The following is a 271662-nucleotide window of genomic DNA, read 5'->3' as shown; positions in this document are numbered from 1 at the left end:
TTGCTCTGTATATTTAGGTTCAGTTCTGTCTGGGCTTGGAAAAGAGTACTGCATGACCTGAAAGTTCATTGTTCTCACTGAGAGACCTCTGATTAGCTTGCACTTTGGCAAAAGCAAAGCCAAATATTAACACATGAAGACTTTTTGCATAATGGTATTTCCAATGTTAATATATATATATATAATTGCAATAGGATTCTCCAATTACACTCAAGAACAGCAAAACAGCTCTAGTGAATGTTTGGAAACAATCCCACCTCTTGGCATACATTATGACAGAAGGACCATGCTGACACTGAAATAAGAAACCTCTTGCCTATTTCAGAAGAGTATGCTTAAGATTTCATTTCAACCAAACTTTCAGGAGAAAGAGATAATAAAGCTTGGTCCTGTGCATGATTTAAGGCTGGACATACTTTCGTTCAAATGGTCCAGCAGTTTAACATCATCCCTTTTGTTTTTGAAGCAGCATCACGTGGTTTGTGGTTATTTGTAAAAGGAAACAGTTTTTTGACCCTTAAAGGTAGACAGGATTTACAGGAAATATACAGACTCTATCTGTACCAATAAATGAAGCAGAGTGGCATGGCATAGCATGGCATAGTTGGCATGTATACGACTACATTATTTACCCTTCCAAACAGGGTGGCCTTTTCTATACTGTCTGCTGGATTCATACAGACTGTAAATAGATTCTGAGCCATGCTGGCCCCCAGCTTGTTTGAGGATGTTGACTCAGAGTACTAGTCAGGGGCCCAACTGTGCCATGCCAGCAGTCAGAAGAGTGGGCAGTCATTTGCCAGCCCTCAGATTCTGCCTTTGTCCCATTAAAATCACCAGCATGGAGAGTCAGAGTCAGATGAGGGAGGAAACTGGCTTGAGCCTGCAACTGAAGCAGGCATGTGAAAGTACAGAAACAATGATGGGCTATAGACCCACAGGGAGTACAGAATGGTCTATAACAAATTTCTTTATAGTCTGAAGAAGTAAAACCACCCATGATGTGTAAACTGTGCTTTTATAAATGCTTCTCTGAGTGCAATTTAACTGACTGAAAATGTTATTTGCATTTTAAATAACCATTTAGGTGTGTGCAATGATACTGAAGGAAAAATATTACTTGGCATAGCTGTGTGTTCAGTACATTACCTCTCCAGTGTTGAAAGGCAAAGAAATATTTGATGTAAAGACAATTAAAAACTACAAAGTATTGAGAAGCGTAGTGTAGATGTATTTTTTTTGCACAGTATTTTCAAGCCAAGCTGATACTGTTGTGTACAATAAGAGCAACCTGACAGATCAATCAACCAACAGTTCAGTGTTTGGGCTGAGCATGTGCTACGAGTTTGGGAACATGGAGTAATAGAGTTCTAAAGATAGATGTCCCTTCCCTACCCCACAACACAACTGTTCAAAAAATATGTATATTCACTTGCCATTCCTAATTGCGAAAGGAGAGAGGAAAAATGTCATGGGAAATACCCACATCACACAAAGATATAATTGAAAAGTTTTTTTTTTTAAGTGTCACAGCATTTCCTTTTTGGTTCTAAAAGAGGTGGTATGCCAAGCTGCTTTGAGAGCTGAGGTGAAATTGAGATGCTCTGTATGCAGTCTTCTGAGTGGAAATGAGGGAGAAAGAGAAGAAAATGCATGTTGTATCTGCCTACTTCCAGGGTGTCACTGCTTTATGGTATCGAGATATTTGATTTACTTACTTTCTGAAGTGGAGCTGCATATGGAAACAGTAGTTTACATGATGCTAAGAAGACATCTAGCACTTTCTTGTGGGCTTTGAATTGTTACAAATATAGGTGCTATTTTCACAGTACAAATGTTGGAAAGCTGGATATGAAGTGTTTCCCTTAATCAGCCCACTGATTTGCACAGCAAGGGAAAAAGCAATCAAATTTTGGAAAGCAAGAAATAAATTTGAGGAAGGACTCCCCATGAAAGGCAGCCGTAATAATTTGGGTGCAATTCTAGTAAGGTAATAGTACTAATTTGTAGTTTTAACTGTATTTAAGTGCTCTGCTGGTGTTGGTGTTGTTTTGAATCTGCAATTGAACTTTTGTGTTGATAACTGTCAAAAAGTAGATAGAGTAGGTAAATCTGCTGTTTAAAGCATTTTTGTATGAAAGAGCTCCAGCCAACGGGTTTATGTAAAACCATTTAATGCCATACCATGAAAGGAGAAGTTATGCTAAGCATCCAAGCCCAATCTTGCTTTTAACGGAAGTGGTACAGCTTTGTCAGGAAATGGATTGTTTCTTTAAAGAGTGAATGATAAGTGATGAAGATATGTCACTGACTCTAGGGTTATATCTCAGCATCAAAATGAATTTCTATGATTAAAATGAAGTCCTTCTTCAGTTAGCATTCATTTCTCCACTGAAAATTCATTTATTTTATTCTTCAGTTACATCATGTCTACTTTTCCTAGCAACAGTTTTAAAAATTTAATTGTTAAGAATGTTAAGACAAATCATTAAAAATGCTGCATTTTTTTGCTTTGAAAAATCAAAAAATAAAAATAAAAAATTAATGAACACTATTTAAAAATGCAATGCTATCTATTAAAACAAAAGTAGAAGGTTGTTTTGATTTCTGATCTACTTAAATGCTTAAGCTAGATAGGGATAGAATTTCTGGTTAATACAAGAAATTGGTTTTTGGGTCATAATCCTCACTCACAATTTTAAACTATTTTTGAATTTGTCGTTAAGGCCATTATATCTCTGACTAATACTGACTGCAGTGTAATTAAACCCAAAATCCTTCTCAGAATACTCATCTGTGACTTGTTACAATTTGAAAACTATCTGTAAATCCTGGAGATGGGTACTTTAAAAAAAGGAGAAGCTAATCGACATGATCTGAAAGCTCCAGATGAGGAAATTAAAACTTTTAACTCAGCACAGAGACCACATGTACATCTTGATAGTTGCAGAAGCCACGCATCTGCTCTCCACCCCCTAAAAAGGAAGCAAAAACACAAGGGGGAAAAATAAGTGAATAACAGGCAGAGCTTGAAGGTATGCACTGTAGCTCTTAAAGAGATCCTACCAAAAAGGAGACAGTGAAGAAAAGCATTGCTTAATGAAGAGGGAAAGGCAGTTTAGAAAAAGCATAAATGAATAATAATATAATTTCCACAACTTTTTTTCTCTACTTACATATTTGAGGATATTGCATTTGTTAAATTAGCATAGAACAATAAAAATTAATGAATTGACTAATATTTCAGAGATTCCTAAGTCACTTTCTCCTTTACCTTGGCAAAAGTTATATGGTTCTTGGTTCTGAAACTACTCTTTTAAAGTTAAAAATATAAGATGTGCCTTTTAATTGAAGTAGCAGAGATGACTAAATTGAGAGAACTATATTCCAGAGCCGGCTGGTATATCTCTAGGCATTTGGAAAGAATTTGTAGTAGAACTACTGAGCTCTTCAGAATAAATCCAAAAACCCCTAATTGCAGGTATTGTACTAGATAATCGGAGAGCAACTCTCAGCTTAGTGTAATATATTATAGCATAATATAAGCAGCATTACAGCTGAAAAGAAAACTCTCCAAAATGGCCTGGAAATTGTTTTGAGGAAAGATTTGAGAGATTCACGTTAGTTTTAAATGATTAGAAATTTGATTATAAAAACAGCTGATAGACATGATTCTAAGAATACATAGCAGATGTAAAATATTACTGTGAAAAATCAGGTGATAAACAGATACCTATAATAATAGATAATAAAAAAAATCTAATTAATCTTAAAAAAGGAGGAAAGTGAAGAATTGTTACCTATTATCTCCTGCATGGAATGCTGTCTTTTCTGTTGCATCTGCCACTATTTCTTATTCAAACCCTGAACGTGAAGCACGTCTCCTCACCTCATATTGTCCAGTTAAATTTTAGCTATGGGCAGGGGACATGAATCACACATTAGCAGTTCTTTGAGTTTTCATTTCAGTAATCCACATATAGCCACACTTGCATTTCTCTCAGGTAGAACACTCAAAGGGAAATATTGGCTATTTAGAGATGATAGAACTGACAGTTTCAATCACCAAATCACCAAGATTGGAAAAGACCTCTAAGATGATCTAGTCCAACCATCCACCTACCACCAATATTTCCCCACCAAACCATGTATCTCATTAAAATATCTAAACACTTCTTAAACACCTCCAGGGACAGTGATGCAACCACTTCCCCAGACAGCCTGTTCTGTTTCCCGAATACCTTTTCAGAGAATAAATTCTTCCTAACATCCACCCCTGAATGGATGGGGTGGCCCTGTTGGGCAGAAGGTATTTTACATTCCTCTTATAAAATCCTCAAGATTTGTATTTTCTCTGAACTATGAACCTTGTGTTCACAAAAATGTCCTTTGAAATGATTTTCCTTTGTCTGTCATTTAGAAGGTCTGTATGTGGTGGCTGCCTGTTAGTGTATTGGTAGGTAACATTATAGCCATACAGATTACTGACACTGTAAATAACTCAGATATTTCAGTACCCTATAGCCCCCTAGCATTTTCAAGGAATTACTGAAGATTGATTCTAATACAAAGTCTCTCTCTAATTTCAAAAGAACACATTCCTATTCAGCCAGATTTTTATCACACGAGATCCAGCTGTGTTGTTACAGAAACTCTGGAGTAAGTTATTTGTTTCTTGTTAGACTCAGTGTTGCCTTCCTACAACTCTAGTGAGATGCACTGGATGTTTGCATTTTCAAAATGTGAAGTCGAATGGGATGACCCCCACCAACTCTTAGCATTTTATTATCTCTTGCTCTCTTTGCAATTAACAGTGGAGTTGGGGTATAACTTGGACTTAACCACTCGTTCTCTGAGCAACATAGATTTGCACATTTACAGTGTGCCCTTATGATGTCTTCCCATCAAAACATTTGCTTTGAGTAGGTAATGAGATGCATATTTCTTTTTTTTTATTATAAATTAGTAAAACTGTTCCTCTATGTGATAGTATTTCTTTTTAGAAAACTATGTTTTTAAAGACTGTGCAAGTATGAGATACTTGTTTGCTTCATACGTTACACAAAATGCTTCCTGATAGCAAGTATTAATATAACAGAACTGTAGATTTCTTTGGATTGAACATGAACCCACAGTGTTCACTGCTGTCCTGGAGTGCTATCCTTTGATTATAGGGAGGAGATGAAGGAGATCTCTGCAAAAATCACGAATCCCTCCCTTTTGACAAACAGAATGTTAATCCCTTATTTAATCTTGTGTTTCAGGCCAAACCAGTGTTGTGTTTTCCGCAGTCTTTTATGTACCCTTTCTGACTTCAGGAAACCCATTAAGAAATTATCATTCGTTCTCAAAGGCAATAATCTTCTCAGTCCTAATCTTCCCAGTGCCTCTCTTTCTCTGCACTCTCACCCCACCCCTGGAGACTTCCTGCCTCTGCTGCTGTCACAACATTTGTCTTCAATTGCAGATTCAAAGATGTTAATGTCATAGTTCCAGGTGATTCTGGATATTACCACTGGTTTCCTCTTATTAATGCTATTACCTATCTGCAGTGAAGCTTCACAGTGCATCCATCCTCTTACTGTAGATGAAGCATTGTGTTACAACAATCTGTTTCAGTCCTGTTTAGTTGGTTGGTCTGTGGTTTTGTAAACTTCATTCCTGTTGAGATTACTGAAAGTGACAAATAGAGAAATCATATAGTGTTATTAAAACAGAGCCCTCACATGAATAACAACAAACCCAAAACATTTAAAGAAACTGGCTATCAATCTCTCTTAAGATCCTACTACCACTTGTTAACAGAACATTAACTGCTTTCTGTTGGTCGTTTACTCTATTGAGGCTCTTCTCTTGTCTCTCCAGTTTGATTGTTTGTCTTGCATTTAGGTATTAAGTCAGTATGTTCATGCAATTAATTTCTCAGCATTCAGTTACCTACAATGTTCATAAAACAATATTTGTACACAAAGAAGCCACACATCTATTCAAATTTACTTTAGATGTCTAAAGAAATAATTCTAAATCTTTTTTCTGTATGGTATTATACATCAGAGATTATTTTCAGCAGACGTTTCACTCTAGAATTGAAAATCTAATCTTATGGTTGTAGTCACAGGACAAAGGTTCCATCACATTGCAGTAATACTGAAGAGCTCCAGCTAAGAGCCCTACCTAGAGACTGACACTCCTTTATGCTAACTAAAAAAGATGTCCCCCCAAATTTCTCCCTAGTATAATATGATGATAGTCTTTAAAGCACAACTGAAAACGGAAAATCATTTTTTTTTCACTGAACCTGATAGTTACTAAATAAGGCCAAACATTGATTCTCCATCAAAAGTGCCCATCTAACAGGAACTAAATGGTCCATATATAAGCATAGAATTGTAGATTTACCAAGCTTGGAAAAGACCTGCAAGATCATCCAGTCCAACTGTCCACCCATCACTGATAATTCCCTAAACAATTCCTAAACAATGTCCCTCAACACAATGTCTAAACGTACCATGAACAACTCCAGGGTCAGTGACTCCACCACCTCCCTGGACAGCCCATTCCTGCACCTGCCCACTCTTTCATAGTCTATATTTCAGTTTATTTGTAAGAAAGACAATTGAGATCTGTGGGTTCTGAATTCAAGGTGACTGAAGATGCCTTTCTGTTAATACTCTTAGCTATTTTTAATATGCATAGATTATATCCTAAACAAAGCCTTCATAATATGCTTTGTGTTTCACATTTTCTTTTGTATATTTAGTAAGTATAGAAAAATCATACTATTCCTTGAACTTTAAGATATTCATTTTAAAGTGACTTGAAACACCAGTCTTGAAATAACTCTCTTTAACGGAGTACAGTTTGCTTTTATGTGACCAACCATGGAATGAATGCCTACATACATGTGTTTACATACTCATACACATATATATGTGTGTACACATGTACATGTGTACATACATATGTACATACATATTCTGAATTTTTTTTCTGATGAGAGTTTGAAGCCAGGTACTGATAACAGCGGTTTCCTCTTTCAAAAGGAGTGGAAAATAGTCTGTAATATTTTCCAGACTGTGGTTGGACCTACTCAGAATGCTTAGTGATTTAACTTTCCAGTAACTGAAAAGAAAAAGCATGTTTAATATTTGATTAGGACAGCACAGACTTGTTAAGTTTTATATAAGTATATATAAGTTTTATATATATATATAATTCTTTTTATACCTTTTGGAAAACTACATTTTGTACATAAAATATAAATATATATAATGTATGGTTCTGCAATACTAATTTCAATTTTTTATCAAGGGTTTTATCTTGTCCCATATACGTGTATTTATAAAAGCTATATAATATATTACTTGTGTCTTCTGCATTTACTTTAAATTAACTTTTCTCCCCTGGCATAGCTTTCTTTGACTCAAATTTGTGTATATATATATATGGCTTGTTTGCAAAAACTTACATAGATGAAATACAATACAGCAAATGCTTAAATACTTCATCTGTCCTTAAACAGATCAGGACTACTTATCTCTATTACTTATATTCACAGAAGTAGTATAGCTTTGAGTCCTTACACTGTAAACTCAGAGACAAGGTTTTATGAATACAACCTTAGCCAAATCTGTTAACAAAACTCAAAATAAATAAATAAAGAATAGTAATAGTTTAAATTTTGTTCTGTCCTCCTTCTATAAAAAAATACAGAATCAGTTCTCTATTAAAAAATTGAATTTCAGAAGGAGACCATAGTAAGAAAATCCCTCTGTAGTCCAGGTGTTTTAGAAGCGTAACACAAGGCTATAGGTACATAAGGCATTTTCAGCGCTTAGTTTCTTACTCTTTAGAAGTGAACATCAAAATGATGACATTAACATCTCTTTCAAGTCAGCTAAGTGATACTGCAGCATTATGAATCATCCCTGTAACACCGAGCTGCTTTTTAAAAAAACAGTTTTGTGATGATAGAAGGTTTGAAGGTGGCAAGCCTGCAGATCTTATTCTACTTACCCACAGAACATAGGGGAAGCTTCACTTCAAAACCGTCTTTCTCCTAGACAGTGCTCACCACTGCAGCTGTAGTGGATGCCATTCTCTACTTCATCAAGTGTGATTGTGGTGGACTAGCACAAGTTGCCCAGTGGGAAGATTACGTTATATGCAAGTCTTGAATGACTGCTCCAAGTTATGGAGAGAACAACTGGAGACACAGAGGTAACTTCTGATGCCTGCTCTGTGGCACCAACACGCTACTTGCAGAACATCTTTTACTAGAATCATTGTAGTTGCCATTAATTGATCTTGCTAATTCCTGACTCCTACAGACAAGTGGACAATCAGGCCAGTGTAGCAAAACTGCCTTGCTTGACTGAATTGCCACATCCTCCAGATTTTCTATCCATCATGATTCTGAAAGAAGAGGTCCTCACACATTCATTTGCCATAGTTTCATACTGTCGCTATGTAAGTATGGGAAAAAACAGCTATGGATGAGGTACAGATCTTCATTTGAGTCCCACCACAAGGGACTTCATCAGCGTTATTCAGGATTATAATTAATTAATCCTGTAAGTTCTTATTCACAATTTCAAGGATTTATGGTCTCTGTGTTGCCATCAGTATGTTTAAGTATGTAACCTCTGTGGTTTCAGAGATTGGGCATCATCACAGGGAACAAACTAGCACCCTTTTATTTATGACAAATGTGATCATTGCCAGCCTAAGAGAATATGCTTCATTGTTGATTCTGCTGCTCATCACTATTACTTTTCATCGTGCTGCCCTACTCAATCAGTGTTTGTCAGTTAGGCTATGCACAGGCAGAATACAAATGTGTCTGCAGGTTCCTGGCTGCACCAGACAAACCATCAAAGGCAGTTTCCAGATCATCACGGCAGACATAGTTGTGAAAGAGTACCACAGCTTTCAGGTATGCAGCAATGGAAATATAGTAATGTGGCCATAACTTATCTGAAACTTCATGGAGCCTTCCCAATCAGAATGACTGCTGCAGAACAGAGCTGTCCAGGCACCCTTATAATGCAAACTGCCATTTAGTACATGGGCAGTGTGAATCCTCCAGAGCACTCCAAGTGCATACCATTTGCCGTCACATAGAACAGCTGCTGGCAGCAATTCATCTACAGTTCCTCCTGGAAGCTGCCATGAGATATTCTTGGACAGCTTGCCACTGACTGACCTGGTTATCCAAATGGTGCTGTTTAAGAAGACAAGGGTTCCACGTGGGAAGTAATGCTTGGTCCTTTTGGGCTCTTCACAAAACTCCTTGCTCTAAGAGTTTAAGGAATCAAGTGGAACAAACAAGCGTTGTCAGTGTCTCTCCATCAGAGAAATTTGTGGAGGCTAAAACGTTTATGTGTTTGGAGAGGTAAAATTCACCAGAGATTCCCCAGATCCAGCCTACTGAGATACTTGCATTTCAAAAAGGATCTCTTTATGCAAATACCTAGGTTATAATGATACCTTTAGTCCCCATACCTGAGAACTGCTTGGTGAGAAGCGAAAGATACAGTAACTAAACAGCTGCCAGCAGACTTATGTGAAATGGCATAATCCTGGGGGTAATATGAATGACCCGTACAGCAGGAGCATAACATTGTTTTTTGGGAGCATGGTACTATTTTTAGGGTGTGTAGGAAGCAGAACATCACTCACCTACTTACAACTGGATGGAATTCCTAAGAAGGAAAAGGCACCCTGTCAGTGCTATGATCACACATGACATGACTGGGTGTAACCTAGGCGGTGGCATACTTTGTTATCAAGATAAGTATGTATGACTGCTGCTTTACAAACAAAGCAATACAAGTCATTGTACTTTGCCCTATGGACTTCCATTTTCATTCCACGTGAGTAAGATTGGAAGAAAAATTTTCCTCACCTCAGGAATTTTTCCCAGCCGATGCTCATCGCCTTGGTTCCAACATGCAGCATTCTGCTGGTTAGGGGAGAAGCTGGAATGAAGAACTGGCATTTATGGTCAGTGAGGACAGCCCTCCTGTGTCTTGAGGCTGCCTTAGTGCAAGAAGGGGCCTGGATGAAGACCTCATGACTGGACACAGCCTGGAGAATTTTTGGAGCAGTTTTGAACCTCTTCTCTTGCTCAGTGTAAATTGAGCAACTGTATTTAAATTCCACCCTCACGTGTTTGCTTTTTTTACATTTCTTGAAGCTGAATAAGCACTTCATGTCATTTTAAACGAAAACAACCTCTGGTAGATCATTTGCTCATTTGCTCTCTCTTCTTACTGCAGCTGGTAAGTATTCCTGTCAGCAAAGTCAAAGGCACGAAAGTGGTATTTTTAAATCTCGGTAAAGGTTCTTATCTTCTTGTATGTGCATGTTTTATCTTGCTAAAGCTGCATATAAATTGAGGTATCTTTTCCAGAGCTTGTTGGTCACATGGTTATGTAGGATGATGCGGGAGGTATGAAAGAACTAGATATGATCCAAGGAACTGGAAGGGTATATGAAGCCATGAGGAAGATATAAACCACCTATGAAAAGGATATAAAAGCCTAAACAATTCCAATCTTGTGTAGATTGTGTCCATGCAGGGGTAGGGCCTGAACTCTACTCTCTGGAGAACTGGTCTCTAGGGAACAGTTCAGGGCCTGAACTTTTCTCTAGCCTCTGCCCAGATTTCCCTACATCAGAAACGATTTATTTTGTCCCAGAGCAGAAGCTAATTGTAAAATAATATAAACATATTGGAAATTTAAGGGACGAGTGCTGTACAAGATGTGTCACACTAACATATGGTGCTGTCTGACATGGCTGCTGTGGAACTGGTGACTTCTTTCTGTTGCTTGTTCTTAATATACTGGGAGAAACTAAACGTTGTGTGTCTTCTTTTAGCAAGTAAACAACACTGCACCAAAGATGCACTGATTCTCTTACCAATTGCTTTTCTTGACACAATCTTCAGGGTCATGAGTATAGGCTAACTCCTTTAGGCAGCAGTGAGAACACTTATAGAAACTCATTTAAATTTCTATTTGTGGCACTTATTTAATGTTCCTAAGCTTCAAAGCCAAATACCTCGTATTTCAAATGTAAAATAAAATCTTAATTTGCTAGATGAACCACTGTCTGAAAATACACAAAGCACTTCCTCTTTGAAATTATACACAGAGCACTTCTGTGCTTTGAAATGATTCAAAGCAGATGAGGAGCAAAAGGTTCATTAACGGGTTCTTGAGATAAAGTATTACAAATATAACTGTGAGACATGTTTGGAAAGTGAGATAGAATGAATTTTCAGAGAAGTTTGTGTGCTTTTCACAGATGTCTTTTGGCAGAATTTCAGATGAGCTTGATAATTAAGCGTCAGATCTTTTAAAGCCACGTTTACATTAAGAAACCTCTGTAACCATATTCATTCTAGGGCAAGACATAGTACACAAAGGGTTTTCATAGGTTATACTTAGTTTAGGTTTCTTTCCATTATGTATCAGGAAAGGCAGCCCATGTACTGGCTCATGTTTCAAGTGACCCTGCTGTTGCTTTTCAAGCAGCAGTAGCTTTGGGTAAGTTACCTGCATGACAATGTCTAAAAAACCTACCTAACATTGTTAAGCAGTGATCTCTGCACTTTTTTGGCCAGTGAACTTGTACATGTTATCACCCATTCTTACTGTCAAAATTTAAATAGAAATTAGGATAAAGGCTACAGGAAAAATACAAGATTATTTTCCATAAGAGACTTTGGCTCTTTGCAAGCAAGTCTCTATGCTCTGAAAAATTACTGTATTAAACCCTATTCTTATGTACACCAATACTACTGAAAAAGCAGATCTGTAACATCAGAAACTGTTAAAAACTACATTCCGGTCTCCAAATTGACTCTTGTGTTGCTGCTATCAGCAGCACATTTTTCAGGCTATTGATTCTCAGGTGATTCATTTTTAAAATTACAGGAATACTATACACATATTTTATTTCATAAATTTTCTTGACACTTGTGGAGGCAAAACAGTCACACTGAAGCTTCTGAAGAATATATGAATATAAATATAACAGCACAAAAGGTTTAATTTTTATCTGGTGTAGTTTAGCACAGCTGTATATTCACACCTGCTGCTTCTCAAAATGGAATCTCTCTGGCACTTAAATGATGTTTTTCAATTTTCCTGGGTAATGAGTAACTTACAATGAGGGTCTTGAAAGAATCTATACTCTTATTTAAATACCTGCACAAGTTACGGATTCGTTCTATTGTTTCGAAAACTCATGATTCCTTTTTCAGAGTATCAAAAGTGATTATACTTGACAGATCATAAAAAATGCTTTATAAATTATAGTTTGGTCAACAATTTAATGTGAAGATACATAACTTTGCAAGGATATTTGATTGTTCTGCTGAAAAAAAATAGTGAGATGCAGTGTAGTAGAAAAAAACTATGCTTAATCCAAGCCTATCTGTAATATTAATAGAGCATATATATACATACATATTGATGCTGATACTGAGATGCAGTGGAGACTGCATCTTAAAAGTGTACAAAACTGTTAGTGTATTTATCAATTTTTTGTTTGTTTTTTAATTTATGAAGTTAGATTACATTGTTGCAGAACAAGGAGAGGAAAAGTGACTTTTAAAGATGAAAACTGAGAGGTTGAGAAATAGCTGAGAAAAACAGTGAGGATATAAATTGAAAAGAGCTAGTGAAAGAAGAGAAAGCCTTGAAGTTCTGGTGATGCTAGAAGGTGCAGTTAGATAGAGCAAGGAAGCAAGCCCTAGAAGGGACAGCCCAGCTTAGAGTTGTGAGATAGAGGTCTGAGCTCAGGGAGGAAAAAGGCAGAGAGAGACACACTGTAAACAAAAGAAAGGAGGAGGAAACAAGAAAGCCCAGGATGTACATGGAGTGGGGTGGTACAAGGAGATTACTCTGTCCATCAGACAGGCCATGGGAAAGACTAGACTACCTCATTAGTGAATTCAATCCATAACTGCATTTTTCTTGCCTCTTTTTTTGGTTGGAGATTATTTGGCAAAAATAGGTAGCTGTTGGTAACTTTTTCCAAGTATAGGTGTAGAATATGCAACTCTTACTTTAGTCAACAGTAACTAACTTCGATGGTAGGTAAGGCTTAAAGATAAAAACTAGTGAATCACTAAATGATCTGACAAGGAAGGGTAGCTCCTGAAGAACATCAAGTTTTTAAGCAGGATAAAGTAACACTCCTCTCAACATTCCTTTTACCTACCACGAATTGTGAGATTTAATGGAAATAGATCATATTCCTTACAATGCATGATAAAGATGTCTCTTAGAAGCAGCTCTATTACACTTAGAACCCATTCTAATCATGTCAACAAAGATGAGCAGCTCACCTCATTGCTCACAGACACCAGTACCCAACAAAGGTGATAGAAACTACATGCGATAATGGTTAATGGCTTGGAGTTTCTCTTAGCAAGAATTTATCACAGTATCTGTATTCAAAAATATTTTTCAAATCTAGCCCTCCTGAAAATCGTTTTTTGTCCAGGTAATGGGGCAGTCTGTAAATCACTGGGGCCAAGATTATCAGGTTGTGTGTGTCTGCCCAACTCCACTTGAAGTGAGTAGTGCCAAACAAATGTATACTTAATCATAGAATCACCAAGGTCAGAGAATACCTCCCAGGTTCATCATCCCATCCAGCCATCCACCTACCACAAGTATATCTCCTCTAAACCATGTCACAAGGTATTTTACATTAAACTTAGTAAAACCACATCTAAGACCTGTTTAGAACTTCTACCAAGCATTTCTGATCATCATTGTTATGGAGAGAAAAGGTTTTTTCCTAAATCCATGGATGTTTTTTGAAAACAATATCATTCAAATACAATACCATTTCCACCATCCTTGTTGAGATGCAGGAGCACACCTCAGACTGTGGCAGTGTCCCCACATCAACTGCGGGTGCCATTTTAATGGATAAAGACAGCAAAGCATTTTAATAATCTTTCATTTAAGTTCAATGTATAAAACTAAAAATACACATGAAATATGAAGCTGCTCCTCTGATGTGACACCATGTTTCAAAAACAGTTATTTAAAAGTGATCATTGTGCCTCAGTGTCCTGGGGAAACACTGCATAGGATTCCCACAAGCACAACAGCCATGCCCTGTTAAAATCTTACACGGGCTTTTTAACACTAATCCTTGCACCCTGTCATATCCATACCATGATCCATCACATCTCTATGGGATACCTGATACTGTTATTTGAAACTATCTTGGAACAAAATAAAATGAGTTGAAAAAGCTGAGCCATGGGACAAATGCTGGTTGCTGATTAACAACCATACCAGACCATTCAGTTAGTGAGCTACTTGCAAGTCCCATGTAGACAGCCTCTCCACCTGTTAGACTTCTTGATGGGACAAAGTGGAGAAGGTTCTGAAAGATCTGAGTTATCTTGGTACTTTTCCCCTCTCATCCCAAACAGGCCACGGTTATCATGTCCTCAAGCTGTTTTCCAGGTGGTCTTGGAGATGGATGGGGATTCTAAACTTTAGTGTGCCCTCTAGCATAAGGAAGCAACATACCACACAGAAATCAGCCATTCGTGAGGAAATCAGATAGGAAAATCTACATTTTTACTGTAAGCATCTGAGAGTTTTATTGTCTCTCCTAGTTCAGTGACAAATAAATACACAGCGACATAATCTGTTACTGACATGGGTAGAGCATATACAGTGATCTAAAGTAATAGGTCCAAATTTTATCTTATAGGAGGCTTTTCCTGTAGTTTTATAAAATCAACACAGAGACTTCAGTGATCACAAATGGTTGTAAGGTTTGTTTTCTGTCTCATCTGAAATAGATGAGTCATCCTGCTTTTATACAAGGGTAATGTTTAAATTACTCACTTCCTAACCAGTTCATCAACAATATATCTTGCTGTGTAGCTAGGAGCATTGTTCACAGATTGAAACTGCAAGGTCAAATGTTTTCATAAGGTATTTAAAGCTGGCATTTTAACACTACTGATAGTCACAGTCATATAACTTGCTATCCACTTAAACTTTTATGAATCTAAAATTTTTAGGTACATAAATGTTTGCTAATAAAATCCCACAAGCACTATGATTTCTTCTAATGGGCATAAATTCTCTGCACTGAGGATCAGGCTTGCCCAACATCACACTTGGGAACCTATGGCAAAATACTGAGCTGAAGACAGCTTTTGTCCCAAACTAATTTTCTGAACTTCAGACTGTCATTCAAATCCAAGTAAACTTGTAGTTCTTAAGATGTTTTCAAAGATACTTAGAAATAAAGAAATCGATTACATCTGGCTGAACGAATAATTCCAGATTGGTGTTAGAAATTCTTCTTGCAGTAAAAATATTACAAGCATTTATAGGGCTGGATCAGAACTCAGCCACATTTCTCTGTTCACATTCTGTTTATCTTTAAAATATGCACTTGGAATTGTTCACAATTTTGCAATGAAGACTATTGTTATTTGGCATTTAGATTGATATGTAAAAGCAGAGGGATGAGTAAAAGATGGGATGAGTCAGAGAGTGGCAAACTAGAGTTCAAAAAAAAAGTGCAAACTTATTTCTTTTGGCTGACATTGTTATATGAACATTTCAGAATTAAGAATTAAAGATTTTTGAAGTCCAGATACAAAGCTTACTTAACTCAGCCTCTCAGAATTCTGCAAGCTTTGGGAAATATTTTGGACAAACAACCTATGATAAGGGTTTAATTTCAGTCAAAATATATTATTGCTCTTTCTTCAAGTTAATTAAGGTATGAGTTACTCTGAGGTACACATTTTCATAATAAGTGGTTCAAATGCATTCAACCCCACTATGGAGTGAAATCTTGTGCTATTATTGTTACAGTACACAAAATGTGGATCTTTAGCAGCAAAGATAATTTTTGCTAGAAGGTTGTAACATCTCATTGCACATTAATTTACTGGCACCTTTTAGAAAAGTATCACGTATTCTATCATTGTTATTGCGTCTCATGACTAACATCAAGAACGGCTTCTCTTGAATTAAAGAAACAGCTGGAGATTGATAATTTAGTTGCTTGGACAATAGTTCAGTTTCTTAAGAGTGAGCATACAATTAGATAAACAAACGTTACCTCTGAATTAGACCATGAAAAGCAACCAAATTTAAAATCATAAGGAGCCAAATCATTATTTTACTCTGAAATACATTTTCCTTCTTCTTTGCAGTGGTATAATAAACACTTTTTATTTCTGGATAGTTTAGGTTAAGAGAAAAACATTTACACTGAAACAAAACTGTAGAAATCCACATTTTTAATTTCCAATATATGTCGAAAGAGCAAGATATTTACTGTAATTTGGGCGCTTATCTCCATTCCTTTTCCAGATAAAATGAAGTGTGACTTAAACTTCTATATGTTTGTTTTCCCAGTGGAAGAATAGCCATAGGAGTATTCTCTTCTACATAATGAATATTTGGAAGGTGTATTAGATATGAAATATACTAAAATGACATTTTCTGAACTCTCTTTTTATCACAGGGTTACATTGCTAACTGTCTGAAACCATTTTCAACAGAGAAATAATATTACAGAATGTAGCTTGCTAACTTAATCTATTTATATTTTGGCATCTCTTAGAACATAGCAATTTTTAGAAGAGTGAATAGTCTAGATAAAAAAAATTACAAAGAAAGAAATGTTTCTTACATTACAGCCTAGCAAAAGTTGGTTTTATATTCTGAATGTTAATGTGCACACCTCTGGCAAATTTATTGAAGGATTCAATTTGCATTCAATCAGAAAATGTCAATGAAGTAACCTTTTAATTTTGTTTTGCCTGTTCGGTTCTAACTAAGACTTTCTGACTGATAATAATCTTCATCAGGAGCATGGGGAGGAAATTTAGATCAAATTCTCCAGCAATTCAAAAATTAAAAAAAATAAATTTAGATTTATAACTATCATCTTTCTGTTAAGGCTGAGCTGATGCTGTGGACGGGAAGCTTGAAGTCTCTCCTTCCTCATGCACTAAGAAGAATAATTCGTTGCAACAGAGTCCATATTAGTAATATTTCTGGAATGGCAGAAGGTAAGGCGACCTAACAGCTCTAAGTGGAGAGAGACTCTGTTTTGAATTCACAGCAATATTTTTACATTTTTTCTTTTACTGTTGATGATGTTTAACAAGGAAAGGAGGACTCTCAAAAGCAATGAAGTGAACAAGAAGAAATGTCAAGTTGACTTACATTCGTAACTTGCTTGGGTCGTTTTAAAATCGCATTGCATTCACCTGACATTGCATCCTTAAATTACAAAGCTTTATTAGAGAAAATGTATCATCCTACACATGTAGAGTGCATGGACTTTGTTTTCAAAACTGTAGTGTATTCTTCAGCTCCCTGTAATGTCAGTGAGAACTTACGGGTGCAGAAAATATTAGAAAAGACTAAATCTGGCTTTCCTTACACACATTATCATCACATTTATAAGATCACATAATGTACTACAGATCTTGCTTTACTTAGTGCATGTTGATGTATGGTCACAGAAGTGTTGTTCTGCTTCATTTGTTGCACTATACTACTAGAGTAACTATTTCTTGTTGCCTACACTGTCATTCACACACACACACACACACACACACACACACACTAACAAACAAACAAAAAAAAACTTTCAAAAATTTTCTGAACTGGGACAGCGTGTTGAACTCATGTCTTGGTTGATCAGTGTGTCCAGCTAATCTAACCCTGTTCAGGAATATATTCATAATGGTGGATACATAATGCAAGTGAAGAGAGATTGAAGAGAAGTGAAAAATACCTCCTGTTATCAGGAGGAAAAATAATGCTATCTAAAAGTTGGTAAAAAAGCTTCCTGACTTAGAGTAATCCTGGTTGGCTACAGATTCAGTGGGACAGCAGTGAATAGCATTTCAAATTTAGTGCTGCCCAAGTTGAATTCACTGACTGAAGCCATAACTTTAAGAATCTGTGAACGTAATCAGCACAGCAGAAAGTACCTGTAGATTTCACATGGGCAGCAGGGAACAAGGCTGTAGGGGAACTCAATGTAGTCTTGTATTCTGTGGTAAATCTAGTATGTTTATTTAACAAAAATAAATTTCTGTATTTAGCAAGAAACTGTTTCTGTATTTAGTAACTTTTGCTAGTAATAAAATGAATTTTTGTACTGAATATTCCCAAAGGAGCAGTTTGTGGTCACGTTCAGTATGCAAATGCATGCTTGCCTCAATTTAAGCCTTAGCTTTACATTTTTCCACAAGGAACAGTGTTTTCACAGAATCAAAGAATTGTGATTTATCTTTTGTTTTCTTGGTTAGCTTAGGTCAGAAGTAGGATTTGTCTGATTTCTACACGTTTTAAAAAAGGTCATTCATTTCAACCAAATGATTGCCTCTTGGACAACAGACTACCACAATTCTCAGGATAGCGGGAGCTTCTGGACAGCCTCTTGTCTATCTGATGTCTGATACAGTAGAATCTTTTCAAGACACATTGATACCCATTGCAAAAAAAAAAAAATTAAAATGAAAAAATCATGTCTTTAGAATCTGTTGCATGAAAGTAGTCTGCAGCTTTTTAAGTCAAAGTTGATTCTAAGTGAAAAAAGTGTGTCAGTTCTGTTTGTTTTGTGATTTTGTATTTATTTGTGTCTGTTTTTAATTAGAAATAGTAGAAATGCCTAGGATTCAGTGTGGCAGGCAGCAGATTATTCATGAGCTGTAATTTTGTCTGTTAAGGTAAAATTCCATAGCCAACAAACTCTAAGGCAGGTATGTCCAACCCGCAGCCCACACGTGGCTTGGCACAGCTTGCACTGCAGCCACCCCCAAGGCGTTGCCATCATGGGGGCAGCTTTGCCCAGGTGCACACTCATCAGACAGATAAATACATTATTGTTAAGATAAATAATGTGGCACTGTGCTTAATTTGTAAGGAAATTGTATTAGCTTTCAAATATTACAATTAGAAAAAACTGTGCAAGAACTTGCTGCCAGATTTGATGCACATCAAGGAATGCTTCATAAAGACAAAGTAGACAGAATTGTTTTCAATTCCACATCTCAACAAAATCATTTTTAAAAAGGTAAAACTCAAACGGGCTTGGTTATAAAAGCTAGTTACATGGTAGCTAATCTGATCCCCAAAGGAAAAATAATAATAATAATCAAAACCATTTACTGATGCTGAGGGTTTTTTTTAGTAATGTATGGAAAATATGGCAGATACAGTGTGTCCTGATGAAAAACAGATGTTCCTAGAATCTGTTTGTGTCCCCAGACTGCAGCCAGGCAAAATGAAGAAATAGGAAAATCTATCAAAAGAACTTCGGAGGGTAAATCTGCTAATTTTGAATGTTGTGCTTTGACAATAGATGAAAGCACTGATGCTGTCGATATGGCTCAGCTTGCCATTTTCATTAGATGTATTGGTGATTAATACATTGTCACAGAAGAAATGGCTTTTTTTGGTGCCTTTAAAAGACACAGCTAAATCTCCTGATTTTTATGAAGCTGTAAAAATCACACTGAAGTCATTTTCTTTAACCCTTGTCAACATATCTGGTATCACCACTGATAGCTCCCCCAGAGATGGTTGCTTAAAAAGAGGGACTTAAAAAATTAATAGAAAATGATGAAATTACCATGGGCAGATCATGTTCGATGAAATATCACTGCATTGTACATCAAGAAAATCTATGTGTGAAAGTTTTAAAAACAGATAACATCATGCAAATCATCATGAAAGTTGTAAATTTCATGAAATCCAATGGGTTGAATCATTGCCAGTTCCAGGAGTTCCTTAAATGTACAGATACTAACAATGAGGTCATCATTTACTTTTCTGAAAGAAGGTGGCTAAGTCAGGATAAAATGCTAAAAAGATTTTATGATTTGTGAAATGAACTCAAGTCATTTTTGGAATCAAAAACAAAATATGTGCCAGAAGTTGAAGATGAAAAATGGCTCACAGATTCAGCATTTTTTATGGATTTAAATGAATTAAGCATGCATCTTTTCAAGGTGAAAATCAATTCTTCTGTGCTATCTGTTATCAGCTTATCTGTTTCAAACCATAACAGAGTTCAAAATGAAATTTAAATTATGTCAAGCTGAAGTTATAGCAAATAATTTCTTGCATTTTGATGTGTTGGCTAAACCCAGGCCTGTGAACAGCAAAAAATATGCACCTTTACTTTGGATTTTGATAAGCAAATTTGATAATCGGTTTCAAGATTTCCAGAAAAAGCATCCATTTTTTTGTATGTCTGTGATTCCATTTTCAGTTGACATAAATGCATTACCTGCACATTTTCAAATGGAATATTTAGTGTTGCAATCAGACATTCAACTCAATGAAGAATTTGACAGAAGTCTAGTAAAGATACATGATATGACCTACTTTAAAAGAGAAAAATATCCCCTGCTTGACAATCACACCTTATTCATGTCATCTCCTTTTGGCAACACATACACTTGTGACCCACTGTTCTTAAGGATGAAGTACAGGAAAAGTAATATTTCATCAAAAATCTCTGAAGAACATCTTGAGAGCTCAGTGAGAATTGCAACCACTTCCATCGAACAAGACACTGATACATTAGATTCATGAAAACAAGGTTAAATATCCCTCTATTTTCACATTTTTGTTTCTATGTTATTTTTTGGATTTTTTTTTTACATTTTAATAAAAAATAAGTCCTGTTACTTATATACATTAAATCTACTACGTATTTCCTATGTGGTTCAAGACAATTTCTCTTCACTAACCCAGGCAATCCAAAAGGTAGTATATCCATGCTGTAATAATCAGGCTCCATAAGGACAGAATTTTACTGTTTTAGGTGTCATGATTTGCAGCTTAGCATTACATTTAGAATGGTGAGAGTAAGGTATGCAGTAGCTTTTTTTTTTTTTTTTTTTGGCTCTGTGCACAAGTATTCTTATAGAGTACTGATTTCTCAAGGTTAAATATTAAATTCAATTTATATACAAATTCATATAAGTGTTTATGAAAGAATTATGCAATCTTCATATTCTGGTACTTTCCATGTCTATCAAGTATTTTGGCTGTGAGCAATTTCATGTGCAGACTACACCTAGCTGCAGTTTTAAAAATATTTTTAAAAGCTGTCTAACTTCATTACAGAGTTTTGAAGTAAAAATCTCCTTCATGCAATCTTTATAGAGCACGTACAGAAATCTATCCTGAAATGTTACCGCTTCATAAGTAAAGAGATGAATTAACAACTAGACATTTCGACCTTCCACAATTCCAGGCTATAATCAGGCCAATGTTCTGATTTTACACAAGTCCCTGGCTGATGACTTCGAGAAGTTCTGCCATGCAAACAGTGGACCCCTGCCACTGCTGCACAGAAGTAAACCAGGGGAATGGAAGTGTCCTTCTCCGAGTAGTGAACCTGATAACAGGTAAATACAGACTGACTATTTCTCAAGGTTCTGCAGTGAGTGCTTATGGTGACTAGGAGAGATCAGTATTTCAGGGAATAACCTGCTCATGCTTATATACATTTTAAACCAGTTTATTTTCTTAGACTTGCACGTTTAAGTAAAAACTGTTTGTGAATATAACAGAATATCTGATCATCTTGTTCTAGAGAAGTGTATTATCATAATTGTCAGTAAGTATTTCTCTAAAGCAAAAGGAAAATTTTTTGAAATTTCATCTTTTGAAAATTTCTGTCACACATGTTTTCAGAAAGTATGTTAAAGTGTGATAACTTCTTATTTCACTAGAACTGACTGCCTGCAGTATAGAAAGTATGAGTATGGAGTGTCTACTGGATCTCTAAAAAGTCTAAAGGATTATTCTGAACAACTGAAGGATATGGTGGCTTTCTATTTAGGTTGCAGCTTTTCTTTTGAAAAAGTACTCCAAGCTGCTGGTATTCCTGTAAGAAATGCTGAACAAAAATGTAATGTAAGCATGTATAAGGTAAGGATAACAAACAGACATAATCTTTTCATTATTTGTCCATATTCATATTATGTGCCCATACCAAACGCTCAGAACTTTTTTTCCATCTGTATAATAGCTTTTGGCAGGTACTAGTGCTGAATGCATGAAAATACGAGATAAAATATGCCCAGCATTAGATCAGTGCTTTTCTCAACTTCTTGTGAGGCTGAATAGGTATTTTATTCTTTTTCAGTTACAGATTTTTTTTTCCTGCGTGCCATTGCAGCCATTTCATTTGAATTTAGTCCTAGTTTCTTTATTTGTTTCAACTGATGAGCCATGTACTATTCTGTCTGTCACCTTTAATACATGTCCTGCTATCTCCACCATTTCTAATAGGCAGCAATATTATTTGTAATGAACCATGATAGCAACAGTTGGTTCTGCAGGTATGACAGTCACATTATGGATTTTTCCTGTGGATGTAGAGCCTTTATGCTGCACATGTGCTAGGAACCCAGACCTCTGGGACAGTTATTCCTGAAAAGCATCTGTCATAGCATGAAAATTGTAAGAAAATGTATAGTGTAGATTTAAATGTTGGCAAAACTCATAGTATAATTCTACTCTAGAAGGTAGATTTTTTTAATATTAAGAACACTTTTAAATATATCCAAATGCCTTTTTCACATGGCTAATGTACTGTTCTAGTGAATAAATGTTATCATTTGGCAATCTTTTACTGTACTGCTGGTCAAACTGAAGGAGCAGATGTGTTTCATGCAAGACCTTCTACCAAGCTTAAAGAAAAGAGAATACAACTACATATCTTTATATAACATTTCAGAATTAGGAGAATATCATTGCTTATAGCACAAAAATAGCATGAAGGACTATACAGGGCATTTATTCAGTGACAGTTGTAATTGTTATGAAAAAATTAACAAACGATTCCTGTGTAGATGTTGCTGTCAACATGTCTCACTTGGGCTCAAATGCAATTTTTGATATCAGACATTTACTTCTAGCAACTGGGGCTGCTTTATTTCTGAATAGAAAAGGTGTTTCAGGATCCCTGTGAGCAAGGATAATGAATTCCATAGATCTTTCCTAGAGGCACGAAAGACTTTTTTTTATGTGCAGAACTAGAATGCAGCTTCTGTTGTAGAGGACTGCCAGTTAGCAGCTGCAGCAGTTCCCGACCCTCACGTGCTATTGAACATCATAGTTTCTCTGAATTCCAATAGAGAAAATAGATTCAAAGCAAATTGATTTGTCACTATGATACTTTGTTAGCTTTTAACTTTCCATATAGGGTGTCCAAAACTGTCTTCTGTCAATATTCAGAACATTCTGAGCTCATCCTGTACACTGCATGTACTGAAGCAAAAAGCACGGTATTGAGCATTTAGTGATCTATATGAAGAAGCTTAAGGATGGTAGATTTCACTTGCAAATCTTAAAAGAAAAAAGATTTTTTTTTCAAAGGATTTGAAATTAATATTATTATCTGCCTTACTTCTAATACTTTTGATTTTTTTAAACTGTCAGACAGCTGTACCATGCTACAGTATTTCTACTTTTAGCTGCAACTTAGTTGTCACAATGAGACCAATTCCTGAAAGCAAATTGGAAGCAGCTGTGCTAGCAACATCTGAATTAAAAGAAACTCACGGAGCACCAATTCACATGGGTGACCCTGGTCAGTATTTTTCATACTTAATCCATGTGGGCTTTTTTACCAATTAAAAAAATTAAAAATGCTGGAGGGGTAACCAGGGGAAGTGATAAGACTAAAATACCTGCCCTGCCATGCTTCTTCATTTTAACTATTTTAATGGTCAAAAACCTCAATGAGAGGAGAAAAAAAAGGAAAAAAGAAATAAGAAAGGTAGATTTTGAATGTGTGGAATATATAGAATTATTAAATTCAGTTATTTATCAAGAGTGCATTTGGTAGGAAGTATAGTTGCATTATTCTAAAATGTATGCAGTTTCATTTATATTTGAACTCCTTGTTGCCAGGGATTCCAGCAACAGGGTAGAAAAGAGACTGGTGGCATGGGAAGAAGTATGGGTGGATGTGTGTGGATGACAGAAAGTTGTCAGTCAGTAGTCTCATGAGCTGCATACACAGCCAGATCACATTGCATGGCATGGAAAATGATGCTGTTGGTAACAGCACACTGCTGTAATGTATTCGGTCTGAATGCTTAAGTCCAAGGAACTAGTGATAATTCATTACTTTGAGTAGAGATTGGGTGAGAGTCTCCAGTGTGTATTTATTTTTTACAGAAAAAAGTTAAACGAATGATCTAGAATACTGCAAGAAGGTGTTGGAGCAAAGGAAAAGACAGTTTAGTGAAAGCTGGCCAAGAGTGAGATGTACTTATCCAACTCAGAGAAGTTAAAGATTTCTCATTTCTTTAGCTAAAACAATGCAGGAAACTAAAGGGAGGAGGACATGTTCCAGAGACAGTTCGTGTTGCATTGCACTAATTTGTTCTTGCTTGCCACTGTTGCAATTGTTATGTTGAGAGAAAAGATGCATAGTATCTAGGGAACTCAGCATGCATATCTTGTTCGTATTTTACTGCAAAAATGAAGTGAGTGCATGTTTTACTGATGTTATGTACGAAAAGGAAAGACGAGACAGTTCAGGTTCTGAGGACATGCGCTCAAAGCAAGCTAAGTATGCCACTTCAGTGGATTCACTACTGCTGTTATTCTCTCAGAATAACTGGGTAGTATTCAGGGTCCCTCTCACCTTCTGTAATATTACTGCTTGACTGAAATTTGTGATGGGTTTATATTGGTCAATGACAGGTCTGTTGGGAATAGAGCATCTTTCCAAGCCAGACTATGGAGATCCAGTTCACCTTCACCCTGGCGATATTCCAGTGTTTTGGGCCAGTGGTGTAACAGGAATAGAAGCAATCATCAGCTGCAGTATGTACTGTCTTTGGAAACTCTTACTCATCCTTTGGTCTCTTCGTGTGTGTGTGTGTGTGTGTGTGTGTGTGTGTGTGTGTGTGTGTGTGTGAGAGAGAGAGAGAGAGAGAGAGAGATGACAGAAATCTAAAGCTCTGACAGCATCAAAACCTCATTTTGATTTCTTACTTTTGAAATATTATTATTATTTTACAGCAGTGTAATACAAAATAAGTGGGAGAACAAAGTAAAGCAGCCAGGAATACATTTTGTTGAGAGCTAGCAAATTGACTGACCAGGAAAAGATTTGGTTATTATTTTGTGAAGAATTTCAGTTTTAGTTTTTGTGTCAAGATGAAGAACATGTGTGACACGCTTCATAAAATGGAAGCCTTATCTTCTTGTAAAAAGTTATTATCTTGCACTTTACCCAGTCATTTACAACAGACATGAGTTCAAAGGGCAAGAAAACATAACTAAACCATAGCGACAGCATTATATTGCTCCAAGTCATCGATCTATTATAATCTAAGTCACTGCTAGCTTCGTGAATATGTCTTTTCACGTGGCTTGGTGAGGCATATTTAAACTCAGTGATGTCCATCTCTGTTTTCCTTTAAATTGCTGCCCATATATTCCCAACAGATCCTGCCAGCATTATTTTCTCCCTTTCCAGAATCCTAACAATGTTTTGCTTGTTTAAATGTGCCTGCTGTGATTTATCCACAAACGCCCATTTTAGCAAAGTAAGTATTATGTTGATATTATGAAGTATCAAGACTTCCATAATTAATATAAAGATAAAATATTTTCAGATTAGGGAGGTAACATGCTGTCAGACCTGAATAAACTTGTTGTTCACCAGAGATTTATTGCTTCTGAAATTCCCTCTTCTAGTAATCTAGCAAAGGGAAAATTTGTCATCATTTCTTGCCCATTTATTGTTATCCTAGATAGGTAGACAAGATACTGTGCAAAGATGCTGTTTCAATTTTCTTAATTAACAATTACTTGTTGGCAAGTAGTAGTTAACACAATTCATCATATCATTACTGAAATTGTGTTCAGAGCTATAGAAAGACACAGCAACGGTCTAGAACCTAGACAATTAGTTTTTACAGGAACAGCTTCACCAACACAGTATGAAAACTTAAGAAACTTAAGAACTAACTTGTTCTTAGCTCAAAGCACTGCTTTTCCATGCATACCAAACCTAGTTTTCAGACTTGTCAATTCCTGACTGGCTTCCTTGAACGGTTACCAGTTGTCAGTTCCTGAATTGCCTCAGGCTTATATCAGAGATGTTAGTGTAGAAAAACCTGATCTCAGCTACCCACATGAGCTTTTCAAAAGTGAAAACATTCTCATATATATATATATATATATAGATATATATATATATATATGCACACATTTCTTTCCTTAAAGTGTTTTTATTGCTGCAATGTATCTTCAAATATCACCTATTTCGTATCTCATCAGACAGGGATTCTGTGTTGTTAAATATCTTCTTGTGAATCTACCTCTCTGATATTTTGATAGATTGCAATAACGAAGTGTTTAATTGAAGTTTGTGGGTGTTTTTTGTTTGTTTGTTTTTGTTTTTTTGGTGTTTGTTTTATCTGTTTTAGGATCTCCGTTGGCTTTTACTCATTATTCTGTCTGCACGTTCATTACTGACCTGAAGAATGACAGTGCTACACTCAGATCCTCAAGAGAAGTCCCACAAGTCCACTGCATTTCACAAAATCCTTTGCACTATAGCATGGTGTCAGCAGAAGCAGCAAAAAAAATAAAGACTATAGAGAGCCTAGTTGGCACAGATCCAGGTAAAAACAAAAAAAATGTCTTCCTTTAACAGATCTGTTATAAGGTAGGTATGAATGATCCTGTTTGTATAACTATCCACAAATTTAAAGAATGGAATAAGAACATGAAGGCAACTTTAACATTACAAAAAAAAAATTGTTAATATAACTTGGTGTTTAATTTTTCAAGATGATATTTAATGCCAGAGTTTGACCTAAAACATTCAACATTGCCAGTAAAGAAACATGCAAGTTTGATTACTGTATTCTCTCAAAGTACACAGAAGCTTTTCTGTTTACAGCAGACTAGAGTGTCCACAGGGAATAAGAAATGTTTACTGAATAAATCTGAAATTGATATGTAAAGTACAGGGCATCTCAGCGAGCTCGTAGCAGCTGTGTACGTATTCACTGTTGAGTAAACAACATGTTTCTTTAATATATTCATGACTAATGTTTTCTTACTGGGATATTCTAGTAGTTGCATTTGTTTTTCAAGCATCCTTCTCTAATGGGTGGAATTACACCATGCTCTGCTGACATTTTCATCACTGAGGTCCTGTGTGATGGACCAAAGTGACCTGATCACAAGAAAATGTTGAAAGGTAGGGCCATAGGTGTACATAAAAGAAGAGAGGAGCCACTCCTAAAATACATACTGAGTTAGTCCCTTCTGTCTGCTGTAAATTCTGATTTCAGTTTACCATGAATTTTCTGAAATCCTTTACAGACAGCAGTGGAAAATAGCTAACAGGCAGCTCTCCCCAGCTCAGGGTTTGGCTGCATGCATATATTTGGGTCTGTTTATTTTTACTCACAAAGCCCTTCCTTTTATCCATTCCAGAGTTCAGCATAGCACAGTGCCATTCTCTGGAGAAATAGGAGACCTAACTTCAGAGCTAGCTTATTTTGTTGCTAAAAGAGATTGCCTACATTGCTACAGTACTTTATCTCACTTGAAACACTCCACTTCTCAGAGACTAATATATCCCTGCTTCTACCTGAATTCTGTTAAGAATTTTCTTCTGTGTCCAGTGTTGCCTATACATGTGTTACCTATATATTACATTGGAGGAATTAGGAGAAAATGACAGAGGAAACAGCATTTAACAATAGGGAAGAAGAAAAAACGGTGAGAAAAATTAAGATATGAAGAGACTAGGAAATAGTAGTGGGGACTTGCCTCTCATTATCAGCTCATGAAAATCAGTACGCTGTGCTAGTATTCATAGTTTTCAGGAATGCAAGCAAATCTGAAGGCCCACATGGCACATTCGTGTTTCGGAATCCCAGAAAATGGAATAAGAACCAGTGTAAGAGTTACACAAGGTGCACAGTGTTGCCTTTTCAAGGACTGACCCAAGAGAATAAAGACCTGCTACTGTGCACCTATTTGTCAAGGTCAGGTATCAGGTAACAACAAGACCTTTCAGTAGTCACCTGGATAATACTGTAGTAATTGAGTTTATCTAGACTCCCAACAACTTACAGCATCTCTGAACCCTCACTGCTGTGGTTAATGATTTCATTAAGTTGAATTTATTTGGGAATTAACTCTTTTCTGAGGGAATAGAGTTAAGTGGAGATAAAGAACAAGTTTACTCATCTGAGGTTTGCAATGAATCTTCTGTAAAATATGGAAAGTGAAGTATCAATCTAGCTTCAGTAGTTAGATGTGGTCTGGCATGACTATAACAGATTAGAGGGAAGCAGTGTGAAAAGAAGGAAAACAATATTTAATCAACACTTTCTTTTTAAAAAAGAAAAAAATGTTGTTTACACCAGTAGCAAGAAATGCTAGTATAGTCATTTCTAAAACCCAGTTAACTGAAATTCTTAACCTGAAAGCACAGCTCGCTCCCCTCATTACTCATATCCTACACCTTCTTAGGTTTCCTGAGGAAATCAGCTCAATTCCTGCCTTGATCAGAGGTTTTTCTTTTTTCTTTTTACTTCCCCCCCCTCCACATATTGTGTCATGAAAGTACATGGATTCACCGGACAGAAACTTCACAAAGAGGGCAATGTATTTAAGCGTACTGCTCTCTTAAGCAAGTCTCTAAAAATATTTTCCTAGGCAATCGGGGCATCGATCCTTTACTCCGCCCAGGTGAGCTGCTGAAGGCCTGCCTGTCCCTGTCCCACGCTCGGTCCGTGTTGGTAACCACTGGCTTTCCCACCCACTTCAATTATGAGCCACCAGAAGAAAACGACGGGCCCCCAGGAGCCCTTGCTATTGCAGCCATGTTGCAGGCCTTGGAGAAAGATGTAGCCATAGTAACAGATCAGAGAGCCATGGATCTGAATAAAAAGATTATTGAAGAGGCTGTGCAAATAGGTAAGAGACATTTTTCCACTTCTGTCTTGCTAACTTGAGCCAAGGTTCACTTGAGTTAATCTCATTGTAACTTAGTACAGGAATTTATTTATTTTTTTCCAGAGAACAAGCAAGCATTCATCCTGTGAGCTCAGATCAGTGGTGCTATGATGTTCAGTTAAAGGTAGCTGGCAGCACATTAATGCTTATGCACCAGGGTGGTGAGCTTGAGAGAGCTGTTTTTGAAGAATTCTGGATGTCTGTTCTTGTTCTACTGGCCTGCTTTCTATCCCAAGATCCCATTTAACAGCCTAGCATATAAATTATTTGATTTTAAAGCAAGGATGCAGAAAGCTTATCAGGAACTAAGTAAACCTGCTGAGTTCTAGATGTTTTAACTGTTCTCCTTTAAAAAAAAAAGTTACTGGAACATACAATACAAAAAAAAAATTTGCATCTGAATTGGTTTTATTTTCCTCCAGGAATCCTGAAGGAACCCATCCCCTTACTGAGTTATCGAAGGGAAAGTGCCGATTCAGCTTTAGAATTTCTGTGTGAAAATGGGAATCCTGGAAGACCTAGGTACGTTCATTCTGCTTTTGAGAGGGGGTCACAACTCTATTGTGTAGAGTGGTAATAAAAATAATGATCTAAGAAGGTGTAATGTTTGCAAGCTGTTAAGAACTGGAACAAGTGGAACAAACTGAATCAGAACATTTGTACTGAAGCACATGTAGAGTACTGAATTCCATGTTATTCTGAGAATATGCATTTCTGAAATACAAAAGGAAACAGTACATTATGTATCAACAGCTCTTTTCCTGAGGGGGGAAGAATATATATATATATATATATATATATATATATATATATATATATATATATATATATATATATAAAAGCTTTTCAGCTGTTATTCCACATTAAATAAGTGGAAAAAATTAGGATGCTGAGAGGTGGAGTCAGTAAAGGACCAGGGAAAAGAATTCATCTGCTTTCCAGAGCTTTGGTTCAAGTTTAAGAACTGGGGAATCAAGTCTGATTTAGTAAACCTCAAGTGTCCTTAATACTGTGCAAGTGATTGTCTTATTGCCTTTAGGCAGCCCAAACCAAAATTATAGATGTATGTACCAACTTCTGAATACTGATTTGCGCTGTTTGCATACATAGTGTTCAGTATACAATGTTGGGCAGAAATTCAGATGTATAGAAGCGCGTGATTAAGGTTAACACACTGGTGAATTTTGCTAAGTATCTCTATACACATTTCATTACTCAGTAAGCAACTTAAATTTCCTTTAAATAGGCATATGCTGCTAATTTTTTATTGATCTTTCTGTGTGCAGCATTTTAATCCCATCACCTTCAGCCTTTTCTTCTTAATAAAAAAGATCTCTCACTCTTGTATTTGGTTCATCAATTTATTCACATCCCATTTCCTTCTAAATAGGATAATAGACTCACTAAGGTTGAAAAAAACATCCAAGATCATCTAGTTCAACTGTTCACCTACCATCAACATTTCCCTGCTGGACCATGTCCTTTAGTACAACATCTAAACATTTCTTGAATATCTGTGACTCCACCACTTCCCTGGGCAGCCTGTTCTAGCACCTGAAAACTCTTTTGGAGAAGTTGTTCCTAACATCCAACCTGGATCTCTCTTGTTGCAACTTGCAGCCATTCCCACTCATCCTATCATGAAGGAGTAGGTGCCAACCCCCAGCTCACTACAACCTCCCCTCATGTTGTTGTAGAGAGCAGTAAGGTCTCCCCTGCTCCTTCTCTTCTCCAGACTGGACAATCCCAGTTCCCTCAGCTGCTCCTCATTAGGTCTCTGCTCCAGACTCATCAGCTTAGTTGCCGTTCTCTCAACACACTCCAGGGCCTCAGTGTCTTTCTTGTAGTGAGGAGTAATGTTAGTGTCTGCTATAATTTCAGCATGGTACTGTCTTCCATTTTTATGTACTGTTTTAAAAGTACGTTTCTATAGACAAGCATAATTTAATTACAACCAGTTTCTATTTCAATCAGTTCCATATTCCCCAAAACCCTGAAATATTTCTTTAAAGCTGACAACTAAACCATTTAAGGTCTCCTCTGTCACAGTAGATACCCACACAGAAATCATTAAATAATTCAACAGGAACAGTAACCTCTTGACAGTAAAACTGCAGAAACGGAAGCAAAATAATTCAATTATGATATTCAGTGGCAGAATCCAGAACTAAAATTCTGCTTAAAGCACTGGACATCTGCAGTACATCTGTGTACTTTCACTAGCCAAAAACTGATGTAGACTTAAAATAAATAAAACCCTCAAACCTACAGCCCCAACATATGAACACCCAAATCAAAAACTCCCTGAAGAGATACAAGTGAAAAATTTCCAAGTAATGATCTTTAAGCAGAGACTACATTTTTGCTACCAAGGATTTAAATAATCATCCAATAGACTTTTTTGTTTTGTCTGAAAATACAAAGACAGGTAGCTTGTAAGACACTGCACATTTAACAAACAGAGCAAGCCCAGATGACTGACCCAAAGAAACATCCATTTGGAAGAGTCCAGGAACTTCTCTATTTATTACAACAAATGTAGTTTGAGGAGGCTGCAGTAAATCTACAGGTAGACTAGGTTAGCTCTAAAAATAAACTGTAGAGAACTATACAGAGAAATAACAAAACAGTATCCAAATTTTACCTTACATCCCAAATAATCAAAGAGCAGAACTAAATGCAACAGGAGAAACAGCCAACAGAGAAATTTTTAGGAGAACAGTAGCTTCAACTCCTTTCTGCCTCTCTCTAATCAGGTTTGATCACCTGATAGCAATAGAACGTGCTGGGATGGCTGCTGATGGCAATTACTACAACGCCAGGAAAGTTAACATTAAACATCTAGTGGATCCTATAGATGAACTATTTTTAGCTGCACAAACCATTCCAGGAATAACAACAACAGGTACGTATGCATATGTGTTACAGTCTCAAAAGCGAGAGAAGCAAGAAACAGGAACTTACTGGAAGCCAAGTGCAGCAGGAGGCAGGTGCTGAAGAGATGGCTGCTTGAGGGCTATGGCTGTTTGTCTGTGTTGAATTTAAAGAGGTAGTGTTAGAGAAAATTCCAGGTTCCCCTGGAAGGGTGCCCATAGAGGAACTGAATTCAGAGTTGTTTAAGAACAAATAAGTGAGCCCAGGTGTGTGTATTATCATTACGTGAGCATTACACACCTATAAGTGGGCCTACCTACAATCCCCTAAGTCTAGTTTTTGACGCTGACTTCATTCTGTATTTTATAGGTGAAAGGTAGCAGAGAAAGCAAATGACTACTGAATTTTGAAATATTGCAACCATTTTATGGTTGTTACACCTGTGTTAAAACAGCAGCCTAGATACAATCTTCATTTATACTGCAATTAACAGTACATTCTCCTGAGCAAAGACTGCATAGTCCCTTCTGGTGCAGTAGGCCCTTTTCTCTAAGAAAATGTAAGTGTGATGTACTAATCTTGAAAGAAGTGCACTGTCCTTAGTGCTGCTGAGAGATAACTCTGAATTTCACTTAGAGAAGTTTAGTATAGAGTTATGTGAGATATTTATGCAGCTAAATTTATTGATTTTCAGCACTTTAAGTGTAAATTACAAATACTGTACATTCTGTGACACATATTATGCATAAGTTACATCTGAAATTCAAATGCCATACATTGCAGAGAGGATTTGGAACTTTTCACAGTTCTGGAAATGGATATTCTTTTTCACAGACATTAACTAGCATGAACTTGAGGATATTCCATTTAAACTAACAGGTAAAACTAACAGTTCAATTTACTTCCACTTAATTAATTGGATTTTTTTCCTTTTTTTTTTTTAATATGCTGGTAAGAGACTAAAAGCAGTTTTTAAGCTGTTAACTTGTGTTATCCTCATCTCCAGGTTTCGTAATGAAAAATGTAGGGTTCTGACATTACATGTCATTACAAGTCCCACTAGTTTTACTGAAATCATTGTTACTAAGAATTTCTGGAAGACAAATACACACTATATCTGCTCGACCAACAAAAATAGAGGCACTGCTCTCTAAATATATAAACACTTTAAAAAAACCTGCTATTTTTCATAGCTTACAAAAATTGCTTGATGATTTTGATTTCTTTTGCCTGCACTAGCACTACATACACTGTGTACACACATTTACAGGTTAGCCTGTGCTAAAGTGCTATTCAGCTATTTGTTTCATGATGTTAAGCTTACAGATGTTTTTGGTGGAAAGGGATAAATTATTTCATATGGAGCTTTGAAAGTGCAGGAAAATTCTTGGGAAAGATTCTGGCTTCTTTATAAATGGAATGTCCTATGCTGGCTTCATACTCATTTTATCTTTTTCTCTTTTGAATAAAGGTGTTGGAGATGGAGGAAATGAATTAGGAATGGGCAAGGTAAAAGATGCTGTAAAGAAGCACATAAAAAATGGAGATGTTATAGCTTGTGATGTTGAAGCTGACTTTGCTGTTGTAGCTGGTAAGGGATTTTTTGTGTGTGGGAGAGTCATTGATGTGAAGAGAACTGAAAAGAAAGTGTCTGTCTTTCCAAGTAATTTGTATTGGCCCTTTCTTTTTACGATTGTATTCAGTCTCTGTATTGCGTCCATTTTCTGAACAGTTGAGCAACAACCATACAGCTAGGAATGACTGAAAATTGAGGACGCTCAGTCAAAAGTGCATTTAATTGGAAACAATTGGGCAAATCCTAAATGTTCTGGAAAAATCACACCTTAAATAAAATAACAGGGAAGTGTGATGTGAGAATTAGAAGAAAAATGTCCGAGTGTATATAAATTATACATATAACTATATATGTATAACTGATGAACTTCTGTGGGTGTGACTGTATCAGGCCAAATTCAGCAATATTGCTCTTACACGAGGAGATAAATTCGTTCAGCAGCCATACTTATACATATCTTAATGTACAACAGAAGTTGAATGTTACAGCTTAAAATTCTCTTCTAACATCTTTACCAGAATTAAATAAACTCCTGTGTGTAGAGTCATATTCAGCAAGAACAGTTTATGAACTTAATGGTCCATGTGGTCCTTGGGCTCAGGTTTCTAACCTGAGTTGGAACACATGTGTTTCCAACATTGCAGAGACTAGAACAGCAATTTTAGAGGGGAGAAAGGAGATTGCAGCGAAAATTTCATCTACTTCTCATTGTTTAATGTCACACACACATGGCTGTTGTGGAAATCCTAATGATTTCTACCTTGAAAGCAGTTGTCACATCTGGATCCCAAAAGCGAGTGAAGGCAATGCTCAGACATCTGAGAGGATGCACTGAAACATGCACTGCGTCCTCAGCGCATCACTACATGCACTGGAACATCCTCCACAGTCTTTGAAAATTTGGCTATTCTGCATCATGGGTGGAGGTGTCACAGAGAACTTCTCACAGCAAGCTTCAAATCTAACATTCTCCAATATAGTCCTGACAAAGCTGCCAAACAAGTCTGCATAGAGTGACTTAATCACAGCACGCAGACAATTTGTGGATATTGACTACATTTAAATGAATGTCTTTTTGCACATAGCATTTAAACAAAAGATACATCAAGACACAGACAACAAGCAGTTTCACCCGACCTTTGTATGCCATAAAATAGCTGAACTCTTTAATCAGATGTTATCTGTGACCAAAAGGGAGCTCTCTAGAATGGTGCAGAGTTTCACTAAGAAATCTGACTTCAATGAAAATTTGCATGGTTTTACTTGACCCAAAACATGAAAACATTTTAATATCATACACAACTGTATGTTTCTAAAATATATCTTCCAAATCAATGTCAGTAGTTAACTCATATCCAGTTCCATTACAGCATTGCTGTGTGACTCAGCTGAAGTGCCTAATGACTTCTGAAGGTTAGGGATGTCTACAGTAACTGTTGTTTAATGTTATTATTTGATACAGTTTGTTCTCACGCTGTTTCTTCCGTTTTGCAGGCGTCTCCAACTGGGGAGGCTATGCCATTGCTTGTGCTCTGTATATTCTCAGCACCTGTGAAATACATGATCGCTATCTGAGGAGAGCTGTTGGGTTTTCACAGTCACAGAAGAAGACAGTCTGGCTCTCAGCACTTCCATCAGTCACAAAGGTAAATTCCAGAGAGCCAGGGAGCTGTGAGTCGTCTATCTATTATCAGCCACTAAATCCTGCCCAGATATTGCTTTTCCTTTGGGGTCTTTAGAGAATTTCTGGCTAACTTGCTTTCACAGTGTTTAGAATAATCAATAAAGAAATCAAGGCAGTATGAACATCAAAAGCCCCAGAAATGAATTTATTTCTGCCTTGTAACTTCAGGCATAAAACCACGCTGCAACATTCAGCATAGATACTGTCTGCAGTGCTGGAGTGTTTTCACTAAGATGACAGTATGTTTGTCCTGAAATTCCAAGGTTTTTTTGAGTAGGTCATACTTTTTGTCGCTGTTTTGATTGTTCATGTGAAGGGTATAAAACTGAAACCGATCTCAACTTCCAGCTCAGCTGAATTTGCTTATCCTCTTGTAACAAAGCATAAGGCAGCTCCAACATTAGATCAGTTAATTAACATTAGATCATTAAATGCTTTTTCCATTTACATCTCCTTGTTTTCCCTTTAAGTTAACGTATCCCAAATCTACTGTGATCATATTTCCTGGTAATGAGATACTGCAATTAAATGGGATACTGTATACAGGAAATCCTTCTTGCTTTTATTTTACAATGTTATGCAGCTGGCTATATTGATAATAATCCAATAACGAGCTGTTGAGAGTTCGGCACAAAATCTATTGAGATAAAACTAATGGAAACAGTTTTGTGGGAAGGAAGAAAATGACAAATTGTCTGACAAGAGAAGATTGTATCTTTAATTATAAGTCATGCAACAGTAAACAGTGCAGAAGATTTCCTGAGTTTGAACACATTATTGTTCACCTACTCCATTAGTACAAAAAAATAAAATCATACCATTTACAGCTGCTTTCTGACCAATCGTTTCTTTTAATGCTGCAATAATTCCCCTAGTGGGATGAAAAGCACCACTATACCCACCTCAGTGTTAATATCTGCATGCTTGCTTTCTTATAATGTTTTATTTTTCTTCCAAAACGGCATTCCTTCCATGAAACCCATAGATCATAGCAGATAAACGAAGAAGACTTCCCCTGGAACGTATGTTATTTCTCTTGCAATTAAAGCAAAATTGTGAGTGCACTGTAACAAAGCTCAGGACTGCAGTGCTCTCTATTTCTGATCAATAGAACGTGAAGATTGTTCTAAATTATTCTTTACATATATTTTACTAAGAGATACAGAGAAGCATTTGGTGATTGCTGAGAACTTTATCAGCGAGAAACAACTTGACCTAGGCAGTTTTACTTACCTTCCACAATTGTGGAGTTGGATCACAACTGAGTCACTTCACATGATGTTGGTTTGATTTTTTTTCATTCTTTGTGCTTTTCTGAGGTGGATTTGGGAAAGAAGTTAATTCTTATGGATACGAGTAAATCTAATGGTGAATAATGTCCACCTACTCTGTATTTTCCTGCAACTCACAACCAGGTTAATACATTGGGCAGTTCTTCTACTGAACTCTTTATTAATGTTAGATAAAGACCATGTAGTACCTCTTTCAGAGGTGTGCTCTGCACGATCATGAGCAATATATAAAGGTGTCATTTGTTTTAGTGTTCTTTGCAGTTTTTTCATTCACAAGGGAGTTTTTCCATGAATTAAATGCAAAATACCAAGTTCTTTTTCAACGAATTTGGTGGGTTTGGATTTTGGTGGGGTTCTTTATTTTTGGTTACCTTATTCCCAACATGATCATTTACTAATCAGAGAGCTGTGAGCAAACTGCAGCACTTTACAGACCACACTGCACGTTATTTATGTTTCTTACAAGTTCAACAATAACGTTTGCTGATAGAGTACAACATCGTGCATAGTTACATAATGCTAAGTAAGCAAGCCCATTTTCCCCGTGTAAGCAGTTCAAAGAGCTGGAGCATGTAAATAGGTAGGAGAAACAATCTGAACTTACAATGAAATTTTGCTTACCCACTTCAGGGGTCTCTTTTGTGACATCAGAGATACATAACAGCTTTAGACCTGAATTTATTCTGTATGGCTTACAGGTCTTTGTAGAAAGAAGCAACAACTGAACATGAGAACATTAGACATTTTAACATTACAAATTTTTGGAAATTCATATGTGTTCAGGATATAAAAGACATTTCTAATGTTACTGTATGGGAACATCTAATAAGAAGTATTTCAGCCTCTAGAGCTGTCTGTCAAGGACAGGGGTAGGGCTTTGTTTGGTAGTAGCAATTTCCCTCAGAGCAGAATCTCACACAAATGGAAGTTAAACCAACCAGAAAAGGCATTCATAGAAAGAAAAGGAATGCTCAAGGAATAAGATATATACATATACATATATATATGAGACTACATCAAGGTATTACGTAATTTACTGGGGAGTGGGATGGAAGGAAGCTAAGATGTGATTAGGCTTTTTATTCTCCTTAGATTTTTTAATAACAAAATTAGAGGAATACATTATCTTTACAGGAGATGCAAAGATCATATATAAAGTCTTAATGGGCACATCTCACGTCAAACGAAAAGCAAAGTAGCAGGAATAATTCTTTTTGGATGTCTCCAAAATTCTCAAAGATTACCTAAACAATAGACAATTTATGCACCACTGCCTTGAAGGGCTTCTTATTATAACTACCATGGTAAAATGAACATGTATACACAAGTAATCCGTTTGGTCCCCAAGGAGGGAAGGCATACGCAGTCACATGACCTGCTTTTCTGTCAGAGTTCCCTGCAACTGAAATTGAATCCCCTTCAATGAAATTCAGCAGGAAACTCAAAATTTGCCAGTGGGGAGGAATCAAAGTTTTAAGATTCTGGGAAATTTCACAGCAGTGATTATCTAGAGAGAAGGGAGAAGGATCTCCTCACTAATGCTGCTGCTGAAATTATGGCTTTTCAAAAGAAATTCTGTGAGCAAGCAAAACTGCAAGACATGAGGCCACTTGCTACCTCTATCCTAGTTGTCTCTATTCTAGCTGATAGAACTAGTGGATTTTTAGGGCTGATTTCATCCCTTCTTTTCATCTCATGATGCTAACTTACCCGTAGGTCACCATCAAGGATTTTGTTCCCTCTGTGTACCTTTAACGGCTCAGTTTGGAACATGCTCTACATCTGCTTACATTACTGTTAAGCGAGAAGATAACTGTTACAAACACAAAACAGAGTTGCAGTTGTAAACATAGCAAATTAAACATTATTTCAAAGAATTCCAGGAAAGAGCAACTTCAGGGCATTTCTTCTCCCCAGACCTTTCTTAAGAAAGGGTTTTCTCTTCTATTGGTTTTGAGGATTCTCAAAATCAATAGAAAAGGAGGTCAGGAAGCAAAAGGGACATTGGCACCACCCTGCTCAGGTTCTGCCTGTGAGCTTCACCTCTGACATTGCCTTTTCCTCCTCTGTACCTCTGCCCCTGCAGCTTGTTGCTCAGTGAAAACTACAGCAGCAGTTTGGGTGGAGGTTTCTCTGATTCTCATTTGTGCCAAATATAGGAACTTCAGTTCAGGCAGAAATTATTCCTTTTTCTGAATGGAGTCTGTCATGCTGTTTGAAGGAGCGTAGAAAAATGGTGTCCACAAAATAAATCGAGAGGGTGAGGTCAGAGTCCTCCCTGGGTTTAAAATAAAGACCTTGATGAATGTTTTTCACCGATATGGGATTTTAATTGTATCGTATTCACCTCTCTTTTAAGGAAGAAAAGCTGCTAAAAGCACTTGTGCAGCTTGGGGTCCGCAGTGGAAAATCTGCCAGCCTAGAAATGGAGGTGGACGCGCTGCCCTTCTACAACACCCATTCACTCATGATTGAAAACCTGCTGCAGGAGGTGCAACACTGACTGCTCCCTAGTGATTTCTACATCAGGAGATGATTCTGTGTTATTTCTTTATACCCTATGCTCCTGCAAGGTAAAAGAAGAGTCAGAAAAAGATGAATTTGTGTCTCTTAAGTTCTGGACTTTTCATCTCTGGTGTCTCACCAATGCATAACATTATATAAATGCCTTTACAAAATTTCTGTGAAATGGGAAGGGAAGGAGCTAACATGATGATTCAGTCTACCTTTCTTTCATGTGATTTTATAATGGATATTAAAAGATATTACACACTAAGCAGCGATCTGGCTTTTACAAAGAAGACTTCTCCTTAAAATGAAATATGATTGCATTGCTGTTCCTGTTTTACTAACCTTGTAACTGCAACAGGAAGTAACTCTTGTAGCAACTTGGATTTAAAAATACCCTGTGGTGGGGAGAACAGCTGCAGTGGAGTGTTCAAAACAAAACAAAAAACAGCAAGTGTTATGTCAGTAAAAATTAAATACAGGCCTTCTGTACACTTCTTCCTATACCCTTCTAGCACTGATTTCTCATGGTGGTGGGTCACTGGTGGAAATGTGAGGAGATGAGAGGGCTTAAATGAGAGTAAGGGCAGCCTTGCAGATGCTCTGTGTAAAGGGAAGGCTGTACTGATCGCCTCCTTTATGTCAGAACTTTGCCATTTGTAAAGTTTGTTCCTTTCTGCACAGTACAGAAGTACTCTTAACAACAGAATACCATAAATGAGTTAAAAATTAAAAATTGATGCTTAGAAGTTAAAATACAATCAAAATTAAAGGATATTTGCATTCAGTTCACAATAAAATTCTGTATATGAGCCTTTAGATGAAGTCCAGTAATAGAAATATAGCTCTCGACAAGAGTGGAGAACAATTACAGTGCATCTCCAAGGCCTACAGACACTGAGCCAGCACATGACAAACAGCTGTGCCTTATGGCTGGGTTATGTCATTTAAAGCTGTGCTGTCACTGCAGCACCAGGTAAGTGCCTGTACCAAAGACCTGACAGCTGTTGGCCTCCGCAGCAGACAGCTCAGGCAATGCTTTACACTGCTCTCTCAGACACTGATGCTTTACCTGTCGTAAAATGATGACAGTGGTACAAAATGAGAGTACTGAGCTGTTGTGCTTCAATGGGATCAGGATGGCTGTTCTGTTTGGCTGCTGCTGTTTCCAAGGACATTGGTATTGCAAGCAGGTAGCAACGTCCTCTATCTACTTTTAAGCTCCTTCTCCCATGTAAAACAATCACATAACTCTGAGAATGAGAAAATCAGGTTGTAACAAGTGGCACGATTCCTGGTGCACTGCACCCACATAAGGAAATTTCTGTAATTTCAAGATGTCTGTTTGGATAACGAGGCAGGTGAACTCTTTCTCTGAGGGCTGCATGCTCAGTTGCTTACTGACATATTACACTCACAGGTGTAATGTTGATCATTCTTTCCAAACATTAACTTTGTCATAGGAACTTGATTTAATGCTCTTCTGCTATTTCTAAAATAAAAGTTTCAACAGATTTTGCAAAGAAATGCTCTATGTCTGTGTGCTTTTTAAATCTCTATTCCTTTGCCATCCCAAGCCCCATATTCAACCCAATGGCAGTGTGCAGCTTATCTCCACCAACCCCTGCTCACATCCTTATTCAGGATGAAATAGAAACGCTCTGAGGGTTACATTGCTCCCGTGGTGGTTACAGTCCCACAGCCTAAGCTGAAACATTACAGTGTAGAAAGAATTAGAATGCAGAACGAAGTACTGACTGCATAATCAGGGAAAACAAAACCAACAGCCCTTCCCTCCCTGCATGGTCGGCAGGTTAGATGCTACCACTGTAGCAGAACACCAGACCATCACACAAGTTTCCATCTGATTTTAAACAGCAGCAGCTGAGCAGAAGTGGACCACAACAAAGTACAGACTCAAGTAATCCTTAATCTGTTAGATGACAATTGCATGTAATAGGGCACGCTCTGCATTCCAGCTAGTCTAAACAACATGGGCAGCCAAAAAGAAGGAAAGCACAAAACATTCGTTTTGCTGTCGATCTTGGAACAAACCATGTGCATGCCTTGCAGCGTGTCAGGTCACAGGAGTCTGAGTGTTGGAGCTCCTCTTAGCCACGTACGAGCAGCCAGGAGCCCCTGCTTCCAACCAGCTGGCACAGACAGCAGGGACTAGAGGAAACATGACAGAAAGCAAAGCTAAACAGCACTGATACTAAGAAGAAAAGTGCGTGTAACAAGGTGATTAATCCAGCATGGAGAGCGGTCTAAGTATAAAGAAATGTAAAAGAATTAAACAAGCCAAATGTTAATCTAAGCAAACCTAATCCCCTCCTGAGAGGAGGGACACAAATCCCTTCTGCAACAGCAGGGAGGAGAGGAGCTGCAGTCTCATGAATACAGTCTGTGAACAAATACAGGAAGAGAATAATAAAAAACATTATTTATTAAACATATTTCCTAAGTACTTTTAATATTGCACTTTCAGGGTGGTTTCCAGAAAATTCTTAGAACATAATACCTTTTAAAAACCAATAACAAAGCTGTGTACAGCGACATACCTGAGAAACCCAGTGTAGACCATCTGTCTAGAGAATATTTAGAATGTAAATATACATATACCTATAGATATACACACACACACTGCTACAGTTTACAAACACCATGCTGCAGAAACAGAGTTGTTTAAAGAAAAGGTTTTGAGAAGTGAAAGGATGAGGCAGCATTCATGGTGTAACAGCTGCAGATACAAGAAAACATGGTAAGGTCACAGAGAAGAAACAAGACTCACATTCTTTAATAACAAATATAAAAAAAACACAAAACAATAAAAAAAATACAGCAATTGGTTGTAGAAACAACTAGTACAGAGCACAACAACCCCATCTGTAACTACCATTACCTCCAGTTACTGCTCTATCTTGTTTTTGCCTAACCCTTAAAGCCACAGAGATCACTCATGCAGCATATTTGTGATATTACATTTACTGAATAAAGAGCAAACCTTAGCTATCATATATATTGGTGAAAACAGAGCTAAAGCAGAATCTGCTTAAGGATTCCATTGACAAATATATTGTTATTTAATTGCCAGCAAGGTCTGTGCTGCACAAATCTGGAAGGACGCAATCACAACCTTAGCAAGGTCTGGTAGAATTTAGGTGCAAATAAATTCACTTTTGAAGACAGTGACTCATTGAAACACGTGAGTTAAAAGTGCCTCATGTACTATGAATCTTCTGTTTTTTTTCCAAATCAGCAGCTTGAATTATTTATCCTCATCTGAACCAAAAGCTCTCATACCTCTGGAAGTTAATAGGAGGCTTATGATGAGATTCAACAATCAATGCACAAATTGAAGTTCTCATCTGATGCTGTGTTTCCATGCCTGTTGTCTCAGAACACTCCATGTTACTTCAGCAGTTGTTTTAGCAGGCTGGCTCCTGCAGCGTCTCTGCTCACCTTGAAACTTGATGGAGAAGGAATTATTTCGGAGAGTTACAGAAATCTGCAGAAATGCATTGTCATTTTCCTTTGAAATTAATTTTGGTGGCATTTTATTTGTCCTGTGCCCAACCAGTTGAACAGCTTATGGAGATTTTTTTTCACCAGCTGCTACAGAGACGAGCAGCATGGAGAAACAATTTCAACAGAACCACATTGTGAGTGTGGTTTTTCAGCCCATGCCAGTTGATGGGTTCAGAGTGGCACCAAAACAACAGCAAATGTGATTGTTCCTAAGGTCCAGGCACCTCCTGAGACTACCTCACAGTACTGCTCTGCTAGAAGGACTTTGGGATGTAAAACAGTTGCAATACACAGATAAATCCAGTGGATACAAGTAGTTATATAAGGAAGAATTTACACCAGTCCCCTTTTTGATGAGTGCTATAGATGGCCTGCCCTAGTTGAGGAAGAGTCGTTTACTCCCATAACACTTTGTGATGGTTGTAATAGCCCTGGCTCATGCTCACGCTCATGCTGTGGCCTGCTGGGAGTTTCTGGAGCGTTCAGCTGATAGGATTCCTTTGTCTCAGTCCTTAGACAGCCTAAACGTCTTAAGCAAGAGTCTCGCATCTTGACAAAATTAAGGTAAGTGCTTTCACTGGAAAAGCAGTACAATACTGGGTCAGCAATACAGTTAAATGTAGTCAACAGGAGAGAAGTATGGTAAATGTTAAATATTTTGCCAGCAAATGAGCAGTTGCTCTCAAACACGCTGCGAACTACAAGTAGGATGTGGTATGGTCCAAAGCAAACTAAAAAAATGAAGACAGTGCTTGAAACCAAACGTTTGATTTGGAGTTTCTTCTTCTTTTGAGTGCCGTGACTCCTGTGGACAACTCGTAAAATGCCACAGTAAGAGAAGGCCAGCAGAAAGAAGGGGAAAAGGAAGCCAGCAGAGAAGCGGTAGTAGTTGATACTGTGCTCCCATTCCTTGATGGGGTAATGCTCAAAGCACACCACATGGCTCTCGGCATCCATACTGATCTCCCCATGCACAAAGACAAATGAGCACGTCACTATTTCTTTGGTCCAAATAATGGCACTCACAATGATAGCAGCCTTCATTGTCCGAAACTGATGAAACCGAAAAGGGTGCACTACTGCCAGATAGCGGTCGATGGAGATGCAGCAGAGGAAGCCCACACTGATGTAGATATTCTCATACAAGAGGATGCCACAGATTTTGCACAGCAGTTCATCATAGGTCCAGTTGTCATGCTGTAAAACATACTGGATCCAGAAAGGCAAAGAAAATACATAAAACAGGTCTGCTACAGTCAAATTGCAAAGGTAGACACCCAACTCATTTTTAGCCTTGATCTGTAAGTACCCATAGTATAGTGACAGGCAGTTAGCTGGGAATCCTATGATAAACACAAATATGTACACCACAGGGGATAATGTCTGGTGAATATTATGATCAATAATGCACTTTTCAGTTGCATTCTCCGTAAAATTCAACATCTTCTGCCTCTCAACATATACCATTAATCAGTGTCCCAAATGAAGACGTAGAATTGAATTTCATCCAGTTTCATGTATCACTTTTCATCCACAAAAACCTCAGGCTGAAGAGATGTCTTGCTGCAGGATGTGAATAACCTGATGGTAAAACATGAAAATCTTGAGGAGGAATATCATTATCAAATGATCAATTTTCAGTACTATGCCTTTTCTAAATTTCCTTATAGTGCTTAATATAAGATAAAGCCTGTCTGGGAAATCATGATTAGTATCAGTAAGCCCTAGGAGCGTGCTCTGTCAAAGAATTCCAAAGCAATTTACTAACATTTGTCACCTTAAGCTTTATGAGTATCTAAACAGTGAAGAAATGTCTCTCCGTTTTGCAGATGAGGCACAAAAGCAGTAATCTGATCTGATCAAAATGGAAAAGTTCCTCTGGCAGAGCAGCAGTTCAGTCAGACTTCCTTAGAGGATGCAGAATGCAAAACTGTTGCTTTCTCAATTTCCATTTCTTGCATCTCCCTTTAGATACAAAATATCATGGTATATGCAGTTCAACCCATGGGGATGCTGAAAGTGGAATTTTTAGCTGCTGCTTTTACAGTTAAGAGTGAACACAGTCCTGAGAGTGAGTGAGCTGTTTGTAGGAAAGACACCGTAAAAATCTGCTTTCATGTATCCATGGTCTCTGCCCTACAGAATATGCCACTGCAGATTCCATTTTTGCCATAGGCTCTGAAAACCACCCAGTATTATCTGTATGTGAAATCTTTCAGTCAACACTGAAAATGAACACAATTATTTTCACCTGCAGAATCTTTTGTGATCCAAACACGTACCCGCTGCTGACAACAGGTTAGCACTCTGTTTGGTCAGGAAAAGTGCTCAGCCTTCAGCTTGTTTGCAAGGATTAAAACCCGGACTAAACGAAGTATCATCCTCATCCTTCTATCACCTCACAGGATATGTTCAGTCACTTTGGCACAAGTGCTCAAGACTGCACCCGAGCTGTAGGGGGACACGTTTGTGTGATGACGCAAACCAATGGGTTTGCAGAGCAAATTTTATTTAAGTTTTAATTCTTTAAACCATTGCCAGGAAATACACAGTTGTAGTGTACACTTGGGTAACGTTAGCAACTTGTATACTCTACAAAACTTAATGTGTATTCAAAAACAAACAGCATTGTCAGGGACAGAGAAAAGTCTTTGCTGTTTGTTTCCCATTTACAGTCCTTACTGTCTGTGTTTTTGTAATCATCATCTGTCCTCTGCAGGAACAAACAGTGTTTTCCAAGGCAACCCTTACGGAAAGATGACCATGCTACAGTAAAATTACTGTGATCTGCAGCACTTGAGGATGTTAACTGTAGAATAAATTCTAAGTGTTGTAATTCAGTTTTGTTTGTGTGTTTTAGGTTTTGTTTTTTAGAATAATGGTGGGCTTTAGTCCCAGAGGAATTGAAAAGAAAATCACTTCCTTTAGGCTGAAAGGATTGACCAAACCTGCCAAGATGTACAGTGTTCAGCTTCAGTCAGTGTACCATAGTCCCACTGAAATCACAACAAACTTTAAGACAGAAGCATATCCTTAATCGTTATAACTCTCCTTTGTTCTTTTCTTTTTCCTCTTTTTCTTGCCAATAAAAAGAATATCAACCCTGGTTTAGGTGGAAGGATTCCTGGAGGTCTCAGGTAGCTTCTTCCAACAACACGAAGGCTGGTTTAAGTTCCTCTCCCTTGAAATTTCTACCTTCATTGTCCGACACGATCTGCTCTAGCCCAGCACAGCGTGAGCTCTGCTCCCCTTGTTCTCATGCAGCCACTTCAAGGGTGCACCTACCTCAGAATCACTCCCTCCACCAAGGATGGCACAACTGCTACTGCAGCTCTACCAGGCACAGCAGCAGAAATGTGACCCAGCCACAGGTCATCCTGGCTTAGCTTGGTGTTTGCTCCAAGACATTGCCATAACCTTCCCTGTAGAATAACAATAAGGGGAGTGTTATCACATGCATGCAGAAAGCAATGAAGTTGCATGCAGATTTCCAAAAGGACTCTTGCTTAGGGAGCATCCTCTCTTCCCTGACACCATCCCATGCACCATGTTTGTCCCAGAGGCTGCATGACTGCTGTGTGGCTTTTCCATGGAAGGTCTGGCTTCACGCCTGCAAGCAATGCACAGAACCCCAGACAGCTTTGACAACCTCACTGTGCTCTTCAACTTTTCCAATCCAGGGCTCCAGGGCAGGTGCAGTTGTATTTGAGATTGTATTTGATACAACCTCTGTATAATAATTTGGTGAATTTGACACGTAAGAGTTTGTCTGAACAGAATGACTGACATACAAATGTACAGCCAAAAATGCCTAAACATCTGTGGATCCCTCCTCTAATCCAACTACTAGAAGCATCCAGTTGGTGCCCAGCTTTTACTAAGGCCAACTTACAATAACTTGGAAGCTGTCTATAGTTTTCAAAAGGCAGAACTATTTTTATCTGCTCACAGTTCTTGAGAAGTTGATGTACTCCACAGTTGCACTGTTGTTTTGTTTTGTTTTTTGAAAATGCTTCTTTTTCTGTAAGAACTCAAAATGCTTTTACTAAATTACATTTACGTCACAAAGAATGTGACTGTAAAATTCCTATCTGTTTAGCTTAAAAGTCTTGCCAGAATGCAGAACGTGAAGAACACAGAAAAAGTCTCCTTGGTACAAAACTGTCCTAATGTAATACACACTTCTGATTACAGCGATGCTTCCTGCTCCTGGAGGAAGTGCTGCAGTGGGCTGCTGCAGAGCCAGGAAGAGAAGGCTGCCTGTTATGTAAACACAAGCCCAGATTTTTGTTTGCACAATAGCTGTTTTTATGCTGCTCTGTGGAAGAAGTGAGCTTGGAAAATTCCTCCCTTGTTTCAGCCTCCGGAACATGCAGGCCCTGGGACACCGCTGTGCCTTCTGACCACCTTGTTCCTAACCAGTGACCAAATGGGAGCCAGAGTTTCCCTTTCCCCCATTTTTTGCCTTCAAACCAAGTCTGCTAACACAGCTCTGCACTGGCCAGGGAGGGGAACTGCAAGCTTTCTCAAGACTGGTATCAAAACACTGTGATGACGGTGCTCAACAGCTGGTTAAGAATATACACAATACTTTACAAGCTCCCTAGAAGATGGGAAACTAAAGGAAAGGTGATGCTGGGTATAGGAAAGAGGAGATAAATAGCTCCCACGTTACTTTCTAAGCTAGCTTGGGTAGCAGGAGGAGAAAAATGAAAAAGTTGCTCTAAGAAAAACATCTGGGGTGCAGATAATCATTAAGCTGAGAGCAACTATGGCTGGGAACACACAAGCATTCCATTTAGACAGCTTTAATATGGAAATAGTGCAGCTGTGTGGCTTTTTTAGAGCTTGGTTTTATACCTTCAGTATCACGAGTCTGCAGACATTTCTCAGCAGGACTTTTCTCTCTCCTGTGCCCACCTCTGTGCTGTGCTACCTATCTAAGCCCCACTCATAGAAAGAAACAAGGTCTAGATGAGATCCAAACATTCCCTTTGTTTTGGGGTAAAGAATTAAGTCAACAATTTCGTGGCTTTTAGAGAGCTTGATTTTTTCTCAGTCTAAGTAAGCCAACTTTCATTAATCACTGGACAATTCAACAGCAGGTTCTTTTTTTCCCCAAATCCTTTTGTATCCTGTTGACAAAACCAGGATTTCCACCCCACCCCATGAACTACAGAGCAGCTCACATTTTTGGTGCTGTCTGCTGGCGATAGCCAAGGAATGAGCCCAGGGCCACTCGCACCAACAGCCTCTTTAGCTCCAGCTGAGCAATATGGCGCAGCCTGCATGGCTTTTCTCAGTTCCAGTGAACGCTCCTGCAGTTTTCTCACAGGAAATCTGATACAATTAGACCTAAATGTTTTAGTGGTGATGAATGGGACTATACACTAAAGGACTTCTTTGTACTCATTTGCAAAAGATGAGCACACAGCTTGTCTCATCTGCAAAAGGCCTTGTTACCAGGAACGAGAAGGATAATGTGGTTGTGTACCTTTATGTGACAGTAGATCTCTTGCTGTCTCTCCACCTGTCACATATCACAAACAGACCTGAGTCACTCAGCCTCCATAGCAGCACTTGGACCATGCTGTGCATTTTGGAGCCAAAATCAGTGATTTGGTTCAGATCATTACCTAGATAAACACTAGCCTTTCTACTCCCACATCAAATGGGCAGAGATCGGCCGGCCCACACCTGAGGGTTTGCGGCACAAGGTGGGGTGGGCGTAAGAGCTGCAATAGCCAAAGCTGCAGTAGTGTCTGGGAGCAGGAAAACGGCACTCCTTACTCATCATTCCTTCCACAGAAAAGAGCCATGCCTTTAAGGTTATTTTAAGTGAAGCTTTCTGCCTGCCTCCTCCACATAGAAGGAAGGGCTCTCGCTTCAATGGGGTAATGCTCTGGTAGAGAGGGGAAAGAAGGAGCAACCATTCCTTTGTACCTCTTTTCTTTCTTCTAACCTTTTTCCTCATTACTTGAGATAGCTCATACGCTTGGAGAAATCCCCTCTAAAATTATAGAGCAAAGTGGAAATTGGGGTGCATGACTAAGGATGACTATGAGGAAGTGGCACAGCGATGTTTGGATTAAACCAGAGTACTTATGTGAAAGGCTCAAAAGTGGAACAAGCCATGAAAGGTAATAAAAGGATGTTTCAGTTCTCTACTGGACAGAAAATCCAATTCATATTGGAATATTCAAATTCTTTCTTCCACAAAAGAAAAGAAAGAGAAAAGAAATACCGATGCATGTGGCAGAAGCAGCAATTATAGATCTAAACATGGCTGAAATATTTGCTGTTGTTTTTTATTTCCATCTTCAGAAGCACAGTCGTGACAAGAGCTCACGGCCCCTGAGAGTTTGAAATACACTCTACAACAGAAAGCACACAGAAATGTTTTTGCCAAACTTCTATGGAAGAGCATTTGGCTGCATGGGGTTTTGCTTCTGCTTTCTGCTGCTTTTGTTGTCTGTAAAGCTATAGGGACACCTCGGAGATTCTCTGCTATACTTTAATTCCTTTTTTTTTTCAGTCTGCTTTTTTGCAATAGAAGTACAAATTCTGCGTGTCCCTCTATTTGCAAGAAAGTCACACCAGGGCATACAGTAAAGGAAGGGCTCTATATTTTTAAACCCATGAAAGCATCTTACAGAATTCCCTTCTAAACTTCATTTAGGTCTTTGCACAACTCATTTGTACTTGCTAACTTGTGAAGGGACCCTTCCAACAGGAATGGAATAACAAAACAACAATAACTATTCCTCTGAGTGTTTGCTTCAGAGGGAGGAAACCAGAGAAGTATTCTAATAATTACAAATCACTTTACTTTTGCCATTATTGTATGACTTCATTTAGAAGTCTATTGTCAAAAAAGGAAGCCAGCAACATTTTTTCAGACCCACATAAACAAAAGACCAATTAGTCACCAATGTCCAATTCTTCCTAGCACAGACATGCAGTTATTCACAGCACTGGGTAAATCACTCAACTTGCTCAAACTTTGATATCTTGGGAATTTCCCTCAACTTCCTAATTTCTGTTTACCGTCAAACTTCTCCAGTCTGCAGTAAGTTATATCTTAAACTTCAGATCTGGACCACAACAGTGGTGTAGTTCAGGATCCATAAATGTCAGCAGGAGTTGATAATGCAGATTTGAATGGCAGCTTCATGTGAAAATCCTTGATTTGTGAATCCTTCTCTCTTACAGCAAAGTCAATGTTTGACAAAAGCACTCCATCGGACATCAAATGAGTATGATATGAAATGTGTATATTAAAACATTGCAATACATTATCAAATGAAAATGTTTAGTCCTCGCTCCTCTGGTAGCCAGTCACACCCTCTTCTATCTCTAACTTTGCCACCTCACACAGTCTCCTCCTGGAGAACATTTGAATGGTTTCATTTGCTGCCTTACAGACTATCAGGTGTGTCATTCATTAACTGTTGCACGGAACAGCTGAAAAATGTGACCTGCGCAGCCTAGTGTAAGCAGAATGGGTGGATTGATGCAAGGCAGCTAAAAGCTGATGGAGTTAGTCACTGTATACTAGAAAATGACTTAATTAAAATACTTTCACAACCTCTAAACTTAGTTCTAATATTCATTTCCCAACAGCAATGACATGGTGATGTAGTCTCATCTTGCCCATGCCCTGGCCCACAGACCATGAAGCTTAGTAAGAAATGGCTGAACCAGCATGGACCATAAACCTACTTGTTCTACACTCAATTCATAAGTCAAATAAACTTTCAATTAAGCAGGAATCCACCTAGAAAGAACAGAGCTGAGCAGCTCTGAATGGCTATGAGGGAGCCAAGGTACCACCAGCAGGAATTCATGGCAACACAGCACCCCACAGGCTACATTAGGAGAGGTCACAGGGGTGGACTTGTTAAAACACAACATTTACATTCCTGGAAAATGACAATATTTCAGTAGAAAAAAAGAACTCCCAGAATCACCGAGCAGATTGTCAGCCTAACCTAACCTTTGTGCCTTTGATTAGAACACTGAGCATTCCTCTTAATTGATGTGCAAACTGCTGTATATGAGGTACTACATATTACAGCTGATATGAGAAGTCATTAACAAAGCAAATGCTATCTCACAGCAGAACACCAGGAAGGATGCAGGCATTGCAGTGATCGTATGCTGAGTTGGAGTCAACAATATATTTTTGTAAAAATACAAGAAAACAAAGCAAATTACCCTGGGGTGTCCCAGCAGCTGTGGGTGCCATCTCTCGATCCTGAGCACCACTGCAAGGCACTATGGAGCTGCTGGCTGTGGTTGGGGAAATGCAGGGGGACATTCACTGGTCTAGGACAGCTGAGGAAGGATGTTGTTGGGTTTGTTTAGTCTGAAGAAGACCATAATGAGGGCAAACGGAGCAAAAACCTTCCAACATGTTAATGACTGTAGCGAAGAAGAAAGAATGTTCTCTGTGAAAGCCTGAATGAGAGACTGGGTAAAACGCTACTAAAATCTTTCCACTGACAAAGGTAAGTGGGGCAGCACTGGGGTGGATGGTGTGTGGGACAAAGTTGGAGGTCTTAGAGTCTGGCAGACATTCAGAGGATGGTTCAGCCAATGCCTCTCCTTGAAGGCAAAGAAATGTTTGGAGAGCTCTCAGACTCTCCATTCCAGACTCTGCTATTGCTCAGCGACACGACACAACTCACCATTGCCCCTGAGACACCCAACAGCATGAAAACAAATTGTACAAACCTGACATGAAGTAAAATAATTTCCACAAAACAAATTATTTTTTTTAAACAAATTATTTTCAATTTTTTTTTTAATTTTTCTCTCTAGAAATTAAAGCTACATGGAAGTGAAATACACACGATTTCACATGTTTCAAAAATGATTTTTCAAAAATGACATCTGCTGCTGGAACATTTCATTTCATGTTTTTACACCTTTGGAGGCCTGCACACGTAAAGGACAAACAGAGGGGTAAGGAAGGCTGAGGGGACAACAGTTTCTTGCATACCTGACACTGGTTCAGCTTCTTTCTCCAGGCTTGGGGACTTTTTAAAATCAAACGTAAGAACTGGCTGAACACAGGGAAGTGCTGAAAAGAAACTACATTTTGGAAAATCCCTATTTATGGTAATAAGAAGTTCACACAGTGTGTATTTTTGGTCAAGCAGTCCAACTAAAAACGGGGCGATGAATCACACAACAGGAATTAGTCATGCCACAGTTGCCTCAAGGAGCTGGCTCATAGCTTTTTAAAATGACCCTCATCTGCCCCCTCCTTCCTGCTGCTAAAGAGCAGCCAGGTGGGTGACGTGGCTGCCAGGACCTCAGGACCTCAGTGCTGAGCTGGCTCCTGCTCACAGAACAGTTCCCTGGGGTTCATGCATGGCTCACTTGAGTCCACAACCGGGAGTGGAAGCCAAGGCTGAGTAGATCTTAAGGATTAGGAGGCACACAAGCCATGATCAATGTGTAAAAGTACCAGTAAGGAATGAGAACAGGAACAACTGGACTGTAGGCCTGGGACTGAGAAGTAGGAACTTGTCTCTTCTGAAGTAAACGCGTTCTGATTCATTTTACCTTCTTTATCAGGAAATCCCCTCCTAACTCTTCTGACTCATTTTCTCAGCCTGTATCCCCATCCCTGCTGAGGCTGCAGCCTCTCTGACACCAGCTCTGATGTGTCAGCAGCTTGCTCTCTGTACACATGTGCTATCAAAGAAAGGGGACAGGGTGTCCACAACACACAGTCCCACTACTGAGCCTCCCCAGCATCACCCACTGGCTACAGTGGAAAACCTGTTCAAAAACTAAGCAAATTCCCTTTCTGCTGACATCTTTTATAATGCCACTGCCTCCAGACTAAAGAAAGTATAATTAAACCTAAATATCAAACAGAACTATCTCATTAACAGAAAGAAATTTGGAAAGCTAATCCCACTTTCAGCAACAAAACATTAATCTGTGCAATTGTTCTCCTTCACTGCTCACTCAGGGGCAGCACTGATTTGCCAGCACTTGGACCAGCGATGATCAGTGTTTGACTAATAATGTTTGGTAAATAGCAAAGGCTGTCTGAGAGAAAAATGTGACTTGCTAGGTCTAACTGAAAGGTAGTTGGAGCGCTGCTGTGTCTTAAGAGATTGAACAGATCTCCTGTCAGTGTTTTCATTGTTTCACATATCAGCAAATAATGATACATTCAATAAAGTCATTTCTCTTTTAAATTCTATTTTCTGCAGTTATGATTCAGTACATGATTCATTTTGTACAGCAAAAGTTTTAAGACAAGGGAAAGTGAGAAGCTGTTATTTGGAGATTTTTCCCACTCTTCCCTCATTTTTCTTTAACTTCATTCTCAATCTTCTGTTCAGATTTATTTTAATCAGAGACAGAATTTGTCACAGGATATAAGCCCATTCAATTCAAGCACCTAGCATCGCGTGCACTGTCGCTATTTAGGAACTGGAATAATTCCTCTATGCCTTTGTACCGTGCCTGTGTTTCTGGCTTACACTGTCCCATTGTGTTTTGGATGTTTCTGTTCTCAATCCAGCTGTAACGTAGCACACCATCCACCCTTCCCTGCACTGCTCCTTAGCCACGCTCATTTCCTTTCAACTGTTCTGTATTTCTTACTTGGATCTTACTTGGTCTAGGGGTTGGGGTAGGAGGGTGACGTGCCTACATTTGTCTGCATCTTCCAATAGCCCCCACCTAGCCTGGAGAGATTTAACTCTTCCAGCCAACCTTTTGCACTGCTTTTTACTAAGCTTCTCTCTCTCTCTTTTTTTTTTTTTTTTTTTTTTTGCAGCTTCCTTTCTGAAAATCAGCCTAATTTCCATAAGATCCAAGTCAATATCTTCACATAAGATCTGCTCTGAAACATGAATTCTCAGACTTGTGATGATTCTGTAGAAGCAGTGTGCCTTGGAGAAGATTTCCTTCTGTGCTCCTCCCCTCATTGCTCTCACTCCCCAGAATACCACAGAAAACTTCAGCCTATTTTATTTTTGTTTTTTAACTTGAAGATACAGAGCTCCAGTGACTCAGTCCCCAGTGGATGTATTATTCTAAACAAAGTGCTGGTCTCTGTATCTGCAGGCTTCCTTCTGTTATAATTTCCTGAATTTTCATTTCCTCAATTCCCTTAATTTTCATGTAAAAAGATCTCTTTTTAGTACTCACATGATTTTAAGCACTTGTGTCTTGCTTTCATTAAGATTTAAACAAAGCCTGGCCTTCTATTCTACTCCATTACTCCTGAGCGTCCCCGTCTTGTCACGTGCACAAACCCTTCCTCCAACCTCTAATTTCTTTTATGCCTTGACACTGTCCCTCCATACCCCATGTGGACTTGCACAGGGTGCAGGAAGTCTTCCCCATCACCCTGCTGCTGAATCCTTGTGCTACAGCACCCTGCCTTGCAGACTAAATGTTCCAGCCCTTCTCCATCACACCGCTGTATGACAGCAGGACCCTGTGTCACACATGAGCTGTGACCACCTGCCTCCCCTGTGTCAGAGCCATCAGCTTTGCCACCTCCCTCCTGGGAGGTGTATCACAGCATCCTCCCTGGAGTCACCAACTCAACCATCCATGTGCTCAAAAGCTGACTCTCTTCTGGTCTTTACTTAAGGAAAATGGTGAGGAACAACCAGTTCACAGTAATGGTGGGTAATCTGGGTAAAAGAGGTTTAATCAAAAAACATTGAGAGAATAGTTAAGGAACCACCCATAGCTGTATAGAAATGGAAAAAGCTTATTTTATAGCATTAGACAAGCAACCTATAGTAAAAGTAACAACCTTGCTTTCAACCATTCTCACTTCCCAACATTCATCTAACTAGGGAAAAGGGAGAGAATCAAGTGTTGTTACAAGGGAATTCTGATGAGTTATTGGATAGGAGATGGAAAGCTGCTCCAGGATTCCAGAACTGCTCTGAAACCCAGGTCCTGCTCTGGTTTTCAGCTCTGGTGTGTGAGATTAGCACTGAAATATGGACACAACTTCAAATTCCAAATAATAATGTTATGCCATAATAGACTAAGGCATCTTAGTTTAAGTTTTCTACTCTACCAAACAATTCCTATATTGAAAGCTGGGTCCAATCACTCCATAAATGTAGAGTGTGAAATAGATACATCCTCAAAATGGAAATGTGGAAAGGCACTATTAAATCATGATTTGTCAGAGTGAAAGTTCTCCCTCTCTCCTTCATAGACAGAAGTTAAAATACTGCCTTTTATTCAGGTATCATTGAAGTGACTTAAGTTTGATAGTTTGATTGCATTTGCTTTTGTAACTCATTCAGTTCTTGATTTCCTCCTCTGTTAGTCATCTAACCTCTTCCAAAGCTTTTAGGTCTTTGCTATTCAGCCAGTAACAAATAATGTGAGAGAAGAGAAGCCTGGAAGTTCATTGAATAAAGCAGTGATGTTCAGAGCTGTGAGTCTGGGCTCACCCTGCAGCAGTTCTCAAGGGGAGAATGTCAGGAGGATCTCTTGTGGAGGACCAGTAGCAGCAGCAGTGCCTTCTTCGTTACTTGCAGACCAGAGTTCCTATTTGCCTCTGGCAGTGACAGACCTGTGCTTACCCAACCCCAGATCCAGTGCCACAACAACACAGCTGGAAAGGAATTTGTCACCACGCAACAATTTCTGGTGGGATCGCTCCATAGGGAGGAAGAATCCTCTATACTTCCAGGTGTGCCCATTGCTCAACCTCTCTCAAGCAGAGCAGACCCCTTATTTGGTCTTTTTTCTCTTCAGACGTACCAGCTAAAGCTCCAGGTGAGGTGACAAGTCAGTCACCTTGCTGTCCAGAGGACTAACAGAGCTCAGTGTGGTTCACAGTGAAAACAAGGGCATCGCCCTGGATGCATCCCTCAAAGGACAAACTGTACTGCTGTTCTTGGCTGCTGCTGATTACTGAACCTTTACTGAAAATCACTGGCCAGTTTCTCCTAAACATTAAAGCTGCTCTGTGTCTTTTCAAACCCAAGTGCCATCAGCTGTCAGGGACAGCAGCTCTGCAAATGCTTCAGCTGGCAGAGTAATTCATAACAAGTGCTACAAGCCACTCAAAATAATCCTTACAGGAAAAACAAATCAGAGGAAAGATTCTGCTAATTGTAAGGTAATCACCCTCACAAGGCTGCACATCTGCACTTCTATATCCACAGTTCTTTACTTAAAAATAATTAGCAAAGTTGTACGAATACTCTCTGAGTCCCAAGTAATATTTTCTTTGGTTATCACCGCACTGACACGAGAACAGTTGGCAGCAATAGAGCCCCAGCAAAATGCAAACATGCCCCGGGGTTAGATCTGGCATAATCAGCAAGGAAGAACTTTCCTTCTCCATCAGCTGTTCAAATAGATGTCCAGAAAGCAGTATCACCTGGTTAACTGAGTGACAGAACCCAGAGCTCTGCTTAGGATAGCAAAACTGACACTGCTGCCTACACCTGTGCACACCTGACCCCATGGGACTGCTCCAGCACTGCTAAGAAGCTCCCAGCCTGCTCAGCCTCTGCCAGGGGCCATGCTGCAGGCTCACAGGAGGGGATGGCATCAGGTCCCACAAGGAATGCGGACTCTTTTTCTCTGCCAGCTACAAAATGAATTAAATAAGCCCTACTGCAAATGCCAAGTGAGATGAGTTCTTTTTACTGAGACACTGGAATCATCACAGCTTTCTTCATTTAAAACTGTGATATTCGAATTGCAGTGCAGTGATGCAGAAATCATCATCTCCCAGCAGTGCCCACATCACAGAACAAAACGTTGGTCTGATTTGATAAAGCCAGCACTTGCTCAAAGTGTACTGCCCAGACCCTAAGCCTCCTAAAACTTTGGGATTTACCTTCTATTTTATCATCTAAATGACAGCTTCATACATCAAATAAGATCAGCTGGGAAGGACTACCTTCTGCCTCTTCCTTCATTTAACGGAAAGAGCTTACAGTTGCATGCATGGAAGCAGCACAATACAGGGAACAGCAAACTACTGGTGACAACACGGGGAGGTGAAAAGTGTAGAAGATTCCTGTCTTCTCAGAAAAGAAAGACAGGAGTGTGCTACAATGCAGAGGACTGACTGACTGCTTAATGGCTTCTTGACTAATAAATGTGAAAGAAGAAGTGGTCAGATGTCACACTGTGCTGGAGCCAAAGTGAATACACGATGTCAGTGTGGAAAAAGTCACAGTAGGGGCTGATTAACTGACTGCTCAGAATGTCCTGTAATGCTCACACGGACAGTATCACATCTTATGAGCCTGTGTGTAGCCATTTTTCCTCATCTCACTGTTAAATTTCCTGAGAATTTTAGTAATATCTACATGTGTTCTGAGCAGAAAAGAACAGTACAAGGCTGAATATTCCTATAAACTCTTAATTTCTCAACTCCCCACCTCCACGTTCTGCACAACTGAAAGCAGATCTCTCAGTGATTTCAGTGATTTGCATTTCTTCTTGCTGCTCAGAGACTGTCAAGAACCAGAAAAGCAGACAGCTACCAGAGATAACCTACAATAACGAATGTCTTTAATCCTATTTAAAAACAAAAACCTAGCAGACTAACTTCTGACAGAATTGATTTCATCACTCTAAACCTTCACATTTCAAGTTTCCCAAGTTGCTGCTGATTGGCAGCAGGAAAAATGGGTTACTGTTTGGAAAGTACGTCAGCGGCGTACTTTTGAGATATAAGGACCAATGGCTGTACACAGAACACCTACACACCAAGGTATGTGGTTAAGTGGTTTCCTGCAGCTAGATACAACTTCTGGGTTGTACCCTCAAGGGAAGTAAATTCCTAATTACTCACTTAAAGCAGTTTGAATCCAGACAACTGATACATGCTTATGAACTGCTTTGAAAATGACCAGCGGAGTTTATCTACTCCCTATTCCCCTGCAAACAGGAGACAGATTCTTAGTTTACCTTAACTATTCCTTTTCATCAATACAACGTCAATACAACATCAATATATGCTCTCTTTGCAACTGTCTGGAAGTTCAAAAAGTTTCTCTAGAACAGCTTCTACTCAAAGTTTTCTAGCAGTGGGAACCTGCCATGGAAATTTAGTTTGAAGGTATGAATTTTTGGTTGAGTCCTGGAACTGCCTCATTGTTTTGTTTTGCTTCACTTCTAACAACCTAGCCAAAAACCTGTTCTGCCACCATTTCAGGAGTCAGAGCTAGTATAACCAGTGATGGAAAATCAACTTGCTTCTAAGAATGAATAGGTAAAAAACAAAACTTACCTGTGAGCAGAGTTTATGCAAAGATGCTTTTCCTCCTGTGTGAAGAGCATAAATGTTCCTTTCTCCCTTCTCCCAGCTTCTGCTTGGGCTGCTGGAAGCTGTCCTCCTCCCAGCTGGGAGCAAGGCTGTCGGTGAAACACTGTCAGGAGGGAGGAGGAGATTATGCTTCATCTCCTCTGCTCTTTATGGTACAACTGTGAAGGAGTCGAGTCAGCCCAGCCCAGCCCTCTCCTCCCTCACCCACTCATTCATAAATAAAAGAGATGACAGTGCCAAAGGCAGACGCTAAAGATGGAGATGACAACACACACAGAGCAGTACTCACACTCCTACCTACTGTCACAGGCACAGCACTGCCATCGCAGCATCTGGTGCAAAGCCCAGAGGCTGCCAACACACACAGATGTTGTCTTGTGCACACTGTTTACTATCACAAAGTACACAGAGCATTACTAAGTACACAGAGCCTTAGCACAGTTATTAGTGTTATTTATTTGGGGTTGGACTCGATGATCTCTTGAGGTCCCTTCCAACCCCTATGATTCTATGATTTTCAGTAAGTTCCTCCATCTCTCTGAGACCAGCCCTTTATGATGTCCAAACTCAGAGCTGATCTGTGTGTGAGAAGCTGCTGCTTTGAATGTGCAAGAGCAGGGGCTGGGAGATGCTTCTGCTTCCTACCTCACACACTGAGAAGGACTGAGGCACAAACAAACTAAAGGGATGTCCAAGGGTGTTCAGGAATAGAACAGCACATACGGGAGCCGACCTGCTGCTAACTCACATCGCCGCTCTTGCACCCGCAGCAGAAAGGTGCCCCCAAGAACATGTATTAGCCTGTTCATCATTCAACCTGAAATACACTATTCTTATAGAAACAGACATGAATTACATCACTGAAACTAGAAACAAAAGCTTTGAGTTGGGAACTGACACGTTACTCACCTGTCGCCGTGTGCTGCTGTGCTGCTGGAGGGACATCAGTGGCCCAGTGCAGTGCCCCTCTGCTCACTATGTGGGGTGACAGTGTTCTGTAGGGAGGCAGGGGCTGCAGCTCTGGAAAGAGGATCCTTGTGCTGGGTCCTCCAAGTGTTCTCTATTTCCATCCTGGTGGAATGTACAGAGGAACATAAGCAATGAAATGTTTAAAAAAAAAAAAAAAAAAAAAGGAAAAAAACAGCGAGAGGATACAATGACATTTACACAACTTGGAAATGCTCCAGGAGTACCCATGGCTAACGTCAGAACCGGCATCAAAAATAACTCCTCACTGCAAACACGCACAGGGCTCTTCAAGGTATGAAAGGCTACCAGATGGCAGCAGCCTTCTTCTGCCAGGGCCTCTGGCAGAGCTAAAATCATCTGCAGGGTTAAGGGACCTCTCTGAGTTTCTGAGCAAAAAAAATAATATGAAATTCTTCAATGCGGCCTAAAAAAGCTGCAAATAGCACAGAGCCATCCTTGGCAGGCTCACTGCACTGCTCAAAAACAGGGAGAGATGCAGACAGAAAACCTGGCTGAATGGGTAAGGCACGGTGCCTGGGAACACAGCCAGGGACTGAACACCTGTCCAGAATTAAAGGACATGAAGGCTTGATGTTAAACTTACCACCACTACACAATTGCCCTCCCTTACTTGCATTCAGCCTTAAGAAAATCACATAGACTGGGGTCTTCCAGAAAGCAAAGTGAAAGTCACCGTCAGCAGTAAACCACCTGCACGGACCTGAAAACATGCTGAGCTATCTGTTAAGTGTTGGATGCAGGCACTCAGAATACCTGAAAGCTGAACCTTGGCCACCAGGTGCAATGTGTGTCCATCTGAGCATGCTGAAAAGGCAAAACCGGAGGTAAATCCAGCCCTGCAGGATCAGCCACTTCCACCAACCCTCTTTTCCAAAAATTACAAACCAAAACAAACTCTGTGGAAATCCTGATTTGGCTTTCTTTCATCCAGCCACTATATTCTGCTTTTCTCAGCATGCAGATGCTGTAGGACAGATTATACAGTTAAAGGGATTTGGTCATCTTCTTCCCCCTTACTTCCAGGGCAGCAGAAGTGCTGCAGGGCATGGCTTCATTGCACACAGCAACGGCACCTGGGGATCTATACAAAATCCTGAAAGTGAAGAAAACTGACTGCTCTGTAGCCTTTTATCCCTACAAATTATATAGCAGCTAATAGAGCTGAGGAATGGCTATTATTTGGCCCAAGTGGCAATTTTTGCTTTTCACTTGCTTCGGTCAAATCATTTTAATGTTTATAATGACTAAACTGGCATCCATACCTGTCACAGTCACAGCCAGCAGGCCTCACAAGGAATGGACCTGCACTGCACTGTGGAGGTCACAGATGCCACAAAAATGCAGCAGGATGGTCACTGGGACCTCCTCCTTCCTCTGAGGCCCAGTAAAGTAAACCAGGACCGATGGCACGTCCTGTGAGAGGAAACTGAGGGCACAGAGCCGTGCAGTCTGAGAGGCAGCCTCACTGCACCTGGCATCTCCCTGAGGAGGGGAAGCAGAGTGAGGTATGGGCTCTGGGCCTGGGAACTAATGGCAGGATGGGATCAGCACAGAGTTGCTGAAACAAAGACCTGCCACTGCTCTTCCCTCTGTCCTGGTACTATGTGGAGCCCACACAGGCCTGTCTCTGAGCTGCTGAGGGGCGGCTGCACCACAGAGCCCCACATATCGTCCACCCATGCAAGTGGGAGCACTGCTGCACATTTAACTGCAGCCCACACGTCCTGCTTTCCCAGTCCTCCTCCTGCTTTCTCTTCTTTCTTTTCTTGTCCCAGTTGTTGCTTCATTGCATGTTATTTTTAAATTTCTTCGACAGGTCTCAGGTTTTGCTTGGACAGTTCCTGCAGGCGGACACAGCCCTCAGGTGCCTTAAATAAGCAAAGAAATGGATCCTTGCTCATGGGAGCTGCATGTGGATAACAATTTGACAAGCCAAAATAAGTAATGAACAAAATTCTGAAACAATGAAAATGATGTGGAAAAGTATATTGATAAAAATACCTAAGACTGAATAGAGACAATAGTGCCTCAACAGGCAGAAAGTATGGTCCCTCTAAAATGCATCTATCAACTCATTAATAGCTTTAAGAGGTAACAAATTCTCAAAGAATGTTAATCATCAAATATATCTGCCAGCTCTGAAATATCCACTCAACTTGTTCAAAAGCTGTTCTAAGACCTTACGTAAAAACCCTGCTAAAGATAGCAGAATTCTGCATTCATCTTGATGAAGGAATTTTTGAAAGACATCTCAGTAAAAATGAACAAGTAAACTCTGAAATTTGAAAACGAGATTTGAGAAGAATTTGGTTCCAGACTTCAATGCAAATGAGCATCGTGTGCACCATAAATACCCACAGTTGTTTGTAGCAGAGTATATTTCCTCCATAAGACTTGGGTATCACTTGTCACAAACACATGGTGAAAAAGAGCAGTAAAAGTGAGCTAAAGGAGGATGTGCAGAACAGACACTATGAGAGGGCTGCGACTGCACTGTCTGCTAGAGAGGGATGTGAGGGAAGAAAAGCCCCTCTAATTAATGGCACTGGAGGAATATTTGGAGAAGAGAAAAAAAAATGAAAAAAGAAAAAAAAAACAAGAAGCAGTAGAGAGAAGGGAATGTTTGAGTCAACAGTTGGACAGAGAAATAGCTAAGGAAGCATCAGAAAGCACTAAGAACGGAAAATGAGGTGGAATCAGGAATAAATATTGACCTCAAGGCTTCAGAATGTGACTGAATAAGAAAGATTGACAAGGGTGGAAAGAAAAGCAAGAAAAGGTGGCAAAAAAGTGCTACTTTCTTCTCATCGATAGATCATAGAATCATAGTATAACAGAATGGCTTTGGTTGGAAGAGATCTTAAGGACCATCAAGTTCAGATCACTGCTGTGGGCTGGTTGCCCCCCACCAGACCAGGCTGCCCAGGGTCTCATCCAGCCTGCCCCTGAATGCAAGGGATGGAGTATCCACAGCATTTCTGGGCAGCCTGTGCCACTGCCTCACTGCCATCTGAGTAAAAGGTTTCTTCCTAACACCTAACCTAAATTTTCACCCTTATAGTTTAAAGCCATTTCCCCTTGTCCTATCACTATTAGTCTGAATAAAAAATCAGTCCCCTTCTTGCTTATAAGTTCTCTTTAAGCACTGGAAGGCTGCAGTGAAGTCACCTCATAGACTTCTTCAGGCTGAATGAGGCCAGTTCCCTCAGCTGGTCTTTGCAAGTGAGGCGCTCCAGCACTCTGATCATCTTCATGCCTTCCTCTGGACCTGCTCCAACAGCTCCACATCCTTCCTGAGCTGGGGGTCCCAGAACTCCAGGTGGGGCCTCACAAGGACAGAGCAGAAGGGGGGAATCCCCTCCCTTTCCCTGCTGCCACTTCCCTGTTGATGCAGTCCAGGACACTGTTGGCCTTCTGGGCTGCAAGCACACACAGTCGATGACTAACACTTTTAGCTGTCGAAGCAGGCATAGAAAGAAGAAAAGTGGAACTAGATCTGTAAGAAAACAGTACAAAAAAGTCAATTAAGAAGTAGGAAACAATTGATGATAATGCTGGGGTGAAGAGTAGAAAGATCTATAATGCTGGAGAGAAGTCATGAGGGGAGAAAAAGCACAGACAAGATGAGCTGAGACAGCTTGCAGTAGCTGGTTGCAGCGCCTCAGCTGTAGGGCAGGAAGAGGGCTCCTACATTTGCAGATGGCATGCAAAGAGTTTCCTGCTAGTACATGCATAGTTTTTGTTGGCAGAAGTGGTTTTTAAGGGCATGCAAAACCATTAAAATTATACTGTTCTCCATCAGACACACACATTTCCCACTTCCTTTAAGCCCTTGCTATTCAGGTGCAAGAAAACACTACAAAAGCAAGAAGTAGCAACTATATAGATCCTCATCAATGGAGACACCAGGACTGCTCATGAGCATACTTACTCATGAATCCATCAGATCTGATTTAACACTGTTTTGCCCAGAGTGATCTAAAACTAACACAGTGGAGGAACATCTTTACGAGTCAGAAGGCCTGATGGAAATTGAGCAAATAAGCAGTACAGTCCTTCCCCTTCGACAATGCTGTTAATAAAGTTATCTAAAGCACTCTATCTCTTTGCCTAATTTTCTTATGGACAAAAAAACTATGAATGAATTCCAGATATGAAGAAATTGAAGGTTACCAAACTTATTTTTAGCTAAATCCCAGCTTAAGCAACACAAAGTCTATCCCACATGGCTTGTGCCTGCCCTTTTTTCCATTTTCCTTTCATACTGCTTCGAACAAGCAATCCTTGTTCAGATAAAATTATAATTCTAAAAAAAATAAAAAAATAAATAGTTCCCAAGATTTTCCCTTCAAAATCACTTCCCTTGTTCTCAGTGTTTCACTCACAAATGGCCACAGGGGTCCTACAGAAGCATTCTCAAACTGACAGGAATTTTCTGTCTCCATAGAAAACAGAGATGCTGCAGCTCAGCGTCTCTGGGTGATGAGCAGCGCAAACACATCTGTAGATCAGGCATTTTGTGGGCTCTCAGCACACAGGTTTCGGGTAACTAGAAGAAAAAAAGAAGGGCTCTACCAAAGGTGCTGAAAAGCATTTTCATGGGTTTCACGAGAAACAGATAATTTTAGTCAGAGATATTTAAAGCAACAAGGAAACATAGCCTTTCACATCCCCTAACCCTCCAAGCTCTCTGCAGAATGGTAAAGTAATCAGGCTGGAAGCACTGCAAAATGCTCACTTTGGTCCTTCCCAGTCATACTTTCCTACTCCTTGCAGAAAACTCTCTCTTCCCTCCAATGCAAGTCTCCTGAGATGCCTCAGCAGTTCCCTGTGGAGTTGTCCTTCCCCATCTGGAATACCCGTCTTGAATTTTCATGCTTTCCACTTAGCAGCATGTTCCCAAACACCAAGAGCTTTACTCGGTAAAGTAAATGCCAGTAACCTCTTACGCTTCCATAGTGTCCCAACTAATGAAGAAAGTAGTTGACCCAACCTCACTTTGGTGAGGTGATCACTTTGTATGTTTCATGGATCTTCATACGGAGAAGGTATACACTGATCCCTGCATGAGAGCCCAGCTCCGTTCTGGCTCTGAAGGGGACAAATCCTGATGTTGGAGAGTAAAGGGAGCCTTCTTGAATTTACCTAATGACAGTAGTTTAGTTCTCCCATAAAATATCTCATACCACATATCAAAAGCATGATATTTGATATTAGACTTTGACTCTATAATGGCCTGCTTTATTTTTCTTTTCAGATTACCACAGACATCCCTTTGTGCAATATATCCTTTGCAAAGGCTAATTCCAATGCTGGGGCCCATTACTCTTCCTTGTTCCAGTACACACATGGTACATACTTTGGCACAGCATTACCACCTGAGCTAATGCTCGCTTGTAATCTTTCAATAAAAACATATATTTTAACTAGAGTCGATCAGAACAGCATCCAAGAATGATACAGAGAGCTGACCTTAGAATTTTTTGTGTCATTTTGTGCTTTGCTTTGAACATGTTTAAGTTCCTAGTTTTTGTGCAATAACCACATTTTCATGGTCCTTTCCTCAGCAGAAATCAATTCTGCCCAGCATAGGTGGCTTGTAGCAACATTCCCAATTTTTCACCTTGCCTCAAACACCTGTAGCACTGCCAGCACCTGATATTTCCCAGCTTTGACAAGCAGAAGGCAATTATTACTGTGACATCTTTTTCTGAAGCTTTTAAAACTATTATATATTTTTTTCATCTAAGAATTCAAAACCACAATTCAAACATCTCCCTCCCAGCTGGATTCAGGTTCAGCAGTGCAAGGTGTTGTTGATCTCTTGCCCTCTCTGCATCCATTCAACACCCAGGCTGTGGGTCATCACACAGGAATCAGCAATTCCTGCAGCATTCCTTCCATCTCCCATCAAGTCATTCACCTCTGGCTGAACTTTAAACCTTTTAACCCAAACATCTGGATGATCAGAAATAATTTCCGGTGACAGCATGTGCAAGTGATAGATCATTTTTTTCTAAGCTAAGTTCTCTTCAACATTTCTTACAATAAATTCTATTATTTGTCTTCTAGAAACATCATGCTCTGACCCCAATTTAGTGAAATCAGGAAGGCCCTCTTCCTTCACAACCAGCTGAACAATATCTGATAGGAAGAAGGTTTCCATAAGAAGGTTTCTCTGAGAAGGATCTGGGCTTCAGATTTCTTGATGAGGAGATATGGCAGAACACGATTCCCCCAAGTACTTTGCACAGCAGCCATTCCTCTTACTTCAGGCAGATAGATACCCCTGCCGTGCAGCACGCAGTTTGTTTCCTCTAATGTGCTGACTTCAGAGAAGGGGGTATTGCTAACAGCACAGGCCCCAGCCTTTCTCAGAAACCCATCCACTACCGGTTCCTGCCTGAATGGGATCCCCTTCAAACATACATCCATAAATAGAAAGCAGGGTCCACAGGTTTCGCAAGCTGCATATGTGGACTGAGATACTCCATTACCAAACACCATTACTTGAATTGTTACACTCTGAACCATTTGTGGCCCTGTTTGGCACAGTCAGCACACCCCAGACTGCTTTCCACCCAGAGCTGGGGCAGCCTGGCACACACAGCTTCAGGCTCCTGTGCAGAGGTGTCCCACTTCCTGAAGCTCTGCGTGACAGGTTGTCAGCATTTCACGACCATTCCCCTTTTCTTCTTGGAAGCGAGAAGCCTGAGGAGCTTTGGCAACTGCCTCTACCACTTCTCTCTTCCAGATAAACCCCTCCCAGCTGCTCCCACCATCTTACACCACCTGGGAGTCACCAAGTCAATCAAAGAACAGTTCAAATCAGTTAGCTGCTATGAGCTGACTGCAAAACGACAGCAAATGTCACAGCAGGACAGCCTCCTGTAACAAAACTTTCCTTCATGTTCTTGAAAGCACCAAGAGCACAACACTGTGCTTCAAGGAGACAAAGCGGCTTCAATATTAACAACCAGCTGATCTGTGTTATGAAGTCCATGCTTAAAACTACCCTGTACTTGAACAGTACTACACAAATTTTGTTTTTATTCAAACTCACTAGGCATGAGGAAGTAAATAATTGCAAATAATTCAGAAAGTGACAATTAGCATTTAAGTGATCAGGCAAGTATTCACGGCAAATCACATCTGCAATAACCGACATCTCACAGACCCGTTCCAGCCTGCTGGCAACCAGGTGCATGCCTCCAAAAAGGAGCTGCAACCAAAGAAACACCTGTCTCCCACATCAGGGACCAGGCTGAGAATTGAACTTGACATGGAAGAATATTTTGGTTTACCAAGAAAATCAGATTGCTACATAACATATCATTTAAACACTGTTGCTCAACCGTGGCTTGCAATTAAAATAGCAGAGAAGGCAGGAAGTTCCTTTTGCTATTGTCTTTATGTTCAAACATGAGTTATTTCTCACTTTTGTATGGTATCCTGAAATTAGTTAGGCATGAAACACTGTGCAAATGCACACTTGGTCAAAATGAAAGCACATATAGTGCTGCCTGATGCCATCAGGGAGGCTTACAAGTCTCATGGCCTGACTGTACTGCAACACACACAACAGTCAATTTGCATCACTAGTCCTCCTGAAGTCTTTAGCAACGAGGCTACAATTAAACAAAGATTTCTGATATGCCTTTTTAGGCAACGTTATAAAAACAAATGCAACTCTGCTGCTCAGATATGAAGGCTTACACACAACACTGCAAAGAGCTCCATCCAACACTGTCAATCTGGTATATTTTCCAAGGATAAAAACAGTACATCAATCTGTTTAATTTTAATCTTTATTATAAACAATTTTGTAGTTTCCAGAATGGGATTACTACATACCAGATAACAAAAACATCCTTAGCTGAATCAATTTTAGATTTTACTAGATTAGATCAGAACCAGAAAAACAAATATTACTGGAGGGGAGAGGGGAGGATTCAGACTATTCCAAGAAAAAAACAGCTTTATAAACATGAAACAATTAAAAGATACGCATTTCATCATATATACATAAGCAACTGATGACACCCTGGACAGAAACACATGAAGAACTTTCCTGCGCATAAATAGATTTAAAAGTATATTTCTTTCGCGTGTATATAAAATTATTTTGCTTTCTATTCTGAGCAAAGTTCTTGGAGACAAACAGATTTCGAAGAGATGGAATCCCACACGTCATTTAGGATGCGGGCTGCCACGCACACAGATGTGATAGTACAATTTACACAGCATTCCTATACAATACTTGAGCTCCTTATATACATACTTACAAGTCACTTTTGTACATGAGATGCCACTCTTACGATTCTAATGACATCTCCCCTGAAAAGGCTGCATAAGTTCCAGTGTTTGCATAAAAATTTCAAAAAGCAGCACACTTGGCTTTCAGAGTCAAGGATCCACTGAGCTGGAGCTATATAGGGAAGGCAGTGGGGTGGTAACACTGGCCCCTCTCTGTGTTTAGACAACCCCAGTGGGGAAGATTAGGATATGATCCTTGAACTTTGTGTGTTACCTCCATAAAATGTGGCTGTGGCAAGAACTGATTTTAACAATGCATGGATAAAGCCACACACTTTTGCTCTTCAGCTTTCTCTTTTAGCTACTTAAGACAAATGTCTGGTTATGTTTTCCGGGAAGAAGTTTGTCTTTTATGTATCCTTTTCAGTAATGCTTTCAGTTATTTATCAACAGGGGAGCTGGTTTCAGCACATACGTATTACCTGTGAAACTCTTCCTTAACTACTGCAGGTAGGAGGGATGCACACTGCAGCAATGAGAGGACCCTGCTAAGCTTCTCCTGCACAGGGAAATGCTCAGCATCTGTGAGAATCAGGTCTCAAGTTTGCTGTGGGATTGGGTCAAGCTTCCACTTTGTTTCAGGCACAGTGTCAAAAGAAGGGCTGGGAGTTTCTCTATTTTTCTTAATCATACTTTGTCCAACTAGAAAACAGTACCGGAGAACATTCAGATCAGCATGCAGGTAATGTCTTTTAAGACCTGGCACAGTGTCTAGACAAGGACTACCCAACATCGGCAGTGCAAACACATATACTATGAGCTGCACCCACAGGTTACACACAGCCATACTCATACCAAACTGTCTGCTGATCCCCCTGGGGGTCTGGAGACCCAGGAGTGCTGCTGGAGCTGCTTCCTCTCACAGGCTCCTCCAAAGCCCCACAGCTGCCATCTGGCAGCTTGCTCTGGGACCTGGTAAGCAGGACATCACCCTGGCTTTGCCCTAGGGAAGAACCTCCCTCGGTGCTGGTGGAAACTGCTCTGGCAGAGCCCACTGCAGCCATCTCCCCAGTACGAGGGGTCAGCTTAGGCTTAGTTTTAGAGGGAGCGTGTGGTGTGGGTGAGTAGTGCTGCCCAGGGTTCACTCGCTCCTGCTGCTGCACATTCAGATTGCTGGTGGATGCAGTGGGTGAGGAAGAAAACTGATGGAAGGAGAGAGGCCTCTCATCTTTTGGTGGGGCCAGGGAAAGGCGCCTTGCATCAAGCTGCCGACAGCGAGAATCAACACCCTGCAAGGAACCTGTCACCTTTGCTGACTGGGGCCTCTCTCTTAAGGTTGCCTGGGAGCCTGCTGGTACAGAAGCTCTTGAAGTCTGACAGGCGGTATCCTTGCCCCCACGCAAGTCTCCTACTGACTTCTGAGGGTTCTCCAGCCTATAGGTCTCCGGGCCAGTGGCTCTGAGGAGATCAGCAGAGGCCAAGCTGAACGCCCTGCTCAACGACGTACTCCTCCTGCTGATAGACCCAGGCTGCTGTGGCTGTGCTGTCTGCCGCATGCCACTGGCAGGTTGCTGCTGTGGCACATGAGGTGGCTTAAGGGACTCCTGGGAATTTGCCAAAGGCTCAGGTTCGACCTGTCTGAGGTTTGGCTTCATGTAACTTCCAGGCTTAGCTGCTCTTCCTTCATCACCAGTGACGGCCATCTTTACAGCTGGAGAAACACGACCAGCAGGCATCTTGGCAGCCTCCTTTCTTGACGGTTGAACCAGTGAGTTCCCAGTAGATGAAGACTCATTAGCTTTCTTAAAATAATCACTCAGCAAATCCTCTCTGTTAGTGGAGGCGTCCTGTGAAAAAATACGCACGTGCTACATTAGTGACAGCACTTTCTGTGCAAAGAAACAAGTCGAGCTTTTCATTCAATCCTCCTTCCCACTTATTTCAAGAGACTCAAAACCACAGATTTTATATTTAAGTGTGGAGTAGAAGATACAAATGCTTACAGTGGATGTAAATTCAAATAAAGGGATAACATGCTCATCATAATTAATTGTGACAGCCTTGTTTGCCAGGCTAATTGTCATAAATCTGTAGAATTTTCACCTCACTAGCAACCTGGGCAGCAGCTCTTTTGCTTCCTTTCACATCAGCCACTATCATGGTAACATCACTACTGATATGAATGAAATCATCCATTGGTTTCAGCAGATATCCATGATGTTCTCCCACTTTCCGGAATACAGTTCCTCTGAGTAATACTCTACTGTAATATCATGGATATAAAAAGGAAGAAAAAACCTTGGTAGCATCATAAGAAAGTTACATCACTTCTGCCTTGATTTTCCTCTCCTAGTCTATATACTATATATGGTGAAAGGTTCGGGTACAATGTAATGAGATGTGCATTACAAAAACAGAAAAATGACTGCTTGTCCACACCTAACTTGCAAATTTTAAGTCAGACAATTAACCTGGCAGTAAAAGAAAACATGTATTTAATATTTCATGGGGATAGTCCATGCAAATAAAAAATGGTCACATTTGATCAGCTGCTACTGGACTATTAGTACAAGGCATGCTCAGAATAGTTAAAAAGCACATGCTGTCTTCATGAAGTGCACTGAAACAAGCTCATGAAACATATTTCTTCACTCTTCTCTAGGGAGTGTGTTAAAGCTTAATCTATTCATTTAATTAAAGTTCCAACCATTGCTTCCAGTCACAAAACTCATCATCTGGAAGTGAACACTATCAACAGTAAAAGCAGTTGAAATGCAGCTGGAAGATTTCTATGCTTAATGAAATGTTACAGTGTTAAGATTATTTTTACTTCACTTTGAACTGCTATTATGCACACTGACATTACAGAATTGCTCATTCTCCAAAAACGTGTGTTTATGAACAAGCACTGGAAACACTTTGTGAGCAACCAATGCAAGTAACCTGGCAGCCTTAGTCTTTAAGTAACAGCTGAGTTACAATATGCTTTTATAGGTATTAATATGCTAGCAAAAGCTGTGGTAAGTTGGAAGCTGCTGCCTTCATAGCAAGAACAATGGATACCCTGGGGATATACTGTGAAGCGAATCTCCTATTTCCCCTGTCTGTTCTGTCTCTCATGCTGTCAGGACATGAATGAATGAGGATCGATTCGAGTGACTGTGAAATTTCCTGATGGAGGGAAGGACATAGGGCGTAGCATGATGGATACAGTGCATCAGCTTCTAACAGAAATTGGTGCAATGAAATAATTTCACTCTCATCTAAACTGCGTCGACGCTGAAAAGGAACAAGGATGACAGGATGAAAATGGAGATGTGGTCAGGTAGTTATGGACAACAAAAACAAAATTTTAAACACATCTAAAAGCTCTGAAATTTACTGTAACTAAAGAATAGGAGGAATATTCAAGTGATGCTCTGAAACTTCAAGGTCAAGAATTTACTGATGTCACAGAACAGTACAGCTCTGCTGATCTACTGTTACCAAGGCATTCATTAAACAGCAACGCCTGTTCGCTTACATTACCAAGGAACTGTTCTTAAGATATTAACATGCTTAATTCTGCACCACTTCGCTACTGTACAGTGCTATCAAGAAAAAAGCTTCCCTTCTGGCCAAGCACTTCAGAGTGTGGCATATTCTTGCAGCCAGTGAACACCAGAACACTGCCAGCCAGCATATAAAGCACGGTGAAGCCACTGGAAACTGCCTTCAGCAAGAAAAATATTATCAAATGCAATGATAGTCTTTTCAGACTAGGAGATGGTTTCCTAACTGCATACTCTGTTGAAAACTACTATTAGATGTCATTTCCAGTTAGATTTAGCAGCTGAAAATCACAGAAAATGTATCCATTCACAAGGAAGAATAGCTGGAATTCAGAATGGATGATACAATACAAAAACTCAACAAGTGGTGCTTTTAAAAAGCCCCAGCTCAATACACAGTACTTGCAGTGAGTTATCTCTATTACTTGCCACACCCAATGTAGCAGAATAAATCAAGAAGTGCTCTGTAACAATAAAGACAAGATTAATTTTATTACCTAGTCAATTTTCAAGTTTCAATATGCAAAATTCATAGTTCTCTGGAAGCTTTGCATGTACAAACAACGACCTTCTGTATCCTGGTTTTCCTAGGCCCTTACCCCCCTCAATCAGCTTGGAGCAGTTTAGTGGCACTGAGAAGTACTTACGCTTGCTGGGGATAGCCTGTTGCTCTCTTCCAGGAACTCTTCCAGGGTTACCATCTCACTGCCGGGTGAGGCAGCGCGCTGCCTGCCCGCGTAAGACTGAGATGGAGTGCTCTTCTGAGGTATATCGTAAGAGATCAAACCGTTCCTGTGGAAGGAGGACTCATATCTATTGCTAGTGTCTATGACGGCAGAAGCAGAGTGAAAGGGATAACGGTCCCGGAGCAAGGCTGGCACCTCTCTGCTTGGCACCATGTCTTCACTGCTGAGGCTCTCAGTTCTACCATGGATATGATCTAAAGAACCTGCAAAAAATCATGACTAACATTAAAGATGCAATGTTTCCCTCTGTTCAATAGATTTACTGAGGTAGAAACATTATGACAGTGCTATTCCCACGTAGACTAGGTGGCATTTCTGTCATTATTTTCTCCCCCCCAGAACTCACAAAAAGTTAGGATTAGTAAATGTCTTAAAAGTATTTTTTTTTTTTTGGCCCCTATGTTAAACAAGCACAGCTACTTGCCCAAAGAACAGGAGTAATAGAATTAATCTGGGGGGGCTCTTTACCACCTCTGTGCCACTTGATCTCTCAGTCATGACCGTGTGACCTGAGAGCCAAAACCTGGCTGGAATGCTGAAAGTGGAATTTTCCACAACACTTGATCTCATTTACCCTTCAAAGACTCAGAATTTTAGCAAGTCTGAGTGCACTGGTTACTTATACACGCTGTGCAGAGGAAGAAGAGCAGAGATTTGCTGCTTTAAGAAGAATTTAAAGAGTAGCCTGTTACTTCCCACAATATGATGCCAGTCAGACTGAGGCAAAACGAGACTGCCTGCTTTAAAAGTCACCACTTGCCAGAATCCATCTTAGAAAAATACTTCTTGCCAGTAGTGTTTTGATTCCCAAGACAGCCATGTCCAGATTGTATAATCATTACAGTTTCAAAACAGTCTTCAAGTTTAATTGGAAGGAAAACAGCACTTTGCACGCAATTTTGTGTAATTTCACTTCCTGTTTGTTAGAACTCAGCTGTAAAAGCTTTACCTTTCAAATTGAGTGGTGAACTACTGCTGGATGCATTTCTACTGCTCTCTAGACTGCTTGGCCTGGATACTGAAAAACACAAAACAAACATTTAACAAACATATCGGAACTTCCACTGATTTTATACAAGTGCTGTATGCATTCTGCCTTCTGAAAGTAGGACTAGTACAGCTGAGACACTCTGAAAACATTAACATGATATACAGAGGATGGACAAAGTCTAGACAAAGAAGAAATCATTCATATTTGCAGATCAAGTTGCTCAGGATGACTTCGTTTTTCTCACTTTTATTTTTTGTACAAAAAATACACTCATGTAACATCTATAAACAAATAAACATAAATATTGATTAAGTTCATATGGTAAGCTGTCTGTCTCTCAGTTCATTTCTTTGGAGGGAGCTGGTATCTTTGAGCAGGCAGTACTGCTGCTACAACTCTGTTTCCACCACGCATTCTCCCTTTACTCACTATATATGTATTTTAATTTATTTTTGATCCACTTCCTTACAACATTGTTCAGAAAGATCAGCAGCAAATACATACAACATGCATTAATGAGTCTGCTGTTGAGACAAGGCAATTTGTTTCAATGTCAGCATTACTTTTGAAAATTTATTTTAGGAAAACATCCATTAAAAGCTTCTTAAGAAAAAAAATAAATGTTTAAACCCAAAATCCCCAAATAGTTTTGCATTACTGCATTGATCCTACAACAGTTAACTAAACTGTTTGAGGATAACTCACATGGATGCAAATAAAAGAAGTCTTAACACAGAGGTTTTAGAGTACTTGTGCATGCTACAAGCTTACCATGCTGTCTGGTGCTTGCAAACTCTACCTCAGGGGACTGTTCACATAGGTTATCTTCTGAATTATAGCCTAAAAAAGGATACAAATCAGTCAGAACACAGAAGCTAGAAGGCAGTATTAAACAGAAGAACATCAATCCTTTAGGTCAGTCTCCAACAATGGTGTAAAAGACTGAGATGATCAAGCAGGTTTTAGAGCCAATACTGAAGAGCAGCCAATTTCTAATCACTGCTGTGAGTCACTGGGCAGGGAACCACAGTACAACTAACAACCAAACGTGGTCCCCCAGGTTGATGGCATTAGAAGAGTAAGAACACCTGTATCTGATCAATTAAAACTGATAAAGACAGAGTGAAAAGATTCGTACTGTTTTCACACAAGTGTCAACAGAAGTCAAGATTTACTCAAGTAAGAACAAAAAAGTACCCTGACTTGTACAAACAGCTGGTAGATCAAATGCAGTGCACACCTTTTGGTCTGCTCGGAAGCCTGGAGATGGGGGTGGAAGTGTGCAGGTGAATAGCTGAGGTCGAGCAAGTCCTGGGACCCAGCTCCACACAGGAGTGTCTGGTCACAGAGTCTGCTGAGATTTCAACACTATCACTGCCACCACTCCCATGATGGGAATTCCTCTTTTGCTTCAGATCCATTAGCACTGAGGGGGGAGAAAGAGAAATAAAAACGAGCCGTTGAAAAATAGTGTTAGGAGATATGTACTTATCTTCCCATACGAACAAGACAAGCAGGCACAAGGAAACTGCACAACAGAGGCGCAACGCTTGCAAGCTTTCCCATAACCAGTTCAGTATTGAACAGCAAATTTCTGCCATCGGTTTTTCAATCACGTGTGGTCTCTAAAGTGTGGGAGTGACAAGGGCTGTTTAGTGCCAGTGGGAGGGCTGGTATTATACATGCAGAATTTACTGTGAAATGAGAAAGAAAAGGAACAGACACAAATGCAGAAAAAATAACTGAGGCGAGAAATTCCCATAACATTATTTCTTACAGGTACATTTTATAAGCACTTCAGTAATAAAAGAGAATAATGACAAAGTGCCTTGTTCAAAAGGAAAACACACTGACTTGGAAATTAACTATGATGGTTTGCACATTAAGCTAACTGCTTTCAGGTTTAGATCCTCACTGTAGTAACAGCACAGTCTCTTCAAAGTTAAAACTCCTGCTCTTGCAATGCTCTGCTGCAGTGCCTTTTAGATGGAGTTCATGAGATCTCAGCACGAAGAGAACAAAAACTACCTGCTAAAATATTACTTAAACTCAGACAGCTGGAGATACCTTTCCTAGTGATGAGGTAGGTCACTTCATTTCTTGTAACACTTTAAGGCACCCATAAAACAGAACAAAATTCAAGGCATTTACTATAGAAGCAGCTTTAATGAGATGCAAGGCTCTTGTTTCCTACATATCTCTAAGGAGTACATGCTCAACTATAGTAATTAAAAGTTGAAAAATACAGCAGACTGCAGTGGTCAAAATAAACTTGCAGACAAGAGAGAGTCCAAAGCACAGAACAGCAGCAAAGCTGTAATAGAGAAAGCAGACCAAGTTACTGTCACATCAGATGATTCCTGGAAGCTTACTTCAGAAAAAAATGTTTTATCCCATAGTCTGTGAGGGCTCCATAGCACAGAGTCTGCACTTTCTCTCAGAATTGAGGTTGATGGCACTCTTCCTCGGACAACTACTAGCTAAAGCTTGGCACGCAAAACCACATTTCTAATTGACTTTGAAAATGCACTTAACATCTTTCACAGATGCCATAATTATTAGCTGCCCTTGAAAAAAAACCACTATAAAATCACTAAAAGGGCAGCAATAAGCTTCTGTGCCAGTGCCCTTAGTTGTATCACTTGTAGGATTGAGAAAGGAGACGGATCCTTTGGGTCTCAGCTGGGCTCCCCATGTGTCACAGCACATTGCCTGTGGTGCACACACTTCTCTTAAAAGAGAGCAGGGATGAAAGCCACAAGTTCATTTCAGAAGCTACCAGCTAATGGTCAGTACCAGACTAGCAGGCAGTAAGAATTCTAGGCAACAAATCCATGACAAAGATTATTCCCAATCTTAGGAGAACAAATCTACTTTTTCAAAAAATCTTTCAATACAGAAACAGTAGAAATTTAAACTTTCTGCTCAATTCAAGATTAACTTCATAGCTCTAAGGACTCTCTAGGTAGCAGATTAAGATGCAAGCATCAAGACACTTTGTGGGAAGAATTTTCCCAGTAGCTTCCACTCTACATTCAAAGCTAGGCTACTTATACGAAGACAATGATGTTAGAAAAATGCCATTTTTAGCAATTAGCTTTACAGAGCATTGGAAAAGTCTCAAAAGATTTGAAACCGGTTACATCTTATGATTGCATTTTAGTAGAACTGTCATGTTGCAGAAAGCAAAGCAGCAGCAAATCAGTTCAACACTTCAAGTGGACACGATGCAAGTACGTGACTGCAAGAAAATATCCAAGCACACAGCAACTTCACTTACTTATAACATGCACCACAGCCAATATACATACGCAAACTGTATGCCATGAGGTCCCCTAAAATTGTGCTGCATTGAAGAAATGATCCAGTGTGCAATAGTGATTCATCTTCTACAGGAAAACTTAAGTCCATGTTCACTAATCTGTGCTTGTATTTAGAGTACTGTAAAGGCATGCTGAGTATTTCTATCAAGGTGTGTGTTCTTTTAAGGCACGTGGGTTTAAAAAGTTTGTCAGAAGTAAATGAATATAAAAACTAAAGAAAAGGTGTTAGATATCTCCCATTTCCGAGAAAGAAAGAGGCTCATTAGGAGAGGGCGGGATGTCGGAAGACCAGAATCGGAGCCGACTAGAGAGGGACTGGTGATTCGATGGAGACTTAGGAGACTTTTCTTTATCCTTGCTTTTGCTTCTCAAAAAGGCAATCTTTCTGCGCTGCACAGCTAAATTGTTATCACCCAGGTATCCCAAAAAGAAGAAGAAAAAAAAAAGGTGAAAAAAGCCCTTGTACATAAAGCTTAAGTGTCTTAAAACAAATTAAACGCGGCACAACCAGTAAGAAATGACAGAGGATCAACGAAGACTAACATATCTACTTAGAGGACTCAGATTAATGCATAACTAACCACAATTAATCTGATTCATCTTAATGAACACATTCAGAAATACACACAAAACATATGCAACTTCATTAAGAAATGACTGTTAGATCCCCCCACAATGTTTTAAAGAAAAAATAAAATAAAAATTCAGACAGGTCTTTGTGCTACTTGGTGATCATATACTCAGATCTCCTAGATATTTTCTAGGCTTTAATATTGAACATAGGCATGGTGCACATAACAAAGTCTCAGGGCTCCATTCTTGATTTTATCACCAGCACTTGGTGAACGCCTTCTTTGTGGAAGTCCAAGCCCAAATGTCCAGGTTAAACTTTAGATGCAGACCACACACTTCTAGCATTTTCCAGCACCATGTGCATAATTTGGCACGTGCATTATTTTAAGTGAATCAAAGGTGTCCAAGAATGGAGAAGAGGAAACAAACTCCAATAAAAAAAAACCCAAAACTTCCACCAAACAGACTTTTGCAGTAGTTTGTAACAGCAACTGTACTCCATGGCTTATCACCTGCTGTCTCCTAAATAAGCTCCATCCTCTAGGGATGCAGATAATACTACATAAGAACTATGTTCAAAACTGCTTCTAGGAGGACAAAAAATTGAACACAGAACCTGATGAAAGTGATCTCAACAGAGTAAGTAAAACTTGGTTTTACATTATCTTCAATAAAGACAACAGTGTTTTGAAGAGCTGTCTTTCAAATTCCATCACTAGAAATCTGATCTACTATACAAAGAAACTGAAGGAAAGGGAGATCATTCTGTCTCTATGGTCTTTTTAATGTTCCAAAATAATTTCATCCTTTTACATTAAAAATTATTAATTTGATCTCAAGTCAACTCATTGCATCATCCTCCAAAATAGTAAGATTACTGTAAGCAAGCATTTTGTACATTATTTCTTTTGCATGTGCGCCATCTCCTGGTAGTGGCTGTAGGACCAACCTTATCTACTTGAAGAACAGATGTTAATAAATATGACCATAAAATTACATGGATCAGCTTTATTTAAACTGCTTTGTTGCAAAGTTCCTACAAACAAACTATTTTCATCACCCTAGTCAATAATATGCCATTTACTTAGGTTAACTATGAAACTACGTGCAAAAGCTGAAAGGAAGAGTAGTGGATAAAAGGAACAAATCAAACACTTGCTTACTAAAAAAAGAGATTTAAAATAACACGATGCAGTATATGTTTTAAAACAAAACCAAAACAATATGAAAGCACCTGTTCAGCTCATCAATTTGGGCTGAGCATTGCTTACCTTTAGTTGAAGAATCTCCAGGGTTTTCTCGTTCTTCCACAGAGTTTGACCCTTGAGAGGTATTATCCAGAGATTCTTGCTGATGTTTCAGTTTTTGTGAGGCAGATGGAGAGTTTACTGTCTCTGGGGATTCAGATTGCCACGGAGGACTCTCTGTTGCTGGCTTCAACCGCTCCCTTGTAGACTCCTTCTTTGGCTTGATTAGTTTGACTAAGGCTCTGGCTCCAATCCAGTGGTTTTTCCTGATGAAAGAGGTTTAGTGAACGGCATTCAAAAAACACTATATATGATACTCCCTGAAGAAGTTTACAGTTGTGCTAAAGTCATCAAGACAAATTGTTACTTTTTGCTGTCATGAACAGGTTGGAAAGGTGGACCATGAATTTTTAGGATTATCTCCTAAAGTCTAAATTGTTTTAGAAATATATTTCTTCAGCATGAGAGATATGAGAAAAACAACTGTTTCCTCTGCTGGAAATATGAATTACACACATGGCCCAACACAAGACATTTCAACTGTGAGAAAAGATCTACTACAGCAACAGACCAAGAAGTAAAGAAACGAAAACTGCTTTAAGGATGATTTTTCCCCTTTGCTAAAAGTACCAGTTTGATCTATGTATGGTGGAATTAACCTGCCTCTTTCTTGTTGTCATGCAAGTCTTTTCTCTCTGATGGACTGTTTATCTCCTGTGAAACTGAAGCTCCTGTAACAACTTCTGCGGTTTAGTGAGTCTAGAGAGTCCCTGCAATTGTCTGTGACACTAATCCAGTGCTGGTGTCAAAGAAGTTTCAAAACAAAGGTAAGAGTCTGTTTTGTGATGGACAGTAAAACTGCCCAGCAGCAGGAGCTGTAAGATACATCACCAATCATTGCTCAATTGGATCTCATATGTGAGATGTGAGCGTCCTCCATCAATTCAGATGAAATTCCAATCATCTCCTGTTATGTAGAAGTCTTTCTCATCCTCACAAATCTGTACATCAACAGCAAACTGAACCCAAGCAGAACTTACTTTTTTGGAGTAGGGTCATAAAACTTGTACTGATCCATTATTTTCTCTTCAAGTTTTTCCTTGTGTCTCTTCAAGGCATTTAATTTATCACTGTGATAGGAAAAAGCATATTCTGAATTACGTGCATGAAAACACAAAAAGCCAAAGAGAGCAAAGAGACCGAAATATCCTCCTGTCACATAAGCTTCAGAATGCTACTGAGCTCATTCACTATGTAGAAAGGTGTAAAAGGTCTGTCTAACTTGCTGCTGAGTGACTTCCGTACAACAAGCACGAAAGGTGAAAGAATAACAGTAGATTTAAGTTAGATTACTCAATAACTGCTCACATAGTTTCTTTTGGCCAGTGGATACTAAGAACAATTTTATTTTATTGTTTTTAATTTGTTTGCAGATTGCTCATTCTTATTCGCAGTCCACTGACAAATCACTTACAAACACAGCTTTACTTAGGAAACTAAAACACAAAATTACTCTAACAAGACTATTGCAGCAACTCAGCTCTTTTTCAGGTTCTTCAGATTTCTTTGAGAAGTACCAATGGGTTTAGCATTCCAGCTTTTACAGCTAACTTTTCCATGTGGATTCATTTGTATTATTTGAAAAGAGCTGTACCTGTACAGATACCTCCTGAATATCCTTTTGTGTGAGGCAATATAAAGGAATTTTTTAACACAATCCCATTACAGAAAATCTTTTGAATATTCCCTTTTCTAGGAAGGTACCAAGTAGATCAATCAATCCTCTGCTGGCCCTTCCTCTACTCTAAGATGGCCAGTCTTCTATGCTTGTCTAAAATACTTTTGCAGTGTTCACAATTCAAAATTCTTGTTTCTTACATATACTGCTTCTGTTCTTCGTGATACTGATCCTTGTTCTCCATGTTCTGCTCCAGTAACATCTGATTCTGCTGGTTCAGCATCTGAATCTGACTTAGAAGATGATGGTTCTCTTCTTCCAGATTTCCCTTCAGACGTGACAGCAGCTATTAAACAAGACAGACAGATGAATCTCTTCCCCACGTTTGGCTTCTCTGGAGCTGCAATGCAATTAAGCTGACACAACAGCAGAGCAACTTAGGACATGAACTGATAAAACTCTTAAAAGTATACGGATGTGCTGTCACAACCACATAGCTTGACTATTCACACATTTATCAGAAATTTCAAACATTGGATGCCCTCTTACAGAAATCCAGCAGTGTACCAACCTACTGCTACTCACCTCACAGTGGTTATCCAGCTTGGTCAGTGAAATATCCATGGACTGGTGCTGTTCTTTCAGCTCATCATAGCGAGCCTGCCAACGATTCAGCTCGAGCTGAGAGTTGTTCAACGAAGTTTTCAATTCTTTAGTGTGCGAATGCAGCCCTTCATATTCTGCCTTTAGTTGGCTGTGCAAGAAATTCACCCTGAATATGAAAAAGCCAGCAGGCTTATGAAGAACACTTTGTACAAAGCACCTTGCATTCAAAGACTACATTTTAAGTAAGTGTGAACATGTCACCAAATCAAATGTTAGGTTATAGAGACTCCTAGAAATATTTTTACTCTTGTCACATAAAAAAATCTTATTAAAAAGTTATAGTAGCATTAAAAATATCTGTTAATCTCCATTGGATTAAAAGAAAATAGTCAAAATATAAAAATGCTATTTCATCCATGTGTAAGAAACATATTATAAATTTCTAAGGCAGGGTATATTTAAGAGAATCCTGATATAAAGGCAGCTCAATTTGTCATAAATAAAGAGTACTAACCGACTTTTCTTCCCGATGTATGAAAAAAGAGCACGTATTATATGAGCATAAATGTGAGACTGTGATGCTGTAAATGAGACTACAGAATTCCTTTATAACTTTTGGTAAATCCAAAAATGTCTACTACTTACAAAGGCATAAAATTATATTAGTAGATACATATAAATGGTTACATTCTGTATCTACTGACAGACAGCTACATCTTCTCTCATTCAGCACTGGAAATAACATTCTACAACCTCTTTCCTTGTTCCTAGACAAACTGGATTGAAAACAGAATGCTCAAGGAAACAATGTTTGCAGAGCCCAGCAGTATGCTAGGGTACATTAAACTGGGACAACATATCAAACTTTTGTGACTGAACTGAAGGTACAGTGTTTAAACATTGCTCAAGCTGATGTTGTTTGAACTTGAACTTGGAGCCTTATTTGCAACAAACTTTTCTCAAAAGGGTTTTGAGCAGTGGAACTGAACTGGCTCTAACAGTGAGAACTGAACAGGAATCATAGAATATCCCTAATTGTACAGGATCCACAAGAATCAAATCCAAGTTCCAAAAATGACCACCCAAAAATCAGACCATATGTCTGAGAGTATTGTGCAGACACTTCTTGAACTCTGGAAGCCTGGGACTGTGATCACTGGCCTGGGGAACCTGCTCCAGAAGAACATCAGAAGACCTTGGACAAATAGTTGTCCATTTTACTGTTACATTATTTCAGTATGGATGCTGCCTCAAGAAGGGAGTTTGGTATGAGTTCACAGTCTGCTAGTGATTAGTGATCACTAAGTCCATTATTAATAACTAATAAGACTAGGTTTTTGTGGTTTTTTTTAGACTACTAACAAATGGCAGCTTTCTTCTGGCTGCAAAAAAGAAACAGCTACGTCAACTCCCAGAAATAAAGCATCCTGTGTAAAAAACATGATGCAGTTTTTCTTACGGGGAAAAAAAAAAATAACATGGACCATTTCACACAACTCTACTGAGAGCTCTGGATATTAGTAGTTCTACTCAAAGACAGGTGCTGGAAAAAACTCAGTACAGAGAGAGTTGTAAACAGGACCACAAGTGAAGGCTTATTTTGAACAAGCAGAAGTCCAGAACCAGAATGTATATGAAACACCTTTTTTTGTTCACAGTATCTGTGAAGCTGATAACCTAAAGCAATTTAAACAAAATGAACAAATTACAAGATATGACTTAGGAAAAAATAACAGATGTGTTAATGAAAGTATTTTGGAGCTACAATCCAGTGCAGAAGAAAAAACGTGTAGTTTGCATCACTGACTTTTCAATGATAGTAACAAGAATATAGTGAGGGAGCCATACCTGTCCAGTTCCTCCCTCAGCTTCTGATTTTCCCCAGCTGTTATTGCATTTGATCTCCTTTCTTCTTGCAGAACCTCTCTCTCAGTTTTTAGAGCTACTTCCAGCTCTTCCAGTTCTGCCTTCTGTTTCAGTAAACTGTTGTATCTACAAAAAGTGAATAGCATCCTCTTAGCTCCTTTTTTTATACTTTTCCTCTATTTTAAGATGTTAATAGGTGGTACCACAAAAGTCAGAAATTACTGTCTCCCTGTCTGCTTAGTTTGGTATAAATTTGTGTTCAAAAATTTACCTAAGCTGAAGATTGCTGAAGTATGAATGGAAACAGCTTTGTCCTTAAGTCTGCAAGTCTTTCATCTCTGGATCACTGAATCAACTGAGCTGAGGAACAGACCCCAGCAGGTGGCACAGTACAGATTAGGTGGGCTCAGCTTTCCTGGAGCTGCTAAGCTGCCTGCATTCAGGAAACACTGCGCAGAATATTATGTGGATTGAGATAACTTTGTAGAGCTGCAAGCTGTGCCCAGATTTTTTCCTGTGGTGGCCACACACATACATACACACCAGCAGAAACCACTAGGGACACTGGTGCAGAGGATGTCAAAGTCACCAGCACATTTTCCTATGAGAAGATCACAGGATATTGCCCCAGAGCATCCCTGGCAGATGCACCTGCGCCAGGCACAGAGAAGCATCGCTCTTGCAGTTTTAAAAGAGCAACTGGGTGAACAGATAAAGCAGTGCCTAAACAACCTGGAGTGAATGAGCATCATCTGCACGTGTTCCATATGCCACTGTTAACTCTCATCTCAGCAGAGATGAATGCAGAGCAGTTACTCTGCAGCCACTAAATCTTCAAAACAAAAACAAAAGCGGCAGACAGCACCAAACACACTGATTCCTGCCAGCTTGTTTTTCTTTCAGGCTACCATTCCCTTCCTCCCAGGATCAAATTACAGTCTGTCCCAAATTCCAGCCCCATTGAAGGGCCACACAGAACAGTACCTGTCTCTCAGACAAAAGCTGCTTTTTACTATTCATTCCCTGTGGCAGCAGTGGAGTTTAATTAACCTTATTTTTTTGTTTTTGTTTTTCATTCATTCAGCCCCAGGATATTTCAAATTCAGTCTCTGTACTACAAATGGAAGAACCTGAAAGCAAAGGAAGGCTTCACATCCAGCTCCAAGAAGTATTTAAGGAAGACTGTGCTCCAATCCAGAGCCTAGAAGACAAACTACACTGTCAGCCTCCTGGCAGAAATTACCCTGGTCACCTCTGCACAACCTGCATTGTGAATTCTTCTGCCATTTCCCTACAATAGGGCTACTTTGTTCATTTTTATCCAAGCCATCTATTTTTAATGAGGACTCCTCAGAGGGAAGCAGTATAGTGGTCCAGTTTTTTTTGTTTTTTTTTTTCACACTTTGGCCTGGCTCTACATAGTTCCTTTGAGCATGAGAGCTGCTTCTTTAAATATCAGGAGATAAGAAAGAAATGAGAGACCATCTGCAAAACCGCATCAATTCTGCGCCTCTGGAGCCCAAATGAAAATCCCAGGCAAACATATCTGTACTCCAGATGCAGCACAGAGCGTTTGAGCTGGGTTTGTGCAACCTGACAAGCTTTACCCACCAGGAAAGGTACCTCAGCCTGTAGCCTACTCAACATACACGTTCATTCAATTGCTTTAAGCACCAGTTCCAGGCACACAGAGTGTTTGTTAAAAGAAAAAATTATTATACATGCATATAAATTCCTCTTTGGCTCTGACACAGCCCGTTCCTGGATTTAAACACTCACATTCCTCTTCACTCCTTTTGGCTTTCACTCTTTTTGCTGCTTTGCCAAGAGAAATACCATTGTGGGTGTTTGTGACTGAGAAAGCTTTAAGAAGCACCCAGCTTTGCCCAGATGTGGCAAAGTGAACATACTAACAAATCCTAGCACAGCAGGGATTCTGCTTTTCCAGCGAGATGAATTTTTCCAGCATCTCTGTAGGACTTCAGTCCTTTCCAGAGTAAGCCACAAAGAAATGCTCAAGCATCTGCCAATCAATTGTAGTTACAGGGTTACTACCTCCCCTTAGTAATGAGCAATATGTAAAGCAATTTTAAAAATGCAAGTAAAAGAGCCCAGCCTTTCTGTGTCACCACAGAAGAAAATGGTATTAACAGCAAATGGTCCTAACATACTGAAGATATTTGTCCTTCTAAATCAAACCCTCAGTGGTTTCCTGGGCTATGTCAGGACATTTTGCTGCAGTTATACACAACTCATTATTAAATCCACAATGCTGGGCTAACACTATGCACACAGAACCGAGCAAGGCTTCATGAAGTTTGCTCAGGTTCAGAAAATATTTTGACTGCGCTCAGAATCCATCAGTATGACCTAAACATGTAAGCTCAGTGATCTTGGCTGTACATGAAGGTATGAGTCCCAAAGCTAACTGAAGCTGCTTGTTTCTTCTGCCTGATGGTCAGGAGATGCGTGCCTTGGACAAATCACCTTGACAAGTCTCTTTAGTGGCTGACATAATGAAGGTCACTGCACTCTTAAAACTGCTAAAACCAACCTGCTTTGAGTACACAGAAGGTCACCACCTGCTCTGCTGGGACATCTCTCACTGACAGTCACAACTCAGTAACAGACTCCAAATGGTTAACATTTACAAAGGTGATTTGACCACTTATCACTAGAGATAACCTATTTTCAGAAAACCACTTCTCCTTAGGTCAGAACTGTTTAATGGTTGGTACTCATCAATAAACATCGCCTAACAAACTGTCCCTACACACTGCATCGTGATAATTTTAAGCAAAGCCTGTATCAAAGAGAATCATTAATCAGTCTGAGAGACTTGGTGAGCAGGAACCGTGTCTGTGTAATCATTTACAGCTCATTTAGTTGCCAGCCAAGCAGCTGTCCCATCACACAACCCTGGTGGACATTTTAATCATGATAGGTTTACTGTGATTCTATGATACTTCTATATTTCATCAAAATCTACAGCACATATTGCCAGATCTGCTCTCTTCAGGAAAGAGAGCCTTAGCACCAGGTTTAAGTCCATTCTTAGGATCAACACTGCATTACTATGAACTCAACTTGTGTTCTTGCACAGAAACTTGCACAGTTACACATTATCACTTAAGTACACTAAGACCTACACGGTATAACATTTTACTTTCTTGATCTTGTTCTGGTTGCTAAATCAAGTACATGTTCTTCTTTCCTCTGCACGCACCATTCCCCTAGGGGAATGCTACGCGCTCAAGCGACCATGCTGTCCCAAATGTATCATCCCTAACATTGGTGTGCATGATCTTTGTAAGAAAAATACTATATAATAGACACCGATTTGCTAATAAAATTGAAGCTTGCTCACATTGAGTATGTGTATGCTTCCCCACGTCACTCTGGGTTAACCTTGGCTAAACGCGGCAAACACCTTGGTTTGCAACACTATGAACTCAACTTGTGTTCTTGCACAGAAACTGAATCTGAATACAGATATTTTGAGGAAAGAAACAATGAAAAATATATATGTATTTTAGGTTTTGAGGTGGAGTGGCATTTATGTAGTACTGCAGTATTCATACTGTTCAGTCCATGGATAACTGTCAGAAATAACAGTAACTAGTGACTAAATAATGAAGAGAATACTTATCTCACAATTTAACTGAAAGGTCTGAAGCAAATCTTAGATTGTAGAGACAGAAGAAAATAAATAATACAACACTATCTCAGGGCTAGCTCAATACAGGTTCCTTCAGAGAGCCTTCTTTGTCATAAGGTTGAACGAACACACAATCTTCAATTATTTACACTACTTGCTAAGGTATGCATTAATTAGGTAATTACCCAGTTGACTTATAGACATCACTGTATGACTACAAAAGATGCTACCTGCTAGGACTAGAAAAATCTTTTAAGGCTGAACGTTATTACAGCAAAGATCCTTAGCTGTAGTAAGGGGATTTAAGCTACTTCTGACAAAGCACCCCCAAGACCCAAGCTCACATTTGCTAAATATTACCAGTGGTCTGTGGTCTGCCACCCTCAGAGGCCTGAAACCCGCAGCTTTGCATATATTTTCATCCTACCTCCTAATAATGGCAAGATTAAGAAAATACATTTTCAAGGGAAAAAGTTACTCTAATAAAGCAGTAGTTTCTGTTTATTATTGGAAGCCAACAATTAAGACTAGGACTGTAACACTGCCACAGTCCAGCTCTTCTATGAAGTGAGCATACCTCTCCCCAAGACCTTTGTGTTCTAGATCCAGGTTTTTGTGCAAGGTTTTCAGGCAGCTGTGCTGGTTTATTAGCAATTCATACTCTGTGGACTGGCGTTCATGTAATGAAGCAAGGTGTTCATGGTCCTGAAGCAATGATTCATATTCAGCTTTAAGCTGCTCCTTCTGTTTCAGCAAATTTTCATTCTCATTCTCCTTGGATGTTTGCTGGTTCTGGAGTAAAGTATTCTGGGCCATCAACGAAGCACTCTGGGAGTTGAGGGTTGAATTTTCTACCTAAAGTTTCCCAAATAAAAAGTGTTACTTAAACCTACAGCTTCCTCAATAGCCATGCAGTAGCAGAGCATACCAGCATATAGTTAATCAAGAACACACCAGTTGCTTTGTAGACTTAAGATATTTGTGGATGCTTGGGCATCGCTTCAGTATTGCTGGTAGTACACACCATGTTATATATACACACACAAGCACTACCACGCTAGCAGTGGCCTGCTATAGGCCAAGAGCATGAAAATCCAGACAAACTAGAATGTTTACAACTTAGGTATATCTCTGACAATCAGTACAAATGCCTATTTATGTACCTGTAAGTGAGAGCTTAAGTTCAACAAAAGTCAACAAAAAACAGCTGTATCACCGTGTACAGGGGCTGCACTTCTAACAAACCTAATTTCAAATCAAATGAAGTTTCATGTCGCTTGCATACTTCAATTATAAGTGACAACAAAGTACAGGGAGCCAAAAATTCTGAGAAAGTGCATGTTTAAAAGCTTAAAGAAAGAAGAATTCACAAAATAAAAACACAAGAATTAATCTAATGCTGATCTTTAAAAGTGCACTTGAATAGTTTTTCTCAAAATTAGAAGCAACATTTAAGAGCATCTTAACACATTGTCTGAAATCTAAAAATCGTCATCAGAACCCATAGCCACAATGCCTCTGGAAAATAACTTGTGTCCCCTTCCCATTTCTTCCAATATCTTTTTCACAGATATGGTATTAACAGAAAAATGGCATATATGCTTTTATTTCAGTACAGATTTTAGAATAACATCTGTATTTTGCTTCATTGTTACCTTATTCTAGAAATGTCACTATAAATAACAACATTATTAATAAAAATAAATCCAGATAGTAGCTATGGAATCAATTTCCCTCCTAGGTTGGAGAAATCCATAGTTCAATCTAAGTTCCACCTTCTGGAACTCATCTTTACATCTTGAACAGAAGTACAAGGTTATCCTGACCTGGAGTTTGGCTGTCTGAGTCTGCAGGGCAGTATTGTGTTCCTGAAGGAACATGTTTTGCTTCTGTAGTGTCAGGATCTGATTGTTGAAAGAGACATTCTGTGTTTCCAAATGCTTCACCTGTTCTTTAAGTAGTTGCTTCTCAGTATGGAGGGCTGCATTCTGAAAGAGAGATGGGATTGAAGGGGTGACAGGAAGAAACCAAATGGCTGTCCTGATCATCTGCAGTCCTACCGAAGTTGACAACTACTTATCGAAGACCAGTCTGCAATCAAAAGGCAGAAGATATGAAAGTATAACCAATGTTTATACCTGGGATTTGTCCCTACAGAGATGTTACTCAGGACACTAAAGTCCAATGCCTTGGACTTTGAGGAGTCCTAAGAAATACTGGAAAAATTTGGTAGAATCAGGTGCTCCAGAAAACACACCAGATTCCTCCAAGTTCTACACCCAGGTCCCAACAACACACTCATGGTAGCAAGGAAGTCTGAAGGATAACAGGAAATAAAAAGCTTACATTCCTCTCCAATTCAATTGCCCTGTCTTTCAATTTCAGCAGCTCCATGGTAGCTTCTCGGTGTCCAATGTCCAATTTCTCATTCATTTGGTGGTTGGGAATGAGTTTCTCCGTGGAATACTTTAGTGAATTCTGAGCTTGCTGCCCATCCTGCTGACTCTGCTGAAGTGCATCAAAGTCCTTCTTTATCTTCAAAACAAGCAAGGAAAAACCTTTACCACTGATTTAACATTAGGATTTTATATTAACAAATATAGGGCATGCATTTATTCTCCTTAACTGTAGGCACTTCAAAGGATTGAAAGACCATTATCCTCACTTCACAGATAAGGAAACTGAGAAATAGACAGGCGGAGGAATCCACATCTGTTTGCTTCCTTTAAGGTGCCCTTTGACTCAAGCTCACTGTTATCTAATAAGCAGCTGTTTTTGGGTGGGAAGTTTAAAATGCACTGCTGCTCAGATGATGCTTTCATTAAATGAGACAGAAAACACTGTGGCAATGAAAAAAAAAGTTGGGCAACAAGGCTTGTGAAGGGCCTGGAGAATCTGCCCTGTGAGAAGCGACTGGGCAGCTCAGTCTGGGGAAGAGGAAGCTGAAGAGACCTTACTGCTCTCCTCAAATACCTGAAAGGTGACTGCAGTGAGAGTGGGGATGATTCTCTTCTCACTGGTGACAGGTTACAGGACAAGGGGAAATGGCCTCAAGTTGTGCCAGGGGAGGTTTATGCTGCATATCAGGAAACACTTCTTCACAAAAAGGGTTGTTAAGCACTGGAATAGGCTCCTCAAGGGGGTGATTGAGTCACCATCCCTGAATGTGTTTAAAATCCATTCTGATGTGATGCTCAGGGACATGATTTAATGGTGGGTTATTTAGTGAGGATGTATCAAGCTGTAGCCCAATATGTAGTATGACTTGGGTAGTATGGTCTATGCTATGAGTTGGGTAGTATGGTCAGGTTGAGGTTGGACTTGATGATCTTACAGGTCTTTTCCAACCTGAGCAATTTTACAATTCTATGAAACTGGTCTAATTAGATAGACTCGGGCAAGAAAAGCAATTAAGTCAAAAAGGTTTTTGCAAGGTGTGTGAAAGTGGTAGGGGAAAAAAGTACAGATAACTTGTTCCTGCTCAGTTTTAAAATACAAGTGAATGTGCAGAACCACTCTTACCATATTTAGATCATTTTGTAACTGCTGGTTCAAGTTCAGAGAGTCTTTCACTTGAGCTTCCAGCATTGCAATCTTCTCCTCTTTCACAGCTAGTGTTGTTTTCAGTGCTGATTCAGTTTTGCTTTCCAGAATCCTGTATTTTCTGAAAAACAAGATAATAGATTTCCACTATCTGTCAATAAGAAATGAGAAACCATCTACATAGGAGACTTTGTTTCATCATAAGATACATTACACTTTTGCTTCTTCCTCTACTGCTGAAGATCCTTCCTGATACATTATAGCTGAGGAAGCAGCTTTAAGAAAATTCTATCAATTTTAGTAAGGGTCATACATGCATCATTCTATAGAAATATCTAACAACTATATAATTTAAAATATTTTTTCTCTTTTCTTACCATAATTTCACAATTTACATTTCTTCTCATATCTCTTTTATACATTTTTAACAAAGAGAAAAATCTGCAGTAAGCCTAAAGGAACCTAAATGCTCCCAAATTGTAAGTTTGCTTCTCTAAATAGGTCTTACCAAGATGACTGTACACACTTCTTGTTGGGGTTTCTTTGAACACGACTACAGAACTTGGAATGAGGAATTTCTTAGGAAATGTGTGCTTATATTAACAGATGGTTGGATCACCTATTAATCATGACACACACCATCTAATGAACACTTAGACACTATTCTTACTTGTAAAGAATACCAGGAGGAATATACATAATGGGTCACCATAATAGCTATCCAGCTGCTGATTGGTTGGCATGGACAGTGATAATGGCACATTTTCCTTCCTCCCAAGAAAAGACTTAGCAAAACTTGCAGTATACTGCCAAACATACTACAGAAAAATACGCTTCATGTCTGAAATATAGGTACGGATAACTGAAGAGAAACAGATGAGAACTAAAATTAAAGGCAGAGGGCTTGAGAAATCAGCTGAGGAAAGGCCTTCAGATTCAAAAGAAGGATTATAAGAACTCAGTTTCCTCACGTGTCATCATTGCCATTGTCATCCTGTAGCAGCAGCTCTTTGCTCAATCCTATCTTCTCCAGTTCCAGGCTCAGTTTGTCCAGCTCACTAGACAACTGTTGACTTTTCAGCTTCTCCAGGACCAAATCCTGTAACAGTACTAAATAATTAGCTGCTGTGCAAAGGATGGTGATAATTATCCAGCACAATAGATTTTTTTCAAGAATAGTCAAAAAAGTTGTTAGATAAAATCCTAGTCCCAAGAAGATCAGCTAAACTTCTTCATCAGTGTCAGCTGAGTGCAGAATTAAACTGATGGCTTTTATTTATAGCTTACTCAGAATAAATGTGAAGAACATTTCTTATGACCTTGGTCTTGGTCACTGTAATGATTTACTACTGCCAGTGTTGGAATCCTGCCCACATGCCAGAAGAGGGGATGAGGCCAGGAGACTCCTGCCTGCTGCCAGCAGAAGGAACATGTGTCGTGAGCAGCTTAGGGCACTCGGCACCACCAGAGGGAGTTCCCACTTCTCTGAGCCCAAACAGAAGCTAGGACAGTACCAGCCACGTTTAAAAAGGACAAATCATTTCTAGTGCATTGTGAAGTTGCAATGTTCCTGACGCTCAAAATTTTCTGAAGTGGAAATACATCATTAAAGACCTACATTGCTCATTTTACTGCTCAAAAGCTTTCTTCAACAAGGACTTCAAGAAGGGAAAAAAAAAAAACTGAATACCAAGCAGAAGAATAAAACCAAAATAACATATACTTTCTTAAACACACTATAGACATTCAACAGTTCTGTGGTATGATCAATTCAATCACACCTTTAAATGGCAAGGGAAAAACATTAAGATTAATGTTAATCTGTGGTTTGTAAACGGATCCTTTCTTCAATATACATGAACTCCTTCTGCAGAAGGTAAATGAGAAAAGGAAAATAAGATATTTTTATGCATGAGCTGCACAACTGGAAGTTTGCAGTTGGCTGAGAACTGGAATATTATAAAGGAGTCTTCTCAGAAATGCTATTATTTTACTTATTTTTCTAGAAAACAGGATAGAAACAACTTGTTATTGATAAATATTTTTCATCCTGAAAATTACACTACTGCTTCAAATAGTAAAATAAAACTAAATCCCCAAATAAGTAATTGCTTACTGTGAAAGCCTTGATAAACTTATTCATTCCACTGAGCTACTGTAACACTGAGTTTCACTTTGAATGCTCTTTCACAGGAAATCCTGCTTCTGGCAGGATGACAGCAGAAGGAGCAGGCAGTAACAGAAAGCTGCAATAGCCTGATTCAGCTCACAGACTATTTGCAAGACTGGGAGGCTCAGGGACACACATCATTGGTTTGCCAATGTGCTAATGCAAACTGTGTATTTTTAAAAGGTGATTGCAAGCAAAAGTGTGAATACTGCATGCTGCAGTGGACAGAGGAGCAGGAAGAGATCACTACTGCTTATTAACAGAGCTGCTTAGGACACTTTCACTCTGAATGGAATCTCTGGGGGAAAAACACTGTATGAATGCATAAAGCAAAGTTCAGTTCACCTCTTAATGAAAGGGCCAGGTTGGTCACCTGGGATGGTTCATGTCCCAGAGAAGTCTGTTTTAGAATGGGGATGTTAATATGTTCTCAAGAAACGTGCTCATTTCCAGGCTTAAGACCTCCCCTACTGGAACTTTCAAGCAAGTGAACAATTCAGTAGTTACAGAATCAAAGTATCAATGATGTGAAAGCTGTGATAAATCTATCCCCCGCATGAAGAACATTTGATTTGGAGTCATTGTCATTTGTGGGCACGAAGTTTTTGGAAGGTTGCACCTTTCAAGACTACACTATCCAGTGTTTCCTGGCAAGGCTGTGAAGATCTCTTACATAGTCATAGGACAGATGGCTTCCTTTGCTACTTCACAGGGCTGAAATATAAAACAGTGTTGTACTAAAACCAGTAGTATTATTTTTTCTTACCTCTCTCAGTGTAGCTAGTGTTCTTTTATCAATTGTAACTTGCTTTATGAGATCTTTGTTGTCCTTTTCAAATTCTTTCAGCTTATTAGACGAATCTCTGAATTGAGCAATTTCCTTTTCTAGTGTCTTGTTTTCTTTCTCAGCAACTGCCAACTTTACTGTACTATCGTCCAAAATAGCATCTTTCAGCTCCACTTGCTGCCAAAGCCGTTTTGTTTCTTTCTCCAGCATTTTTTTGTCCTTCTCAAGCTGAGATATTTCTTGTTCTAGGGCTTTGTTCTCATTTTCTAACCTTTCCAGCCTTTTGGCAGAAATCTTCAGCTCCTCAAGATTTCTCTGAAGGACTTGATTTTCACTCTCTGTTGCCTGTACTTCTTTTTCTAGCTCCTGGATCTTTTTGTTGCCGTTCTCCAGCATTTGCTGAAGTCTCTGGTTTTCAGAGTTGATACTCTGATAGCTTAGCTCCAGCCTCTCTGATTTCTTGCTCAGCACTTTTAACATTTCCACATTCTTCCTTAAGTCCTCTTTTTCTCTCTCCAAATCTTTATTTTCTGCTTCAATTTGTGCCATTTTTGTGCTGGTGAATCTCATGGTTTCTACAACTCTTCTAAGCTCCAGGTTTTCTTCATCCAACTGCTTGTTGTCCCTTTCCAGGTCCCCAAGCCGGATAGAAACATTCTGGAATGTATCCAGGGATTTTCTGAGCTTCCTATTTTCCATTTCCAGATCCCAATTTTCCTGCTGAAGAACTTCAACTTTTTTTGTCACTGTTTTCATTGCTGTTGCCTTCTTTGTGAGCTGCTCATTCTCCTTCTCCAGCCGGTGGAGCTCTTTCTCCATTTCTTCCACTCTTTCCACTTTTTCTTTAACCTGGTCAAAATCCTTTTGCAACTGTTTCTTCTCAAATTCTAGCTTGTTGACTTTGGAACTAGTTTCTGTAACTGTTTCATGAAGGATCTTGTTCTCTTTTTCAATATCTTTCACTCTTGCCTCACTGCTCACTTGAGATCTTTGTCTCAGGGATAAGACCACTTGATTAAGGTGATCATTTTCTTGTTTAAGGTCCTTTATCTACATAAACAAAACAAACAAAACAACATGCAAGTGCTACACATTTATCCTACAACTCACACTATAATGAAGTCCTAAAGTAGCTACCTGCCTGATAATAAAGATATCCATTAAACACAAGACAAATTTCTCAACTAAATCATCAACCAAAACTAATTAGAAAATTGCTACCTCTGGGATGGTGGTAATCTAATGAACTGAAAAATGCTGGTGTATTCTTCCTACCACGTAAGGTCTAAGTAGAGAAATAAAGGAGACAGAAGGCCTTCAGTGAACATCTTGCTGAGGATTATTTGTTATTAATCATTCCTAATAAATTTTACCTTTCTGTTTAGTTATACATCCCTGTCTTTGTGATCTGAAGACCCCAATTCTCCCTGTTAAGAATTAAGAAACCCTGCCTGAAAGGATGAAAAATTTGTAGCAGTTATGTATCTCACTAAGGATACACTTCATGTAAAAGCAGCGCATTTACCTAACTGGTCAAATTCCAGCTGAAGAAATCACAATTTGGACTGCTATTTGCAATTTTTATTTTAAAAATATCCACAAAAACTGAACAGGACTTGGGCCTGAAAAATCATAACCTACCCTCCTCTGGTGACTGAGAATACTGTTGTTTTTACTGCTTGTTCTACTGATGAATCATTCACTAGCTGTTACCACAAAGAATCCATATGTGATCTAACTGAAACTCATGACTTCAGCAGTAAAGTGCAGTTTCCCAGGCAGAAGTCTGCATAAGACTCCTACATAAATATGCACTACATAAATACGACATTTTATTATTTAACCTTAATCCCACAAATTTTGGAATAAATTCTAGTACAAAAAACATACATCCTCCCTTTCAGTGATGTACCTACATATTCTCTTCATTAGTCTACTTAATACAGATGACATTTGTCATGAGCTTGAAACAGAGTGGCTTCAGGGCACTTCACAGCATTTAAAAGCTGAAAGACATTTAAATTATCAGCCCAGGTGATGTAAATGTTTTCTCAGCATATTTTTAAAATAGACTAAGTGTGTTAAGACTACAAACAAGTCAACACACTCAGCTGACAGAAGACCAATCTTCTGCAACAACAGGTAGTTTTATCTGCATATCCTAAAACCAGCCAGTGCCCGTTTTAGTAAAGTTCAGGGCTTTTTTCCTTAAAGGAAGATTTACTCTTACAATGGCCTGAAGATGTCCTTATGGCAACAGGAAAAACGGAAGCTACCAAAGCATACTGGGCTTTTTCACTCAAAGAATATTTTTTACCAACAATTGAACAAGTTAAACGTATTTATATAGCACCCAAAATGCCCTGTATCCCCAAGAGACTTAACACTCTAAATGGCAACAGTAAATTCCCACTACTGGGCATATACTCTTCGATTACATTTATGAAGTCTGCACCTGTCTGTCTTTGTCAGCTTTCAGAGTCTCCATATCAACTTGTAGCTGTTCTTTCTCTTTTATCAGCTCCTCACTCAATGTCTCCAGATCTTGATTACTTTGCTTCTCTTTTTCAATTTGATTTTGCAACTTCTCAATCTGTGTGGAGAGAACACACCAAAACACATCAGCCACAGCTTGATGTAATAACAGTTCACACTTTAAAGAATACTGAACAACCAAAGGGAAAGATGAGGACTGTGGCTGTGGGATATAATCCTCCTCTTCTTGAAGGGCAGCTGAAGAAAGAGTTGTGCTTATCAGGATAAGGCACAGTGGTGAAAAATGACTCACCTGCCTCAGTACCATTTTGCTCCTGTCAGTGGCTACAATTTCTGATGCTCACTATTCCCAGGGGCTTGTCTCCTCCTAGTCACTGCATCACTGGTGGCCTTACTTGACAAGCAAATACTGAGAAGGTTCTTAAAACAGTTCAGCGAGCAAAAGAATTTAGAAAGTCAGGAACAGAAGAAAACTGGTTTCCAAGTTTATCTTCCCTCTCCCTGTGGTATGTTGGTCCTCTGTTTTCCCAGCAGGTGACTATTCTGCACTGCAATGATTTGTGAACAAGAGCCCAGTCCTACAGTGAATGATGCCTTCTTCTTACTACTCCCCTTTTAAAAGCTGTACTTATAATGAACTGAGCACTGTAAAGAAGCAGCTCTTTAGAAGCAAGACATTCCAAGAACCAGGATCTCCAGTTCGGGAAATACTCCTTTTTATCCTTGTAAAGTACTGTGAAATCCTACAGCTTATTATTATTTTTTTTGTGGTGGTGGTATTATGAACTTTGCCAACAGTGAAAACACCAATGAGAACGTTATTAACAATAATTCTTACAAGTGGGAAATAGCCAGAGGCTGAGCTCTGCCTATATCAACATGTGCCTCATTACAGGAAGTGTTTAAACAAGCAGGGGCTGCCCAGATCAGAGATAAGAAGAGCTTAACATTTAGAAATGTAACCATGTTAAGGATCATTGGTCTCAAAGGAGCTGTTCAGAGAAGACAGAAACACAATCTCAGTAACTTAGCAATAGCTAGTTTTCATTACATCTTCTCGAAACACTGGAGGCAAGTAAGAAATTACTATTTACATCTTGTTTTTGTCCAAGTTTAGAACACAGGGAGAACACTTACTAGGTCTGCTGCTGCTAACATTGTGCCTGAGAGGAACTAATAACAGAAAACCCTCGTCTCAAAACACTGCAAGAAAAGTGGAAAAGAAAAAAAAAAAGGAAAAAAAAGTACACCACCTCTTGTGCTATCTAATTCAATTCTGGCTACATGATCTTTCCAAACAGCAAATAAGTAGACAGACAAGCATCTTCTGGTCACAGTTCTTGGTAACTCTCAGATATCCAGTGGATGATAGTGAAATGACTGTACTACAGGTATAGCAGTAAGGTTTTTTTTACTTGTTTCTAAAATCACACAAAATCAAGAGAAAAACACTTTTATGTCTCTTATTCTTTGTATGCACCTTCAACACCCCTTGAGCAAAGTTGCTCTCTCCTCTTCATACTGCAGTAACCACTCTGTAATTAATCATATAGACTTCCTCTGTTGACAGTCATATCCTCTAATTAAGAGGAGACATCTGTGAGAGAAATACAAAAGTAGGTCTGATGAAGAAAAGATTTTAAAAAATAATCAAATGCAACCACCACAAACCAGGATTATTTTATATAAAGAGTATCAGATCTCCATACACTAGGAGACAACTGTATGTCACCCACAGACTACAGAATGCTACAGTTTTTTTTTCTCCAGATCTTCCAGAACAGGAGATGTGCAGCTTGCCAGCAATCCTCATCATGCTTTGTGTTTCTCTGATAGAGTTCAATTTATACCCTTCCACATATTTCAGCTGCTCTTAAAAGTAGTATTTTTAACTGCCATTTTCTCTCGTTGGCCTGATGTCTACACTGGTCCCTTCACACCACACAAGCGTTCCCTACTACTGGCTGCTATTTAACTACCAGACCTGTAGGTGACCCCACCATGTCAACACATTCATCATTGCTGAAAACATCAGACTAATACTGGAATCACAGCTGCTGGCACCAATACAGTGCCATAACTGGAGGTGCCACAGGAATGTGCCGGCAGCAAAGCCAAAGGTTGACTACAGTTGTTCAAATGACTCCAACTGCTGCACACCACAGGTATCTGCTGAGTGCTTTATATTTCTTGATCTCAAATTTTAAGCATGTAAATTATGAGCTAGAGTGAATTACTCATACACAAAAGGTCATAAAAGTGTGCATGGAAGGAGGAGTAAGCAGAACTAATTTTTTCCATTTTCTCTGCACACAAAGCCAAGAAGCAGAATTGGTCTCTCAACTTGGCAGCAAAAGGAATCTCTGCAGAAGATGGAGTGATCCAGTGAGAGATACCAGTTCTCCCTGACAGAAAAGCTGACATGCTGATAGTCACAATCTGGTAAATTATGACCAGCATTTCCTATAAAAATTCTTTCTCCTCTTTCTAAAGCATTCGGTTACCCCACATGCAGTCCAGAAGGGATTGAACTCTTCAGTGTTGCACACAAACGTTACAGCAGAAGTGGGGAAGAGATAAAATGGGTTTGTACTCTGTGTGATTTATCAAAGGTAGGAATGCGGAAAAAACTGACAGAGAATTCTTTTTAATATTCAGATTAGCAAGCTTTCTCTTTCCCCATTTGACTCCACTCAGAGTTCAGAACAGCCAGACAAAAATGGAGCTAGTAGTTGGAGATGAACTGAGCACTATGTTTTGCACAGAAAAATGCTGAACTGTCATTTGAGCTAAATGTAATAGCAGTTAATAATATAGCATAATGTAGATAAATACATTTAAAAAGTGATGGCATGTTTGCTACCCATGATTAAAAGAAACAAAATATTTGAAGGGAGGAAGATACTACAGAATACCTAAGGGCCAATAGGACAAGTTAAAAAGCTGATCCAGGACTATGAACAGCAAAGAAAAATATACTAAGCTGACTTATAAGTCAAATAGAACAGAATTTATGAAAATATTAAAACTTCCAAACAAACAATAAACTTCAAAATGGCTGTGGCAACCTCACCTGGTAGAGCAAGTATCACTGAGAGCCAGAAGAAAACAAAAAGGGACAAAATCAACAGTACAATTTGACTGGCAAATAAGCACTGAAAGACTGCTTTTATAAAACAGTCACTTTTAGTTGCAATGATGTACTTAAATAGGTGGTAAAGTAGAAGGCAATAGAATATACTACTGTTAGAACAAGATTAACTAGAAGAAGCCAGAAACATGCCCAGTCTTACAGAGAGTATCGTGAATCCCTCATCATTCAGGAATGCTGTAAAGGCCTGCAGACACTGCACTCCAAAACTGAAGAGCAATGTTCCTGTGGCCAAGGATTACCTTTTTGCTAAGCTGTTGATTTTCCTTCTCCAGTTCCACAAACTTTAGGCTGCTCTCTCTGGAGGTCAAGGAGGCATCTCTCAGTTCTTGGATTGTGTTCTGCAAGCTCTGATTATCCTTCTCTAGCTTCAGTATGCGACTTGAAGCACATTCATTCAACTCAAACACAAAGGACTTCCTAGCTGTTGAAACATGAGAATTAAAAGATGGCACTAATCAACTGACCAATATCTTTCTTTCTAGAGTGTTAAGATTCACTTTTATGAAGACAATCACAATCAGACCCTTATCATTTCAGCTTGACTGTTAAGTAAACATTTGTGTACTTCTACAGACGATAACTAATAACTTTAATAATAGGGAAGTATCTGAATAGATAACCCTTTTTAAAGTGACTTGCTTTCTAAAGTCTCCTAAAGTTACTTTAACTATGTCAGTAGCAGGATTTATATTAATAGCAAAATACGCTTTAATATCCTTTTATACTTATACAAGAGGAAATAGAGTCAGAAAATAAAACAGTGAGAAATGTTTGTGAAAACATCAAGATGATGCAGAAAATGGAAGTTCAGGTATTCAATCATATTTTGTCATCGAAAAAAGCTCTCACAAAATAGAGTTCAGAGCTTACCTTCAAAGCTATTTTATCAAGAATATGCTGAATTGGGGAGAATATTTTCCTACTGGACATACAAGCACAGGAGAGCTACCAGAAAGCGGATCAGAGAATTTTCTTCAGTTGAAGTCTTAGAACTAACAACATTTTTGCAAGTTTCAGAACAGAGTTATTATTTTACTTTGAATGTTTGAAGATCCTAAGTCCCACGGCTTCTTTGCTGTAAATCCCAGTACCAAAATCTGCACTGCTCTCATTTTTCTACTAAGCAACTGAATAATTAAAAAAGTAACACTGTTCCACATGGAATAATTGCTATCCTTCAACACAAAACTACATTTAATATGAAACTTACTTATAACATTGTCCTCAAATCTCAGTAAATTATTAATGTCTGCTAAATAATCAGCACTGTTACATAAAGAATAGCGTATTTTATAACAGGGAAGTTCCTGAGAATGTTAAAATCCCATTTGTGCCTTAGATGGAGCACTGCCTGCTGTTTAATTCTGTTCAATGCTGTTCTGAATCAAAACCCATCTAAATGAGTTTTCCATGTTTTTATTTATTTTTAATTATTTTGCAATTTTAATATTAGATTCCAAACTAACAGGTAAAATCTTTAGCTTTCTTCTATCCCTGCAGACTCTACTTGAAATCTAAGAACAGAAGGTTTTCCAGAAGAGCTCTGAAAACTGACTCTTATCCTTTCAAGACAGCTGGATTCAGGATTGCAACTGAACAGCAACTTCTCAAATAGAATCAGTGGAAGAATACAATGCTGCTGTGAAAGAATTTTAAGTTTCAAAGTTCAGGGTTGTTTGTTTGTTGTTTGGCTTTGTTTGTTGTTGTTTTTTTTTAATAAATCTTCCTTCACTAATTTTTTTTTCCAAAACAAAAGATAACTGATTACCAATGTTCTCAGCTCTGCTTACTCTCCCTTCAGTTAACAGAAGATCTGGAGTTCCACTGCTACAAAAACTAAAGAACAAAAGTAGCACTCTTTCTTCTATTTTATCATTAACAGATTACAGTCAGAAAGAGGACAAAAGCTGCTATGTGAAACAAGTAAAAAGAATCAGTTTTACATTTTCCCTAAAAAAAGTTCAAAAAAATTCCTAAGTTTTGAGGCAGAAGTGCTTTTTACCCCCACTATCTCAGTAATACCTTTGATTATAAGTAGGAGGAATTGACTGCCATTCAGTTCTAAGGCTAAAGTGAACCTGCTTTATGTGAAAGTAACAATTAAGTAGACATTAATCATAAAAAGATTTATTTTAGAAAACAAATCCATTCTTCTAAATAGCTTTACTGTAAACAGACCATCTACTTGCTCACATTTAAGTCTTTGTCTTCAGTTAAATTATTCCTGGTATACAAATACAAATATGCAATTCTTAGCAGAATCGGGTAAGTAAATCAATAAAATCTGTACACCACAAAATATTCTCTATTTCCCAAGTTCTCTCTAACGTTGTTGTTTAGGCTGGTATTATAAACAGAATAGATGTTAGACACAGAAAACAATGATAAAACCTGACTAGCAAACGGACCTTTAGTTACATTTGTGGTAGTTATGGAAATCAAATCAACCATTCAAAAAAAATAATCAGCCAGCTATTCTACCCATACACACTTTTCAGTACCCAGTAAAAATAAATGACTTCAGCAAGCACTACTTCCTGGGATTTAAAGACTAGCTAATTGTCTGCACTAATTGTATTAAAGAATACTAAAGATCACTGACTCCTCCCAGCCATTCAGTTAGAAGTATCCCATATTCAGTGTGACATTTCTGCTGCGTCATTTACAAAGCTTTCTTTTTCTTCTTCTTTTTTTAATTTTATCATTTCACTTAGAATCACACTTTCAGTGATAACTAACAAAAAAAGAAAACATTTTAATAATTACATAAGAAAAAGAAGCTCAAAGGAATAGTTTCTGGGAACTTCCAAAATGTAAGTTCAAAGTCAGACAGCTCAGGAAGGGAAATTCTCCAAATGAACTTCCTAATCTTGGATTCTTTTGTTCCCTTTGCAGTTAAGTGACCTCTGTTCTCTTTCAGCAAGGACAAATGGAAATACAACACTGGCAACCCCAGCTGGTACTCACTATCAGCAAGATCTGTGCTTTTAGACAGTTGTTCTAGTTCCCAACCAAGGTGTGCAGATTCGTTCATGCTCTGTTTCTGTGCAATCTCCAAGACCATATTCTCCTCCAGAAGCTCTTCAATTCTCTTTTTGTCTGTGTCTCGATCCTGTGGAAGGTGAGTAAATGAAAAAAATGTATGCAGATTATCTATCTCAGATTATTCTGTCAGCTGAACTGCTAAATGGAGCCCTAAGTCCGTGATATATTTGAAATGAAGGTGACTGGAGGGAGGAGATGCTCAGCGATGACAGGGCCAGCACAAGCCAGGACTGGTAAGGCTGTCTGGATGCAAGGTGTCTCCAAAGCTAACTTCTTCAAGAGCATGTAGCATCATGCACTGACACTCTGGAGACACTGCAGAAATAACCTTGGATACTGCTTCTTTAACTCATGTCATATGGAGTAGCAAGTAGATATCTGCCTCATAATTGGAAGGGTTTCAATGATCCAAATAACAAATCCAGAGGCTATCACAGCTTCTGGAAATCACTTTGGCCACTTACATTTCTAGGAGATTAAATGGTATCAAATTTTAAGAAAGCACCAGTCAAAAATTCATAAATCCACCCAGAAAAGCAGCATGCAAAATAACCAGCTACTTTCAAGTGCTGAAGCATCATGTTATTCTTTATTTGTAAGTTATTAAACATAACTCCACACACCCTCAACATTCTCGTTTCCAGTGAATCCTGTTCTTATGCAGTTAAACCCAGAAGAATTCAAAGCAAAGTTGTAAGAGGAGGACTGTTGAGTAAGATACAAAAAAATTAAAGAATATTTATTAGTAGTAGTGGGATTACAAAATCCAGTGTTCATTTGTAGACAATAATCTGCCACTTCTTAGATCTCCCAGTCTATGAAGCAATTAGCCATATCTCTGATGTATTTAATGCTAAAATTTCAGAATTGTCTCTTTTACAGTAGTGATGAATTCTTAGTTACCGTAACAGCTGTGGGCTTCCTTTCTAGCAAAAAAGTTGATTTACTGTAGTAGATTTCCAGAGATTTCTACTTGATAGATATTAACATCCCTATCGTCAGTATGCATGAAAGCACCTGCCATAAAGTTAAATTTAACTGCCTCACACAGTAGCACTGGCAACATTCACAGTATTCATGTTGTTAATATACTTCAAGAATGCGTGTACACCAAATTCAAACTAGATATCCTTAAAAGCACTGTTGATTTATCTACCTGTTACTGGTTTCTGTGGCATCAATCTATGTGATAACATAAAAACAGAATGCAGTAAAAATGGCATAAAGAGAAAGAGAGGGCATACCAGCTCCACATCATGAAGTTTGGATTTCAACTGCAAATTCTCCTTCTCTAACTCATGCAACTTATCAACACGAGCTCTTGCCATTGTTAGCTGTTCTTCTAACATCGCCTTTGTTTCAATTAATATGATGTTATCTTCTCTTAACTCCTAGAAAGGAAAAAATAACGTTAACTTCTTTAGGTAATGTGACTTTTCAAAGATGAAGGCACTTCCATAAAGTGACTGTCAAATTTTTGGTTGTTCTTTACAATATGATATTCAACAGGAAATGATTCCAATTTTAATTACCTCAGATTAACTAATGCAATGATTTCCTTACTGCTTTTTCCTGAATTTTAGACATTTAATGGAATTTTTCTTCATACAGAGCTAGATCAAAAAGATCAAAGACACAAAATAAACATGAGCATTAACTGCACAAGTCATGCTATTGATCCACTAAAGGTTCTTTATCTGTTTTTACCAAGTGAAAACTTAACTTATTCTACTGCAGCCATAACACTGGAAACAAGTGAATTTTGAGTCTTTTAAGTAGATTTTTTAATTCAAAAGCACTAGGAGGTGAACATACGAGCTAGCAAACATGCATATGGCAATGGGAGGACTCTATAGGTCTTGAACCTATCAGATCTGTGTATTTAAGTATCTGCCCTCCAGAAACATGAGATGTCCAAAGCATAAACCCTGGCCATGTATTCTTGCTCACGTTTGACACATTTATTAAATTACGTGTTATTTCAATTTATAATATCTCACTGTTTGCTTTTACTCTTAGATAAGTCTTCAATCATAGGTATTCTTTTCTACAGAAGGAATACATCAGCATTTAAAAGATTAAATAGGTATAGGAAGGATTTTAGCCCAGGAAAGTTACAATGGGTCAAGAAGCAGATTTTTTTTAATTTTTATTTTTTGCCTATTGTTCTCTTTCTCCATCTCCTTCCTCTGCTCCAATTAAATATGCATGAAGAGAAAACATGCATGCAGGAATGATGAAATGCTTATTGCTTGAGAAGATTGCTCCTGGACAACAGTATTCCAAATGGTAAGTCTGCTGACATCAGTGTTCAAGTCTGCTCTCTCAAACCACAAGCATTCAAACCAAGGAGATTCCTGAAAGACCATCAGGCATGAGTGAAATGCTTTCACTTGCTTAACCAGCAGCACCCTTCTCAATTCTCAGGGGGCAGAGTCTGCCTTAAAAAGCCTCACATGGCTCACAACTTACAAAAAAGAATGAAGAAAAAAAGATACAAAGCACAAGTTAGGAAAGTCTAATGGCAGACACTCCCCTTGCTTTCTGATACATAGGGGACCACAATTTAAGAGCCTAATATAGCAATCTTAATGTTTGCTGCATTTTGAGTGTAGATGGCATGGTATGGAAGTCCACCTCATGCACAAACTACTGCCCTTGATGCCTCCTTGGGTCAGCTACCAACCTGCATAATACAAGAGGAATAATTTCCCCACTACAGCAGCACTAAAAGGGACAAGTCTGTCAGTGCTTGTGAAGTGCTCCAACTACCACAACTGAAATGTCTGAGTATGCAAGTAAATAAAATAACAAAACACTAGTTTTACAGAAACAGCATTTTGTGCTAAGTCTGATCTATCTGGGTTACTTCAGGGTATGCAAACTAAAAAGGCCGACACCTACCAGATGGCAGACCAGAGGAAGTACACAATACAAAACATGCTGAGTGTTGTTTAAGCTGCCAGAATATCCATAATGAAACAGCAACATGACCAGTTTACTTTGCTTTGCTACACCGTCACACTCAATTCAGACCACAGCCCTACGGAAGGTTGTGTCTGACCTCAAAAACAGTCTCAGAACTATGCTCAAAAGTGCACTCCAAGCAGGAACTAGTTATTTTAGAGATTCATGAAGAGTCAAGCTATGTGCCAAGTACATAACACATATCCAGGCTCTGGTACAAACCACACAGCACCGAAAGCTGCAACACATAGAAGACTGGAATCATTTTCACTGAGCACCCAGTAAGGGTGGACATGCCAGTTCAAAGCAGTTCTGAAGAAATCTTAAATGAATAACCCAGTGAAAATGCCAGCTATGGCAAGGCCAACATTGCTCATTGGCATACCCATCCTATGATCTTAGGTTGTCTCAACACTAAGAAGTTCGTATAATTTAAATAATTACTCCATGGGATCTTACAGAGTTGCATCTCAAAGCCTTGAAGGTAAAACTGCTCTATGTGCAGTGTGTCAGCACTGATGTCTGAGAACTCACTGCAGAAGACTGTCAACTTAATAATACATCAAGCTACAAACCACTCCTGTTGGCCAGAAATTCAGCAGGTGGTCACAGTGCAGTGATGTTTTCATCAGAAATAAGGGTTTTTCTTTCACTCTGAGTTTACTTCTAAACTGAGCTTAATTTTAAGTCAGAGGCAATAATAGCTGGCTACGGTTTAGTTTGTTAATTTTTGAAAATATACTGAATTTAACAGGCAAGAGATTCAACTTAAATTGGGATGGTTTAATATCCAACACACATAATCCTGCTTCTGTAACTATATTTCTGAAACAAACAACATATTGTGTTCTGATCCTGCATCACTGTGCCCTGATGTAGCTTTAAGAATGGCACTACTTACTCATATGGTTACAATTTAGTCTGGGACTGAGCGGTTGCACAATCAGGGTGTGTTGCTACTGAGAGACATTTTCAGAAACTAAAGTAGCAATCAGATTGTCTAAAACTAGAAAATTTGTATGGACATCCAGACCTAGTTATTAAACAGAGTTCAAACTCCTCCCTTCTACAGTTCAGAAATTGCCCTTACTGAGCCATGATACAAGTAACATCTTGTGACAATCAAACATTGCTTTAGTAAGCTATATTAAAACATCAGAGATACTTTTGCTTTTTTTTATATGAAATAGAAATTCCTCCCACCATCCTGTGTGGCAATATGACTGCAGCAAGAAGGAAGAAGAACAGCCAAGGCCTCCTTCCCCGGCCTCTGAGAATAACCTGATCTCCTGGACCCACGCAAGGTTCAATGAAGAGGAATGACACAGGGAAGCTTTATGCTGAAGAGAAGCACCTCCTTGGAGGAAGTCCTGCACTAAGACCAGCCCTCCAAACTCATACTGAAAACTTCACTGAGCTGTTCCTGCAGGAAAGTGTCTAGAAAACATTCATCTCCACATTCTTTGGAAGATGGTCAAACAAGAATGACTTTTCAGAATACCTTTGTCAAAAAATACAGAGAAGGGAACATTCTTACATGTGTTAGATTCAAACGCAGAAAGAAAGACTTGCTTCTTTTGCACTCTTGCAAAAGAACACAACTCTTCCTGCTTCACAACTGATTTGTATCACATGCTTTCAGAAAATACTTACAAGCTTGCTAACAATTCCTAAAACCTGTCACGGTGTCATACACAGAGCACCTTTCACATTCTTTGCACCAGCTACCAAAGGTGTACATGAACAACGGGAAGGAAAAGATTTTCAAACACCCACTTAGTAACCTTCTGCACTGACACACAAAGCTGAAAAAGCTTTCTTGTCACTTACTGATTTGGTATTGCTTATTGAAAACCTCAGTAAAGCCCTATGAACCTTAAGGTACCACAGTAACATAGAAATGTGACTTACTCCACACTTTATGCACCTACTTGTTGCTGAGCCTCTGTGAAATCAGTGTAGTTCTAAGTTTAGGAGCTCAGGAAGCCAATCATATCAGTAAATGCCACGAGACGAACCAAAACTGTACAGTCTACTAGTTACAAACTGGACATTCCTGCACAAATCTCACAACCTGGAACAGCGAGCCTAACAGTTTCTGAAGGCGTGGAAGGAATCTGAGCAGACACTGAACTCAACCCATCTTTAGTCCTTTATTAGGATGGGTGCAGGACTTGAGACACTAACAGAGAACTCCACAGACTGAAGAGAGTTGGATACTGGCTACTATGAACAGCCTATATGTTACTCCATGATGATAAAAAAAAGACAGGAGTGCCTTGTGAAATCCCCTGAATGTATCAGCATGAAACCAGTGCAGTTCGCCTGATGCTGCCACTGTGAAAGTCTGCCACTTGATGGCTATGCCAAGGTTTGACCAATAATGGGAAGGAGTGGCAAGAATGTGAAACACTCTCGCTATTCCAGACCAAAGAACAGCCTGCAGATAACTGTGCAATCCTGCCACATACTTGAAAAGCTCAGCCTCTACGGCAGCAACAATTTTTGCCACAGGCCACATTGTTCCCCAAAATCAGAAAAGTGCCATACTGATGGCAAATATACTTGGTCCTATCTACTACTGTATCTCAGGGAAGTATCTTTGGAGATCCAACACAGATCCAAGATTTGAAACGTTCATCAAAAACTGACAGGGTAGAAAAGGGGGGTGGGGGGGAGGAAAGTTTGAAGCAAATTGGAACTGAAGCAAAGGTCTATTTGCTTCACAACAGTGAGATTAGCATGCAGACTGCATAATGTGTCTGCTGGGTTCAGGACAAGCAAGGAGGCTGAGAACTCCAGAAAAGAAATAGCCACAGGACTAAAAATTGCCTTCTCCTAGCTCAGGTAAAATCTCTGAGCAGGAGGTAGAAGCTAAGCAACTCCAGTGCACAGACAAAAAGGAAACAACCAGGATGCTACAGTAGTAGTTTGTGTGCCAGGTTAATGCATGACTGATTTGTCAGCTTGAGGTAGGAAGACAGAGGAGCAATTTCACACTCTCTACTATAAACTGGGAATCCCTGAGAGAGTAGGCAGGCTTTTGCTGGCTATTACTACATTTCAAAACCAGTCATCTTTGCGAATCCATTTATAAGAACCAGCAGCTAGCTGAAATCTTTGGTGGAAAGAAACCAAAACACTTGTCTATGAAGTAGGGTTTATGGGCTTGAAATAACACGTTTTCAGCCTAGCAAATTAGAGCTTCAACACTGCTCTTGCATCACAGACCTGGGATTTTATCTGACCATAGCAAGGTGGTCAGCTACAGAACCTCAGTGTTTTTAGCATGTCTCGATATTTCACTTTGACAGATATGTTACATACACTAATTACTGAAAGTTTCAGTAAGAAAAGCTCAGAGCACTGAAAGAAAAGAAAATTTAAGAGCAACCTGACCTAAATTTTGTTCACAGCATGTCTGAACCTATCTATTTGTCTAGATGATCTCCAAGGTCCCTTCTAACCTAAATTATTTAGTAACTGCATGATGGGCAGAGCTGCAGGTAACTAAGATGGATAACTGTAATTATAACTGGAACAAATAATGTCATTTCTCACAGACATACCCTGCTCAAGGCACCTTGGATTTTCTCTTTCTACTACAAGCAAGAGTTGCAAAAAGGCATGTTAAAGAATTTCCAGTTGCTCTCATGTTTTGCTACAGTCAACTCAATGACAAAGGATACATGAACTGGTAACACAACAAAAGCCAAACATTAAGGATTACTCAGCATTTCATTTTCACTTGCCTCCATGCGAGCTTTGTAAAAGTCCACATCATGAAGTTTCTCTTTGCACCGAACAAGCTCCATCTCAAGCCTCTCCACACGGTTTGCCTTTTCTCTCAGGGAGTCCAGCTCATCTCTGTATGCTCTGGCAGAGCGAGCATCTGAGGCCAGGTGGATATTCTAAGAGATATGAGGGATAATCAGGGAGACAAATCTAAGTTAAAAACATACTGAAAGCATGTCCTTTATGACTTTCTTTTTCTTAAGAGTAGGCAAATTACATTTTTCCCAGAGCAAGAGTAATACATTTCTCCTATTAACCAGTAAATTTTCTACAAGATTAAGAGTTGTAAAAGCCTGCCAAGACTCCCATTTCCACTGTCTGACATTACATAAGCTTCAGGCATTAGTGGACTATTTGCAAGCTAAACACATGAGACTGTTCTCACCAGTTAAGCAGAAAGTGTAGCGTCACTATGCCACACTTGTAACTGTCAAGCAGCTTGCTGGAGTAACTTGAATTTTTCATTAAAAATACTGAATGGCATTTTTTTAAACTTCACAATGAAAGTTATTTCCAGTGAAATGAGTCCACCTTACCTCTTGTTTTATTTTTTGCAGCTCTAGGGTGATCTGCTCAACCTCATGTTTAGAATCCACAAGCTGCTCAGATTTCTCTTCACTAAAAAAGGATTAGAAAATAACTTAAGATTTTTTTTTCCTGAAACCATATTGATTGTATGAATCCTGCTGAGAAACCATAATGGCAAACAGAAGTCTGCCAGCATATTCTGAAAATGGAGTTTCCTTTATGGCACGACAATTTCCTAAAAGTGTATTTTCTTGTGATACAACACACATCACAGATGTGAAATTATAACTTCATTTCTTTTACATTATCTCTGTTTAAATCTCATTGGTGCTGCCACCATCATAGCTAGCTTTGCTCTGGACTTTCCACCAATAATTAAAAGTGTAGTTAGCTACTGGCATTTTAAAGAGAAGAAGAAAGAGATGACAGATAAAGACAAAAAGCAGTCATCACTCTGTGTTTAAAGATCAATTTAAAAAAAAATAAAAGAATGATAGAACATTCATTCTAGCTTCCTACTATTATAAATAAAAAATGTGAATAACATGATTTTGAGAGCCCTCATGGAAGTCAATACGCTAAAGCTGACAGGCGACTGCACTTTCAGGGCACACAAGACTTAATACAGGAGTCTGACTAGAAGCACAAGTCACTGGTGACTCACAGCTCCTGCCGGATCCTTCTCAGTTTAGCCTTCGTGTCTGCCAGCTCAACTGCAAGGTGCTGCTTGTCCTCATTAGAAAGAGGGCTGGCTGGGTTTGGAGAACAATCTGGACTTGATGCCTTCAGAGGACTTGGTGGTTGCTGAGACTGTAGATAGTCCCTCTCTTGAGTGAGATCTACAATCACCTGAAAATACAGAGAAGCATGCAGAGTCATGAATAATAACGACTACATATTGTTTTTCAAATCTAAAAATGATGTATAAACATAGAAAATTATTAAGTTATTCTACAGAATTCAACTGAGAGTAAGGTGGAAAGTCCATACAAAGGAGAGCAATCTATATCACGTTCAGACCGCTAAAACATTTCCCTTCCAATGAATGAAACAGAATTTTTCTCAGAGAATTCATATAAACTCTAACAGTTTTGTCACAATCACAAAGTCAAATGCATGACAGAAAATTAACTGGTAAAAAGAAGGGAGAAGTCTTCTGCAGAGATGAACTGAAGTGAGATGACTCATGTCAGTAACAGAAAGGACTGTTTTCACACATGGAGAAAAGCAAAGACACTGGAACCCACAATGGTAAGTATCACTGGAGAATCAGGCAAGCAGTCAACTCTTAAAACAAACACCTAAGCAGACATCCAGAGACAAAAATCCCAAGATAAAGCCACAAGTTCAAATATTTTGGTATCTTTTACCACATGCACTTCTCTTACCAGTCATTTCATGACACTTTAGTGTTTATGTGAGAATGGAAAAGACAAAATCTTTTCACAATTTTTCTGAGGTGTAGAAGGAAGACATAGAAGAAACAGAAACCCAGGGCACAAAAAAATAAGAGAAGGAACTGAGCTTTTTAACTGGTGCTCCACATGAGCACTATACAAGAGAGAAGTCACTGTACCTCTGTGCACTCATCTCTCTCATCAATGAGCCTCTTGAGGTGGAACACCATATTCCTGGAGAGAGACTCCAGCTCTTCTGGGGCCATGTCTGGGAGCTCCAGCCACTGCAAGTCGAAGACATTCTCCTGGTTGTGAGTCACCTAAGAACAAGGAAAAAAAACAAACAAAAAAACACTGTCTTTCCACTAGCTAACTTGTAAATGTATGTGCTGCATATGGTGTATCCCCTAGGTTCTTCTACTGACATATTAAGAAACTTATCACATTTCACCTAAAGCATGTAGAAAATAACACAGACATTGACTATCGAAACTGTAACACTACTCAGCCAGATGTATTTCCTCTGATTCATTTAGCAGAAACATCATGCAAGTGAAAAGAATCTCAAGCTCAGTTAAATAATATTTCTGCTTTTGAAGAGCTTATTTCATCTGTTTTTTTTTTCTCCTCCAAGTTCCTGTCTTAGACTTCTGTAACTGGTTCCTTAAATCTCAGTGCACCAAGCTTTTTGCACTTGCACCTGAGGACACCAGACCTCACCCAATGCCCATTTCCCAGTGTGGCATGACCAACAAAGGGCATCTGCACAGGGCTTCTCTTTGGATCTCCAAAACAAGCTGGTTTCTAGCAGTCACATGTAGTCCTTCCTTTTACAGAAACCTTAGAGGTCCAAGAATATTCTTGTCATTGGATCATGCTTCACTTAAAAAACAAAGGACATGTCTAATTTCAACTGCAGAGAACTTTCAAAGCTGAGTTAGGAGCCCAGTGACCAAAGAGCACACCACTGGGGAGCCTGTGTCTCACCTACCACAGGACTAAGGGACTGCGTCTACATCATTACTGCAAAGGGGACTTCAGCTCCTAAACCACACACACTTCTTGAAATGTTTTGCACATATATCCTTACAACATTATCTTGTATACATTCTAAAAGCAGCAAGCAAGACATTTGCAACTGCAACTTTTTCATGCAGTAACATTTTAAAAAACACCTACTATTTTAACTGAATTAACATGATTAAAAACACATATTCATAGATCATTTCTTCTTCTCATGTTCATGAATCTACTATGAAATGTGAAGTAATGAACATGAAGACACTGATACATTAAGTCAAGAAAAGGACATAAAGTCAAAACAGCAAACACTGGCAAGTTCACCTCCTGAATGTGTGACACAATGGCAGCTTGGGTTTCAATATCCAGCTGTTTTATTCTTTCAATAAACTCCTCTTTTCTTTCACACTGTTAAAAAACAAAAAAAAAAAAGTTAAACGCCTAAAATTTAAAAAAAACAGCATTTTTCATTAAGAAAAAAAATTATATATATCACTAAATTGCTAACAACAAAACGTTCAAGATATATACTTTATTATGCTAGAAAGTATCACACTTTGCTGCTCCATATGAAGTAAGAACTGAATTACGCTGTGAATTATTTAAAGTCTTCTACAGTCCATGCAAGCAAGGGTAATTTAAGTGGCTGGGTTTGCTCTTTAAAAACAAGAGGTGGGGCAATAGCCAGAGGAAATCATTACAGCATCACTAATGGAGCCACACATAAACCAGGTGGGTACAAGACCTACATTTACATTACATCATTTAATCATTCTGCTTCTCTGTTTGCACTATGCATCGCTTTGGCAATGAAATAGGATGCATCCCCTTAGATACTATTTTCACATCAATGACTGATTTTGCTTTTTGAACAAAATCAACATGCGCTTTTGATAAAAAATAGGGATGAAAAACATTTTAGGTAAAAGTGAGTGACAATTCAAACAAACAGGTTTTAGTAAATCTTTTACTAAAGGATTTTAAGGAGTCAGACATCTGTTATCAGTATATCAACAACTGTACACTAATATTGCAATGCACAGTTGTTACAGGAAGACAAAAGAGAAGTTAAACATTAAGCGTTTCTTAAAGCTGCTTTTTCTGCCATTTAAAGTGTCTCTTAGGGGTCCGCCTCTGAGTGTTACCATTCATTTCACTGGGAAGGGCCTCAGCCCTGTAAACAGGGACTGAGGATGCACATCAGCTTGCCAACTCAGACCTTTATTCTTTGTGTTGCAATGCAGCACAGAGACCAAGTTCCGAGCAGCCACACGAACACAGCATTACCCTGACATAATTGACTTGACATAGCTGAGCAGAGGAAGTGTCCTAAGGCATGACAAAAACATTAGAGACCTACAAACAAGGTCAATTATAAAGGAAGGCCAGCCTGCAACATCACTATTGTTTACCATGTGGATGTTTGGTGGGCAGAACACTGAGTGCTTTATTTGGTAACTGTCATTTATTTCTGGGGAGTTTCCCATACACACTGCCTGTCCGCTTATTTTAACAAACACCAGATAAAAGTCCACACATGAATACACAAAGTAGCTATTCATTTTGGATTTTCTACACATAATATTTAATCAAATGGTAACACAAATAAAACCAGGCTTCGATGAACAAACAGATCCTTAGACTTTCTGCTTATTTATTTGTTTTGCATCAGGTGTGCTCTACCACAGATTTATTTTTTTATAAATAAGACAACAAACCAACAACAATCTTGATATCAAGTGGACTACTCGAAGCTTTTCCTTCCACTCTGTTATGAGAGCATACATTCTATGGCTGATAATTTGGTAACAAATTGTGGCACAGAGAGTACTTACTTTCCCTGTGCTGCTTTCTCCCCTATAATCATTTTATTAATCTATTTTCACAGTTCTAGTTTGCAAGCTCTCTTGAGCTATACGTTTGTTCATATAGCAATGATCTTTGTATGGATTTTCTCAGTCCAGAAATAACAACAGATTCATAAAAATGTTTTTCAAGCCTCTAATGAGGTTCACCTGCACAGCACATCCCAGAACCAACAACAGCAGCTTCTTAATTTCTTCCATGCTTTTACCTAGAAAGGAAAAAATGGAATTAGTACATATGTATAACATAGATTAAGTACCTCTGAGTTATCATCTCCAAAATATCCTCCTCAAAGCAAGAATATTCTTCTTTGAACAAGTGGCTGCTCATATGTGTCCGTTATATTTTTACTGCAGTTTCCACCTAACAGTACAGTTCTTATGGATTTTTTTAAACCCAAAATTCAAGACTATCTTTTTCCTCATCTATATTTTCTGAGGTTTTCTTCTAATCAGTGCAGTAATATACATTTTCCTCCTTTTTCCCAAAGTTTGTCCCTTGTTTTATGATTAACAAGACTGGAAAACAAGAACAAAACAAGATACACCCTGGATAGGATTCAAGGATGATTACATTCACAGGACAAACTCATCCTGAATTCTACACCTATAAAGTAGCTGCTTCTCAGCCTTTCCAAAACCTAATGCCATCTTGTGTACACAAATTCTCTCTTTAACACAGGTGCGTTAGCAGCTAGTTCACTCTGTTCACACTGTGAAGTGCACGCCCTGTGTGCTAGGAGGGATAACACCAAGTGCTGTTCACAGTGGGAGAGAAGGAAAAAAACACAGGCCTTGTACACTACTCTCATCCCTATACAACTGCTTCCCAACACACAGCATGGAACCACATGATAAACATTCCCACCTCATACCCTGATTTACTCCACAATTCCACTGCCCCCACCACAGAGCAGAGCTGATCCCCACCACATCCCTCCAGCAACACAGCGCAGAGCTGAGCGGGCTGTGGGTCAGAGGCCTGTGCAGAGTGGGGCCAGGCAGCTGGAACAATGCCCACGTGCAGCCCCATAGAGGCACACTGACCTACATCACTGCCGAGTTGCTAGCAGTCTAGGAACCTCACAATGCAGCGTGCAGGCAGCTTCGGAAATCGGCTGCTTGCTGCTTTCCTTTTGAAAAGGAAATGCCCTCAGCATTTGTCAAACTGTTGAACAATTTTTCAACAGTTTTTATGAATACTGATTTTTAAAATGTTTCAAGTGATCTACACAAATTATCTAGTGCATGAATCAATGCTGGAATTCTCAGAATTCAAGTCCAACGATGCAGTTTCACCAAAAAAAAAAAAATCACTGAACAACAAAAGATCTGCCACAATGTGAGCAGTTTCTGCATGGGTACCACTAGCTCAAGATGATAACGAGGTTAGGAAGAGCATATTTTCTTCCTGCAAAATTAAGTTCTTGTTACACTTTCAGCACCTGGACTCATTCTGTATATGTTTCAAAGCAGAACCAGACTACAGATTAAAGGCAGAGCATGCCTGTGGGACATGAGTAAAAAAAGCTGCTGTGTGACAGACAGTGAGGGGTTCACGCACCTTCTCCTTCTCCCAGACATACCAATGGCTGACCACCCTGAGATTGAGGGAGAGGCATGCAGTCGCAAGCTCCCAGTCACAGGTACAAGTACTCAACGCCCAGCTCTAGCCCCCTGCACTATGCTCTGTGCACTACAGCTGTCCTGCAGGTGAGCCTGCTGGCTTGGAGTTCTTCAGGTCAGAAAACACAATTTCCAGCAGCAAGTGCACCTGCACTACCCTAAAGACAAGGGAGCCACTGAAGCCATTCGAAGTGCATTCTGCACCAAAGGTAGCAGGCTTTGTTTTTCTCCCCAGATAACAGATGTGCATCAGTGATACTGCCTGGTCCAGTGAGGTGCCATACCTTCAGCTATTACTCTGGGGTAACTTAATGAGGTCAACCCCATTATGGCCATTGCCTGGAAATATCACTCAGAGGTCTCATTCCCACCTGAGCTCTCCCACCAGCAGGAGAATCTAGGGGGCACATGGAAGGCCCCTTAGGCAGGGAAGGCCAAACCAGAGTTATAGAAAGCAGTGAGAAATTAAAGGACTTGAGGTAATAATAAGTTTATTAAACTGCTGCTGCTTCAAAGCTAACGTTTAGCAGTCTTGTTAGCTGAGCTTACCAAGAATACCCTCCTACAACTCGGGACACAAGTGCTTAGGTCCAGGGCAAAGCTCTTTGGCAGACAGGTAGCCACAAGCAGAAGCAAATGGACTGGATTCAAATTAGCACTTAAAACAGAAAGGTGCTAGTAAAAACAAACAAACAAACAAACAAAAACTGGGGCATTTGCACCTTGTTGAGAATTCCAGGGCAGCTGCTCTCAGGCCATGTATTTGTGCCTGCAGGGAGCCAGCACCTGGGGGATGTGCAGAGACCATCTGCTCCCACAGCGCGTTGGCTGGGAGGGGGAATCCCAACCACCACCTGCAGTCCGGAGCTGCCCTGGCTCATAGGAGACAGACAGATGGCATGGCCCAGGGAGAAGGCGGCAAAGGGATTAGGGGGCACAACAGAAGGGGAGGGTGGAGGTACAGGGATGGGATAGAAGACTTACAGATATAAGAGAGGGAGTAGGAAGGGAAGACATAAGAGAAAATGAAGCTAAGTATGAGGGATTTTGAGCTTGTGCAGCTCCTTTAGGTACTTTTTTGCTTTGATTTTCCACCAGCAGAAGAGAGGGAATGCTAGTTTGTGTAGTGCCACAGGCAGCACGCAATGGGGCTGTGGAGAGGCTGAGAAGCAGTGAGTGCACAGGCACTGTTCTTCCCAGCTCTAGCTACATCCTGAATGAGAAAGGCCTGACTTCTAAATTTACACTACTGAGGCTGTGTGTTGTTATTAACTGTATATTTTATGAACCTCGGTGTCTCTGCTGGATTGTGAAACAAAATGAGGAAGGAAACCAAACATGAAAAAAGAACCCCAGCGGGAGCATGCATCTTTTAGGATTTTAATGAAAAACAGTTTCTATAGATATTTACCAGCAGGGATCTGGGGCTCGCTCATTCATAAACCTTCCATGTAAACTGAAAAAGGGATCTAAATAGCGAAGTTTTTGTTTGTTTGTTTTGAAGAGACAGAAACAGGCCTACCGCAACAGGCACACAAGACCTCATTTCCATTCTTGCTCTGTAAAAACTTCAAGTGCTCTCTTCTCCAGCCCCTAAAGAATTACAACTGATGATAAATACTCTGATGATTTTCATATTAAATACAGAGGTCTGGGTATGCAGCAGCAGATTTTTCTGTCAAGAGTCTGTTTAAGAAAACCACTGGAGGAAGACAAAAACAGTTTAATGGCAGCAGCTGACTACTGCATGGTGCAGTGAAGAGAGGCCTGTAATGTCAGCTACATCATTCTGCAAGTGAGATTCCTGGAAAACCTTTTAAACTCTTTAAACAAACTTTCAGATCTCTTTTCAGTTCCCTATATTCTAGAAAACAAATCAAGGATGTCATCATCTCACAAACTATTTTTCCAACTTTTATGCTTACCGACAAACAAACCGAAAAAGGTAAACCTGCCACGGCCTGGAACAAAATGATTTAGAGGATGAAAGCTCATAAAGTTCCTGAATCTGGAGGACATGTACCATATGCTATGAAAAAGCTTAGCTCCTACAGCATTTTTAGTAGTAGCAGCTCTGTATTCTCAACAGCCTCATGTTCCAAGTGCAGCCGTAGAAGCCCAGAGTAGTCCCCATCGTGGACTGCCAAATGGGAGTTAAATAGTTAGAACACCATTCTCAGCTTCAAAGCTGCTCAGTTTAAAATTTAAAATACATAGCAACAGATTTGACCGTATTTTAGGATGGAATGTCTGCAAATTATGCTGTTGAAATACTCTGAAAAATGTGTTAAATACAAAAAAAAAAACAACCCATGAAGACTTGTTTCAAGGAAGAAGTCACTGCATTTGTTACAGAGTGAATCATACTGAAGGATCTAACAGCTGTCTGGCCTGGGATATGTGGAGTTAATCACTAGGAGCCCTCTCAGCTTGAGCAGCACATAGCAACCCATTATTTATTCCAGGAATGTGATCATGGGATCAATTTCTCTTCCTCTGGTTAAGGGAGGGGGAGTCTTCCACTGAGATACCTTACCTACAAGGGACAGAGAACAAGAACTGGGATGCAACCACTGCCTCCAAGATCCATCTTCCCTTCTGACCACCCACACCTCAGCCTTCAGCTCGGGGAGCTCCAGCAGCACTCAGCCCAGCACTGCCTCTGGAGGCTTCATCCTCCCTCCCAGTCTCTGTCCTGGACTGGGCCACTGACACAGAGAGGTTACTCTTCTACTACTGCCATTTTTAAACACCTGCCTCCAATAATTAATGTCTGCCTCATATCTCGTCCCTATACTGCTGTCATGCCCAGCCTCCTCACTCCTCTGTCAGTTTTCCCTGGGGCTTCTCTGAATTCATGCCAAAAGCACCATTTCCCATGCTGATGACTGCTTTGTCTTCATGTCTTTATTCAATCTATAACCCTTCTTTAGCTCTCCCACTGACAAAGAATATCTCATTTCACTTTCTTTCCCTCTCATGTGTCACTGCCTTCTCTGAAAAAGGCACAGCAACACAGGCATCAATCCAGCAGCTACCTGGACATCATTCACCAGAGCTGAGTTCAGTTTTTTTTGTGAATTCCCTTCCATTGGTTTTGGTAACTTCTCCTCACACCTCTCCTCCCTACTGCCCCTTTCCAGGCTTCCCATCAGCCCTTAGCCAGGTCCCCAGTTCTGAAACATCCCCTAGTTCTCTATTTCTTCATCAGCACATCCTACCTTAGTTTCTGTTCTCAAAAAGCTCCAACTGGTTCTCAAAAGCAGTATAAAATATAGCCAAACAACAACTTAATGTTTTTTGTATGCACACATCCCATTATTTTCAGCCATCTAGTTGTCGCATTCTCACAAGCTTTTATCTTCTCTCATGTTCTTAATTACATCAATAATAAGACAGTAACAGACAAAATAAATAATAAAAAAAAAAGTGAGAATGCCACATTTCAAAGATCTTAAGGTGAAGCAGATGTCTGGTTGTACTTAAGTGGAGCTAGCCAATAACCCTCCCATAAGAGTTGTATCAGGCGATTTCTTCAAAGACTGACTTAAAGTGCTGACAAGCAGCAAGTAAATGGTGGGAAGCTATACATAAGCACATGACAGCTTTCAAGTGTGCAGCTTCCCCAAAAGTCAATGCTGCATTTACTGCATTGTGAGCCTCCTACCAGCTGTCACTCAGCAACAGCCACAACAAGAAGCCAGCCAGCCTTTCCCAGTGACATGGCCAGCAGAAAGCTTGCCTTGTTGGCACAGACATCTTTGTCAGGCTTTGTCCACTGTCCATATGACTGAGGAGAGCAATAACTCTTGCATTTCTTTTCTTCTCCAGCCATAAAGTTAACCAGTACAGAAGAATTAAGGCTGATACTGCAGACTTCACCTTGATTTTTGAAGGAGTGAATGCCTTACCCTCAAAGCTTGATTTTACAGCAGAGGTGTCAAGGCTATGAGTCTCTGTAGCACAATATCAGCAAATTAATATTCTTTTTGGATATAACCCCTTTGTGTAGGTGCATACACTATGGCTGCCAAGAGCAACAAAATGAGATCTTCTGCCAAGGTTTCTGCCATTTGTTTGTTCTGTAGATGCTCGTTACCACATCATTCCCCATCTCTGCAGACAAGGTTCATTCTGTTTCCCTTCTTAGGTAAAAACAAATTCACAGTCCTTGGCACCAGCACGGTGCTACAGCAAAATGGGCAAATTAACTACAGCAACAAAACCTCTTCATAAATATGGTTAAAATGAGAAGTCAAACTAATTTTGCTCTGAAACTCTGTCATTTTGTCCCACCAAAAAGAGGTCATTGGCTTCCAATCATCTTCTATGGGTTACCACTTTTGACAGATGCTCTTGCCTTGACAAAGTGACCAGACAGATGTTTTTGTCCTTGCCATTCTCTCTTTCTCCTTTTTTTCCTGAGATTCCATACATGTACTTTTTTCAGTCCTTATATATTTCTCTTCCTACACTTCGTTTGCACTTCACACTTCAGGACACCTTTCCAACACTTTTCTGGTATGCACATACTGTCACAGCTGAAATGATTATACAGGAACACAAGACAGAAAAGCAGGACAAACAGTTTCACAGGGCAGACTGTTCTCCATCACTTGCAGCAACAAGATAGAAGATATAACTTTCAAGCAAGTAGCTGTTCTAGTTTTAGCAAGAACTATTGTACATATATAAATCTATATTTGTAAGACATGTTAGATATTGTATTTGTATATTAAGGTAAATAAAACTATCATTCAGCATGGGGTGAGGGGAAGAATCCAAGAAGCTACTCACCAGAAAGAGGATCTTTGCCAATAATTAAAACATTTGGTAAATTCATTACAATCAGCTGCTGGAGGACCTCCTAAACAAAAGACAACAACAAGCAAAGGTCAGTGCAAAGGAATCCCAATCAATCACACCACAAAGAAAACAGAGCTCAATCGATTACAAAACCTTTAACATCCTGCTAGTTCAGATGTCACAAGAGGACACCTCACTTCAGGAACATCTCACTACTTGAAGATGGCATCACGTTGCACAGCTAACATACACTGATCACCTCTTTGAACAATGGCCAATAGAGAACTCAGAGGGTCTCATGGTACTAACCAAATTAAGTGCCAGACCAGGCTCACCTTCTCATCATGCTTTTACCCCAGGCATGACCTGCATTCATTTGATGTTTGACATACAGCTGCTGCTGTGTTCCAGGGCATTCATCAAAGGCACCAAAGCCAGGCTGTGCAATGTGAGTAATTCAAATAATTGGACAAATCATTCCATAGGTCTGAAATTCTAATGATGGGCTAGGGAAGTGAGTGTGAGGGAAAAGCTACTGAACAGTTAGCTTGAAATCAATTTTCTCAAAGCAGTGCAAGTTCTATATTTGTTTGCACTGTTTTTATCAGAAAGAAAAAAGGATTAAGCAAATCATTTTGTGAACTTAAATGTCCCCTTATTTTGGAAGACAGCAGGGAAGAGAGGTGTGTTGTTCAGTCAGAAGCTGCCTGAAGCTACTCTGAAATGACAGACAGGCTTAGAGAAGAAAGGCTACAAGCCCCAGGGCAGGCAAATGCCAGAAGGTGGACAAACAAATATACTGCAGAGAGGACTCTGAACGGTAATGTGTTCTGCCGTGCACTCGAGTCACTTTCTGTAGCATACAGAGTGCAGGAATATGGTTTCAAGCTTCATCCCACAGCGACTAATGCTCATTTGTGGTGATGTGAACAAAACATTATGCCTGCAAGTATTTGTTTCACATGAAAAGCTAGGGAGGAAAGTGGCTGTGTGATGGAAGTGCTGTGCTGGGATTCAGGAAACAAAGGTCCTGCACAGGGCTCAACCCAGTGTTTGGCAGGTGCCCCTTCCCTGCCTGCCTCCACACCCCAGGCTGCCCTGCAGCCACGGGAAGGGCTCATGCTTTAATTCTGGTGGAGCATTCAGCACCAGAGGAAAAAACACTGTCATTGGGCACGGAGGGCAGTCACACATTTCCTAAAACAATCAGCTATTCACAGAAACACTTCCTCTCCAAGTTACTGGATTGTTATTTTGCTGCTTTCAGAGTTACCCATAGGAGGAAAAATTAAACCTGATTGTAAGAGGAAATATCCCACAGAACCTGCAGCATTTGATAAGCAATCATAGTGGATACTGAATAAAAAAAATGAGACACCACATATTTCACTTTCTTCCCCTCCAACCCATGCTCAGAACACAATCCTCAGCAGTAACAGTCTGGATAAAGCAGAAATATCCCATCAAACAGCTCATGGGTTTTTGGTGCCGTTAAGAAGGCAAACTTCACAGATCTTAATGCAATGGGAAGTTCATCTGATGTGGGCCAGTCATTTGCTGAGTCATTGGCCAAATGCATTTTATAGTTTGTGCACTCAAGATGTTTTAAACAAAAGTTTGTTTGCACCTGTTAGCAAAACAGCTGCAAACTGAATCGCTTTTTAACAGCACATGGCCGGACTGCAATGTCTGCTATGACAATAGTGTGGCACTGAGGCTTTAAAACAAATTCACAATTTGCATATGGCAAAGTATTGGGCTTTAACCAGCAATTCCCATGGCAAAAAAAAAAAAAGAAAGAATTTTGCTTCCAGTCACCCAGCGCATGGAGTGGCACTGAGGCAGGAATGCATTAAGAATTCACGTTGTCTTTGTGTAATCATCAGCCCGTCAGCTACTTACCCCAAGCCACAAAAGGCACCACAGCTAACCTTTCTGCTGTACCATTCCCATGCTCCCCATACAGTTACTGCACACATACCACCCAGCACAGCCCTGAGCACACACCCACAAGAACTCAAGCTCTGTGTTTGGCAGGGCTTGGAGATGCTGAGTGCACTAGGATGGGACCTGGAGCTGTGCAGTGATTGCATACCTCAGACTGAAAGGTTTCAGCTGTAAGAGGTGATAAGCTGGTTTGTTTTTAAAATACATTACAGGTAACTACCTTTATTGATCAAAACACCTCCACCTGAGATTATTTGTGTTGACAATGCCACTATGTTAAGTAGCTCATCAGTAGATTCAACACTGCATAAAGGAAGGCCAATGCTTTTCCTCTTTTAGGATGAAACAGCAAGTCACAGAAGTAAAGCTCCTTCAGGTTAGCACCACACCTGCTACCAGCTGAGAGCTCCAAAGCAGTGTCCAGCTGCAGGGGTGAGGTGAAGTGTGTTAACTGAAAGTTCTTACACCAATGCTCATGATTGTACTCCGATTTTTGTCCAGGCTATAGCTACAACGATGTACTAAAGCTCAGCTGGCACACAGTCATTTAATAGCTTGGAATAACATGATGAAGCCTCAGGTCCAGTGCTTAAAGCCTCTCCCTCTGGAAATGACCTGAATCCCTTCCCATCAAAGCAGTCAAGAACATTCCAACTTTTACCTAAACAGCCCTACAGGTTGAGCATAGGCCCAACTAACTCCCCTAGGTTGGCCACTGGGTTAAGCCAGGCACACAGCTGGCACCCAGTGACAAAATAAATGAAAGATAAAATCTTGACAACCCCCTGGGGCAAGCAGCACTGCACTATGTAAGGGCTGCTGCTCCTCCACATGGAATGCAGAAGAGCTGAGGCATGAAATAGAGGAAAGGATGGTACATTTGCTCTCTTTTGGGTGGATGCATGGCTAGGGGAAGGCAGGGTCTACTGTAGAGCAGAACAAGGCTTTCAAATGCTTCCAGTTGCCCGCAAAAGCTCACAGCTCTCCAGGGAGCAACTATTGAAGCAAGAATCCTAATTTCTCCTCTGAGAGACCACTTAAACATTTTTACAGCGCAAGTAAAGCTTGATTAAATAGTAAAAGTTACAGCAATAACCCATGGTAACAATCTCCCTAATTATTAAAAAAAAATTAGGGTTTGAGTTGCCAACTTCAAACTGAGACCATGAACCAACTCTACAGTCAGTTTGGATGCTAACTGCATGCCAGCATAATTACTCCCACATTGTTGTGCACTTTTTTTTTATTGTTTATACTGCTGCTAATGAGATTTCCATGACAAAATGTTGGTAACAGTAGTCTTATTTAAGGAATCCAATTCAAAACAGATCTCGCTTGGGCCTCACTGCAGCTCCTGCAGGTGCTTGTGTTTCTCCTCTCCCAGAGAGGATATTCTGAAATTGAAACTTGTCCAAGGCCTCAGCTCCTTCTCCTTTGTCAGCAGTGGTGGCTACAAAAGCAGATGCTCCTGGTTAGGTCACTGCTTACCATCACAACTCAAGTACTGGCAGTCAAGCCTCAAACCCTTGAAGCAGACCCCAAAACCCAGCAGATGGAGCCCACGAAGGTTCTTGCACGCAGCAGAACATGACCCCATACTGGGGGGCAATGCCCCCCTGGCAGAGTTGCAGGTGCGTACTGAGTGTGTGCTCTCAGCTGTGCCTGCCCACAAAAGCGCAGAGGAGAGCTGGTGGAGACAATTTGCAGCCCTGAGCAACAGGGACACCGCTGGGGACACAGCTCTGCTGAGAGCAGCTGGGCACTCCCAGCCAGCACCCCAAGGACACGAAGATACTCTTCATCTACCCAGAAGTCATGAGGTTAAACATAAATAAATGCCGTGTTCTCACTAGGAGCCTTCTGGCATCTAAGCAAGTGCACACCAAGGGCTTCGCTTTGTTAAGAAGAGAGCTTAAAAAAATAATAAAGCCAAAATTCCCCTACATTGATTCCATCAGTCAAAGGCTTTAGGAAAAATTAAGACACATACGAGATTGAGGATAAAATCCTAAGCACTGAGTTAAGCCCTCAGGCTTATAAGAGCATGAACAAACATAGTGAACAAACATAGCACAGCAACCACATTCCCCCTGTCTGAGAGCTCCCAATTTGTTTCTGGAGTGCCGGGGCATGTTTTACTTGCGCTTTTTATCTTTCTAAGATCACTCACACAGGATGTTGGCTGTTTGCTGTCTGCCTTGGGTCATCAGAGGAGATGCAGTGGCAGCTCTCAAATCACCATGGTCATATATTAACACTTTGTTTACATGTAACAGGGTAAATTCGGCCCTTTATAATTCTGTAAGAACAAAGCCTCCTGGGCCCATACTACACACAGTTCAGTACACATTTGCTCCTTAAAAATTTGTGTCTAAGTGTGGAATAACACAGTCTTGAAGCATCCATCTTGGCTGCATTTTTAAATGCCAACAAGAGTGTACCGATGGCTCCAGCAAAGAACACAGTCAGGATAGGAGTACATGAAACTGTCCTTTCCACAGCTTAGGGACCAGGCAAACAAGCTTTACACAAACACTTCCCTGCACCACAGTGCAGTGTTAATGTGAAGCAACTACTGGCTTCTAGTGTGGAATTAAATTAACCTCTGCCTGAATCCTGAACAAGAAGGGAGTAACAAATAAATTATGTAAGAAGAAAAGCAGTCTACTGGCCATTGTAATTCAACGCTCAAGCCAAGCCATTCCATTTAAGTATATTGCTTAGCTATAAAATGCTAATTGCCCAGCTGACTGGGAGCCAAATGGTGCTCCCCTGCTTGAAATGCCCACAAGGAAAAAACATCTTCAGCTTTATTTATGCCACTGAGAGCAAACACTTCCTGGCCAGAGAAACAGGCTTACACTTCAACTGAGCTCAGACCCATGGCTGAAAAAGCTCAGCAGAGTCCTACCTGTACAGTGCTGTCAACATCCTACTCCAGTACCACCAGTACAGATCTGATCCCCCAAGCACAACCCAGAGCAGGACCCTATACACGTGGATGAACTCCCCCATTGGCTGCCTCTGGTGGCAGCAGTGCTAATAAGCTGGGGCACTACTGGGAATGTGTTATGATGGTGCCCCCTGTGCAGCATGCTCCAAGTTGGGGATGGCTGGACTCAAGCTTTTCTGGAAACAGCACTCCTAATAGCAAGCACCCAAACAAATAAGTACATTTTATTAAAATCTATTTTAAGGAATAAATTCAGACCTGTGGGGTTTCCAGCTTTGTTTTTAAGTAATAAAGAAATCATGCTACAAAACAGCCTGGAAGAAAAAAGAACATTTAACAACCAGTGCATACAAACATTATTATTTTGCTTTAGTTATCCATGAAGTTATTGATGGTGTGAGGAAAATGATTTACAAGATTCTGTAAACCATACATCAGGATCCCACAAAAGATGAGACAAGATGGAACAAGTTGTTGCAGGGTGATGACAAAGAAGTGAAACACAAGCAGATCTTTTATTGAGATGTTTTCCATGTGCACCTTACCATGCAAGCACACCTGACGACACTGAGTGACTCAGTATTCACTGTTACTCTGCCAACCTGCGACATACACTACAAAATTTGATTAAAAACCTTGCTCATCTCTGCAACAATTGTATTCATGAGGTGACAGACTAGAGGATTAGCTGTCTTAAAGGAGGTGTGTTTTTTTTTCTCCTGAAAACCAGCAAAATACAAAGCAGGTTTCTAAAGATCCTTTAAGTGGAAATCCAAAAGCTGCTAAAATAACTGTTGCTTCATCTGCTGAAAGTAATCAGTTCTGACAGCCACGGGCTGCGATCTCAGTGGGAGGGAATGTGAAGGAATTATACAAAGTCTGAACCGTCCTCACATGTGTGGAGCTAGCCAAATCACAGAAGTATACTGAACAGAAGAACTAGATAAAGTTCCATTAAACAAACAACAAAACCATAAAACACATGCAATAGGGACAGCACATAGATTAAAAAACAAACAAAAAAAACAGATCCAGAAACAGTCATTCACCCAATTCTTAGATCAAGGACAGTCTTGGCTCAAGTTTTGGTCTTTGTAATAGAGCAGTGAAGAGGGCCCAGCCCAAAGTAAAACCTCCTGCACTGCAGGCAGTACCAGCACTGAGGGCTCATCACGCACCCGGCATGGCACCAAAAAGCCAATGAGAAAACAGTAACAGGTAAGGTAGGAAGAAAATGAAAATAAAATTCCATGGTTATAATGTGACCCATTGTGCACTCTCACTGCTTTATGAACTGGTTACATCACCCACACCAGAATAACAGAACAAAATCACCCCACACATCTGAGAGTAAGGCAAGCCATGATAAAAACATTTGCTTTAAGACTGAACTGTTCACAGTGTACTTTTTTTGGTTATTGCTTGTATCCCATAACAAAAGTTCTGTGTGTACTTAAATAAAGCTACCTTATGCAAAAAATATTAGGACGCGCTTAGTTTCACTATAGGCCTACTGGAATAAAGAACAAAGAAGCTGTGATCCCACCCCCAGCTGTGGGAGAAATAGTATTTTCTGATTAGATTCAGTACAAAAAATAGACATTCTAAAACACGAAGCAAAACTGTGATAAGCTACCTAGCAGCAGAATTCCCAGGCTGAGCTGACTGACTCCAAGATAAACCGCTCATTTCAGTACAGCACACAGCTCTACTGTTGGGCCTAGCAGCATTATTGATTTCACCAGAGAAGAGAAAATCCAATTGTAACACACTGTGTCCCCCGGCTTCTATTACCAGCAGCCCTTCTAATTTACCTACTTGAGGAAATGAAAAGCTTATTGATTTATCCTCAACTTCTCTCTCCAAATCACGTGCAAGTGGGTTCAGATGTCTGTAATGGTGTTCAGACAAATTACTCCTGACTTGTATTTTATTCCACCCTCCAGTTGTCCTGGGGTGGTTTATGTGCTAAGAGGGAATAAGGAGTGTGTTGTGTTCAAGGCCTGTCACTCGACATTACTAATATAACCAGCTAAAATGCAATCCATCTGTTCAACACACTTCCAGCTAATCTGTGGTGGTCTCTAAGGACCATAATAATTTGGCCTAACACACATTATAAAGAAACACCGCAGACCATCAGAACAGACTTGAAGCACTTCCAAATTCTCTGACATTCAGCACATCAAGCATAATTATTTACATTAAAAGGAAAGCAGTTTTCCCAAGCACAGTCTGAACATATTTCAGTGGGATAATAAAGCCAAAAGTTTACACGTTTAAATCCAAAACTGAGCAAGTGTTTTTCACAGCTTTTAATGCTGAAGACTGACACTAAACTAGGTTAGCCATGCAGAGCTCCTGATGATAAGCTCTGCTACACTTTTTGATCACTAGAGTGAAAAAAATTGCAATACTAAAATGGAGCATGCCATCAAGAAGCATCAAACTAAAGGACTGCTACGAAAGGTAGGTGCAAGATGATTTCTACCACTTCTCTAATTGCAAATATTTCTAAATCTTGAATTTTCCAGTGTGTTTACAGGGAAGAGATGCATCAAACAAACACATAACTGGGCACATGACACTAATTCATGTAAAACACACTGAATCTGTTTATAGCATTTCTATTTCATGAAGAAAAACAAAAAATGATTAACTTGAGGCAAGCATATTGCAGGTTTGGGGTTTACTCAAAGGTTCAGAGCTAGATATCTGTATTACACCTTCAACACTGCAATATGTGAAAAAGCACCAAGAACTCCAAAGCAGCAGCTGACCACTGCATAATTATTTTAAAGCACAAGAATTAATATCCAGCATCCTCCCACGCTGTAGAGGTAAAAAGGCACAGACAATTTCATGTGTGGCTTGCACAGTGTAACTGAAGCACACTGCGAAAGAAAATATTCTCACATCCACTGGGTTAATTGCTAGCTCTACCACCAGGACAACAGCAAATAAAACGGAAAAGAACAGAGTGAAGATGCAGGAACCCTGCTTCAAGAGGGGCTCTGTGCCTCTCCTCTCTCCCCTTCTGTATCTTTGTGCTTAACAGCGAGTCCAGAGCCACTGTGTCCCCTTTGGAGGGGAGAGCTACCTATGAGGAGCAAATACACTCATCTAGAGTTGACACTGTCTATTCACAGAGTTTCCTGGCAATACGCTGCATTTCAGCAGAGCCAGGCTAGGCAGAACCTGCACTGCAGCTGCCTGGCTGTGCTGCCAGCAGAGAGGATTCAGCCATTCATCTCCCACACAAGATTGTCACCTTCCAAGTTCTATTTCACACATGTGCAAGACAGAAAACTATTGGAAATTAATCAAAAACTCACTAAGCCACAATAATTCCCAAACATCAGAGAGCAACAAGGATCTGTGCAAATGCACAGTAGAGGGATGTTTCAGGAAAAAAAAAAAAAAGCTGGTTAAAAGAAAAGAAAGGTGCAAGTCACCTTCAGCAGCTGCCACAATTTCACAGCATCGTTTGAGTTGGAAGAGATCCTTACAGGTCAACTAATCCAACTCCCCTGAAATGCTCAGGGACACCTACAGCAAAGATCAGGTTGCTCAGAGCCCCATCCATTCTGACCTTGAATGCCTCCAAGGATGGGGCACTGTCACCCCTCAAGGCAATTTGTTCCAGTGCTTCACTACTCTTCTCATTAAAAAGGAAAAAAAAAACCAACACAGTTTTTCCTTACATCCACTTCAAACATCCCATTTTAGTTTGAAACCATTTTCCTAATTTGTGCTTGTTTAGTAGTAATTTGCCATTCAAGTTGTACAGACCCTCACACATATGCAAGTCCCCCAGTGTGAAGCCAAAAACAAACAGATCAGAAAAAGTGAAGCCTGCCCTGAAGAACTTGAAATCTGAATTTCCCAGACAAGCAAAAAGAGGTGAAAGAATTTTGGCAGTTGCAAGAAAAAGAGAGAGATGCAACAAATGTGTGCAATAGTTTGTATGCAATTTCAAGGGGAAGCCTATGGTAAAATAGGCAACTGCTTCCACAAACACATTGAACTGATCACCAGATCAGATCACCCTCCTTCTTTGGGAATTCAACGATAACAAATATAAAATTAGATAAGGAAGACAAACATCAAGATTTTTTTGTGTGATTGCATTAAAAGCCATAAGAAACAAGAATAATTCCAGACTTTAATTCAGCTTTAACACAGCTGAATGCTGCATGTTAAAAATTACACTTCTTAAGTTTTCCAGTAACCACTGCAAGAATAAAGCAATAACACATTTTTGGCTTGTGCAGACACAAGCTGTTTGTGACTGGGCTTAGCCCTGGCATACCACAAGGACAGAATTACACTGACACGTTGACCTGTTAATCGTGGCTGTGCACGTACATCCCTCTACAAGCCACTGAGTCTGTAACTTAGTCTCACCCACCAGCATGCAGAAGAGGAAACAGCCAATGCTCAAAGCATCCTTGCGCGGGGCCACTATGCTAAGTCCACTTAGCAGTGGTAACTCAGCCAGCCTATGCATTCACACATGCACGTGTCCTCCAAACACCTTCTCCAGATATGTCTTACCAGTCCTTAACAGTGCTCCCGAGGTATCCGAAGCAACCGATTAGCCCCACCTAATACAATCTTTGTAATCTAATGCGAATTGAGCAGATAACTCATAACAGTTACCATTAATTAGCTCTGCAAAGCTCAGCTCGTTTTACTACCACAACAGCCTAACATCAGACCTCCAATGAGGGGCTCTTTCACAACAGAACCAGCACACAGCTCAGGCTGTGCTAAGCAGTAACCATTTCTGATGGAGAAAAGCTTAAAGTTACTTGCGTGTCTTTAATTTCTCTCCTTGCTTTTGACACACCAGTAATTGCTGGCAGCCATGGCATCCTGAGTGCACACAGCGCTCTAGGAATACCTGTGATACCACGAGAAAATGCAAAGGTTGTGGACACATCTTAGAAGGTACCGTCTTTCTGCCATCTGTCATAGAAACACAAGTAAGCTGGGCCACTATGTTGTTATTAACATTCAGGGAAGATTAACTTCTGCTCCCATTAGGCCAGTTTTAAGGCTGCTGACCACTGAGTCTTCTGCAACAAAACAATTTCATCTCAAGCTGTGATGCTAGGATTTTTTCTGAAAAAAGAAGCTCATACAAAAGCATCTATAACTGAAAGGAAACAGGACTTTCAAGACTCCACACTTCCTGAGACAAAGTGTAAACGCAATCAAAACATTCCAAAAAACAAGTAACTCCTAAACATAGCATAAAACACAAGGAACAAACAGAAAAAGCAGAACAGAGCAGAAAATTGTGTGTGTGCTACCAAAGCCCTTTCGTATTACAGTGTCATTTTTTTTTCAGTTATCCTTCTTAATCTTCAGACTCCCCTAACGCAGCATCAAGGTGGCATGCATGCGTGTTTCTAGGCAATTCCCAAGCTCCCTCACATGTGGAGCCCTTAAATCAGCCGAGCTCAGGTTTACTCTTTAAGCAACATAATCAACAGAAACACAAGACGATGGATCGAGTGACTCGAGTGACTCGTGCTCACCCTCCACCAGATCACAAACAACAGAAGTGCAGCCCTCATGGGCTGGCATCTGCTAGCTGAAAGAAAAGGACAGAAGGTAAGTACCTGAAAGAATGCTTCAGGCAAGGGTGATTCAAGCCCCCAGGCTGCAGAGAGCAGGAACGTCTATCTACCTTTGAGCACACAGGGGCTACATTATACTGTAAGAGTTACCAGAAAATCAAGGTACAGATTACTCTAAAGTTTGTATTGCAGAGGATCTGAGCCTAGCAGTATTCAGTGTGCTGAAGCAACCCCGGTAGTCCAGAGAAAGTCCAGCTTCTAGAGGCAGCCTCAGATGAAGTTTTAAGGGGCAGTAAAATCAGAGAGGTAGCACAAGCAGAATTTTATCAACATAGAGCAGTTTACACCCTTCCCCTCAGTGAAGCACAAAACTTCTTTGGCAAAAAGATTCATCTGTACAGCAGGGAAATAAGCAGCGCTGAGTCCATTTTGAACTGCAAAATGTTGACTGTTAAGCAATACAGTAAGGATTCTTTTATTCTGGTTTACAAACAGCTTTTCACACAACTTATTAAAACTGCTCTGCATCGTTGTTTAAATACACTTTAGCAAAAGCATTGAGTTACTTGGACAAACCTGTTTTTTGCTGAGAGCATCATGAATCAGTTGAGTGACGAATGGCTGCTTGGAAATTGGAGCTCTTTGGGAATTAATGCAGTCACTCACCAGAAGAAATGTCACAGTAAAACAATCTGTGCTCTTCAAACCTACATTAAGAGTTAATACTTTGGAGGTGGGCACGCGAATGAATAGCTTAACTTCTCAGTGCACAGAAAGCATGCAGGTGGTGCTAGTTTTAAAGGGAGAAAGCAGATGCTTGCAGTCTGATAAACACAATCAAGGAAAATCCAGTAATTACAGCGTGGTACCTGAACGCAGACCAGACACTCTGGCACCTTTGTAGCACCAGCTCAATTCATCATCCCCCTAAATCTCAGCATAAGCAGTAGATGTTCACAGCAGTAAGATCCAGGGTAAATACAGGGTCCTACAATCAGGCACTGAAGTCTGAACTTGTGACCTCCAAGCTAAGAACTTTTATTGACAGTGTAAATATGCTGAAGATCTGCTGAGTCTACAAAATTGATGCAAAAGAGTAAAAATACAGAATTCCCTTGAGTGAATCCCCAGCCACTACTCTCAATTTTTAAGCAGCACTACAAAAACAGGCATAACTGAAACTAAAACAAGCATTTGCTGTGTTTCTGATCAGTAGATACACGATTCCTTGTGAATCCTGACTGAAAGCCATTCTCACGATGTAGAGGCAACAGCCCTTTTGAAGCCAGCTCTGCACAATGCAGGCAGGAACTAAGCAAACTTCTTCAAATGGTGCTGCCAACTCATTTCAGCTCCGAGCTGAACAACTGCTGTTTCAAGCTCCTGCGAGCAGACTGCTGATGCCATCAGGTTGTATGGCAGGTTTTGGATACGTGAGCAGGAATGTGAATGAAACCTGCCCACTGATCACATTATATAAAATTTCACACCTAACTAATAGGACACTTGACCACCTATCCATTCCCTCGTCCATTAGAGAAAAAGCACCTTCTAGGAAACACTGAGCGAATGTATATATTACACTACATGGCTTTGGACTCTTTATTCACAGCTTTACGTCTATTCTGGAGAGGAGTAGCTGGGGAGAAAAAACAAGAGCAACTCAGAAGGCATTTTTTATTCCAACACAACACTGGTTTAACAAGGTAAGAGTATAGCCATGTAGTAGTCGTTGCTTCACAATGACAGACAAGTATTGGAGTGCCCTGGGGATAACGAGAACAAAGGCTGTCTGGAAACAAGCTGAGTGGGATATTGGTTTGGGGATGCTTTTTTTCTTGAAAGAAAACCCAACACCTAGTTTCTCACACATTAACACTTCTCAATTTACACAGTTGTAAACCTCCTGCCTGAGAAAGCTAAATATATCTCTGAAATTCTCTATTCCCTTTTCAGCAAAGGAAAAGCAAGCAAGGGACCTAGCCGCAGCTAAGTCAGCATACACCTGGCTCCACACATGCCTACTCTCAGGTGGCAGCTGTGGATAAAAGCAGGGTACACAGGGGACAGATGACCAGGAGAAAGCTTTGCACTGTCCCCCAAGTCAGTCTTCATTAATCACTTTAGGATGCCTTTGTTGAACACAAGTACAGCCCCCTTGCTGTCTCCTTGTAGCATCACAGATGCAAGTCCCCTAATTGCATCTTTGGTATGCAGAAGGTATGAAATCTTTGCAAAAAGATGACATGAAAGGTTTTGCTTGCTGGTCGTAAACACAGACATTACCCTTTCCTTGGGGAATGGTCAGTACAGCAATCAGATGTTCAGGATATATTCCTGCCCATACAGTTCAAAGCAATGAATAATGCACTTTGGAAAAGAGCAACAAAAATACAGCAGTGCAGTAAAGCACACATCGTATTAAGTAACAGGTGGAGACTAAAAATGCATTTTTAACGAGCACCTCTTCGTGAATGCACACAATGCAAAGTGGTTTCCAATGCTTTGAAACACACCACTAATTACTGCAGATTAAAGATGTCTCAGTTGTACAGAACTAGATGTGTAAGCTCTTTAGTTTCTCTTCAGACACCTCGTGGTTTTATTTAAGAAATACATTTAGCAACCAAACAGAGCTGAAATCCTGAAGTCTTAATGCTTAAAGATTCCTTAATTAACACTAGGTAAATCTGTAGTTAATACTAAAACACACTTTGATGTTTGCATGCAGCTGCTTCATCAGATGCACTATTCTTCACACGTATACAATTAACTGAAGGCGGCAGCCCAGTGGTTAGGGGGAGAGACAGTGTCTGGATCCCAAGCCCCAGACAGGCACAAAGCACAGATTCACAGCAGTTCTTCCAAGTGAATCACCGCGATCACAAGCCGTTCCTGAACTAGTCCACAGGAAACCCAGGGACAAGAACTACACAGTATAGCAGGAGATGTTCCAGTGCCACAGAGTGCTAAAACATCCTATGAAACATTTCACCAGTGTCACCTGTCCACTTGAGAGGAAGCTAGAGCAGGTCACAGAGAACAGTTATTTTAAGACATCTAAAAAGCAAGACTAGTTACCAGACTGCACCACAACAGAAAAAGCCTCAGAAAAATGTGAAGCAGTTAGTCAGGAAATCAGACTTTGTTATCAGAACTTACAGCATAACCAAGTATGCTCAGCTCAGCTGTATCCTGCTCTGCCTCAAAAGAAGAGCAATATCTCAAGGACTAAGACAGCAGTTTAAGTGCTTACCCCAGACTCCGCCTTCCTGCGTGAAGATCAGTGTTACAGAACATGAAAATAAACGTTTCTCATCTCCTGCGTGAGGCTGTCTCGCTAATCTCTGAGATGACATATTCCTCGTATTTCAGTCACCACTTTAAAGCCCTGATTCATACAGAGACTTAAGGGCACACAGCAGGTTATTACTTCAGCAGGTTGCTTGTTTCTACTATGCATAATACCCCTTGTAATTCTTAACTGCTTTCCCCCTTGAGGGCATACAGCATATGCTTTGGGATGAGAACTGGAACAGACTTGCTCTGAATCTCAAAGGAAAATTAATGACTTCTCATTAAAAAGGTGAGAGGTAGCAGTTAAACTCTTCCCTCTCCTATTTCATCCTTCAGGAACATAGTAATTCTTTTTCAAAGAAATTGGTATTTTGCTGTTTAATAAACGTTTAGACAATACATTAAAAGAAAAACAAAAAAGTGCTCATCTCTGCAAAAAGATGATTTTAGGTCCCTAATGCATTAGTCAGCCTGGTTCAGTTAACCACAAGCTTCTTTGGCTTCTTAAGTGCCAGGAAACCAGTTCACACAACTCATCATATCTGATAGAGCAGCAGCGCATGCCAACAAGGCAGAACTCAAAAGGGTCCATATCACAGAGTGGATGATGGTTAAACTGAGAGCATTCAAACTGACAAAAAAACCCAAACCTCCCCCCTCTCATAAATATATGTTTAGTAAGACCTCAGCAAATACTTCAAGATCCAAATTCTACCTTTTTATGAACATGCCACTTCTTTAAGGCTTTAATATTCGCACCAAAGTATAAAAACCTTCTGCATCCTCCCCTTACTAGAAGTAAGCAGGAGGAGTGTCTTACACCAGCCTGCCAGATACCTACAGTACAAATTATGCTAAGCTATGAGGCTTTTAGTATCTGTGTGTGCAGGGAGGAGCAGCCTGGCTGAAGCAGCTGACCAAGACTGCTGTTCCGAACAGCCTTCCCTAGGGAAGAAAGTAAGAAAGTTTCTGTCACTTCGCATGGCCCTTTTCACTGCAGAAGTTTAAAGCTACTAAGTGCAAGACTACTCAAGGGGAGCATCCTTTTGTGCTGCAAAACAGCAGGACACCAGCACAGACAGCAAAAACCTCACCTGGTCTCCAGGCAGTGCAGGGGTAAACCCTTACTTGAGAACATGTTAGGACCTAGCTCGCTGCCCCAGCAAAGTGTCACTGCTCCTGCAGATGAGTTCCCTGCTGCCCTATGTCACACACCCTGATTTGGAAGTGTCGGGTACCCACCTCAGTGGCAGCATATCCAACAGCCTGGGAGAATCTTACAAGACAACAGCAGACTGAAGGCTTGCACTTAAAGCATCTGAAGTTTGAGAAGCTGTGTGCTTTGGGCAAGTCAGTCACGGTCATTGTCAATAAAGCAGGAATTTTTAAGTTAGTAGCCTGATATTTGTCACGTACTCCTAGCAAAGAAGAGAGCCTATCATAGACCTTTCACTTCTTTTCACTTCCAAAATGCATGAGAAGGGTTAAAAAAAAAGCGAAGATGAAGCAATTGGTTACAGAAGTATTTCTACTTGTTAATAAGCAAATGAAATGGAACTCTTAAGATTTTTTTCCCTTATAAATAGGTAGCAAAGCACACACCTGACCACAAAGGCTGTGTGCATCTCAGTTTGCATGTCACAGAAGCAGCTGCTTTTCATGTGGCCACGCCAGCTCAGCTCTCAGATGAGCATCTCTCTCACCAGTAGGCTGGGCAGAAGCCTATAAAGCCAAGACAGGATGGAACCTTCTGCAGGCATTCACATGGTTGCTGTAAACACTGCAAGTCTCCAAGTACTGATAAAGCGTGATGAAGCCCTTGACATGGGTAAAGGCTGCGATATACTGTCAAGGAGAAAAGCCAAAACAAAGTCATGATCTGGCAGCCAGCTCCGATTTCACAACGTTCAAGGATATGGTATCAAAGCAAAACCACCAAGACCCTGCCACGCAAGGCGCTGAGCATCTCAAATTGTACTGTCAGTACTACCTATAATCAGGTCTCACATCATGAAAAGGAAATGCAACTGAAGTGAACTGAAAAGGTTTAAAAAGTGAGGCCAAAGTGCTGCTGCATCTTATTGAGAAGTCTTCAACCAATAACGAATTATTTGAAATCTGAATCACTCAGTTGCATAGCATTTACACCCAGCAATTTATAAAGAGAAAGAACTAAGCAAAAAAAAAAAAGGGGGGGGGATGAAAATCACCTTCTCAAGTCGAGATGTTGGCTCAGGATACAAAGCAAACACGTACTGGAAGAAATGCAGTGCAGCTCACTCAAGCTTGAGAATTAAAACGGAGCACTCTGGTTTCATTTCTTCTGCATGACTGGAATCCAGGAGCCACAGTTAAGTGCCAGAGCACTGAAGTGTAAGCAAGGCTTCTAATAATGGCAGCTTTTGTGGTCCTCCTCTACCAGTTCCTTCCTTCTGCATGTACAACTATAAAGAGCAATCCACATGCTGTTCAGAGAAGCATTTGCTTCAAATCTTGAAAGACAGAAAGCAATACTGACACACAACTTTTTCAAATTAAAAAAAAGCCACAGGAGTGACTGTTCTTGTTTTTTCTCATCTTGAGAGAAAAATCACAGAATCACAGAATTGCAGGGGTTGGAAGTACTCAAGAAGTGAAATAAAGGCATGTAAAATACTGACTAATCTGTATCTGTAGAAATGGTCATTTTAACATACATAGCAACTCTGTATTTAGTATCAAAATTAAAGAAATTCACCTCTTCCCAGCACATACTGGCAAGCGTGTATCCTCCTTTGGGACTCCCACCACTCAGCTTTCCTGTTAATACAGCTGCTCCAAAACAAACCAGACATTGACCTCAGTACAACACTCCCCTTTTCCTGGAGCACACTGCACACCAAACAAACAGGTACTTCTGCATAGCAAATTGATGTTGGATTTCTTTCTACCTTTCCAGGGGATTTGTTATATATGGGATCACGTTAGGAAGTAAAAACAACTCTAAGGTGCCACAGAGAACAACTCTTGCTTCTAAACTTTACAGCAAATAAATTAGGCCTTCTTACAGTAAGATCTTTAACATGAAATCTTTTGCTATAAGACCACCACCTATGTAATCTATTTTTTTAAATATTGAATACCAAGATACTTTTTTAATACAAGACTTTTTTAATACAAGATTGCCCATAGTAGAGACCACAAGCCTTTTGCACTGTCCCCGCAGAGCAGACGCCTGTCACGTCTTCAGTCCCTTAACAAGCTCTAACAATGTCACTGGGTCTAAAAAAGAAAATAATAAACATCCATAGACTTTTAATAACGCTAACTATGAAAGAGGACAGACAGCAACAGCTCCACAGGGACCTTCAGTCTGCTGAGCAGGTTTTTATTTAGGCACTTTCAGTGGCCACGTGAGAACCCAGCAGAATCTAAAACCTCAACTCTCCTTCAGCTCTATCTCCTTCATCACATGAAATAGGAGAGGAGCCAGCTCTCACACAGCTTACACTCAAACAGCCCACCTAAAAAGCTGTTTAAAAAAAAAAGTGCACACAATCTGCTTTATCTGCACCTTAAAGAGTTCCCAAAGGACAGATTAAAAAAAAAAGAAAACAGCATAACATGCATATAGAAGTTGCATGCATGCATCAGTCAGTGACAGTATTTTGATTTCACTGCATTCATGACCAAGTATCTTCCTTCATTTGCACTGCCATAAAGGCTATGTCCTGAATAAAATACAAAAGGCACCCTTTGCTGAGGTTTGCCACCAGAGATGTAACAAGCAGGCTAAAGCAGCCTCCTGCAGCCAGTTCTGCTCCTGCCTGGGAGCCAGGCAGGCTCTCTGCAGGACAGATGCAGCCATTCCACACCTCCTTCACACTACATAACTCACAAATGCCAGAAATACAGGAGATCAGCATAAAGCTCCATCAGGCCTTTATGATGCAGCCCATGTTTTGTTTTCAAAGTAAATACAACTCTGCATTTGGATATGATGCTTCTTCAGCTTCAGAAATGAATGGAAGATCTCAATCACTCCTTCAAAGAGGCTGATAACCACTGCTTTAGAAGATATCCAAGCACCTGCCTCAGATTAAAACACTGTGGGAGTATTGGTTACAGGTCTAAAATAAATAAACAAAACCACTACCAAAAGCACTGTGTGGGAAGGTGAGTTTGTAGCAAGCCTTTCTAACAGCTACTGAACACAAAGCCCAGGCCTGCTGGACAAGATGCACAGTGACAACCTCTGCTCATCAGGGTTACAGACATCTCTGGAAACATCAGGAACAATCCTCCACCTTACCACGCCTTAGTCCTGACTCAGAACTGTACAAGAGCAAAACTGAAGTCAATCCAGTGCACTACATCTGAAACTGGAAGCCTTTACAAGAACTCAGTTCCCTCCTTGATAACACAAAATTGGACATTTTCCTGGAATTTAGGCAGAGCTTTAGCAAACAGTGCTGTATGGGACCAAATAACTACACCACCATGAAATTCTCACAGACTGCCTCTGCTCAGCTCTGCCTCTGTGCTTATGCCTCCACAGTGGTCAGTCCAATAACTGATAGGATTACCTTAACCTTCCTACAAACCTGCAAAGATGCATGGAAACCACAGAGAGCAGGACAAGAAGCAGCTTGTGCCAGTAGCTCACAGCTTCCTTTCCTGCCCAGCCTCTGCTAACACATTTACATTTTAGTCACACAGCCTTTGATTAACAGCAACACTCCAAAACCACCATGTGAACCCTGCCCCGCTGTTCTGACCACTGCACAAATACATTTTTATTTTAGGATTCTGCCCTTTTGGCTGGGCTTTATATATCTGCGCACTGTGAACTCACACCTCTGTAGCTTATTAGAGAAAACGAAGACAGAGCTGCACAGATAACATGCCAGCCTGTTCTGCCCTTTACCAAGTTCTAGTTCCAGGGAAATACAGGCCACAGATTGGCTGGCTGGTAGTTAGTCACCTGTTCCAGTTTCTTTCTCACTGAAGTGCTCGATAACAGGCCTACAGGATGGATGCTTTGTCCCTGGAGGTATTCAAGACCAGGCTGGATGGAGTCCTGGGCAACTTCATCTAATATCAAACCTAGAGGCTGGTGATGCCCACACCACAGCCTGTATATCTCACTGACTGGCACCCATCACCATGATAGTAGCACACCCTCACAGTGTTAACCTCACGCATAGCCTTCGTGCTTTGTGACCACACTGCTGCAGAACAGCACACCTAACCAAACATATTTTGGTCACTGCAGAACTAAGGAAGCCTCTTAACAGAAAGTTCTGAACAAATACATACAGAAAGCCACTCCACCTACAGCACATTCAAGCTAACAAATGAAATTCAGTGAGAGGAAAAGAAACAAGCAGAGAAGATAACAGCACACTCCAGGTCACATCAGTGACAGAACAGCATCTCCTGAGTAAGGCTCACTACTTCACTGAGACAGTGAGCATCTTAATACTGACTTGCCTGTCACACTAACTGTACACCTATTATAAAAAGAACCTCAGCAGTTGATTAATGTTGTTTCTACATGCAGCTGCCAAAATCAGACCACATAATCTGTACGATACATTTGGTAGGTACAACAGGACAATTCCTGATGCAGAAACAGGTCAAGAGTCTGTACAAACACAGCTCACACAACCACACAGCAAAGGGAGAGAACACACAAGTGCATGAGATCAGTCAAATTTGTGAATTAGAGTTTATCTGTAAAGCTTCTGATGTCTTGCTCTTAACACTGTGTTAATAATCTTGGAATTTAAAGCTCTAGATGATGAAAGGCTCCTCCCACCACTGCCAAGTTGCTAAATTCAGAGTTCCAGCAAGCAGGAATCAAAGAAAAGCAGCCACCCACGCAACACACATTGTATTCTGACACACCAAAAAGGCAATAAGAGAACTAAACTTATATTTTTGCTATCATCTAACTCAGTAGGCTACTGTGAATGAATTCTGCTCCTCAGAGAGAGAAATGCTTTCCTACTTCAGAAAACATACTTTTAAGTGTATTTCTAGCATTTTGGTGTTTACTTTGCTGAGAAGTGGATTCCTAGGCCACTAGAATTAGCAAGCCTAGCAGGGAAAGATTTTAACACACAGAAAAGGACATTCTACTTCCAGAACTTTATTTATAGCTCAAATACAGTTGCCAGTTCACCACTTGTGCCCAAATCTGGAGCATGAAGTTCAAATTCATGTCCACAGTCCAGCCAAGAGCTCCCAACCTGACTCAGTGCACCAACTACAGAAGCAGGCATTGTTTACACACCCAGAAGCCACTGGCGTTGCAAGACCCCAACTGAGCCACAGGGAGAAGCAGTTTTGGCCCCAGCCTGAAAACAGCAGTCTTTCTCCTGTGGAAAACCCAGTCTCAGCACTACTGCAGCCACAGTGCCAGAACACACAACAGCCAGCTCACAGGCTGCTAGCTCCTTTTAGTTCATCTGCACAACGACACAGTTGGTAAGTAGTCCTGCTGCTTGTACTTGTTCTAGGTCAACATGGAACAGACAAGTGAGAGCAGACTGAGAAACATGCCTTGAAAAGCAAGGCATCCTTCTTCACCATAACCTGGGCTGAGCTATGTGAGTTTAGGTAGGGCAAGTAGGAACTGAGGTGATATAAAAGTCCTTAAAAGTTCAGTTAATAGCTCCATCATTACTCCTCCACACCCTAATTTTAATAAAAATGCCAAGGAATGGGATTTTTTTATTGTAACTGCACAAACCACATAGTCATAACTCATTTTAGAGCTCTCATAAATATATATATTTTTAAAGGGCAACAGATTTCCATCTGCTTTAGAAACATGAGGCAATTTGCAAAGTATTCAGTGGCCACAGCTGCAGAACTGCAGGCAGCACAGCTTCAACCTCACCTCTTCCTACAGCACTGCTCACCCACATACTCCCAACATGGCCACAGCAGCTATGCTGGGACTAGTCAACGGACTAGTCAACATTCTTAATCCTCTCCAACAACCTCAAAATTTTACATAAGCTGTAGGAAATTTTGCTTGAGAGTGCAGTACATACAGCTGGAATGGTTACTGGTGTTTTTGAAGAGTAAGAAATGAGCTGACAAAAAACCAAACTTTTCCATTTAGTTTTTTGGGGGTTGCTTTTCCTTCTTTTAAAACAAGCTCGTATCAAAGCAATCACTAGTTCCTTAAACTTCTGAATTCATCAACTGACAGCAGCAGAGCGCAAGGCCACCGTGAGCTTCCTCCACCAGCCTGCCCTTAGCCCCTCCCAAATCCCTAAGTCTTGAGTGTGCTGTCCAAGCACTGCAGAAATTTGGGCAGCTCCTCACATATGGACATTCCAAGGGCCCACATCTACAGGACTTACATACTCCGCAGCATGGCAAAGCTATGTTTTCTATCTTTCCCCCTCCACTGATGGAAGCAATCACAGTTTGTTGTAGCTTATGCTTTAAAAACAAACAAGCCCTATCAGCACACACTGCCAGAAACAGGAACTGTCGCAGGCCACTGTGAAGACAGCTGCCACAGCTGGGATTAATCACCACTCTGAAAAGAACCAGAAGGTGCCAGAGCAATTAAGGGCCATAACAACACACTGGGAACCTTATGAACCCGGGTCAAGCATGTTTATTCCTGTGAAGTCAAACATTGTTAGGTCTTCCAATACTTGCACCTGAACTGTTCTCAAGCCAGTTTAATTGACCTGATCCTTTGTAAAGCTCACAACAGAAACGCTCTCTTGAGAGAAGAGTGCTCAGGAATAGCAAAATAAACTCGCCTGTTACGCTGGGCACGCAGACTGACATTACCAACTGTGCCAACGTGACAAGGCAGCAGACAACAGCTTGAGGTCAGTCAGACCCACAAACACTGGTTAGCTGCAGTACACGGGGAAGATTTCACTTTTGGACAAGGATGGACAATATCCACCTCAGTGAGAAGTGGACGAGCGTTCCTTGCCCAGTATGTTCCATCCTCTACCATCAACATCCCTTCAATCAACATCCTCATTGCACCACTGCAGCAAGGCAGTGGCTGATTCTCACTGTACCAAGCCACGTCATACAAAACCATTCTGAATTTCAGTTTAAAGGCAGACAAGTATATGAATTCAGTCTGAACAAGACGAGACATTGTGTCATACAATGAGCAACAAATGAATTCTGCCTCGCTCAGCGCTTTGCTAAGGTACAGCACCAACTCCAGAAGTTTTACGACCCACCATTTCTCCAGTAGACAGGGGCTGAAACAGTTATTAAATACAGCTAATGACAGATTCCTTTGGATGCTCAAGAAATCCCACAGCAAAATGAGTCATTTGCCTTGTTTCCGAAGCAGAGGCTCTCACCCCAGTAACAGACCTGCAGAGGCGCAACTGCTCAGACAGCATGGAATGCAGAGATGTCTGCCCACTACCAGAAGTAATCACTCTTACATGCCCAATTACTTACATAATAAATAATATACATGTACATATAATAAAATGACCATAGCAACCAAAGTTGTCCCCCGTTTTAAGAGCCTTTCACAGTTTTATTCATAGCCATCTGCAATCAGGTTTTGTGAAGGTGAAAGTTGAGAAGGTAGCACTTTGAGAAGTTGTTAGTAAGTTCAGTTAGCAAAATCCATGCCATATCCTTGATGGTTCCTGCATAACACACAGAGGGCCATTATTCCATCATACTTACTAACATTCCTCTATAAAGCACAAGGAGACTTGCCCTATCAAATTCAAAAACTAAGCTATAACCTTGACTGGGGCCCATCCAGTGAAAGGGAACTTAAAAGTATCAAGGCCAGTGCTGTACTTTCAGAGCTTTTGTTTCCCTTGAGGAAGCAGCAGATTCATGTTACTATTGTTTGTCAGGAACTTTCCCCTTCCCACTGCCAGCCTGCAACCAAAATCCAGTCTGAGTGTTCAATCATTAAGACACTACCCTCATTTCAACTTAACCCATCCTATTGGTACCACTGCAAGCAACACCTACGACTTCAAGCTATTAAAAAACAAATGCGAATCAACATAAATATTAGCAACTGGCCTAGCAATACTTATATGATGGATGTTCCAAAAGTAACGCCTGCTATTTTATTACACCAGCCCACAACATCAAAGGCAGACTGTGGTACTATGGCAGCAGAGGCTGAACCTTCCCACCAATATTCCATTACATGTTGCTGTGTAAGGCAGGGCAGCAGAAGGGCAGTGTGACAGAACGGCATCTGACATCAAAGCGTGGATGAAGTAAAAGTGTGTCACTGAATTTCTACCAGCATAAAAAACAGCGTCCATTGATATTATGGACACCAAGCAGTGGATGGTACATTTTGGCACCAGCAGCATGAAAGACAAGCCACATTCCAGACAGCCATGCAGATTTATTTATTTATTTATTTTACAAGCATAGCACACAGGCTCTTGTTCGTTGCTGGAAAAAATGCAGAGCTCATGGTGATGACTACGTTGAAAAATAGCACCTTGTAACTGAGAACTTGCTCTATTAAATAGTGTTACTCTGCTATTCCTATCTGTTGTGGTTTCCATGGCAATAAATAGGAGGCATTATTCACCTATGTACATTCCAAACCATCCCCATTAAAAAGTTCAATTGCATGTTAAGGTCTAGGCAAAATGAACTAGTTATCTCAGACTGTACAACAAAAAAAACACTCCAAATATCTAACATGAGTACATGTATAATGCTATACTCCACCCTTAGTTACAGCACAGACAGCCTTAACTCATCCCATGCAGTGAAAGGCTGCACTGCATCACAACAAAAGGAAATTCGGATTAACACTCAGATCTTGCATCTCTCCTGAAGATACAATCGTGACAAGGACAAATAAGTTTCTTGTATAATGCTGTCATCAAACAAAAAAGATATGATATGCTGCAATCACACATTTCCAGGACCAAATGCAAAGAATGATCAATTCTCATGACTACTCTTGGCATGCACTATATACATAGTCTTCTAGCAGCAAGATTCTTTGTTTTTGATTTCTGGACTACACCAAGAACATCATTCCTGTGCCTCCTGAGAGCTCTTACTAATGCTTTCAATTAAAAATTGTATCTTTGATGTATTCAGTGGTTCCTAGCTTTATTGGATTATGATTACACAGCTCAACAGCTAGGTCAACAAGCCATCAAAGAACACAGCACATGATTCTGAATCACTTTTCCCTCCGAATATGTTTTCTCTTTGTATACTTCTAAAAGAGGTTAGATTATCAAGACAAGCAACTCGCTTGAAGAAAAAGCTTTATTTTCAACACCTAAAGAACCAGACTAGTCCTTTACATTGTCTTTAATACAGTCCTTTTTCCTCATAGATTCTGTATACACACTTTCACTGTTCAGTGGATAACCAAGAAACTAAAATACTTCGGCCTCCAATTATGACCAAACGGAATTTCCCCCTTACAAATCACAAGTCTTAGGAATTACATCACATCATATCAGCTTCTCCCGTTCTCAACCACAAAGAGACATGTCAGCTGTTTTCAGAAACACATGATGTCCTCCTACACTTCAAACATAAAGTTACACCCTCCATTTTCCTAATGCAGCTTCAACTTGCTTAGGGAAGCCTGAAGTCATATGGATGACTCCTCCACGCAAATCCAGAGCAAAGAAATGGTGGCATTAAACTCGGAACAGAGCAGGCAGCTCTGGAAGACAATGGCAGCAAAAGGCACTAGTATTATAGTGCAGTTAAGTTATAACTTAGTACTAAACTGCACTTAAGTGTTATAACTTCTCTGTATTTCAAGAGAAAGACAACACAACCTCTCTCCTATATGTACAAAAAAGTGACGCAACCAAGATTAAGATGTTCACAGTTCAGTTTTGTCCATTATACACCTGAGACCAGAGAATTTCTGTAGTTTTTAGTGTTTCCAGACTGGTTTATGCTATGTATCATTCAAATTTGGTAAAAAAAAACCAAAAATATGTAAAAAAGGAAACAGCAGGACAGTTACTTCTCTCAGCAAGCCTAAATATACACAACAGCGTGCATACTGAAAACCTATTTAGAGTAACTGAATTCACTCCAATGGCTTTTCAGCAGAACCCAACATGTAGTTAACTCTGCAAAAGCATTCAGCTGTCACTGCCTTAGTAGAGGGACACTGACGGTCAGTTCAAGGATGTCACCTGAGAAGAGTACTATCTGTGAGAAGCCGCAGTCATTTCTGCATTTAAGTCTGTTAGAGCAGAAGGTGGCCAGATCTAACAACTGGCTTAACAGCTAAAAACAGGTACACTGTGTTGGAAGCCTGTCTTCAATACAGGTTCATCTTCCCTAGTTCATGTTATACAAACCTGTGATTTTATTTTCTAGCAAACATAGTATTTCATAAGCAGTTTTGGGGGCAGCCCCTTTAAGAGAAAATTGTTTTAAGCAAGCTTCACATCCAAAAGCATTACTCCAACATCATAAATTTCCCCCCCAAACACACAAAGAGCAGAAAAGATACTTCTATCTCTTAAGGAAAGCATGGTTGGAAGTACTTTTACACTCATACCATTTCCTCTACATTTCCGGTAGCATTTCTTTTTGAGCTACTAGCTCCTTCCTTAACTGAATCAGTAGAGTAATCACCACAGATCAACAAGCAAAGAGCAAATCTTACCTGATAGTAGGTCTTAATGTTTCTGACTAAGATGGTCAGGTTTTGAACCCGAAGATAGACATCATTATTTACATGCTTGTTGACACGTTGGTTGGTTGGCCGAGGGTCTCTACGAACAGAGGAAAAAGAAAGTGAATTGTTTCCTTGGAGACAGAACTTAACATCTCAATAATGCATAAGTATCTGTCATTAAATTAACTGACAATGATGTGTGTACATCATTTCATGATACAATAAGCTTTGCACTTATGTGTAACTGAGAGATCTTGTTGCATGCCACCTACACTAGGTTAACCCACACAGCAATTGTAGGCAGTTTCCCTCCTTATTTTTATTCCCCTGAGGCACAGAGCATATTTAGTTTGTGCAAATTAGACCAAAGGAGTCTTTGTTAATATGGGTTTCACCTTACTCAAACAAAGGCAAGCCTAGAGAAAACTACTACACATTGACTTTAGGACTTCAAGACTAGAAAAGAATGTTAACACTTGATTACTGTGCAAAGTGCAAACAACTCAGATTTGTTATACACACCGAGGAAGCAAAGGGAAAGGGGAGCACTGAACATTTACTGCATCCAACTACCAGATGTAGTCAATAATCCCTTCCTCTCATATACCCAGCGCATCATACTTTAAGCTCAGTACAGTTAGAGCTGTTAAGACATCATATTTTAATGAAACATTAAGGCAAGTGGGCATACATTTTATGACAGAGGGAAAAATCTTTGTGGAAAGGTCAGGGAAAGAAGTCTAAAGCTTTCGTGTGATTTTAAGGAAATCAAATTGAGCACAAAAGCTGCTAACAATATGAAAGTGTACCTTCAGATTCTGATCTTGGTAAGAAAACCTAAAAACCTTTATCTACCAAAGTCGTGGATCAAAGCCTAGCATTTCCCTCATAATAAAAGCTCTTATCAGCAAACTGGTCTGCAATTGCTACACCTGCCTCCAGGGGCCCTGCTTGGGACACCAATTAAGCCATTCACAGCTCTTCCAGGGCCAAATATTGAACTCCAGTGTTGACTAGGAAGTAAGAGAAAAACAGGTCCAATATTTATTTTTAAAATTTATCTGACGAAGTTTGCATAAGTATGTTTTAAACAATCTTCTCAAAGCACACCTACAGACACAGAAAGAAGACTGCCTTGGCAGCAGAGAAGCCCAGCACTGTGGTGCCAGGGTTCAAACAAACTGATGCAGCAACAACCCAGATTGCCAGTGCAAACCCATCAGGACTCTCCCTAGTCCTTACACCAGCAAAGTTTTTCAGGTAGTGATTAGCACTGTGACTCGTTATGAGGAACAAAGGAGCAATCCTATCAAGCTTTTGGAGTAAAAGCTATATTAAGGATTTCCACAGTTTCTGCTGTTCAGCACCGGAAGCGTGAACAACTTCCTTTCACAGACAGAACAAGGTGGAAGCCACACACATTGTTTGCCAATAATAGGCCTTCAGCAACACAGCAAGCAGTGGAAATGTAAATGGCTTGTATTCAGATTACTCTGCCTCCAGCACTCTGCATCAACATCTGCTCAGTTTTACCCTGAAAGAAGCTAGATGCTTAGCCTTTTTAGGCAAACTAGAAACCTAAAGGGGGGTGAAGCTTTCAGTACAGAGTAGCTGGCCAAGCTGAAGTTCTCCAATCCCACATGCAAGCTCTTGCTGTCACTGCAGCCCGGCAGTGATGTAGGTCTACAGCCAGGAAGAGAGCTTCAGCTGTTTGGCAGCAGCTGCTATACTAAACAACGGGAAAAACAAACAAAAAAAAATAACACTGCTACGATTTTTTTCACACATTAAACTGTTCAAAAAAAGGAAGTCCCACAGTTTCACACAAACCCAACCTCATACACATCAGAGGTAGCATGAAGTCATTAATTCTGAGTCCCCTTTCTCCAACAGTTCCCACAACTCGGCACCCCCTTATGGATTGCTTTCTCTTCCCCAGAAGCCTCCTTAGCCCTGAAACTCGTTCCTCCTAACTAAAACGCTGCTCCACCTTCCATATCCCCCGGTCTTCCTTCCGCTCCTCAGATGCTGTGCAAAGTCAGACTTCCGCTTGGCCACCCAACCAGCCCCCAAACACCAGCAGCACCACTGAAAGAAAAATAACTGGCTAAAAGTCACACAGTAAGGGGTAAATTCTGAGCTGAAAAAAGCTTCTACCTTAAAAAACACAGAGTTGTTGGCACTGCACTCTGTGTGCTAAAGCACCTGTTTGGTTGGTGACATTTCCGTAAGTGAGTTTTACTGACAGGAACTTTTCCAGGATTACACTGAAAATGAAAGTGGGTTACTTCTTAAAACCAGTAACCAGATAAAGGAAAAGAATCAGTGCCTGAATGTATCTGCAAAATCCCCGACAGCAACCTAAGCAACTTGTGTTTCTCTGTTTGGTTGCTGTTTCTCCAGTGGCAACATTTGTTTTTCCCCTTACACACAAAGAGAAGCACAGTCTGCCTGCTCCTTAAACACCACGTAGTCCTAGTATCAAAGACACTCTATATAGGAGAGAGGCAGCAGGACTGAGATGTGCCTTCCACAGACAAGTGAAAAAACACACCAAGCTACCAGGAGGCCTCACTGCACACACAAGCACTGTTAGTCCCCCAGTTTGCATGCCCTCTACAAGCTTTTTACAGAGGTGAAGAGGAAACCAAGGGCAGGGAATCAGAAGACAAATCATGAGCTCAGGGAGCATGGAGCCCTCAGGAGCTCTACCTGAACATTCACCCCCTTAAGCCATCAATTAATGAAATCAAAACAATGAAACAAGGGAAAAGAATCATTTTGCCTCTGAAATTCAAACGGACAATCCTATTTGAGCAATTCTGGACAAACAATCCAGACAAATAAGGGAGAAGCCCTCAAAGCAGGCCCAAGGCCCATTAACATCAGAACAGATCAGCAGCCCAGGCTCACCCAGCATCCATGGCCTTGACAGCACATGCACCTGGGCAGGCACAGAGTGCACTAGCCTTGGGTTAACCCAGCTCTCCCAACATCCAGCTTCCCCCTCTTACTTACAGAGGGATGAATCCGCTGGATGGGTTTTACATTATCTGAAGTAGCAGTAGGAAGTGCACTTTGAAGTGGGATTTTGTTAAATGGATGTGTGTCACTAGCCTCCCACTCTGCATGCTCCTTGCTGCAAACCACAGCTGCAGCACAGCAGTTGGGCTGTTCTCATCACGTGGTCCAAATTTAAGATGTCAGACTGGCAGTACCATACTCTAGGGCAGCTGCTGAAATTGAAAAATCTGTCACTGTGAACTTATAGGCTTTAACACAAATGATTTAATCAGATGTACTCCTGACACACATCTCTGCTTCCTGAATGCTTTAGCAGAAAAGCACAGTCAGAAGGATTAGGAACAATGAGAGCACTGCTGTGCCTGCACGTATGAACTCCTGCATCATTTCCCAGATAAAGCTTCCCACAGGAGATTGAACAGTGTAAATATTTGCTTACACTCCCGATGTCACCCCACAACTGCAGCATAACAGTGAGAGCAGTCTATGCTGAGCCATGTGCCTCTGTCATAGCAGAGAGCAACGCACAACAGTCTAAAAAAATCTTAGATCTGTCCACAGACAAGTTCATTTACTTGACACTCATCTGTCTGCCAGAAACAGAGCAGCTCAGGACACAACAGTTGCACTCTGAAGATTAACACAAGCATTTTCAATACAGAATATCAATTCACTATTGCAGATGTGCAATGTCAATGTGTCCTCCGTGCATGAGCAGGTTGGGGTATACACAGGAAAAGGAAACCACTCAAAAATAACACAAAAATAACCTTAAAAAAAAGTCTTTAAGATAAAAGTGGAAAAACAAATGCAGTTGTTGTGTCTCTTCTGATGGATGTATCTGCTGAAACACCACAACAGAAGTCTCCCATTTCTCTGGTGACACGTCCATCTTGCTGATACAAAACCTAACATTGAGGAATTGGGATTTTTGCCTGTTTTGAGTTGTCAGAGAGCATCTGGACAAAACCCAATCTACTACAACAGAAACCAGAATGCTAGAAGCAGTGCAGCTCACTGGGCACCTCACAAAGCTGCAGCCTTCCTTTCACTCAGCAGTCTCACCTCAACAGGTCTATCTGGATTTCTGCAGAGACACCAGACTTTCCAGTCACACACTAAACTTCCAACACTGCTTGGCTGCAGGATGGAAGCATTTTAGTTTTCATAAAGAAATTACAAATAATCCTGCTTTTAAGAACCTTCATCAAAAGAAATCTGTTGCTCTGGAGCAAAGTGCTGCTCTACACTGGTGCCTGAGTCACACACATCTGTGTAACTCGTGCTCTAATAAGTAGGCAAACAGAGAATTAAATCTAAAGAACTAAAAAGTGAACTAACAAGACGACAGCTACCCACAACAGGAACCCCTCTATTTTTTGCTACTGCCCTGTGCACGTGTGCTTTCAGGCAAGGGTTACTCACAGCACACCAAATTCTATCAGATGTCACCAAAGGCTCTCATTAATAACATTTCATCAGGAAGAAATCACAGTCCAAGCACTGAAATCATCCTTAAGGCTTAAAGCTTGCAGAACTGATGAGAACAGGCATTTCTAAAATGCATTTTTTTCTATTTTGAAAGCTTTGAGGCAGAAACACCCCTTGAAAGGCTCTCTCAGTTTACAGAGAAGCAGTAACTGCTATTTCTAAAGGTTAGGTCTGAAAAAGCGGATGCCACAGACGGCACTTCACTTGGTCAGGATAAGTAAATACAGTTGTGATCCTTCCTCAGTCGAACAGCTCCAGGCTCTGGGTACAAATGTCTTTAGTTTCAAGCTCCCTTAGCCATCGCTAGAAATGCTGCCAAGGCCGCATAAAAAGGGTGAATTATTGTGAATAAAGGGATAGTTCTCTACTCCATGCTGCTTGGGCTTCCCCCAGGAACACTGCCTGCAACACTGCTGGCAGAGACGGTTACTGGAAAAAAAACTTATTTTCCTGACTGCTTAAGGCAAGTAAACATGGCAGGGCATTTCTCATCAACATGTAACATCCAACAAAAGGCCAAACGGTGTCACTGAGTGCTGCCAGACTATACACGTGAATTCCTTATTTCTGTGGGATCTTACTGTTCTCTCTCCCTGTCCCCAGAACATTAAGCTGCCCCACAGACCTGAACAGTTTTACCTCTCCTTACATATATTTCAATGGCCTATTACAAAATACTTAAGCGCCTTTATTGTGTATGTCAACTGATAAAGTACTTCTCAAATATATCATTCACTTAAGAATGCTACAGTCATTCAATCGCCACATAATTGCAGCCTATTTAGTAACCAGGACTGGGAGTGGCTGAGCATTAAGTTTGCTTTCATTGTTTTGAAATAATTAATTCTTTCACGCGTTAGTTAAATCTGCAGCCAACTCACAATTGCTCCTCGAGAGTTTGGGTGGTTTTCTCCATGCCAAACACAACAGTCACAGAACAAAATCATATTCCCCACATTTTGGAGAAGGTACAAGCCTGGATGTGAACGTTCACACTCCGGGCTCTAATGCGCAGACAGCTCTCTTTTAGAAGTGTAATTATTCTTTAGAAAATGCTATTTCCAACATTTTCTCTTTGCAAGTAACACTGTACTCTGTTTTATGCCGCTACTGCACTAACCTGAAAAATGGGGGGGGGAGAAGCCCAGGTTACCTCGGCAGCCAGAGCAGCAGGGATAACACTGCTGCCAGCTGGGGCAGGAGGGTCCTCAGACTGCTGGGGGTTGTTTGTTTCTTTTTCTCGATTTCTTTTCAAAAGATAACTGCTTTTAAACACAGCAGCGTAAATTCCCACAAGCATCTGAGCTCAGCCCAGCTTTAAGCCACCAGCGGTTGCACTTTGTACAAAAGTGTTGTACAAAAGCAGCTAGGATCTGCCTGCAGCAGATGAACAACAAGAAAGGATGTGGTTTAAAAATACCTAAGTTTTAGCAGCAATTTAGCCCAACGCTATAAGTCGTGGCTCTGGACCGGTTCCCCTTTGTGCCCAGCAGCGAGGCAGGGGCCGCTCGCAGCCCGCACGGACCCCCCGCCCCCGGAGCCACCTCACTCACATCTGCAGCATGATCCTGTTGAGCAGCACGCCGTCCGCCAGCTCCATGTACATGCCGAGCTTGTCCTCGCCGCCGCCCCCCAGCGCTCCGAAGGTTTTCACCTGCCGGGGAACGAAGGGCGGAGGCGCGTTGGAGCGGCCCCGCTGGAGCAACACCAAACCCCCCTCCCCAGCACCGCGGGACTCACCCAGGTCACCAGGGGGCTCTGCAGGAAGAGCTCCAGCAGCTCGGAGATGGTCACGTCCATGTCGCCGTGACAAGGCGGGCGGGGCGGCTCACTCTGCAGACAAAGGCGCCGAGCCCATGGCCCCGCTGCCCGGCAGCGGCCGCCTACAGCGGCGACCCCGCGCTGCCCATCGGCCCGAGGGGGCGGAGCGGGGCCGCTCCGGAACGCACGCGGTGCAGCGGCACCGCCCGCCTCAGCGCTGCCCGCTCCGAGCGCCGCGCTACCTGTGGCGGGGCGCGCCCTCGCGCCGGCAATTAGAGCCGAGCCGCTGCCGCGCCGTGACGGGCGGCGTCCGCGGCCAATGGGCGCCCCCGAGCTGACAGCGCGGACCAATGGGACGGCCGCGAGGGCGGGAGGGGGCGAGGCGGCGCGGGGCCTCAGCCGCTGCCGCCCCGGTCCCGGTCCCGGCGCGCTCGTGGCGCCGCGCCCCCGCTGTGCACCTGCGCGGTTCGGGGCTCAAAGCGCCGTGCGGCCCCGGCCCCGCCCGGCCCCGCCCCAGGGCGGGGACGCGCTGTGCACGCACCGCTTGTGGTGGTAGCTGGAAAAAGCCCCGGCAACGTGATGTGCTCCTGTGGCCGTAGCAGACCTACTCTTTCTGCTTCTTAACTGCGCTTGGCTTTACGCATCCCCAGGATTAATCTGTTGCTCGCACACGCGGGCTCTCTGTGTGTATCAGCACGGCGTGCTGCCCTCTGCCCGTCTCCGGTTTAACCGCGCTAAGCCCGCGCCGTGCCACGTGCTCGCGGAGGGCCGTGTGCACCGCGGTGTCACGCTGCGCTGAGCACGGCCGTGGCTTGTCCCTCTTGAGACCTCAACCTGCCGTTGAGGAACTTGGGTACGCACAGTTTAACTAAGCTCGCATTGTGCTGAGCGGATCCATCAGCCCCAGCCCTCGTGGCTCTGGAGGTCACCTCCACCCCATCTGTGTACGCACAGGAGGAACATCCATTATTTCTCCGTGCCCCGGCTACACGGGCACTGTAATTGAACTCCGGCATCCCTGTGATCTCTTGTCTTGAGAACATATTTCATTACATAAATAGTAAGGCTGCCTCTGCGCTGCTAACAGCAGAGGACGGACGGTCCCATTGGCAGACGTGGCCCCGCGGAGCCAAACTTCGGGGCCGGGTCCCCGCGGCCCGGCTCGGCCTGACCGCCCGGCGCGGCTCCGGCCCCCCCCCCGCCGGCCGCCGCGGGCACTGCAGGCGCGGCCTCCGCTCCGAAGGGCGCATCGCCTCGCAGCGCTCGGCTCTCGGGCCCCGGAGGGAGCGCTGGGTTCGGGCCCCCGAGGTGGCTGCTAACGCCGGGGTTGGGCGCCCGCAGCCATCGCCTAGCGCCCCGGCGGCCGCCAACGAAGCCGCGCTCAGCGGGAGCGAAGGACGGCGGGGGTACGGGGCGGGAGCCGCAGCCGTGGAGAGCGGCAGAGGGCTGCTTTCTTCTCCCGCTCCTGGGCCTGTGGTTAAGCAGCGTTGTTGTGAATCAAACAGGCCCCTGTGTTTGTCCAGCAGCGTGTCGGCAAGCAGGCGGCTGGCGGACGCCAACAGGAAGGGAAGGGGGTTCCTGCTTCCAAAATGCTGTCATCGGCATTTGGTAGGGAAACTTAGAGGAACGTGAATGAAAATAAACACAAACAAAACTGCGCGTAACCAAAACAAAACTACGAGAGCTGCTCCTAAAGTAATGCCTCCAAGAGCTGTTCCTCCTGTTCTGTTACATTTGCCCACGACATCAGAGGCAGACGGCAGTGGCATGGTGTGGAGGCTGAACCTTCCCACCAATATTCTGTTCCATTTTGTTGCTGTGCAACAGATGGCAGCAGAGGGGCACTCCGACAAGCACGACCAATATTTCACGGCAGCTTTGTTAAGCAGGCAGGCCGGCCTGCCTCCCATGCAAGGAATACTCTACGGAGGAAAGGTTAGCAAAGCCCAAGGATGGGTCATAAGTTCATAAGTTCATAAGGTTGGAAAGGACCTATAAGATCATCTAGTCCAACCATCCTCCTATCACTATCTCTACCCAACTACTAAATTAAGTCCTTTAGCACCTCATCTAAACGCTTCTTGAACAGCGCTAGGGATGGTGCCTCAACCACCTCCCTAGGCAGGCCATTCCAGTGCCTGACCACTCTTTCAGAAAAGAAATGCTTCCTGAGGTCTAATCTAAATCTTCCCTGGCGCAACTTGTGGCCATTCCCTCTCGTCCTGTCATTACTTATCAGGGAGAAGAGGCCTACCCCCTCCTCACCACAACCCCCCTTCAGGAAGTGGTAGAGTGCAATAAGGTCTCCTCTGAGCCTCCTCTTCTCCAGACTAAACAATCCCAGCTCCCTCAGCCGCTCCTCATAAGACTTGTGCTCCAGACCCCTCACCAGTTTTGTTGCCCTTCTCTGAACACGCTCCAGGGCCTCAATGTCCTTCTTGTAGTGAGGGGCCCAAAGCTGAACACAGTACTCGAGGTGCGGCCGTACCAGAGCTGAGTACAGGGGGATGATCACCTCCCTGCTCCTGCTGGCTACACTATTTCTAATACAGGCCAGGATGCTGTTGGCCTTCTTAGCCACCTGAGCACACTGCCGGCTCATGTTGAGCCGAGCATCAACCAACACCCCCAGGTCCTTTTCCTCTCTACATTCTTCAAGCCATTCTGCCCCAAGCCTATAGCATTGCATGGGGTTATTGTGGCCAAAGTGCAGGACCCGGCACTTGGTCTTATTGAACCTCATCCCATTAGGTCGAAGACAGCAGGGCTGGGTGCATCTGAGATCCTACAAGGAGAGCTGTGTCTTGGGACAGGGAACAACGTTGGGAAATTTCATGCAAACAAAGCCCTTTCTTACTACAGAATTAACAAGAATTAGATACTGTGTAATCAAGTAAACATATTAAAAGACGAGTTCAGCTCCTAGAGGCTGAAGTCTGGCAACTTACTCTGCAAGGAGGAAGCCTGATTTTTGGATGTCCAAATAGAGAGTCCATTCAATTCAGCAAACTGACCAAAAGCTCTGCTAGCTGAACCATGAGGGCTGTGGTCATTCTCACCTTGCAGTGTAGAACATCTGTACTGGAAACATTTTTAAGTTCCCCCCACATGTTTTCTGTTGTTAGCAGAGACTTCTGGGGATCAGTTCATTAGGAGCTGCTTACAATTACCCCCACGTGTCCTGAACAGAGATGAAATACCACACATCCCTGATCATAGCTTCCTTCAGGGATCCTTATTGGCATCAACAACATACCTAACGAGTTCCTGACTTTATCACAAGGTGGAAGACTGTCCTGAACCCTCCGATGTAACAGCACCAACCTCCCACTGCAACACTACCAGACGGCCTCTCAGCACCAGCAGGTTTAAAATAAGCCTTGCTAAGGTATGCATAAATTAAAACCAGATTTCTAGAACTTCAGCCAATAAAATATACGCCTGAAATGTAAGAGAAGGGACTAGGCTCACCTTACAACTCGTGAGCATAACAGAAGGGCTCCAGGATGCACATACTTCCAGAAGCAACGCTAGCAGAGATGAACTCACCGCTGAGTGCTTCTGAGCCCTTGTAGGTGGGCAGCCCGGATACGTTTTCATACACATCATTAAAGTTGCTTACAGAGTACCAAAATCCATGTTGTTCGGCCCAAATCACCCCAAGTCTGTCTGTAAAGAGATTCTGTTTGTGAGCATAATTTCACCTTCATGCTAAATAATTTCTGAACCCAAATTATGGAGCTGTTTGCATTGAGCCATTTCAGAAAAATCCTTTGAGAGATCGGCACCTTCCACCTCTGGGAGATGTCACAGTACACAGTGACACTTCTGGCAAAGCTCTGAAATCACTGCATATCAGCAGATACTGCAGTCACTTCCCAGTAGCACTCAACATGCTTTCTTTTTTGTTTGTTTGTTTTTATAATATCCACTGGATTGTATTATGTTCCTCATGAACACTCTTGGCATACAGCAGATTAAATGTTCCCTCTCCTCTGTCTTTTTCTCAGCAAAAAAACTGGGTTTCATTTCACCTTTGAACAATTTTACTGATTTCAATTTATATATTAGAAGAAAGAATTTATGCTCCAATTAATGACTACAAATAGAGAAATCTCAAATCATGACACAAAGTTGCCAGGCGGCCAGCCACCTGCAAGAACATGGCAAGTTACATCTTCCTCGCATGACTAACTGACCTTACGCTCTGGTTTTGGTTAAATAAGGCACCACAAAAAGCAGCTTTCAAGTTTTGCTGCTCCTATAGCACATCCATGTGCCCTGCCTCCTGCCTGCTCTGAAGCATAACCTCAATTTCTTCTGAATTCCGGAAAGAGAAAGCAGCAAGAACAGATGCAGAACATAAATGTGGACAACTTACCTTTAAAAACTTCATCTGCTGGTAACTTCCTTGCTCTGTTTTACTTTCACGCTGTGTGTGAGTCAAAGCAGAAAGCCATCTGTCCTCCTGCCTTCACATCTGACTTGGGTCTCAATATCCTCAAGCCAGTAGACCTGTGGTACTACTCGAGCATAGACAACACTTCTCCAGGATGCCTCTGCAGCTGTGAAACGGTTGATAAGGGTAGGGCTGAATGTCTGTGGTTGCTTTACTGATGTTGAGAAACATAATTTAGCAAGGCAACCTAAGTAACTTCTGTTGAGTGGAAGGGAATCTAAATCCATAGAAGAACTGCAGGAGCAGTATAACTCATCAGCCAATTCTCCAAGTTTCTGAAATGTGTGGAGTTGCAGAAACACAGGCAGCAATTATCTGAACAGTTTAACCCTTGGTCATGTTAAAAGGACTGTACCAACCTGACACTTAATTCCACAAGAACATGACCTCTCTACGTGGGCAGTGGGAGACAAGCAGGCTGATATACCAGGTGGGTGTGTTACAGACAGGTATGTTTTATAGGCAACTTACTGTGAGAAATTCCAACTTTCAGATCTTTCCACCCTTACGATATAGGAGATCTGTTTTCTGGCATCAGGCACCGTTACCTGAGAACAGCTACTCTCTGTACAGTAGAAGAAAATCTGGAAATCTCAGAATTACTTCCATTAGTGTAGAGGTATGCTTCATTGAGGTCCAGGTACTCTGTGTTTGGAGTTCGTGAGAGAAACTTCTGCAACCTCAAGGGAAGTATCTGGTACAGCAAACTTAGAGGAAGAAGCTGAAACAGAATATCTCCGTGGCTCAGCATAACTCAATCTGATCACCATCAGGAAAAAAATAAAGAAGAACCTAATTGGAGCAGCATCTACCCCAGGAACACAATAAGCCACATCCACAAGCAGTGAACTCTGCTAGAAGTTGTTCAAGAGGTCTTGGTGAGCAGTTCTATCCACAGATGTTTCTGCTTGAGAACTGAGTGAGCTGGAAAGCCTTGTGGTCAGTAAACAGTCATTCATTTACACGAGTGTAGGGAGATGGCCTTCAAGTTCAAGATGCTGAGAACATCTTCAGTGTAAACCCCAGTAAACCTAGGCTCAAAGCTGGGAAGTGTACATGAGAGTAACTGGCACCAAGTCTCAGCCACAGAAGGGACACTGCTCTGTTCACCCTAGGACAGCTAAGGAAGGAATGTAGGAGTACAGGGGGAGCTGTTGCCAACCATATCTGTCAGGAAGTGACATGCAAACTATCTTCACAAACACACCTGAGAAAGTCTCCGGGTTCAAGTACTGTGTCACATACAATGTAAACGTAAATGTGTATATGCTTGAACTTATTCATCACTTTATCATTCAGGGACACACAAACACACTCCCTCTGTATTAAGTACATGTAAGTTTCTAGTTACCTTACAAAAGATATATGTTCTTAACTATTTCATACAATTCTTGAGTAGCTGTTGAATATACTATTATTCCTTCCTCTCCATCTCATTCGTGTTCAAAGTACCTAATGATTTATCCTGCAAAATAAATGTGAAATACTCTGTATTATCCTGTAAACCATACTGTAGTTACAGTTAAAATACAATTAAGATGATATAGCCACGTTTAATACAACATACACAAGGCTCTCTTGGAATGTAGGCAAATGGTATTAAGAATAAAAAGCACTGACTGAGAAGGGAGAAGGGGAGGGAGAGAGTTCTAGAATGAAACCTTGTTTCTCAACATCATTTTTCATGCCTTCCTAACTCATACCCACTTTTTAATGTCCACTTTTTAATTGCTTCTTCCAATCCCATTATTTGTTTTCTGAAATACCTCCAGATTTTCATAAATAAAAAAGTGAAAGTCACTGAGCAAGAGCATACCCACTGCTGCCCCCAACTCACCTACTTCCTGACTACTTACTACTTCCATGAGTACATCACGTAAGAGTAGACACGTCCTGTCAGCAAGCACTAGGAAACTGGAAGACAGCCGACTGTCCAACTGCAAGTTAGGCAGCATTAATAGATACACAGCTATATGTGTTACCAGTACTTCAGAGCTTCAGGAAGAGCTCAGAAATACTTATATTATTCTTTTGACTCTTACTTCTATCAGTACTTGAAACATTAATGCCTGTAACATCCTGATTTTTGCAACACTGGTGCTTTGAGTGTTGGAAAGGAAATTAGTGCTTGAAAGTATACATATATACATATATGAGTATATATATATATACATATATATATGAGAAGGGCTCTCTTGTTTGCAGGGGATCTGAATAAGCTCTTACTCATGGAAGCACTGCCATCCAATCTAAGCCATCTGTAAAAACAGTAAGGAAGCACAAACACTTAGCTTCAGTTACTAATTAATACTGTTAAGATTTTGGAAAAAAGGGGAAAAAATGTAGTCGTCGAGTTAGATCCGAAGTTTAATTGCTGTATTTTAATTATTATAATAAAGTTCTAAAGATGGTATCCTTGTAAAGCATTTATTTTGCAACCATCTTCGATTCTCTAAAACTTGTATTCCAAAGGGAGTCAGAAGATTTAAAAACAAAAACAAAAAAACACTAATGCCATTTTCCTTCAGCTTTAATTCTTCTTCTTTTTTATTTTTGTTAAGTCAAATGAGTCAATAAATTGGTATTCCTAAATCATCTATCTTCCATTTTGATGAGTTAGTCTACCATCATTGTTAAGAAATTTCAAAGACTCTTTGGAATACTAATTTCATATTTATAGGTAACTATTTTTTCACTCCATCCTATTTTCCCTGAATTTTTTTGCAAGACAGTTGCTGATGTAAAATTTAATATAAAATATTTAGTCACAAAATAGTATTGCTTTTATGCACACTGTGGTAAGATTAAGGAATTTTTTTTTCCAATATAAACTATACCATCTTCCATAAAATCCTAAACATATTAAGAACTGTGATGCAGAACAGAATTACACAGGGTGAAACAGGTACCAGCACAACAGTGAGATTATATTACATCAAAAAATTTTAATGGTCCCAAATATATACTCAACAACTAAGCATACACTCAGGGGGTCAAAAAAATTATGACACAAAAGTGACCACATCTAGAATTCCACTCAATCTTTAATCAAGAAGGGACAAACAAATCCCCCACCTCCAAAAAAAAAAAAAAAAAAAATCTGCAGTTTAAAGGGCAAAGGGAACAGATTTAAAAAAAAAAAAAAAAAAAAGAGGAAACTTTATATTCAGCCCTCCCCCATAGAGGTTTTTAAAACCTGTTGTAGCTTGACTAAAATGTTCAGAATGTATGATTTCAAAGGCAGGTCTCTTTTATACAAAGAAACTGCTGGCATTCTTAACTAGTGAAGAATTATGGCAAAAACCACCTTTTCTTCAGAAGTCTCATGTATGGTCCAAGAAAGCATATTCTGATTGTAGCAACTGACCAGCCAATCCAGAGTTCCACTAACAAAACTCCTGCCCTGTTGGCTTTTTTGTTTTTGTTTTCCATTTCCTTCCCTGAGAAAAGGGCAACAAGTGGTCCAAGCTGGAGAGCTCAAAGGCGTAAGTCTTTCCCCTACACGAAGTATTTCCCCTTCTTCTGCTCCTTTCAATTGGCACTTGATTGGCAGAAATCCATTTGTATAGGTTGATCTGTGTTATACACAGTAATTCACAAAAGATTGCTGCTTTGTTGTGGGTTGTTTTCTATGGAAAAAATATCCTTCCCCAAATGGTAATGTTCTTCAGCAGTTGCCATTATGATGACTCAAGCTTTGCTTTCTTTGACAAAGGTAAAGTTTCCTCCTTATCCTCATCTTCATCATCCTCTTCATCATCATCAGGATAATCTACGAGCCCAACGAGGCCTCCCTACAAAGACAGACACAACTACCTTAATTAAGAAAATATTTTGCACTTCATGTTTCTATCAGAAAATGATTTTTGCACAACACATTGCCCTAAGAACACTGATTCATGATGTTTCGGGTAGAATCAAGCACAACAAAACGTACAAATGGAAATTATATTATCTGAAAAATATTTAAATGAATAAATCCAAACGAGGGTTTTAAATATGGACAGAGATATAACAGAAAGAAAATCCAAAAAATTACGTAATTTTGCTAAACATACGCTGCAGTTCAGCCTGTGAAAGTGCAAATTTCTTCCACCAAGCACAGCTGATTGCAGCAACAAGCAGACTGGAAGCACTTCAGAAATAAATACAGAACATCCTTCAGTGTGAATTTCCAATTTGGTTACTTTTGTAGCACAGTCTGGGTTCACAAAAGCTAGTTTAAGTGTCTGTATTTTAACTGCTGTATGTTGCGATTTCTGAAGCCTAACATGGACTTGACTACGAGGACAATACACAGATGATGTGCATTTAAAACAGAAAATTTCAGCCAACTGTCTGTACCAAATTGCACGTGCTCAATTGTGCATCTATTAAACTGCTCACATTTTGTGCCACCACGTGTAGCTAACACTGAATATACAACGCATAAAGTAAGAGGATCAAATAATTACTGAAAAACTTAATTTCAATGTTTGTAGTTTGTGAATGCAGTACCTTTATGAGCGATGCATGTTACACTGAAAAAAAAAGAATTACTGTTTGAATTTATTACTGTTTTTTCCAGTGCACCGCATGTTCAGTGTGACCTGAACATTTTTTGTTCTACCACCATTGAAAATTTGAAGCTAATACTGTATGCATATGTTCCATGTTAAAGACTTCATCCCATATTTAAGGAATTATACCATCTGAGAGACATGGTATAAAAATTACGTGAGTGTTTGGGCATAAATAAAGCTTATACTTTTTAATTTTTAGATATACTAGATCTCAAAAATGCTGAATATCAGACAAAAAGCATGCACAAACCACACAATGACTGCTTAGTATGTCAGAATTCCCACCAACTTCAGCAACATGCTAAAGAATATTCCTGGTCTATGACAATGAAGTCAGCCTCCTCCTGTTCCCAATTACCTTAGTTGTAATAGCTGCCATCTGAGATGTGCTTTTAGAAACAGACCCCGGAGATCCAGGGGATCCTGGAGATCCAGGAGAACCTGGGGATCCAGGCAGATTACTTGTAGATGACTGACTGGTAAGACTAGATTTTGTCCCACTGGAAAAGGAAAGCTTGAAACTTGGGCTCTGACGACCTGAAAGGTTAGTTTTCAGAAGAACTTCCTTTTCTTCGCTCTCTTTTACTGCACAGAAAACATGAAAACAAAAACCAACGCAACATTATCAAACGTAACATTTAACAGCAATCATTTTACTGTGTGGGAAAATGCTTTCTGCACAACTTGAGGAGTGATAATAGATTTTCTTCCTACTACTATACTACACCTAGCTGCTGCTGTCACTGCGCAGGAATGAACCCTTATTCTACCAAACACATCACAAGGAACACGGAAGATGTTGAATAATAAGCCTAAATAGAACTTGGGAAAGCCTGACTATCAGTGAAGATCACCATTTAGATGCTTTAAGAAATAAACACTTTTGTATTTTGCCTCCGCAGACAATGAAAATTTTTTTGAGGCAGTTGTTCCTCAGTTAAGTCTAAGAATTTTTAAATCTGTGACCTTCAGTTAAACACAGTATAAAAATCCTCACTGCAGTATGACTGAAGAATACAAATTATGTTTTCTGTGTAAGCCATACAGCATTCTTCCCATCACTTACATTTTTTCCTCTCCATGAATTTACTTATAGGGTCCATAATATCTTCATCATTTTTAGTTTTGTCAGAAGGGGGCACCACTGCCTCTCCATCTTCCATATCATCTTCATCAGTATTAAACCACATTTCCTCCTCATCCTCCAGGGTTCTTGCATCCCTCCTGTATCTATGGTTTCTCAAAATGGAGCGCATGCTGCAGAACAGAAAATTTTAAAAGCTTTCATTCAACCATCAGCTCGTATGAGTAAGAAAAGTTGTACTTGACATTTACATGGACATTTTATGGATGCAAATACTGCAGTCAGTATCTTTAGTACAGCAAATCATTCACAAATGTGCAACCTCATTTGTATTTTCAATGCAAATAACATTAAATAGATTTCTTCTGAAGCATTAAATAAAGTGCAACTCTGATAATAGTTCATTCAGACCAACTGTACAAAATTCTGTAGTTTACTAACAGCACAATTCGATGTTATTTCAAATTACTGTCTCTTAGGTATTGCATTCAGACTTGTAGTAATTTGCAGTGGTAAATAAAGAAGTTGTAAAAAGAAGTTTAGAAACTACAGATTTTTTTCTCATTGCACATAATATAAGCCATCAGTATTTAAGGTCAGGTCTATTAAAAAAAACAGATATGTTAACAAGACAGTCATCTCTTCCTGCCACATCCATGACTTTTGTTTGATATCAGTATTTTCTACTTTTAAGGGCCTTGGATACAAAATGCTGCTTTTACCTCTCTTTTTGATTATTTATTCTTAAGTGTTGGTCTATCTTTGCTCCACCATCTTTTTCCCTAGGAGAGGCAGAATTCTAGAACTATTTTTAAAAATAAATCTGATTCTGAATAAGCAGTTTGTCAACACTATAATCTGGATCTTTAAGATATACAACATTTTAAACTGCATTTATATTAAAGTTCTGCTCCTACTGGAAAACTATTACTTAAGTGGCAGTTTTCTGAATAGTTCTGTGGCACAGGTCAACGTAAATGTTGGCCCCCTTACTGACTGAACTGCTCTTTGTTAAAACATACAAGCAAATTATTGTTATTTTTGCATTTTCACTTCTGTTTATTTCATTTAGGACATCGACTGTGACAAGTCTTGCAAAGCCACATGTAAGATGCAGGAATAAGATAAAAGCTGGGCCTGGCTGGGGTACAAATATACATTTCTTGAAGCTGAAATGGATGAACAGCATTATTTCTTCCCAGGAATGAGACTTTCTTCATCAGATGTTACCTTAATCAAGAGTTTGAAGCAATACATCACACTATTAATCAATTACATTTGAAAGCAGATGAGGTACAATCAAGAGTCAGAATTATTTACTCATCCTGCTATTGCAGAAAAATCCATCACTATTCCCCTAACAATTCATAGTAAAATAATTTCATGCATGTTACCTATCAAGTTTTGGATTATCTTGTCTTTCTCTTTGTTGCTCAAATCGTAGTTTCAGTCCTTTGAATGTCTGCACGTAATCTACATCTTCCAGTGCTTTCCAATAGTTTTCAATCACGTGAGCTGTTAAAGATTTTATATCTTCCTATAGAATGGAACAACCATAAAGTGACTTATTTTGCTTCAAGTGAACTTCTTTCTTAATGTAATATAAAAAGCAATGGAGACATTTTTAAAATATTCAATAGAAAACATAATTATTAGCTTATGCAAAAATGACTTTATGCGAAAACCACACTACAGATATAGTTAAACATATTCAAGAACAATTACATAACACAGAAAAATAGTTCATTTAAATACAGAGTCATACAGGCATATCATGCCATAGCATGACAGTATAACGTAGTGCACAAACAAAAGGTCTCCTTAAGCTAGAAGGTGAAGCAAACAGTAATTACTGTCAGCACGTAACAGCACTCACCACTCTGATGAACTCAAACATCTCTATTATGGCAGAGTTCATCAGATTATAACGGGAACCATTATTCAGAAATGCTTTGACCACAGGTTCAAACAAAAAACTTTTCATTATGTAGCGGTTGTAGAATTCATCCTTTAGTCCAATTATTTTTCTCTTGAAACGAAGGGCACCTGAAACAGAAATGTTATTAAAGGCTATGTTTCTAACAATACATTCAGAAGAAAAAACTATCAAGAAATTACTCAGTAACAGTTAGGGAAGTCTGCAATGTCAGCACTTATAACAGCACTGCATTATGAGGACCAGGAAACACATTCATATACTGTCTGCTTCTCAACAGTCTTGATCATACTCCTGAACATTGTCAGGTATTATTCAGATAGAAGTTTGATCACATTTAAGTAAGTCCTGTTTGATTAAGACACAAATTATCTCTTTTTAAAATTGGTAAAAGACATTGTCTTTAACTGACATTCACTGTAAAGCTCATTCTGAAACTCTAAAGCACAAATGAGTACCTGAATACCCATGCATAAATACAAGTAAAAATATCACTTTGCTGTAAGGTAGTACACACTCTGATTAGCAACCAGGTGTAACTGAAACAAAATTATTGAAAGGCTTTAAAACAAAATTTGAGGCTACTCCTCAAATTATGATTCGAAGGGCTCAGATGATTTTGTTACAAACTGAAAAGGTACTTCTTAATGTATGGTACTCTCAAAACAAAACAAAGCCTTAAATTAACTATGTGCACAATTGAATCTTGGAAAATCTCCTTACTTCTGCAATTAAGTCACACAAGTTTGCTATTACTGTGCTGCACACAGTTAGCAACACAGTCAGGGATCTACTAGCACCTGAACAGCAGTAGCTGTTAAAAGTTACTGTTTAAAGCAGCCATGTAACTGTATCTTTAACAAAGTATCTCATTCTACTCTAAACATATCAAAACTTACAATAGTTCTCTAAGGATACTTGGAGATTTGATGTTTTCAGTTAATCTCTACATTAAGGTTTATCAAATCCTTGCGCTTCTTAGAAAAGACCTCTATAAATGCAAAATTATTTACTAATTCTGGTATCTGTAAATCTGTGTAAGAAACACAGAGGAAAACAGCAGGATTTCTATGATTAGTCTCAAACTGTCTCATCTATGAAGAGTCTTCTTCCAGAAGAATGAAGATATGCAGAATTTACATTCACAAAACCCTAGCTTATTCTTCAGCGTTCAAACTTACACAATGCCAAGAAAGCATGCTTCGAGGCCATGAGAACGAGTACCCTTCGCAGGATATCTTTGTTGATGATGTAGTTCTTTATGTGATAAGTATGATGTTCTACGCAGAAAGTTAGCAATTCCAGTATTAACGCCAAGAGTTGGGCTGTCTGAAAATCATCTGCAACAAAACCAAACCAAAACCAATCAAACTTACGTAGGATGTTACCTTCAGAAGTTTATTTCATATATACAACCAGAGTCTGTAAAACATTTACAAATTCTTGCATTTTCCCACAGATACTATAGGGAGTACGATGGAAGGTATGTTTAGCCTTTAAAATACAAATGGAACTAGCCTGTAACAAATTGGATATTTTCTATTTGTACAGCTCTGGCAGGAAATCCTCTTAAAAGCAGCATGGAAGAAAAAGAGCCTCTTTTTAAGATTTCTAGGACACAGTCGCAACAGTGTACTAAAAAGGTAACTCAAATTCTGTTTTAAGTAGACAGAAACAATGAATTAAACACATTGGATTCAATCATTTTTAAAAGGCAGTACTACCTTTCTAAGAATATTACTAGATTACTGACCACTGCAGAACACAAGTGTTTCAAGCAGTAAAAAATCTCATTTCAAAACCATCTGGAAGTGAGCTAAGATACAACACATCAATTAAACTAATTCCTTGGAAGTCTACAGTTAATTAAGAAGTTTAGGGAACATGTCTTTTTAATTTACACACATCCTTTTGCATCCATTTTAGATGTGCTCTAATATTAATAAGCAGTACTGCTGCTAGCAGCCTGCAAGCACGGGCACTTTATTACTTCACGGCGGTCTCACTTGGATGTTGAACCAATACCTTTACTCTGTAAAGTACTGCAGCACACATTCTCTGCAGTGCTTTTGGACCCCCTCTGGTAATCTTTGACTTAAAAAAAACAAAACATCTACACCTTTTCAAGTCTATGGCACAGAACAGTCTCGTGAGTTACTCAAATAATACAAATATTATTCATATATATACTTTGCTGAAGCTTAAGCAATTGCTGTTCACTTACAAAACAGGATTCTTTACTGAATTTTATACTTACAAATTATTCAAATGATTAGTTAATATGCAAATACTACACTTTAAATTATATACCATAGTCTCAGGTACTCTTAGAAGACAAAGTATATCCTTTGATATTTACTCTAAACATCAAGGGTCTTTCTAAATTCAACAGTCCTTGATGTACCCAACAACCAGAGCAGCATTACCTTTGCTAGGCTTGTCCTCTGTAGTATTGGCCAATAAGGGGGCTGTCAGAACATGCATACAGTGTTTGTAGAAGAAACCCAAGAACTCTGTCTTTTCTGTTTTCTACAGAATTAGAATAAAATAAAATGTTATGTAGGAAACATATCACCAAACATCCAACTGTAATTTTATTTGGAGGTGTTTACTTACATTGGCAGTGGCAAGCATATTTTCTGGATCAACTAAGGTACGGAGCAAACCCATTAGTAGCACTGCCCCTCCAAGTTCTGGATCTGTGTCACAAATCATGTGTTCTATTATGAGGTTAATGAGTAGTATATCCTAACAGGAAAAAGAAAGAAACAAACAAAAAAAAAAATCAAACCTAACTATCAGTTCTAATGCCACTCCCCACCAAAAAGAGAAACCCCAGGAGAAACAAGTTAACTTCGTATTCCAGTGACATATTTTGGGCTGTTGTTCCATATTAAGAAGGCAAGTAGCAAATAATCTCTCAAAGCAACTAAAAATGGTTCTGAACTTAAGAATCTTTTGAATTTACTCTGAAGGGAAGCTCCAGAAATAAAGCAGAAAGACAGATAATTAGCAGTTTGAAAATTCAACTGATTTTTGGAGTGTTTTCACAGTTCACAAGTTTAAATCTTAATACATACTAGTGTTCTATTTCCACAAAAATACCACTCTTAAAGTTACTGTGCTATGAAACACGATGAAATAGTTTTCACCTGGAAATAACCCTTATGTGAGTTGGCAGAAAGCCAGAATAACATGTAAGAACAGCAAATAATATTTATACTTAGCAATGACCATACTACAGTTACTGCTGTCCCTCATAAAAACGTACAGTTATCCAACACAAGTGGCTGGAACCAATCCCCATATTCTCAGCATTCTGGTTGCACTTTCAGCAGCTAAGGCCCCAGCTACCCTGTTTTTTCTCTTCCAGTACAGAAGGGAACAGCATGAGAAGCATCCTGTCTTCTGCCATGCTTTTGTCAGATTTAAAAAAAAAACTAACTACCTCCTCTGTAGAAATGGCAAGACAACATTTTTCTCTACTGAATATCACTTGGAACAACCTTTGTTACTACTAGTTGTGTGCTAGTGTTCTGTGTTAATCAGTCACCAAGGATCTCCAGGGAAACATAAACAAATCTCTGTGCAAAAATGTGCTGAAACACTTCTGCATTAACCAGTTACCAAGGATCTCCAGGAAATGTAAACCCCAACTAAAAACACAAACACGCATTTACAGCGACCCTCTACTTACATCATCATTCTGCTGAGCTTCCTGCATGACAAACTCTCGTACCATGGATGGGTTGTATTCCACTAAATATGAGAATATATCTGTGGCTGCACTTCGTACTTGTGCATCATCCATACCCTGGAAGATCAGATATAATCATTTTTTCCTTAAAATAAAGGTTTCAAAAGAATGAAAATCAGAAAACGCATAGCTTTATTATTCACAAGCAGTCATACCTAGCTATTATTAAAACTGTATTCTAAACTGAATTGACTCTAATCTTTTTCTTGTATATTTGATGGCTATTGGGTAAAACATTTTGTGGTTTCGCTGTCCTTTTGTCTACTTCCTTCCTTTCTTTCTTGTACACCAAGGAGCTCATAAAGATGATAATGTGAATGGAAAAAAAAAAAGGAAAATACAGGAATCCTAGGGTGCTTACCTGTGTCATATTGTAACTGCTTTTCAAGTTTTACAAAATAATTACAAGGTGCTGAATTTCAAGCTGAGACAAAATAAACGGAGCAAACACTTCAGAAACCCACACGATTGAAGCCTGACATACTTATTTTAAAAGAACAAAATAAACAAAACAACCCTGGAGATGGAAGAAATTGTTACCACAAAGAAAACTGAGCTGACTTACCAATATGACTTCTAGTGCTGGCAGTATGCCCATGTTTGACAAGGTTTTGAAAAATGCATCTCTGTTTTGAGGTTGCAGTGTTTGAGAGAATGCACAAAACTCTTTCAGAAAATTTACCTGAAACACAAGAACACCACGCTAGTCAGTAATTCAAAAAAACAGGTGCATTTAATACTCTGCAGTAGCTGCCCATTTCATGTATATTTTAGGGATTTCTTACCAATTCCTGTCTTTTCTCCTCATCTGTGGCTTCATCTGTTAGTTGTGCAAACAAGTCTGTCAGAAATTTTTCATCTTCCTACAAATGTAAAACAATACCATTTGTTTATTTGACAATATCAAAAGGCATCCAAGTGTAATATAAATTTCTTCTAAACCATGCCTCCTGCAGTTGAAAGAGAACACACAGTTGTATACTATATTTAATCATAACAGCATGAGTTTTTAATTCCTCTTTCAAACAAATTAGCAGTTTGTCTGCTTTCACCACTGCTACCGCCAGTTTCATTCCCAGTTACGATACACCTCGCATTACCTTCCATTTGTCATCATTTTGTCTATGATTCTCTACCTTCTCCCTTGTCCAACATCCTTCCCCCTAAACCAAACAATAATACCCTCGCTTCAAATGCTTATGCATTTGGTACTTGTAATACTCAGCCTTACACACATATCATCTATAGAACGTTAGAGATGTCTGTAGCAGAACTAAACCAAAGACGTGGTGAAGCATCCTAACATCAGGAATGAGGTGAGATGCTATCTCCCCACTGTTATGAAAAGGTTAAATACTGAAAAGCAAATCAAAATAACTGCTTCTATTACACACACCACTCATTGGGCATTCTGGTTGGCAGCAACCAAAATCCTGTCAGTTCAGCTAATTTTCACACAGTTAATTTAACAGCAGCCAGCATGTTAAAGACGTGTATTGACTGGGAGAAACAGTAACGCTTAGTTCCCCATCACCTTTACAATCTTAATGACTAGAAAATTAATAAAACAGAAATCAGCCTTCCCCTATCCTTTCCTTAATCTTATACAGAAACAGTGCTTGCTTGTAAAAGATATCTTTGCGTGAGATCCAAAGCAATTTTTTACAAAGCTGCCTGAATGATAAGCTGCTTCTTAGGAAGCCAGTAATGTCACACACTGTTTTGTTCATCCCCAAACCACAGTCCTAGAAACCCAAGTTGCCTGGCTTATGCTTATGCAAGAAAAATGCAGAATCGTGGAAGCACTTCATTGCCAAGGGCATGCCATACCAATGCAGCTGTAGTGCCTTCACAACTCAACCCAAGATCCCCACATGGTACCACATATCAATCCAAAATAGGCTGGCATGAGCTACTACCCTACAAGGCATTTGTTTACTCTTGCTTTGATGCATACTTTTCTTCTAATGTAACCCTACAGTATAGTGATAAAAAAATAATGGTTTCTGGTCATAATTTCAGGAGCTATTGGCGTGACTGCTTTGAAACACAAACAGAAAGAGATGAGAAAGCCAGGCCTTACTGGAAGCTTTTTGAAATTCACTCTGGAAGATCAAGCACAGTCTGACTTTCATATTTCAACAGTCATACATGTTTACAACAACTGATTTCATGAAAACAATTTAAACTGTAATGAAAGAATACAATGACATTGGTCTACCTGCTATCCAGCTGTTCCATTCTCCTCTATTTCTATTCTAATATTTAACCTATTAGACATTACAGCTAACATACAGCTACAGTAGAGGCATTTCTTATTTATGCAAATAAAAAAAAAACAAACAAGGGCATACGACCATTTATTTTAAAGAACATGGAAGTTCTCCATGATTAGCAGTACATTTAAAAACACTGCTATTTTGATCTAATGTAAAACCAATCTCATCTGTCAAAGGTATCAATAAGATGCTTGTTTATACCCAGTTGTACTGTGGAAACCCCATTTTCCACTCTTCCCGTGAAAGAAAATTTTGGCCTCTTCCATAAAATGTGGAGGTATATTCAAATTAGCACCACAAAAATATCTCAGAATAATCACTGGGAGGGCGGGGGGGAATCTGGCAGTTAAATACACCAGAGACATGATGAGCGTGCTACTATGCAAAAAAACAAAAGGACCAAGTATTTTCAAACTACTTGTTTTGAAACAGAAGGTGAAAGGAGGAAGAGATCCAGGACACATTCCCCAGTCCTAGCAGACCCAGCAGAGACCAGAGTCCCAGAAGACCCAGCAGGGGGAACTGGGCTGAAGGCTCAGCACAGCTCTGTGCCCCACCTCCAGCAGTGGAGGGCAGCCCTCGCACCCCTCACAGCTGTGATTTGCACAGGGCTCTTCTAAACACTGGGCACTGAGGAAGCCTTCACTGCTGATGCGGTGTTTTGGGAATAATTTGCAGAAGTTCAGTATGCAATCCTTTTCCAGCTCTCCACAAATATACTGTAGCACTGGATTTTACAACTCTTATTTTAAACACAGTAACAGAACATTTCCCATACTACTATCTTCCACCCTCACAAATTCCATTAAATAAATTGTGTTTTTAAATGAACACCATTATCTGAACTGTGTAGGTCCCAGCACAACTCTGACCTCATTAAATTCAGCAGAATGAAGATGGAACAGAGTGGCATCCCACCCAACAAATTCCTTACGTGGCCAATATGCAGTAAGTGGTGGTTATTCCAGGAAAACAAAAACAATTATTGTAATTATACAACCTAGCTATATTTTCCCTATGCATGTAAATTAATACATTCACAATCCTTAAGCTATCCAGATGCTGAACAAAAAGAATATTCATTCACTCTTCTTCAGCATCTGAGCAGATGCTCCTATGCTTCATATGCTTCATGAAGAGAAATTAAGCCAGGTCATATACCCAATCAGTCCTTTCTGAGTTTCAAAAAGAGGAAAGCTCTCCAGTGAAGGAAGATCACACATGCACAAAAAAATACTATTATGTATTTGTGAATTAACTTTCAAAGAAACCCTTGTCCTTCCAAAAGTCACTTAATAAAGCATTAAGCATAAATTATACTATGAATAACAGATGATTTTCAGTCATCAGACACTTCATGCCTGAGATTACACACAAATTATGAAAACCATTCCTTTCTCAAAACATAAATACAAAAATCCATGAAACACAGCAAAACCTAAGCTTAAAAAAGGGCATAATTTCCATCCTATTTCCCATCTCCATTTTTTAATATTTCATCTCAGAAAGCCTAAGTTTCTTAAAATACTACCAGCAAACTGAAAATTACAGTTTCCAATGTATACTCCCTTCCTGCTACCACACCAGAAGACTTCACAGTTTAAAGTGTTCCAATCTCCTTTACCTCACGCTGTCTTCCCACACATGCCTTCACTCGCTATCAATGAGCTATTTCTGTTTGAGACGATGTGCTGAAATAGCAGCAGGATCCACCCAACCACCTTTGGAATTTCTGCACACATCAAAAATCATCTTCTTCTATGAAGTTAAACTCAGAAATGGTTCACATGCACAAAAGGCAAACTTCTTCCCTGAAGTCATTTCCCACAGCAGGTGGCATTTGTTTACATTTCACTGCAAGGAAAGCTTTGCTGTAAAGTAAATCTCCAGAGTTATTCCTGAGCTAACTGCTGCAAAACAGCTGACCTGCAGGAGACATCCCCATCCCCACACATTTGGGCAAAACTGCCTATATGCACTGACACCACTCTTCCTCAAGAATACCTACACACAATTCACATTTACACCCCTGGGGTTCTGCCGAGAGCAAGCAACTCTCTGTAAAACCACCATTATAATACACCAGCTTATTATCTTATACATCTAATAAAGCACATAGATACACCTAAATGTCTTCAATCTTTTAGTTAATGAAGAGGGTGCGGGACTGCCAGGAATGCAATTTCTGTAATTACAGAAGCTGATTTACCAGTAACACCATGTGATCGTTGTTCTACTAGGCACAAGAATGATTTTAATAGATGTCAGATCTTCCCTTTCCACTCTCCAGTTTCCTAAAATTAAAAGACCGTAGAGTCTCAACAATTATGAAGTGAGTCTAACAACAGTCTCTGTCCTGGAAATGAAAAATACCATAGGATCTTGCTGGCAAAGAGAACACGCCATTGAGAAAGGGGGGTAGAGAATGGAAGGAAATAGTGTTTACTCACTCTATGGCGCAGTTTTGCAAGTTTTTGTTTTTTTTAAGAACTGGTTAATAATACAAGGGAAAGGAATCGTCGACCTCCAGTATGAACATTAGTGTGTATTTTTAAAACTGCAAAAGAGCGTCATATAAAGTAAGAAACACCACTTACCTGTCCCACCCCCACTCTCAAAACTTGGTGAGCTCCATGTTTCAGCAAGGTCCTTGGTGGCTATGACATCAAGACTAGAACGGGCTGGACCCCAAGCACTGAGAGCATATTAGGAGGGGCTGAAATTGGAAAAAAATGTTATATACCTCTTTCATATCTTTTATATCATAAAACCTGTAACTGTGTAGGTCTCTAGAGCAGCTAGTTCCGAAGTCTGGAAATGCAGGTATTGTGGGTTTATCATCATGACCAACAAGTGACATCTCAACAAAGTTACTTGAAATGATGGATATTAAGACGATTACATCACGAATAAACTAACCTCCACTTCTACAGAAAGCCCACCAGGGTAAGTGTATTTATAAAGATTGCAGCAAAACTAACCTTAATGAAGAGGAATACAGTTCATAAGCCTAAGTACCAAAGGCGACCAATTCTCTGCTCTTGGTTTTACCACAGAACGTGCAAAAGTCACCCACTATCAAAAGCAAAAGGAAGCAGGTGTCTTCACAGAATGAACAATTGCAGTTGAAAAGCTAACCTTAAGTGGAGTCCTGTTTGGATACCAAATGCCTTATGCAGAACGCTGATAAAAATTTTGAGTACAGCAACTGGCCTGTCAAAAAGCACAGGGCACAACCTGCATCACCTTCAAATTTTTTGTCACCTTTCATTAACCAAGGTATGCTTGAGTATACTTGAGTTACCTTGCAGTCTGACGCAAAGGAAGCTGTTCCAGAGCTTATCTTTTCATGATGGAAGTAATAGTTTTCCTTCTCCCCTCCATCAGAGAAATGAACAGCAATCCAGCTGCATGCACAGCAGTGGCAGCACAGCACAGGCTATCAGTTGCTCATGGAGAAGAGTTACTTATAATCTGAGACATAAAACTGAAGACATTTCCTCAGTCACAGTCTCAGTCCTGATCAGCCAATTTAAGTCAACAGTTGAAGCACACCAACCTTGTATGACACATCAACTAAGGACTTGAGAATCATCTGTGTCTCCCAAGAAAACCAGGATACGTTCCAAAAATAATCATAGGTTACAAAATGAATGACTTTTTGTGTACATACATATGGTTAAGTGAGCGCTAGGATGTCCCAAAGTCTAAAATTGTGAATGTCAGAACTCCAGTGGCCAGAGTGCAGACAAAGAAAAATTTTAATCTTTCATGAATTAAGTCCCTCATCAAGGTATTGTGATATAATCAGTTATAGAAGTACACATTACACCACACACTAAAAGAAATACCTTAAAAAGCAGCTACAGAAGCTACATGAATAAAAGTAGTCTTCTAATTCTTACCTAAGTATTTATTTTTATGCTACTTATAAATAAATGAGAAGGATCATTATCATACAGTTTTTATACAGGGACAGTGAGTGTGGGAGATGGAGAAAGGGGAGAAAGAGTAAGGTGCAACCCAACACACTGCTCTATAAATAAATGAATAAATAAATGCCAGGTAAAGAGGTTTAAACCATGGCTTACAGCTACACTATGACAATGTAAAAAAAATCAGTCAAGCCTCTTAATCTTAGAAATGTCATGTTCTTATAATTTGTGATATCCCCTTTTAATTCCCTCAACAACAAGAATTATCTGCAACATTTCTATCAAGCGGATTCTTATTTATATTCTACAGAGACCCCTCTCAGTGCTGTAAGAGGTGTATCACAGAAGGACCAGGAAATACAATATGCCACAGGTATAGTTTATTCCTTATGTGGTACCACTCATGGCTCCTCCAAGCTGTAGAAAGCACCTGAATAACCTGAAATATTTATCTTAATGTTGTGCAATGTTAATTCTTCTGCTCTACTACACAGGGCGTATACTTTGATCTCAACCAGACAACAGTAAAAGATAAGGTTCAGAAACTCGCAGACACACAACAAATCAAAATCAGACCGGAACCACTACTTCATCTCTAAACTGCAACTGACAAGTTTTGCAACTGTACTAGATCTCTTTTAACCCAAGCTTATTCTCCACGTTTCAAACTAAGACAGATTTTAAGAGAGAAAAAGACAACAACAAACAAATCATCCACTAGACCTTTATCAAGTTTTTCCCTTTCTGATTTTAAAACATCGTGTCCCCCTTCTAGTAGCCCTGTTTCCTTTTCAACATTCCAGAGCCAATGGCAGCCACCAACATGAAGACACACAGAATAATTACTGTCCACAAGCATCATCCCCAAGACTTTGCTTTTAGCAATTCTTGCAAGTAGGTAGAGGTACTACAGAGACACTAGTTACAAAGGATACTCAGGTGAAAACACCTTAACTGAATCTTTTCCAGCACTCTCAGTGCCAGGTTTGGACGTTTTCACAAACCAGCCACCACAAGATGACTGAAACTTTCTGAGTGTTTTAGACAGGTGAATGTTGTAGTTTTTGTTCATCAAGGACACACAGACTGTTTGTTTCTTGAAACTTAGAAGAAATATGACAGTTATCATTTTGTACAAACAAAATACATGCACTGCAACAGTTTGCAGAGTTTTTTGAAAACTGTAGGAAGCTCCCAGCACAAAGATGTGCCACCAATTCACAGCTGAGGAACTTCATGGGTTGGGGCAGAATACTTCAGATGCGTAGGTGAGAAATCTAAAGCACTGGTTACACACAATCTTGTCACACTTGCATACATCATGGAAAAGTGGTAATTTCACGCCATCTTATTTAGAGACTCAGAAGACAAACAAAGAAAACATTCAAGCACTTACGGCAGTATTAGGTTCTGAACTTACATTTTCCAAACAACTGAATTCCTTAATTTCAAAATTAGAAAGAGCTATATGCTGGCATGAGATTATATTTAGGAAATCTAGGGGAAACGTAATCTTGTTTTTGGCATGGTAAAATCATCCTTAACTGCAGTGCCTAGAAAGTCCCAAAATACAAGAAAAAAATAACAGAAACAACCTTTCAAAATGCAAACAGAACTATTCATTCTAACTAAGTCTGCAGAGAATCCTACAGTTTGCTCCATTTAAATCATCAGTTAAAAAGAACACAGCCCAAAATCTGCAATTTAAGAACAGATACTTAACAGCTCAGTACTCAAATTCCATGCCTGTTCCTTACGTAGTATTTCAAAATGACTTTTAGAATAACTGAAGGTTTACTGAACATATTTTTTTATTTTTGGAAAATTTCAGAATAACTGAAGTGCCTCAACCTTTCCAGGAAATATTAACCAATTTCCCTGTCCAAGGTCTAATAAAGAGCCGGTGAAATTCTAAAACTTACCTGTAACATACCAACTATTTCCACTTTATTGAAAAAGATGAAAGAATGAAGTGTTGATAACATATTTTCCTCAAAAACAGAGGGAGTGGGTAGGACCATATCTTGAATATACTGTACTCTGTATGTCTGATGTATTTTTTGCTTCAACTCTGGATCAGATATAGGAATCACCTCCTTAAATTTTGCTGTTTTAGTCAGAAATTCCCTATGTTTCCGTGACTGTGATAAAGACGGGTCGTATTCTAGGCATCCAATTACGTCCATTATACATTCCTCAGAAAACATGACTTCAAAAAGTGCAGTTCTGTTCAAAAGGAAGATTCCCTTGATAATTTCATATAAGTGGTGTAGTCCTTCAATGTTCTCCAAGTCTTCGCACACATGAAAAATTTCTAAGAGCTTCTTAATATAGCCCTCATTTTCCAGCGCTAGCGCGAGTTTTTCACGGCGTAATGGTGAAGGCAGAGAAGACGCCACCAGTTCTGCGATTTCTTCTAGTCGACTTAATTCACAAGATGGCAATTCAAGACCTGGTGATGACATATCATCAAAACGTTCTTCCTCAGATTCATCGACAAGGTCCTGAGTAATATCGACAGAGGGATCTTTGCCTTGGACCTATAAAACAAGATGATTTCGAAAAATAAAGTTTTATCTGTACTGCTATTACAGCCTTCTTTCAAAAAATTGCATTTCAAAGGTCACGTGCCTTTCATTTGTGTACTCAAAATAGAAGTGCAAACGTATGTTTCACTCTAAGTATAGCTGGTTTGGAAGGTAAGAGATAATGAAAAGATTTCTTCAGATAGAACACTACGAAAATCGGCAGCATTTCAAATATGGAAGGAAATTCATGACTAGTAGAGACCACCAAGTCTCAATAGATGACTGTGCTAGGCTACTTATTTCTATTCATCATTCTCTGCAGATAAATTTTCAAACACAGACAAGCATTACTTTATTGCAGTGATAGTTGTTAATGTTCATCTAAGGTTGTTTATCTGCTCTTGATGTGTCTCACAGCTCTTGCAAGCTCGGAGTAAGGAGGCCAGTCTAGTTAACATTTTCAGGACAACAGAGCAAGCCTCAAGTCAAAATCTGCTATCGTGTACTTCCCAAATACTCAACGGAGGCCAAGAATCCTAAGTAAAATCTACAAAGCTCCTAAAAACGGAAAACCCCAAACCAACATTTACTAATAAAATAGTGAAAATCTGGATCTCTCAGAAAAAGAAAGCAAGGGATCTGCAAGAGAGATCTCTAAAGGTACAGTTACAAAACTATGCAAAGTACACATCAGGGAAAAAAAACTAAGACAGACACTTGGGCATCATAGTGTTTCCACTTTATCTTAACTGTATTAATATCTGCTTTGAGTCTGGTGTGTCAAATCCAGAAAAAGAGATACGTAAAAGGGCAGAAGGTGCTGTTCTTTTTAAACTTGCCTATCAGAAGAAAAAAAACCCAAACCTGTAAGAAATAATATTCATGGCTAAGAGCAAGTCTATACATACATTAAAACCCAGAGTGCTGTTAAAACCCACTTATTCTTCTGCTTCATCATCAACCATTTACAGTGCCAGTGGTATCAAAGTTTTCCTTTCAGAAAAAGCTGTAACAACTGAGGAAGCGTAAGATCTTGAAAGTACACAAGACAAAAATACATCCTGTTTTCAGGCCATGCTATTGTGAAGAAAATGGATTCTTACAAAAATACTAGCTCTTTATTTAGAGGCTGAGGAAGCTGGTTTTCTTATCTGGGTGTTTCCCAAGAACACAATTTCCCTTCTCCCACATTTTGTTTCTGCCCCCAACTTTTGGACCTTTAAAAGCTGAGGTCCTTGAAAATGCTTCTATACTTATTTACAAAAGTGGTGAAGCAGCGGAAAGACTCAGCAGGTAAAAAAATGATCAAGCCACAAGCAGTTATGAAGCCTGATTTCTCCTGCTTTATTTATGAAACCAGTGAAAATCACCTACAGAAGACAAAAAGTGGAGAGAATTATATACTTGTTGAACAGCACAAAGAAGGAGCATATAAGGAAGGAAATATTAGGAAAAAAAAAAAGAGAAATTCCACCTAATGTAGCACAGCAACTGAGAAAAGTTGCAAGGCTTGGAATTAACAAAAGAAAATACCAAAATAAAAACAAAACCAACAAATGACAAACCAAACTACTATCAGTGAATATACTGATTAAATTCTTTTGGGTATTGGTTAATAGTTAATAACTGAGTATGCTATCCCATAACAATACTGTTTCAGTGACAATATAGTCATCATCTTCTAGTAGTAAAACATCAGCATGCTACAAATGAACTGTCCCATTTCTTTAAACCATATGAATTATAGCTCTGAGGTAATAAGACAGAAGCAAAGAGCTGCCTCCAACTTCATCTATTCTTTCACAACCTGACAGTCAACAGAAGTAGTGTCACATTTACATGACTTTCTCTTGAAGAACTTAATATTGATCCAAAGAATGAAAAATGAAGAAAAAGAAACATAAAAACAATAGTCAAATTCATAAGAAATACATTATAAACCAACTTATACATTCTTCTCTCCACAAGAAAAGTTTAGAAGGAAGTTTTTTCCCTTCTAGTCAAGCGGAAAAAAATGTTAATTATGAAATTAACTGTTAGGAAACTTTCTGAGCACTCAGTTTGGAACTTCCTTGGAAGGTAAAAGATCTACAAGGTTATGTTGAAAAAAATGATCTGAAAAAGATCAAAAAATCATAATTTAAGTTCATATCAGATTTTTGGGGCAAAGTCTTCAAACTCAAGCATGCAAAATTTGGGGAAGGTGGAAAAGAGGGCAGTTTTGTTTTCATTTTCTATCTACTCTGTCCACATTTACCTCTTTGGAGTTTTGAACACAAAACAATTTTGGTGTCTGTCTTTCATTTATCAAACTTACCTGGCATATTTTTTCCCATATTTCATCACATCCTGCTTTTTCTTGAAAGCTAAGTGCCAAATCATAGTTTTCAGCTTCAGACCACACAATCAAGGTATCCTGCAGAGAGAGGAGGAGCATTTTCATTTCAGGCAATTGATGTTTTCCAAGCCTAAACAATGTTTAAAGAGTAAAATTCCAAAATAAGCATAGCTTGATACTTATGACAGGACAGACAGTATTGCAGAGCAAATGTAACCATCCTACCTTCGTTCTTAGGATTAAAAACATTTGTGCATGAATCACAACAAGAAACTTCTAAAATAACTTTGAAAGTTTTAGTTCACAATTCATTCAATCATAAAATTGCTGACCTCAAAAGGCTCATGTGTAACACCTTCTTGTATCCTCAATGTATCCTCTGATAAAATACAGCAACATTACTACTGCCTTTTTTTATACTGTTTCAATTGGACCAAACAAAACTGCAATGTTTTGTGAGAGCAAAGTTAAAATAACTGCTTTGATCTTTTTTTATTAGGCCCCAGGAAACACTGCACTAATGCACAGAACAGCTGCCTAAACTGCAAAATGCCTACAAATGTTAAGCAAGAACAGATATTTGAACACACACACATGCATACACAGTTAAATGTCTAAGAGTTTGCATACACTGAACCACACACATCACGCCAAAACTACATTTTCAAAAGGAAGCATCATTCTAGATTTGTAGTAGTTAAAAATGTGCTTAGCTAGATTTACTACCCAGAAACCTAAACCCTTGTGTACTTATTTATTTGAATAGGACAAAAGTTTATTAGAGCCTTCAAAAACTGCATACAAAACCAATATACATAAAAGGGAAGCTGATCCTGCAAAAAGACAGTTTAAAAAACCCACAAAACAGAAGAGAATCTGCATATACTGAATCCTATTTTATTTTAAAAGTCTTCTGTTCTCCTCTAAGAGTTAGCTGAGATATAGCCACATTAAATACAAAAAGCCTCAAGATACATTATTTCACTTAAAGCTAAAATGTGCATTTACTCACTAGCACAAAAGAGCCATCACATTTCACTGAGAATCTCAAACTAGACTCTTACAGCTTCATTATGTATATTTTCCTTTGCCAGGCATGTACCAAGTTTAAGACTGGTTACTGTTTAAGCTTAATATATTTCAAATATTAAAATGAACACTGAAGATAAGAGAGATCTTACATTTGGATTTCAATATTCACCTACAAGAAAAGTCCTGAAATTACCTATGAGCTGAATAGCACAATCACCTGGCTCCACAACAGTTCAGTCAAGCAGCACAATGTTATCAATTTGCCATTAGCAGAGCAGCTGTACTGCCACAGAGCACTAAGTGGCTTACCTTGCAAATGGCAAACAGTTTACCTTTTCCAAAGGGCTGAAGATGAGGTGGTACACAGAAGAAAGGAATCTGGGAAGACCACCTCCAAAATATGAAAAGAAGAAAAAAGTCACAGAGAAAAGTTTATTCTCTGCAAGACGGGTCACAGTGCAAATACTCTGGTAATGCCAGATTGACAGCACCTAGTTCTGCAGACGCCTGAAGAGCATGGGAAATGGTTTACAAAAACACTGGAAGTGAAGGCCCAGAAGGAAAAAAACAAAACAAAACAAAGCAACGAAGGTCATTAAATGGGTAAGAAGAAAACTGAATGCTGATGTATCATCAGACACATTTACTTTACCATCTTATAAAAAGTCTGTACCATACTGCAGTATGCATTCTGTTCATTAGGATCCAAATCTAAAGCTTGAACCTGGCATCAGTGTTTGTAGTAGTATTCAAGGCCAATCTCTTATCAGTAAGGGCAGCATTATTTATATTAACTGCTGTCAGTTGAATGAACAGAAGCTCTAAGTCCAAAAGAAGCCAGCACTGGACCAACACAAGACTTTTTACCCCGGGAAGAAGAAGGATGGAATAAAGGCAGGGAAAAAAAAGAGTGAACTGGAAGAAACACAGCTGATGTTACTTTTGAAAACTATACCCACAGATACAAAAGTGTATATGGCCATACTGCAGTAATACTTTTTTCTTTAAAAAGATCAACTAAGGTGCACAGAAGTACAAGCTGCACTCTTTCACCTCTTCCAATTCTTTACTAAGAGAATATTTGTTTCTATATCCTTTCTTGTCTGAAAGGGGTTGTAAAAAGAGAGCACAGGAAAGTGAAAAAAAAACCACTGCAGTTCTGTATAATCTATGAATCAAAGTTTAACTCTCCTTTCTCTATGCAGAAACCGGTACGTTCTATCTATATATAACCTAAAGAAATTATAATCATCCAAAATAAAAGCAGTACCAAACTCGTGCAGGTATTTTAAAGGGAAGTGACTGAAAGAAATTCTAGATATACTCAGACAAAAATCATAATCAAAAGCCAACTTTCTGCTTGTTTTATTTAAAGGAATCTTTCTGCAACATCTGCAATTGTGTAACAGTGAAGTTTGAATCAACCAACTGCTGTGGATCTCTCAGCTATGAACACGACTACCTATGCTTCTTCTAAACACCAAATACTGCCTTGTTACTTCAAAGGCATCCAAAATTTCTTAAGATTGCTTCTTCCATCCCAAGAAACAATAGTGTGCCTAAATGCCCTTATTAACATTGGTTACTGGTTAGAGAACTAAAGAGATGAGTTTTGCATGTTACCTCCTATAAATATAAAACACTCAATCTTAGGTTGCTCTGAAAGCCGTTTGGGCTCAGTCTGGTCATAAATGTACCCGCTTTTCTGTACTACATAGAAAATGTTATCTTTTAAGATAAAGAAGTGAGGGGGATAACTAAAATGAATATTTGGAATTTAGTTTTTACGTCTTGTCGCCAATTTGAATGTGAAACTGCAATATCAAACCCCAGATACATAGTGTCAATCGAGTCGTAAGACACTTTATCATAGAAATGTTTAATTCCAACTGCCATCAAAGAATCCAAGGATTCTCACCTCTCACATTTTTCAAACTGCATTAGAGCACTTGGCAAGATTTTTGTTTAAATACTATGACACTTGGGAGACTTCTCATGTACAGTTCAGTGTGCTGTTCCAAGTATGAACATCACTTGCTGCTTTACAAAAATGTTTTGACAATAGCACCAGCTGGATGTGTCATCGTTACCTCAGCACAGACAAAATTTGTTGTTGCCTTAAAACAGCTTACAGAAATTCATCTTCACTTTCACATTATTACACATTAAAAATAACCTGCAATTCTAAATTTTATCAAGAATTCAAAACAAAAAGTTCTTCTTCCTAGAAGAACTACACTGAACATCCTCATAAAGAGGAGGGAAGGGAATTTCATTTTTCTGGTACTCTATAAACATATGGCCTACATAAAAACTTTGGAAATACAATTTGGTATTTCTCTGCTGCTCACCGATTGTGTTAGGTATGTGTGGAGAAAGCTCTGGGTGGTTAGAAAAACAGGATGTTGGGTTTTCAATGAGCCACTGCTGTGAGCTACATCTTTACCTGAAATTTCATTCCTGAACAGCTGATTTTCAAAAATATTTCTGCAACATGTTAAGCCAGCAAACAGTGATAATTTATTCAAATGGACAGGGCTTAACATCTGCCAAACAATTTCCTGTTGAAATAATTTCCAAGAAGCCTATTTTCTGTAATAGAAAGGTGATTGGATGTGCACTGCCAGTCTCAAATTTCCCCCCCCATAACATTAATCAGAAGTCATGTTTTCACGAGAGTGATCTGATATCACTAGACTGATTTGATAATCAGTTTAACTATTAGCAGGCTGACTGGCACATACATTGCACTGCATTCATACATCCTTCAAAGCAAGCCCTGGAATTTCATACAGAGGAATTCAAGAGTAACTAGTATCTCAGGTTACTTCTGCTGGAAGATTGATTTCAGATCTCCCTCCTCATGTGAGAAGGATGAAGAAAAGTTATTTCTTCCCTGCAGCTCTTTTTTGTTAGTGCTGAAAACGTATTTATAAAAGGTGACTGTTTACTCATCCACTGCGCATCCCTGTGAGGCTGACGCTACTATCTGGAAATAACAACGCCCCAAATAGGACAGACTTTCATCATTTATTTAAAAGAAGTAAATGAATTCCTTCCCACCAGACCTCAAGTGGCTTAGGCCCCACTGAAGTTCACAGTAAGGCTGTTTCTCCCCTCCCTGACGGCCTGATTCTCAGCCTGCCTTATCTGCTGAGTCTGGACACTGTCTATAATTTAAATGGCACGACAAACCATCTCTTAGAATCTTGCTACCCAACTACTGACCATTAGAAGTACAGCCCCTAACTTTCTGCTTACAAAATAAACCACTAGCGCTACCTAGGTTTGTCGAGTTACACTTACACAGTTGTCATGGTAGCCTGCAGTTGAGTACTCAGGTTAAAAAGCCTCATTAATGTAAATCAAAGCTAATTCAGAATTAGGTTTTATGCACTTCCTCATGCAGAACCTGGTTATCTGGATGTGCTAGTTAGTTATCCCCAAAACTGAAATACCACATCAAGGCCACGTTCAGTCTTCTGGCAAAATGTTTTCTATTAGTTTCTGAGGGGCCTGTAACAGTCATACTAGACCGATCCAGTTCGCTTTGTCACAGATGCATTTCCAAAGGTCAATTACATGAATAAAATCAGTTTACTCATTTTATAACAGAGCCTCAATCTGCTGCCCTAGCAGCCATATCCAGAAGAAAAACAGAGCTCACGAGGAAAATTTGTCAAGATGAAGAACATATGATCATCTACTTAAAATAAATGAACGAACCAAGAGCAGTCACTCCTCTCTCTCTTTACCTCCCACCCCACAAAATCACACATCCTTCCTCACTATCTTAGCTGCAACAAGCACAAACTTTATTGGAAGTTCTGCTGTTGGTTCACTTGCTGCTGACAGCAAGCATCAGAAGTTCATCTTCTCTTGAGTATTCTAACAGTGTGGTTTTCATTCTTTTCAGATGTATCTTCGTTTTGAAGAAGTTCAATCTTCATCATCTAAGGGTAGACACCTTCCAGATACCTAGCTAGTAAATACTGCTCCGGATGAATTTAAGCTTTGTATTCTTGTGAGGAACTGAAGACTGCCAAAGCAGAGGACACGAGATGCTAAAGTCTGTAGTACAAAAACAAGACTTCTTGGATGCAACTCAAATTTTGTTTCAGGCACAGAAAGGATGCAACATGTAGTTCATTGTGGGCTACAGGATGTACAGGTAAGTCTTTACTGTTCTACCGCTGAAGCGCTGTGAAACTACACTGAAACATGCATTTCCAAGTTAACCCCTGTATCAGCTTTCTCTCTAGATAAATTCTCCCTTCAAGTTGCATAGGAAGATGTGTAATGTCCTGAAATACAACTGCAATATTATTTTTATTGAGTAAGGACCACTTGTTTGAGAGCAGCGCTTCTCTGACTGGCATCCCCAAATTATATCATTTTAACACCTTTTAAAAAAATTTAAAACAGCGCTAAAAAAAAAAAAACAGCAGGGTAAGCAGGAGTCTTTCAAAAGACTTTACCAGGACATTATAATGAAATTACTTCCTATATTTACTTGTGTGTACATACATATTAATTAAATTATATATGGTTTTTAATAACAGAACAAGAAAACGGAGTACTCAACATACAGTCAAATTACCACATACTGTAGTTAAAATCCAGTTACTAAACAGAATTTATATCATTTTAAAATAAGAAAACCAATGGAACGTAACATACAAGAACACAAGTAAAAGTAGTTGTTCTGATGAACTTCTTTTGGAGCCATGAGATATTAATTTCACAAGTTTTCTTACTGTCCTGAATTACATTAATCCTCTTGATAGCAGGTTAAGTCTGGGAAAACTGTGGACCAGGCAAACTGATGTAGCTCAGGACCATGTTGACTTACAAAAAGCACGTCCCAAAGCAGGTCTCAAGATCTGCCCAGTATTCTCCTTCTCCAAAGGAGAAGAGTGGGCAGTTATATCTACCACCCATTTAGATTAATATCCAGACAGACACCAGAATAAGCCAAAATACATAGCAAGCACTGCTTACAATCCTAAAAGGACAACAGATCTAAAGCAGACAATGTGACGAGTTTTGACTTGAAGTTCAGATTTGCAAAGCATTCTCCTTCGCTTTTTTTTTTTTGTCTCCATGGACGTTTTGCATGCCAAGAGACAGCAGGAAGCAAAGCCAACTTGTACTCAGATCTTCATACTTATTTTTACAGTGAAGGATCTGAGCTGCGGCAGTTACCACAAAACATACATATGTAAAGCCTGAGTGCGTGAATTGCAGATACAAGTGAGGAGACAATCTGTTTCATACTGACAACAGTGCTGCACAACAGGTAGAAGGTGCTCATGCTAGTGGAAAAACTTCACTGTTCATCACTAAAGATGCTTAAACACATGTCGAAGAACTCAGCAGTTGACAAAAGAAGTACTCTCCAGATACTTATTTATCACTCCTTCCTTCCAACCACAAATCAGGTTCCATTACAGACTTTCTTCTTACAAGCTTCATGTCAGCCTGGATGAAAGTCAGAACTCATCCCCTTATTCCATCAGATAGGGAAATGCTGTACGATAATGTGTCACAGTAAGAGCAATTTCAATGCATAGCTATGTTCCCCATTGGAAAGGCAGGTAGGTACCTCCTCACAACAAAACATCTGTGATCAAGTCTGGTAAGATAATCTCACTGAAAAGTTGCTCTGCAGATTTAAGTCTTGGGTTTCTATTATATTTTCTTGAAATTTCCAGAGAGCAAATGACAACTGCAAACTCAGGATTCCTGTACTGCACAGCTCCACAAGTGGATCTTGTGTGAGCTGACCTGAAACTTCTGCTGATGTGCAGAGTTAACCAGTTTAGAAAACGTGACTGGAGTACCAAAGTTGATTTTCTTTTGTTTTAGTGAGTTTAGACAGTTCAGAATTGAGAGTAACACAGCTGGAAATAAGCAGCTCCTCATTTTAGCAGCCATGCTCCAACCTTAGCCGACACAGAATCATGTTTAAATTATGAACTTGTACTTATCCTTTTGCTCAGTAGAAGTCATCTCCCCTGAAAAGCAGTGTGCTGCAAAGCAAGGTTACTACACACACCAAGAAAGATTTGATATTTCTAAGGTACAGAGTAGAACCCTGAACTAAAAAGGCTGCACTGCTTAGATAATGAAAACAATTTCTTCATAAATTTCTGTCTACATAGCATTTGAAAGCTCTAGGACTGGCACTCTTCCTTCTCCAGCAAAGAAAGTGCTGGTCTAATAAGCCACATTCTAATATTCTTATTTTTCTAACCATGTTTTTGCAACCATCAGTATCATACTTGTGCAGCACTAGATTACAATGCACACTTGGCCCCAACGAGCAATAAGCAGAAGAGTGCTCTGCTGTTGTACTCACAGGCATGTGTGGTGGCTTACACTGATCTTACCATTTTATGCCTACTTTGAGGATGCTTCACGCCTCATCTGACAAAGTCTGTTGACACAAAGTGAGCCCCTCAAAGCTCTTTGAGCAGATTTGAACCAGCAAAACAGGTTTACTTTAGATCAGCAATCTATGCCACAAAGCTGCGAGATATTCAACATTATTTTAGGAGTCCTTAAAGCAAGAGTTACTCTGTCACAGAACCATGACCTCAAGCTAGGGAGGATTACGACTAAGAGCTAAGTTTGCTTAGCATTTTTCTGGTCTTGTCCTTACTTACACCCTGCAATTGATTCTCCACACCACACTGCCCTTATCAGTTGTTCAGTCCTGACTGTTTACATAGTGCATGAAGAATTACATCAAGGGGCAGACACAGAGTAAACTCAAAATATTTCCAAGAAGGGATGCTTTTATCCCTGACCGATTCTACTCATTTTCAGCATTCAAACCTATGAACAGCTCTAGCCAGCGAACCACTGCAACTGCCTGCGAGCAAAACTGAAGTGCATGCTTCTAAGGAAATACTCCTCAGTCTTCAGCTTAAATAGTTTAACACATTCAGTGCACCTGACAGGATTTTAGCAGACTGAGCTGACCAGACAGACAACAAATTACAATTTGGTTCAGCATTTTTATTCCTAGGAGTACCTTACAGTATCCATCTCAGAAAGATCAGCAAGTTACATACAAGACCTACAAGTCTGCTTCTCCTCATCCACCTCCACAGCATTCTTCAGGGGCCTCACAATGTGTGGCTTAAACAACTGAAGTGAGGTGCAGGCTACAGCTGAGAAGTTGTTTTGACGCACATGCTATGCTTTGAAGCAGTATTAACCCAAATCCATCTTTCAAGTAAAAGCCAAAAGAGAGCTATATAGTTCTAAAATATTCTAGTCTTCTCTTATAGAAATTACATCGAAAGCTCCAGTATCTGAAATATTAAGAAAAAAAGCCAGATGTTATTAAGCTTCAGATACTATAACCCTTTGGAACCTCAGCTAATTGTCACAACTCTGCTTTGTCTGTTTCACCCACAGAATATTTCTGTGTTCGCATGCAAGCAGGACAGGTAATGTCACAAAAATGCACAGAAATGCTGAGAACTACTTTGCTTCCTATTGCAACTACTAGAACATAAAATATCAACTGTGATAGAGATATATTTGACTGTTTTGTTTCTTTAAAAGCAAAGGAAAAACATGTTTACCTGTTGCTTCTGGTACGCTGTATTCGGGTTAATTTTGGACTCCAAAAGAAGAGAACCTAGAAAGAGAAGTTCCACTTATTTACATGCGTATTGAAATTTCAATCTCAACATGAGTTTCCTGAACACTTCCCTCAGGTGGCTATTAACATCTTCCCTCCCAGCATCCAGATTTAATCCATATTCTACAACTCTATCTTTCATTTTATTCCTCAAAGATAATTTTCACATAATACAGAACATTCAGGAGCCTCTGAGGACTGGAATCTCAAACTGTGCCTTGCTCTGAAATAAATCCTCCTCCTGCAAAAGCATCAATGTTAATATAAGTCCCACTTGGAGAGCTGACTTAGCTGGAAAAACAACAAAACATTAAAACTGCTTCTATTTGTGGACACATCACTTCCCTCATCCACCTTACCTCCCAGCACGCGAGGGACTGTGACAACCACGACTTTGGTGTAGACATCTGCAGAGCTTCATTCAACATACATGACAAACATACTGACAGATTAACGTTGCACTGTCTGTAACTGAATCATAAGGCCTCAGGCATCCCTTAGAGGCACTTTTCCATTGATTTACCAGTTTACATTTATTCTTCCATAGAAATTCAAACTATCAACTACTTAGTTACATAATACTTTTAAGGCAGTTTTATAATTGTTACTAGAACATTTGCCAACTGAGGCAATCTTAAGTAGCCTCACAAAATCTCAGTAATAGAAAAAGTAACATGCTTCAGCCACCTCAGAGAAGCACAGGAATCTGAAGGCATGACTTGCATTCAAAGAACATACTTGGAACTGAAAATACTATTTCTAAATACCACACTAGAATCAACTTGTTGAAGAGATTATGGCTCAATAGGTTTCACTATTTGAAGTACACAGCCATTCATGAACATCAAAAATACCCCCAAACCAACACTTGCTGTCCAAGTGCCACCATGCTAAACCCTGTAAGTTACATTTACATAACAATATACTTCACTGCCGTGGAACTGCTACCTAACAGATGTTAGCTTGGAGGAGGTGAAGGAAGAGTCTGACAAATCTGATTGCAGAATTTCACTCACTGAAACAGAGGACCATTAAAGAACAGTAAATATCAGAAGAGTTCCTTTATTTATTTATTATTTATTCCTGTCTGCCGGACAATAAAGGTTATTACTTAATGAACTTCGAAGCTTTAACAAGAATTTTGATGTTCATTGTAAGGCTCAGATTTTATTTTTTTTTTAAACTTACCTGTGACTGCTGCTTCTACCTAATTTCTTAGGAAGAATTGCAGAGCAGCAGCCTTTGGGAATGATGCTGGCTTAAAGACACACCTGCCTCACACTGCCCTTACAATAAGAGCAGCTTACAAATCCAGATACAATCCAAGAACAAAACCAAGTTAAATGGCCCTCCAGGGGAAAACAAAACAAAACCCTACCACCTCAAGAAAACAATATGTACCACTTTTTTTCTCAGAGCTTTTCTATTTTTTAATCCACATCGCTGAAACTGCTTCTGAGCTGAAGCCTGAGAGCACAGCTACTGAAAAAACACAACTACAGAGTTGAGACAAAGAAGGAAAACTTCAAGGAGCTACAGTGCTGAATCCAATACACATATGGCGCTCAGGCCATAGTTACAGGCTTCAAACGTTGGGTTTGCCTAGTGAATATCTATACACGATGCTCCCTTTACTGCTACCACCATCAGCTACAAGCAGTAAGCATGTAACTTCCATCTTACTTTCAGTTTCAAACTCCCAGCTTCACCTGAAGTTAGTGCAAGATAGCATTCTAGAACTTTGTTGACTGTCTTCTAGAAAGTCTTCTGTCTAGAAATAATAGCAGCAAATGTGAATGAGAATCCTGTAAGAACTACAAGCAATTGATATTCTAACATTCTCAGTTCTGAAAACACACGTACAGACATGGAAATCCTGAAATCAGCATAAAGTCATGTAACTAAAATTCCACATTTGACATAATACAACTGAAAAAAATAAATCTTGAAGACAACTCAAACCAGAGAGTTCATCTGGAAGCAGACACCAGAAAATGGCTTCTTTACAGGACTTGCCACAAAGGAGCATTAGTCCCTTCCAAACCTGATGCCTGCAGGAAAGTCAAATGAAGCCTTATAAGGCTTGACTAGCTCCTCACTCCCACATGATTCAACTTATTCCTCACCACTCTGGACAACTAGAAAAATAAGAACTCAAATGTACTGAAGTGCAAGCCATGCTCTAGAGCCCATAAAACCTATGAGTCTATTCTTCTGGATAAATTGATGCTCCATTTGTGCAATTTGGGCTCCAGAAAGGGTTCAAGTAAAAAATAAAAATTAACAAAAAAAAAAAAAAAGCAGCTATTCCAGAAGTTAGCTCAGTAAGCCTATTTTCCTGCAGTAGGTTTTACAGGATCAGGCCCTTCCCCAGTAGGAGACAACCATAGGCCTGATACTTGCTTCCTGGAAGCAGGCAACAGTAACAGATACCTGTAACACAAGTGTGTTCTTAGAGAAACATTATCAAGTGTAATATATCGCAGCACTGATCCCCAAATACCAATCAAGAGCCTTAGTCTTTCACTTGCCAGAACCAATTATTTTTCAGTTGGTAACATCCTACAATGTATCAGGACAATCCAATCTACTTCAGACCAATAAAATTTCATCTCATTTCTCAACGACTTTATCCAAAGAGAATAAAGACCTGAAAACTCACCTAAACAATGTTTCTAAACAAATCACCCCCAAATTATACAGATCTACTTGTTTTCTAAATTACAACCTTAAGTGAATTTGCAAAGGTAACTGCAGAAGAGGTGTCTGAAACAAAAACAAGGGACCACCACTGACTGGCAGAGATCTCACGTTGGCAATGTTTGCACCGTAATGCAATGTAGCACAGCTATATTTGTTTGGTGTTTTTGTTGTGTTTAGGCAAAGCCATTCTGTGATGCGACTTTGTGCACAGGGAACAGTTTGCTCAAGAGAAACTACATACACAATGCTATTTTAGAAGATAGTTAAAGAACATCAAATGACCCAAAGCAGCAGAACTCAAAAACAGACTTGCAGAATTGTTTTCAGAAATGCTTGTGGAAGAGAACTGCTAAGAAATATTGCTCATCTCCCACTAAACTTATTTGGACCTACCTTCAAAAGAAAAAGAGGAAGACTGTCACACATTTCCTCTCATCAGAATAAAAATTGTTAATCCCAAAAAGAATTTCCACCCCCTTTTTTTTTGTTGTTAGTTTTCCCCGTTTAAAAATGAAGGTGCTTCCTACAAGTTAACTACAGAGCTCCTGAACGTATGCTCCAAAAAACACTGCAGAGAAAGAGGCACTTGAACCCCCCCCCCAACCCTCTCACTGTACTTCCACTTGGGAAGAAGAGAGATGTATTTTACCTATTTTTTGTTGTTGCTATTTCAGAACCTGTAAAAAGCAATAGTCTTCCAGGAAAGGCCTGTTGCAGGAGATTTCGGTTCAAAAATTGAGCTGCCTCCCTGAACAAGTGCCCAGGCAGCTTACTGTTACACACTAGCCTCACTGGCTTAGGGCTCAGCATTAGAACAGTACCCCCCTAGCAGCAGTAGCAGCATGCTTGTAAAACAAGAAGAAAAATTAAACAAAAACAAAACAAGAAACACACAGGAAAGGTGTAAGACATTCCTGATCCACTACTATCAGTTTCTGTGTCACTTTCCTAAAAGAAGTGAAATAAAAATAAAATGTAAGCCCTTGAGTCTGTATAAAAGGAAGCCAGCTAGAAGATGGCAGGGCAATATGGCCTCCAATAGGGGAGCTCATTCTGGCTTGTCAAAGTGGAGTCACTGGACTGGTAAGCACTTCTTAAAAGTTTTAAGCTTTCAAATTACCCTAAGATAGTTGAACAGAAGTTCACTCTAAGGGTCACCTCAGTCATCTGGACTCAGAACATAAAGGGATCTGAAACCACACCATGAGCACCTAGAAGCACACAGACATTTCAAGAACCAGTCAGGCCATAGCAGTCTACAGAAAAAAAATAAAATTAAGAGTTTAAGAAATCTTTTATGTATAAGAGAACACTCCAAATTCCCTGCAATTACTCCAATAGTGCCTGGGAACATTACAGACATCTCAATCTCAAACTGCTCATCTGCACTAAATTCTTTTAAGCCTATGTTAAAAACAACAACAACAACCCTACAAATAAGAACCAAGTAGAACTTCGGCTTCTTTATTACTCCAATTCAGCATGCTAGCTTACCTTGGACTTGGCATAATGACTCCAGCTCTTATCTGGATACCCTGACCCTGTCATAAAAACTCAACTGTCCGTAAAGCAGCCACAGAGCTGAAAACTGGGAGACTGAAGGATGTGCTAGCCTACACAGCCAGACACATGAGATTAGCTGCCACTGGCCCAAGTACAGTACAACCAGAGTGGGAATTTCCAGTGCAGAGGGGAACTGCTGCCCACAGACCCACTCAGGAAGCAGAGCTCTCAGCTTCAGTCAGAGACCAGGTTCCCAGCCAGCTTCCTGGAGCACAACAGCAAGAACAAGCAACGTGCACAGGATGAATCTCAGCACAAACACTAGGAAAAGCTAGTTTATAAAAGGAGGAAGGAAGAATTTCATTGTGGAAAGAGGAGGAGCTGACAAAGAGACAATAACAAGAACGAAAAGGAAACATGGAGGTAATGGTATATAGGCCAGGTTCCTAGTGCTCACACAATTTTAGGAACCAGGAACTACTGAATTTTGTTTAGTTAAAAAAAAAAAAGGCATGTGAGGGAACAAACTGCACATTACCTGAAACACAAGGTTTTATAATTGGTATCACCTTTTCCCAAATCAACTGCTCACATTTAAAAGTGACAGCATTTGCTTTCATTAATCCACAAATCGACACACAAAACAAATACAAATCAGATTTTGTGAGGTGTTTACAGAAGCAAGATCGAAAAAAAAACCTGGTCTATTAATAGAGCGCAGACTTATCCAGGCCGGACAGATATGACTGACTAAATTAAGAACATACACACTGCATGTTATTTGCTCCTCTTGAAGCATGTGCTGGATGAAGCCTGATGTGTGTATGCTATCAGGCATATTTCTGTGTACTATGAGCAATTATCATGTGCGAGCACACTGCTCTGATAGAAGGGCCTTAGCTATGCTGCACATAGCAAAGACTTCATGTTTGTTTTGGGATCCTTTACACAAAGTTCTGTTTTCCATCTTACAGACTGTTCACTTGTAACAGTGGAGCTGGCATCAACAGCCCAATTGAGGCTCACATCTGTCTTACGGCTCAAAATCAATGAAGAGATCTTAGTATGAATGGACTACTCCTTCACAAGAAACTTGTGGACTGCAGTCCTGCTTTCTTTCCCAATAGGAACAAAAATAAGTAGATAGAAAACTGATTAGCATGGAACAGACATGACAGTTTTTTAACCATCACTAACCAAGCTCCTGAGCACAGCAGCAGCAGGGACAGCAAGGGCTGTATCCACAACAAAATACATGGCAACACAAAGTTTGCCTGAAAGTACAGTGATAATCTTCTCACCTCCCTTCCTCATGTTCAAATTAAATTCTCTTTCCATTCTGAGCGTTTTCTCTCACTGGAAAGCTGACCAGACTAAGAAGACAGAACCTTCACTGTAAAATGAATGAATAAAAACCTCAGAATAACAGAATGGCTTGGTTGGAAGGGGACTCAATGATCACCGAGTTCCACCCCTGGATTAATTTCAATAAGTATAATTAAGAAACCACAAAATCCTGAGATCCATGGTTAATCAGAAGCTCAAACATAAAAAACCTGCTCAGAGTCAAGTTCGTTCCTCCACATTGGCTTTTGGTCTGTTTGCTGCACAGACTTTGGTAGTTTGACTGAAATCTCACAAACAGTGAGAATCAACGATGCTCAAGGTGTTTTTCATCCTAGTTTCTGCAGTTAAAAAAAAAAAACAATGGAAGAAAGATGAAAGGTCATCTGTTAGCAGTCACATTCCACTGCAAACACAGTAGCTGTACTCTTAACGAAGCACCAAGGCGTGCAGTGACAGACATCACTAGAGCAAGAACTATATGCCACATATTTTAAAACATAACTTAAAACTTACTCTGATTGTAGCACTCACTCCACAAATAACCAAGAGTAATCCAAATGTAGCTATAGTACACACTACTACTTGGCCTGTAGTACATTTTGGCATAAAAAGTGAGGGAAGCAGATGATGCATCATTCTATTTACAGTGAAGTCAAGAAGAGATATACTGCATAATGAGGGGGGGAAAAACATGTGTCATTCTGTCCACTATCTTCTCTACTACAACTACTGTGCTAACTGCTGATGGATGCTAGGACACCTTAATTCTTGCAAGAAAGGACAGAGTGCAAGAGAGGAAAGAAATGGACATTAGACTAATTATTTAAGAGGTTATCAGGTGGCTAAAAATCATGACTAGAGCCTGAGCACTTCTTCCACAAGGGGTCATTTCCAGAAACATCTGAGGACAGGTAGATCACAGTGATCAGTTCTTAAGCGGCGCATGCCAGGCATCTGGAGACGGATCACGAGATACCCACGCCTCACAACAAAGCCTGACCACATCTGTATGAAAAGCTGTGTACACACCATGAACCCAATGCCTGCTACGCCCGCAGTGGATGGCAGCCTTCTGTTTCCTCTGCTTGGAGTGAGGAGAGTGCATTACACCTAGAGCCTGCTTGCTTGTAGGAACCACGTTTGAATTACGCTGCAAAGCACTCAGGCAAGGAACACACAAAGCTAAGCCCTGGGTTTTCCAAGGCAGCACGAGGCCGCAGACCTCAGCGCACTCACCATCGCTCTCCGCCCTGACTAGCAGGGACATGCCCTTCAGCCGCTCCACGTAGCAGGAGGACACATGCCCCGTGCCTCGGTCGTCCCACTGCCGGTCCTCGTTCAGCGTGTAAACCTTCACCCTGCGCCGGGTGTCAGTCATCGTGCCGCCGGCACCACGGCCACCGCGCCGCTTCGCGAAGGCTGAGGGGGGAGCAGGAAGGAGTGCGGCAGCCCCACGCGGCCGCGCCGGGAGAGCTCGTCGTCCCGCTCCTCAGAGCTCCGATGAGATCCTCATATCCACGCGCTGCTCCGCGTACGGCCGACAAAAGGCGGGCAGGGCTCCGCGGGGAGAGGCGGCGAGGGACGGAAGCCGGAGAAGACGCGGATCCGGGGCGGCAGGCAGCAACCGGCCCAGCAGGCCCGAGCGGGAAGCGCCGAGGCCGGGCTGGAGCGGGCGGGAAAGGCGGGCGGGAGCGGGGCCGCCCGGCCCGGCCTGAGCGCGGCTCTTTGTGCGGCGGCCCGGAGCCCCTCGCTCGCGTCCGAAGGAGCCGCCCTCCTTCCCGCGGGACCGAGCCCGGCGGGCGCTGCTGGCCCGGAGCGGGATGCGGCGGGCGGGCGGACTCAGCGCCCCGGCACCCCCATGAGGTCCGGTCGCAGGCGGCGGCTTCACTCGCAGCCCGACGCCGCCGCCATGTTCTTCTTCCTCTTCCTCCTCTTCCTCTTCCTCCTCCCGGTGCAGCTGCAGCGGCTCGGTCCCCACTCCTCAGCACGCACCGCGGCGCGGCCGCGCTCCCGACAGCGGCGGCAGAGAGGCGCTCGGCGCAGCCCCGCCGAGGGAGCAAGCGGCAGCGGCGCGACGCGGCCCGTCTGGCCCCGCTCACACAGCCTCCGTCTCCGCCTCAGTCACTGCGCGGCCGCCATCTTGGTTTCACCTCTCACTGGAGGCGCGGGGTCTCCCAGCCAGCAGCGGCACGGGCCGCCCGCCAGCATTTAAAGGGCCAGCGGCCCCGAGCGGGCCGTGGGGGTGTTGCGCCACGCGGTCTGACTTCGCGCGTGCCCGGCGGTGCCCGTACGGTCCTGCAGCGACCCGTCGGGAGCGCGCTTAGACGGCGCGGGGAGAGGGGCCCCGCCCGGCCCGGTCGTGGGTGCCGCGCGTGTGTGCGCTGGTGGGAAGGTGCTGCTCCGCGTCCCACTCCTCGAGAGCTGCTTCTACCCCATCCTCGCTGCACTGCGACCCCGTGTCAGTGCTCCGTGGACCCGGCTTCCTGAAAAGCTTTTATTGTTAGCACTGTTTTTTTCCTTTTTCTCTTAAACCAACGTAGCTGAAAACCAAGAGTTAAACAGCTCCTGGCTGAGCGGCTTTTGGACCTCCACCGGCACGGATAGGCTGCAACTGTTGCAATAACAAACAAGCTGTTGAGTCTCTGGTTCTGCTGCTGCTGCCAGCGTCCGAGCGCGTGTCTGACGGGCTGCCCTGTGGAGGGCACAGCAGGGCTGGAAGCATGCACTAACTGCAGTGCACTTTGAGCCCCGCTGATGTGCCTCTGCATTAGAGTCCGTTTAAGATCGTGTATTGGGTATGCTCCGTACCGTGCCCTCTCTTTGAGAGTTGAGAGTCCCTGCAGGGAGATCTTGACAAATTGGAGGACTGGGTGGTCACCAAATGCGTGAAGTTTAACAGGAGCCAGTGTCGGACTCTGCACATGGGATGGGCCTATCCTGGCACACTGGGGGATACGAGACTGGAAAAGTGATCTGCTCATTCTTGTAGATGGAAGCTGATGATGAGCCAGCAGCGTGCCCTTGCAGCCATAGGGACAACAGTACCCTGCGGCGCTCCAAGCCCTGAACTGCCCGCAGGAGAGGGGAGGGGTTGTCCCATGCTGCTCTGCGCTGTGCAACCTCACCCCTCCAGCACTGGGTGTGGTTCTGGGTGCTACAATGTAAGAAGGACCTAACAGGATTAGAGTCCAAATGAGGGCTGGAAAGATACATGAGGAGCGGCCCTCGGTGTGCTTAGCTCAGAGCAGGGGAGCTGATGGGAGGCCTGATGGCGGCCGCATCTCCTCATGGTGGGGGGAGCAGAGCAGCAGTGCTAAGCTCTGTTCTCTGTGACAGTGACAGGGCCCGAGGCATGGAGTTGTGTCTGAGAAGGGTCAAGCTCGGTGTTCAGAAAAATTCCTGCACGAAAGGGTGTGGGCATGGAACACGCTCCCCAGGGCAATGCACACAGCCCCGAGCTGCAGGAGTTTGAGGAGCATTTGGACAGTGCTCTCAGATGTTGAGTTTGAGTGTCGGGTGGTCCTATATGGAGGCAGGGGTTGAACTTGGTGACCACAGAAATCACAGAATTGTAGGGATTGGAAGGGACCTCTAGAGATCATCTATTCCAACCCCCTGCCAAAGCAGGCTCCTTAGGCCAGGTTGCACTTGTAAGATCAGGTTCCTGAGGTAGATCCTTGTGGGTTCCTTCCAGCTCAGGATATTCTATGACAAACTTCAAGAATGTTCAGAGATCCATAACGTGGCTGAAGACAAGCTGTCTTTGGTTATTCTTGGTGTGGTGCTGCTGGCTAACACAGTGAATGGTTTGGAAAGACTAGGCTGTGTGAGAAGGTGAAGTGAAGCACTCCACTCAGTGCCGCTGCCACCACAGGGCCCCAGGTGGGCACTGTGGCAGGTGCTGTGCCAGGGCCCCTCCAGGGTGCATTTGCAGGAGCATTCCTGTGACTTCACAAAACACTGATGTCAGAGAAATCTCCATGGGACTGTAATATTTGCTCACAGTTTACAAACTGTACTGTATTGTGGGCATCAGATTAAGCGCAGACTGTGGTTTGCTGCAGTTATGATTCGTATGTGTTTTTGTGTGTTTGATTGATGTCAATTTGCATAGGTTGCTTTCTGAAAATTTGCAGTATAGCTTCTTTTAATTGTCCTCATATTAGTTTCATATCAGTCTAAATAATGCTTTGTCCAACCATAGTGCCCACTTGTTAGCTTTTGACCAAACTCTCATTGTATTTAGCAAACAGTTTCTTTTTTTTTTTTTTCCAAATGTTTCCAGCCCAGTGACTCCAGAAGAAAGGCTGCACATTCAGTGCAACTTCCCATTCTCAAAAGCAGAGGCAAAAGAAAAAGAGACTTTTTTTTTTTTTTTTTTCCTTTCTTTAGGGTCATGATTTAAAAGGCAAAAGCATGCCATGTTACATCTCAATTCCTTCTCCATTTCCAGAGGTCTGAAAGATTGTGAAATATCTTCGGGGATGGTGAGAGGTCATTATCTGAGTTAAAAGGTCAGGCACCCTTAGTTCAAGGACCTTGTCATGACAGAGACTTTAGCTCACCAGGAACTGAGTAACATACAAGGAAATTGAATATGGTTTTCAACTTACCACATCTATAGAAAAGTAAATTCACATGGATCAATACACTAAGGAATAATCCTAAGAAGAGTTTTACAGTGAGGACTACTCACATGTCAGTCAGGACTAAAGAGCACCTTTTAACACTCACTAGCCATTTTGGCAAGGAAAATTACATTGTTATTATGAGGAACTGCAGACATATAACTTGGAGCTATGCAGTAAAGGATTACTAGAGCTCTTAAAAATCATAGCTCATGATTTTCTGTCAGAAAGAAAAAAAAAAAAAAAGGTCCTATTGGAGAAATTAACAACTTCAGACTTTACTTTGCTAAAGATAAGGTAATTACCAGCCTGAGAGAGTTTGCTTGAGCATGTAGATAACACACAAGTGAACACTGGCTACGTCTTGCTTCTAAGGCAAGTATTTTGGCTTGTTCCCCCTCAAAGCTGCAGAAAATAAATGACTGAGGAAGAAGAAAAACTAGATAATGTGTCAAAGTAGGGGGACTAAAAATGAAGTTGAGAGATGTAAGCCAGGATATTGTCATGAAGAAAGAGGGGAGACTCAGCAAAATGTATTTCAAGTCTTGCAAGGAAGCGAACATAGCAGGCTGAAGTAAATATGTGGTAAAATAGTAGAAAAGACAGAAATCATTACAAGAGAACTTATAAAGCATTGAAAAATGGATGAGAACAAATGTGACTGATAATTCTAGGAATAACTCTAGTTTTCTAAATTTTAACAGTATTGTAGGCCAATATATCCAATACAGATAACAGTTTTATCCTATCACTGAAAAAACGTATGATGCACTTACAGCATATCAAAATGACTGAGCACCTTCCTTGTCGTTATTAGTATGGGCACTGAACAACATTACTGAAAGAGAAATATTCTAAAGTATGTGAGTCCTAAAGAACTTGCATTTGATTGTTAAAGGAGCTTGCATATGGTCTCCCAGGAAGAATGAAATCATATACGTTTTTAATAAAGCTCTAATTATTGCAGAAATATCACAAGTCGTGAAAACTCTCTACAACTATTCAGTTTGGACAAGTGAAGACACAATAACAAACTGGTTTATCTGACATGAATAAAACCAACAACAAATGCTGATACAGGACGTAATTATGAAAGGAGTTATGAAATGGGAGTACAGCAGTAGCAGCTGATGTGACTTTATGGAAAAAGAATTTGTCAAGTTTATTTTATTTCTTGTTAAACTGCAGAGTTGCTCATGAAGGTGATGGTGCAGGTGTAACATACTTGGATTGTTCTCAGATACTTTTCCAGAAACGGCTGCGTAATGTGTCAAGAAAACTCACACTGAACGGGACTGATGTGTGGAGACAGGCATAGCTCCAACAGAATCAGCAGTCAGAAGAGATGGTTGTAGATGACTGCACAGAAACCAAAAGTAGGACGGCTGCTATTTAGGATTTGTTACAATGATTAGAAATTCAATGCAAAATTTATTTGAATGAAAACTGTAGCACAGAGAGCCTGAAAGAGTTACAAATACTGTCGAGGACCGAGTGGTCAGAAACAGACAGGTCTGCCTACTGAACGTAGTCACCACTGCATTCTTAAGGAAAAAAGTGACACTTTGCCTTTAAACTCAGAGCTGTAGATAGACTGTAGATAGATTTGAGAGTTGATGGATGAGCTGTGGTCAGTTAGAGATGTCTTGGATATGCTATGATGTACACCTTTTAAATAGGATCAAATATGAGCTCATGTCTACAGGTAAAATGTAAAGGCAGCTCTGAAAGAAGCTAGGCTGCACAGCGAAGAAGCAACCTAATACAAACTTCTTACATTGTGCTCTGTTTGTAAGATCTAGTACTCTTCAGGTACACTGTAAACTTGCAAGCTGTATAAGAACATAACATCAGGACTAAAAATAGCTTTAATGCCACATTCTTTAATTCCGGTATCTTCAATGTTAAAAGATTTGGAGAAACTGAAAAGGGGCAGACAGGAGCATTCTAAGAAACTTCATTTCTTTGCAGATTCAGGGCTAGCTCACTCCAACATCTCAGATTCCTGCAGTACACACCATTTTGCAGCATGCCCTATGAATCATGTCTCAGGTGCTACTGCTCAGTTTTCACAACCTGCCACTGAACCCTTAGAAGAAGTAGCCCTGTTTTTGTGCCTGAACCACAGACCTGAGCCTGGGTATGGCAGCAGTTAAAGTTCTGTAACTCTTTTTCCTACATCATGTGCATGTGAATCCCCACAACAGAAATGTCATCTCTTTTCCTTCAACCCCTGCTAACATCTTAATTTTCACAGTGCTGGAAAGGCCCTGGTCTTGCAAGCAGTTTCCTTTTAAGAATTATGTGCAACTGCATAGTCATGAAAAGGCTGCATTTGTTTTGAATGCTTGCATGCCCCTCTGGAAAAATGCTACACTTACCTAAACACAAGGCCTGATCATCAAAGACTGAAGAATTTCAAAGCACTGCCGAAGATGTTGGATGCAGAGGGCGTGTTTGGGTTTTTCACCTGAGAGTGAAAATTCCCATTTTTCTGAAGGGGAAACAGAGACATCTGAATTATCTTAGCTGTCTTTATGCAGTGCATTGTTCAGTCTTTATGTTTATTACTGTGCCTGTTGGCTGTATTTCTAAACCTCATTAGTAAGATATTATGGTATATTTTTTTTCCTTATTCTATGGCAGACTTCTTACTGCTAACTTTTTGCTCCCATGTACACTCCTCCCTATATTTTTTTTTGCACAAGATTTCCACTGCTTTATTTGTAACTCATACTACAACAGTTAGTTGGACTACAACTCTTAGACTTGACAGTTGGTGGTGTTTTGAGAAAACAATGGATAGAATGGCAGAAATATGAGATCAGAGAATCACAAGACAGAATCTCAGGGGTTAAAAAGAGACCTCTGAAGATCAGCTAGTCCAACCCCACTGCTAACCGTCTACATCATAAAACTTGTTCCCAAGAAGCTCTGAAAACCACCAGAAAAAAAAAAAGATCTCTATTTTCTTACCAGGTAGCTACCTAATCACCTTTAAACTAGCAACTACTGCAATACTTCTTTTGTTTATTTGTTTTAAATTAAAATAACATTTTATTAAAATAGCATCCTCATTCCTATCTTGGGAGTGTGAACTGTTGAAACTCTTTCCAGTTTATGTGAAGAAATACATAGGTGGATTTGGAGCAAGAGGAAGAAAGGAGAGGAGAAGGAACATGGTCAGAGCAAGAGCAAAACAGAGGTATATGGACAGAAGCACACAGACACTTGCACGTAAACATGCATTCTGAGTCTCAGTAGCTTGACCCTTTAATTACAGTAGTTCTCTGGGATGACTGGTGTAGATCCGTGTAAATTTATGCTCAGTTTCCTGGATAAAAGCTGTTGGAACTAACAGTACTCTTGCACATAAGTAATAAAATGTCAGAAAGCTGAAAAGATGTTCAGGACAAAAAAAAAAAAAGAGGAAAGCGAGTTGAGCTTTTTGAAGGAAGCATTTCAGCATCAGCCATTATACTGACAGCAACTCAAATGTTTAAAAAATTATGAGTCACTTCAGTGTTTGTGACAATGATGGCCGTAAAATGCAAATAATTCCAGACTTGTACAGAGCAGGAATGATCGTACAAGCTGCAAATTGGTAACATATATAGCAGGCAGATCAGGAGCTCATCCTGCTATGAGAAAGGCTACTATACTCATCATCCAAGTCTGCACTAGCACCTTCCATTTTGCACATGGAGCTACCAAGCAGAGGTGAGAACCTGGCACCCAGCTCTGTAATCTGTGGACGAGCTCTGCAGTAACAGAGGCTGGTATTTAAGGCAGGAAATGTGAAAACAGAGTTTTGATCTTATTGTCACCTAGAAATAGCAGCCCAAGTTGTTTTGGCTCAATAGTAATACTGAAGTTCTCCTAATTGTACACATTCCCTGTCTGTTTTCCTGATTTTCTGTACACACTGGCTCCTTTCTGGCTCATGCCACGGATAGGTTGTGGAGACATCTGCAAAGGCTTGATGTCAGTGAGGGTCAGTTGTTTAAATCTTCTCTAATGCAAGAACTTCAGAACAATAATTCCAGCCGGAGAGCACGGTCAAAACAAGCAAAAGGAAGTCTTCATACCTCCTTGAAAGAAGCGGTAGAACACTGCTGCAAGGTGACAAGGATGCTGAAGTCAAACGTACCAGCCCTATGTGCCAAGCTACTATTAGGCTCTTTGCAGAGAGCATGGGTAACTTCAAAGCAGAAGTCAGTCTGAGACTTGTGACTAATGGGTAAAGGCATTACTGGCATGTGGGGATTACCAGCAGATGGACAGAAGGAAGGGGGCTGGGAATGGTGTGCATGCTAGTTAAGGTCTGTAGCAGTGCAGAGGGGCTATGGCAACTTTCACACCTCAGTAAGTGATGGTAGAAGTGGGGTGTGAATGCAGTTATACATGCTGTAGGCCCTAAGGCCTCTATGGTGTGGACAGTGCACGCTAATAGAAGTAGGAGTTCAAATGCACACTTGGACATTGCTATCAGCATTTATGTAATTAAAAGTGCACACTATTTCATTGAACATCACTGCAGCTTATCACTGTATAGAAACTACTTAATTATTAAATATTTATTCACAATTGTCTAAGCTAATTGACACGTGAGATTTATTTATAAGATTTTAGCATTTTAATTGGTGATTGAAGCTGAGAAAATAAACATAGGACTAAGCACATTTTTACAGATTCTCCAATCTCTTTAATACTATGCGTTTAGTACTGACTAGAAGCAGTTAAGGTGAGAATTCTTTAAATTTTCTGTTACCAGCTGCATAAAACATCTTGTAAATATATGCTACCTGGATTTCAAAACTTTAACTAAGTTCTAATGGAAAAACTGCAAACATTAAAACCAGAGATCAGTAACGTGTCATTAGCAAATCAGGAAGTAGTTTTAAAATAGCATAAAACATCTCTAAGAGGTTCATTATACATGCAGGGAAATAAGTAATTTATCTTTTGAGTAACTTCTTGTATTTCATTTGAAAGCACTGCTCCTCCAGGTGGGCAGAAGTAGCAGTTGCAGTATTTCAAATTTATAATGGTGATATTTTGTTGCTTCTCCTGAATTTATATTTCTTTGTTCTACAGGTTTCCACTATGAAGCTGTCTCAGCAATGCTGCAAGGATAAATAGTCCCTACTGTAAAAAATAGTAAAGAACCACTAGTACATGTAAGCTGCAACACCTTACAGTGGAAACTCTTGTGCAGGCAGGCATAGGGCTGGAGAGGGAGTTACTGGGCAATGCCTGTGCTGATTGTCTCCTGCTAAAGATGTATGCAGGTCCCAGGTAGAACCACATCAGGAATAGTGATGGGTCCCCAGGAAAAGACCAGAGCTGCAGGACTTCCAGATCTCTGTGTAACTGCCAGGTACAGTCTAGATAAGAGTCTGAATTTGACTAAATGACTTCACCTTACCACGTTTAAAAAACTGTAATGCAGTATTCAAGGGAAAATGATTCTGCAAATGGCTAAATATGCAATCAGGACACTGTAGCTCAAAAGAGATCAACCTTGACATGCACAAGTAAAATTTTTGATGCAAACCATTTCTTTCCATATAAATTATGGTCATTCTTATTTTTAAATAAAATTCAACTACAGTGAAACAATGAGACTACAAATGACACAAGTTTAGTCTATTTCTGGTACCTGAAATTCATTAGATAGTAGTTGACACTGGGAAAGATCAGGAGTAGTCGATACTTTGAAATGGAAGAGATCTAATCCCTTTGGAAAAAAAAAAAAATAAATGTCATTGATGGATTATTTGTTTTGTAAAAAAACAAAACAACAACAACAACAACAAAAAAAACAACAAAAAAAACAACCAACCAACCAACCAAAGAAACAAAAAAAATAAACCCAGGCATTTAAACAAGATGTAGGCTTTCTTGAGCAGAAGCATTTGACACTATGATTAACCCGTTCCAAAAGAATTGATGAGTTTTGAATATAAAAATCAAGAAAGAAATAAGGCTAGAAAGGATCTTATCTATGCTGCTCTTCAAAGCAATCAAACAAGACCTTCGTGTGATTAACAGTTTTGTCTAGTTGTGGCTTTTTGCATTCTGGTGCTCACAAAAGACCTGACAGTGACTATTAAGCAGACCAAAAGCTAGGTAACCATTTCCTCCACATATTTTGTTTCTTTTTGATTGATAATAAGTTTTCTTTCCAGTCAGATTGAAATAAAAGAGTAATTTTCCAGTGTGGACAGCAGGTCCACATTCTACATCAGGAGATGTAGTCTCATCATTACAGCCCACATCTAGAGCACTTGTGTGTGCCTAGACTGGATTTCCCCTAAGACAATGCATGAGGAGGAGCCAGCACCCCTCAATGCATTTAGGGGCTCAAAATCAATTAATATTGTTTGAAATATTCAAATGAGCTATGCTTATTCTTCTAAAAATTTAAATGTCAAATATAGTCACCCAGATTAAGGAGTGATAGGCAAAACATCTAATTGACAGCATATAGAATAAATGGTTGGACTGAGAAAGACAAGGTTTTTAAGCAAGATGCTCGAAATAACTTAGTCCAAAAAACTCACATATAGAAGATTTATCAAAAGTTTCCTTCATGGGCTCTGAGAACACTACCTTTAAAGATTATGTGATACACAAAATACAAACTCTCAATTTACTCCATCTAGACATGGGCCCAAAACTAAGTTATATTTTTTCACATCAAAACTGCCTCAAAGGCAAATGGTGTTTAGATCTGGAAGTGTGGTTTCTACCCATTTCTGTTCAGAATAATTATTTTAATTATAAAATTGAGTTTCCAGCAAGTGACTTTTCGGGGGATTCCTGCACACAGTTGAGCCATTTCATGGAGTGTAGCCTCTCCTAAGGCATGAGGGGGAAGGGGGAAATTATTCCTGCAAAATAACTATATTAAGAATCCACTACAGCCACAACCCATAGTGAAGGTCATGAATGGGATTGTGCCATTCACATTGTTCATGTTTGCATGAATGTCACGTGTTTCTCTCTGCAGCCTGCCATGTGCACACATATATCATAGGCATATATGTACACGTATGTAGGTATATGTATATATGTTTTTATGCATTTATGCGTATATACATGTTCATGTATACACAGATCTGTTGGGAATGTATGCTAAGCCTTGCAACTGGCTGGGTGTAGGGACAAAGAAGCTTTACATCACTGCACTAGCAACTCCTGACAGCCTCTAGCTATTGAAGCTATTCCCTAAACCAAGTAATTTGTCTAGTTACTATTTGACTCAGTATAGTAATTAGTTTAGAAACATTAATTATCATTGTTGTAGTGTTTTTCATGACATTCATTGTTTTTAGTGTCAGATTTTTTTCTGTACCGAGATTACAGCAGCATCCACTGTGAATAGGAATCTTTGAACCTTGAACAAAGCAGATGCATATGAGATGACCATCCTCGCTGAGAGTGTCTGCATCATCTTCTATCATTCCTGATTTCACTGAAAATCACAGGGTTTTGCCATCCACTCAGTGGTGTCATAATGGTTCTATAATATCAAATTTACCTTATTCTTACCTTTGACTTTCCAACTTGTCCTGTGATTGACTTCAGTAAAGTGTCATATTTGAACGTGTCATAAACTTGAAATACTTAAGTGTGAATTTGATTGGAAACATTAAAACCGGTTGCTTCATTCATGGAACCTGAAATTTAATATATGTATTGTCATATAGATTCATTTAAAGGAAAAACTGACCTTGTTATTTCAGACATTCATTACGCCTTTCAAGCCTTGTAAATGATGATCTAGAACATCTCCTTCACAGTCCTGTTAAAACACATTATTTATGTGCAGTTCTTTCTCAAGTACTGGTTGGGTATCCGGCTAAGTACCAGACTTTAAAAGACAATCATTTTGATACTTAGGCTTTCTCTCTTACCTTCTCTATACAATCTGAGAAAACTGACAGTAAAGACATTTTCTCAGTCAGGGTACAGCTGCATTCAGCTCGAGATGACATGTTAGCACACTTTTTATGAAGCTGATGAATCCGTGGAAAGGCCACGATAAGCGATTCTAGCTCAGTTTCCTCACTAGAATTTCAATACAAAACTTTACAGAAGAAGCAAACTAATGACTAATGAGTAAACCAGTGACACTTATCCCTACGTGGTATAGGGGAATTCTAAATAATATTTGCTACATGTCAGATACCAGGCTTAAACCTAGCATTTTTGTCCCAAAATAATTTCCAAGTGTAAGGAATTATATCAGAAATGAAATAAAGAAAAAAACCAAAGATTTTCAGGCTTTAAAAAAAATACTTAATCATCTGCTTTTTATCATTTCCAATAGTATTTCTACACCCCAAAATTCTGAACATTTGAAATTTCAGTAATTTTCTATAAAAGCATTAACAGCATTCTTTGCTTTGGTAAGAAAGCATTATCCAGTAGAAAACTGTTCCACTAGAAAAGAAAAATTAACTGTTTGAAATTTCTACAAGATTCAATGGAAACTAAACAGACCGGCACTGGAGAAACCCAGCTTCATTACCCACGCCAAGATACCATCACAATCCAAAGAGAGGAAACAAAGGGCATGGGAAAAACAAACCTTTATTGCCAACTTCCTACATTTCACTTCTGGGGAGAATAACTTTGCTTGCGTGAGCCTTTCTTTTCAACAATGTAGAAGCAGGAATAAAGGCAGATGCACTCTAGGACCAAGTGTAGAAGCAGGTGAGTCCAGATCCATGGCACTTAGGGAGCTTTCTGTGGAGGATGATTCCTGGGGAACCGCCTCTGTTGCCCCTATGAGTTTCTGGCCTCAGCAACTTACTTTTGCACTTAGCCCCAGCTGCTCACTCAAGAATTCCTTCAGTCAGTCCCAGCTGATTGCACAGCCTAAGTTCCTAATTCTTTAGACTCAGAATACAGTGAAATATATTTAGAAAATTCTTGATTAAAAAAATCTTTTTTTCCCCCCTCCCACACGTTTTGCAATTTCAGAATGATCAAGAGTGGTACACTATACCACTTATTTTAACAACGGTGTTTTGGGAGGGAAAGAGGTAGGTGTAAAGATATCCTCTCTTGCCTTTCTATTTTAACTCATGACATCTTATCAGTACTTCTGGCAGAGGTGATAATAATAGATTTGAAGTGGAAACTCTGACATGGGTGCTTTCCTCATTAATGACTATGATTTAAATGTTTACATTGGAGTCACTTGATTTTATATTTTAACTCCTGATCCGTTCCACTGTCCATATCTCCATTAACACAATACTCAGATTTTTACATCAACCCATAATTCAGAGCTTGCTATAAAAAAACAAACCCTCTAATGATGTGTAACCAGATGGTCTTAATTGAAAGAAAGTAGGCTCCAGCAAACATGCCACTAAACAGTCCTGTCTGTACAGTCTGCTTTTCAAAACACTGGCTATTAAAGTTATCGAAAAATAAAGAGAAATAAGCAGGAAATAAATGATGCTAATATGCATTATAAGTATGTTCAGTAACCATGGAATGATTACAGAAGACTTAGTTTTAAATCCTTAGAATAATGTAGTTTACCAGGGTCGACATTATAAACATTTTCACTGGATAAACCATCTCTTCTCCCTTCAGATGAAGGTCTGTAGTTTACCTGCATGCAAAGACAGCATAAAATCGAGGGATACACACTGTGCATTAATTGCGCAGAAGGGAAGATAAAGTTATTTGTAGGATAATACAGCAGAAGAAATACTATGTATTTAGAAAAAAAAGCATACAAAAGATTAAATATTTCAGTTCACATTCAAAGAGAGTCCCTTCAGAGAAAATGATTGATTTTTTTTTCCTTCCCTATTCTTAGCCATCACTCCAGCAGTGATAACTGAGCCAACAAGTGTTTACTACTCATGTGGGTTATGTGATTTAATATTTGGCCATGATTTCTTGACTGGATCTTTAAGTCTCAGGATGTTCTGGCAATCTCTCCCTACATGCCACTGCTCAGAAACCACGAGCAGAAGACACTAGTAGCTTTCAGTCCACTGTGATGGAAATTTAGAGACCGTTAGCACACATGTTACTTTTACGGACTCTTATTAAGGTTTTAATGAGAAACAGAGTATATGTCCTATTTAGGTAAAAAATAAAAATAAAAGATCAGGAAAATGAGTTTAACTTTAGGTACAAGTTCTATTGTTCATGGGCACTTTAAACACTGGACAAGTTATGCCATAATAGCTTAAACTCAAATTTACACATTTCATTTAATGTAGATGTTTCATGTAATGAAACAAAGGCTTGTTAGCAAATAAAATCTGCAGTCCTATAAACATGAGATGTATACAGAGCAGCAATGAGATGATATTCCTCTAACAGTAGTACATTGAACAGCTCTGTCATAGCAGAATAACATAGGGATACTAAGGGAACTTTTTAAAATTTTCATTTTTGCAAAACACTAATGAAAAATAGAAACCCTGGAAGGTGACGATATGACATGGAAAGTAGTCATTTAATTATTTATTTAATTCAATCTAAATGACAACTCTTACTTTGACATATGTAAATATATATATATATATATACACACACTCACTTTATGCACTTCTTCAGTCTAGCATCTGATTTTGTGAGCAACTCCCTTTCTGTACAAATTCTTGGCACCACCTAATGGCTGCTTAGCTTTCTTACCAGCAATTGTTTTAGAAGAGAAAAATCTTTATCATTTGCATCTTCTCATATTCAAAGTGACTATGAGACCATTTAATTGATCTTCCTTTTCATTAGATGTGGACTTTTACATGTGTTTAGTGAGGCATCTCCAAAGAACTGAGAGTTTGACTTCTAATCTAACAAAGCCTGACTTTGCTGGTTTCCAGTACTTGTGGCACTGTCATAGTTACCAGAGTACTTGGAGGGAGCAGGTGTGAATTGTGAACTGGTAAAATGAATTAACAGAAGTGATGTGTAGAACTATAGTACAAGTGGATCACTGCCACACATAATCAGTCCTGATGTTATTTATGGACCTATGTATTTTTAGCTGCTGGCATGCTCGCCACAGCAGAGAGGGGTGGTAGATAAAAATGGAAAGAATACTTTGAAAAGGGTGTTATTTTTACACTGAACTTCTCATATTGCTCAAGTATGTTGTCTCAGCATGACACTGAACACCCTCAAAGAAAAAGTCTCATCAAAAGAGTGTAAGAACTAATCAGACCAAAGGTCCATCTGTGTCATCCTTCTGTATGGTGACCAGTTGTGACTTTGACAGAGTATAAGAAATATGATGATAAAAGGTTGACAGTCAGTTGTTAAAGCATTTTAGACAACTGAATTCAATGGCAAACAATGGATATTTTCCCCAAATATTTGTGTAGTCTTTTAAAATCTCTACTTTTGGTTTCCAAAGCTCCCTCCAGCAACAAATTCAGCAATTCAATTAAGCAACATGCAAAAAAAGTGTTTCCTTAGTTTGTTTCAAACTACCAAATAGCTTTTGCACTTCTGAGAAGCAACGAATCACCATCTTTGTGCGTAATTTTATGCTATATTTTATGCTATCTCTCTTTTGAAAGAAGGCATATCTGGTTCCAGTGTGTAACTATAATTTTCATCCCAGCCCTCTGTTACAGCCATTTCCAGTAGTGATGGACTGCCAATAGCAAAGCTTATTAATCACTTTTCAAACACTGAATAGGCTATGAAGTTGAGGAGAAAAAAAAAAAGTGAAGGTATGTAATCAGTACTCCATTCTTCGTAATGAAAAATGCAAGAAACGAAAAAAATTAATACAAGCTCAAGATTTTCAAAGCTTCAATTAACAGCTATGCAAATGGAAAAGGAAAAATTTCTTCATTCCTTGCATTCCTTCCTACTTCTAGGAATTGTTTCTTTGCCAGGCTGACTAGTCTGTTATTGTACTCCAGCCAAGGATGATGTAAGTGACTATGGAAGACCGTTTTTGTCTCTGCCTTTCCATTCAACTTCACACTTCTAAAATGCTGATTTAATTTCCTGGCCCTCCCCTCCCCTCCCCAACACACACACCCCTCCACTGTTTTGAGCTTTCCAGTTTAATTCTTTCTTACAAGCCAGATCCTTCCCATCTCCGGAATTCCATAGCATCATATATTAACCTAAGTTCTCCTCACAGTTGGCTTTCTTTGCTCTGAGCTCATAGAGGGCTTAATTACTTAAAACAGGATTTCAGGATTTACCTGACTTTCAAACAGTGAAAACTGAGTCTAAAGATGAACTTTGTGCATCTGCTTGGTCTTCAAATTGCCAGTGCTCACAGAACCATGGAATAGCTAGGTCAGAAGGGGTTTCTGGAAATTGTATAGAATAAAACATCATATGCACAGAACAGAATCCACCAGAAAGGGCCCATCTGAATCTTGTACAGATGGGTTTTGAACATCTTCAGGGATGCAGACTGCACAGTTGGTGTTTTACTACCACACAGTAGAATAGTTTTTCTTAAGTCTACATGCAGCTACCAAGCTACAGAGACATTGCACAGTGAGCAAGAATCCAAACTGGAGGGTTTATACACAGAAGACAGACTCGGTAGCAATGGGAGGGAACAATTCAGGCCATGGCAATTAGAGAAAGATCCCCAATACTTTTGGGGTGCACAGGAGTATAAGAGGCAGCAGCAGAGGTGTGTTTTCCTTTTAAGAGGAAGAAAAGGAAGATGGCTATCACTGAAGCTTATAACGGAACTCAAAACTGATAAATTGCCTATTAGGATGTTAGTATTCCTAGAGACTGTGAATGCCTTTTCTGTCAAAGAAATTCCTCCTGAAACTATTCCCAACACAGTCAGCTATAAATCCTAATGCCAGATGGTTGTTTGCTCAGTCTAGGATAAAGTACTGCAGTGTCAAGAACAGTGCAAATCCCCTGAATTCCTTCCCACATCCCCAGATAGGCAAGTGTCGCTCAGGTCATGCCAGAGGCACAGGACAGGACCTGCCTCCTCCCTACAGCTGAGGGGTGGGATTTTCAGACGTGCCTTGTGGGTCGAGGATCTTAAGATCTCTCTAATCTCCTAAAGGCAACTGCAACATGAATGTTGTAAGCTATTGGAAATGGGTCTTTTAAGAGTTTTGTCCTTATGAATTAAAATGCTAAATTCTTATCTAGAGACTGTTTGTGTTAGAGATTTGAATAGCACCGATGACACTACTGTATGTTCATATTTTCAGTGATTGTTCAGTCAAGGTAAACTCCAACTTCAGCCATTCAACATCAGCAATTGCAGAATTATCCTTCCAAGTCTGAGTCATGCATAATTCAATTAAATAATTGTAATGTTGCCCACTTCCCAAATTAACTTTGAGACGCTGAATCCGAATTCCAGATGAACCTATAAGCATTACATTTATAACTAGTTTAATGCTTTAAATTAGCACAAAAGCAAAGTGCTTTCATTTTTTCAGTAGAAAAGACTGAAAAATGAAAAGGGACAATCTGCTAAGATTAACTCTTTGCTGAATACAAGCATTTAGAATATACTTTCCATGAATTAGTTTTGAAAATTAGCAAGAAATATTTTAGTAGACGTATAAGGTTCACATTTACTTAGATTATTAAGCTGTGCAAAGTAACACAACCTAGCTAATGGACAATTTAGGTATCGTATACAAAGTACATGCTTAAAAAAAGGACTAAATGTCTCCTACCTGTATATTGGAAGACCGCTCTGAATCTGAAAATGTAGGTTCCATTCAGATGCCAGTATATTATACCATACTTCAGTAAATAAGTATAGTTTTGTAACAATTATCCACATTCTGATAGTGTCAGGTCTCTTTTTTTTTCCATTTATAGCATCAAAGTCATGCATGAACCACTGTCTAGATACAAATGTCCTGTTGAAAAGCACCTTATGCCCACCCCCATAGTGGGCTCTGCTATAGCTGTTTCACTGTTCAGAATTATTGTGATTAGGAAGATTCTGCTTTGTGGAATCATTACTGTTTTTTTCTACATCAGTGCTTCTTAATCAACTTTAAACTATTTGCTTTGCTTTCATTAGGTAAAGTCTGCTTGTTAGTCTTTAGTGCTGTGTATTTCTACTAATTCCTTATCCCCACTATTTGAAAGACCACAAGTCATCATAATCCATCATACAGCTTCAGTTAAAAGTGTTTATAAACAAGCCTTTGGAACAAAGTTCCACGCTGATTAACAAGCTCATGCCAGTTAAGAGTAATATCATAATAAAATGTAGACTCCATGTTCAACACCTCATTTCAACTTGATGATTACAGAATAATTCATTTAAACGTACTAGCGAAAATCACTTTCCTCTCAAAGCTCCAATCCAATCCTCTAACTATAGGTAGAGATGGGACAGAAGCAGAAGCCCCCTGGCTAATCAAAGCTTTATTTTCACATGTGGTCTGTCTTCCTGATTAACACAGGCAAGAAATGAGAGAAGCAGCTTTTTGGGTCTGTCTCACTCCTTGCAAATAACTAGAAATCATTTTGTGCATTGCAGCAGACTCCAAGTCTGGGCCTCTGAATTTTTCAATTTTCATTTTGACAGCTTTTCTAAAAACAAAATTTATATGTAGTATAAAACTAGATATTAAGAAAGGCAAATAGAATCACCTTACAAATAACTTGCAACAAGACCATTAAAGATGATTGAAATGTAGGCAGTTGACTTGGAACTGTAGTGGGTTTTGCTTCCATAACATCTAAAGTAACTTATGAAGACATCATACAATTTCGGAATGCCAATAATCAGCCTGTAGACACTAAAATCTTAACATATTATAGTAGCTCCTAAAGTAATTACATGACTATGTTCAAAGCATACCACAACTAACAACAGCATAATATTTTAGGACACATTTACATATAGACAGCTTTAACTATATGTAGCGCTTGAAAAAAAGTGTGTAATGTTTATGACTTGAGATAGTTATGAGCTTAAAAGCCTTGGTTTTGACAAAAGCCTTGGTCACTGATTTCTGGGCTGCAAAGGGACCTTGGCATTTCATATGTGTAAATGGATCAGTACAGATTTGCAGTAGATAAGAACTCGAATTCAAAAAATATTATGCTGTGTGAAGAAATACTCACAGTAAGCTAGAAAGTGGAAGATAAAAAACTTCTTTAGAATAGATTGCCAAGTAAACAGAATGGAAGGTTTTCTCCTATGATAGCATGCCTGTAACATCCTGCACTGGTCATTGTTACTTTTGTTTGAATTTATTAGACAGGTCCTACAGGAACAGAGAGCTTTTAGGCTGTATAGCTCTTTATGGGAATGGAAAACTTAGGCCAATATCCCACTGATTTCATTAACTTTTCATACATAATTTACACCTCGCTAAAACATCACATCACATTTCATCTGTTGAAGTATATGCACATACATTCAACTTGTTAACTTTCTTTTTGTGCAACTGGAACAGTGAACAAACTGAATTTTGATTCTCACAGGACCATCTCTTGGCAAAAATAAACATCACAGCCTTCTTCATGGCAAAGCATAGTACAAAAACATTCAACTGAAGCCCGTGGCTCTTAAACTGATGAATTGCTGTTATATCACAAAGAAAATGACTTCAAAATTTTTTTTTAATGTAGGCTTTCTTTGTTTAAGCCAAATGAGAAGATTAATTAAAAAAAGCAGCTAAACTACAAAACTTCTTCCCTGAAATCACACGTATAAGGCAAATTTATCTCAGTATGCTATTCATACCACTCTTCAGCAAGCAGAAAAGGAGTAAGAACAGTCTATGCGTTACAAATCAATCTGTACAATGATAATATAGGAGCTACTTGTTTACAGTCATTTGCATACTGCAACAGATGAAAAAGGAACATATGGCATGTCTGACCAGCTTGCTATGTCTTGTGATAGCCTCTTAGCAAGTAATGAAGCATGATTCCTCATGCTTAGCACAATCACATCCTACACTCCCCTTGTTTGACTTCATTCATACTGACCATTATAACACTGTCCTTGAAGTCAGCTGCTACTCACTGAGGTGAATGAGCATGTGAGTACAAGCTTGATTCTTCATAATATGCAGCCAATAACTGTATTACTACTTTCTACAAACCTTGTCTTCCTTTCAACTACACTAACCTGGTAATTCAATAATAATTTATTAACAGAAGTATAAACATTTTTGTTTAGCTGTAATGGCATTAATATGGAAGATTTGTTAATGCAGAAACATTTTCATGACCCACCTGGCTTCAGTACAAAAGTAGTTTTGAATTCCTTACCTGTCTTAGCTAAGAAAATGCTTCCCTTACCACTTATGAATATGATGAAATGACTGTAAGCACGTGTGTTCACGTTTAGAATCTTCTAATCTACCAGAAGGACTAATAAATTGAAAGAGTTGCCTCCATCACTACATAACCACCCCTGTAAAATACATATTCACTGCTGAGTTACTGTCCGTAGAGGCAGAGTCACTACTGAGACTGTTAATTAGTTATGTCATTATTAGAATAAATGTTTGTACAATTTGATGGAATATTTTTTTCAGAAAATACATATAACTTACTGTGCATGTATCCAACTTAAAGAACACTGAACCTTGTTTATAATGAAACCAAATGTCTTCCAGCTGATTCAGGAGTTCCTCATAATCGAAATGTTTACAGATGACTTAAATAGTCTCAACAAAAGCAAAATGAAGGGTTTCCACACTTAAGATAAGTCTCTGCCAGTGTTACTAATGCTGAATAACTACACATTAATTTATTTTAGAAAGTCTCCATTTAAAAGAGGCCACTGACAGAGGTAGTACAAGACCTGCAACAGTATTTGGAGTCCGGTATTTGGACTGCATTTTGAGTTTAACTCAACTGAAATCAGCAAAAACTTTGAAGAATGTTCTAAAAAGAGACTGGGATCATTTACCTCATAAGAAAATATATTATCCTAAATTACATTCAACTTCAATATCACTTCCTTTACCTCATTTCCATAAGTGTAGATAAAATTACTCTGAGGGTGAAAAAACAACCAATTTAGCAAAAATCTAGTGCGTGGAAATATGAACATTGGAAATGTTTTTGGAAGGAGTTCATGATTTGTTGTACCATGTACAGTAACCACTGCCCTTTTCTGAAGAGAAATAATGCATCAAGCAATAACTGGACAGTCATTATACTATTACTATATAGACCACAATATAAATGAATAGATAAAAGAACACAATCTGGGAATTAATTTTAAGTCAGAATAAAACAAATGGGGCACATATTGGAAAAAAAGTGGTGAATACTACGTATATAAGCTCAAACGTGCATTTATGTTAACAGATTAAATACAATCACTCCACAGTAATGCTATAATACAGTAACATTCAAGAAAGGTTTTTTTTCCTATATTTGGAAGGCAAAAAAGTTTGTTTAGAGTAGGGAAAAAGTTCTGTATCTAAACTCGGAGAAGCAGATTGTGCTTACAGCTAAATGTAAAAAAAATCACTGCATAAAAATAACTCTGTTGATGAAGAGATGCTGTAACTTGCCTTGCTACTATGTACAAGAAACAGGAAAGAGCGCAGAAGAGAAAAAAAGAGTAATACATCATTCATATTCAAGTACCAAATTTTACTTGCATAGAAACTAGCATTCATTTTAAGCCAGTGTAAACTTCAACCATTTGTCTGATACCAGCAGATGGAAAATTTGAGAAGTGAAAGTTAAGTAGGCTTTCCTATACATATAATGATTTCTTTTTTGATAAAGAATTCCAAATTGTGATCCATGGACCTCACTCTAAGCATATATCACTTGCAGCAGTCACGTGCCTTATGATCCTAAACAGGTCTAAAGTTATTAGTACCAGTATATTTTGAACTAGAAGTTATCTGATAAGCAGTCTGGAAAGCAGTGTTTAAACAATGGTTTCAAACGTCTTATCCTGGACTCGAATGTGTCAGTATTTACGCGCTAGCAATATTATAAAACTACCAGGCAGATTTGTACCATACTACATTCTGTTGAAGCCCACATAAACCCTCTATTTTCTTATCGTTCTCCACATCTTGTCTTTGTTGAATGTGACACTAATGATATCCTCCAGGAAAAATGAAATCTTGATTAATATAAACACCTCTTTAGAAACATTGTAGATTATGTGCTAAGTTTTTTAAAATAGTATCTTTATCAGATTGTACAACTGATTGATTTTATGCATCAGCAAATACTAACTATACAGTTTTTGCATACAAAAGAAGATTCATTTACTAGCATGTTTCTGGACAGTTGAGAAGAAACATTAGGACCTCTATGGTACTTCAATATACTGGGGAGAAAACAAACAAACAAACAAAAAACATATTAAGAAATGAACAGTACCTTCCTTAACATGAGCCATTTAAAGGGAGAAAAAAACCCATCTAGTCTAGTACTAGGATATGCACAGAATGATCCATGTAGTCTTTGCTACAGTGGTTAAGGGGCTTCTGTAGAAGAGTATCTATATGTCACTGCATTTATGAAAGGTATGAATGTCTTGTCTTTGAATTTGCCTAAAGTAACTTCCCTTTTCGTGCTTTTACTCTGTTGTCTGGTGAGCTTCCCTTCTTGTCCACTGAGAAGTTCCCCAAAGCTTTTTCTGCATTGTTCTTATTTGTGTATTTTCCTAATTAGCTCTTTCATGAGACAAGGAATTGTGATTTATTCAAAGGCTAATTATGGCATAGGAATAGTTTTCTTCAACATGCTCTACACTGTATGAACAGAGACCTGCCAGCCCTGCAGCCAGCCCCTGCATATTGGATCTCTCAGTAGACTTCACTTCTGTCCATAGTTTCAGTGATATGGATTTCTTATACGCTGTTTTCAATCTGTAAAGCAAAAGTATCTGCTTGGAATCCAAATATTTATGCAAATCAATATTAAGAATCAGGAAATGCATTCCCACGTTCAAACATCTTACCTTGCTTGTGCAAAATGTGTGACAAAAATACCTTTTAAAATAATAACTTCATTTCCCATGCACTTCTGTGATGAGCTCACGTAGATTCATCTCAATAATGCAAAGTTCATCAGCAGTCGCTTTGCATTATTGATTATGACACTAAATGCTTTTTGCTTTCTGTGCACAAGGTGGTGCTCTTATCAACACACCTTACTGCTTTGCAGCGTCTCGCTAGGAAGCACAGGATTCTTTCCACCTAGTTTGACATAACATTTAGCGAGATTTTCAAATCATAGGGTTCCATTCCTTCCTCCAGATACGAGGCATGGAAGATTTATTACAAAAATGATGAAATTTAAGAGATAAAATAGATCTAAAATTAAAGAGATACTTGAATTGAGATGCTCATATGACCTCGGGAGTTTGGTTCCCAAATTCTACGCAAGTTTATTGGGATACAAATTCCTTCACAATTTTGAGATTGAGAAGTGAAACTTGTGCATCTTTCAATGTGCTTTCTTATGATTTCTTTTTTCTTCTTCTTCTAAAATTTAAAATCTGGTATTTTCCTTCATATCTCTCTCTTAGCTAGACATTGTTGATGATATCATATACTTGCACTGAAATAAGCATTGTATTAGGAAAAAAAAAAGAAATCAGTAAGATAACTGCACCTCCTTTCATGAAAGCAAACAAACAAAACAACCACAAACACCCTGCAAATAACACTAGTTTAATTTCAATGATATACAAGTACAAAACAAATGATCCATTGTATTTGAATATAGCTGGGCTCCCTAAATCTTCACTGATCTCCAGCTAAGAAAGAAGGAATATTTGATAGAAGTTGACAGTACATGGGAAGAACTCCAAGAAAATAACATAGACTATTCTATCCAGGGATGTGAAATATCTGAAAATAAGCAAGCAACAGCAATATCACCAACTGGAAACCTAATTATTCTGATTACACAGAAAAATGAAAGCTTTGTTTTGTCAAACTCTTTAAAAACATCCCTTTGCATTCTTAAGTGAATACCTCTGGTAACATCCTAGCCAAATTCAAGTACTTACAACTGAACTCCAAAGCTACAATCCAAAGTTGCATATTTCTAATATCTTGGCTTGCTCTAAAATGTCTCCATGTTGAGATATTAAGCAGTTGAGCTGTTTCGTCTCAGAAAGTACAAATACTTTCAAATAAGCACTCACTGATATAAAGAGATTTGCAACCATGAACATTGAAAATAGATTATAGTTCCAGGTTTCTTACCATTTCAAAGCAATTGAGCCTCACTTTAGAGGGCTAGGGAAAGAAAAGGATAAAAATAGCACACAGTGAAGAGAACTTATAGATTACAATGACAGAAAAACATTTGGTGTTGTGTATTTCCCTTGTTCCTTTTCTCTTTTATTTTTCTTGTTTCATTCTTTCTCATCAGGTCATGCAACAATTTCTGTGGTTGCGCTGGCTACATAATAGGAATATTATCCTTTAATGATGATGCCTTATACTGTTGGCCTATTCTTGCTCACCCAGAACACAGATATAAAACTACTGTTTTTAATGAAATAATTTTGTAAGTGTTTAATAACATCCATTATATAATCATGATCTGTGTTACTGAACTCGTACACATCCAACTTGGACAACTGACATCAGTTGGATACTTCATATGGAATCTCAATTCCAAAAAGATGCTGCTGTGAAAGCTGCATTTTTAATGACAGCCAGGGGAACAGTTCATTATTAAAAAACTGGAAACAGAATCTTCTAGTAATCTATATAGAACAGTTCATTTTTCTAAACCAGCTATGAAGAGTGATACAAGCTTTCTGTCTCAAGCTGACATGTCCAGAATTTGAAAAACAACAGCTAAAATAATCATCTAAGAACAGAGATAGGAGAAATACAATGTTTTATCTGACTTCCACAGAAAAAACAAATAGGTAACCTCCTATTAAAAATCTCTTGTGGTGCCATGCCTTCTGTAAAGACCTGAAATTTGGCAGAAAGATGATCTCCACCTCGGACAGGCTTTTTGCAATCCCATGACAATACAACAAACTTAAAGCCTTTCTGAAATTATAACTTTTCATATACTCAGAAAAATACTTCTTCAATATAAAAAAAATCATCAAGGAATCTTTAACCAGTGCCAAAGCTGAATCAGAAATGTTTGCAGCATGCGAAATATTTTTCTAGACTGCCTTGTGCCCTCCATGGGCATAGGCAATAGAGAAGACAAAATTTAGGTCTTAGCTTAGTTGTTTAGCTGCACTAAAGCACAGTAGTATACATTAACACAGCTCAGTATTCTGTTAATGCAGCTTTGTTGTTGTCACTGTAGTAGTTTAGGAACACAGGTAGACTATTTTTATGGAAAATTTACTTTTTATTTTTTTCAAGTAAATTTAGGTACCACAAAGCCACTCTCGAAGTGACCCTTGTTGCCTCTGGTCCCAAATTCAGTCACAGTTAACATTATCCATACTCACTAGTAGGACTTTCCAATTTCTAAACGTAATTGCCTGTCCTGTATATGACACAATCAGTTAAGAAAATGCGAATGAGAGATGGTTAATTTGGAAGAAAATGCCAGCAATTCAGAAACACACTTTGATAATATGGTAATGCCATGTATGAAACTTACTCTCTTGATGAGATCAGTGATGACTACATACACAGAGATAAAAAAATTCACAAAATTCAGAAGAAGAATGAAGAAAAATGAATATATATAGCATCACATCTGAAAATACTTTTCATTACTTTCTATCACTGAATCCTGCGAAGTTGGGTAAAAAAAAAAGAGATTAAAGAAACACTCTTTCATGTTACTTACATTCAGGATTTTCCCAGTAGGATGGCATAGGTCTTCACTGATAAATAAGCCCATAGATGTGAGGACAATTAAATAGTGATTAGTTAAGATTATATTTACAAATGACAGGTCATCACTGACTTAGCAAGAGGATAAAAAGGATATCATGAAGAGTTCACACCCAATTTAATAAGCCTAAAGTTTACCTTGTAGTGCCACATAAAAACAAAGGAGTTCCCATCAAAACTAGAGTCAAAGTTCATGCAGGCAATAAACTTGCAGAGTAACCCACAGCTGAAACGATACAACTACACACACTCCTTGGATAATACAATGTTCACACACTTGACACTTGACACAAAATGTTAAAATAAGTGTACAAATTAAAGCTTACTACAGAGTTTAAGAACTAAACTAAATTGTTTCTCCTACCAAATATCAAATAATAAATAATAAAAAGTGTTCAGTTTCTCCACAACCACAAATAAATAATCAAAGTCTCTGTATTTCACATAAGTATATAAGAAACACAACATTCCTCATACAGTAAGTCAGATGCTATCACACAGAAAATATGGATAAAACAATCACTAATAATCAAATAAACAATAAAAATATACAAATATTTTGGTAGCATTGTGTACTATTACTTAAGTGCTGGACCTTGGTCCTGAATGTTAAAAGACAGTTAGAAAATATCTTTAGAAACAGCAGCTGGGAGCTTATAACTTCACAGAACATAGCAAATTATGGATATCATTTTAATAATGCACAACAGTTTTTCCTGCAGCTTACATGTGCTGACCCTTTTGGTTCCCCTGGTACAATCCATACACCATTGCACTCCCCTTTTTTTTTCTTTAAACTTTCATGATTAAATAAGTTCAGTGAAGTTTCAATTTCAAGTATAATCTGTAATTTTAATGGGTTCACTTAATGTTACTTTCTTCTCTAAACATTGGAGAAAGTTTGTGTCTAATGTTTACTTCTTTATTTTCCTTAATGCAATTTTCTTTGTAAAAACCCCTTCCCAGACTTACCTTACTAAATAATTGTAAAGTTAAAATTTACCATCATCCAAGTGGCTATACAGGCTTTTTGTCATATTGAACCACTTTGCTTCTTCATAAAAAAATCCAGAGTAGTTAACACCTCCATAAACACCAAAAATAGTAAAAAAAAAAAAAAACAAGATCGAAATATATATGACAGCGTGATTAATTAAAAAATGTTTACTTTTAACACTGGACCTCTTTGGGAAATTATTTCATTGAGGAGATAACTCACCCTCTGTTCAGGTAAAAACTCTATAATTTCTGACTTATTCTTTTCATATTGTATCTAGAATTTTTTGGACTTTAATGCTTCAGTACAAGAACTTTCATAGAACAGCGATCTACATGAAGTCAAAGTGAAAGCTGATTGACAGCACTGGACTAAAAATGAGAGCTCATTTTAAACTTCCGTGTCACAGCTGTTGCTGTTAACTGTGCTTAACAAATATGCAGGTTTATTCCTGTTACCTAAACAAATCAACTTCAATTACTGTGACGTAAAAGCATCAAATGACTTCGGACTATTTTTGCAAATGGAACAACAGCCTATGTCAAATAAACTTGAATCCTTCTCTAGAAACTTGGTAGAATTCTGATTATTATCTAATGCAAACTGCCTGTGCTTAATACTGTGCAGGGAAATAAATTATTCTATTCATTTTGAATAGAATTCATAGTAACGTCCTGAGCAACATTCATTAAAAAGAACCATGAGCATCTTGCTTGGGGACTTGTTTTTTTAAGGACACATGCTTTTTCAGACAAAATAGGAATGGAACTTGAGAGGAAAAAAAAGTATAAACAGCACTTAAACACAGAAACCAAAGGGGGGGGGGAAGGAAGAGAGAGAGAACATGGAAAATCAGAAGGCATAAACAGAAAGACACTCTTAACCAGCTGTTTCTTGACCTTAAGAGGTCGAGCACTTACCCCACACAAACTAATTTTGCCTTTTATCTCTTGAAATGCTATTTCTCAACAAGCTGAAATGTTCTCAGTGTTTGTTGAGAACTTAAACAAAAAAATCCTATCAAACACTTCTGCCTTAATTTCTGCTCTAACATTTCATAATGCAATGTTTCACTGCAATAAGTTAACACCTAACAGTTCTGAATGAAAAGGAAAAGGAAGTAGATTTTGGTTTTTTTTACAGAATGTACTTTTGATAGTTCAGATGAATCACTGGGGACTGAACTACTAACTCTAAATATTTATCACAAAATTTCTGCATCTCCTAGTGAAAAAGACAAGAAAATAAACTGCTAAAAGAAGATTCATTTTTCTCCCAAATGAATTTTTAATGTTATAATTCTAGTAATGTTTGGATCTGATGATTTTAAGACTTTTCCCTCTAAATGATTCCATGAAGCCTCTTACTCAGTCATCATAATGATACCAAATTATTTCCATACCTAATTATACTGTGCAAAACACAATATCCTCTTCTACATCTCTGAAGTACTTTGTTCAGAAATGTTTTTTCTGTCCTTGTCCCTTCTGAATGTTTAATCTGTCATGTGCTACCATTTGAATAGAATCATGCACATCTTTGCAACCACAAGATCAAAGCTCCACCCGCGTGCAAGTTGTAATAAGAACTGGATAAAAAGTCAATATTTCATTAAATCTGTACTGTTACAACATTATTGCCTACGGTTACTGGTGCAAAGCAGAATCTAGTTTCCTTTTATTTTTCTGTTGTTCTTCCATCTACCATTAGATGGGAGCAGTCACTTTTATCAGGATTGCAGATTCTGCAGTCTGTACATCACTTTAGCATATGCACAATAGGTTTGCTAAATACTAAAGTTTTATGTGCTAATAAAATAGGCTATCACATAAAAGACAGATGCTTCTAAAAAGCATTCATAAATAAGCAGTTCCATGGGATGAGAGACTTATGCTGTGGATCTCATGTGTGGCGTTTACTAGAGAATAAGTGCAGGCTGTTACTTCTCCCTCATTAGCATACGAATAGACTTTCATTTATTAAACAAGACATTTATTTTCTAAAACTGCTAGAAATGTGACATACGTACGTAGTTCTGAAAGTAATGCCTCCTATTCATTTCCACAGATAATACAACAAAGAGCACAAGAACACTGTTTGATAGAGCAAATTCTCAGCTACAAAAGACTAGTTTTCAACAGTCAATACCATGAACTGTACACTTTCACCTGCAATGAAGAAGAGCCTGCATGCCATGCTCATAGCAATCTGCACTAGCAGAGGTGACCCACTGTCACTGTCAACACTGCTGAAATGCACCACCTACTGCCTCACGGTGCTTGCATCCACTGTTAGGTCTCCATAAATGTTCAGCAAGCACTGATGAATGTCAGTGGATGCAGTTTTTTTCCAGGTGGGGGAACTCAGAGACACACCTTTGCTTCACACCTTTTCATCAGATTGCCCCTTTGCTGCCACCTGTCAAACAGCAACAAAATGGAACAGAATATTGGTGGGAAGGTTCAACCTCTACTGCCACCAACATTTGCCTCTGATGTCATGGGCCAATATAATAAAATAGGAGCAGTCCCCTTATTACGGGCTCCACCATTCTATGAGGCACAGCTGAACTCACCAGTGCCAAGTAAAGATAGTGGGTGAGGATGGACAGAGACAGTACAAATACTTTCTCTAGAAGACTCTACAGCCTGCCTTATTGTAAAGGTAACATTCAGTGATCATCTTGGGTTCTTCTAGCATTACGGACCACTCTACTTTTCATGCGACTGCCTTGCAAATCCTTTGCCTCCACCAAGAGTTCATCACATATGTTTTCCTAGATTGCTTTAAAGCCTTCATAGAAAAGTCAACTGAATACATGCTCTGTTTTCTCCTGGACCTGGATAATGGTCAACATAAACTCAGAGGCAGAGATCACTTGTTAAGAGATTGGAATATCTTCCAATCCAAAGAGTTTACGCAATAATCTGGGAACAATGCCTGTACATAAACAAATTCAGAGATGAATTCCACTTAAGAGAATGAGAAGTATATCCAAGATCCGGTCCACATAAAGTTATAGGCCTTTGAGGGAAAAAAAATAAAAGCCTAACAACTTTTCATCTCAACACACACAGAGATACTGATGTCAACAACTATTTTTTAACCTAACTTAAACCAAAAGAAATCTCTTCATTGAGGGCTCTTGTTATATAAGCCTATGCCCCAAAGGCCTTTACTTCGTAGTTCATTATGTTACAGAACCATACAAAGTTTCCTCCTTTATTTGTTTCTACATAAAATATTCCTAGAATTGTGAATGTCCTTTCCCATTTCAAATCATTTCATCTGAGCTTTTTTGACTTTTTTTTCCCCTCCTTCTGGCGTGCATTTTTTCAAACAAAGAAAAAAAGACCCAATAGGAAGGCTGAGCTATAAAATGTATTAAAAATTATAAAGAATATACTTAATTTTCTATCTAGGCCTGAATTTTAATTAAAGCATTATACCAAATATTTCACTGGGTAAATTCATTTTGGAAGAAGGACATAGGAAACAAGTCAATTTGATAAATTATGGCTAATTCAGAATATATCAGTTCTTTCACGTAATCATTACTTATCACCTGTAACAAATGCATAGTGAATCTTAACAAGTCCATCAATCTACATTTACCATGAAGTGAAGCACTACAGGTGAGAGGAATATATACAACAACATAAGCACAAGAAGATTCCGACATCGTGATATTTGTAACATAAGGTACTCTGGCATCAAAGCTCTACAGAAGATAAGTTTTCTTTTCACAAATACTGATTTTGTGAGCTTAGAAATTTAGATTTAAAAGAAAACAATTTATAAAAGCAAATAAAAAAAACAAACACTAGTGCATCAGGAAATTTTGCCTGTGTTCTTCTTCCTTAGTTCCTAAAGAAGCTCTCTGTTCAGCCAGTCTGCTCTTCCTCCCTACTGGCTCAACTTCAGAGACATTGGAATGTCCTGGTTCTCCACTTTTAAGATTCATTCTTGAAGAATATCCAACCTTCCCAGACATCTTTGCCTTTCAGAACTTCCTCCCAAGGGACTCTATCAACTGGGTCTCTAAATAAGCCACAGTCTGCCCTCTGGAAACTCAAGGCAGCAGTTCTGCTAACTGCCTTCCTTAAAAGAGAAAAATCTTCACGATGGATGTGTCCTTCTCTATTTATATAAAAATTATATTACTCACTGTTTTATTATAAAGGAAGTTATAACTCACCTCAGATCCAAGGTGTTTACAAAACATTTTGGAAATGAAATGCTGGAAGTGAAATGCTAAATTCAACTACTGTAGTACAGAATCAGTTCTGAGACACCACTTGTCCTGATTAATCAAGAAACCAACTGAACTGAAAACTCAGTAAGATAAACTTACCTGTTCTAATATGTGCAGCTCCTGAAAACAGCAGAAACATCTTTAAAACTGTACAATTTTGATATCTGAAATCAGGGATTCAATTTGTTACAACAAATTTTCCAGAGTTAATAATCTATAACAGACTTTTTACCAGCTCTACATGAGAGCACTCCACAACAACTTTCTATTGGAACTGAGGTCTTCTGGATTTCACTTAGACACCTTATTCATAGAATCCTAGAATTGTTTGAGTTGGAAGGGACCCTTACAAGTCATCTACTTTAATTAGATTCCCCTACAATGAACAGGAACACTACAGCTCAACACACAGGTTGCTCAGAGCATCCAGCATGACCTTGAATGTCTCCATTGACTGCCATCAAGTCAATCAGCTGTTTTAACACCAATACTCCCTACATAACACTGCTCAGTGCTGCTAAATACTCACAGTAAGACAAGGAGAGAATGGGAAGAAATAACTGGCAGCAGATGGGAATGGGGACTCAGCATTTGATAACCTTTGGGCAACATCAGGCAAGCTATTGGCCAGTCATTGCGTGCTGCACATCAACCTCAAGAAGCATCAAAAGAGCTTTTACTTATCAAGCACTTTGATGCTTAGGCAAGAAAGCATAGAACAAACGTTAAGTCTGAGGCTCTATCTCCTTTACTGACTTTTCATTTACACATTTACTAATATTTCTCACCCCTTCACTTCATCTTTGTTCCTGTTATTCTCTGCATTTAAAGCACTACCCTTTTTTTTCCCCAGCACAGCTGTAACACAGACAGTGAAGATAAATAGCTTTTTTCTCCTGAACATACCTGGTCAGATGTCCCTGCCATCTTGTGCTTACTGGGCTGAGGGCATGAAAGCCTGGGTTAGGTGATCTCTTGGAAGTTCCAACTGCCCCTGCAGTGCATACAGCAGGAGGACCAGGGCTGTAACTGCCACCGTCCCCTGTGCTCCAGGGAAGCAGCTGCCACAGAGCTTCCCAAGAGAACAAGCTGAAGGCTGTCAGCTCAGTCTCTCTTCACCCTTGCAGACAAAATAAACTTGTTTTCTTGCTGCCAGCTGCCATGGAAATTGTGCTCACCTGCAATGTACTTCTGACCCTGAGAAGACCAGTAGGCACAAAGAGTGTCCATCTCTCAGCAGTTTAAAAAACTTGTCAGCCAGAGCTGACAGAGGATCAGTACCTTCCACTCCATGCTGCAGATGAATGGGAGGGGGTGAGGAACAGCTAGAACAGTTCATACACACCTGTTTGCAATCAACTGATCACACTGTTAATTAGTATGAACTACATTATTTCTTCTGAGCTGTGTATGACAGATTTCTTACAATACAGACCAGGTGTAGCAAAAAGCTATAACATGTCATGTCTTTCATAAGTATTCGTGTATATCTTTTTATAGACAGGGAGTAAATACTGTGACATGAACCTGGGAAATGAGTTTAGGAGGTTATCATACAACTCAATGCTTCTCATTTTCTTTTTTTTTTTTTTTTTTTTTTTTTTTTTGAGAACACACAGAGACAAGCATGGATGCAAGTTGCTGCACCATAAAGAGCTGTACAGCAACTTAATATTGGCAGTTTTATTAGCTAGCCAAGGGCAATAACATAGAAAAGGCTTATGCACAGGTGATAGTATCAGGAACCAATATGTTTGTATTTCTCCTCTGACATAGCCAAGAGAACACTTTAAATTTCAGAATTTAAATTTCTGCAATCCAATGCTGTCATCTGTATAACGGTTTCTTCGTATTACAGAAGCTCATGGGAAAATTTCTTAGCAATAAGACTATGTTGTTAGCACAATAGAATTAAGTTATCAGTACAGGATAGCAATGGTTGCCAAACATTGCAAGGGAGAAACAAAAGCAGGCTAGTGAAATAAGATAATTAAAATAAGCAGTGGAAAGTTGTACTTAGTAATGACAACAACTGCTTAAAATAATGAAAAATAGTATTTAAAGAGAAAAAATTCAGAAAGAAAGGAAGCTCTTATATTAAAAAAATTAAATTCAAATGAAAGAAATCATTGGGTACAATATTGTTCTGCTAAATTCAGTTTTCATCAGAAAGTCAATTATGAAAAAACAAAAATCACTGGGAATGCTGGAGAAGGTTGCAGTGAGGACACACTGCCATGTCCATTTCTCTTAATCTCAAGGAAGCTGTGAGAGCATTCCAAATAATTACTGTAAATAGGACACTTGCTTCCCATCAGAGAACATCTAAAAGTCAGTGGTGTCATTGAATCTAATCTCTGTGAGTTTCCACAGACAAGGTTTTGCTTTTTATTTTCCAAATTTCTTGCTACTACTAGGTGCTCTCTATACTTTCTGAGACCTGAGCAGAGTGCAGCACAGGAATGACATGCTTGTCAGCAAACCTAATCTAAAGGACCTGATCCCGATGGACAACAGGGTTTATACTGCTTGGTACCTGTGATAAAGCAGTGAGTTCTCCTATCACTACAGGCTTTTAAGAAATGCACATTTATTCACTGTGAAATGGGTGACAGCTAACAAAAATATTTCATACAATCAGATACAAACATGTAATTGCTATTTCTTACCATTTTTGCTTGCTTGGGACTGATGATCAAACAGTGAAAGGCTGATCAGCCAATATCAAACACATCAGCTGTTCAGCCCCCTACTCTACTTGCATGGAAGACATCTGTATAATTTAGGATATCTGTGTTTAAAGAAGGCTTTGGCTTTCTTTCAACATAGCTTTTCATCATACTTGACCCTGCATTAAATTTGTAGCAGCAAATCTCATTTTGCAAACATAAGATCACTGCAGGCAGCCAAACGAAGGTTAAGGAGATGCATTTCTATTCAAATATAATTAGTTCCAAAATTAGTGAAGGCAAAACAGAAAGTGCTTGGCTGAGTGCATAGATTTAAAAAGGAATTATTTTCTAAAGTTCATTCTAGTGCTAATAGCCTCTCTGAAAAAATGGTGGAATGTCAGCTATCAGATGGCAGAGAAAAAACTTTCTGGATGTCCCATGCACAGTGGCACAGTTGTGTTAAAACAGCAGAATTTTTTGCAGCGAAGTGGAAAGCAACACACTGTGCCAAAATCACCACACCAACCTGGGAAGGCCCATTTCTCCTAGCATGTAAGACTACTTCCTTATTTGCCAGATGCTTTGGTTGGTCTACAAATAGTTGTTGTCTCCAGTTTCAACTTTGGAAGCACCTAAAACATTGCCTGTACAGCACAGCTCCTCATTTAAGAGGCTGGAGCTAATGAGCAAATTGGTATATGTAGCCCAGCACTGTTTGGAGATGCCACTGAGATCCCAAGAGTCACATAACCCATAATCCACCGCATCAACACGGTAGTGGGTTAAAGAGACTCGCTGCTGTGTTTTTTGGTTAGTAATACCTGGTCCTCCCTCGTCATAACCATATCGGCATGCAGACATCAGCACAGCCACGCTGGCTGCATAGGACACTGCAGGATCCAGCATGCCTCTTTTTTCAAATGAACCTGTACCAGATATAATGGTGCATTTAGTTTAGTTTTGTTTTGTTTTGTCTGTTTGTTGTTGTTGTTGTTTTCCCTAAAGAGGAAGGAACAGCTGAGGGCTCTCGGGTGTAGGTTGATGTGCGAGCATGGACACAGCGTTGGAGGGCTGAGGACTGGGACAGTGCGGCGTGCTTCGAAGCGACTAAAACTGTGAAGGGAAACGAATAAACCTCCCTTCCAATCTCCTTGTTTAGCTCAAAGATATCATATGGATTTCTGGCTGTTCTCCATAGTAGCCACTGTGTGGCAGAACAGATCCAGGCTATGATTTTCTGAGGCTGAGAGCGAGGGAAGGGCGCAGCCTTCGGCCACCGGTGTGGGGCGAGCGCCATCTTGTCCGGGAGGGCGGTGACTGAGGGGGGGGGCGAGCCCCGCCGCAGGAATAAGAGCCCCTGGCCGAGCAGGTGTGCCAGGAGTTTGCTGCAGGATGGCGAACCACGAGTTTAAATTCGAAGTGCATTAAAATAAATACATACATACATAAATAAAAAGTTATTCTTCAGTTTGCTACTAACGTTTATGAAAGGAGTCCAGACTTGACGTAATCATGTACTTGCAGAGGAAAGATGGTGCCTCCTATGATGCAGTGTGGGAAATAAGCTGTAGTCTCAGAACTTTTGCTGAATTACTGACAAACTAAAAGACAAGGGCAAAACAAAACAATACAAACCTGCCTTTCAGCTGAAGCCAGTGTGTCAAAACACAATTCAGGTGACATCAGACTTTTAGAACGGTGTTGAAAATAACCATGATGATGGAATGCAACACTATGGAAAAAACACAACAAAACAGTAGCATGAAACACCCACTTTGCTTTGTGAATCTTTCAGGAAACATAATTCAAATTTTAAACAAACGTATTATGGAAATCAATGTACTTTATACCTTGCTGGGGTAAGACTTCTGTCTCAACAGCCTGGTAAGACAGGTAAGATATTGAAATGACGTTTAGATGAGGTGCTAAGGGATTTGATTTAGTAGTTGGGTAGGGATAGTGATAGGAGGATGGTTGGACTAGATGATCTTGTAGGTCCTTTCCAACCTTATGAACCTATGAACCTATGAAATAGAGCAGTATTTCAAGGGCCAGAATGTTCATCTTCTGTTTTTTGTGGCACTGCCTTACAGTAAGACTGTGCTATTAGAGGTGAAAGGCAACATGCATATAGTCTTGTTTCTATAAAATAGGACATAGGACATAGTTCCAGCATATGAAAATGTACGTTAGTCTCAACGGGACTACTTACCCTTCGAAAAAATGTGCCGCAGCTTAGCCTGTTAGGACTGCTTGCACAAAGACAATAAGTCCTTCACTTTTACAATAAGAAAAAATTCCACAGATTGCAGGCTTAACAGATTAAACAGGTGGCAACTAAGCAGGAAATTACAACTGTGAGAGCTTAAATACTGGTCAGCTGAAGACACTATAATTGGAAGAAATTACCATGACAAGACTGACCCTACTTCCTTGGACATCTGATCTACTGGCTGAACTTCAAGAGAGAAGTTTGGGTGTATGTGGAATGAGGAGCCACAGTCCAGTTGTCAGTGGCCAAAGGAGTCCTAAACTATCAAGTGGAACAAGTAAAAGATCCAAGTGAAAGAAAAACACAAAGTTATTAAAATTTACTTAGTTCACAAAGACCTATTTATTTATGTATTCTTTTTCATACAGTACTATTAAGTTGCTGATACTTTTGAGACTGGTTTTAACTGTGCACTGCAAAGTGAAAAACAGAGAGGCAGTGAATAAAGTCATTGCTCTGTACTGAACTTCTGCTCATTTATTCAGCTTTGTCAAAATTTTAATGCTCTAGGATTTGATACAGAATCTATCAACTACAGTAAAGTCTACTGGAAGAAAAAAAAAACAGGAAAAGAAATCCCATTTGTATGACTGCAAAGCAGGTCATGGAAATGTCAATCAACTGTGTCAGCTTTGTAAGTCCTTAGCCAGCTGAAAGCATTCACATCAGGAAGGTGAACTTGACCTCTGCGTCTCCTTGAGTTGTTTACCTTTTCCCTGCAGGTTTCAAAGTCATTCATTGCTGATCTCCACTGTTCGTCACTCTAAGAGATGTGTATTTCAGAAGTTTGCATCACAGGCTGATTTGCTTCCTTTGATGAGGAAAGCTACTCAAATTGCTTTTCATATAGCAGAAAAAGCCTGATTGCCTACAGATTTTATTTTGCTGAAGATCAGATTGTTTCCCGGAGCATATCTTTTCAGTAGCACCATGTTTGAAGTTGAACTGTAACTGAGTTAGCATGTTGAGCAGGGGCTGTGGGATCAGGTCTACATGCTGAGCAGTTTTTTCCTGCAGACTCATATAAACATATTCCCTAGTAGACATGTTTCAGCCCATTTCCATGCTAGACTTTCTCACAGTCTTTTTGTAGGAATATCTTCTGACTTAAATGTAATACATAATATTGTCAGCAAGAACATCTGTCCATTCCCCATATTGTATTTGAGACACTGAATTTCTGGCTGATTAGAGCTATATTAAATTTGTACTTTGTTGAGAATTGTAGAATGGTTATCAGCTGCTTCAGGTGAAATTCTGATTCTTGATCACTTCTTTGGTGTATGCCTTCAGGAGATAGAATTAAGACATCATTTGCCTCTTAAGTTTAAAGGTTTGTGAGCTTAGTATCTCTACTAAGTATCTTAACACCAGCATGAACTTATAAAATTGATGAAAACCTAAAATTCCTGGGGGAATGAGTAAGAATCATAATTTCTCTTCCTGTATATATTACTCAATGTCAAAATGTATAAATGAAGTTAGTATTCTAGAAAGCCATTAAGCATTCACTAAGCATGAGGAATCCTCATCAAACAGATGTACTGTTATGAATATAGCATTTATTAGTCTACAGATGATAGTTTACTGTAAGTCTGCTCTTTCAAAATGAAACCATATGTTGAATGGGAAAGGCTGCAAGAGTGTAAATGAAGATAAGGCTGTTTATTAATCTGTCATGACGGGTATTTTGTGGATGAACTTTCTTTTACAATATTGTTAGGGGTTATATAAATTCTGATTGTTATGCACAAACAAATTTACAGACACTAGGTATAATATGATTGAAGTTAACCGTCAGCTGACAGTTCTGGAAGACAGTGGGTCCTGTACAACCAGGTGCCAAACACCTACAGCATCAAAATTTCTGTAGTTTCCATGTTCAGATATGTGAATAATAGTAATTTCTAAGGAGAGAGAGAGAGCTTAACTGTCATTCTTTTCTCCACAGCTCTTGGAAATTTAATGTTACAGGAAGTGTGTTGAATCTTGGGACACATAAGGAAGTCAGGTTTCCAGCTGTTCCCTAAGAATTCCAAAAGTTTAAGTCTAGACAATGTCATCCTGGTGGGTCATGGTGCAGGTTTGGCTTGATTGCCTCCTTGGAGTTGCAGTTATGTTAGAGAGAGCAAGTGGTAACGTAGCACAGCTAGGCACTAGAGCTACAACTCATATGGGAATAGGGGAGCATTTCCAAGGTGAAGCTTTTCAGCTTTTAGCTGGAAGAATAGATCTGAGTATTTAGTTGGTAAATTTAAATGAAAACAAGGTTTTCCCCAGAAAGCAAGCTTTTTGTTTAAAAATGTGCATTTAATAAAAATCTAATTTTTCTGTTTCAACCGATGCTGGGAGTTATATTGCCTGACACAACTACTTGAAAACGGATTTCATAATGTAGTGTAAAATCCAGACAATTCTTTCCAGATGACTATAGTGATGATATTATTCCTAAGCTAAACATGATAAACCTAGGAAACTCAGAATTAATGTTAATGAAAATCCAGCACTGAAGATAGAGAAAATACAGTAGCAGGAAAACAATGAGCAGGAAAAAAGGCTTTAACCTCTGCTATCTCATGGTGTAACGAGAGTTATGGAAGAACTTATGTTTTTTTTTTTTATTTACTCCAGAGCATCTTAAAGCAGCCAGAGCCCACTGAATAACCAAATAGTTTTCAAAAACACTTGGTATTGCCAGAGTAGCACAAGTATCCAGCCAAGCTCAGCTCAGCTGCCTGTGTGTCAGCATCCAGCTACCTTCTGTGCTTCTCTGCTTTTCCCTGTCCCCTACTGTACACACAACTGACTTGCAGTCCTTCTGCCAGGTTCTTCTACAGGCCCTTCTGCAGGTATTTACATCTCTGCATATATATTGATTTCTCTTACAGCACTCACTCATCTGACATTAATTTTGATCACAATTCTGTCTAGGATACCTGGAGTTGGAAGTTATTTTCAAAGAGGGAAGTTCTACAGAAGTTTCTATTTACTGTGAAATGCATAAAAACAAACACTCACTACAGAGTTTTTCAGTCCATCTCTTGAATTGCTTTGAAATCCCTGACCCTGTCTCCCTGTTTTTTTGAAATTAGAGTGACGTACTTAACAATTTCTGCACAGTTTTTTCAGTTACCTCTTTAAAATTCAGGGGCTTGTGTAGTTTGAATGGGATGTAATATTTAAACCCCCAAGCTTGCAGGTTTGGGTGCAACTCTGGTTCTTCCCCTCAGCTATCCACAAAGAAGTACTTAAAGTAAACCTATGTGGTAATAACAATGGAGCTGATAGAAGGGCAGAGCTTTTCACATTGAGACCTTACCTTGAGGTCTAAGCCTTTTACAAAAAATTAGCAGCAGAGCTGGATAACACATTGTTTTCTCTGTTCCCTGAGAAGGGTTGTGAGAGAACTTGACAGCATAAACTCAAATAAGTCACAGTTCTGTTCTGTTTATTGTGCATTACTTTATATGCAAAACCTGGAAGCACTCATGGTGATAGACTTTTTAACATATACAAACTCTCATTCCAAGACATCAAAATAATTAAAAAACTTGAAGCAAGATTTACTGCATACTCATGATCATCTCATAAACCCCCATTTACAGTTTCTACTGTGGTTTTTCATTTCTAAAACACAACCTGTTCATTTTAAATCTGTATGTGCTCAGAGGAAAGCCCACACAATGAACTGAGAAGTGAGTCACTGTTGTTGCGAGAGCTTAACAATATGGCACAAGTGGAGATAGGAAATTGATAACCACATTAAACAGTTTGTGAAATGAACTAGAAGCTGACTAAAGCAAAATGTGATTATCACAGTTAGTCTTTCTCCAGAACATGTAATTTCTAGGAGTTATATTATTCAATAGCCAGAAATTCTTCGTTTGTTCATAAAAGAAGAACAGAATTATAACAGAAGTTAGTAACTAAGGACAAAAAGAGCACATGGGGTTTAATGACAGAATTCTTGCTGAAAGTGATTGAAGAAAAGATTCTGTTCTACTCTGTGAGAGTATCCAGGGTTATTCATGAGGCAGGTGCTCAAATGATGTCACAGTTAATGTTTAGCATCATTTTTTTCATAGGCCAAATCCTTTCACACCCTTTTTAAACAAAACGTTGGCGTTGAACCACACGACACTGTAAAAGAAGTCAAGATTACATGGCATTGACACAATGTCACATTGCCAACAGGAAGCTCAATAAAAGAAAAAAAAGTTTCATTGTGTTAATTGAGTATAATAAAATCAGAAAATCAACATAAGACATGGTAGGCCCAGTCCTGTTTTACTTGGGCTTGTTTGGGAACCAGCAAAGAGGTGCCAGTGTGTCAGACTGACAAACAGGAGTGGTAACAGATGGGCTTTGAAATTCAAAACACGCTTAATCAGTTTCATCTGGAAATACAGACTACACTGTAAATGTGAATTGGCTAGGATTGATCTGTAAACACGTTGATTTTTAAAAAACCTCCAGTTCCCAACTGGAGGTTACAGTAACTTTAGAGAAGATCTAGCAAAAGCTGTGCTATTAAACTTTACTTCATGGATGTGCCTTATTGATGCAGAGCATTTTGTTTTGTTTTGCTTTTAAATTACATTTGCATTTTAATAAGTCAAATTATGTTCAAGCTGAGCGTAGCCACCAGTTCAACAATTAAAAGCAAAGAGAGCTTTTTACAATAAGGAGATTTTCCTTTTGTCACTGCCGGTGTTTTGTTCCCCATTATTAGCTTAGCTCTTCACTGCTACTAAATCCTTGCAGCCTCTCTGGGCAGAAGTATCAGATTCCTGCTGTTAAGTCAGAAAGAAAATGATGCTGTCATGGGATGAAACTTAAAAGGAAAATAAAAGGACTAAAAGCATTTCCACAGATTTTGTACCATCCTGCTTGTTTCCAGCAGAGAGAATGGAATGAATTCCATCTCGGTTATATGCCACCAGGATTTTAGTGGAAGGCTCTTTGATATCCTATTTCATTACATGTCACTGTTAACAGCTAAAGGAATGAAGAAGGACTTGGACAGTTAAAATCAATGAGGAAACCTCCAAAGTGGGATCAAAACAGCATTTAATAAACCTTTTCACTTACTAATCTTACAGTACTCTGTAAGCCCATATTTCTGGCTGGTGGCCTGAACAGAGACTTAAAACACCCCTTGAAATAAAGGGTGCCCAAGGGCAGATGGTGACCTCACATATTCCATGGCTGAGGCCCATGACTGAGGAAGTCAGTGAGCCCATGTTTTAGCTTTTTGCTCATGCCTTAGGTAATGGAAAGCTTTTAGAAAGCAAGGCCTATGGAGTAGAACAGACAGTGGGGAATTAATGCATTAAATACAGAATACAGATATATGACTGCTGAAAGCTATGGTAGTGCTAACGTTATATTTACCACATGGACCATTACTGTATCAGAAATATGTATAAATCCAATGGGTGAATTATATAAGGTTATTTCCTCAACATCAATGAGGAAAGTCATTCACATTTGCTTTGCAACTTGAAGTTCTTGTCAGGTTTGAGTCCAAGAAATGCCATACTTTCTTAAAATGATTTAAAAGACAAATGAAAAAGAATTTCGTTTTGCTAAAAACTTTTAATATGTTATTTTTGGACTGCTTTTAATTATTTTTTTTTCTGTAGGCAGCAAACTAAGTATGTTAAGAAAACCACCTTTTCACTCACCTTCAACAATAACCAAACTTTAAGGCGCATAGGTTACACTTGAGCACGTTCTTCCTTTTGTATGTTGTAGAGACCTTGGCACGTTGCTAAGTAGTCAAAGAAAAAGAAGCAGCATTTCCTAGGTGAAGCTTCTTTGTCAGCTGGGTTCAGGTGACTGAGTAAGCAGCTCATCCCTAGTAGACACAGAGAACAATTGTTCTCTGTCCTTTTTCAACAATTGCATATTAGAATTTTATCTCTTTGCCAGGCTAAAATACTCAGGACTATTGGTTCTTACAGGTCAGGTTTCATTGTTTAAAACCTTGGAAGATGATGACCACAGCTGGCACAAAATATCTATTTTATACTGAATGCCTGCAGCATGTCCTCTCCTGCCTTCAATATGAACAATTGAGACTGTTGTACTATAGTTTTGCCTTTACTACCTCCTTCCCGTACATTCTAGCAGCATACTAATTTATAACAGAGATTGGGATATATGTCACTATTTTTTAAAGTAAATATGATTTGAGAGGCCTGCAATCAGCTTGAATAAACAGCAATTAAGCAATGTACTTCAGCACCGTAGAATTTTTTCCGGACACAACTATGCACTCAAAAGTCAAAAGAATAAAAAACATAATGACATCAGTGTTATCATTCTCTTGTAACTAGGATGGTGGCACCAAGACATGCTTTCTTTCTATGTGGCAATTGGAACTCAGCAAGATGTGGCAGTAGCTGACATTACAAACGTCATACTAACCTAAGTCCTCTTTGCAGTTCATGTTATTTTTCACCTTATTTCTGCATTTACAGCCAACGTAACAAAAAGATTTGCTGCTGAAGAAGGTTTCTACAAAAGTAATCAATATGTAGGGACTATGTAGCTGGAAATGAATGACAGACAGTGTGGTACCTATAAACATGCCTTATTCATGGAAGGAAATGATAAGAATTCTAGCTCTCTGACCAACATGTGCTATTTAGCTGCCTTGGATTTTAAGAACGTTTCAGCTTCCTTTTGGGTTGGCTAATTTCTGCTCACAGCAACAAGCTCACTAGCAGGACCACATCTTATGATGCCAAGACCATTTATCTCTCAGTATGTTTCTAGATACATGCATGCAAGTAAGTGACAGTCCTGGAATTCAAGTGTATCACGTTTTTTCTTCATGGCCATATCTGGTTCTGACTTCCAGACTATTGAATACTAGTTTTCAATGTAAACAGCAGTTAGTTTCTACTCCTTCACTCTGTTGACACAGTGTACTAGCGGTCAGTAGCCAGTCTGCTTTCGTGAGCCCCATGTCCTTTGTTCTTCACAATAGATAGACAACATGGCCCTAGTCCTTTCCTCATGAAGAATATCCGTGTGGCAGCAATGAGATGTCATCATCTGTGCGCAGATTGCCAGTGTTAGGAAACTCCTGTGAGGTCACACAATTTGTTGCAGTTTTTGCATCTTCATCAAAATGCTGAGTGTTTTTTTTAGCTTGTGCCATTTGCTGCAGCATGGGGAGATACTTTTTTTTCCCCCTGTATGGCCTCTGATCACTCTTGCACACCTTTGTTCTTCAACCTTTCTTTTTTCTTGTATTTTAGAATGCAAAAGCTATTCATACATTGTGCTATAGTCTTATCCATTCTGCAGAATCTGCTGTCAGCTGGATGACTGCCATTGCTCTACAAAGTCAAAAATGGTTTTACCAAGAGTTAATTTTAGAGTTAGCAGTGTCAGTTTCTTATTTTAGTTCCCAATCTTGATTTGTGTCTTCTTGAGGACTCAATGAGCTCCTCTAAATTGAAACTTTTTAATATACTTTACCTTCTCTTTCTAAAATAGTGAATTCAGTAAATTTCACTTTGACATATAGTGCGGTCCTTGTATTTCTGTAATATATCTTCATAGGCAGCCTAAATTCATCAACACTAATTAGAGGGTACATGCTTGTTAAAGAGGCAGTAAAAGCCTCAAGCCCCACACTGCCAGGAGTGCCCTCAGGAGGCTGTGGGCATTCAGGATTTCCAAACTCCTGCTTCCCCAGGCATGATGTGAAATGACTGAAACCTGAGCATGTTCAGAGTGTGGGTAGATAAATATTTTTTAATGTTTCAAAAGTTTAGAATTCCAGTCTTGGAAATAACATGTGCTACACAGCTGTACTTGGCTGTGTACTTGTGGTACCTGCAAGGCCATGAGTTGAGAACTCCTTACATGCCGGCGGGTTGCTGGATGAAGGGTTTGACAGATGATTTCCCAAGCATGCTTTGTTGGCTCCCTTGTAAAATACTGAGGGTCATAGAAACTAGAAATCTACAACACAAAGGCAGTTTATCAGATTATTTACAAGCACGCTATTAGATGTTATGTATTATGATTTAAGTCCCAAGCAACAGACCCAGCAAGCAAAGTCCTATGATTTGGCACAGAATTCATACAACATGGGTAGAAGGCATTCACAATCCGATGCTTCACTGCTGTGTGTCAAACCTGGCCCAAAAAACCCACGGTTCAGGAATTATCCCACGTGTATGGCTAGTTTCATTCTTTTTTTCCCCACTGTTTAATTTAACAGATGAGAGAAGACACCCTTGGATATAAAGCACTGCACTGTATCGCAAAGATTGTTGAACAACCTCCAGCACTACTTTCAGGGATGTACAAGGGTTATATTTGAACTTGTTAGAACTACAACTTGGTAATCAGTTCTGCATACTTCAAGCCCTACTCTTCCTATAAATGTTTTTCACCTTTGATTCTGATAACCCTCATAATTTTCATTTGGCATACCATAGATAAACAGGCAGTGAAATATTTAAATGAATCAAAAATTTAGATTTTAGATCAAATTTGGTTAACAAAAAAGTTTTTAAACATCCTCTGCAGTAAAGCAGTTATTGAACAAATATTGCACGAAGAAAATTCAGTCTCACTTAAAGTAAATATAGGCAATCTATTTGTCCTTATCTAATAAATATAGGCATTGCCTGGAATCAGAAATAAGTCAGAAATGCAGGAATTCAAATGAAGAAAAAACAAATGTCTGAAAAAATCATTGCTGCTTTATGTGTGTGGAGTTATTTAGTAACATAGATGAGGTTGTATAAGCAATTCAATACCTTCACTTTTCCTGTTAGGGTAGAGGTAGCTTCCTACTTGCATCTTTCTGAGAAGTACAAAAGCAGCTAACAGGAATGTCAAAGAACACTGACAGGGAATATTCTTTATCTCTACCTTGCCCTTCACTGTCACATGGAGAAATCCTATCTAGCAAGACAGATGCTAATTGATGTGGCTTGTTAGCTCATCAGAAAGCCACATTTTCATCAGGAAGGATTAGAATGGAGAAAGCACCTCATGGATCCCCAGGAGTATGAAAGACTATGCAGAATAACTCTGCATCAGTTCGTTTCCCATTTTCCCACTAGCTGCTAAAATAATATTTCCAGCCATAAACACTTGTTTCTGAGACTCTGGTGCAGTCTACTGACGTTTTCTAAGGGATGAACAGCAACAGTCATGATCTTCTTACTTTGGAGTGGAAGACTGTAGTTTCTGTAGCTTGTGTGTCTGGACAGAGGTGAGCTGGCACAGTTCTACTAACACAAAGCCCAGTTTGCATCGCAGCAGCTTAGCACCTGCACCAGGACCTTGGACTCGTGGCTTGCTCTGACAAAATTCCAGCTGCAGTTGGCATGACTGTTACTCACATTGCTTTCAGGGACCAAGCTAATGCTTTGATCTCTTTATATGGATGGACATTTGCAAACAGATTTGACAAATGTTTCTAAAGCACAGGAGAAAGTTGTCATTCTGATGATCTTCCAGTGGCTGATGAAAGGAAGTAAAGCAGCTGGATGTGTTTGACTACGCTTTGTCTCTTAGGCAACTAGAAGAGGTGCAGGCAGGGAAAGGGGATGAAGTGCTGATGAAATAAAGTAGCTGAGAACAAATGAATGCCATAAATACCCCTCAGCTGGACAAGAATAGCAGTACCTGCTGTCTTTTGGAAAAAGGGTATTTATATATGTATTTTTTTTCACTCTCAAGACATGAACGATGTTGCTAGTCAGAGGCTATGGAATCCACACTTATATCATATTTGGTCCTCTGTGAATTTTGGCATTACAAGCAGACTTAACACCAGAAATCCCATTGTGGTATACCTTTGAATCCATCACACTTAAAGCTATAATTTATACACACAGTACAATTTGTCCACAATGAAGAATGGTAGTCAGCAGGGTTGCATTTGGTCTGCAAAACGTTTAGCATGGAGAGACAGCCAAGTTTCACAAATATAAGTTTCACATAAAAAAAGAACCAGAGCCTCAGAGAACTTTTTCTGTTCCCAGATCTGCTTTGACTTAGCGCAGGAGCTTCAGTGAAGTGCCCTACTGTCACCAAGGCTCTAATTCTTAGCTTCTGAAATTCCTCACTTCTCTTTCATGGCCATTCTGACCCTCTCCTTTCCACACAGGTATATCAGCTTGGTCTTGAAAGCCACTCATGTTAGTCACAAACTCAGATGTGATCATTGGCTTCATCCATAATTCCAGGACTTACTTGTCCTGCTCTTAAACAAACAAACAGAAAAGCAAACAACAGCAACAACAAAAAACACTAAACTTAATATTCAAGTAATTTAAGTTTCAAGTGGAACTGACACCATCTAATCACCCAGTTTGTACAGTAAATCGAGATCCACAAGGCCAAATTCTCAATAATATGTGCTCCAAAAGCAAGCCACAAAGTCCAAGTACCTGGTTGAAAATCCCATCTCCTCCTGCCAAGGCTTATCACCGTGGGAGTCATTGCTCTGCTGGTAGAACATAAGGGTTTCCAGCCTCAGTGCTGTGCTAAACGTAGAAAGGTTAAGGGTGTTAAAAAAAAAAGGCATTATCCTTGACTAAGTTCTTTAATGAAAAACAAAACAAAACAAAAACAAGAAGAATAACAAACCAATATTGAGGTAGAGAAGGGAGCTTCACCTCTCAGTTTCCCAGCTGACAGAAGAGCTGTCATGACCTCATCTTTTATTAGAAATCAGAGAATCTATCTGGGAGACTTTGTTACTACCTGAAGTGCAGGAGAAAGATTTAATACGTTCTACCTCTATTTGATGCTGAAATCAATGAGCCATGAGGAACTATCCATAGGCAATCAGGCATAATTAGGCTGAGAGCTCAAAGGTCAATGAGCTCATCAGAATGAAACATTATTTAATTACATAGAGGATTAATTCAGTCTCATACCAGGGAAGTACTGACAGAACATAAATCAAATAGCTACATGCGTAATCAACTATGTAAGTCACGTCAAATGAAAGCTTTGTCAATAGTTACAGGCACGTTACACTGTTTTTCAAAACAAAACTGCTTTTATTCCACCTCCTTCACTACCTCCCTTTAACAATCACTTAGCCAACCTGTCCTTGCTTCACTAAAAGCAACAGATAAGCACAAAAAATATTTGAAAGACTAATGGGTGCTAATACATGGGAGACCCAGCCCTGTTCAGGGTGTAACATGCCATTTTCTTCTTTTGTTTTGTATCACAGATTAGGAGTATTTTCTTCTCTATGACAAGTGACAAAGGTTGGCTAGATTTAGAACTAGTGTTCCTGTAACTCTTATTTTTTCAAAGGCTGCTAAGCTGTCTCACTGCTTTACTTCATAGAAACGTACCAGCTAAAGGAATTCCTGCTGCTACAGGAAATTTCCCCATCTAGCTGCTCTGTACCTCCTGCAAGTTCCTCAAGGGAAAGGTAGAAAGTACAGTGTGACTGCCCCTCCTGTTGGCATTTGGCATTCCAGTCCCCAGGCTAACGTGTTTCCCAGGTCATATGCACAAGAGGCACAGGCCTCTCTCCACCTGGAGCTACAGATCTCATCACACTTCCTCTTGTGTAAGAGCACAGATAAAGGAAGTTGACCAACCTGATTGTCATCTAAGGTCAGAAGCGCAAACAGCTTACTCCTCCTCTTTCTGTCATTCAAAATAATTTCTTAAGGTAAATTTTAGAGGAAGAAAAATTCTAGCACAGACAGAAGAGGTTACAGCTGATTTATCCCATTGCTGTATTCAGTGGCAGTAGATAACACAGAACTCGGGGAACTTCAAAAGAACCATCCCATCCAAGTTGCAAGCAAACGTAGCTCAGGAATGCTGAGCATCAGGCATGGTCCAAGTCCTAGGATTGAAAGCCTTATGCTTTTAGTTCTTTAAACTTCAAAAGAAGGGCAGCAGTACTGCTGGTCCCGCTACCAACTAAAGAAGCAAAATATTATTAGATAATCAGAATGTTAGCTGCAGAAGCAGATATCCTTTAAAGGCTTATTTATGCAAGAAGAGCATTCCACAGGCAAGTGAAAGGAAGAAAGTGGCACAGTTAGACAAATAGCAAAATAATCAGTATAGAGGAATTGTTTGAAAGCCACTGAAATCTATGGAAATAATTGCATTACTTGTAAGAGATGCAGATCCATTTTCAGTGACAGTAAATTTCTAGAGAAACGTCATCATGGACAGATTTTTAGCTATTTTTAAAATGTTAAAGAAAATTAAGCTGTCTGTGACCATTTTGAAGATAAATCATAGCATCACAATGCTGAAATAACCAAATCAGCCTTGAAGACCAGTTGCTTCTGCTGAATACAATGGGAGTTCTGCCATAGACTGTGAGACCATGGACTCACCCTCGGTGTAAGCTGGAGAGAATTATATAAATCTGCTGGAGCAGTGTTTGTGGAACATGGTGCTGATTTTAGTGATGGCTTTTTCCATACACCAAGCATGAGATCATGTACAGGTCTCTGTTTACATGGTGATGTAATTTTACAGCAGAAGCTGGAAAAACAAGGAGGGTATATCGTGTCCAGTGTGATTTATGCCAAGCTTTCCACAACTATGCAGCCTCCCTCCCATGTCATACATATTTTGGCAGGATGAAAGTAAGAAATGGAACAGCCCTGCCCCCAGTTTCTAGACAACCTTACGCTTTGGCTGCAAAAGTAATTCATAACTCAAAAGCAACCTCCATTGGGCAGACAGTCCTTAAGTCAAACAGCACATGTGCTTAACTGAACAACAAAATTACCTTTTGTTTTATACAGATGTCCTCCCAACAAAAGGACAACTCAGGACTGTCTAATGGATTTAATGGATTTAGCAGCATGGGACTATCTGCGTTATGATCACAAAAGATAGACTCAAATACAGTTAATTTCCAACTAGAGTTTTATGGCAATGTGGTTTACAAACTGTTACACCCACTCATCTTTTGTGGTAGAATCTCACATTTTTTTTCCTTAAAAGGAACGCCATGTCATGCCACTGAGATGTAAAGACTTGAAAAATAAATGTGTTGGTCTTGTTTGCATACAGAATGCTCTTAATCATAAACAAATTAAAAAACAGAATTGTTTAATTTAATAGTGCAATTATACACACACATTCTGAATAATATGATTATGTTTAGTCTAGGAATGGTTTCTAAGTCGACACAGACCTCTCTATGAATAACATATAACACAAGATCCTAAGTGTTGTTCCAATTAACCTACACTCACTTTGTGCAGATTTAAATAAAACCACTGCAGCTTCTGAACCTCTACTATTTTTAAGAAGCTGAGCGAATCACTAACTAGAAGCACCAGCAAATCTAACTGTAACCCATGAGTACTTTATATATACAAACTAAGTGACAGCTTTCATAACTGTATTTTTCAATGTCAGTAGCCTGGATATAACCTATCATCAAAAGAGTAGCTGAACATGCATTCTAGGGACATCACAGAGCTGTTGCTCCCAGAAGAGTGCTCCGAGATCTTTTTTTCCTAATTTTGCATGCATCCTTGATTACCTTTGCTAATTTCTGTTCTCAAATAATGCATCATTTTCCTATTCTGGAAGACTAAGATAATCTCAAATAACCAGGAAGACTTTGTTCTAAATCTTAACTTTCTCCTAAGTCTCAGTGTTGGAAGCATATCTGTAGAGAAGAAAGAGATGAAAAAAATGCAACTTTTTTCTGAAGAAGAAGATGGAATTCATTTCACACTAGTTGAGTAACTTCAGATCTGATGAGCAGTGGAACAAACATTTTTCTTTTGCCACCTATTAAGAATTCATGAAATTACGACATGAATATACAGCAATACAGAAAACCCCAACAGCTGGGAACAGGCACAGGATGAAGGAGGCCTCAGAGTGCATTGTTCACAGGACCTGTGCACACCTTACAGAAAAAGCCATATATATCCATGAGGTGTTGGCTATCAACACTCACACACACAACACTGCATCAAAAATTGTGCCATTCTCAGCATTTTCTGAGAGAAAAAAGGTGGGTCTTGAACTTCAATTTGTTATGTTGGTAAACACTGGTACGTATAATTGAAGAAAATGATTATTTTGTGTTTATAACTTCTATAATAAACACACAGATTAAATATTAACATAGGAAAAGTGAGACATTACTAGTTAGGACTCCAAAAGGCTCAGCATCCTAAAACAGCCAACAAAGTCCATTTTACACAGTATCCACTGAGTTGGCAATCACTGCAGAGCCACTTTCGTGGTAACGGAAGCCTCCAAAACACTGGAATATTCCCTGATATCTCTTTCAAACAGAACATCGTTCTGCATAAGGAAACAGTTAGTTCTCACTTTTTGTTTACTGCAGTACAGCCACAATGAATAGAAAGATCCCTGTATTCAAGTAGTGACACTCCAAGAACATCAGCTTAGTCCAATTCCTTTCTTCATTTTTCCCAACAGGCCAGGCTCATCCCAAGTACTGTAACTGCATGGACACTGACATCTCAAGTTCAGAACGTCTGGGCCAACTGGAGCTTTGTAAGGAGCATCCATCAAAGCGAAAACCAATGTCTGTTTTCCAAATAACATGCAAAAACCATATCAGTTTGTACATAAAACTGGGTCCAAAAGCAGCCCATGTAAGACCCACGGAAAACCCTTTTGTTTGCCCATTTTAAAAATCATTTAAAAAAAAAAAAAACCCTAGATGGCTAAAGTTTTAACAGTTTTAATTAACAACTAATTAAAAAAATATTGAAGAGATTGCATTTCTTTTCTTGGCCCTTATTTGAAGCCAGAAAGGCTGAAATAAAGAAGCTTTGAGCTCTCTGCTTAAAAACAACATGCCTTCCTGTTTCAGTGCTTTCTCTGCCCCCCGCTGCTCCTTTGCCTTCAAGCAGTGGTTGCTCTCACCACCACTCCAGTTCTTGTGTCAGATGTTTGAATGTGTTCCAAGTTATAAAAAAGATACTGTTATTCAGTGTCTATACAAACACATACTTGAGCAGCTCAGACAGCCAACATCAGATGTGTAAGTGACGGATTTAATGGAATATATTTTTGTTCAATCCAGTAGTTAATGTAGTGCAAAGACACATGTGCTTTCAGATGCACTTATTATCTATTACATAATCAGCATTTTCCCCCCTTAAGAAATAACTATGAATAGACTCTTGAAAATATGGAGACTAGTAGAAAAACGATCTTAGGATTTTGTAGGAAAAATATCATGTGCATTAAAAATATGGTAATCTCTTCTTGCTTGAAACAAAAAATACATACTTCATCAGTTAATATTTGCTTACTCCTTAAGAGCATTAGTCTGGCTTTTAGTAAAGTAAGCAAATGGCAAAACACTGTTGATTAGATAGGATGTCATTTACGTGTAAGACTTATACATAACAATCTAATTTATTAAAAAAGCCCAAAACCCTGGCTCTGATCCTGGGCAGAGCTGATATCCCTATACAGTACTGCCCTTATTCCTTCCAGCATTTATAGAACAGTGAGGCTGGAGGGCCCCACTTGAGAAGATTACAGGTAGACAGAGAAACTTTTACCTTTTAGTTTCTCTGTTTAAAATAGAGAGAAGGATGGGTGAAAACCCAAGATGCTGGCATGTCAGTGCACTGAACAACTCTTCACTAGAGGCAGAGATTAGAAAAGCCTTTGGGTGCTGCATTCTAGCACAGTTCCCCTTAGGCCTCCTGCTACAGCCACAGCTCTCCCACCTGCTGAGGCACACGCTACTCTGGTCAAATGTTGTCAATACAGGTGTGGCCCCAGAGGTCAAAGGTACCTAGGATCAAGCCACTGACCAGACTGATTCCTGTGGGCTGGGAAGACATGACTGCAGATGTGAAGAGGAAGTCTGTGACTAGTGAAGATGACGTTGATTCATGCTCGTTCTCTCTGAGATTGGATTTCTATACTTTCACAGAGCCTGAAAGGGGAAAAAGATGTGGAATTTTTAAAAGCAAATGAGTGCTCTTCCCATTTCTTAAGTCTTCTTCATAATAGTATAGGCAGTATTTCTCCTCAGGAATTTTTTCCAGTTATGGTGGCATGACACAGTGGAGTCCTTTTGAACAGCTTGTGAAGACAATATTTTTATTTATACCATTTCTAAACAGCATAAGAATATCTTTGTGGCAAAAATGTCCTGAGTTTCATCTTCAGTCTTCAAGATGGACCAAGGCTGTACCACTTAACAACAACTTTTTCAGGGTTAGCAATAGTGTCTTTCCACTGCTCTACTGCTTCACTGTTATTGCTGTCAGAACTTATCCAGACCTGCAAGAAGAAAGAAACAAAACAAAGTTTACCTGGATGTAACACAGAAGTCCAGCCTATGTTAGTTCCAAACAAATTCCATGAAAGTGCAGAATGAAATGCAACACATAGACTGCGACCGAAGTATTAGCAACAAATACAGTTCTGTTAAGACTAACATAACTTGGCTTCCAACTGGGAATGCAGGGAGTCTGGGTTTATATTTAGTCTCTAAACAAATAGGAGTTTAGAGAGCTCACTACACACTAATGTTTTGCTAGTTAACAAAATGTTTTCAGTCAAGCATTCTTTGCTTCATTCAAATTCATGTTCTGGGGTCAAGGGTCCATGAGGGCAGCAATGACTCTCCGGACCATGCAGTCAAACTCCAGTTGGCTGCAAGCCACCTGGCACCCAGATTTAGCTGTCCAGCCTTTTCATGAGCATTTAAAATCACACACTCCAACAGACAGGGCCAAACCTGCATTCCACAGAGGTTACTAACATGCCTGTAGCACACACAGTCACGCAGTAAAAGTCCATCTCTTCATATTAAACTAATGGATAGAAGCCATTAAAAAAGGAAATGGGGTACAAGAAGGAAGTTTCCCCCTAAAAATTATCACTGGCTTTGACTGCCAAAAGAATTCTGATTATGTAAGTAGGTATCATCATGTATGGGACTACATTTCCTCCACACTTCCAAGAATGAGTCCTTTTAATACTTCTCAGAAACCTTCACCATGAAGTACATTTAGCCCACACTGTTGAGACACGATTCCCCAAGTGAGAACACTGTCTTCCAGAATACCACAGTCACAGATGTTTCATCCACAGAGATTCAGTATACATCTTGCTCTTGATTAAATACATGCTCATAAATGCAACCTAATCAAAGTGTTGTCTGCTATAGAAAAGCATCCGATTAATCGACATTTTCTGAAGAATGAAGGTAATAGATCTAGCCATATTCATCTTTTTTCCAGCTACCCAGCCAATTGCTCAAAGTACGTTTTTCCCTGAGCCATATTTTATGTCTTCATGTGTTATGTGGCAATGTCTGGCTGCATGAGCTGAAACAACCTTTTCCAAACAAATGAGGAGCAGAAGAAGTTCATTTGCTCCCCGTAAAAATAAGATCCATGATTAAATGCAACTCATCAGATTGAGATGACCTCACATACTGCTAACCGACTGCAAAATCATACCCAATTAGTTTTGCCCCAAGGTATTACATCTAAAAAGAACAATTTGTTTTTTCTTTTCCCATTCCAAATCTAATTCTACAAATAGGAAACACACAAAGATAGAATACATAGGACATGATACTCGATAACATGGAGGAAGATCTCATAACAATTGCTGGCACATCATTTCTATAGCAGATCAGCATCTCCTAAAGGGCCCAGCTTAAACAGAATACATTGCCAGAATGGGAAACTACCATTTTGTGTACCCAAGAGCAGAGTAGACCTTCCTTCAGTTAGCAAATGACTTTACAGCTGGAGTCTCAAAATCACTCCACGTTATTAATTTATGTATTTATTAAAATTCTATTAAAATCATTTTCTGACTGTTCACATTATATTTTGATCATAAACATTCAGAATACTGTGCTGAGTACAGCTCTGTCTTGCTCAGAAGGGAAATCTGCTGTTGTATTTCTTCTCCTCACACCTGTTTGTGAGTGTACTAGTACCCACCCTCTTTCTGTAGAGGACACCGTGGGTCATGGAGCTGCTGTGAATGCTATGTTTAGGAAACCTAGAGGCATGGGCAACATCATACATCTGTTCGTAATGATGAATCCTTCATGTAATAACTTTCCAGACAAAAATGATTTAAGGACTTCGTTCGTAAAGAAAAATCAAATGTTGAATTCCACTCTGATGCTCTTGATTTTCAAGAGCCCATTACCATTTTTTCTTGAGCTATATCCAGAAGTTTACTAGAATTCACTATTTCCCTATACATCACCGTATTTAAAGTATTTTATAACTCATACAAAAACAACAAAAGAATACCTGTAATTGGATTTAAGTAAAGAACATCAATAATATTATGGTAGTTAGCAGAAACCAACCTGTCCTATAAAGTGTTTTCTTCTCATTGAGCTTCTGCTGTAGAGTTTGATGAGAAAACTGATTCCTTGTTCAGCTTGGCTAACTGGAAAAATCATCATTTCTTTCCACTTCACCTGGCCATTAATGGGCTTCACAAGACGAGTCTTCTTCTTATGTACCAGCCCTTCTGTACTAAACATTCCAACCTTCACAAAGAAACCTTGCAGAAAGTTAAAAAAAAAAAAAAAAAGAGTAAAGAAAAAAGGCATAACACACAAAGGGTTACTCACAAATATACCCAAAGAGGAACTGACATGATCCATATGTATGGTTCAACAATAATTTCTCATAAGCGTGGCCAAAAGGACTGTATGATAGCTTTTCTGAGTAGTCACACAAACTGAGAATGTTCACTAATGTTGAACTGATTAACACATATCCAACAGCAAGTGCAAGCTATTCCTATGTCAGGATTAATACTGGGATAAAAATCTTCCAGAATACATAGTGCGCAGCTTTAAACCAAACAAAATGTAATCAAATAAGACATCTATGGAAACAAGCCTTGGCAATGGAAACCTACTGCGCAATATGTTAAGTTTGAGGTTTGTAAGGAGTGCTATTAACTGCCAACCCATTTCAGCAGCATTTTACCTGCGACAAATAGTTTTAGACAGCTGATTTAACTTACTTAAAGACAGCGGTGTAGATGAACTTGGAAGATTTTGTGCTTCAAGAATCTGTAACTGAATCCTCCTGTTTATTGCTTGAAAACAAGTTCCTATTTGAAGTTCTGTTCGGCACACCTACAAGCAGAAGAATGTTGTCATAACATCTGGATCAAGTTGCTTATAAACACAGGAAATGCAGGAATTCTGTTATATGTTGGGCTCCCTTGTTCCTATCTGGGATTTCCTGGACAGAAATATGTGTATATACAACCTGCAGACGCACAGTAAGTAAATGCATCTTGCACTTGTCACAGCTGCTGAACATGTGCTCCACTGACGCACTGCTTATGTGCAGTGCACGTATGGCCCTCATGGGCAGCAGCCAAAAGCTCTGGAAAAATAATCGAGTCCTCAAGTTTCACCTGGGAAAGATTCCTTGGTGGTGAGAGCGGACACATACAGGGAAAACCAGAACGCAGTAGTAGCTCTACGAAATCAGGGTGTGAAAGCGAGAGAATGGGCACGCTCTACTAACAGAAAAAAACTTTGGAATTCTCCTTCTCCTCTTTTACATTTTGCAATCTGGAGATATAAGCAAAATATACAAAGATACAGATTCAGTTCACCAAATTCTCAGCTCACCCACATGCTTTCTGCGGAAACCAGAGAGCAAGCCACTGACTCAGCTCTGTTGGGAAGTAAGAGAAAATTGCTGCCTCACAGACCTCACAGTTCATGGACCTGCAACATCTGTAGAGCTCTCAGATACAATGGTGTGGAAAACCAACAAGGACCAAGAACAATGGGATGATCCAGGAATTTGTGCTAGGATGAAGCAGTTATCTTTTACTTTCTTTGTAGAAAGTTAATGCTTTTGAAGCAAAACTTGTTAGAAGTACAGATATAAAGTGTAACATGCTAGAAATCAAGACTGTCACTCATATTACTTAGACATATTTAGATAAAATTTGCTTTTGAATTGCCAATACAAGTTTAATTTGTTAAAAATACAAATGTCTAGACACAATCTGTAGAAGAAACAAACAAAGTGGGAGTAGGGGGAAAGGAATCCCACTGTGAAAATGGCACTCGACAACCACCTGGTTTTTATTACTCTAGTGGAAATGAACTGTCTGAATTATTACTTCACAGCATGTAATCTGAACATTAAAATAATAATATGTATGTATATATGTGAAGTTTAAAGCCACTTAAGATCTTAGTATTTTCTTCCATAATAAAATCAAATTCCATTTGCTGTGAGCTATTGCTGCGAGACATGGGGATTTTCTGATGCTTTTCTGGTAGGAAAAGGCAATTACTCAGTGTCCTGGAAAGTCTTCCCAGAATATCCCTCCCTCCAGCCATGGGCCATGTTGTTGAAAAGCTAATTCAAGCTTTTTTTCCTAGAAACAACTGTAATTTATTACCATAACAGGGATGTGCATAGTTTAGAAGTGCTTTTCTTTCTTCTTCTAATGTCCCCCATGCAAGAAAGCAGGAAAAAGAAACAATCTCTTTGTTGATAGCACTGAATTACTATCAAATTATTTTACTTCCATCTCCAACAGCATTCTCTAGGTCATACAACAACACATGTTTATGGTATTGACACGTACAGGTGCTTTGGAAGGAGGAGATATATCCAGCCAATGATCGGACTCCTCTGAGCTGAGCTCCCGCAATGACAAAGAGCACTCTCCAATTGTTCTTTTCCTAGGAGTCTGCGTCTGGATCTTAAATACCAATGTGACAGTTTGAACACTTTGCAGCTTAATGGCAAATACAAAAGTTTCCATAAATTCGATGTCCTAAAAAGAAAGACACAGGTAACGTGACCTTGGTAAGAGATTCCCATTAGATCACAAACTTAGAAACAAAGGCTTTGGGGACCTATGGCCACTGTGGTGATACAATTCTAAGTTATCACGAGGAAGTCCATCTCACTGTCACACTCCAGCAAGGGACAAAGCTCTGGAAATCTTGTTCACTACCAGGACAGGCTGCCATCAATTCTGCAGCTTTACAACAGAATACGCACACCGTCACAGAAAGTTGTCCTGAGGCCTTTTGTTTCATTCTTTCATCTTTGACTTATATTATGTGTTGTTTGTATTGCTTCCCCTCACTCCTCCTGGCCCCAACCCCTTTATCTTCCTATAATGCCACCATCAGGAATCCTGTGCCTCGTGACCAATTCTTACTAGTTTTTGCAGGGACAAAGCATGACTTATTTTTGCCTCCTGCCCTAGTGAAAGGGTGGAAGCAGTACTTCATCTTTTACCTTCCCCAGGTGAATTTGCATCTTCTGGTATTTTCAGATATCTTCCACTTCCCTACCATTCAATTGCCAAGACCAGAATGGTTTGTGATACTCTGTAAGTGTATCCCGTAACTGTCCTGCAGACTTTGGAGAAAGGGAGGGATACAGTGGAGGGCAAGGAATTGGAACAATCCTTGTAAAAGGATTTTGACAAGTCTGAAAAGAAGAGAAAAAAAAGAGAGGAAAAGGGAAATAGTAACCTCGACCTAGGCAGTTTGGTCTATTCTAAAAATCCATTATTTGGTCCACTTTTTTTTTTTTTGGGGGGGGGGGGAGGAGGGGAGGAGGGGAAGAAGAAAGATTTCTTGGTGCTTTTTTTCCTGTTTCTACTTACATTGCAACCTTCCTTGGCAGAGGATTTGAACTGCACAGGCTTGGGCAGCGTGAGAATTCCCTTGACATATATACGAGGATTTTCCCCACAACTGGAAGGCCAGCTCAGCCCTTTGCACTACAACATTGAAAACAAACTCAGTTGAGATAATGCAAGCCACTAGCTTTTAGACAGCTTAGAAACATAAGGTCTTCTACACTTCTACACTATTATTCATAATTCCTATAATAGAGAATGCAAATCAGAGCCAGGGTAATGGCTGTGTCACTTCAGAATATTCAATAATTCACTTCCATGGTGGACAGTAGAAGTTTTTCAGCAGATTTTAATTATTTCACCATGTGGAAGTTCAACAGTAGATAAATCATGAAATTCCTTATGTAATCTTGCAAATTTATCATTTGGTATAGTTACAAGGTTTCTGAGTAATAAAAGTTTCATTGCCTAAATATTATTCACAATTCCTGGAAATGTGTAAAGCAGCCAGTGTCACAGCATCACATCAGTTAGCAAAAAACTCACAAGAACTATACATCCTCAAAAGTTCTGCCCTGAAACAACTATTAGATTTGGTCAGTTAAAAATTGCCTCTACATTTGCTTCAAATTACTGTCTTCAAATTTCCACTGGAAAATTTCTACAGCAGGATCAGTCTTATGACCTGTTCAGCTTCTTTACCCATGTCCAACAGTTTCTCACCCCCAAACAGGAACATTTGACTGAACTGCGCTGATATTAATACTTGAAGGTATTAATTGCTTTTCTCCTCAAAGTATTCCTTAATTCTCATTATTCTTGCTAAATCTGATTATCCGGTACTGAACAAAAAGCACAGTAGAATAGTCATTTGAGTAAATAACAATTTGATTATTAATATTTGCTTATTTATATTTACTGACATGTAAAACTGTGATCCAGATCTGTTCCACAGAAGGAACGTAACACAACTTTACATTCAGTCTTCCAAAGTCCCGCTCATCACCTGATAATGTAATGGTATCTGTGGGGAAAAAAAAGGCCAATTAGTGTTTCCAGAAGCAATGTAGTATCATAACAATTCATTCCAAGAATAAAGGAACTCGTTAGTAGGAAGACTGCTTATCATTGACAATTTATCAGAACATATGTTTGAAATGTCCTAACATGAAAATTTTAATGATAAAATATCCATGAAGACCTGTTGCCTGACCTGCATTTAATTCTCCACTTATCCTCAGTTATCTCTATTGAAGTCAATAACTTGTGTGGAGCTCACATTTAGAAACAAAAAGAGCATATTCCTGAGACACCCAAAATACAATAAGTACATATATATATATATATATATATACACATTTATCACTGCCCTTAGATTAATGACTTCCAGTGTTTAGAAGCTGACCTGCTATTTGTCTTTCTCAACCAGCCTAGGAAACATTCTGCTGTTAGCCCTTTCTCTGAGTCACTTAATACCCAGTTTCTTCGTTGTGTCAAAGAGACTGGATGAAAATCTGACTTTTACTAGGGAGACTTTAATGGGGACTTGATTTCTAAGGTTTATTTTGCACCACCTCCATTTCTTCAGCATTTATCTCTAACTAAATAGTTTGCATGCAATTTTCTTGCATAGTTCTTAATGTAATAGAGGTATCAAAGTCCAAATACTTCCACAGAAAAATACTGATAAATGAAAAAAGGACAAGAGTGGTGACCAAAGTGAGCTACTTTCTATTCTAACAGAAAATCTGTAATTTTGTCATTCACTGGGGTGGTAAATCCAGGGATTAATTTTTCAAAAGCATGAAAACTTGCATTCTTCAAAGGCCCATTTGGTTTAGTCTTCTGACAGCAGGAAGGCACAAGTCCAAAACTCTTACTTTCAAATTGCAAAGCAATCCCTATTGACTTGCTAGTCATATTCATCTCAAAAATGAAGAGATGCATAAAATAAAAATCAGTGTTAGAGACAGTTCAGTGTTGCAAGTGCGAAGGAGATAGTACATTACAAGTTAAACAAGCAAAACATCACCCAGACTCCTGTTACTGCCATGTGAATCCTTCCTGGAGGAGGTGCTGCTAGGTACACTGGAGACTGAATCATATCTCTGCAGGGGGAAAAACAACAAAACACACCTCTTCTGTCAGGGCAACAGATGTAGAAATTCAAAGAAATTCTACTGTTGAACAAGACACAATGAATACAAAACAAGACATTTTAAACCTTTAACCTGTTTTCTACTAATCTCTTGGTCCAGCATGGAGTTACTATCTTGATGCAAACAACAAATACAGGACACATTTGACCAACAGATTTTTTCACTCACTGGTATGTATGCAAGCTCATGTCACATAATAGATGATTATTTGGGAACAAATAAACAAAATGGAGCATTGTTTTGTGCATAAAAGTAAACTTCTCATGTTCGTCTTCTCAAGCGATGGGAAAAATCAAACGATGAGAAACCACAGACTCTTATCCTATCCTCACTAAAAGCCTACTTAAGTTTCTCAGCAGCTTTGTTGGACCTGAACAGCAGTAGCCAGAGAAGACATCAGCAAAATAAATTCTTGAAGTCAGCGAAGACATTGAACTTTTCCCTTTAGCCCTTTCACTGCAAAGGACAATGCCCTTCAGTGTTTCCTCTGTAACAGTATGACTGGAACTTATGCTGAATGTACCGAGTTTTCAGTACAGCCTAAGTGACAACTAAGACATGAGAAATACTCACCTTCATGAATCGATGAGGTGGGCTTCTGAGATCAAACATCGAATGACTTAAATCAAGTGATCCAGGCAAAGCACTAGTTCTTAAATCACTAACTAAAAAGACAAAAAGAACAGCACAAACTTTGTCATTGCTAGAAAAAATAAATACTAAGATGACTTTTTGAAATTTAAGTAGACTCATGGCAGAAATAAAACCTAACTAGATGATAACTAAGAAAGGGTTATGCCAGCTTTCCTCACCTTCCATTCTCAAAACAGTCTCCTGAAATGACAGAATGGTGAGAACAAGCCAATAGAGCATTCTGTCTCTGAAGCAGTCAAACCAGTTCACATTGGCAGCACTGGTAGAATGGACAGCCTGCCTCAAAATTACTTCTACAACAGAAATAGTGTTTTCAGAAGATGCTTGAGCCCTTGTCTTTAATCAAGTCTGTACTTCTGTACTTTAGACACACGTGAGTGGCCTTTCTCTTGCTTGAGCTTACTAAGACAAACTAGTGAAGTATTTACTTAGCTTAAAAAAAAAAAAAAGAAACAGATGATGAGCTGAAGGGAAGATGTTTAAGATAATATTATAAAACTCAATGGGCTCCCGCTGCAGGTACTTGCAAAAGTTCAGCAAAGCTGTATGTGTAAAAAAGCTACTTAAGTTAGATGTGCTTTGGTCTCTTCTTAAAAAAACAAAACAAAACAAAACAACAAAAAACATACCGTCTTTCAATTCAGTTCCTATGGTAATTCAGAATTATTTTTAAAACAGAGCACTGATTGAAACATTTTCTCCAGCTGTAAAAGAAGCGCGCAATACTTTTCTGTCAAACATATCTTTAAAAGTGCATGCTGTTGCCAGCTTCTGTCTTGATGAAGAGATGTGTACATTTCTTCAAGGGTATGAGTTTTCTGAATAGGTTTCCATAGCAAACTTAGAGCACACAACACAGTCATCTACTTTACTATACACAGCATGCATTAGACAAGATATATATATCAATGAGCAGTACAGAAGTTTTACTTAGCCAGCCAAACACTTTGTATCTGAACTCTTACTGATACTGTGTCACAGCCCTCCCTTACAATTAAACATAATTATGCAGTAAAGAGTGGGGATGTTTCTTCAACTTAAACAGCAAACTACATAAAAGCTGGCACATGGCATGGCTTCCTGTTTTTTACTCGTTCTCATAATCTGCTCCTGAATGCTGTTTCCCCTGACATATATACACTCCCCAGCTAATCTTCCAGTCAGCAAACCACCCTATTTCCTTGTTCATTCTCCCTCAAATGGTAGCTAGATTCTCCAGTACTGCACCCCATTTTAGATCAGAGGCTACCCTAGCTTGCTTTGCCATTTTATCAACTGTCACGTGCTGTGTGCTAGCCTTGTTAAGCCCCTAAAACATAGAAAGTACCAGCACAGCCGGTATCAAGCAGAGCCAGCTCCCAGATCAGTTCACTTACCAGGAAGTGCCTGCAGTATACAGACCAACTTCAGAACTGCTATCATCAAACATCTCCTGTACTGTAATAGCTTTTTCTCTTACCTACAGACCTTGGAAAAGGGACAAAGACAGAAAAGGGTGCAATTCTTCTCACCTGATCCATATAACTTCCTATTATCTGATTTGGCTTGGAAGCGCCTAATCTGATCTGGTGAAACATGATGCTCCAAATAGAATGGGTTGTACACATCATAGCGGGGCCATTGGTACACACCGCACAGTTCTGCTTTCCGGTCACCAAAAGAAGCTCTGGCAGATTCTGTGAAGCACAAATAAACATCATATGCAAGAGCTCCAGACATAACACATGCTGCCTGGCTTCATAAGGCAGACTGAGTGCCTTCAGGGCAAAGGACAAAATATTTCATTATTATCTTCTTCTTTTTCCCTTTCATTGAAGCAAAGAAAACAGACATATATATTATGTCAGATTTCAAGAAATACTGGAATGAAATTGGCCATAAAAATACATGCGTGCCCTGTTTTGGTGTTTCATAATAAATGCCCAACAGTTAAAATACAGATGATTTTAAACACATAGACCAAGATGGAAATTCATCAGAAGTGTAGGGCTGTGCATAAAGAAAATCTCTAACTGATTTGGCTAAGTGATCCCAGGTTACTCCCACTTAACTAACAAGCCCCCAGACCTTCAAGAGGTTCTTATATGGAAAGTCAACACAACTTGTGACTGTAATCAGTGAAATGACTTGAACTGTCGGCTGAGACACAAGGAGACAGACTTGAGTCTCAAGCTTGAATCCCAGCCGTTTGCTTAGTCCATTACGGCACAGCTGCCCTACTTTTCTCTCCTTCACAATTTTTTCAGAGGATACACACTTCCTGGTCGGCAGAACAGTAAAGAACATTGCTGTAGTCCTTCCTTTTACCTGAAGTTGAAAGAAGCCTTGTGTAACAGTCCAGTAGAGAAAGGAGAAGGTGTGACCTGGACTCTGCCAAGCTCTGACACCTGCTTCCTTCAGTTCACCTCCCCAGATTTCAGCCTACTTATGAAATAGCTCTTTACCCTAACATAAAGTGCCTTCAATTCTGCAGATGTTACGCCATGAGAGGCAAAATACTACTGTGTACGTACAGCCACAATAACCACCTTTCTTCCAGGTGGTAGTAAAGTTAAACAGAACTAAAACAGGGAGATGGAACATGAGAGTTGATAAGTGAAGAATTCAAGTACAGAATTCAAGTACAATGGCCTTGAGCAGAACCTAAGTTAGACTAAACTTTTAAAATGAAGCTGTAAAGAATAGCTATACAATAGGTGACAGTAAAATCACTATTCTGGCCCAAGAGCACTCTCCCTTCTGCTAACTTACTTTTGTGAGAGCATGAGACATGCTGCAGTGAATATTGAGAAGTCCTGCCAGAAGTTAATTGCTTTCAGAAAGGATGCCAAGACCTTACTCTGAGCATGTCCTGTTTCAATAAAGGAAAATGGTCAGACATGCAAAGAAAATGGAGTGGAACTGAGATTAGAACTTGGGCTTCTATGGATGTTTAACAATGGTCTAAGAAACAAATACTCTAAATGTATATATTTTTTTAATATGCTAGTGCTTTGACGAATGTACAAAAGGAATGACAACACACTTCCCTGTATTTAGTAAATCTCCCTACTTTTTAGTAAACTTTGCATTTTTAAACATAGCTTTAGTGAGTCTTAAGGAGTTGTATTTCCAAATATGAATACCTATTTTTTAAAAGGAAATGGAAGCTGCCTACTTGACGTAAGATCCACTTTTCAAATATTTATGCAAGAATTTAAAATATTTGCTCAAGAAAAGCAATTACAAACTGCCTAGCCATCCTGCCAGATTAGCTTCTGACTTTATAGCCTAAGGGCCGCTCTGCTCACTAGGTCCTTCAGAAATGATGATACATAACTCCCAATGAAGACAAGTCACTGGTTTACAAGAGCCTGAAGAACAGCACGAACCAAAAAAACATTTATATAGAGGTTATTAAACACATCTTCCCTCTTCCTTCTCACTGGAAAACTCTGGTACCTCAGAGCCCTTTTTGTACAGTATACTAAGGACCAAGTAAGACAGAGTCTGAATGCAAACCCTGTGAAAAAAGGGTTTCACCAGCAGCATATCCTGCATTCCCATACCTTGTTCAAGTACTCCTTACAAGAACTAGCTACTGAAGACTGTATACATAGGTTGCTCCAAAAGTGATGCCTCCTACTTATTTCCACAGAAACTACAACAGATACAAAGAACACGATAACACTACTCAATAAAGCACATTCAGTGACACACCTTTGCTTCATAATCGCTTGCATGTCAGACCACATTTTGTTTGATTGCCCCTCTGCTGCCATCTGTCACACAGTAACAAAATGTAATAGAATACTGGTTGGGAGGTTCAGCCTCTACTGGTATACTAGCAACATCCTCCTCTGACGTTGTGGATCAACGTAATAAAACAGAAGGCATTTGCTTTCAGAGCAGCCACTGTATATAACGCAATTCCTCTGTGCAGCAGCCCAGCTCTGCTAGGTGGAAGGCAGAGAGCAACTTGCTTCTGCTGGCTATCTGCAGGGAAACCTGAAGGGGATCGGGCTCAAAGACAAGGAAGGTCTTAAAACCTTCCTCCAAATTGTACCACATGCTTCCTATTGGTGAAATTTGAAAAGGAAGATGTGTTTGTATGATAAAAGTATTGACATAATAAACACAAAAGCCAGATCACTCTTCTTAAGTGATCTGGATGCTGTAATACGTTAGGTCTTTCCTTGACTTCAATAAATTCTTTACTAGAGCTTTGGATTCTTCAATGTCTTCCATTACTTTGAGCACAAGCACTAGCGTGCAATCCACACTTTTAATTTCATCCATGCAGGATCACAGAGATTCACACTGGAATGACATACTTCCCAAAAGCTCTCTGGATATACAGAGAGAAAAGTCACAAGAACTAGCTTCTAGAGAAGTTTTACAGATACATGCTTTCAGTAGGAGTACTTGACAACTTTCAAGGAGCAGCAAGTACTAAACAACTATTTCCAAGTCAACTGACAGACTAGATTAAACAAAAATACATACTCCTGCAGCCCTCCCCCAAATTTCTGGAAGCTAAACAGTAAATACAATTAATATATAGGAAGGGAGAGAAGGGCAGGGAGAGATTGTTTTATTTTAATATGCAAAGTAAGGAATTTCTCTTGCTAAAATAAAGTTTCTTCAGCTTTGATTAGAAAGTGACACTGGTTAACATACCTAAAGAAGTACCATCATTTTTGTTCACCTTTTTCCAACAGAAACCCATACTGTTTCAGTAATAGTTTATATTTTACCTTGAATTCCTCCACCATGTGATGTACTAGGAAGGCTTTTTGGCTGCACATAAGCCAGTTTGAATGGTGGTACCACAAATGGTACCTCCTGCCCATCCAAGGGTAGTTTAGAAAGCAGATAATCCTCTGAACAGCCAACTTGACGCTTCACTGACACAGAAGACAATGGAGGTTGCTCTACAATAGTTGGCTTGCTTGCGGGTACAGCTTCAGATTCCTGCACCATGGAAACTGCTAAAAATGAAGAGCAAGAAAAACAGACAGTCTACATGTGCATTAAGTTTGGAACAATAGTCTGAACAGATCTCTTTTATTTAATAGAATCTGCACTTGATATATTACTTTGCTCGCATTCAGTTTTACTAGCATTCAGGATGTGTACCTGGAAAAGACATTTATCCTCATGTCTGTACTAATACAAATTCTGCTGCTTGAGGCTGTATATTTATAGCTAACTTGCCCTTAAGTCAATTTTACAAGAGGTATTCTATACACTTGTATCATAGAACAACTGTGCAAACAACTAAGACACCAAATAACATCCTGGAGGAAAAAAAAACAAGCAAAACAAAAAACAGAACAAGGGTTCACTTTTGGACAGTTTGCAAGGTATAAGACCTTTAGGTGACCTTAGGCTGGGATTTTTATTTTTTATTTTTGGACAGCATTCCAGGCAAAGAGCAGACTTCAGACAAGTTATTTTTCAGTTCCAATTCCAATTTATAACACTAACAGGCACGTGTCCAATTTCCAAGTGGAGGAACAGAAAGAATTTGGGATATGTAAAATAATTCAAGTTTATCAAGGGTTACAAAGTCATTTTACTAATGGGAAATCTCATAATTAATGAGGCCAGAATAGCAAAACCTTTAGTAAACATGATTATGTTGAAACTCACAATTCTTTTTTTCTTTTTCCACATAAAAACACCATTTACAGCAGTTTTTAATGTATTCATTCGCCATTGTTTTCAGTGCTGCAACTAAGGGGATCAAGGATCAACTGCAGCTATCAAACCTGAAAAACACAGTAAAGGAAAGTATATAAGATTGGAACAATTTAAATTAAAATGCAACATTAAATATGTGATTTTTAGTTGCACTTAGTCCCTGGGTCAACAAGAGTTACGTCAGTCATAAAAACATCAAAGCATTCAGGAACACTAAATTCTTCTCACATTTGTGTTGGCCACTGGGCTTTGGAATTCACTCAGCTCTATATCTGTTTTGATATGCATTGGCAAGTTATTTGTAGGATGCATTTTTTAGTTTGTTTCCCTTAATCGCATTTCTTATTCTCTGTCACTCATGTAGGATCATAACATACACACACATTTACATCCTTGAGTCTGCGCACTCTGTATTTTACATTTGAAAGTACTCTTCATAAATGATACCAAGATTGTTATTTTGACAATTCTTTGAGGAACTACTGCTTTCTCATAATTGTGTACACATGAAACCAAAGACCTGTTTTATTATATTATTGTCTGCTTTGTGTACAGAAATAGAGAAAACTGGCTTCCAGCAAAATGAGAGGCCTGCACTCTACCAAAGAATGAGATCAAGTTCATAACAGCTGGTTAACATTAAAATAACTTTATGACAATAGTAACTGGCCTCATTTAAGTGTCTTTATTCATATGCTTATGTTCTCTTTTCAGAGGGACACAGACAGTTGTGTTGCCTCCTGTCCAAAATTTTGGACATGTCTAGTCATTTTATATGTACCTAAAGTACACAAGGTTCTTCGTAGAACATACCCAAGATACGATTCTAGCTCCATGAAGGTTAGAAAAAGACACCATGAATGCAAGCTGCAGGGATGGGGAAAAAAATAGCAAGAAAGAAAAAGGAGGAGATAGCAAAGAAAGAAGATGACAGCTACACAAAAACGAATGGGTTTCCTTTGTTATCTTGGTCACAGAAAATGAGTGAATCCATGCTTCAGCATAGAAGCTATTCCCATCTGTAGCTTGAACAGTTTGAACAGTGAATTTTGTTTGCATGCATATTAGAAAACAGCTAGGAAACCACAGAAACACTGATAAACAGAAATAATAGTCATGTCTAAAGTATCAACCAAAACCTTTTCTTTCAGTAAGTCATCTCTTCCCCTTCCCAGATTTATATGGATGTCAAATGAAGACATTAATCTATAGACACTTCATCTACCTTAGTAAACATGCTTTCCTATCTTAACATCACTTATCCCCTTGGATAGGTGCAACCCAATGTTATCAACAGATACGTCAATTTGAAAATAATGACCAAGCACAGCAAAATCTACTGACCATTCTCTGGCACCCTACCAGTATGCCTCAGAATTGCTATGTGTATTTTAAGCTGTGGGTTATGAAAGGTCACTGAGAGCATGTGGCTTCGTGCGTAAGGCCTGAACTAACTTGCTATCTTTAAAATACAAGTTTGAAATACAATGAAGTTTTGTTATTGTAAATACATAACTATTTCCAGAATTATTCTTAATTACTTCCTTTAATTGTATGCTGCTCTTTGTGTTCAGCAGACCAAAATGAACAAGACGCAAGTGACTTGAACAGAAAAACCTGAGAAGCTTGAGGAATACTGGTACATGTTATTTTGGAAAGTAAATTTATTAGCATTGCAAACCTGCAGAGGTGACACCACCAAGCACAGAGTCTGCTGCATCTTTACATGAAAAGAGGCACAAGAATCTCTTGAAATTCTCCACATTCCTAAAGACAGCTGCTCCTCCCTCTGAAGTGCTCTCACAATAGTTACCAATGCTACAGATTTCAAGGTTTGCTTTCAGGTTCCCATGCAGTGATTTCCCTTCCCAGCTGTTATCAATGCACAGCTGGAGTTAATATGCTTTACTCTCCTTCATCATGTTTAAACTAGGCTGAAACAGCTGCTGCATTTGCTCTCAGCTTTGTAACAATAGTATCTAAGCTTCGGCAGCAGTTTGCTCTGGGAAAACAATCTTTTATCTCAAAATACCCTGACTACTGGTAGTGAAGGAAGCAAATGTCAGTAACCACCCAGCTCTCCAGCTACATAAAAAGGAAAAATTAGTTGTTTACATCAGAGAAAGTTCAGGTCACTGTACTACTTTCTTTCCCCAGAATTACGTAGCTACAGTCATTCACGTAAGCCAGCAAATAAATGCAAATCATCATTCACAAGCGGTTACCTTTCCATCACTGAGTGAATGCTTTATTTAGAAAGAAAGTTGATATCATTGTTGTTGATCTAAGAGTTCGTACAAAAGATATAGAATTGCATTAAAAAAAAAAAAGTTGTGATTCTTAGACCATAATATTCCCCTCCTCTCCCCATAGAAAAGCAAGGTAACATTCATACCTTTCTTTCTATCTTTAGCCAAACATACAAGCAGTTCACCACTGCCTCTTGTAACAGAACAGTACACTGTGATATTGCTGTTTCCAGATTACTGCTTTGTAGGTGGGTGACACCAGTAACCAATGGTAAAGTGTACAGATACAGTTTCCAATTCCCTTTGAGATTAAATATTTGGAAAAGAAAGTTCAGAATGAAACACTGTTTGGACAGAAATGTAACAGATTCTCTCTTTATTAACCCAAAATGAACAGAAGTCTTGCAGAAGATTAAACGAATACTGATCTAGACAGAAACACTTCTATCAAAGGTTAGATGCCTCCCATATGCCAGAACCTTTTGCTAATGTCAGCTACCCAAAAATCTTCAGTGTAACACTTTAGAGTTGTTAAATGGTTGTACTAATGTACACCCGTGTGGGAATAAACGTACCAAATAAACCAGAACTGTGGAGACACGTATTAGGTTTGTCCAGAGAAGTACCAACCTCCTGCCAATGTCATCCTTAACAAGGAGTTGGGACTCTGTGATCCTGACTCTAAGTCTTGGGGTCAGTTTTTGCTAGTACATTTACACCAAATATTTTGTTCATTTTGAGGATACCAGACCAAGAAAAGGACATGATGAAAAGGAGAATGATCCCTAATTTTCAGGCAAAAAAAATAAAGAAGTGTAGAAATCAAATCCCTTGCAGCAGAAGGCACTGCACCCAGATCTCATTATTGTCTCAGGTTCTCTCTGTTGGTGTTCTTCACTCTTATTTCAGTGTTTTCATTTCTCTCTCCCCAATATGAAGCCAAAATAAGATGATCAAATTTAACTCAGCAATCGTCCTTCCACACTAATGTAGAAAGCCAATATTATTGGAACATACTGGAAACAATGTTTAAAAGCAAACCACACACATACACAAGAGTCCAGAGAATTAGAGTCAGTATTACTTTAATGGGTTTAGATGGAGAACATAAATTATCTTAACGATTTCCAGATTCCTCTGATAGAAGTTTTGAATGAGCTAAATCAGATAAACAGTACTGAAAACTTCAGTTCCAGATGCCACCAGAATGACTACAAGATAGAAATGTTTGGAGAAGAAGGCAAATATTTTCAACAACTCATTAAATAACAAGACCATAATAGAAAATGGATCAGTGCTATATTAAAAATATTAAAAATATTAAAAGCTGAAAGTCTGAAAAGAAATGTCAGATTGTTGCTGCCTTATGATGAAGGGGTACATTTTGCAGCAAGTTTGCAGGCTGCATTTAGTCAGAGCCCTGCTGATCAGGTAACATATTTAGAGCTATGCAACAGAAACAAAGGTGAAATATCTGATCTCAAACTGGGAAAGCTGGCTAAACCAGAGACTTCAATCATTATGAGATTTATTGCCAGCCATAAACATATAAAACACATTCTCAGGTCTGTGTTCCAGAAACACTTCATAGCATTATTTCTAGTAGCTTTAAGTCCTCACAAAGCAAGAGGTGTAAAAGAAAATGTCCGGAAATAGGGATGAGCAGTTGCTATTACACAACCAGGACGGATCCTCGAATGACATAAGTGTCTGCAGCTCCAGTAGCCCCAAAGGAACAGCAGCTGAGGAACTTCCCATGGAGAAAGCAAGCTCAGGCTTGCAGTTTCACACCCCAGCCAAACACCACATTTCTGCTACCTCCTTGCCTGTCTGTGTTTCAGACCCATGAGATGCAGTCAATCCCAATCGCAAAATCCCTTCAAAGAGCTTAATGACACCACTGCAAGTCTCCAGATTATTAAAGAAACAGAGCACAGCAACAGCTGGTTCTGCTGCAGGCCAGATGGACTCTGGTGGCTTACATTCTACAAATGGTTTAACTTCCAGGGCCAGTTTGTGTAGTAGTTTTGTTGCTGGAGGATAAGGTCTGGCAGCTGTTTGCTGGTCTGTGCAGGGCTCTTCATTTGAAGAGGGTTTAGGGTCAACATGTCCAGAAACAGGTGAACACTGATAAAACATAGTAAAACTGCTTAAATAGTTCTCTGAAATTTGCTCCAGGTACTTTGCTACTGTGTGAGTAAGGATGGTGCACACACACACCTATGCAGGTATGCAGCACAAGCATATGCCTGACAAAGTTGAAAAAATATTTTTTTTTAGGAGGGGGTGATAATAAGCAAGTCTGATCTGACATGTCCACAGAGGACACAGAGGCATTTCAAGAAGGTTTGAAAGTGCAAGAAGACAGGGCACACGCTTTTGTTGTTGCTCATCATAAACCTTGGCAGTAGTATGCTGTCCGGGAGGAGAGAAAAAGTAAATAATATCATGCCAACACACACGTACAAGGTGCATGATAAGAAGCTCATATCTACGCCCATTTTAGGATAACCCTCTAACAGTGATATCTGCAGTAACTAGTGGGTGTGTGAACACACCTACAGGGCTTCCTTCTCCTCCATTTCTAACTTTAACTCATGGAAATGCACAAAAACTTTTAGGCTTTAAAATATTGGAATCTAATCTTCTCTGATCTTTCTCTTTAGTAATCTAAGTAGACCAAGGCAAATCACAGATACAAATTTAAGGCTGCTTTACATCATTCAAATTTGCTATTTCTTCTCAATATGTTATCCTACTTCTCTAACCTCGTTTTTCCAGGCTGATACTACAGCTGAACTGTACAGCTCAGATTCAATAGTATCAATATAATCTAAGGTGAAAATATTTTCACTAAGTAACACTTGCAAGAAGATTGCTCTCATTCCCAAAGCATTGTACTGAGAACACAAGCTGTGAGTGGCCCCCCAGGTCTGCACACTAATTGGATTCCAACCAAGTGGAGGGAGACTACAGAGAGTATGTCCTGTACCCCTGATGCCTGCCACAGCATCGTGTTGGGCTCTCCTAGAGATAACAATTACATGTAAGGCTTAAAACCCTTGCCATCGAGCAGAAGTCCTCAGCATTTCACCACTAGCAGTCAGGATGTGACAACTACACAAAAACATGACTTATTCACCTGGAACTTGCTTCTCCTGAGGCAAAGAACACTACCTCAGAAGTAAATTCTTAGCTAAGCTTTTGTCGCCACCAATGAAGAAGCACATACTGCAGTCCCACTGGCTTTATAGGTTCTCATGCTGAAAATGTCCATAAGTGAACCAGGGCAGAAACTTCTCATGGAACAGCCACGTCTTCCTACGTGCAGTTGTGAAAGATGTGCCTTGTTCCACTGTGACTATCCCATCTCCCTTCAGCTTTTCTGCCCTGAAGGAGATGATCTAATTCACGCCTCCCTTCATGCAGGCCCTGAGCTGAACTCTGCAGGAAGAGCACTTGTGCAATCTAGCTGTGGTCTCCTTGAGCTCGGCAGCTGCTTCTTCCAAGGGCTTCAGGCTGGGGGAGGCCAAAAAGCCTTCAGTGCATCCACAGCCCTAGCCCAGACCACCAAACTGAGAGTAAGTCATGAAGCGGAAATAATTGCTATTGCCTACTTCCCTGAAGAAAAATACAGCTGAGCAGGTGCGTGCCTGAGCTATTGCGCTACAGGAACAATTGCCTCTGCTCTTTAGACACCCCTTGGAGAAGAGAAACAAGGGCTGGCAGGAGCACACGATCAGAAGTCGCTCCTCTCACACGGCCCCCAGGGACACACTGACTCTCAGCATTATAGCCTTGCACCTGCAGCTCTTAAGTGCAGACTCAATCCAAGTCTGACCCAGTTATGCTGAAGATTAATAATAGCACTTACAAGGGCCAAAAGCACAGTTTTCATAACACTGAGCCAATTTTTCTCATGAGAGATTTATGTTTGAATTAAGAAGAGAATGTTTTAAATCTATCCCATGATAAAGGTTAAAACTTGGAATTTTAATATGCTGAATCCCCTATGCACTGGTCTGTAAAAGTTGATAGAGATAGTATTTCTTCCTAATGCTGCATTAGGCAAGCAACCAGTTCATCCAATTACTGAACTGACAATACTGTTCCTGTGAACTGTAGATAAATTCACTGACTTGGACAGATATGTACAATATGGTATGTATTGGGGCAGTAAACATGAAGGAATAAATCCATTATGTTGGACTGCAGATCATTTTGGACTCAGATGGAAAACAGCAAAACAAGAGTTGAAATCAGGACACAAGAAAAGAAAATGGAGAGACTGAAATCTCTGTTAAAAAAAAAGAACTTGGCTTTTACAAGAACACGGAAAGAATTTAATTCAAGATAAGTTCTCTGCTCTAAGCAGATTAGGAAAAAGTCATGACAATCACCAATGGTTACTTTATAATCTAACTTAATGCTCAAGACTTTATGTATTCTGTGTCAGTTTTTAATCCAATATCTTCTCCTGCAGTAATGCCAGAAAGCAATAAAAATAGAGCTGTCAGCAGTCCCCCTCATAGCCTTGATACCAAAGAGAACTGGAAACATCTGGATGCATTTTTTTTTCCTCAACAGGACAGCCAAGAAGAAGGTACTTAGGCAAGAGCATCTGTCTGTGCACTGGGGTTCCCTAGTATGGTTAAGCTTGTCTAGCTGTGAAATGATAGCCTTCAGATACCAGATTAATGTAACACTGAATGGCATCCAGAAAGTCTCAGCCATCTGCCATTACCACAGCATCACATGGAAAAAACATGGATAGACATACAGTATCCAGACAACTAATGAAAAATAGCTCCTACTGTACATATGAAAAATGAAGAAAATCCAAACAATCTCACATGGAAAAAAATACTGTATCTTTACCACTAACACTATTTTAGGGGAACGCTGCTGACCTACAAGAATCAAGGTGGAATATTTCTTTATATATAACTGCACACACATATCCAGTACTTTGTTTTAGATCAAGCAGTTTTTCATATGCTATTTTACATTGGTTATGTGATAGTTTTGTTGTGTATAATTATTATCCTGTTTCATGATGAAAACAAAAAATTGAACTTACGGAGCTTCCACGTGATGGAAATTCCCTGTTCAATACTTCTGCTCCTCGTTGTCACAGCCTTTAACCAGTTACAACAATATGGTGAGAGGAAGGAAATATGTAAATGGTATAAATCAAGATTAAAATGCTATGGCTGGATGAAGAAAGGAAACAGAGGACTCTAATACATACCATACATGGAAACAGTTTAAATGGATGATGAGAGAAGAGGAAATGCGAATGGACTGTAGTTCAAATCCAAACCAGACTGGGGGGTATGGCTCTACAGGGCACATGTACTGAGCACAGGCTGCCTAACCACACTCAAAAGTCCAGGAGGATCCTGTCTTTATAAATGTTTTTTTGTTTTGTTTTGTTTTAAAGCCACCCACACCAGTGGCCCACAGTGACTTTTAACAGCCCCAGCAGTTTCACTCGAGAGATGTGAAAAGGATGGAGTAGTTGGCAGCTGCCCAGGAAGATGAATGGTATCCAGGCTCTGCATAAGGGAGGTATTTTAGAATAATTTCACATAGACATTGGAAGAAGCCAATCAGAAATCAGAGCTGTTGTGATTTTATGGGAGTATCTAATATCGCACTTATTATTGGACAAATGCTGCTACAATGACGGGGCAAGGCACTGGGGCCCACCCTGTTTCATGGGTACAGAGGTCCCAAGAGCATGAGCTGGCAACATTACCTTTCCCTCTCTCAAGACAAAGTGCACAATGGCTACACCATGAATGTACATTTTTTTATGTTCTTGAGTTCAAATCAACACCCTTCACAAGAGATTCTAACCTATCACTTCACACATTGATGAAACTAGATCTGGAAGTAAACACACCACTGAGCTGAACAAAAGCTAGGATGATTCACAGGGAGATGTTCCGGGTTTGGTCAAGGTTTACAGAAGGAAGATTTTTAGCGATTCCACTCACTGCTGAGCAGAGAGTGAACTCGAACTGAAAATTAAAGAGCTGTCAATCCCATTTTTCAAAAATAAATTGGAAAAAAAGGTAAAAACATTTGAATTCTCCTCTACAGGGAATTGAATATGGTCTTGAAAATGATTTGTTGTCATCTAGCAGCTTTATCCTAAATACAGTGCCCTTCCATTTGTTTTTGTACCAGTTCATTGTGAACCACGGAATCACTGATAGGTACAGCTACCTTTAAAACCTTCTTCCCTTGTAGGGAAGGCTGTAACAAAATAGATTTGCTGTCTGAATTTGGCAGAGAGCCTGTCTCAGTCCCCTTTCCCTGCCAAACTCTGGTCGAGAATTTGGCCATCTTCTGGCTGTGTGAACTGTCCAACCATGCACACAGACCCAGCTTCAATAAACAGCGGTCAGAGGGCCACCTCTACCCCCTTGGTCTGGAGGTACAGAGGCAAGCAGCCTTCCTCCTTTCTATGCTTCAGATGAAACCATGAAACTATTTGTGCGCACCAATGAACCCAGTGGACACCAGGCCTATGAGACCTCTGGGGTCAGGCCTCCCTCCACCTTGCAGCACCAGGCAGGGAGTGAGGCACCTGCTCCCCTGTGCTCCAGCTCACCATCCAAGCCCACATGTAATTTTCAGACTCCCAAGCTGAGGAGTCAAAACAGTTTAAGTACCTAACAGGTTTTGAGGCCACTTGGGTATGGTCTTTCTGGATTGCTTTCTTAGACATTGAAGCTGTTTTAATCGTCAATGCCACCTCTCTAGTTCTTGCTCTCAAGCCCAGATCCAAAGCTCATTGCCATGACCACAAGAACTCCTCACACAACAGAGAGGTTAGTTTAGGGCTGAATGATATGTCCCTTCCAGTTTAAGTGTGGCTATTAGGTAACCAAGAAACAAAACTTTGAAACAGAATCACCAGGGAACAATTTACAGGAAATAGAAGCATCGGATTTCTGACATAGTTTTGTGGGTTTTTTTAATGCTGAATTAATGTAAACTTCAGCTGTGATGACAGGCAAGCAAACATTCACTCATACTAAGCTTCAAAGAAGTGTCCTTGGTAATTCTGCATGGCTTGATGTATTAACGTGATTAAAGGATATGATGCAATACAGATAAGTTGAAACCAAATCTGAGATTTGAACCTCTTCGCAGACAAGGCTCTTCAGTTTATGCCTGAAGATTTATCCCTTCTGCCAAAAGGGATCAAAAGAATTTTTTCTCCATACAGAGAATTTTTCAGAAGGCCAAATTGTATTTCTAACCAGAATGACAACACAGCTTAGCCTAAACTCAGCTTTTCCTACCTGAAGTCAAAGCTCACTTTGCACTTCACTTCAAAGAGATGAGATCTTAAGCTCTCTGCTGACAGACACTGGGTGCTGTCCTACTTGGACTAGAGAGAGAATATTTACTAGATTTAAGGAGATGCCAATTCAGAGTAAACAAAATAGTTATTTTACAAAATTAAAAAGCAAAAAAACACACTGAACAAGGGAACGGTGGGTTTGGATATGCACCACAATAAATGCAATACCACACATGGGGATGGTAAAGGGGCTGTTGGCTGTTACTGAGAAGGGCAGTTCTGCTTTCCCATGCCAACAACCATTCATGCTGGATCCAATAAATACACAGCTGCTTGAAGAGCTGGCCCAGTTAACCGATTAGATGGAAACATAAACCAACAGAATAAACAAATATGCTTAAAAATATAAGAAAAAAAAGTTTTCCAATACTTGATTGCACAAGAGTGGAGTGAGAATACACCACTGAGAAAACAGGCAGCCAGAGCAGGACAGTCCTCTCCAGAGCCAACTCACTGCTCTGGGGTAAAGTAAATCCAAAACTTAAACACCTATGAGTAAGACGAACTCAGGCTGAGTGAAAATGAAAATCAGCTGGTAAGACACAGAAGTGCTGGAACAAACAAGTGAGGTGAATGAACCACATGAGTAGGAGAAAGAAAAGAAGACAGAACTTTTTCATCAACACAATTAATAGCTTATGCACACATGACTGAACAATTCCATCAACATTCTCTCTTTCCATTACATAGGAAGATCTGTGGATTCATCACCAAAATTAAGTGCAGGAAAGGACAGTGGAACTGATGGGACTTCAGAGGGGTCCAACATACCCTTTGGGCATAGTGTAGATGTGACTTCCACACATATTTAGAAGAAGCAAGAGACACTTTAAAAACACATGTATTTTTCTTGAAATTCAATATTGCTCAACCACATGTATTCCACAAAAATTTTAACATGTGACATACAGATGGAAAAGAGTCTAGAAATCAAAATTACCCACTCTTGGCTTCATGCCCTAACCACAGAATTATAGGCTCACAGCTCACCTAATTCTGCATTGAAAACAAGGCAAAACGGTTTCATAACGAAGGAGTCAGAGATCACCAGCCCAGAGCAAGACACAAGTTTACAGTCAAGCACTCTTGAGAAATGTAAGATGCAAATTCAGAACTTGGCTCTTCATGTCTGGTAACAGTTCTAGACAAAACCTAAGGAATAAGAAGCAAGGAGGAAGGAGGGGGGAGAAAAAGGCATGGTGGTATACTCCCCTGCAGGTATTTTAAGTGATCATTTAAGTGTCATCTGAAAATACTTGATCTCTATGAGAACAATTTGTCAAGGAATGCCCCACTCACTTGTGGATGCCAGGACAGCTTAGGCACCTAACTAATCAACACTAACAAAACTCAAGCCACAGCAGTAAGTAGACTTTAATGCATTCAGCAAAAGTTACTGAGAAAAACTTGAGCCTACACAGATCAGAGTGTGAAGGTAAGAACTGCACATGTCTAGCCCTACAACGCAGCTGCCCACAGGATCATTAGATGCCCAGGTGTTTCACAAGTTTGATCCAGCACACTGCTGTTTGACATCTTGTTCCCTTTCTGCACAATCACAACTGTACCGTCTGGAAGTGTGAACTTAAGAAACGACCATGACAACTACCTTCCCATGCTTATCTAGAGAAATGCATCACGTGTAACACTGGGAATGCTTCCACCCTGAAAGAAAGTTACAAGACCAATTCGTTGCAAGATGATTTCCACTTAAGCTTTGGCTAACCTCTGACTGACTACTTGAAGCATACCTGCAGAAGGTGATCTAGGTACTTCAGTTATTTCTTGCGTGGCATAACAATGCTTAGATGTTAATTCACAAAGAACAATTTGATTGCACAAGGGCATTTACTTATAGCAATACCAGTTTGAGACTGTTTAAAATATAACCTAATGTTGGACCTAATTTATATGAAGATTTAATTCTGTAATAGTTGAATGAAACTACTGTTTTTCTACCTACCTCCATTTCTCAAGGTCTGCCACTTGTTAGAAAACACACTTCCAAACCTAATCTTGGAAGCAGGCTGCCAAGTTAATGCTCAAAAAGTCGTAAAGAGGCCAACCCTTGCTGCTAGAAGGTCTTCACTTCCAAACCCCCAACAGGCAGGATGGGGAGATGGCAAGGCAATGCAGGTGCAGCATCACCTGTATTCAAACTGCCCAACAGCACTGCCTTTGGCAACGCATGTTCTGTAAGCACGAACATTTGAAACAACATCAGGTTTACAAAAGTTACCATTAGAGCGGTTCTGTGTCCCAGGAGTTACATGCACAGCGAGAAAAATCCTAATTTACAAACTGCAAAATCGTTACCATATATTTGTATGGAAACATTCTAAGCAACGATACGCAAAACAGTTACGTTATATGCAACCACATGAGTTAAGGTCACCTCAGCAGCACAGCCTGACCGACACCAAGCTCTGCTCCCGTTCATCGCTTGCAGAGGATGCTCTCAGTACAACGGTTCTCCTGGAAGCCTAACGCCGGACCTCGTATTTCAGACGAGCAAAGAAGTTCACACCACGTCCGCACCGACCCGGCCACGGTCGGGCAGGGGCTCGCAGCGCTCCCGCCGCCGCCTCTCCGGGGACCTCCGGAGCTTCCCACGGCCGCAGCCGCCCCGCCCGCTCCGCTCCGCCGCCCGCGCTCACCTCCCGGCCCCGCCGCCAAGCTCCGCTCCGCTCCGCCGCCCTCCCGCACCTGCCGCCGCCGTGCGCCGCCTCCCCGCGGCCCGGCCCGCAGGGGCGGCCCCGCTGCTCGGTACCTGCGAGGGGGGAGAAGCTGCGTCCCTGCGCGGCCGCCAGGTGAGCGGCACGGCGCTTCGTCACCGATCCCTATCGCGGAGAGGGGATTTCCCTGCTGGCTGCTTCCGCGCGCCGGCGAAACCACGCGCAGGGACAGAGATGTCCTTAAGCAGTTTCCAGGGGGCTTTTCTTTGTCGCTTGCTGGACTTTTACGCTAGCAAAGTCAGTGCTAAAGCTTTGCTAAAGCACGACCGGGCCCGTCTCTTGAAGAGAAAAGCAAAGCTTTAATTTCTGTACTGTTCTAGCAAATACCATTTGCAGCTGAGATGCTGGTCCCTGTCAGGTGAGACCATGTACAGCACGTGAGAGAGAGCCCCTGCCACAGCCTGCTCTACTTGTAGCTTCATTTAGCAACCGCACGTGGTAGAGTGGTTCAGAAATCTACAGGAAGCAAAGGCTCTGGGAGGCTCCAGGTGGCTGTGTGCGGCCTCTGTGCTCCGACTGAGGCAGCTGTGAGCGGGAAGTGGGACTGCGTTCGTGGGAAAAAGGAGGAGCATTTCCTCCGGGAAGTTCTGTGTATTTTCTGGGTGCTTTCCAACTTAGGTCAAGGTTTTGCACAGCCATCCTGAGTACTATTGAGCTGCAGCCTTCAGAGATTCCTCATCCACTGAGATTGCAGTTTTCCTATGATTATTATTTTTTAATTTAATAGCAGACCTGATGCTAACTATGTATTGTGTGCCTGCAGTCTTGCACCATAGCATGGCTACTTCAAACTCTAGAGTTGCTGTGAGGAGAGAGCCTTTGCCAAAAGCGTATCTGAGCTAACAAAGAGCCTCTGTGAGTCCCTGCACGGAGCCTGGGATATCACAGAGTGAAGTGGTTCTGATTCCTGCAAAGGGAGCTGATGAGACCATGTGTGGTCAGCCCTTTAAAGCAAAACAAGTAACTGGTAAGCCTCCAAAACTGATCCGAGTTCCTTTGAGGTACGCGTTAAGCACACATCTCAAGGCATCTCACTTACATGAATGAGTTATGTGAACAGCTATATTGCTCTTTTCATAAAAGAACGTTGTTTAACTACTGATACAGTCCCCGCGTGCACTTGCCTCTATCGGGTTACCATTTTAAAGCTGAAGGGCTATTCAGGCTCTGCAATGATTTGCAGCCCTGCCTGAGTGGCTCTCCAGCTGCT

At 39.7% G+C, this 271662-nt stretch overlaps 5 protein-coding genes and 1 long non-coding RNA gene across 15 annotated transcripts; 1 reads left to right on the top strand and 5 right to left on the bottom strand.

The window, feature by feature from the left end:
- Nucleotides 1-2542: 2542 nt before the first annotated feature.
- Nucleotides 2543-10179, bottom strand: LOC136058337 (uncharacterized). The gene is made up of 3 exons (XR_010623128.1): nt 9908-10179; nt 5543-5673; nt 2543-2975 (listed from the first exon to the last, which is right to left on the bottom strand). It is a non-coding gene; the product is annotated as an uncharacterized LOC136058337 (long non-coding RNA).
- A 5492-nt stretch (nt 10180-15671) lies between these two features.
- DGLUCY (D-glutamate cyclase) lies at nt 15672-39718 on the top strand. The gene is made up of 13 exons (XM_065751675.1): nt 15672-15736; nt 16984-17089; nt 21304-21457; nt 21785-21983; nt 23499-23649; nt 24774-24896; nt 26510-26707; nt 28764-29024; nt 29486-29585; nt 31820-31968; nt 33409-33528; nt 35008-35159; nt 38849-39718. Exons 1-13 carry the CDS (start codon nt 15728-15730, stop codon nt 38990-38992), a joined length of 1866 nt encoding a protein of 621 aa, XP_065607747.1. The 5' UTR covers nt 15672-15727; the 3' UTR covers nt 38993-39718.
- Nucleotides 39719-41705: 1987 nt separating this feature from the next.
- Nucleotides 41706-57894, bottom strand: GPR68 (G protein-coupled receptor 68). 2 transcript variants are annotated; one of them, XM_065751643.1, is made up of 3 exons: nt 57791-57823; nt 45811-45947; nt 41706-44106 (listed from the first exon to the last, which is right to left on the bottom strand). In XM_065751643.1, exon 3 carries the CDS (start codon nt 43990-43992, stop codon nt 42886-42888), a length of 1107 nt encoding a protein of 368 aa, XP_065607715.1. In that variant the 5' UTR covers nt 43993-44106; nt 45811-45947; nt 57791-57823; the 3' UTR covers nt 41706-42885. The 2 variants fall into 2 exon arrangements, with proteins under 2 accessions (XP_065607715.1, XP_065607723.1); XM_065751651.1 differs by lacking the exon at nt 45811-45947 and having other exon boundaries at nt 57791-57894.
- Nucleotides 57895-66606: 8712 nt separating this feature from the next.
- On the bottom strand, nt 66607-150304 carry CCDC88C (coiled-coil domain containing 88C). 2 transcript variants are annotated; one of them, XM_065750977.1, is made up of 31 exons: nt 150201-150304; nt 150014-150114; nt 143934-144042; nt 118502-118571; nt 112229-112287; nt 110538-110621; nt 109373-109513; nt 108461-108645; nt 107805-107886; nt 107226-107384; nt 101751-101897; nt 100429-100573; nt 97701-97882; nt 94267-94404; nt 91791-92861; nt 89826-89953; nt 88834-88975; nt 87658-87846; nt 87138-87299; nt 85889-86166; nt 81636-81779; nt 79767-79953; nt 79382-79527; nt 78544-78633; nt 77528-77769; nt 73601-73786; nt 73132-73200; nt 72319-72387; nt 71271-71572; nt 70136-70351; nt 66607-68919 (listed from the first exon to the last, which is right to left on the bottom strand). In XM_065750977.1, exons 1-31 carry the CDS (start codon nt 150258-150260, stop codon nt 67906-67908), a joined length of 6297 nt encoding a protein of 2098 aa, XP_065607049.1. In that variant the 5' UTR covers nt 150261-150304; the 3' UTR covers nt 66607-67905. The 2 variants fall into 2 exon arrangements, with proteins under 2 accessions (XP_065607049.1, XP_065607059.1); XM_065750987.1 differs by lacking the exon at nt 70136-70351.
- A 6879-nt stretch (nt 150305-157183) lies between these two features.
- Nucleotides 157184-193495, bottom strand: PPP4R3A (protein phosphatase 4 regulatory subunit 3A). The gene is made up of 15 exons (XM_065751021.1): nt 192578-193495; nt 185730-185785; nt 177079-177177; nt 174156-174773; nt 166805-166882; nt 166585-166701; nt 165960-166076; nt 164879-165010; nt 164689-164791; nt 163444-163602; nt 162203-162372; nt 161721-161863; nt 160309-160499; nt 159601-159827; nt 157184-158474 (listed from the first exon to the last, which is right to left on the bottom strand). The coding sequence occupies exons 1-15, from the start codon at nt 192717-192719 to the stop codon at nt 158361-158363; spliced, it is 2466 nt and encodes an 821-aa protein (XP_065607093.1). The 5' UTR covers nt 192720-193495; the 3' UTR covers nt 157184-158360.
- Nucleotides 193496-242086: 48591 nt separating this feature from the next.
- TC2N (tandem C2 domains, nuclear) lies at nt 242087-270956 on the bottom strand. Of its 8 annotated transcripts, none has more exons than XM_065751193.1 (13): nt 270375-270649; nt 269681-269910; nt 258033-258155; nt 257139-257369; nt 253914-254078; nt 252322-252413; nt 251622-251697; nt 250513-250613; nt 249614-249730; nt 248576-248767; nt 246977-247091; nt 246306-246505; nt 242087-244243 (listed from the first exon to the last, which is right to left on the bottom strand). In XM_065751193.1, the coding sequence occupies exons 3-13, from the start codon at nt 258094-258096 to the stop codon at nt 244133-244135; spliced, it is 1464 nt and encodes a 487-aa protein (XP_065607265.1). In that variant the 5' UTR covers nt 258097-258155; nt 269681-269910; nt 270375-270649; the 3' UTR covers nt 242087-244132. The 8 variants fall into 8 exon arrangements, with proteins under 8 accessions (XP_065607265.1, XP_065607222.1, XP_065607257.1 ...); XM_065751150.1 differs by having other exon boundaries at nt 257139-257372; nt 258037-258155; XM_065751185.1 differs by having other exon boundaries at nt 258037-258155.
- Nucleotides 270957-271662: the final 706 nt, after the last annotated feature.

This window comes from Cyrtonyx montezumae, unplaced genomic scaffold (assembly GCF_038088225.1).
Source record: "Cyrtonyx montezumae isolate F1298 unplaced genomic scaffold, pur_monq_1.0 scaffold_10, whole genome shotgun sequence".
NCBI classification, from domain to species: domain Eukaryota; kingdom Metazoa; phylum Chordata; class Aves; order Galliformes; family Odontophoridae; genus Cyrtonyx; species Cyrtonyx montezumae.
Note: the sequence above shows the minus strand (reverse complement) of the source record. Positions and strands in the feature narration are given on the sequence as shown.

Excerpts from the sequence above, each read along its gene's own strand:
- DGLUCY (XM_065751675.1), top strand. Across the intron at positions 21,984-23,498 it reads GTAATGTAAGCATGTATAAG|ACAGCTGTACCATGCTACAG; the intron begins GTAAGGATAACA and ends TTAAACTGTCAG. Across the intron at positions 24,897-26,509 it reads AGAAGCAATCATCAGCTGCA|GATCTCCGTTGGCTTTTACT; the intron begins GTATGTACTGTC and ends TATCTGTTTTAG.
- GPR68 (XM_065751651.1), bottom strand. The coding sequence starts at position 43,992 with ATGGTATATGTTGAGAGGCAGAAGATGTTGAATTTTACGGAGAATGCA.
- CCDC88C (XM_065750977.1), bottom strand. The coding sequence starts at position 150,260 with ATGGACGTGACCATCTCCGAGCTGCTGGAGCTCTTCCTGCAGAGCCCC. Across the intron at positions 108,646-109,372 it reads AGAGAGATGAGTGCACAGAG|GTGATTGTAGATCTCACTCA; the intron begins GTACAGTGACTT and ends CTGTATTTTCAG. Across the intron at positions 77,770-78,543 it reads TATGACCCTACTCCAAAAAA|GAAAAACCACTGGATTGGAG; the intron begins GTAAGTTCTGCT and ends CTCTTTCATCAG.
- PPP4R3A (XM_065751021.1), bottom strand. The coding sequence starts at position 192,719 with ATGACTGACACCCGGCGCAGGGTGAAGGTTTACACGCTGAACGAGGAC. Across the intron at positions 185,786-192,577 it reads AGTCAGGGCGGAGAGCGATG|GTTCTCTTCTTTTGGAGTCC; the intron begins GTGAGTGCGCTG and ends TTCTCTTTCTAG. Across the intron at positions 159,828-160,308 it reads ATTCATGGAGAGGAAAAAAT|TAAAAGAGAGCGAAGAAAAG; the intron begins GTAAGTGATGGG and ends TTTTCTGTGCAG.
- TC2N (XM_065751168.1), bottom strand. The coding sequence starts at position 258,103 with ATGGCGAATGAATACATTAAAAACTGCTGTAAATGGTGTTTTTATGTG. Across the intron at positions 254,079-257,138 it reads ACATGGTGGAGGAATTCAAG|AATCTGCCAGAGCTTCTTTT; the intron begins GTAAAATATAAA and ends TGTGCTTCACAG. Across the intron at positions 247,092-248,575 it reads CTCCTCCTTCCAAAGCACCT|GTGTGCCGAACAGAACTTCA; the intron begins GTACGTGTCAAT and ends TTCTGCTTGTAG.